Below are 262,223 nucleotides of genomic sequence, written 5' to 3' on the forward strand. Positions count from 1 at the left end.
CAGATGTGTGGATCTGAAGTTACACTTACAAACTCTGAGATGCGCGTTCACAAGTTGCGAGATGCGCATTCACAAGTTGCGAATTACGGGTTTTACAAGTGCAAATCATAGTCTGCTCTTCTTCAGATATATGGCACTAATCTACTTTCATACATATACCCGCCCCTGCGAAGCGCCCAAAAAGGGTGAAGGAACACACCCAAGATTGGGCCAGACCCTAGCTGTCTCCCTATTGGCTGGTGAAACACACTAATTTAAGCGCAGGGCGGGACATCCTTCAGTCTGAGCAGACACTTCAATCTGAGAGGACATACTGTTTTGAGTGCGAGCAGAAAAAATTTGAGAGCGCACAGGACATGTTTTGAGTGCGAGCACATTAGATTTGAGTGTGAGCACCCAATCTGAGCACGAGGACAATAAATCTGAGCAGAGAAGGAGAAATCATGCTCTCAAACTGAAAATGTGCGCTCTTGAATAAAGATAGGATAATTCTTCCATAGTTTACTTCCTCACATCGAAGAGCCTCCTCAAATGCAGCGCTTGGAGACAGAGTGCGTCCCTTGTTAGTTCTTAAATATCTGCCCATTTTTTATATCTATCAATCAATTGCAGATTGTCACAGAGAGGATATGTAGGATACTGGTCTATACTGTTGGCAAAGACAAAGATTGAAATTCTCTTACCTACGTGAGTTGAGCAAGGCCTTCTTTAAAGCAGAAAAAAAACTCTTAATGACAGGAAAAGGGCTTTTTCTCAAAAATATGTAATAGATGAACGGTAGAACTACTCCTCTGTGGATAGCGAGCCTGAAAAACAGCAAAAACTACATAGTGAAGTATAAGAAATGAAATTACAGACAGCAGCAAATGGACTTTGCATTCACAGTGTAACTGCAATAGTGCTTAGAAGTGCAATACGTACCCACTAATAACCACTGCAATGAATTTTCCAAATTTGAAGATCCTCCCAGTGGTCCTCAATGTCGACAACATAGCGTACAGTCAAGAAAAACACTCCTATTGGTAAAAGGCTGGAAGAGAAACAGCAGAATGTATATTGTATAAGTATAAACTGAAGGTGTTTACTGTCTTTCTGTGTGTAATTTATAATAGATGACAGTATGGAATCATTTCATTGTATATTTTACACTTTTTAAAGTCTGTGTAAAGGAAATTCCGGATTGTCCAGGACTTTTTGGGCGGTCCTAAAGGGTGGCTCGATGACACGCTGAGGTCACCCTGAGCATACCCCTGTACCCCTAGCTGAGAGATAGAGATGAATTCATCTCGCTCAGAGTGTTTCAAAGTTAGTCGTGTCATTTTCTGAACTCATCTGACACTTTCAGTCGCTTCGAAATTGCTGCTTGACTGCGGACACGCCCCCATAGAATCCTGCTCATTTTTACATGATTTTAACACCCAATTTCATAAACTCAAATTTGGCTTTCTTCTTTAGTCTAACAAACTCAGAACACATATTTATTCTTACTTTACACTGACTTTAAATATCATATGCACTAGATTGAGATTTTCTTTCAGAACATGTGTGCTTTTGAATGTTTCACCATACCATACTATGCCTCTAGTCATGCGTCTAAAGGTCTTGTTGAGGGTGACAAGAATCTCCAAAAAGACTTGATTTCTTTGCTCCATCTTCTTGAGGCATAGTCCAAGAATAACAGACCAGACAGTCAAGCCCAGAGTATTGAGTTTATCATGACTTTCAGCCATCAGACCCACTGCCTTTTTCTGAAACAAGAGTGTGAACATAAACTTCACAGAGGAATCTTTATAGTGACAAAAGGAAACATGTTTCGAGGCTAGAATTTTGAATCAGCTGCTTTAATTTCAAAACTCATACCTTCTGAAAGAACCAGATCTCATGACACCATTTGCCTATAAAGAGTAAGGAAAAACCAAACATATTATTATGTTATTAAAAACCGATTCTCTGATGAAATGATGTACTATTTTTTGCAAAACCGACTGAAGAATCGGGCTAAACTAGAAACCGAAACATGCAGTGGGAGGAATCAGGCCTGTCTGAATATACATGTTGTTCTCACATTATTAGATCCATAAATTCATCAGCTGTGGATTCATAATCTTCGTCGTCGTCATCATCATATGTTGTTACAACATTATCACTGACCCCAGGCATGATCAGCATCACCAATATTAATCCTACAACACATAATCCAAGAGTGACTACAGAAGGCAAACATCGCAACACAATATCAACAGCGCCTCATGAGACAAACTTACACTACTTTATATGATGAAAAAACAGTACAGAGTATGAAAACTAGTGACGTAAATAATGAAATATTTGACTGCCACGCTGCAAATGTCGGAATCTCTCTTAAATAGAAACACTTGACTTTTACCAGCATGTCCGTCTTTCAACACTGGCGTATTATATTAAGTATTATAAGTTGCAACACGTTACGTTCGTTACGGACGTAGGCTGAGATGCGGTCGAAGACCAGCGGCCTAGGATTTTTGTGATGTTGTCGGGTCTTCCCTGTCTGCAAGCGGTGGAGGCTGCTCCGATGCGGAAGGAGTGCACTGAGTATAGCTCCGACGGGAATGCCGAATCGGAGCAGGATCTGGCGCGTGCCGGTCTCTGAAATGAACAAAGGGTCTCGGGGGGAAGCTTGGCAGGCGAGACGGATGTAAAAATGATTCGGATAGGGAGTCGAATATTTTCAGGCCGAAGGTTAGGCAGACGGCAAAGTAAAATGCTCCCTTCCAGAGGACAGCGAAGAGGTGCCAGTAGTCTGGGTGAATGGGGAGAACTTTAAAGGCACCTGTGATGTCTGCTTTGGCCAGCCAAGCTCCTCAACCTGCAGCGTGGATGAGGGAGATGGCATGATCAATGGTGGAGTACTGCATCGAAAAATCTGGGCTGGGGATGAGCGCCTTGGGAGGCAAACAGACTGTGTTATGAGTAGAAACCGTTGCCGCCAAACCGCAAAGCTAGGTCGATGATGAGGGACAGGTAATCGTCCAGCTCTGACCTGCGGAATAAGAATAGGAGGGCGAGGATTGAAAGAAGTGGGAGGGATGTTGGAATGATGGGATGTGTGTACACAGGAATTAAGTGAAGCTTGGGGGAAGGTAGAGGAGAAATGAGAGGCAGGAACTGAAGGTGTGGGGCTCGATACAACCTGGCCCTGGGTAAGGGCTGAAGGAGAAGGCTGAGCCGAGTTGGGCCGAGCTGAAGACAGTGGTGTGACGTCATCGTTGTGGCAACGGTGACCCGGAAGTGGTGTTCGGCTCGTGGTTTTGTGGAGGAAGTTTTGGAGGCGATGAAAAAGTGTGGCCTTTCTGTTGGAGCGGTGGAATGGGATGTTATGTTGAGTGAGAGACCATTTCAGACTGGCGACTGCCGGCTATGCCTGTGGCTGAAGGGCGAATGGCGTGTTGCCCGGGGGAAATTGTCTTGCGGCGGTTCCGCCGTTTGCTGGCACGTCCGTCTGGATCGGGAGCGGGTTGGAGAGGAGCGTCTGGAGTCGCTGGTGTCTGATGCGCGACGGAGGCAGGTTCTGCCCCTGGAGCTGTGAGGTGGAGAAGGCCCGATGGCATTGGAGCTATCTGAAATGGATGACCTCGGACACCGGCAGACCTGGACAACGGAGCGCAGCTGTGGTGGCTGCCCGCAGACACTTCGGGAGTGTTAGATATTTCATCGAGCAGGTCGCTGTCGGAAGCGTTAAGGGTGAGTGTTTCGTCCATGGTGCGGGTAAGATCCTTCATGTTACAAATGTGACAGCGGAGTCAAAGGAGGAGTGGAGGGAAAAGGAGTGCTTAAATACATGGAGAACGGAAATGGGATGACTACGAGGCGTGGCCCTTATTTCTGAACCTAGTTATAAAAACTCCATTAAGTGCAGCAGCTGAGAGGCCAATTACAATTACCAATTACTAGCATGTTTATCATAAAAAGTGGTCTGGACTTATTAACGCCCAAACAGAGAACTCTGCACTGGCAGCGTCTAACATTTTTCCAACCTAATTCTTGTCTCATTTGTGGACTGACAAATTGTAAATTAATCAAATTCAGTAACCAATATTTGACTATGAATATTTTTCCAAGCTAAGTTACTGTAGCTGTCAAACCATTGAGCACAACGGCAAGAGAGTGAAGCAGTGCCCACACTTAAAAAAGATGAACAGAAGTCTGCATGTAGAGCCAGTAGAAGAGGGTGTTTTTGAACTGTGAATCATGCAAAGCTATGCCAGTATAAAAATCTACAGCTGGAAATTACCATAACCAAGTCCCCTTTAACAAGCATTTCAGTGTCTTTCAGCTCATTGTTTTGGTTCAGTCTCACTCTTATTAGTGTAGTTTCCAGCAGTTTCTTAACAGCAAAGCTCTGATAACCTCATGCACACAACCTTTCCAGTACAAGATGACAGACAAAGCTAAACATAGAGGTGGATCAAGCTGCAGTTATTTTTTTCCAGAGTTGGTGGAGACCAAAACAGAGCAAAAAGGGAGGGTGGATTTTGTATGCACATTCATCAGTTGCCAGAAACACAACTTGACATACATGCTAACGCTGCTTTGTGTTAGACGTGGACATAAACACCTGTTTCCTAACATGTTATCCCCAAGTGAAAAGAACAGCTTAATGCAGCTTAAAATAATGAGGGGTTCACATTTATTAGCATTAGTTGTGTCTCCTTTATGTATAGCACATGCAATTTTCTGTTATACATAATGGCCTGCAATACTCAGTATTATAACAGATATTATCTGTTACAAATACTGGTATAACACGAGTTCCCCTGCCATCCCCAAAAAGAACAGTTTATATTACTTTCGAGTGTGGTGAATCAAAGCAGGCTGAATCTGGACCCCAAAGTGAGACTGGAATGATTAACAGCCCTTTTGAAGGTGGCTCTACTCTTTCCACAGCCAAATGCATGATTTTTCGCTTTGCAATACATATTGAAGTCGGAAGTGTTACCTAGCTCGGGAGACGTGAAGCCTGGGTAGCCTGGCTTGTGAATGCTTACATTTCAAATACTGGCGAGTGTATGAAATTATGCAGTATGTGTAGTGTTTTGAGAAAAAATAACATTTCTCTTTATAATATGCTGGCCATTTGTATTTTTAAGATATTTCTCTTTATAATATGCTGGCCATTTGTATTTTTAAGATACATTTCCCTGGAAGTAATTGTGATGTGTTGGTCCCGAACGAGCCGGTTCAAAGAGCCAGCTCTTTTAAGTAAACGATGGGAGTCGGCTCCCGTCGGTCCGCAAGCCGTTCTTTTTTCTTTCTTTTTTTCTTTTTTTTCTTTCTTTTTCTTTTCTTTTTTCTTTCTTTTTTTCTTTTTTTTCTTTCTTTTTCTTTTTTTGAAAACTTTTCTCTTTAGGAAAAGTACCTGCAGGCACAGCAGGCATTGGCTACGGGTGTCACATGCATGCTGTGCAACCAATCATGTGAGGATTGACAAGGAGCATAACACCAAGCAGGCAGGGGCGACAGGAGACAAGAGGAGGGAGACATGCTGAAGGAGAGACAGGAGTGTGGTGCAAAGATATATTATTTTTTACACTATACCAAAAACATTTTGGTTTTATTTGTCCAGATGTCAGTGGTGGGCATTAACAAAGCACATTTACTTGAGTGCTGTTATTTAATTTCTCTTTTTTTCAGTACTTTGTGTGTGTGTGTGTGTGTTTACTGTATATAAATATAAAAAAATAAAATGTCATTAGCTGTCCTTTTTTTAAATTTCTATGCTTAGGTTTTTATAGGCGTTTCTATCTGCTTTGCTTTGTGTAGCAGAGTGGTTCTTCAAGCAAGTTAGTGCATTCATTGGGTGGTTTCAGAGTTACAAGGGATTTTACAACTGTAAATGCAGTTGGCTACAGCAAATTATTGAAATTCAAGGGATATATGTGTTCAGATACAAATCACAAGTCAAAACAGCGCTAAATTTGCCTTATTAATTATAAAAAGTAAAATGAAGAGCCATTTGGGAGCCGAAAGAGCCGGCTCTTCTTGGTGAGCTGAGCCAAATGATCCGGCTCACTAAAAAGAGCCGGAATTCCCATCACTAGGAGGTAATATTTTGTGTGTGTGATAAACTCGTTTAAGTCTCTCAAAGCTCACAGCTCTTTCTTTTCTCCACGAGTCTTATTATCCCACAGGGAAAAGGACTGTTTAATGCTAAGTGCCAATTACTAGCACTCCAAGGTGAGCAGGCCAAGCTAGCCCACACTCTGTCTGTACTTTCTCTTCAGCAGGAGACAAGCCTCCAGCCCTATGACCAGACGCACTCTGTCTGTCACTCTGTCGTTCTTTTTCACACTGTCATCCCTCCTTCCTTCCCCTCTGTCTCTCTCCACACTGCTCACAAGCTCAGCTTTTTACATGCGTTCAGCTGTTCACCATCAGATCTTTCTCTCCTTTAGGTTGATGTCTCTCTCTCTCTCTTTTTTCTTTCCGCCTAAGAATGATAGAGTGTTCATTTGAACGCACTGGAGCATTGCTGTAATAGAATATATCCAGGAACTGTGCACGTGTGCACATATGCGTCTGTGTTTTTGTTTCTGTCTTTGTCTCTGCTGGTCTTTATGCATGCTGGCGGCGTGTGTGCATTCAAGAGGATCTGACGTATTGCAGGAATAGCAACTTTCTCTCCATTCTGTGTGTGTGTGATACAGTGATACAGAGGCCGTATGCTTTCCCTCAGCGATCAAATCAAATAGGCCCTCATCTCCCAGCGAAGCTCATTCAAAAAACGACAGCGGTGATTGACAGGTGCCGTGGGCGCTGCATGCACACACAGACGCACAAAACCACAACTCAGATTTATCTGTCACAGCGAGACAAAACAGCATGGCTGTGAGTTAGATCTCGGCTTGGCTTGCATTATGCATTCAAGCTTGTGTGTACAGTCATGAGCGCTAAAGAGAGGAAGGGGGCCAGATCTACTTAGAAGGCGTGACATCGGTGATTTGCAGCATTGGGATCCAGGTCTCCTCTTGACGAGCATGGCCTTTGTTTCCTGTTTCTCACTAGACAGGATATGACCTTGTTCAAGGGAAATTAGGAGCCTCGCCCTCCTGGTAATAAAACAATATTGTCGCTATGTGAGTATGAATACACATAGGCGCGCACCCACATCTACACACAGCATTACCAGAAGAAGAAAAAAAGACAACTGAGCCAGTGTGAAAGTGTGTGGGTGTGAAGTGAAACTGAGATTGATAAATGCTCTGTGCTCTGCTGCAAGAACAGTGAGATAATACCTCCGGACCTGCATAACCACCGGTGTGTGCGTGTATGTGTGCTGGATGGTGGAGGTTATTTAACTTTAACAGTGGACATTGAAAGCAAATTAAAGTCACCAAGATACATGATGTGTACACCCTGTAAATGCACAAGTACAAGGGAGGTGGAGAGGCAGGGATGAACTGGAAAGGGGGCTAAAAAAAAAACAATAACTTTGGGACCAGTAACTGAGTTTTTTGGCCACTTAGGAGTAGTGGAACCCAGCTAAGAGCACAACAGTAACATATAAACTTTCTGGTGAACTTGTTAGTAAAATGCTGCTACAGCTGACACAGAGTGGCATTAGCATTTATTTGGAGTCATATTTGTGGCCACCTGGTGAATGAAAGTGTAATATTCTAATCTTCTGCAGGCCGTTAAACCAAAACAACATGCTGAAAGGTGCCAAAATGCTCTATAGCACTGAGGGGACTTGCAGATTCAGGGGATGATACTCTGTCTCTGATGTAATATGGCCTACTTATAGTGATGAACCCACAGTCATTTTAGCCATAGTTAATTATAAAATATTGATTAGTGCAAAATTAGCCTCATTATTTAAACTCTATGTTGGGTGTGTTGAAAGGCAGAAGTGCTAATGCACAACATTTATAGCCTAGTCATTTGTTCAGACTCATGTGGCATATCAGTGGTTAATTTCATGACATTTCTTGCCATCATAAGACACAGATTTGAGCTAATCTTAAATTGTGGATTGGGAGCTTTTCTGTGAGCCCTGCTCTTGGAACAGAAAATCCAGGATTTTTCTAAATTCTGGATAAATACATCTGGTTAATTCTCTAATCCTTCTTTCTGGACTATCACCCTCACCCCAATCCACTGATTTGTCTCAATGATCTTCTCCCATTTTTCTTTTTCTATCTGCTAATTCAGACCCGTGTGTGTTTATGCCTAAAGAAACAAACATACACACTGGCACTGGTAGTGTTTTAAGCCAGCTTCTAATGTTGTGTTGTATATCTCTAATGACATGGCTGTGACAATAGAGGGAATAGATAAATACTGTACAGTTAACTCTGCATGTGGTCAAGTAAAACGTGGAATTTGGTGCGCCGTGGGATTTATTATACCAGCTGTGCCAAGTTTGTTAACGCAAAGCATAGAAAACAGTAAAAGAAAACCACCACTTGTTGAAACAATGGAAAAAAAATGAAGTTTTTGGATATTCAATTTTGACTCTGACTACTGAGAGAATTTGCATTTGTTCAAATAAAATAGCTCTACAATGGCGCGTAGTTTCAAGGCAAACTGATCATTTTCATCTTCGTTTTACAGCCGCTCTCGTCAAAATCTTTGTGCTATTTTCATTTCCAGAGCACAGCACCGAATCCTCCCCTCAGATCTTTGTAGGATAAGAGAAATCGTCTAGTCTGACTCCCGTTTAGTGATTTTCAAATACAGAAAACATGCAAGGAGCATTGAGATGCACATAAAATTTGACTCAATATGCCACTGGTCTGCCTTTTAACTCTCCCACACTGTGTAGCAGAATAACTCAGACTCAGCCTACCTGGGGGAGGCATTGATCTCACAACCAGAGGTTGAGAGAGAAAGAACAAATCAGTGCGTGTGTGTGTGTGTGTGTGTGTGTGTGTGTGTGTGAAAGGTAGAAAGAGAGACTGAAAAAGGTGAGGAAGAAAGGTAATTCTCTTTGCAGTAGAAACAGAAAAATAGAGAACATAAGAGACACGAATGGACAGAGGCTGAATAAACCAGTGGACTACAGACAAGTGAGGAAAGTAGAGCTATGGATACATAAGCAGTAAAGAAACAATAAGAGAAGTATCCAGCAAACACATTTTTTCATCATATCTCACCATCCATTTCAGATCACTATCACAACAGGTTATTTTCAGACCTGTCAGCTTTGCGAACATTTGCATATTTAGCTGTTTCAAACACACTTGATGCGTTAATGGATAACAACGCAAATGATTAGTTATGTGATCACAGGTGAAGCCCTGCAGAAAATAAGTCTTCTAAATCATACAGGTGCTTCTTCCTGTGATCATATCATCCACATAGCAAACTGCATCAAACATTCAATGATCTATTTTCTATAATCACTTACCCTTATCAGTATCAGGAGGGGCTGAGGCCAATCCCAGCTAAAATTGGGCAAGAAAGCAAAGGAACACCCTGGACAGGTCACCAATTCATTACATGGCTGACACATACTGTAGGAACAAACACTTATTCACATTCCTATAGGCAATTTAGAGTCACCAATTAACCTGTATTGTATGTATGTCTTTGGACTGTGGAGAGAACCCACACAGACATGAGGAAAACATATAAACTCCACACAGAAAGGCCCCAGCCACAAACTCTCCAACCACAGCACGGTGGTTAGCGCTGTCGCTGTGAGGTGAGCGTGGCGCTCTGCATCGACCATGCATGGCTAAATACATGACATGGGCCAATAATGGCATGTCTTTCATGACAGTTACTTATTAACTAACAGGAAGTCTGTGTGTTTCTGTATGATTAATACACACCTTGCAAGGCCACGTTGTTAGGCAGTGCTGTCAAATGGGCCACTTAAAAGATTTTTAATTGCTTTTCACAAAAAAAAAAAAAAAAAAAAAAAAAAAAAAAAAAAAAAAAAAAAAAAAAGAATTACTTGTCTCCTTGTCCTTGGTCTGAAACATAATAGTTCTCATATTCAAAAGCAAGTTACTCCATTACAGAGTGGGCATCAATAATCACACAGAGGGGAAATGCCCTTGGTAGTGAACACCAATTCTCTCCTCCACTTTAGTGAAATCTGTAAAGCTATAGAGGAGCATTGATGTATAGAGGTTCTTACCTGATTCCTTTGCACACTCAGAGTTTGTGTGAAGCCAGTGAAGACTGTAGGTAACTCAGCAGGGTCAACAATATTTCAAATTTAGTCCTGTAAACAGCATATTACATTTGGATATTCCGAATGAAGCATTTTCCACATTTTCAGGTATTATTCAACCTGGACCTGATTTTGCCATTATTTTGTATGATGGGGGCAACAAGTAAATTGAATTTGGTCCAATATTGACTGAGAGTGCTGCAGCCTGCAGACTGTAAATGTGCTACAATGTAATCGTTGTGGACAATTGCACACCTTCACATTACATCCATTAAAAATAACTTTTTTGGCTCAGATTGTTTAACATTACTGAAAGGACCCTACATAAAAATGTGACATACCTTTTACTTACTATAGTTTGTGAAATCTCCTCTGTGGGCATAGAATCACAACATAGGGTCACAGTTCCAGCTGGACCACCAGCAGTCTCCAGAACTTCGCAGCCTTGCAACAGCTCTTCCTGTTGTCCCTCCAGCCATTGGAGTTGTCATCTGCATTGTCAAAATCAGCTAAATATTCAGCAGTAATGTTAAATATTTCACATAACACTAAGCTACGCTTTCCAACGCAACAACTTCTACCCAGCCGGTGCATTGCTATGCTCACATTTCAACTGTTGACAATGTTGAAGTCTCGAAACGAGACACACAGCATATCAGCTCAAAGAATTAGAAAATGTTTAATTCTTCTGTAAGGTTGTGTTCTCAGACAACAGATAATTATCTGATTCAGTCAGTAGCAAAAACAAGGATGCATTTTGGTGGAGCACAATAGACCTTTTTCACAGCAGCCATTTTGACATAAAATAACAGGGTCAACGCAGGTGTTACCGGTAATAATAATTAAGGTTTCGTTCCATTCAGGTCAAACAGAGTCAGGGTGCTGCTGTTGTGCAGATTGGCTCTGCTGCAATAAATGGAACAGGACCCTCATTAGTATCATTGGAAACAACTGTGTTGACCCGACTATTTCATGTCAAAATGGCTGCTGTAAAAAAGGCTGGGGTAGAGATAGACGCACAAAACAAAAGCCCACATTTATGTTTGGATGGAGAAACACACCAACTTTTAACATTATGACAGTCTTGGACGTGAACTGCTTGTTGGATATTGCACTGCCAATCTTTTTATCATCTTAGTGGAAATTACTGGAATATTCATTTTCATTAGCCGTGCAAACAGCTTAGCAGGGATATTTTCTTTTTCTGAATATTTTGTGTAAGTAAACATAGTCACTGATGGACTCAACAGCAAACTTCACTACACCCAGAAAGTCATTCCTTACCAACAAGTGGAATGTGTTGGACACTTTTTGCAAAGATATATGCTATGAAGATGCAAGCCAAGAAAATGTTCTCTTCAGTATTGCCAACTTGCATGGAGCCTTCTTTATTCTCCACTAGAGTGAGAGGGGAAAGGTCCAGGCTGATGGAGACTGGCCAGGTAGAAAAAAAAATCCCCTTCATTGTGCACTGATATCACAGTGAAATGCCTGACAGACACAGCACAGCTTTTGCTCACTTCATGAAAATATCTGAATCTAACAAAGAGTCAAATGTTCAGTTGTAGAAAAAGCATTACTTAGACTAATTGAGGAAACGTTGTGCCAGACAAGGACATGTCACTCTGTAATCTCTCTTGCCATCTGGCCATCTGCACTGACTTAAGTCTTTCATCATGTACATGTATACTAAAACTCAAAGAAAGAAAGAAACCTAGAATGGCAGAGAAATTACTGTTGTCCAGGAAATCTCTGATATCAGGTTTCAAGGATCACTAGAATCACTACAACAAAGTCAAATTATAAAAGTCTATAAGAAGAGACGGTTGGAAAATGTATCATTATCCCTATTTGTACGATTTATTGCAATGAGACTACGAAAGACACATGCTAGACACAAAATGCCTGGAGGAGACTATGATAGCAAGCTGTTTCGCCCAAACGTCGAATATGGCCATTTTAGGAGCTACATTGACACTTTTCCTCCAGATGCAGTTGCACAAGATATTGCATGACCTAGTTCATTTGAAGCATACTGAGACCTTAAGGGAGCTGCTGCAACACTGATGCCATAGTAAGACTATCATCATCAGTTTACTTAAGTATATACGTAAGCATCTCTGTCAATGATAAATCTGGAACAGGAGCTGGCAAGTCAATTAGGTAATCCCTGACTGCTTTGCCCTGGAGTGAATCCTAGTCCTAAAACTGATCTATAATGGTTGATAACAAAGATGCAATTTTAAGTGTGTTCATGTAATTTTTAATTCAAGGAGATGCTGAGGTAAATGTCTAAAGATAAGCATTTCCAGAGTAAAACTTGTGTTAAATACACTCTGTTAAAAGGGCCCTCCACCAATTTTTAATGTGAGATTCAGAGTACAGTCACCCTTTTGAATCTTTCAAGTCAAATGCTTTAAGATATTTTAAAGACATTAACACATATAAACCCCTCAAAATGTTTTTTTGCTAGAATAGGTAGAGAACCCTAATGTTTGTTATCATTCGGCTTGAATCAATGGTGTCTACACCACAGTGCCTCAACCCACTGGCTTTCTGGTGGTGGCACAACCTGCAGTTCAGTTCTTTAATGTGACGCTCTTATGGCATACATTTGACTTCCACCTTTGATAACCACATCTGAAACTTATTTTCTTCCAAGAACTGGTCTCTTCACCTTGGCTCATCAATAGCTTGTGTGAGTTCACTCCGAAAAAAATTGGGCCAAAATGCATTTCAATTACATAGAAAATTTCTAATCATAGGTTTAATATAAATTAACTAATAAACTTAATGTGAAACAAGTAACAATATTTATGTAATAATACTAATAAACGCAATGTGCCTCCACTACACAGTAGTGTAGTAGTAGCCAGGTTTATGCATTCAGTATTAATAAAGCCAATTTGTTTGCTCAAACCCAACAAGCAAAAAATGAATGCAGTCATTTGGAGTTTATTAGTACTATTACATAAATCTTATAACTTGCTTCACATTAAGTTTGTATCTCTAGGTTAATCAAACAAATACACACTATTGGATGTTTTAGGCTTCTGTATGTGGCCAATTTACAATAAATTAATGACAATTCCTAACTTTAATTAACATTGATTTTATTAAAGGACCTTTTTAAGACGCACAGGAACACTGTTATAGTATCTACTATATATACTTGCCTCTTTAAATTCTGTACTCAACAGCATGCTTATGAGAAAATGCAGTGTCCACCAAAGTTAGAAAGAGAATACTATGTACGAATGAAATGTTTGCTGTTCCCACTGAACCTGAGGACACAGGCTAAGAACCATAACTGCTCAACAAAGGGTCAACCATCGTGAGTAACTGCTTTTTCCACAGCTGAATAGTCTATAGAGACCGAGAGGCCAAAGAAGATAGCGACTTTTGACTTTGACAATCCCATTACTGGGTCATTGTCAAAGTATGACAAAGCAAAGCAAATATACACTGAAGAGCCGGAGGAGAGAGTTGGTGAGCAAGAGATTGGGTGGGGGCAAACAGAGAAAGAGAGTCATACGAGGGGGTATGGAGAGAAGCAGAGGCTTCCCCTGTCACCATCTGTAGTCTTGTGGAGAGCATAAATCCTGCTATCTGTGTCATGCATACTGTACTGCTGCTGCCACTGCATCAGAGATCATCAGCACACGCGCGCGCGTTCGCACACATACGCGGATCATCAGCACGCGCACACTCCCACACAGACAGACACGACACACTTAATGTCTTCCACCCCTCTTAGCCCCATCTGTCTACGTCTGTTCCTCTGCTCCTCCTTCTCAAGCACACATAAACACTGTTGTCACTGTGACAGATACAAACAAACATGGAAATACACACCAGCAAGTGAGAATATCGATGCACGCACGTGCACACACACACACACACACACACACACACATACAGATACAGGCACATACATTGCCAGCTTTCACAACATTCAGGCAGATTGCCTTTCTCATTTTTGTTCCCAGTTTTTGCTCCTGTCCATTTCCCTGTCCTTGCCTTATTTCCTCATTCATCTCATCCGTTGTTTAATATTTCCTCACCTCATTAACATCAGCGTCACAAACAGCACCTTTAAGTCTTTTCATCATCTTCTTTTTCTTCCATTTCCATCCTGTCTCTCCCTGTCTTTCCATCGATTTGGCCCTCCTCCCTCAGTGTCCACCATTCTGCCAGATTCAACTAATAAAAACCTTGCTGAATGCCTACAGGGTAAACTTGTTTCCTGTTTAGCCTGTTTATTGAAGTGGCAAGCATGGGATAATCCCTCCTTTTTTCCTCTTTACATCTCTGCCTCCTCATTTCTTCTGTCTTTTGTGTTCTGTCTGATTTATTGCTCTTTCCCATTCAGATCGTGTCTTACTTCTGCAATTTCTTTTATTCCTGCCTTCATTTGTGCATTTTTTCCCCCTTCACCTTCTTTGTATTGTGATCATCCTTTTATTTTTTTAAAACCCCGTCTCTCTGCGATCTCAGTGCCTCCCACTCCCATCATGTTTTTCTTTTCATCTTTACCATTAACTCCTAAATTTTCAATCTACCCCCTTCCTTCCTGTCCCGTCTTTTAAATCCTGCCCACCTTTTCCTCTCATCCTCTCATCCTTCGCTTCTTGTATACATTCCCTCAATTCCATCTCTTCTCTCCTCTCTTCTCCTTTCCTCCCTTTGCAACAGCAGATCAGGGAGATTTACATTCAGCACCATGGACAGCTGCTCACACACAGAGAAAACAAAGAGTTGCAGTGCCACCTGTTGGCCAACATCAGCACTACACATATATGATGGTGGGGGAGGAAAAATAGATTGTTTTACTTATAACCGAGGACAGATAACTTCCACATGCTCATACATATGTGAATAAGGCAAAACGGTCATACGCCTGTGCCCACGAAAGTCAACTTAGAGAGGACAAGCTTTAATTCTGAATACTACATAGAGAAGATTCTGCTGGGAGATCTATGAGAGAGGTTAAGCTGGCAGGCCTCGGGGTAATGGCAACCATATATTACCCTGTAGTTTCATTCCACTACATGTCGGGCCTCATAGATGCAGTGCAACTGCGAGGCGGTTGAGCCAGAATGGGGATCTCAAGTCTCATTCCGTTCATGGCAGCCAAAGGGAGGAAACAATAGCATCTGCTCTCCTCTGAGACAAGGAATTTAATCACAAGCAGAGCCAAGGTAAGATTTGAATGTAAAGTAGCAGAGTGACGGTTTCTATGCGTGTGTGTGCGTTACATTAGGATGTGTGTATAAAAAGGAATAGAGATGTTTATGTTGGCATTTGAACTAATAGGAAATGTCGACAAGGGAGGTGGATGATACTCATACTTAGTGTGTGTGCGTAAGTGTTGGCACAGTGGAGGTGTTTGTGTGTGTGCTCACAGTCATGACTGACACTAAAAAGTTCAGCAAGTCACACACAAACAAACACACACATTTGTCTACGCAAACACACACAGGGGCACTGATCCACTGTAGGGATTACCGGTGATCCATGACTGGGCTCACACTGGGCTCTACTGGTTTGTGTCTCAGTGTCCCATCCTACTGGGACGCCAGTTTGTGCGTGCGCGCGCACACACACACACACACACACACACACACACACACACAGTATGTTTTACTGTGAAGTTGTTTGTGTTTATGTGTGTATTTTTGAGAGACCAAAAAGAAGTAGAAGAAGACAGGAAAGAGGAAAGGAGGGGAGAAATCAAAGCAGAGCGGTGGCAAAGAGAAAGAAGGGAGAGACGCAGACAAGAAATTATGCCATCTTTCTCTTTGTCTCCATCCTTCCCTCGTTCGCCCACACACAGTAGTAAGTACAACGATCACAGAAAGGTGATCTCAAAGCTTAGCCAGTCAGAAGAAAGAGCCAAGAGAGAGCCACAAGAAAAAAATACAGAGACAGAGAGAGCTTTGGTTAACCTGTCTCCAGTTTTTACGTTTATAGAAATGAGCAGCTTTTTAACGAGAGCGTGGAAATTAATACATTAATACAACATACATAATGGGCACCCAATTACATACAATTTACAATACTGACAACCAGTTTCTTAATGTATCTTCTTAACATTTTTGAATAACTTCTCATCATCCAAGCAGCTTTTGGTTTCTTATTCCCACCAGTCAGTCCATCTATCTCAGTAATCAAAATAATCTATGACTTCAGAGAAAATATGACCTTGACAAATGAAAAGCAGCATCATGGACTGACCATAATCAAGTCTGTTAGGTAAAGGAGGTAAAATGAAAACTACTGATATCAAGGGGTTTAATTTGAGGAAGTGAATACATGAGCACGCACACACACACACACATATGTGCCTCCCACACACATCTAAGTGCAATATGCATAAATAAACACAAAAACAATTCTAGGGACCCACACATGCTATCATCCATACATACCTTCCAACAGGATATAAATAGACAAATATAAATACAGTAGAAAACAGTTTAGAGAGGAGAGCAGCCTTAGATCTGCTGTTAGCTACAAGAATCAAAAGAGAGCGAAGCAAAAGTTCACTTACATTGAGACACCCTTTGGTGAGGTTAATTACATATAATTTCAAGGGTAATATGGCACGAATAAAACAGCGCAGCAAATGTTTTTAAAACAATTTGGTCTCAAACAACACAATCCAGTCTCCATTCAGTGTATTTCAAGAAAATGAGACACACCAAGGTCTGACTAAACAGCCTGAACCTTGTCCTAGAAGTCGACGGACGTGACCACCTGTTAGAGGGGGGTGAGTTTTTTCAGCCACACTGACAATCTTTGTCACACTGTATTGCCAGTTGATTGCTGTTATCTATAGTCTATCATTGCAAGAGCATTTTTCTCCAAACAAAGAACAAAAAAAAAGGAAGAAAAGAATGACAAAGTCAACCCACATCCACAGATGGCACAAAATCAAGGTTGGGCTTGAACACCAGAAGATCCTGGTAGTTCCTTGAAATTCTAATAGCTAATATCTCTTCCATTTCCCTCCACTCATTTTTCATGCTACAGTAAAATGTCAGTTTACAGTTTGGCTGCATAGTTTAAAAATTATGATTTAGATAATAATTGAGTGAAACTGTAAATGTCAACTATGCAGAAGATTCAACAAGCGACTTAATCAGATATGTAGACTAACTGCACCCGAGTAGTTAATAAACTAAACTGTGTATTTCTACTGTCTAGCAGATAAAACACTTGCAGCTGTGATAACTTTGTAGTTGTAAAATCCTGTCTGGGAGTATTACAAACCGTCATGCAGTGTTTTGGTGTCATCGCCCACATGAATCTGTTACTCAAACTGGACCAGGATGGTTTTCATAACCTCAACGGTACATTAAACAATGCACCTCCACCAACGCACCACGGACGGTTAGCATTATATATTTCTTTCCACCTCAAAGATAGTGTACATTTACAATAAGAGGAATTGTTCAACTAAAAAGACACATTGTCTAACAAATATGATTGAAGTTCATTAAAAAAAAAGCATCATTCAGTGATTAATAATGGGGAGTTATCAGCTCAATTCCTGGAAAAGAGTATTCCTGGAAAGTAATCATTTTAAAATCCTTGGAAAAAGTTCAAATTATAATTTGATTCCTCAGAGAAGTACAATCACAGAAGTATAATTAGATATAGAACTATCATTTGGAGTTTCAAAAGAAATCAATCACTATGATCCACTCAAGCGACACCGAATAGGTCATAGTTACATGAGTGACTGTATTGAGTTACAATGTGTGTGAGTCATTTTTTGACAGTCATAATATGTGAAAAATGATTTCTTTGTGTTTTGGTTGTCATGATGTGATAAAAGTAAAATATTCTATTAAAAGGGTCACACAAACTTTATACCTCTGCTCACTGGTAGGTACAGAAAATCCACTGGTTGAGGCACCCAGCAAATCAGCAGGATAGAAGAAAAAGTGTCTGAGAATCTATTCAGCCACCTTAAAATGCAACACACTTACACACACAACTGTGCACAGTCAGACTGACACACTCTGAGGGGGGAGGAACTCAGTGTCGGTCTGTCACAGAGCCCTGACCACAGTGGGGCTCACACACACACTCACACACACACACACACACACACACTCACACCTCACACATATAGGCACAGCTTGACCACCCATCACTGCCCTCTGATTACCACCAGCTTCCACAGCCACCCTCACTCCTTCTCTCCATCCCTCCTACACACTCCAATGATTCTCCCTTCTTCCTCCTGCTCCCTCACATTCATCCACTCCGCACTCTCTCCACCCCTCCGCAACCCCACCCCACACCATCCCTTGCCTTCCCCCACCCAGCTTCCACCTTTTGTCACCGCTGCTTTCCCTCTCATTTCTTTCCACACCATATTCTTTCCTAACTTTCCTCTCGCACACATTAACATATAAAATGCCTCTACTGCTTTCTAGGCATAAGTGCTTGGTGACTTAATCGGTCAAATGCATAGTCACTTACCTGCTCATTCACTCACTTGATTAGTCAGCTGCTCGCTCACTCACTCATTTAGTTGTTTACTTTCACAGTCTCATTCATTTCTCTCACTCACTCTCTCACACTCATGGGCCTGTTCAGTTTGTTTAAGTTTTGTTTGCACCAGCCATGCAGTTGACTGTGAGCTAACCCCCCCTTGCCCGCACAGTGATTGTCGAATCGTAGCTTGGCAACCATAAATAGACACAGATGACTCGGAAGTGGAAGGTGTAGGGGTTTGAAAGGGTGGTGTCACTCTTTTAGCCTTTGCAAAACCAAAAAACACAAGAACAGAGGTATACACATACAGGCCCGTTCATCACCAGCTCATCCGCTGTGTAGTGAATTCATCATTGTGTAATCTCTATCATTAGATATATGCAGAATATGTAGGCAAAGGACCAAGAATTTAGCTTCCAAACCCTGTGTGTAAGCTGCTCCTGGATACGACCAGAATGCAGGCTAACATTAGTGTCTTGGTCTTGTTTTTCGTAGGGTTTTTTTGGGGGGATTTTGAGGAGTTTGTACTTTCCCCAGCCAATGTTACTCAAGAGACTGTATATCTGCCAAACACATCAGTTAGTCTTGATGGTAAAAACCCACATTTATGAGGATGTTAAAAGTGAAATCACATTGTTAGAACGTTTTAATTACAGGGTTATGTTAAAACAAAATAACAATCGTCTAGAAAGAAACCTGGGTATACCACTGTCTGAATTTAAAGACCATATAATATCTAAAATTATGATGGACAATGGATCAATCTGCCACTATTATCATTGTAAACTTCATATGCATCATGCAAGAACTGCAAAGATGGCGAGACATAGCAGCAGTGCTTTAAGGGAGCTTGGCAAACTGTCAGTTGTCAGCACAAGTTTACAAAGAACCCATGACACTCACCACTTCTACTTCATGCAGTCGAATGATAGTGTGGTCAGTCATGGTTTTGTGAGTGCACAAGCATGTGTGTGCTTCCACATGGGCTCTAAGACAAGCACCATGGTGCGTGTGTTTGGTGGCCTGGTGTGTCCATCGATACATAAACAGGGACACACTCACACTGAGATGTGAAAGGATTTGTACCCATGGTGTTCTCCACAGCTTGTGTGCGTGCATGTGGTCAGACACACACACACACGTGTCTGAGTGTGTTTGTGTGTCATTTGCACTTTTATCCTGTGTAGACAGCCTTTAATTGGCTAGGAAGGCTCGACCCAAATTAAGATTCACTTTCATACGCTCCCACTAATGCGTCAGTCAGTAGACGCAATATCAAACTACGATACCCAGGCACTCACACAAAAACAGAAATGACACACACATCTCTACCTCTAGAGCCTCCATCTCCCACAGTGTGTAATTAATCACCAAGCAGTAATGTTACCACGCTCCACTCTTCTCCTGCACAGCTCTGCTTGTCTATCAAAACTCAGCGACAACCAGGCGGCTGTTCAGCAATTTGCGATCTTACTTTTGTCCTAACTGAATTCTTTGGAGAGAGACAGAGGAGAAAAACAAGAGAGGAGCTTAGAGAGGGAGGCAGAAAGTGAAGGGGAAGCAAGTTGGAGGCTGAGTCACTGACTGACATGCCGAGTGAATGAATGATCAATAAATAAATCAGTTTTGGGGCAGACAGTAAGCATGTGATTGACAGAGAAACTGGCAGAGAGAATAAACAAGCGAGCACACCATATCACAGTGACTGTAGGGGAGCACATAATGTATGTGAGTGAATAAAAATATGTTTCGTGCATGAGCAAGTCAAGAAAAATTTATAGCGCTCACATATGTGAGCTTGTATAAATATATAAACAGTTAAAGAGAAAATACAGGTCCGTTCCATCCAATCCATTCATTTTCAATACCCACTTGTCCTTGTGACTCGGAGAGGCGCTTGAGCCTGTTCCAGCACGCATTGTGAGCCCATAAAAAATATAAATAAACGCCCTCAATAGATGAATAAAGTTCCCAGCCCACTCGTTTTGAGCCTATGAGGAAACCCACACAGAAGGTGAACCCCAGGCAAGCTCCAATGACTCTCACTTACATTAACACCAAACTCCAAACCGTGTTTCATTGCCCTCTCTGGTTGACTGTTTTAAACCCATTTCACCTCCCCCACACCTTTCCAATGTCAGAACAGGTGGGCGGCAATTTTTGCAAATTTTCCAAAACCTGCAGTGTAATTCATGCATACAGTTCACAGTGCATGTGAGAAGGCAGAAGACAAAATCCCTCCTTATTCCCATAGAGTAGTATTATATACATACAGTATGCTGTATAATACATAATTATAGTATGTTTGTGTCTACATACCCACACATTTTATATTCTTATTGACAAAGCTTCAAGTTTTCCCACTATTTTTCACTTAAATTTTACAATTTCTTTCCTTCCCACCACATTTACTGGCTGCTGCTCGTGCTGAATTAATAATATCCAACCATGAAAGTAAACCGTCTTTGAGGCGCTGAAACGTTGGATTCTTCAGACAGAAAGCTGTTTTTTTTTCTTTCTTTTTTTTTTTTTTTTGCTGTCAGACCTGTAACACTTTTCATTAAAACAATGACAACCCAGTAAACATTGCGAGTCTCTTTGACCGTTGTTTGAACCAAGACGTCCCAGGAGAGTTCAAAAATAGTTCCAAAATAAAAATTCTGCCATCAGCGGTACGCTCTTTTAGCTATAAGGTTTATGTATGTAAGTCGATTCTTACTGTACTCACTTTATACAGTAAATCAATGTTCTAACATGGTCTTTGTGGTGGAAACACTGAGAGATGAACAAATAAATAAAGTAACTCCAATATTGTCTTTGTCTTTGACTTATTCAGCAGAGTAAGAATCATATTAGGTTAAGACAATATGAGCATACGGCTGTAATATGTAAGAACATCATTACAAAGAATCACAATTAGAGAATACCTCAGACTCGGACCTCTTCAAGACAATTAAAGAAAGTGTAGCTTCCAAGATAATGATGATAGGAATGATGTATTCCCAGAAAAGCATTTTGCCCTTCTTCCTGACGAAGCTGTAATTGTTAACTTATTGTGTTTAGAACTATGTAACACTATTTTATAATCACTTGAGTTGACACTACGTCAAAGTGTGTCCTCATTTGTATGATTCACTCTCTGTTACAGGCTTTTCAACCCACCTTTGAAGACGAATGCTATAATGCTATGTTATTCACTGGGATGCAAACTGGTACAACATTAGTATATATAACTGTAGTGAATGGACTTTGAGAACCTAAATAAATAAAATAAACCCTAATAAAGGTAAGATTTATTTACTATTACTATTCATATTATTTACTGTTATTTATGGGCAAATATGTGACACTGTGGTTGATGTGAAATGGTTTCATCTGCTTGCTCAGTTAGTGATGCATGTCAAGTCTGTGTATGTTTTGTCCTTTCATTTTCTAAAAAATCTAGTCAACACATGACAAATCAGTACTGATTTCTGCTCAGTTGGTAGAGCATCCGCCCCATGCACAAAGGCTCAGTCCTAGCCGCAGTGGCCAAGGGTTTGAATCCGACCTGCGGCCCTTTGCTGCATATCATTCCCCCATCTCTCTCTCTGTCTCCCCACATTCCTGTCACTCTTCAGCTGTCACTCAAATAAAGCTTAAAAATGCCCCCCCAAAATAACTTCAAATCATTTGGTTTAGATTGTATTTTATAACTTGGTTTTAGAGAGAGATGCTGTTTATTTTAGCAGTAGTAGTACACTCGAAAGATAATCTACTTGAAAGTCATTTTACTAATTAACCCTCCTGTGTGGAATAAGTGCACATTCATATTCCATATTCATAGTTCTACGGTTCATACATTACTTAATTATTTTATTCTTATTTTATTATTATGTGGATTGTGGATTTTGAAATGAAAAATGAAACCACCCCTCTGTTTCCATTCCTTTATTTCTGTTTCTGATAACAACAAAACGACCATCATTTCTACTTGCCTCGACATTGCAATACATAGTCTCAATGTGATATTATCTATAGCTTTACATGACCTCACTTAACGCCTTGCCTTATTTGGTATATATGTGTGACAAGTTTTTTAGACATACTCTGTAATGGTCTTGCATGTAAGCGTCATGCAGGACGGTTTTGATATGATATGTGTTACATGGGGTTGTGAGATGCATTCAGATTTGAGCACATTTGTCAGAAAAATGTGTCACATGTCAGATTTTCAATCATGTCATCTGATTAGATGTCTTTTTGGGATTGTGTGGACATGAACATACCGTCCTCAACACCTCCCTCACTTTCCGGTAAGTTTCGATGCACCATTTAAGGTAAAATATTGCACTTTTTTTGGTTTATACTAAATAACATATACAGCTATTTTATATCATTTTGTAACTTACAGAGTTCAGATAACTAACTGATCCTAGAGTTGATTGGGTGCCAGTGCCATTAATATAAATTTGGTTTATTATGAGCTGTTTTCCTTGATCTGTCAAATACCGCTGAGTAAATCTGGAACTTTGGATCAGTTACAAACAAGAAATCATTTCTAATAAAACAAGCAAACAGAACATTGCTGCTTTCCACAAGTACACAAACACATGCTGGTTTATGGCTGCAGCTAAGACAGATAGAGCAATCCTTATTAAGGTGATATAAAGCACATCTGATGGCAATGTCAAAATGAAGTACAGAAGTGTGGTTGAGGTTTCGAACAACCTTAATTTTTTTTTACCTGGTGGTAAATATTGAGGACAGGAGGCCTTGTGATTTTTACCTGTGTGATTCCAGTTCGGGGATCATCAATTCTGCTTTATATCTATTGAGCAGTAAACCTTTTTTGCAAGCCACAAATTAATGCCTCCAGTGTAGTTAATGAAGATGTTCAATGGATCCAGCTCTTGAGGTGAAAAGGCAAAATAAACTACTACACCTCATTGCTTTTGTGCAGTTAAGGAGTGGATGGTATGGATGATATGATATTTGTTTGTCCAGACTTTGTGCTCTGTGAAAAATGGGAGAGTTTTACCTGAACAGGACCAGGGACTTACTGCTGTTTTGTTGTACTGCTAGATTTGCCTCCATAGTATATTGCAAGTATGCTCTGTATATTCTCTATGCTATAAATGTTAGATGTTAAGCATTTGTGACAGTACCTACCAACGTTTTGTCATGAATTCAATAGTAAATCATCACAGTTTGGATCCTCGGTTGGAGCCATGGCAGTTTAAAATAGGCAAACTTTTTTAGCTGATGACAGGACAGACCTTGTTGATGGAGCGGTGTGGGTGTGTGACATTTACACAACTAGGATGTTGGCAATGTCGACAAACAACACACTAAAAGAATGTTGGATCCTGCCTCACAGTCTGAGAGGTGAGAGAAAGTGGCAGATACAAGGAATCTGGGTGGGGGTGTATGAAAAGAATACAAAGAGTGACAGGGTGTGGGGGACAGTGTAAAAGAGACTGGAACAGTGAGACAAGAAAAGTGATGACAGCTGGTATTCAGACTGGTGTGTTAAACCTGACAGCCTGCGTGTCTGTGCGTTTCTCTGTGAGTGCATGTGTGTTGGGAGTGGACGCAGAATCAGAAACCACTGTACACCAATCTATCCAATAAACATGACCTGTCTAAAGCTTGGAATGGTCAGTTTGTTGAGATTGTTGTTGTTGAGCTTCCAACAAGAAGCTATGTCTACCTGTGACCCCTCATCACAAGTTGTGACCTATGGGCTGTCAGCTGTACAAAGAGGGTGGCCTGGAAAGGTGAAAGTATCCAGTATTTCACAAAAAATGCATGCAAAATGTCAGCTAATTAGTGACACAGTAGGTCAACTGAATATGCAAAATTTGACTATAGCCAAACATACAATTGAAAATCTTTAAATATTATAGCATAAAACTCAACACTGAACTGACAACTGACTGAAAAAAAAATAAAAATGTTCCCATAATTAGTCCCAAATTTTGACCCTTTAGATTCATCTCGGGACCCTTAGGGAATCTAACCCAACTCAGGTTTGGAGCCACTGTTTTATAGTAGTTGAAATTTCATATAGAGAACTGTCTTATGGACAAAAATGCACCAAATGAAATTAGCAGCGAGGATAAAAAGCAATTTAAAGAATTATATGAAAAAAAAAAAAAAAAAATTTTCAAAAGAGAGTCTAAACACACAATAATTCTGTCTGACAGCTATATCTCTTCAGACATGGCAATCCAGACTTAATTAGCCTTCTAAACAGAAATCTGGTCACAATAAGTCCTCAGTATGGACTGTGGAAAAGCTAACAGGGCTCTGCACGGGGATCTCAGGATGTACACTGGCACACAGAGGGTCAGGAAAATGGATTTGTATTTCTAAAGTTTTAAAAGTCAGAAAGGATTGCATCCCTTTGCCCTGATTCATGACATAAAAAATGCACAAAACGCTCTTCTTATTAGCAATGAATGTTAATTTGTTTTCAGTTTGATGCTCCAAATTCATTTTTCAAATCAAAAATGACTCTTGGTAGCAGAAGCCTTCCAGCCTTGCAAACACGTATGGAGGCTGATAGATGGCCTTTACTGAAAAAAGGGAGACAAGGAGACTGAATGATGATCAACAAGCATGAACAAACAAAACTGGATCCAGAACTAAACCCTGTGGCACACCATTTCTAATCATTCAGTGTGATAAAGCATAATAACATGAGGCATAATAGGTGCCAAAACATATATCCACTAAATACCAATCTAAAGCTATTCCACAAATGTCAAACCAGTAGATTAGAGTGTCAGCAACAATGTTATGGTCAGTAGCTTGAATTGAGCTTTTAGGTCAAGCAGCACTAATGTAGTGCTCTCACCAGCACTGTGGTCATCAGTGACCCTGAGATGTATATGTACTGCTGAAGAATCCAGACTGTGCCAAAGTGGCTGTTTGTGCTGGTTATAAAAGCTGCAACCTGTTGACTGTCCACAGCAACTAGGAAAAGGGCAATTTATCCTGAGATCCTCTCAGAACATTAGCAACAAAGTCTTGACACAGGCCGTGCTCTTCAAAATGTGTTGTTAAACACAATTATCTTACATTAGCGGAACAAGAAAATGATAAGAAAACTTAATAGGTTTGCCAGAGTGTTCAGAGAAAAATAGGCTGGCAGAGACAGATGTAAGCAGATAAGCTCATTCCTTTGAGAAACATCGACAATATACTACTCTCTCATAAACGCAAGATAATTTACACAAAGAAATCTTTCCAATTAGGGTTTTTAAGCAACTTTTACCAGCATGAACTTTCTCTCAGAACCTAAATGAGGCATTGGCAACTAAATTGTTCTTACCTGAAATGTGCTCGACCTTTATGCTCTACATGTATGACTAAGCAGGACTATATCTTTATATTACTGACAGTCAACAGAGACAGTTAAACTATCTTGCTAGACACTGAAGACATCCGAACTATGAAACAACACATGAGATCATGTGGTAACAAAAAAGTGTGAACAAAGCAAAATATGTTTTATGATTCATAAGTAGCAACCTTTACTTTAATTACAGCTTTGCAAACTCTTGGTATTGTCTCAATCAGCTTCTTGCATTAGTCACCTGGAATGGCTTTCAATTAACATGTGTACAGGGTATAAGGATAATTAGTGGAATTATTTGAAACACCACTTGTGTTGTTCAGAGAAAGTGTGGGCATACAGTGAATACACCTATTTGAGTACTGTAATAATTATTGTTATGGCAAGACTTGACCAACTAAATAAAGAGAAACGGAAGTTAAACAATCAGGAACTTTGAATCAAATCTGTCTTTAAGTGTAGGCACAAAAACCATCAAATACTATGATGAAACTGACTCTCATGGGGACCATCCAGAGAAAGGAAGACCAAGAGTTGCCTCTGCTACAGAAAATCAGTTAATTACAGCCAGAAATCAGCAGTCAACAGAACCTCAGATTAGTCCACATAAATTTTTCACCGAGTACAAGCAGACGCATCTTAACATGAACTGTTTGGGGGAGACTGTGAATCAGGCCTTCATGATTGAATGGCTACAAAGAAACCACTACTGAGGGAGACCAACAAGAGGAAGAAAGTTGTCTGATCCAAGAAAGTAAAGGATATAAGACCAGTGAAAATCTGTATTTTGGTCTCATGAGTCCAAATTTGAGATTTTTGGTTCTAACTAACTGTGTTTTTGTGAGATGCAGAGAGGGTGAATGTATGGTCTCTGCATACATAGTTGAGTAGGGGTGCTGGTGATTCATTCAGAATCCAAGGCAGGCATGGCTACATAAGCATTCTGCAACAATATGCCATCCAATCTCTCCAAGTGATGGTGTGCTGCATCAGGTGACCTGGCCTCCACAACTGCTTCGAACTAAAAAACAATTGACATGGTTTGTGATAAGTTGGACTGCAACATGAAGGAAAAGTGCTTAGTATATATGGGAACTCCTTTAAGACTGTTGACAGATGACAGATGACAACCTCATGCAGCTGACTGAGAGAATGACAAGAGTGTGCAAAGCTGTCATCAAAGTAAATGGTGAATACTTTTGGTTTGCACAAACAAAATTAGCATGCTTCCTACCCTTAGGGAAGGAAATATAAAGATGAATTGAGGTAGGAATAGCTCAAAGCAAAATATATAGGTTTGAAACCCCTTTTACTTGCTATTGTTTTAAAAAGTACCAAACTTTTGTGCTGCTTTTGGAAGTCAAAAGGAGCTTTTATCTCTAGTTGTACAAAACTAGACTGGTTTATCAGAATGTCTAACAGTTACACTGAAACTTTGCACAAAACTTCTGATACACAATATAACTTTTGTACATGATGTGTGGCTTCTAATGTGAATGAGCAAAATGTATTTTATTTCAACTGAAATTAAAAACAGAATCGTGAAGCCTCCCAGAAATTGACTTAATCATTACATTTCAGCATTGTAATTACACCCTTTTTAGTTATTAGGTCTTCGTTTATTTCTAAAATTCCAAACAAACAATTTCTGTAAGTATTTTGTTATTAAAACCTGCATTTTATTTTCACTGAGTATCCTGTATTATTAGTAGAACTATTAATGCATGTCTATCATTTGTAACAAACAAAACCGTTAGAATTTTTTTTTGAAAATTATGATCTTTTTCATGATGATGATAGGCTTGCACATGTTAGGAGTTGTGGCCTCTTTGTACCAATATGGCAGCTGGGCTGCAGGCATTGTGGTATCTACATCTATATACTCTATAGTGCTACACGACCCTAAAAAAGTATTGAGCCATAAACATTAATATCACCATCACCACCACCAAATGTACAAGCCAGGTGAGCACAACTTGTAAAGATTTACTGGTACAGCTGCTTTTAGGATGGATAAGAGTAGAGCAGGAAATAGCAGTTTCAAAAGTGCAACACATGAAGGTGAAATGAGGCAAGAGGAACTCAAAGCAAAGTTAAGTTAGAAGAAAACTCAAATAACTCAGAGGGTACTGTAGTCGGCTCAAAAACTACTGTTACAAGAGGGAATAAGAGAAATAGCACACTACTCCACTAGCCACTTAGCACTGCGTGATAGACACAAGATTAGAGAGTAGTAAGGAGTTGAAATGTCAGACTTTGGTAAGAACGTGCTTCCATTGAGATTCACAGCCATTCTTTTAATCACTGAGTCATACGATGCTGTGTGTAACACTGCCAAGGTGTGTATGTACGAGTGCGCATACTTGTGTGTATTATCATGAAAAGAGAGAGGTACCTTTAATGGAACCCCACATCCATCTCATCACCGCTCCAAATTTAAATGAGACATTTTCCCTTCTTGCCTTTTAGCGATGGGGCATATTAATAAGCTGAGAAAAGATGCTGAAAGGTTAGGCAACTTTTTTTTTTTCATACCAGGAGAGAAATTGCACATGTACTGGCGAAAGCTCTAGGATGCTTTAGATGTGGTGTGTGTGCGGAGGTGAAGCAGGAGGGCATAAGAGATTATACAAAGTTGTGTGGATCAAGGAGGGAAAGCTTAATCAAACACTAGTTAGAGTCCATTTCAGTGGGGATAGTTTCAGCAGTCAGCCACTCTTTCACCTTCTGGAAAACGCTTGGACACCAATCCAGTGCGTTCCTTTCAGTCTCCATCACACCTACCTTCTCTCTTTTCATTACATTGCGTCTCTTCCTTCTTTCTCTGTCCCTCTGCTTCTCTCAGTCCTTATCAGAAGGTGACAGAATGGTTTCGCAGTACAGCTCAGAGTCACTCTGCAAAAGGCCATGAGCGACTCATTCCCTTTTTAGAGAGTGCTTGTCATTCCTTAATCTCTTTTAATTCTCTCATTCCCTCATTTGCAGGTGGAAGCAGTGGTGTTGGAAGGCGGCACTATTCTCTGATGTTGTTGTCACTTTCACAACGGAGCTTGTTATCACCTTGGCTCAGTGTAAGGGTGCCTTACTTGGCAACTTCTCACAGGCATGATTAAAGCCTGGAGAATAAAGTGGAGCGTACTGCTCTATGGTGATTTTAACAATGATGATGAGATGGACTCATACGTGCAGATGTCTGTTTGCATGTCAGTGCGCATGCATGAGCATAATACTGCTCTTATCATGTGCTGTTTTACTCTAATTATAAACTTAGCCCTAAAAGTAATCACTAATAAATTTGCTTGGGACTGGCTTGGTACTAACATCTCACTGGTTCGCATTCTTTAATATTATTATAAAAAATAAAAAGCTCCTGCTTCAAACTGCATTCATCTCTTTTGTGGTTTATCAGAGCTTCGTCAGAGAACAGCTGCCAGATTAGTTCAGCTAAATGGGACGCTGCAAAAGCCACAGTTTTGATGTATACATGTTACCCATTATTTTCCAAGTAGGAATCACTTCTGCAAAATATAGCTCTATACTAATACCTTCAGTTGATCTTTTTCAAACCGTGTCTTCACCTTTAAATGTTTGCGGCAGGTCTCCTCCCCTGCATAATTCTGATCACAGACTCGAGGGGGAAAAGAACAATAATAATAAAGTCATTTTCAGATCTTAGTCAGGTACTTTGTACAATTGCCAATCAGGATATCAATTCAGAGTTGCTGTTGTATTAAGTCCATCTGGCATTCATCCTAAGAGTAAGAGCCCAGAATTTGTTCCATCACCAGCCTGACTATGGTCAGGTGGTTTTTGCGGTCAGGAAATTGAATAAAATGTGTGGAGGGAAAAGAAGAAGAAAAACTGTGATACTGTGTGTAAAAAAAATGAGAAGCACTCAGAAGAATTCTGTTAGCTCGAAGCACATTATCACGGACCTCCAATGCTTGCTGAGCAGTAGTAGACTGTACTTCCTCCTACTGTGATCAAAAGTGCCATCAAGAGTCTGTGTGGATTAAACAGTAATGATTGCACTCTTTGAGAGACCTTTATTTATCTGCTTGATATATTATTGCGTCTAGTTTTTCACTCCTACTTCCTATCTTAATCTACTATACCCTCGGGTCACCATCGTTGTCTTGCTTCTTATAAACCACCACTCACTGCACTTGTTTCCCTTTCCTGTAGTTCTTTAGAACTACATAGAACATAATTAGCCCACGCAGTAAGCTGATTGATGTTGCCATGTCCGTTCAAACAAACAAACATTCCTCCAATTAGCGTCTTATTTTTAGCCACCACGCACAAGCTGATGGAGCACAAACTCTTAATATGTTAACAGGTTGCCAAGCACATACAGCCTTTGATTCTTACACATGTCTGTCCAGCATTTATAGAAACTGTTCGCCTGTGCAAGCAGTGAGGGTGTGAAAGCAAAAGGCAATAACAATGGCTGTGATTAAGTGTTTTTTTTTTTTACTCTGAGAGCATAGTGGCATTAGGGAACAAATGACAAGCTGTGAAGAAATTGGGAAGTAGACGGTAGGGGAGAAAGGCAACATAGAGAGAAAAAAGGAGTAAGAACACACTGCTAAGTGAAACTCCCATGCCAGAGACTTCTGTGAAGTCTGTGAAGGATGCACCTCCGCTTCCTCGCTTTTCCATTTATTTCAAAACTGACACATTTGAGAGAGATTTTTAAATCATTTATTCCGCATGGCATTATGAATAATTTTCTCTTTCTACATGATTTGACAGAATATTGAATCTAAACACAGTTCTGCGCTCGCTGTTGAGGAGACTTTAATAATGATCATCACTAATATTGATTTTCTCAGTTTGAAAAGTCTTTTTTGAAATCACAGGCTGTCTTCATATAAGGCCTTAGCCCGTCCCCTTTATCCAGTGTAGACATAACTATTTAATCTGCACTCCAGGACTGAGCTCTATTTTCTTTCGACCTGCTCACACACACACGTGCATGCACAGTATGTGAGCTGGTTGACTGAGGAGCAGTGGTGTGCGGTTTGGATAAAGCTTTGATGTGATCCTCATGCGATGAAATGATGAAGATGTTAAGCCAATGAAAACAAAGACAGGCAGAGAGAGAAGAAGAGGAAGAAGGTATGTTGAGATAGATCATCTGAACTTGGACCTCTTGAGACGTGAGCAAGACGTAGAGAGAGAAATGTGACTGAGTGTGTGTGGAGACTGACCCCAAGTGAGAAGGAAACTGTCAGAGAGCTCTATGTGTCGAAAACGAAAGGGAAACTGACAAAGAGAGACTTATCTCAATGAAGAGGATTTAATCACAGTCCCTGCAGTTAACCAATAACATCATTATCCTTCCCCCCGCCCCCGTCTCATTCTATCCATCCACCTCTGTCCCCCCCCTCCCCACACCGACACAGACCGTTGATTCCAGGCAGCTTCCCCTCCCTCACAGCCTCCCCCTTAATGGAAAACTCAAGGTGTTCCGGCTCATTCCATGTTCATCTGAGTCTAACGCAATAACTCTCCAAATGGAGCTTGTTATTCCATTATCACCGGTGTGTGTGTGTATTTGTGTGTCTGTATGTGTGTGTGTGATCCCCTAAGAAGTCCCAGCAGTGCTTTATATTTGAGAACAGAGCCATCAGGTGTCACACTGTGAGGTTTCTCACCGTCTGAGTCACAAAGGATGAGTCAGTCACGGCAGGAGAGCTGATTGGAGAGACACATGTCAGACATCAGCTCTCCTGACCGAGTCAGTCAGTACACAGACCCTCAGGCAACCCCCTAAGTAAGCCTACATTGAAATAATCTTGAAAGATCACCAGGGATTTTCATTCCTGCCATAGAGGGATGGTTAAATACTTCACATACAGACAAAAAGAACATTTAAAGACATAAGTGACACATGGGAAGTTACAAAAACCTAATTCTTAACTTTTACCTGATGCAGTTTCTTTAGAAAATCGTGTAAATTGCTTGTAACAAGACACAATGAGGTAACTGTAACAAGAGGATAACACCAACACAACACACACTTTTGTTGCAAGTTAATTGTCATTTGAAAAAAAGTCAAATAAATACTTTCACCTCACCTTCAGATTTGTTTAACTTGTTAACAGAATAACAGACTAAGTGGTCTGGCAGGGTGAAGTTACATTGCCATGTACCTGCAAAGAGCAACACAAATTAGCAAACAGTCAAACATGAAGTTTAATTGGAAGTAGTTAGGGAGGTTAAAGGCACCCCATTGGCGTTGATTAAAGTTCACGAACATTTACGGGGCTGATTAAACAAACTAACAAACTTAAACACAAACACCTGAGCTGCCAAGGAGGAGGCACATGTAAGACTAGGCTTTTCGTTTCCTTTTACGTGTAAGGCAAAGTAAAGAGAATCATGGGTAACAGCCTGGACATGATATAATATAACATTCTAGGACAGAACATTGTGATTGTACGCTTTGTTTGTTCAGACAGGAGAAATGTCTGAGGTTGATTGGAAGTGATTGTGTGCTACAGTTCCTAAGATTATGTGAAAGCATCACTGCAACACCTTTAAGTGAATGTGTCAAGATGTTTCAGTGGGAAGAAATGTGTTTTATCTTTCATTATTCTAACATATGCAATTGTAAATATGTCAATTTCATAAGTAATCAACATATAAATTGGGCTTTTTTGACAACAGGTCAACAAATGGTTACCATCATGTGAAATTCATGCTGTTTCCTTGTACAATGTTTAAGTGCAGTGTTTCACAGAAATGGCAATGTATGTATTTTGTAATGGTATGACATGCTCAGAGTAATTGGGAGCTAAAATAATGAAGTGAACATGATGCAGTGTCTCGATAAATAAATAAAGCATCGATGGTCTTGTGGTGTAATTTCACAAACGGGCCTACAGGCCACCTTGAAAGTTTCTCCCATGTCATTGATCAACCATTACAATTTCATAAAAAAAACATGTGGGCCTTGCTGCATATTCTAAGAATGGCATGCAGTGGGCCACAGCATTGGTTATGTGGATGGTGGCTATCATCTTTTAATGACAGCAATCCCTGCAAGCAGGTCTAACCCTGATACAAGGTTGCTGAGGAGAGAGCTGTACACCCCGATTTGCTACAGAACTGCTAAATGACGTGGTGAACAGCTTCAAGGTGTTGGTCCGCATCTTCCCAGACAGGGACAAATGTCGGCCAACAACACAAAACACTGGGGACACATCCAAGTTCCACATTTGAGGAGAGACGCCACATTCGTCTACTCATTAATAGACCAGGCAGTGGAGAAAACAAACTCCTGCCCATTCCTGAATGTGGTGCTCATCCTCAACCAGTTTGACCAGAAAGACATCGAAGAGGTGGCTCTGACAGACATTTTTGACACCTCTGATGTCAAGTCTGTGTGTGTCCACTTTGCCTGCAACATGGCAGCCAAGGACCATGACACACGCCTCCTGTCCCCCAGATAAGGACCAAGTCTCTACGACCTACGGTTCCTAAAATACAGATTTTTAAATTTTCATGCTGCAGGAAGTGACGTATCTTGGGAACGAAAGGTCGTAGCGACTCGGTACCAATGGAAAGAGCACCCCCAAAAACGGGGGGTAGGTCAAGGTCCCATCTTTCTACCCACTTCACAGACAAAGTTATTCATGATGTTTGGAAACATGTACCGGACACATGTAACATGTAACGAAATGAGGTTTCCTACCAAGCTCAAAAACAAATACACACCACAATAAAGTGACTTGTGTCCTTGTTCCTCCCTGCCATTGTTGTTTAACAGCATGACAGTGACTAGGTAGCTGTCACGTGACAAATGAACGAGAGATGGATCTGTATGAACGAACGTATTGCTCGTCACACAGCCTAAACCGCCTGTCACGTGACAGCTGGTACAGGACAAGTAAATGAAAAACTCACACTCATTCTGACAATTAATTTATAATGAGTTTTAAGTCCCAAGTTCCCTAAATTGTTTACATGGTGCATTTACTATTATTATTATTATTAATAATAATATTATTACATTTGTTGATGTTTATAGTGTATAACAAAAAATCTAATGTTGGTCTAATTTTCAAAAGTACACTTTACAATATATACACAATAATACTATACACATCCAAAGACCACTAATTAATAATGATTTCATGAATGAATAATGTATGTCAGGTGTCACGTGACAAATGAACAAATGACACAAACCAGACACGCGAACGAATCAATTATTTCTTTGTACTTGTTTCTGAGCCCACAGCCCTGTAGCTGAGCTACAGCCGTTACGTGACAAATGAACGAAAGAACGATCCGTATAAACGAACTGTTGTGCTTAAAAAACAGTTGATTGGATTTTTTCCTTTACTGTTTAAGTAAGTATAAGTGTTTTTTGTTCTTTGTTGTTAAAATATGATAAACAACATGGATGACGGCTGGACAGAGGCGACTCCCACAATCAACAACAGGAGTTTCGTGCCCCTGGTACACCAAATCCGGAATGGGTTCCAAGAGTGGTTTCCCAGGGCCCTCTCGGTGGTCAGGGTTCTGGTCCTGCTAACAGTTTTGCATTTATGGACTTATGAATTTATTATAGTGTGATGATATGGTCCTAATAAGGCTAATGAAATAACAGTTTTGTAATCATGTGGAGTTTAAGAATTATTTATGGGGTACATTAACATACTAAAGTAGGGCAAAGTAAATGTTACACAGGAAAAAATGTGCAATTAATTAACCAATATTACACAGGGTCATTTACATATTAAGTTGGTCACCAGTACGCACATGCTCAGAGTTGCTAAATCTACTCAGTAATTGTGGGCTTAATAACCAATTTACTGTTTGTGGGCTGTGAATGAATGAATGCTGCCCGTTTCCTTCTTATCCCCTGTAGTGCTGGAGTAGGAAAAAAAAGTGGTATCTAAGCAGTGCTGTGATTCACAGCATGAAATTGCTAAATCAGGTTTATCCTGATTCAAATATACTGTACATTAAATGGGATAAACATGTCTGTGAGAGTCACAAATATTCAATCTATGTAATACAATTCATTTTATTTTTCATAAACCTGTGTGTTTATTGCTTTCACACTATACTTAACCTGCACGTTGTGCAGTTTAGTTTAACATTAAATAATACTCCTGGAAGCACCCACCAGCAACACAGCTGGGAACTGTTGTCTCAGCATCTTCTGTAGTTAGCTGTTGGTATGAGACAAGTTTTATTGTATTAGTGTGGGGAAGAATAGGTTTAGATTAAGCTGCACATCAGCACTCTGTCATTTTATGTTACCATCTTCAGGTCTAAGCCTGTCCATTTACCAGCTCATTCCCACATTTCAGGAGTTAACAATTTTCACTTGCAACAATCCTTTTTCATTTTTTACTGCTGTAATGATGCAAGAAAGAAAGAGTGCATGAATAACAGGCTAGATTTAATGAATAATCTGAGACCTTCAGGGGGCCAGACAAGCTCCTTAAGCTACAAACACACAAGGTTCTTTCACTAACCAACATAATTACCCCCCACCCTGAATCCAACATTCGGAAAGAGGAGCATAACCATCTCAACATCAGTTGTACTCTACTGGGGCTGAGAACAGATGGCACCAAGAAGCAGCCAAAAGAAGGCGAGCGGATGTCAGGCGTCACCTATATTTGGGTCTGCTGTTGTGTTATTCTTCTTAGTAACATGCATAATCTCTTTTCTTTTCATTTTGCATACTTAAACTATTACAAGACATTAGTAAAACAAATCAAAAATTGCTTAATAGTTGTCTCAAAAACAGACAATGATGGACAATGGACAGAATTAAAACAATGCATTTATTTACTCTAGTCATATTTGTTAAGTCACAGTAAATATGGTTACCATAACCTAAAAGTAAGATAGAACACACATATAGGTAAATGGTCATTCCCTTCCTGGAAATCTAATTAAAAAACTGCATTAATGTTCATCTATATGTATACCCTAATTTAAATATAATAACACTAATATACATCTTTCCCAAACTTTTGTTGCTCTGTTAATGCGTGTCATAATTGCTTTATAAGTGCCTCATAATTGCAGAATAATCACACTGTAATTTGGAGAGGATGATTTAGAAACATTCAAAACCACAAACTTCAAACAATTCTAAAAAAACAAAACAGTGTTTTTCTTAAAAAAACATCATATTTCTTTTTTTTCACTTCAAAACAACAAAATATGATTTTTTTTTTGTTTGTAGTGTTGGTGGTTTCAAGGCCACTGATCGAGCCCGAGGTGAATTTGACGCTGTAAAAGGTTTGTTGTTCCCAATAGTCCATTGTGTAAATGCTGGAATAAAGTCTTGATTTCTTCAATTCAGCATTAATATGCGTTTGGAGTGTTTGGGGTGAAACAATCCTTTTACCAGCCAGCCAAAACACATTGAATTATCTCCTCTTACAGGCAACAGTTTATATAATATTCCCACTGCTTGGTACAGTTGAATTTATGGACTAAGAGAAACCGTGTTCCTCTGTGTTCCGCTCCTCTTTTCTTCTGTCCTCTTCCACAAGCAGAGTCTGTTCATCTGGAGGAAGATGAAAGGATGACTTTTGCTCATTGATATAAATAAATGGAGAGAGAGAGAGGGATGAGGCGAGGCCGTGTAGGAGGAAAGATATCCTTGGGGCAAAAGAAGGAGTAGGAGAGAGGGATGAGCCGACCACAGGGAGGAGAGGAGGTGGAGGGTGAGGGCGAGAGGGAGGTGGAGAATGAAGAGTGGAGATATGCATAGAGAGGAGGGAAAGAAGAAAGAAAGGGAACGAGAGGAGCAGAGGGAAACAACAGGGAGGAGAGAAACAGCAAAACAAAAAGAGGAGAGACACAAGTGAGAGGAGAAAAGGGTGACGGCGCGAGAAAAAAGAAGCTCCTCACTTTATGAGATTTTCCACCACGTATAATTACAACTATCATCAAAGGGTGCAAGTAATTGAGTGTGCAAATACTGTATGTGCAGACACGTGCGCGTGTGTTTTAAGAAAGTGCACGTTTGGTTGCTGCATACGCACTTGCATATACATTTGCACGCACGTCTGTGCTTGAATTGTCTTGATTTTCAGGAGCTCATCTATCGACTTTACCTACGAGCCTGTGTACCTTTATGTGTGCATGGCTACTCACATTACATGTACCTAGGTGTGTGTGTATGTGTGTGTGCACAGAGCCCTAATCTCCTCCTCTTGTGCTGGTTGAAGTACATTTAGATGAAGCGCCAGTTAACCTTTCTTTCCTGTCTAAAGCCATGGCGTCGTGACATTTTATTAACTGTGGCAGGTGATATATTACCACACTTCCCACAGTAAGATTACATTACCCCTCTGCTTTCTCCCCTTATTCCTCTTTCCAACCACTCCTCTTCATTTCTCCTCTCTTCTACCGCCTCTTCCCTCCTTTTCCCGCCTCCTTGTCCGTCTTTCGTTCTCCCCGCTCCTTCCTACCCGGCTGTATCCACCCCAGTAATTACACTAAAGACGACAGGGGGGCAGCAAGGAAGAAAGAGAGGAACAAAAGGGCAAGAAGATCTCAATGTCAGCCACTTTTTGAGAGAGACACAAGGAGAAAGAGACGAGATGTTCAAAGAGAAACAGGGAATTGAGAGTGACAGAGGAAAAGAGCAGGGTTGAAAGGTACGGAGATACTCTTAAGCTTACTATAGAGCCCTCCTTACCAAGCAGGCAATCGCATCTGGCTGCCAGTGATGGCTGTGTCGCCATGGTCTCCAAGATACATGGAGGACTTTAGTAATAGCACCTTCCAACACAGGAGGGGGAGCACAAGAAAGAGTAAATTGAAAATAGGTTCAACTGCAGTGAGATGAACTTACTGTTGCTGTTGTACAGGTTAGATCTGTTGCTCAGTGTCCATCAACATCCTTACTTCAACAAGGGGAGTGTGACTGATGAGGTTGGGTGTGATGACGCCCACTGATGTGTGAAGGGATAGTTGATGGTTTAGTGGAAAGGATGGACAAAAGGGCAGATGAGTGAAAAAAAAGAAAGAAAGAAAGAAAGAAATGATGTTGGTGAGGAAGTATTTACTGAACAAACAAACAAAGACATTAATCATCTCAGTCGCCAGGTAACTAATGAAGGTTGGACGTAATGTCTTAATTTTCTTCAGTCTCAACTCACTCAGAATAAATACAACATGTTGCTTTATGGCTACTGTCAACTGAGAAATTCTCTTCATTTTTATGTTGTGTATCCTCGGAGAATGTTATGTCTTTTATAGTCTAATAGTCATTCATAGTAATGTCATTTTTTCCCTTTAACTGAGTCGGAGCAAGTGACTTTTCAAAACCACCAACATCATTTTAAGTCGGCACGGAACTTTGGAAGTGGTTCTGAAGAGCAATTAACCTGACATTCACAACAATATGCATATTTAAGAGTTATTACTCCTTTACGTCAACTTATTGTACAATGACCTATACAGGTGCAACAGTGCAGGTTTTTATTGCCATCTCTTTTTCTCTGCCTGCCAAGGCAGGGATATAGTTAGCTATCTACCTAGCTTGGGAGGGAAATTGACATTGACGATTCTTATTAAAAGCTATGATTGGTCAACTGTCTCTCCAAAAACAGCAAAAAAAACCCAGCATTTTCCACAATATCAATTTGGATCAACATAGAGGGTGATCAGAGGTCTGAATCTGAATGGTCCTTTACAAAAACAGAAAAAAAACATTCTCAACAATACTTGAATTTTGAGCCCACCTTATTGGTGTAATTCTGTTTTTGGCATAAATAATTAGGCAAGGATAAATGTTGGCACTTGATATATTGTACCACAGTTATCTTAAAATGTTACATTGAGATTTGTAACAGCAGCCACTGTGGACATACGTGACAAACATCATAATGACATACTAAAATCCCGCAGCCTGACTGAGGCTGAGAGCGACTGGAAGGGACCACGGGAAGGAAATGTCTGCGTTGGCGACTTCTCATTTTACTTTTCTGATAAACCATTGTAATGGTAAAAGTGAATAAGAGTAATGAAGTCAGACTCAGCTACACAGCCATCTAAAGTTTGCCAAAGTTAGTCACCATAAAACACTGGTCATACTAGACCAAGTAAAGCCATATTAGTGTTAGTTATTTTACTTATGACATAGTCTCCCTTTAACTTATCTTAGAGCAGATTTTGTGGATAAATGTAAAGTCATGCAGAGAAGCAGGTGACTTGCATCAACATGAAGAGCAGGAAAGGGCATGTAAGGCTATTAGAACTACAGCGTAATTAATAGCTGGCAAGTTGCTTGCCCAGCCGAACTGTTGGGAGGGGCCTACCTATCACACTAATTTGACAGACAGGTTTTGGATCGGATTTGGTCCACTGAGAGTCGGCCGCTCTCCAGTCCAGTCAGTCACCTTCATAGAGTCTGACACCACACTGCTTTCCTCTAATTCAAACTTCACATCCAATCACTTTTCATTTTCTCATAAATCCTGTTAGATCCCGCCTCCCTCCCTGTACCCCTATTAGGTGATTGTGTTTTAATTTGCAGCAACGAATGAGCTATTAGCTGTCGCTGACACGTTACCCATGTAATGCTGGAAACGAGGAGAGCAGCTGTGACAGTTTATCCTCATTCACTCACTCACTCACTCACTGAGCTGCAGGCACACACACACACACACACACTAAACACTAACTAAATTAAATGCACCTACTTTTGGAAGTGAGATCAACCGTGCTGCCCAAGACTGACTCAGAGCAGAAACACAGAGAGACACGACACGGGGCAGATGAGCAAAGCTGACTTCTGTTTATTTGCTGTTTAAAAAGTTGCCAACACGCTGAGCACATATTCACAGGGTGGCTCAGAGTGTGAAGAAAAGGGACAGAGGAGAAATTTCCGACAGAAAATACATATTTTTTTTTCTTCAGAGAGGAGACACAGGGCTTTAGTTAATTGCGGTTGCAGGAGATGTCAGTGTCTGCTTGGCATCAGAGTTGACTGGCAGTGAGACAGAAACCTTATCAGCGAGATAAAAAAGTGAGAAGGGGATGCAGGAATGGGAAGAGAGCTGAGAAGAAAAAGAGGGGCTGCTAAATGAAATGGAGAAAGAGAAGGAGCATGACGACGGTAAAATAAAAGATATTCTAATTCTGTCTTATCTGTAAAGGTGGAGAAGTTTTATCTCCTTCACTCATCACCTTGCTACTTCAGATCACCAGAGTGGTTTGACTGGTTGCCAGTCAGACATAATGTAATAAAAATACAACCTTTTTTTGGCCTCTCTGCTGTCCGTTTACTTCCCTTTCACAAGCCTCCTCTCTCTCCTCTCTGTGCAGTCCCAGTAGCAGTTTTGACTTTCTATCTTATCTATCCTATCTTCCGCTCTTTCTCTTTGAGCTCCCCCTCTATTTCTCTCCCCAGCGCAATTTCTTTGTCTTAGATGAGTTTCGTGTTGCTTTCATCTGTTTCCCATTTTTTTCCCTTTCTGTGCTCTTTATGTCCTCGTTCCCCTTTCAGCTCTCTTACTTTATATTATTCTGTAGCACCTTTTTGAATATCTCTTCTCCCTTTGCTGCATTCCGCTTGTACTACTCCAATCAAATTCTGATCACATCTTTATATCAAAGATACCAACCTTCCAGGAGGGACTACTTTCATGTGATGGAACTTGCTTATAATCCTTTCAAAGCTAAAAAGCCAAGGCTGAATATTACCACTCAACATTATTGACCTTCTACTTACACAACACTTCTTTGTCAGTTTTCTGACTCGTACTTACTGTTCTCGGTGTACCAACTACAAGCAGTGAAAAGCAGCAACATTTCCACATGAGGTCAACAGTGGCAGCTGGTAAATGAAGAGGGCATAATGTCAATGTGATAAAAGTGCTGCATGTTCACAGTTCAATATATTATTTAACACTTTGTATTATATTGTATTATCTATATTCTTCTCCTGGTTTAAACTCAAGGTTCAACTTGAACTTTTTCTATCAATGACAGACACACTGTGAGCTGGTTATATGTCCGATAAAGGCGAACCAACCTTCCTAAGTTGTGCTTAATGTTATTTTAGGCGATAGATATCAATTCTTATGCTTTGTGATACTGATTCCCATTCTGCTGGAGATGTCTTCTCATACAGTCCCCATTTTTCCTGCTTTTTTATGGCTAACAGTACCCTTTGTCCAGATTGTGGATATGGGCTTGTTGGCAGAGAGTCTGGTATATTAGCTGTGCTGTCTTAAGTCCACCCAGGAGACCCAGAGAGTGTCCAACATGCAAATATCTGTGTAAATATTCTACACCATCCATAGTATGCACAATAGAACGCCATCTCTACCGTCACTGGTAACACCTTATAATGATTATTGTAAAAAAAAAAAAGGTTAACTTAATTTTATTATCTTATAATGTTACATTAATGTTAACAAACAAAGAAATCACAACTAATAATGTTTACTAGATTATTCGATTAATGTTTATAGATTATTATAGGCTTATTAACAAATAACAAATATTTAATATAGTATAAAAAATGTGTCACTTTATGACCCACATACATTAAAAGGACACTACCATGGGGCTGCGCTTGGCTCAGTTGGTAGAGCGGCCGCCCCATGTGCGAAGGCTCGATCCTTGCTGTGGAGGCCCAGGGTTTGTGTCCGACCTGTGGCTCTTTCTCACGTGTCTGTTTTCTCTATCAAAATAAAGCTTGAAAAAAAATTTTTTTACTTAACTTTAAGTAAAATTACAACTATTGTAAAGCTATAACTTTAACTAATGAGCCATTTATTCCCCTCTGTTTTTTTGTTCTCAGGGTGGTGCATCATTTTATTCAATAAAAAGTTTCACTGAAGAGGTCAAAAGGCTCTTTGGACTAACAAGCTGTGGGTGAGATTTGAGTCGTTAATTTGAATTCACACATTTTATTTCAATGACATATACAATAGACCCCTGTCATGCAAATGCCTGCAAATCATATTTATTGTCCTCCATGTTGAAATGGCATGTTTCTGTTACAGTAACCCAGAACGAGAAGGAGGAGGGTGAGGCGAGGCGTTGGCAATTAGCAAATACACCACAAGATGCTTTAACAGTATGATAATTATGCATTTTTGAGTGGAAAAACAACAAAATAAGAGAAGATTCATATATTATGAGCTAATCGAGTTTGTATGTTCTGTGTAGACTTTCTCATACAGAAACACATGAGGTCTTTCTGAAAGCTGAGACCATGGAGAGTGCAGACGTTCAAAATGAATTGTGAAAAAAGTCTACGATTGTTGCCTCACTTTTTGTGCTTATGTAATGAACATATTTGGAAACAGTACTACAGAATTACCATGACATCAAGGTTTGTCATGTTTTCCATATCAAAAACTCTGAACATCACATCACATTGTATCACCGTTTCCTGCAGCTTAATAGACATTTAGACCACAATTTTTTAACCTTTCACTTTTACTTTGCAATGTACCGGCCAATTTGTTTTAGAATTCGCCACTCCGCTATCTGATACAATCAACTCTCCAAATTCTCTGTCTTTTTCTAGCCTCAAATCACTTTTCTGCCCTGATTGCACAGCTCCCTTGCATGTCACAGTTCAGGAACACATATGAGTACAAATTAGTATCTTACATTACTATTTAAGAAAGTTTAATGTTTATAGGCATCAGAGCAACATGCGGTAATTCTTATAATTAATGATATTACCCAGTAATAAGGGGCAATTAGGGCATCTTAGTAAAGTTGTCACTTAGAAATAGAACTCTTTTGGGTTGATTGATCTGCTTAATGATAGTGGTAGAATTAATTGAGTCAGTGGAGATAAGTGGCTGTGCACTGATCATCCAGTGACTTTCAAACCATTGATTTGTCCTTTATTAAGATGCTGTTAATGGAGGGCAGGGTTGCAGTGGTTATTCTGACCTAAGCCAACAAGTATTACCTGTTCCTTTGGCTGCAGCTGATTAAAGCAATAACAGTTTAATTATTAACACAGTTTACATTAGGATATATTTGTTAGCATTAGTAGCAGCAGTAGTAGTGATAGCAGTAAACTGATTAGTGGCGATATGAGTTATGATGGAGGCCTGTTATGTGTCTTTTTATATGTCATATGTCCTTGTCTCTGATCAAAATTAAAACAATGCAAACAATGCTGAAGATAAGTCCATCCATGTTTTACTAATCCATGTCTGAGTGTGCCTGCTAACACTGCAGCAGATGATTAAGCAGTGTGGTGCATGGGGAAATCAAACCAGGAGCTGCATAACTAGAGATAAATAAATACTGGAAATCAAATCTCACAACTTTTGACAATAAACTAAACAGTTCTTGGCTCAGCCTAATGTTTTAAACCTGTCTACGTTAAATTTTAAAAGTACTAATTACATGGGGAAATCAAACCTGGAGCTGCATAACTAGACATAAATAAATACTGGAAATCAAATCTCACAACTTTTGACAATAAACTAAACAATTCTTGGCTCAGCCTTATGTTTTAAACCAGTCTACTTTATATTTTAAAACTACTAATTGCATGGGGAAATCAAACCATGAGCTGCATAACTAGAGATAAATAAATACTGGAAATCAAATCTTACAACCTTTGACAATGAACCAAAGCCTTACTTTAAATTTTAAGATGATCAAAACAAAACAAAAAACAAAAAAAACTGACAAGGTAGTCATTTTAAGTTTGAGGTTTAATTAAACTAAGTGTATAATTAGTATAATTTCCTTAACTGGGTTTAAGATAGAAGTTTCTTTCTGCTTATTTCTTTCTTAATTTCTACATGTTTATAGTGTAACATTTTATTGTATTCATGCTAAATCCATCATATAAGAACTGAATGACTTGTTGTGTGTCCCTTGCCTACTCTATATGCATAATACACATGGATAGGAATGACTAGCATCCTGGTTGAAACATTTGAAATGGCTGAATAAGTTGAAGTGGAACTCGAAATACAATAAGTGTCAGAGGTTAAAATTGTAGTTTCATTTTAAGTGGGGGCACTGAATAAAGTGCTAATTGGAAGAATTTGAAGTATGAATTGAAAGTGCTGAGAGGAGTTAAAGATAAGTGAAGTGTATCATTCTTAAAAACAAAATTTTTACTTTATATTATAATATCATTTATTTTCATTCATACCACCCTTGGACTTCTTTCAAAGCAGAATAAAATACATTTTCATCCAGGTCACTTTCCTCTTATATTCCTATAATAGCCTCTGTATATTCACCACTTTTAAATAATTATAGGCCAGTTAGGATTTTTTTTACTGACAAATAATATTTGATTTGATTTGATTATCAATCAGGTTTTAGGAAAAAAACACACTTCAACTACAGCAGGCTTAAAAGTTTGATTGATGATTTCACTGAATCTTTGGACAACAAGCAACACTGTGCAGCCCTTTCCATTGACTTATCTGAGGCTTTTCACACTGCCGGTCAGGCAGTACTGAAGCATTGACTTCTCGTTATTGGACTCCCAAGACAAACTATCCATTAGTTTGAAAATAATTTATCGAAGAGATCACAGTGTGTAGGCTAAAGACATCACCTGTAGCTCCTTTAACAAATGTGTGCCCCAAGGTTCAATCCTAGAATCAGTTTCATTAAAACAGGATCTATCAACAGGCACCCAATGCAAAGTTCACTTTTTTGCTGATGATACTGTTATTTATTGCTCTGCTCCTACACAGTATCATGCTCTCTGTCACAACTGGCTTTTGATACTGTACAACAAACCTTTTATGATTTGAAATTGATTTTGAATGCTTTACGAAGACAAAGATAAAGCCCTTGAACATTCCATCTTACCTATATCAACACAGTTTGATTGGGTTAGTTTGCTTTTCTTTGGTGCAAAGGGGAGAAGTGTTGCTGCTACTTTACTGTCTGTTATTAACTGTGGTGATGTTATATACATGCATGCATCTTCTCAATGTCTTCATACATCAGATACAGTCTGCCATGTGAGCATTGAGGCTCATTACATATCTTAAGGTTCATGTTCAGTCTTGATTTGTAAAAATCAACAGTTCATTGGTTTTATGCCCTTAGTTATATTTTCAAGTTCTAGTTTAAAAAGACAAACTTAAATAATGTCCTTAAATAACAATAACTTACCATGAGGAACAAACTGTTCAACACAAGAAAAGTCACTAGAATAGACAGAAGGGAACAAGAACAGCTCACCTGCAAAAACTGGTGAATACTGTGGCACCAGTACTCATTATTGCTCACTGTATGCTACGGTCGATTGGCCCGCATTGTCTCTCCATAGATTTTATCACTGGCACGCCCTTATTTATAAGCCAATTCTTAATTGTCTTCTTTCATCCCTATGCAAATTAATCCACCTGGAAAATGCTGGAAGTCACCACCTCTGCTCTGAGATATAGTCACACGGCTGACTCTTGCTATCTATCCCTGTCACCTGTCTTGAAATAGTAAAAAAACAAAAAGGCTCTTTTGTTATGCTGCTCCTGCAGGTTTGAATTTGTTGTAGAATGATTTGGTTCTGAGGGATGGAGTTTTAAAAAATACATCAAAGTTCTGACTGAGCCATGTGCCTCTGTGTAAACCGGGACACGATGACCTGAGTCTTATTTTGCATACTCATGCTGTGATCTAAAATCTAAAATCTTATTGTCTGCAAGTGCTGCATACAATAAGCATAATAGAACTTTGTTTAATGTGCTTCTGCTTGTCTTGTTCAGGGCACTCTTATAAAGGAGATTTATAATCACATTTTAAATAAATAATATCGATCTTCATTATAGTGAAATGAAATCCTATAACCACCACAGGCCACAACAGTCTACACTCTGCATTCAAAGACACCCACTTGAATCATACTCTTCATCTGTTTCCTGTAGAGTCTGTTCCCTTTAAAATTCGAGGTGCAGGTGTTGAATTGATGGAATGCATTGAAAGACATTTCAGCCTTTTATCTGTTCATAATTCAGCATAGGCAGCCATGACACCTAACCCAGATAAATACTATAATTATCATTTCTGCCTCTCACAGCTCACCCGTCGATCGTCTGTCGTATCCATCATGCCTACACAAACACAGAAATGCACATATACCAACACACACACACACACACACACACACACTGTTTTGATCTGTCAAATCTGTATCCATCATAGCAAGTCAAAGTGAGATTTAGTACAGCGCCCTGGCAGGGTAACCACACTGTGGGCGAGTCCATATTAAATTGTCTGCTGAAGTGGGCCAGATTGTGTTAGGCCGGTCTCTCCATTCATCTACGCTAATGCCCTTTCTGCCTCCATCCATTTCACAAGCTGAAGGAGACTGGAGAGAACAGAACAGGGCCCAGGAGAGAGGGGGAGAGAAAAAATGAATGAAGGGGAAAGTGAGAAAGGAAGATATTTTAAAAGTAGAAAGAGAAGAGGGCTAAATAATAAGAAAGGGAAAAGGAGAGGAATAGCAAACATGGACAATGGGTGTGGGAGAAGCAGGTAGACTGTGACATCGAATGAAGTAATTCTTTTTTTTGGGTCACTATGTGCGATTAACTACATTTTTATTTCAACATTTGTTGGAGTTTTAAGTGGGAAAGCCTGCAGCTCCTTCTGTAAAAGCAACATGAACGAACCAAGAGCTAATGGGATGAAACGGCATGCCATGTACACTACATAGCAGCAGCTATACTAACAAGGCTCTATGGTAATGAGCTGGAGTGGGAGAGAAAACACAAGTATGAGTGGACACACACAAACACACACACACACACGCCAGCATGCTAAGACACTATCAGCATGCTCTCATTTTGCCATTACCACTTTTAAGTGTTTGTTGCTATGGCAACAGTGTGATTTATTTCCCAATTAAGAGTTAGTGAACTTGCTCACGTACAACCAGTAATATCAAGCTGCACATAAATTACCTTCAAGTGTAATGTCAATATCACCATTTCGTATCTCACAAACAAGCAAACTTCTTTATCAAGAATTCACTACTTACTAATATTCTCTAATAATTGTGTGCCACGTCTGCCGGGCAATTAATGTGCTCGCTAAAAAGGATGAAATTCAGCGGGATTCACGTCGAATAACAACCTCTTTCATCCATCTAGCTTAAAATGAAGATAAACAACGCACGGATGGATGAGAGAGTCGGCAGGCAGGTGGGAATGTAATGGAATCAATTAGGCAAACACTCATGATTTATATTCTGTGTTGATAACAAAGAAAGCTTAATTTACTTTCTTTTCCCTTCTTACTGATATCATTTGTTTCTAATGTTTATGCGCTGATAACATATGAATCTCATTCCCGCTTGTGACATATAAGCTGCAGCAGTGCCCGTCTTTCTATTCCCTCGCTGGGCTCGTGTGTGCGACGTGCATGTGAGCGTATAAAGCAGAAGTAATTATTAATTATTAACTCCAACTAAAATGTTAGTGCATATATTAGCACTGATTCATGAACATGAAGGCAATTCCTGCACGCGTCTGGTTGGAGTAGATTATGCGTTCTGTTTGTATATGTGCATCTGCGTGTTGACATGAAAAATGTTTGCACATCTATGGATGTGAGGAGGGGAAAAAAAAGCCCCTCGCTTGCCTAAGTTTGCAAATGGTAATCTAACATTCTTCTGTAATGAAACCCCTCTGTCCCTCTTTCTTTTTTTTTATTCCCCTCATTCTCTCCCTCTCTCTTCTCTTGCTCGCTGCAGTGTTATTGAGAAGTAGAACTAGTCTGGCCCTCATTAATGTCCCTGGCATTCGTTTGGCTCTGCATCTCTCTTTTCCCCTCTCCAGCCTCTTACAGCTTCATCCCACATTCTACCCATGCCATCCTCGTACGCGCAACACTAGCAGGCTTCAACTGCAATTAGTACCTGTGTTATCACACACACACACACACACACACACACACACACACACACACTGCAAAGGCATTTAAGTCCAGATCTTTTTTGTGCCCAGCACCACTCTTCACTTCCTTCACCCCTGCAGCCCTTTCAATAATGATGGACTTGTTAGTCAATAATTAGACAGCGTAATAAGCATTCAGTTGGTCCAGGGAAACACTTGGGATGCCATGTTCCTTTCCATTAGGGCTTTATTATATGCCAGTTCACTTTGACCTCAGAGGAAGACTGACATAACACAACTCTGTTGGTGCATGATCATATTTCATGACGGGTTTAGGCTTGGTGATTGTGGAAAATATTGTGGTGACAAGGTCAGGACACCTCCAGTCTAGGGCTAAATGACTCTTTGGAGATTAGGTAAGATAAAGTCCCAAAGGAACACTGACCAAAGTTTACTTCTGTTTTGTTTCATGTGATATGCTGGAAGCCAGCCATATGAGAATTGTGTACTGCACAGTGTTGATAAGTTCTATCAATTTGTACAATCTGATACTGTTGTTGGTGTTAGTCTGCAAAGGCTAAGAATGGTCCCAGTGTCTTATTAGCTCCAATATGAATCTTTCATTTAGATCTCTATCACAGAACCCCTAAAACTAGGCAAAGTCATTACCGTTTTCACTTTTTCAATCTCTTGGTCTTTTCATGTTCCAAGATCAGTCCTTTATCCCTCGCGTTCTATTTTTCATCACAACTTTATCCTAATTCATACCCTCAAACACTCTTTAAACTTGAAGAAATGAGAGCCACATCTCTTGTAAAATAAAAAAAAATAGGAACTAGGTCCGGGGTGATCACCAGAAAGTTTCTGACATGCAGAATCACCCTTAAGCTGATGCTGAATGTTTTAGAGCAGGCTGGTCTCTTTTTCTGAGTGGGATAAGACGGCTCTTGTGTCTGCTTGTCTGCCGGGGCTTTGGCGGTAGAGAAGAGTCAGCTACCTGTTCTGCTCTCCCCTCTCATCTCTTCACACTAATTAGAGAGAACTGGGTTTAAGTCTTAGTGGGGACACACTTCCTCTGCTTGCACACAGCTGGGTGCGCGTATGTGTATTCATCAAAGTGTTTTATGAAGATCCTTTTTGTCTTAATGTGTCCAGAAACATATTTTTAGGTCAACATTTTATCAGACTACAATGTGCCAACATTGTGTGCGTGTGTGTGCATGTGAATCGTTTGCAGTGCGGTGGCAAGGCACCGCAGGCGATGATAAGGAGGGGGCTTAAGCAGTGGGCTCTCTAGGCCTAATCACTGCACACATTTCAAAGGCGAGAACGCCAATTAAAACGGATACGGCTCAATATGGGCTTTTGGGCTGCCACAGCGAAGAGCAACACATCCAACATGAAAATCAATCACACCCCTCCCCCCCTCCCCATCTCCTGGTCAGGAGAAGCGGTTTGCCAGCTGGTGATCTGAGAGGAACCTCTGATAAATACGCAGGCTCTATAAAGGGATGCGGCAGGGGCAAGCTGGAAAAGACTCGTGAGGTCGTAAAGAGAAGACAGAGCTTTGCGAGTCCCCAATCATCGTGTGTGTGTGCAGGTGTATGTTGGGGATCAGAGGACCTGTGATCTCAACTCTTAAAAGTAGGTGGAAAAGTAAGTGAGGAGGACTTTGATATATATATGAGGAGGATGAACTGTCAGGATGAGTCAATTCAGTATTCCTAGTAGCTCTGAAACCTACTTTATTTCCTTTTATTTGTCATTAAGAATCCACATCATACCAACATTTGACATAATAAAAGGACATATAGTCCATATTAGTCAAGTTAAAGGAGCAGGTCGACATTTCAAGAAAACCTAGTGTCCAGATGGGAAAGATCAATACCTCTTTCCCATCTGGACACTAACTAACTAGAAGTTGGTTAGCTCAGCTTAGCACAAATAAACAGCGAGCCAGTGCCGGTCACAAGGTTCAAAAATTCCACCTACCAGCTCCTCTAATGCCACCTAAAAAACCTAAAAGTGTAAAAATGACTAGTTTTACAGGAGTGCTATGGTCAAGAAGGCCAGGTCTGTCCTGGGCTGCCCCCTACAGTAGATGTCATACTGTAGATGAAGTGGGGGACAGGAGGATGTTATCAAAGCTGACATCCATCACGAACAACTCCTCTCACCCCCTGCATCACCCTCCTTCAGCTACAGACTGCTACTCCCACCATGTAAGAAGGAGCTCTACCACAGGTCCTTCATTCCAACAGCTGTCAGACTCTTTAACACCAGCATGAGTTTTTGACTTTTTGTGTATATGTCTTAATTGTGAGTAATTTCTTATCCACCTTGTGTATACAAACTGCTGACAAGTGAATTTCTCTGGTGGGGGAAGTCTATCTTATCTAAGTGGCTGGGCACAGTCACATTGTTTATCTGTTTCCTTTGGACAGAGCCAGGCGTTCCCCTAGGCTAACCAGCAGCTGACTCTAGCTATATGGATATCATACAGGAAAGTGGTATGAATTCTCCAGTAGTAGAAAATAACAGTTTTATTCTCATTTACTCAAGTACTGTACTTTGGTACAATGTTTCTACTTCAATACATTTCAGACACTAATATTGCACTTCAGCTGAAGCACTACCTTTATGATTTTATCATAGAAATGTGTTGTTAAAAGGTAAAACCAGTGACTCCAGAACAGGCTGTCTATCGTGTTTCTGTGTGATTTCTTTTCGGAGCTTCTCAGACGGATTCATTGAAAGAGCTGTTTGAGACTGAAGAGGTAAAATGATTCAATATTTTAGACACACACGCAGACACATTCACATTGTTCTACTAGTACTTTTACTTCTTTCAACACTCTCATGTAGCACTCAGCAAGAAAGCAAACAAATGCATTTGTCAAAATCATGAACCTTCCTTTATTCGATAGAATCATGATCACATACCAGATAAACAATTATGTGACATTTTGCAATCAATCAAAAATTAAAAAAAAAAACTGACAATACACTCAACCAGCATCTTGTAATCAATATGTAAACATATTTAATTATGAACGGAAAAGGTAATGGATTGATTTCTACCTGATTACAGTGCAGTAATAATTCAAAAGCTTCAGCATCTATCTCCAAAAACAGATTTTTCATTTCAGTGGTATGTGATTGTTTGTTTGTGCACGTCTCCTAAAACTCAGGGCGAGGGATCACGAAAACCTGCTGTAGTTCTTCTCACTGAAGTGAAACGCACAGGCTACACAGGAGCTGACGTTCAGTACCTTGTTAATGTGTGTGACTGTGCGTTTCTACAGATGTGTGTGAAGGCTAATACGCTCTGACAAGCTGATAACATATTTCATGTCATATCGTTTGACATCATTAACTAATAAAGATTGATTGCCCTTTGTTCCCCAGCAATGAGTGTTTGCACTATTGCCCTGCCGCCATGGTGTGTGTGTGTGTGTGAGAGAGAGAGAAAGAAGGAAAAGGGAGTGTTTTTTAAAAGCTTATGGCTTTCCAATCCACAGGTCAGACACTGGCTGGACCCAATCCTCTCCCATGATGCTTTGCAAGCGGAAATCTTTGAAGTACTCCAGACGGTGGCTGAGAGACAGAAGGAGAATTTCATATAGGATGTGCTGTACTCTGACATACACACTTATGACATACATCTTTGAGTGCGAGGCAGGTGCTGGCTAAATGCTGACAAATCAAGTTCAAACTGGAGGTCTGGCTGCAATAATTCTGAAAATTAAAAAGGGGCCTTCCACCAATTTTACGCATGAGGATCAATTTATTCATCACGAGCAGTGCAAACATCTTCTGGCGGCGTTTGAAGGAAGATAAAGAAAAATTACACTGATGATGTCATTAGGGTTATCTTGGCCTTCAAATTTGCAACAGAAAGCTGTATTACAAACATGGTTGTAGAGTTTGAAAGTTGTGAACATTTACTGGTAAGGGGAAGACGCCACTGAGTTGCAGTATAGTAGGATCCAGTCTTTTTAGAACTTGATCCATGCTAGGGACTGAAAGTCAGGATTATCTCACCCTCTGGTGCTTTGATTTGGACTTCTCTTTTACAAATCTGTCTCTCAACTTCGTGATTTTGCAATACTAGTAGTGCCCCTTTAAAATAAACCAATGTTTTACAAATAAATATCGTCTGTGCACATGACTGCATACTCACAAGTTAGGTTTTTGGCCTTCCGCTATCTCTTCCTTGGGGATGGAGTAGAGAGCCTCATATGTGCGCTTCTCTCCTGATCCATGGATGGCATAGGAGTTCATCTTGTTGATATTGGGAGGGAAGTACGACCAGGGGACGAGAGCCTCACCTACCCACCTGTCTCCTGTGATCTTGGTGTTAAACACCATGGGCAGTTGTTGCTGGAGAAAAACAAAAATAAGATATACTTAAACAGCCAACTCAAAGTACTGCTGCCCCTTTCAATAACTCCCTTGATGTTTACCCACCAGGAATGCCTGGCCAACTCCTGACAGCAATAATATCAGGTGCTGTCCATGTCTAGAAAGAAAACACAGTTTGCGTGTTTGTATTAAGACTGTATATGCTGTCTAACATATGGTTGATGGTACAGCAGCTTAGTTCTGTACTTACGGACAAAGCTCCACCTCTAGGTAATTTTCTGTAGTACTGTCAAGGAAGAAGGACTCCACAACTGAGAAGAATAAAAATAATTGAATCAAGATAAAAACCTTTAATCCTACATTTAAAAGGTGTTATTAACCTCAGTGGCACCAATTCCAGGGAAAAAAAGACAATAATTCAATAATCTGAGTCATTTATTTGAAGTTATAGTTTCACAATATTATGCAAAAATGACAGATATATTAACTTTCCAATAAGATATGAAGACCAGCACACCCACTAACCTAGCAGCATGCTCATTATCTACTTGGATTATAATGGGATTGGTTTCCAATCTAATAAGTAACATTAATGAGGCCAAATATGTGGGGCTCATTAACCGGAAATCGAACTTACTTAAGGTCAATTAGATAGGATTGTTATTACTCAACCTCATCACTGGGTTTAATTGCTGTGTCACCATAATAATGATAATGCAATTACTATTATGGCCTCATAAACAGAGCTAGTCCCTCATCTCTCCAACCTCAATGGACTATATTCATAATTTTATCTCAGCTCTCAAAGCGGCCTAAAATTGCATCATACTGAATGAATACTTAAATCCTGACTGGAATAACAACTATGGAGGGGTGGGAACCATGAAAGCAACACATGTACGATATAACGCAATACTTTACAATAGGCAATAAATGTGACCTTTGCAAGCTGATAATATCAAGTTGAATCAACAGTATGGAGACTGGAGTCTGTCACTGGAATGAATACAATAAATACACAACTAGTTTTCGTAATTATATCACATGGTCACGCATGACATGCATCATTTAATCCGTCAATGAATCCCTAAAAGCTCTTGCTACAGATATATTTGCATGTCTAGAGAACCTTAAATACGGCATAGCTTGAGTTACGACTACTTTTAAATTTTTTATTTTTTTTACCCACCTTCATAATCCCAGAGTCCAGGGAAAGGCTGACTGGGGGGTCCTGCAGGAGCTGCTGGATCATTGAAAAAGGGACCGGACACCTCTATGATTAACCCCCCTTGGCCAGGAGAGAAAGTGATGCTGATAGGGTCATGATTCACAGGATTGCTATCCCAGGTGTTCTGGATCGAAAACTGCATTTGCGTGAGAGGACTGAAAGACAAAAAATGAAATCAGAGTGATAATCTGCCTTGTGACACACAGCAGCAATAAACTATAGACTTACAGAGATTCATAGCACAGCAGAAAGTGGACAAGTGTCAAGAGCTGTATTCCACGAGCCGCCCCCATGTTGTCTCTCACTGCCTTAACTCTCTCCACTGTGCCCCAGCTGAGCTTGTCATGTCTCTACATACCCCCTATTCGGCTCTTCAAGCAGTTTGTTATCAAATTAGGTCAAATACAGTCCTGTTACTCAATAACTCATAAAACTATACACAAATGAACTTCCTGATATGAGAAATGTGGAACTATCAGCTTACGCAGTGTAATAACTTGGTGTCCGGGGTTGTGGTTTCAGATAAGACCTGGAAGAACTTGTTTCCCAGAAATTCTGTGACTTATGTGAGCATAAACAAAAAACATAACAATGTCAGTAGCAACATCACATGACCTGCTGGCCGAGAGTTATCCGGTTAAATGTTATGTCAACCTGTCACTTTTTCTGACGTTAAGCTCGTCGTCGGGGTGAAAACATAACCGCTTTAACACTTCACTATAATCATATATATAATACTCAAACTCAAACTAAACAATTACACGTCTAGACTAGACAAAAACACATCCAGCAAAAGCTTTTCCGGAACCTTTTTTTACTTCCCTGTATGCACAGACGGAACAACCCCCGCGGTGCACATCTTCAATGCCATTGGTTGTTGTTTGTTTACTTCAAAACGGACGGCGCAACCGAAGGCTGAAGCAGAAGAAAAACAAACACGTTTGTACGTTTTTATTTTAAGCTTCTACGTCTCAAAATATACCTTTATATGACTCGTAAGCGTCCCCTTTCTCTGAGGATGTTTTGCGTTGTGACACATTAGTTTGACGGGTTAAAAGCTTTAGTTAGCTCGCTGAGCTTAGCTGAGATTGATTAGCTACCCCCAGCTAAAGGCTAGCTGCGCCAGGTAACCACGGGAAACGCGAGGCTGGCTTGTTGGTTTCCAGCAGCTTTCTGACATCGTCAGCTAGATGTATTTGTTTTTGAGAGGTAGCTGACGTAACGAGGGGACGTTTAACATTTTAACGTGAACATTTGCGAGGTAACGTCATTTATTTTGCCACCGAAAGAACTGCTGTGCTTTTCTCTTTTTGATCGCAGCTTCACCATGGAAGCAGAAGTTGAGTTTTTACGTGATCAAGGTAAGTTAAAGGACACACCTGGTCTTTATACTGTCCACGGAGCACGTCAGCATGTTGTCACCTGTCCAGTTCAGCTCAAATGAAGAGCAATAACAGGCTGTGCATTCATAACAAGCCACCATGACCATATGCCGTCTTGTGAGATACCATATCGTATCAATGAGACAGCTCCAAGCGGAGCTATTTGACACCGTGACTGCTCCATCACCCCTAGATAATATTCACTCATATTTCAGAGCGTGTGTTCTACGTTAATTACGGTAGAACAAACGCATACCGCGTCAGAGCCATTGCTTAACAAGTGTATCTGAATCAGTCATAGTAATTATGCTGGGACTGCATACAGCCCTGAACAAATACTGGAAATGAGATCATTTTGGGGTTTATGATAAGCTCCTTAAGTGCTGATGGAGGCTAATTGTACATTTTCTCTAAAACTGAAAAAAAGGCTCATAATGTCCTACACATAAATGATAAATTATAGTTAATCTGCTTTTGTAAATGGATAGCACAGTCAGTTAGACTGCTGCTTTCAGTTCATCATCAAGGTGTCTAAATACTGTATTTACCTGGACCATTTGGCCACCACACCAACAATTATGCATCCAGGACCAATTGTACATAGTTGTTTTTTTTTTTTTTTTTTAGTTTTTCCTTTTATTTATCCCTATGCAGTTTTATTTATGTTAATAAAAATATATATATTCTAAAGAAAGAAAAAATATTTCTAATGTTACCTTCTATATGGTTTTCTATGTGTACAGATGTTAGCACAGGTTTCACTTCTTGAAATTCACACTGCATTTGTGAACATTAGAATCAAAATCCAAATAGCCCTAGTTCTAGGGTTGCCACCAAATAGTTTGGTGGAGAAATGTGTGAACTGAGACCGCACGAGTGTGTGTGTGTGCTTGACTAAGTGTTTGTGTGTTTTGTTTTCAGTCCACAGGTTAAATACAGCTCTCAGCCAGTCTCAGTATGGGCACCGCACTCGAGCCACATCATCTCCGGTACAAAGACCTCTGTAAAAAAACAACACCTCTATGAACAAGTCAAGATTAAGCTCATTATTTAGTATCTGCAGTAAACAATATCTGTGCATGTATTTAACTTTGCTAGAAAATAATATAACAAGGTGTACCATACATATATGGAAATATTTATTAATGCTGTTTCTGTTCTCTGTAACTACTCAATCTGAATTTAGAAAAGAAACAGAGTATTTAGTAAAATTAACTACAACTGGACACCCCATGAGACCAACCCTCACCGTCTGTGTCTCTTACATTCATCAGGTTGAGGAGGCAGGTCGGGCGGAGTCTCTCCCACCCTGGATCTCTGATAGAAGGTCAGACACAGTAAAAGTTTCTTTAGTATGACAATCAACACACTCATGTTTGAAGTCCAAGTTATGGGGAAAACAATCTTGTGTTGATAAGATTGCTTTGCAAATGTGTTACAGTATAATGGCTCCTCTGATAGCGGAGTACGATCAGCACATGGATGAAATGACTGAACAGCTGCAGAGATACCAGGTGAAGAACATATAACATATCTTGTCTGAATCTACGAAATTAATCCATGAAATGTTATCAATAGACTGTAGATATAAAGTATGCAGTGTATAAATGTAAGCTCTTGCCACATGCTGAATTGAGTAGTTTAAGCCCAAAATATGAAGCTGAGTGATGAATATCTCTTGATCTGGATTTGTTTTTTTTATGTTGGCTTGCTCTCAAAGATACTTTTATATTTCATCATTTCATTTTTTATGTGCACTAAAATGTAATGAGATGTGATAACGAATTATTTAACATGCAGTGTTGATCTACTTGTTTCAATCAACAGACGCAGATGGCAGATGTGAAAGTGAAGTTGGAGAGGGTTGTCAAGGAGAACGAAAGGTAGAAAAATTCCACTGGTGTCAACGTACAGAGAGCAGAGGAGACAACATTAATCATTTATCACTTCAGTTAACACCAACACAGCTTTCCCGTCCTGAGAGGTGTTCTTAAATATCAGATATGAATCAGTTTCCTATCTTGAATTATTACACGTTGAGTGACTTGTTTGTTTTTGTATGTCAGCAAGTAGTAGAGTGATAATGTTTGGTTGCCCATTAGAATTCTGTTAATTATTGAGGTGTGTGGACCATTTACATAATAAAGTATGCTTGGACTGGCTGTAATACTTATCAAAAGCTATCTGACCCCTTCAATATCAACCCTCACTTTTCCCAGGCTACATGTAGAGCTGAGGGAGTCTGTGGAGAAGCAGCTTCATGCCTTGCCCGTGGCTTCAGGAGTGGAGGGAGGCACATTGGAGGAGGAAGCAGTGACCAGAAACCTCCAAGAACAGATTCAGCTGTCTGAACAGGTCCGCATGTGTTCACATGTGATGTCTAAACGTCACATGTGTTACAATTATGTGTTTATATTGTCCAATAAGCTTGTTTGCTGTATTCCTGCAAGAAAGAAGGTTATTAAGTTTATGTCAAGTTCAAGACATTTCAGCAAGACTATGTAAATGAACTACTGTTGAGTATTTAGCTAAAATGCTGAACAACTTACATCAGCACATGTGGAGAAGAATGAGTGTAGCGATTCAATAATGCACTTCATACACTGGCCACCATAAGCTACTGGTCACACCACAACAAGTAGGGCTGTAACAGCAAAACCCCTGAGTCTACTGAAATGAGTACGGGTGGGTGTTATTGATTATGAATTTCGTTTTTCATTTGTCAGAGGAAAAATTTTGTTTCTAAAGTCACTTTAAATTGGCTTAGTACAAAGATAAAAGCACCCTAGTTCTGTCAAAGTTGTTTTCCGATGACTACTAACTGATATTTACGTTATTTTTTATTACCTATGTACCAACAGAAAACAACACGAAAAGGTTTATTGAGTAGCCGACTCACTTAGAGCATTTAACTGTCAACAGCAACAAAAAGAGCCGGTCCCAGTGGCTCCACACAACACTGCTGTTATAACAAACAAAACCCCAGTGATTTTAAAATCTAGCGGCGACTCGCTCCCTAATAAAATACAACATAAAAAAAAAAAAAGAATATTTTGGATCCCAGCTTCTACAGTTGGTCGTGACCAATGTCTCTACTGCCTAAATGAGTACGTAGAAACGTGTGTGTATATTTTTATATGTTCTTATTTAGGAGCGGTTGCAGGCCATGGAGCTGTGGCAGTCAGCAGCTCAGGAGCTGGACCGCCTCCAGCAGGTCTACCAGAAGACCATCTCTGATGGACAGATCCATAATGCTCACAGACAGCAGCTAAAGGTTTAGTATTCCCACATTAACATGCGGCGCCAGCACGTTATTAGCCCATTATATAACGTCAGCCTTTCACCACTAGATGGAGCCATTATGATAGAAATTAGGTTAATTAGAGCAGTTTGGCCTCAGTTGATGCTTGATATAAGCATGAGGTAATTACAAGCCGTTTCATTGAACGTCTCTTTTTTTCCCCCGCTGTCACAGGATCAGCTTGTTCAGTTCCAGCAGCACACACACAAACTTCAAGTGGCCAATCAGAAACTGGAATCAGTAAGTGATGGTTAATTAAAAGTGTGTTAAATTATTGGCTCTTAATTAGCCATGGGATCGAAATCCTGTGCACGTCTCTGAAATTAACCCAGCTCTAATAATTAATCTTGTAACTAAGTGAATCGGTTTCTAAATCGCTCTGGTAGTTAGCCAGAACTGTCTTGGTTGTTTAATGGAGTGTCAGCCTGCTTGGTAATCCTCTAACTACCTTAGCTTTTTCTTTTTTTAACACACACTGTTATACACTCGTCACTAATACACACATATACCTGCGTGCCTGGTGTTTACTTAGGACACAATATAGTGTGCGAGGAGAGAGTAATACTATATCTCTCTGATGCATTTTTAATGAAAGGGCAAGCCTTGGGCTTCCCCCTCTCCGACTTCTCACACACACAGCCTTTTTCAGTCACTGTATGGGAGAACGAATTGACTTTGTAGCCACGAATGATTGACAGACTCCAGAGTTTGTTCTTAAAGGGCACAGAAAGTTTTGAGAGATAACAAGTTTTAGGGAAAAGTTGGTTCCCGGGATAAAGTTCAAGGTGTGTGTCTGGAGTCATGCCACACAAATGGCAGTCTTGTCTCTCTTGCCACACACAGACTAACCAGCATTTCCTGAAGACGGTGACAGAGCAGAGCACGGAGATGGAGGAGCTACACAGCCAGCTCAGGTAACTAAATACCTCGGACATTCAAAAATGGGTGCTGCCAGAGGTCTTGCTCTGGCTATGTTTGTGCACAGGTTGCATTAGCAGAAATAATGCAGGTTACTGTATGACAATGGGTAGATGCAGGACGCATCATTATGTTGAGGTAATACAGTACACGATATGTCAATGAGGACAAAAGTGCAACGTGCATTATGTTTTTCTTTGTGAAAAAATGCATTTGCCGCATATAGAAATTGTGACTAAGCTTTAGAATCTACCTTCACTTCAACAATTTGGTGAAATAATGTTTATTTGGTTTGTCCAGTTAGCTTAGCACACAGCCTGAATGAACAGGGGCAAACAGCTTCGCCTGAATTTTTCAAAGGTAACAAAATCAAACTGTGAACACCTCTTAAGCTCGCAAATGAACTAAAGTGTAAAAGTGAGTTGTTGAGGTGCTGGTAGGTGGACATTTTTTTTTAAATACGCTTTCGCTTTCTTGCACTCTAAAAGGTTATTTGAGGTTATGTGTAATAATCAAATAAGGTGGCTATCGATTCAAAGATAGAAGCATGCGCATTTATTTGAACGATTGTTTTCTCTCTTCCTGGTTTAGGCAGGCCAAGGCTGAGCTGAGGATGGCCACAGCCAAAGTGGATGAGATGACCAAGTTGTTGCAGAATGTCCAGGACCAGATACAGAGACGGGTTAGAGGCGATACAAATTGTGTAGAATTAAAAAAAAAATCTATTGCAGTGGAAAATTGGTTGTCTACTTAATAGAAGTGAGGAAGGCAGCGGAGAACTTGATCAAGAATTGAGTCAGGCTTTGTGTTTTTTGGCTGTTGAGATATAATAGCCACCCATTATTTTGGATATTTTATAAATGAAATAATTATTCCAGAATTTAAGAAAAAAAAATAATAGCTGTGTGTGTGTGTGTGTGTGTGTGTGTGTGTGTGTATTTAGGAGGAAGATGTGGCAGAAGCTCAGGGCCGAGAGGACGCAGCAGACAGACGGCTCCAACAGCTTCAAGCGGCCTTGAGCCAGCTAGAGGCCAGGTAAACACACCGTCACTTTTCACGCCCATGTGAAATGTATGCAGCATCGTGGAACCTTCAGCATGTTTACAAATTGGTCACTAGACGCATTCATACCACATTCTGTTTGTCTGTACCGAGAGCTGAGCAGCACTTCTCTTTCTTCACTTCAGCTGATGATACTCGCTTCTTTTTCCTCCATTGCCAGACTAAAAGCTGCAACTCAGGAGGCAGAGGGAGTGCGCAGGGAGCAAACTGTTTGGGAGAGAAAGGTGGGGGAGCTCCAGGCGCGTTGCACCACACTAGAAGAGGAGAAGTATGAGGCCCTGGCCAAAGTCAGAGAGAGTGTTCAGGTGGCAGAGGAGGCTGCACTGCAGAAGGACCAGGTGACTCTGTCTTCCTTTCTTTTTATTAGCCAAGCTTTTTTTCCTCAATCTGTTGAGCTGCACTCTCCTCGTGCCGAGTGTCCACGGCCCACTGAAATGTCGTAACCTTCTCCCTACAGGCCCTTTTAAGAGAGAAGCAGAAGGCAGAAGAGCTGGAGAAGACCAAAGACGCCATCAAACAGTTAATCCAGGATGCTGCAGTACGCACCAGAAAAGAGGTGAATGGCTCCCTGAGCAGGAATGGCTGAGCTGTTCCCACAGCAGTCTACAAAATATCTGAGAATCACAGCTTATTCTACTAAACACTCTCTGTGTAATTTGCTCCATGTGTGACTAAACTTTACTTTAAGCCACTGAATGTATCGCACCATTACTTAATAGCACTCGATGTCAGAATATCTGGTGCCAACTCTGTATACTCCGCTTAAAAAATGAATATCTGTAAAAACGGCAAAAATCAGAATTTCTGATTTATAATTAGCCCTACATGGCAACGCAACCTCTAACTTGGTGATGTACTAAGCCAAAAGCAAAGCACTGCTCTTTCCTGCTGCCTAAACTCAGTCGGGGACATGGTGATTAATGCTCAATTTATGGGTCGTCTTGATCAAGCCCTTCGACTGTTTAATCCTGTTAATGAAACCTAGTATGACTGCAGCGCCTGGCTGTCATCTTAGTTACTGGCCGGCCTTCAACTAATTATGACATTTTAGAGAGTAGCTGTTGATGTGTTAAACTTTTTTCTGAATTATGGACCTTTTGCCTTAGGCTTTTTACCTTCCAGGTAATTTTCCCATGGACGTCAGAGGTTGAGGTTAAATATTGCAGCCAAAGGGACACACTTTAATCTTCTCTCTCTCTCATCTTCCCTGAAATCCATTCAGTGTTAAGATAAGTATGTCTAATGAAGAATTAATCCCAAAACTTCTCACACTGGCAGTCAGACCTACCTGAGGACTTCAGCAACTTTCAGACATCTGTATGTGAGGGGTGGGGTTTCCCAGAGTAGAGGTGTGTCCAAAGTTATCGACTATACCATTGGAGTTTCGACCACCAGTAGCACTGAAGTGCAGTGTTTTGGTCTCACAGTTTAATATTCTTCTGGCTAAGACTGGCTCTGCAAAAGTGTAAGCAGGTACAACATCGCAAGACGTAGCAGCCCAGCTCGGCACCTGTCTTTTAGCCTTTTATTTCACAAAGCTCTCACCATTGACTAAAAGTCAAAAGTCTCAGATTTACTCTTGTCCAATGACTTCTTGCCCGGGCACTCTCTCCTTTTCTTTTATTAGCTTTAAAATCCAAGACCAGTCATTCTTAAAAAAAACTGTCCACACAAGAAAATCCTTAAAGCCTCATTTGTTTGAACTGTCTGAATACATTAACTTTTCACACAAGGGTTCAGAAGTGAAGTCACCGACCCCGACACCGACCGAACTTCTTTCTTGTCTAATTAAACCTACTGTCTATATGAAGGAAGCGAAACACAAAGCGACTGCACTACCCAGGTCCCAGTAGTCTTTTGCCCATTTCGGAACTGTGTGACTTTTATGTCTTACAGGTGGATAATGTGCGCAAGCATTGCAATGTTCAAATCCACCGTATGGCAGAGGAGCTGTCTGCACTGCAGCTGGTAAGGAGCTGTCTCGTCAACATTACACTAAATCCCTTTTTTTTTCAGGCTCTACCTGTTTTATTTTTATTCTGACTCTTTCCACCTCTCTTTAGGAGTGTGCAGATAAAGAGTCTCAGATTGAAAGGTCCCTGCGGGAGAGAAAAGCTGTAGAGGAGGAGCTGGAGAAGGTATCTGTGAAAGTATCGGTTAAACCACAAAAACAAAGAAGCTGCTAACACTAGCTTCAGAGTCTGATAGAATTTGGTAATTGTTTTAATGCTGCTAGTGGTGTTTTTGTTTGTTTGTTTGTTTGTTTAAGGTGTATAAAGAGGGCAGGGCAGAGCCAGAGTTCAGGAAGATTGATGCCCTCCACCAGAGGTGTTTAGATGCAGAGAGGATGAAGGACGACATGAGCCTTACTCTGCAAAGCACCCAGAACAAACTGAAAAAGATAGAGATGGAGTAAGTTTGCAGTGGAAGCTTATTCTTCACTATTCTGGGCAGGAAGTTGAGCTCTCCACCTTCACTCTAGAGTGTTCACAACAGCAGAGGGAGGTGCCCAAGTGGCTCCATCTGCTGCCAATAATAATGGTTGTATAAAAATAACAATTTCTCTCTCTCTCTCTCTCTCTGTTTCTGTCTGTAGCTACAGTGAGGAGCTGTCACGCTGCCAGGACGAAGTGCGGCGGCTACAGGGCTCGTTGGCCGCAACCCGGGACGACTGTGTCGGCGTCAGCGACGAGCGGCTCCAGCTGCAACAGGAGAACCTGCAGCTGCGCAGGGAGATGGATGAGCTGCGCAAGGCCACCCTGCTGGTCCAAAAGAAGGCCAAACAACAGGTACCTCGGTGATCGATGGCAACGGAATGGAATGCAAGAATGTGTGACCTCTGCAAGAACTGCCGGAAGAGACAAGTTTAGACAAGAGTGAAGTAAGATTTTTTGCGTTTTAAAAGGAAGAAAGGAAAGGATGCGACTCTGCAGAGCATTCTGTTTGAACGATACAAGGCCAGGGGGCTAGACCATTAGAATGATTAACAGGAAAGATGGAAAAAGAAGGAAGACAGTGGAAGGGACATAGGGGGAGTAGAGGATGGATAGCTAAAGGTGCGTTAGCATGCTCACATCTACTAATTTGTACTGATAGAGCTTAGGCTACTGCGAATGTCATTATGTTTGCAGGTAAGGAAAAATTATTTTATCTCAGTCCACCTGGCAGTTGTTGATGTCAGTGTGGATCAACCTGGTTGACCAACAGGCCGACATTGCCATCCCTGGAGCCGTGCTGCTAAAAATGGTCAAAACTGATGGAGCAGAAATATCCTCAGTCCTGAGAGGATGAGTGGAATCCAGCCTAAAACCCTCGGATCCCACAATTCCTATAATGCAACCCAATAAGTTTTAGAACTTTTGTAAGATGGCCCCAGCCTTCTTTTTTCAAAACTCCTAATCTTCAGTTTGTAACTCAGCTTTGCGTGGTATAAATTTGCTGTCTCTGAGCCCAAGCTGAGATGGCTTTGATGACACTGTCAGGATTATTTTCTCAGACTTTAGAAAGCTCCCTCTAAAGTCACAAATGACATTGTACAACAGTTTTGGGGGTTTTTTTCAGGCTCAGTAGTACATTTCCTACCCGCGATGAGTAAACTAATCTTCATATGTAAAATCAGTGGAGTGCCACTCATTGAGTGCAAGAAAAGATGAAAGCAGTGGGGAAAGAAGAAATGGATTTTGCTTAGCCTGCTGATCTGAAGTGTTTGCCAAACAACCATTTGTAACAACAGTTGGAAAGCTTTCACTGAACGAAATATTTGGAAAGTTGCAAAGAAGGTGCAAGGATAATTGTCAAAAGTTAAAAACAGACAGACACAGTACGAGCTTTCCACACAATTCATGCTCACATAAAAATGAATTTTGGACCACAAGGATGACCTTATGCCCTCCCACCTGCCAGGTGTCACAGATGGAGCAGGAGTACAGCCTGAAGGAGCAGGGACTGGACGCACGGCTCCGAGAGCTGGAGGAATGCAGCCGAAGCTCCAGCTCTGATCTGACGCGCCTCCTTACAGCGCAGCAGAAAAGTACTCAGCGCTGGAAAGAAGAGGCCAAGAACCTGGTTCAGTCCTTTGAGACTAAAATCACAAGCCTCAAGTAAGAACTTGTGAAGGCAGATTTAGAAGTACTAAAGAAAGGAAAGAAGGATACAAAATGTGCACTGAGAAATGCTCCTTGGGACCAAAAGGTTGCCAGTTTAAATCCTGAAAATGATAAAAAAGTGCCTGTTTTAACAACATCTGTCTGTGACTTTACTTGATATTGTGCAGATAAATGTGAAGCTCAGGCATGTTTGAAGTCATTTTTGGATATTTCTGAAGGACAAAATATATACAGGAATTGGAAGGGGCTGCTGTGCTAAAGACCACAGCTGAATGCTTATCTCTGGTGGTTGCTTTCTGTAACTGATGGACTCCATAAAATAATATTTAATACAATAACCTCATAAGTGCAATACAAACCGGTTGTATGATATAAGAAAAAATCATTTTGGTAATACTTCTTATACTGCCTAAGGACTGTTTTTTATTTTTTTATTTTATTGTAGCACTTTTATCACAAAAACTGGATGAAGGACTAAACAACAGCTAAGGTGCAGCACCAGATATTTCGATAACATTTGAAACCTAAAAATTGACTTACCACTCGAAGTTGTTTTGCCCTCAGCAACAGCTGTACTATGGTGAGATGGGGTGGGGGAAATATTGAACACTAATAAAGCTTTATAAATGTTTTTGTCTCTTTGAGAAGTGGCTTATCTCTTTTTTGTGTTTTTTATGTCTATTTCAGGGCAGAACTGAATCGGCAGAAGCAGCGTTCACATGAGCTTGAGATGCAGCTTGAGACGGACCATAACACCGTTGCTGAGGTTTGTGTGACACAGAGACATGTGAATAGTGTTAATTAAAATGCACTGCAGCGACTTTTGTGTCCAACTCCAAGTAACTAATTGGCATACGTGCGTCTGTGCAGTACGAGAGGCAACTAGCAGAGTATCAAGAGAAGACGAGTCGCCTCCAGAGACGACTGACGCAATCTGAACAGAGGGCAACTACTGCTACACAACAGGTATGGATGATTACAGTATGTGTCCCGTCCATGGTGTCATTGACTTATCCAACTGAAAACTAACATTGTTTCTCTGTTGTGCTTCAACAGCTCAGTATGTTGGCGTCACAGCGGAAGAAAACTGTCGATCCAGAGACTGTGTGACTGTCACTGTGCTGTACATTGTATACCCTATACATGTTGCACTTTTTGTTAATATATCAACATTTCTTTGGCCAAAGACAACAGCGGTGTTGTCAGTGCTCTGTTGATTCAATAGAATCATGTTCCAATTTTATACACTAATGTGGTACCAAATGTTTTCTTGTGAATTGTATTTATAAGGATCTTTTTGTGTATAATGTCACATGAACTTTGTTATAAATAAACATCTTTAAACACAACCATAACGCTGCTCTTTAGTGTGTGTGTGTGTGTGTGTGTGTGTGTGTGTGTGTGTGTGTGCGCAGCTCTTGGGTGACACACAACACCAGCAACGTGCCGTTGTTTGGCTGCGTTGCATGCTGGGAGAGACTTGTGTTGCTAGGAAACAGTAAACCTAAGCTCTCGGGCAGTAACCGTGCATCGGCGTTATATAGAAATATAAAAATAATAAGAATTATTATAACAACAGCTATATCGAAAAAAAAATTCGGAGCTGGCTATTTGAGACGGTAGGCATATTTGTTATACACGTTTATGATAATGCTTATTTATGCGTAAGTTCAGAAATGATAAGCGAGTTGAGAAAGTTTGAAAAAGTTACGGCTAATGAACTTTCTGTGTCCGCAGTTGATTTTTTTTACGTAACATTACGCACTGTGTCTAAATAAAACAAGACTTAAGCTAACGTCACTAAGTTACTCACAAAGTTAGTTGTGAAAAATAATGCAGTAATTTGTTTGGTTGAAATAACAACATTAGGCTGACATTACTGCTAAGTCCTCTGTCCTGCTGGGATACACGCCATGGCCTCTTCATCTCCTGGGCCCTCTCTGCCGAGCTGCTCTCGCCAAAGCAGGGAAAATGCGTCCAGAGGTAGGCCTAACTAATATCAGAGCCTTTTTTCTTTTTCATGAAAACATGCTTGATATTTCCCATGTGTCATACTGTATAACCAGCAAGCCTTAAATGTCAGCAGTAAACATTGAAATCCATTTGCCATACTGTCTCAGAGCGTCTGCACAAACTCCCTGAACTACAGAGCTCCACCATCCTACCAAGACTTCCAGTCCACGATCAAGCCGCACAGGTAAGACACGGCAAACAAAGATCAATCTGAGACAGTCTAATACACCCAATTTAGTATTTCTTGGCATACGTGTACGGTATGCAGACATCATTTGAAGGTGTCACTTTCTCTCCTGAATCTAGGCTGTGCTGAAGAGACGTGTAAAAAGGAAACAACCAAGTCTCAAGCACTTAGAAACCCGTGAGCGGATGTATTTTGCAGGCTGGCACAAACAGTCACCTCCACCTCAACAACAAACTGAGCAGCCACGCAAGCACTCTGCGTCATCTGTCCGCCTACCTCCTCTGCAATCCACGACCAAGGTCGGTGACATCTTTTAGAGCAGCATAAGCATTGCTGATAAAGATGCCTATAGTGCATGATGGACATCTATCTTTGGGATGAAATCATTTCATAAATCTAAAATGAAGGCAATGCTTAACCCAAAGATTTCCAGTAAAACTGGTAGTGTGAGACAAAAGCTATTTTTTTTAAAAGCTCCAATTCATTGTTTATTGCTCTTAAATTAGCTACTTCCAGGATTCCAGGAAATTCATATATTTTTTTATCTCTCCACCACTGCTCAGGTGTCCTCCCGTGTAGCGTCATCCCCTACCGCGCCCACACGGCCTTTTTCCATCATGACTGGTAGACACCTGGACACTCCCTTCAAAGTGTATGAGTACAGTAAGAATGACTTTTTGATGATCAGCCCCGAAAGCGTGTTGTCAGTGTATGAGAACGACTACGAGCTTGCAACCCTTGATCACTGGGAGGAGAAGTATAACTGCCACTGCCAACTGATCCGCATCCCCTACATTGCCCTCTTCAAAAAAAGGAAACGTTTCAATGCCTGGCGCAGCATAGTTTGCAGCAGGAAGTTCAAAATGGCCAAGGAGATGCTCAAAAAACATTTGTTTATTGTCAATCAGGTATGTGACTGTGTGTAAAACGGACACCTGAGGTTTCTCTCAATCTGTTCTAAAGGGATCATTTAAGATTGGGATTGTATGAGGCATTTATGCATAGTCAGTGTCTTCTACATATTCTGTGACTTTGTCTACTTCTCCACTGTATAGCTGGCAAACTGACCTCATGAGTATCTCACACAACCCCATTCTTTAATGATGTTTTAATGAATATGGAATATCATACATTACATGCCGAGAGGAATAATATTTGAGGTTATTATTAACATTTGTATATGCCATGCAGTTTCTTTGTCCTGCGCTGATTGACATCAGGAATATGTGTTACCAAGTCAGTGACACAGGCTTGTGTCACATGAAGAAGAACCACACTTACACACTGCAGGAGTTCCAGGACACCCAGTTCAAACAACTGCAACAGGTGCAATTGTACATTTAACCAAAAATTGGTCCACAATTTTGCAGTGTATATCCAGTACATACACTGTGTATGTTTTTGTGTGCCTCCACGCAAGCTCATTGCCCTCATCTGTCCCTTTTTGTCAGGTACTGACTGACTTGGAGAAGTTTCACGACCTGGTAAAGGAGGTGGCACTCTGTGCCTCTCGCAACTTCATGTTAGATTTTGAAAGAAATTCTAAAGAAGGTGCGTCCTGACCATGGAGGCAGTGGGATGTAAATACATAGACCACAATGATAAACTGCTGATATCCTCTATTTTTTACAGAGACAAGAGAAAAGTGCAATATTTTGCGGATCACCATGGTTTATCGCACTTCGCGTCTCTGCTGGTGGGTAATGTTTGTTTTGGGGTTTTTTTTCTTCATTTTTTTTCCTTTAACACTGTTTGCTTTCTAATTCTTTTTGATTCTTTCCGACAGACATACAGATATTTTTTTACATGACAGCTGAAAAACAGAAATGAATGATAAATATATATGCAGCATAGTTGAAGTGCAGCTGGATTCTCTTAGCATTGACTATTCCAACACAGCTCCATTTCGACTCTGTCTCTGTCTCATCTACCTAGCTTTATCCGTCTTGTTGACTATATGGTCGTCAACACTTTGCACATCTTGGTGGTGAAAGCGGCGGCTAAATTATTGGCTGCAATCCAGGAACAGGTTTGTCAAACGCCCAGCTATTCAACTATTGAGAGCTGGAGCCAGCAGTCTGAGGTTACCACTGACCCTTCAGAAGAAGAGACGGATAAGAAGGTAGCTCATTGTTTTAATATTAATATTATTAAAAGTGAAACAACAGAAATTAATATATCCAAGCAGGCACCATTGTTCATTTTTTGGTGTTTGTGTGCCCTTATTACTCTGTCTAGTCAAAAACTACCGATATCCAACCCATGTTCATGTCTGAGCTGACACTGGACACAAATGCTTTGACCTATAAACCCTCTGAAGAGAACTTTAAGGTTAGTTTTCAAAATTGTTATAAACTGTCTTATTTTAAGTTTTATTACTTAAATTTATTTCAAATCTGTCGTCTACTTCTTCATTCATTCATACATTTCATTCATCAATTCATTCCTACAGGAGACCATGGCAGAGATCATTGGGCAGTTTGAGAAGACAGTGATGTCAGTTAATTCTCTTGCGACAGATCCCGATATTGATTCGATGAGAGATGCTGAACCGATAAAGGTACTAAAAAGAAATCCCCACTTCAAACTAACTATAAGCCCTGATGTGTATTTTCAGTAATTTCTAGTAAAGGTACTGTTAGATTTTACTTCAATTTGTCATATAGACTGCTGTTAATGTTTTTTATTTGTGTTTGTTAACATCTAGGAGTTGAATAATTATTATTCAGATGGCCCCAGTTTGGAATCCATCATAGAGTATGATGGCCACCTTCAAAGTGTCAAACAGGATATGATGGTCAGTTTTTTTTTTCTCTGGAGAGTGTACTGTGTACAGTACTTTGTATGTACAGACCTGACTTGTTTTTCCCCTTAGGAATCAATCCAGCTTGCCTTTGACGCAGCAAAAGTGTACTCAGGCATGTTTGAGCATTTTCGGCTATTCTACAAAAAGAACGAGAGTCTGGACCTGGATGGGATGCGTCAACAGGATCATGGTGATGTACTTTACCTGAACGTAAACTTTATTTTTTGTAACACATCTCCCTGTGATGTGTTACTTGCAATACAAAGAGCAGTGCAGTTAAAAACATGGATGTTTAAACCATGTCTGTTCCTTTGGTGAATTTATCACTTCAAATAGGGCATCACCTCTCAGCTCCCCTCAGCGTTAAAGATGAACACAAAAAAAGTTCTGTTTTTTAATTAAGTGTTTTTCATTCAGTGTTCACCACTGTATCCTTGAGACATAACAAATGTTTTGAATGTACTTCCTTCCGCATAATGCATTTCCAAAGCAGAACTTTCTAAATATTTAAAATCCTGCATTTGTTGAATCTGTTGTTTGCTAGCCTTCAGGATTCTTCTTCACTTCCCTCATTGGTACATTGCTATATAGCTTGGTGTGTTACTGCCACCAATTGGCAATCAGCAGAATACCAGCTGCCAGCATCAAAATCACCCCTCTGATCACACATGTGCATGATACAAACAAAATGTGGACCCCATTCATGAAAACATTGCTCCATAGATGAGAGCAACCCATCTTTGTACTTTGCCCCCTGCCTTCTTTGGGGTGAAAGCAGTGTCTCTAATTTGCCTGGCAGTTAAATGCAAATTCTGAAGTTTGTCAATTTTATAAATAAATCATTAATTTATATTTCTACTTAGATGTCCATTTTTTTTACAATATGAAAATCAACTTGCAGAAATATTTGTAAAATCTTTTTGGTAAGGGTGTCTTCTAAGAGTAGATTGCCAACTTAGTTAGTTAGTTAGTTATAGCAAAGACTGTTCTTTTGTATTTGTTTCAGTTTTTCATCAGTTGTGTTGACTGTGCACTTGAAAGCAGCTAGGGAAATTCTGGAGAGACTGTTGGAAAGTGTTGAGTCTCTGTAACTAATATTATACACGTAATACACACAGTACAGACTAGACCAGCTCTATATGAAAAAAGTCATGAGATAGATGAGAAATAAAATCGAATTGTGCGGTGCACTGGTTAGAAGGTGACTTGTCCTGAGTTTACCTCGCCTAATGTCAGCTAGGGTCAGCCCCAGTCCCCTGCGACCCTGATAAGGATAAGAGGTTATTTAAAATTGATAGATGGATGTTTGGATGGCGGTAAAAAAGGGAAAAAAAGTAATTTCCCATATATACTTGGATACAATTAAACTAATTTGTTTAGATTTGCTATTGAATATACATATGCACACATTGACCATGTTTGCAGCTGTATATGTATAAATATACAGAAAATATATAGATTTTTTTCTGTATGTTGTGTAACTGTAGCCCATTCATCTCCTAAAAAAGAAAGAAAATCATACAAATAAAAAAAGTAAAGCATGTAAAATAACACAGTTCTTTTAGACTGATGAATGTTGACTGCTTTATCTTGTAGGTTTGTCCTTTTTTGCAAAAGCGCTGGAGTTACACCACAGTGAGCATAAGGAGGCCTTAGCCATCCAACAGAAGATACATCTAGGCTTACTGCTTGTGGACAAAACACAGCTCAAAGAGAAGCTTCTGTCTTCTTCGCTCAGCTGCCTGGAGGTGAGGACTAACTATATGCAAACACCAACTGTATAACTGCTGTTACACAACTATTTTTTTCCCGAAGAAATATGGTGAGTTTCTGACTGTGCTCTAAATAACTTGAGGCATTGTGTCAATTAAACCTCACTGAACTGGAAATACAACTAAATAATGAATTAAAAATACAGCAAAAATGTTAAAGGCAAAGTCATTGCACTGCTCTGAATCTCTTTTCCAGGTTATCAATGATGTACTTAGACAACTGGCTAAGAGGAAGGTAGATGCTCTCAGGGCAGAGGTTGATGAAGCCCTGTCAAAACTACAGTTTAGTCCCTCCACTACAGTTGAGCTAGCTGACTCCCTCGCATTCCAGGATGAGATACAGGGAAGGGTAAGATGCACTTTTTTTTATGTTGATAGCTGTTTCTTTAGCAGTTAGAAGTGTTTGTGACAAAACCTGTCAAAGCAAAGTTATTTTTACAGTCTGTAGTCATGACCTAGGTCTCCTCTCTTCTCCTCTGTCCCCTCCTTTCAACTCCTCTCCTCTTTACCTTGTCCTATCTGACTGTGTTCTACTACACTCTATTCTCTCTCCCAGGTAACAGTGCTCAGAGAGGAATACAATACAGTATGTCAGATGTACAATCTGATTAACATGTACTCAGTTCCTATTCCACTTGATGATCAGATTGAGTTCAGCCAATTGCAAACCAACATAAACAAGTTGCAGAAAGACATTGATAAGGCAGCAGCGGTGAGGGACTCCAACATGAACAGTTTTAGCAGCTCCCTGCACAACGACATAAATGACCTGAAGTCTGAGGTCAAGAAAGTAAAGCTTAAGTTACAGGTACGTGGAGAATTTGTATTTATTTTTGTACCTATGAATGCTGGTCAGACAAATTAAATGGGTCCTAGATCTGTTTGGAATATATCATTTTGTTTGTCAATTTGTTTCTGTGTATAGGCACATATATGTCTCTGCTCCATTTTTTACTTGTCTTGTGGTTTTTCATGTGTAGGAGCCACAAATCCTTGACATCACTGCTGATTCATCTCAAGTGCATCTGCTGCTGGAGGAGATCCAGATTTCCGTAGACGAGCTCCAATCTCAGGCCTCTGTCTACAACTCCTACCAAAAGAAATTCAAGGTGCTGTAACCTTTTTGGATTTGATGATTACTTTCGTAGATGGGTCAAAATTGTACTTGTTGATTCTTCTGCAGTGGTATCTCCTAATACCCTCATCTCTCAGCCTTTTGAGTTATTTCGAGGCACAAGGCAAGGGTCACCAATTTCACTTGCCATGGAACCATTAGCAATAGTGATTAGATCGCACCCCTCAATTCATGGTATTAAGACCGGGGACATGGTACACAATACAGCAATGTACGCTGATGATACTATTGTGTCACACAATCACAATCACATCTTGCAGAATCGATACCATCTCTCTTAGAGTTGTTAAATCAATTTGGTAGTATCTCTGGGTTCAAAGTGAACAAAGAAAAGTCATCTATTATGTTTTTAAATGTAAACGAGAGAAAAAAACAGTAGTTTATCACATATTTGTGAAAGCCACAGAGGGCTTTCACAAATATGAGGGCTATTCAAATATTTGGGCATCAGAATAACCCCAAAGATAAGTAATCTCAGTTTAGCCAATTATGAGCCCATGGTAGTAGAGGCGTCGGAAGAGATCACTAGATGGACAACACTGCCTTTCTCTACACTGGGAAGAATAAGCATAGTAAAGATGACTATACTTCCTACATTTTTATATATTTTTCAGTCAATTGGCCCCTCCTGGCCCCTCCTCCTTCTTTTTTTCCTACAACCAGAAAGCTTCTTTCTCATTTAATCTGGAACAATAGGAAGCCAAGACTCAGACTCTCCCTCTTATATTTACCTTATGATAGGGGAGGGCTACAGCTGCCAAATCTAGAATGGTATTTTTGGGCTGCTCAGTTGAGGACCACAATGTTTTGGTTTTCGAAAGATCTTTTCATGCCCTGGTTAGAAATTGAAAACCTGTCCTGTTTGTTGTTGAATAGCTATCTATACTCAACATCTAAAACATTAAAGAAAAGTACTACTAATTCTTTTGTAAAAAACACTATTGTTGTTTGGCATGTAGTACAAAAAGTGTTGGATGACTCCTCAGGATTGTCCTGTTTCTCCCCAATCTGGGGTAATGATCAATTCGCCCCGACAAAGAACGACATGGGTTTTAAAGTATGGTTGAAGAAGAGCATAGTAAAACTACAGGATGTATATGAGGATTGTACTCTAATGTCATTCAATGAGTTAAAGGCAAAGTTTGATATACCGCAGAAACATTTTTAAAATATTTTTTATTTACAACTCAGAAATTTTATTCGGACACACACAATTCAGTGCAACAACCTCCATTGTCTATCTTTGAAACACATGTTTGTTTTACCAAAACTGTTTTGGTAAAAGATTGGTCTCCCGGTTTTATAACATGTTTGTTGAAAACAATAAGGAAAACTCTGATAGTAAAAGACAGGAATGGATACGAGACTTACAAGAAGATATTTCACTCGGTGAATGGAGTAAAATATGCTTAAAAACACACACTCAAACCATCAGCACTCGACTGAGAATGATATAATTTAATTGGATAATGCAAACATACATCTCCCCTGTACAATTAAATACATTTGATCCTAATATACTTGATCTATGTTATAAGTGTAACAGTTACCAGGGTACATTATATCACTGTTTATGGAAATGTGAAGAGATTCAAAAATTTTGGCACTCAGTGATAAGGTATATATCTCAGATCACAACTTCCCCTGTACCGTTTTGCCCTAAGTTATGTATTTTGGGCATTTATCCAAAGGACTGTACTTGATCCTGTAAGGAACGAAAAATGGTTGATCTCTACTTACTACAGGCCAAACACTGTATTGATTTGTGTTTACCAACAAACGTGTCAATGAAGCCAACCCAAATGAGTTTTCCCCTTCTACCTTTTGATGAATAAAGGTGGAGGTGACCAAGTTTGACTCCCTTGAAGAGTTAACTGCGGCATTTAGGCTGAAGCAGCTGCTGTGGAACTCTCTAGAGGAATGGGACTCTTTACAAGACGGATGGAGGCAGGTGAGGTTCAACTTATTGCATGAGAGGGACTGAACACACAAAAGTCTCATGTACAGGCACTTACTGTATAAACAGATTTTTGTCTCTTCTAAGCTTTACTATGTCCATGTTCACCTTTCCCCAGAGTACCCTTCAGAAACTGGACCTAGAGCAGTTTAGCTCACAGGTCATCAAATATGGCAAATACATCAACCAGTTGGAGAAGGGTCTGCCACAAAACAATGTAGTTCCAAGCCTCAAGGACAAGGTGGAAGTCATGAGGCAGAGGGTAGGTAGAACAACATGTTCTGTAGTGACGGATATTAATGTGTTAGTGATATTATGTGTGTAGTGTGAGGCATCAGTCATTATGCCACATTTGTCAGTGATTTTGCCAACTGGTTCTACAGCTCAATCTTACCCAATCTTGTGTTTTCTTTTAGCTGCCTGCGATCACTGATCTACGTAACCCATGTATGAAACCACAGCACTGGGAAACTCTGGAGTCTGTTGTGGGGTCCTCCTTGAATGTGGAAGAGCTTACTATAGCTCGTTTGGAGGAGCTCGACATCTTCTCCTATGGCATGGAGATACAGGAGGTAACACCCGATATAGCTGCATAATGAGCTTCTCTTGCTATACTTGGTTACTACTGACTATTAAGTCGATAAAAGGGTCAGTATGTACTATGACATGTCCTTACATAATTAACTTAATATCCTAGTCTGACCTGAGTAAATGGAGCTAACACAGTCCTTCACTTTTAGGTGTCAGGACAGGCTTCTGGAGAGGCGTCAGTGGAAACCATTATTACAAAGGTATGTTCAAAGGGAACTACAGATGAATATTTATACAGCCATACTACTGGAGAAACTGCAGAAGTATACTTAACCAGACAGGAGACTGTTGAATAAGAGTTACTTTAATCCTGCCATTTTGTGCCCACATAAGCCAATTTGATGACTCATACGGTGTGATTTAGCAATTACTGCTTTTTTTTTTTTTTTTTTACATTTGTTAAAAAAGATGCACACGGCACACAGTGCAGTGGGTGTGAAGTGGTAAGTTTTGGTGATATTATGGTTATTGGCTAGCATGTGATGCACTGATGATTATTACATTATGATGATTACAACATTCATTTCAATTAAATTCAGTTTGTCACATACAAGTACAAACATAGTGAAATATATTCCCTTGGCTTCCAATTTGTTGAATTGAAATTAATATCAAAAGATAGAAAATAGAATAGAATGTAAAAAAATATATAAAAACATATAAATAATAATGGATATTATTGAAGTAATGTGAGTAAATAAGAATTAAGAAGTAATCTTAATGGAACTAAACAAATAATCATAGTAGTAGGAATAATAGATAGCAATAATTATAGTAACAATAAGAAGTAAAAGAGGTAAGTAATAGAAGTATTTTTAAGGTGCAGTCTTAGGCAGCTCATTTAGGGTCCTAGTGGCCTGAGGGTAGAAGCTCTTCCTGACCCTCTCAGTGCTGGCCTGGTATATTCAATTCAGTACCTTCTTCCTGATCACAGCAGGGCGAGGAGGCTGTTATCTGGGTGGTTGTCCTTAAAGACTCTCCTACCTTTACTTTTACAGCTTCTGGTAACAAACCTCTCCATGATACCGCAGGACCTTGCGGTATTGTTCAGTGCTTTTTATGTACCAGACAATGACATTCCCTGTCAGGATGCTCTCAGTGGTGCAGAAGAAGAAAATCCTCAGTCTTTGAGGGGATACCTGGAAGTATTTCCTAAAGCATCTGAGGTTAAACAGTCTCCACCTGGTCTTTCTCAATAATGAGATGATGCCAACATGGTTGGACTTAGGAATAATAATGTGTTATTAGTAGATATGATAGATCCTGGTATTAATTATAACCATTTGGAATCAGTTCCTCTGATCCACTGTAAAAGCAATGCAGTCTCTGACATAGCAGACTGACAGTTTTGTAATGAGGAGCAGAGCCCAGACGGCTTTCTCTCAAGAGGAAGCTAATGTTCTTTCCCAGGAGGAGATTACAAAGAGTAAACAGATATATGGCACCACAAATATGCTGACAAAGATAAATGAATTCATGTTTTGTCTGAAAAAGAATAGTTAGACATTTGGGGAACTGTGCTTATTTGCTTTCTTGCCAAGAGTCAGATGAGAAGATTGATAACATTCTCGTAACTTTGTTAAATATGAAGCTACAGCCAGGAGACAGTTATGTTAGCTTAGCATAAAGACTGGAGGCAGGGGGATAAACAGATTGCCCGGCTCTGTCCAATGATAAAAGAAAAGCTGCCTCCTTTTCTAAAGATTAAACAAGCAAGATATTATTTGTTAACCCTCTGCTGTCCTATCAATGGCCCTATCAGTTGGATAGGCTTCATATTTACTATACATGACAGTCTAAATGCACCTTTGATTCGAATGAATATTTTATTAAATTAAAGTTTCTGGAGACAATTAAAATTTGGCCACCATATTTTCTGTATTTCGATTTAAATATTAGTAATAAACATAATAGCCACATGTAAAGTGATAATTAAACACATCACATATCCCTTTTTGAGTGATTTGTTAAATTGCATTTTGATGACATTAATGATGTCATGGGCAGAGTTGTGCCTTGAGTAGGGCTACATCAGAAGATCATTTTCATTATTGATTAACTTCCCAGGTATCTTCTTAATTAATCATTCAATAAATGTTATTTAAATGATTGGCAAAAGAGTTGATGATTATTTAATTGTCGCAGCTTTAGCCTGAAATTCAGAATTGATTCTTAAGTGCTTCTCCCTTGTTGTGACCACCAGTCTCTTCCCCGTAATTCATGTCTGTGGGAGAATACAAACGTGACACACACATACAATAACATATTTATGGAATGTAGTAAAGTGAGCTCACATGGTTTAACCTCTGCCATCTCGGTGTGCCATGCAGGTGGAGGATGTGTGGAAGACCGTAGACTTCACTGTGCTGTCTCACGGTGACTCCAAAGAGGTCTTCATCTTGGGAGGCACGGATGATATCCAGGTACACACATACACACACACTCGACCACAAAACTAGTTGTGTTTAGGCACATCTAACTGTGTGTGTTTGTGTGTTTTTCCGTGGTTGTTTACTGTGAAGGTACTCCTGGATGACAGCATTATCAATGTGGGTACGGTGGCATCCTCTCGCTACGTAACTCCCATTAAGCTCAGAGTGGACACATTGCTCTCACAGCTGATCCTCTTCAGCCAAACACTGGTAAAGGATAAATAAAAGTATACAGTAATCTTTCATTATCATTTCAAGGCTGTCTGCATGCTAAATGCAGATTTTGACTGGCCTCAAATATTACACAGGAGCTCTCCCTAGTGGCTGCAAACAAAAAGCCAAATTACTTGCATAAGGAAATTCAGCTTTATATATATTTTATATGTTTAATGAGTTCTATATTAGACTACAGAGACTAACAGTATCACATGTAAAACCACAGTTTATTCATAAATTTCATTTCCTTTACAGCTTAATTCTTCTTCCACTGACATTGTCCCTGCTGCCCTCCTTTTCTTTTTTCTTCCACTCCTCTCTTTACCCTCCTTTCCAGGATGAGTGGCTTACCTGTCAAAGAAACTGGCTGTATCTAGAGAGTATCTTTTTGGCCCCAGACATCAAAAGGCAGCTCCCTGCTGAGTCCAAGATGTTTCTTAAGGTAGACAAGTCCTGGAAGGAGATCATGGCAAAGGTCAAAAAGATGCCCAATGCCCTTAGTGCAGCCACACAGCCTGGTAGGTAGCCACACAGCATTGATGGAAAAAGCAATAAGACGTGCTTATAAGTAGACAAGCAGACAGATATACACATGCACTCACTCAGTAAAACACATTTTGTTCTTCACAGATTTGTTGAAGACTTTTCAGCACAACAACGCTCTTTTGGATGAGATACAGAAGTGTCTGGAAGCTTACCTGGAGTCCAAGAGAGTCGTCTTCCCCAGGTTTGGTTTGTTACAGATTACAACAACAGTATTTATGTCATACTTCATATTTTTTTAGCATCCTGAACTTGTTTTATTTTTTGTTCCCTTTGTGGTGAATAGTTTTCCCTCTGCACATTTAAATGTAAGACTATAGTATACAGTCAGAGTATGTCACTGTACATGTTCCGCCTTGACAGGTTGTCAGATGCCACTCCAAATATCTCATCCCTGTGAGCAATGAGAGATAAAGAATTCTGATATCGGCCTTTTATCTCTCACTCACAGGTTCTACTTTCTCTCCAATGATGAGCTGCTAAAGATCTTGGCCCAGACAAGAAACCCCCAAGCAGTGCAGCCTCACCTCAGAAAGTGTTTTGATGCCATTGTACGGCTGGAGTTTGCTCTGCTGCACGAACAATCTCCTGGTTATACAGGGGGTGCGTTGGATGCTGGAGAACAGGAGGCAGTCTATAGTAATGACATCCTGAACATGGTTTCTCCTGAGGGAGAGAAGGTCAGGTTTGAGTAACCTTAATACCTTCGATCATCATGCTCTCTGTTTTACTGCACCTGTTATTCTCTTGTTTTGGATCTTGCAGAGTGAGTGAGAAGGAAAAAAATACACTTTTATGCTACAGTCCTTACATTTTAATGATGACACTACTCTCTTCTCTCAAATTATGCAAAATCTTGTACAGTGTACCAAATGAATTATGTAGTACTGCACATTTGTTGGTTTGTCATAAACACTATAAAATTGGATGAGTTATTTCCAGATGCCAGTAGTGGGCTGACTGGTCTTGTTCTCTGTCTGTGGCTGCCAGTTTTCTGGTCTTTGTATTCAGTTGCTTGTCAGTTGTAAATTGTACCTCAGCAATCACTGTGGTGTTACTGTGTTTGACAAATTCTGAACAATTTTTGAGTGAAGTAGCAATTTTGCTTGCACTGATTGCTCAGTCAGCCACTGTATTTTCAGTTATGACCACAAGGGATCAATTCTTTGATCACAAAATGCGGATAAAGGATGTGATTCACACTGAACCCTTGGAATCAGGTCTATCAGTAACTGATCGAATCCTTCTGTGTGTACGAGTAGGTGGGTTTGACTAAAGGTCTGAAAGCACAAGGCAATGTGGAAGACTGGCTTTGCAAGGTGGAGGAAGCCATGTTCAACTCATTGCGACGCCTCAGCAAGGCTGCCATTGCAGACTACCAGGTGAAGTCTAGAGAAGAATGGGTGGTGGCTGGACATCCATCGCAGGTATGCATACACACACAGCTTTTATAGATTTTGCTATTGAATTTTATACAGTAATTTAACTATAGTTTGTGTTTGTGTCCACCAGGTGGTGCTAACCATCTCTCAGATGATGTGGTGTAGGGACATGGATGCCTGCCTGGAGGGAGACCATGATCACTTTGCTGCACTGAAGAAATTTGAACTAACAAACATTGATGTAAAGCACACTTATTACTCTGCCACTTACTAGTCTTAATTCTGATATAAAAAGTCAAATCTACACTTTTTCTGCACTGTTACACTACACAAGTACTTCTACTCTGCATACCCAGTACTGTTTATATATTTGTGCTTGTGTTTATTTTTGTGTGTATTCCAGAGGCTGAATGCCCTGGCAGCATTGGTACGAGGACACCTGCCTACTTTACACCGTAATATCATTACTGCCCTCATCACTATTGATGTCCATGCCAGAGACATTGTCACAGATTTAGTCCGCCAGAAGGTACAATAGTGGTGTAGTGCAATATTATGAACCCACACAGATGCCAACAAGCAGCTTATATCTATGTCTGTTTATGATTTAGTATGATAGGTGTAGGTATTAACCGCCTTAAAGTAATTTTAGCCATCTTTTTCAGGTGGACACCAAGTCTAACTTTGAATGGCAGAGACAGCTACGTTACTACTGGGACCTGGACCTGGACAACTGTGTAGCCACAATGGCTCTATCTACTTACAATTATGGCTATGAATATCTGGGAGCCTGCCCTAGATTGGTTATCACACCGCTTACGGTAACACAATAATACACAATGATACACTTCATCAGTGGCTGCCACATGCCAAGCTCTGTGTAAAACAGAAACCTTTTTATGGTTTATGTTGAATCCAACTGCAGTGACATCGAAATAAGAAAAAAGGACTCCCAGACCTTTAGCTTTAGATTGACAATGTGACACAGAAACACAACATAGACATTTTTTTTTTTTTTTTTGGTTTTGTTTAAACAGTAACAATCTCTCACCCTTCCCTGATGTGCAGGACCGCTGCTATTTGTGTCTAATGGGGGCTCTCCAGTTAGACCTGGGGGGAGCTCCTGCTGGGCCAGCAGGGACAGGCAAAACAGAAACCACCAAAGACTTGGCTAAGGCCCTGGCCATACAATGTGTCGTCTTCAACTGCTCTGATGGACTTGACTACAAGGTTAGCCATGACATTAATCTATAAACCACATGTGAGCGTTTGTGTGCTCCTTTATTACGCTTTCAGTTACTCTTGTTGTGTTTGTTGTGCTTGTTTATCTACTCAGACCTTTTCCCCTTTCACATACAGTTAGCACTGCCAATGCATGTGCTCACTCCAGGTGAATTAGCTGTTTCAGTCTGACTGTACCTACTAAGTGACTCCATTAGATGGCACTATTGCTAAAGTAATCAGGCCTTCTGTTCCGTTCCAGTTAAAGCACAGCTACACTGAACAGAGCCCATGAAGAAGGCTCTCTTAGAATAGATGTGTGCTACTAAAACATTGTTGCTTGTATGCTAGTATGATAATAGGTCAATAAACATAATAAAAAAACATCACTAACATATACTTGGATTGCTGCTCGATCAAAAAAACATTTAATATGACACAGCTGAATCCATACAGTCACATATCTACAGATGAAGAACTACAGATTTATCTGTGTCATTGTCATATAATAGGTATTGTAGGTAGATAATAGATATCATACTTCTTGTGGCTCATAATCACCTAAAATGGGTTGTTTTAAGGGATGACTAATCAAATAAAAAAAACACAGGATTGGAACCCATATTGAGGGACAAGTCTTTTAATATACAGCACTGATTCTCAGAATGTTTGGACTGTCAATAAAAGGCGATGCATCAAATTCAGAATGAATGCGTGTATACACAAATGTTTCCGTTTTCATTTATGTTTAACACAGAGTCCTAGCTTTTTTGAAATTGAGTTAAAAGAAAAGAAAAGAAAAGCATCTGTATTTTATAAGCCTCAGAACTTAAGGTTGTGCCTTTAACCTTGAAACAAACTGTACACTTCAATTCAGTGGTAAACGGTATTTTGTCTGGCAGTGCAGCGAGGTTGGAGTCAGACCAACTGAAAGCACACGCTGACAAGACATCTGGAAAGCCATTCTCTCGATGTCAGATGCAGTTAGTTATTGGTAGCAGACACCTGTGTATTAGAGTTGGACAGGGCTTTGATTTATCCAGGCTAGAATCACAGCACTCTGTGGTTCTATATGTAAATGCTTTGTTCAGCTCCGCTCTACTGTGGCTGAGCAACATTTAACTGTAACATTTAATTCCACCATCCGTGAAATCTTAATAACAGTGTTTTCTGTGTATACTTCTAACACAAATGCAATAATAGTTGCTAGTGCTATACTGTACTACTGAAATATAAATTAACTCACAGGAATTTCGAGACAGTCTAACATGGCCTCAATATGACCACTTTATGAAACAGTAACTCAAAATTAAAATAGAAATGATGACCTAAAACTGCATTACTATTTCATCTGTAGTATTTTAACCAGTCACACTTCCCTTTTCCAGATGATGGGGCGCTTCTTTAGTGGACTCGCTCAGTCGGGTGCTTGGTGTTGTTTTGACGAATTTAACCGAATCGACATTGAAGTTTTGTCTGTCATCGCTCAGCAACTCATAACCATACGAAATGCAAAAGCTGCAAAGGTAAGATCTCTTTTTCACAGTTTTGCATCATCTGTATGGATGGAAGAGCTAAGGGCACTCTGTCCTAAAATTCTCAGATGAGAAGTGTCAGTCATTTGACAATTACAACTCTTGATTCCACATTGTGACAAAGGTCTGTTATCAGACTTTTGATTTTCTAGCTTCACATCAAACAGGATGTTTTGAGTAAATGGTCAAGTTTTATATGTGTACTTTTATATATGTAATACACTTTACATAGATGAATGAATTTCATGGGACATCTTTTATGTTACATGTAGTGACACAATGCACGCAATGTTGGGCAAATTTAATATGCTGCAAGTTTATCTGAATACCAGCCAGTTATCTACTGGAGCATTACTGTATTTTCCGTAGAGGAGATACAGAAAGACCATCAGGTTAGGAGCCGGAACAGATTACATGAATTAGAAATTAATTAGGTCCATAAGTCACTGCCACCCACACACATAAAGCACATCTCACTCAACTCTGTGTTGTGCAGCTGTCAAGGTTTTACTTTGAGGGCCAGGAAATCAAGCTAGTGATGACGTGTGCTGCATTCATCACCATGAACCCAGGCTACGCTGGAAGAACAGAGCTACCCGACAACCTTAAAGCTCTCTTTAGACCCATTGCCATGATGGTGCCAAACTACGCACTCATTGCTGAGGTAAAAGGGCTTTCGGTGGGTGCGTTATTGGGCTGGGTCGCTTATTTTCTCTCCATAACAGTTTATCATTTCTTTCTTTTTTTCCCCTCTCTCCAGGTGATTTTGTACTCAGAGGGATTTGAGTCCAGCAAGACCCTAGCGAGGAAAATGACCCAGATGTACAAGCTGTGCTCTGAGCAGCTGTCCCAGCAGGACCACTATGACTTTGGCATGAGAGCCGTCAAGTCGGTCCTGGTCATGGCTGGGTTAGAGAATCACACACATACAACATGCACTCACACACATTCAGTTGTAGAGGGACCAGAAGGACTGTTGTGACGTGTTGCACACATGCATAAATACATATATTTTGCATTATTGTACAGAGAATGTGCTGAGAGAGACTGTTAATGTTAACAGTGTTGTCGTGTTTTAGTCCATCACAAAGACAGTCATCATTCTATGTGCTGAACGGCATGTATCCAGCAAATATTTTAATCCAACATAAAAGCACAAGCAACTACAGTGACTGCTGTGACTATGGTTGATCAAACGAAATAAGCACCTCTTCACTTAAGCCCTACAGTACTTTCACTGTTTGTCAACTGTGAGAAATTCCTTCACTCTGTCAGATGGATACCGTTCCTCAAATGAACGAGCGTTGAGACACATGCAACATGAAGAACAACATTAGATAGACAAAAGAAAGATCTGGAGACAGCGTGGGTGCATACACAGATGTGAATGGATGCTCTTGACCATATGTAGTGAAAGTCATGTTTTAGCCTGTTGGTTATTAGCCGAAGCTCAGGGAACTGTTGTAATTGGCTTGTGATTCATTGTCTGTCTTTGGCTAGATATTAGTCCTCTGAGTCTGCTCGTTCTACACTAGGCACCCATTCATTATCTCCCACTCTAAGGTCTCTAATGTTTTTACTTTGTTTTTTATAATCGAGTGGAGCCAGCCTGTTGTGGAGATCAAGTTGTGTTATATTGAATCACCAGCTTGTGTCCGCTGCTTATTATCTTCATTACGTCTGCATTTGTAATGAGTCTATTTTCTACTAATTAATTTGCCCATTACTTTTTCCCCATATTGTTTATATTTATTTCAATGAACGCACCAACTTTTTTAAGAAGAGAAGCCTGCGATGTCACTTTTAATGTCAAGTTGTCGAATTAAGTGGGACGTGGGCTCTGCTATTGATTTACCTTTTTAGTACCTTTATAGTAATCAACATGAAAACTGTAAACTGAGGATTGTTCTGCACTATGACGAGGTTGCAAGTTTCGAAATTTCTAATAATAGTTAGGTTATTTTACATATATATAATATTATCATATTTAATATACTATATTGTTTTTTCACGTTTAGGTCTCTAAAGAGAGATAACCCCCACCTCAGTGAGGATGTGGTTCTTATCAGAGCCTTGAGGGATTCGAACCTGCCAAAGTTCCTTGTTGATGATGCTGTGCTGTTTGGGTAAGCCTGTCAGATATTTTGATCATAAAGTACATCTTACTTCTGGTGCACTCTGTGACATGACACTAAATATTACACCAGACAGCCAGCACAAGTTTCAGTAAGAAAACAGTGTGTTTTCTATGTTGTTGCATGTTGCAAATCTTTTCTGTTTTATTTGTGTGTTTATGCCATCCTCTCTCCAGTGGTATTCTGTCAGACCTCTTCCCTGGCGTTAGTATTCCCGAGCATGACTATGGTGTGCTACACTCCACCATCCTGGAATCTTTGGTTAAGAGAAACTTACAGCCTCTACCTAGCATGACTAAGAAGGTACACCACTCCCCCCCCATTTTTGTGAATTTGAATATTTGTTCTAAATATGTTTTAACTCTAAAAATTAATTCATGTAATATACAACTTAAAAATGAAGGCTGGTATTTCTATTTTGATCTTTCTCACCATCAACAAATCCCATGAAAAATGACTTTTTAACTTCCCAACCCTGCCTGTGGCACTCATCCTTAAGCCTATTCACTCCTACAAAAGATGTAAATCTGTACAGCGGTACAGTGTATATAAGATTAACTCATATACACTGATTTTGTACTAAACTTGTATATATTCAGTTTGTTTTGTAACATGCCCTGGTTTCCATCCTTTCCACTTCTTTTTATACGAACAGGTGATCCAGCTCTATGAGACCATGTTAGTGCGTCATGGTGTCATGTTGGTCGGGCCTACTGGTGGAGGTAAGACCACTGTCTACACCATCCTGGCAGATGTACTGGAGACCCTTCATTGCACAGGGCACAAGGCTAACAACCCCTTCTATCAGCCTGTCAAGACCTATGTTCTCAACCCCAAATCTGTCACGATGGGAGAGCTCTACGGAGAGGTACTGTAGACAGGAGAAAAAAATGATATAACAGCTTCTTTGCTTCTCTCTCGACTTTGATTGATTATGTACCTCAACATGCTCAGGTTAACACATTAACACTGGAGTGGCGTGACGGACTGATGGCGCTGAGTGTCCGTGATGCGGTCAGCGACACCACTGACGACCACAAGTGGGTGGTCTGTGACGGGCCAGTTGACGCCCTGTGGATTGAGAACATGAACACGGTGTTGGATGACAACAAGATGCTCTGTCTGGCTAACAGCGAGCGAATCAAACTTACTTCATCTATACATATGGTGTTTGAGGTGAGAGCTGAACACAGTAACGTTTAATATTTTTGATAAGGTGTTTGATGCTCTATGCTCACTTACATGGTTCTAGAGAATTTGTGCTCCTAGATCGGCTTATTTGTTCTCCTTCATTAACTGCATTTTTCAGGTCCAGGACTTGGCTGTAGCATCTCCAGCCACAGTCAGTCGCTGTGGGATGGTATATATTGACCCAGATGAGCTCAAGTGGATGCCCTATGTCCAGACATGGATCAGTGGTCTAGGAGACAAGGTTGTACACACTGTATTTCTGGTATTCCTAGATCTCTTGGAACATTTTTTCTCAGATTTCTTCGAACTTTTGCAAAAAACATTTGAAATTAGGAAAAGAAGAGAAAAGGACTTGTGCTTAAGGTATCGCACAAACTGCTTGTAAAGCAGTCCAAGCTGTGGGCGTTATTCAAACATCAAATACACTTGTATTCATACTTGTAGACAAATGTTCCATCTGTTATCAGACCGTTATTGCTTATGTATTCTCTATGTGTGAAACTGTGGCTGTGTACTCCTGTTTGTGCACTGGTACACCATTAGTAATGTGCCTTTTCAGGCATTGCAAGCAGGAGAACTTCAGCATCAGCATAAATGCTGATGACAGCACATCACATCAAAGTTTACAGCTTTCAACATTAGCCCTGAGCCACTCAGGGTGACTTAACACAGCTGAGAGAGTGGGTCATCTCTCCCCTCAACTTTTAAGTCTGTCTCTCTCTCACTCTCACTGTCTAATTGACTGAGACTGTTCTGTTTGTTGACAGTGCCTTTGTGTTGCTTTTGTTTTCTTCCTTCTTCTGTTTTTCTCTGCAGATTCATGTTCCACTTTTTCAGTATTTCAGCCTCTCTTTTAAGCCACTTCAATCTGTTTTAGTTTTTTTTTTTTTTAACAAGCAACATTTCTTTGAGAAGGGACTTTCCTTCCTTAGTTTAATTGTTGCATTCTGCTTTGTCTGGGATAACTTTGATTACACTTTGAAAAAAAAAACGTGGAGCTGTTTGAGTTAAAGTTTATAATTCATTTTGTATTGATTTCCACTTAGCTATTTTAACTGCGGGAGTCTGTCTTTGTGTCTCTTGGGGACAGGGAGAGCATTGCCCGCACTTATTCTAATTCTCTGTCTAACACTCTCCTTGTTCAAGGAATAGTTTAACGTTCTGAGAAATAAGCTTGATCCCTTTCTGGCTGAGAGATAGATGAGAAGATCAATACCATCCTCATGTCTGCCCATTAAATATGAAGCTACAGCCAGACAGTTAGTTTAGCTTAGCATAAAGACTAGAAACACTAAGCAACATCAGCGAGCTTTGGAGGGGTGAAACTTGTTTTGTTTTTCGTGCTAACCTAAGCTAAATGTCCGCTTTAGCTGACAGATATGCGAGTGATATCGATCTTCGCATCTAACTTTTGTCTAGAAAGCAAATAAATGTTTTTTTCCAAAATGTCAGCCTAACTAGGTTGCTTCACAGACTAAAAGAATAAAAGCCTCTTAAAGATCACTTTATAACCATACCCTCCTCTGCCTTCGCCCATCTCTCTGTGACCCTCTTTCTCCCTTCTCCCTGTGCTGTGTCTCTAGCTCCCAGACCAAGTGCGAACATACCTGCTGGAGCTGTTTGAGGGGTATGTGGAGAATGGTCTTCAGTTCGTGTTGAAGCATTGCACGCAGGCAATTCGCCAGGTGGACATCAGTAAAGTCACCACTCTTTGCTCCCTGCTAGAGGCACTGCTGCTGAGCAAAGGAGGGCCAGATCTCAAAATGGTACATTAATCACAAGATTTAACTGTCACTTTAGTTCAGTTTATGGTTCCGCTCTGGGACTGGTCTATTAGTGCACAATAATTCAGCTATGTAATCAAAAAGGTTCAGTTGTTGTGGGTAAGGTCAGATAATAAAAGACAAAGGCTTTTTAAATCACACATGGCATCAAGACTTTATACAAATATATAAATCGACAAGAGCATATTTCTTTTTATTATGTGCACAGTTCATTTTGAACCCTTACTTACTAACTAACTTCCTCTTATTTTTGTGTGTGTGTTGGTATCAGGATTCCACTGTATTGTGTCAGACCTTTATATTCTGCTACCTGTGGGCAGTAGGCGGCAACCTGACCAGCTCTCACTGGGATGCTTTTGACACTTTTGTCAGAAAGCAGTTTGAAGACAACAGCAATGCTAAGGTATATGCACACACCCACAGACACATACAGAGATAGACAGACCGGATATGTAGACACCACATATGTCCATAACACACTGACAGAAATGTCACAACTGTGCTTCGCATGTCCAGTGTTGCTGTTAAAACTCTTCTCTGCCCTTCAAGGCATTATGCCTCATTTGTATTTCTGAGAGTCAAATCAAATTTACCAACGCATTTGCTGATATTGGCATGAAATGTGCAAAAAGGCCTGAAGGTTAGCTCATATTATGTATTACATCAAAGCACTCTCTGCACTGGATGTATCTAGCCACAGCACAGCTAAACTGAAAAGGCAGACTTCTCTAGAACATCAGTCACTTGTGTAAAAATGAAGATATTAAGATAGAGCATCCGTATTGTACAACATAATACCTTCAATTGGTTACAAGGAACATAAGGTAAATCTGAAGCATGAGCTCTGTGCCAAGGTTATAAAAGTTCATTGCATGCTATTACTCGGCCTTGCCAACTTTGCAGAATTATGGATAGGCCATTTTAGACTGGAGGAAATATTTTTTAGTTGTGAAGAATGAGGTGCAGGGAATAGATGAAGAAAAGTTGGGGGTTGATGTTATGAATTGTCCAGTCTTTATAGCCTAACAGGAAATGGAAAAGTAATTGTTTGAGAGGTTTGTCTTGGCTGGCAGTCATAGCAGATGATTGAGGGAATGTCTAACTGACAGAGGCAGGACACAGTAGGGTGGGAACATCATGACTCACTCATCTGAAGGTGGTGTGAGCACGTAGATAAAAGATTCATGAAGGCTGCTGAGTATCATCTGGAACATCCCACATGTTTTCACATCTGTTCATATGTCTGCGCATAAGGAGCTGAAGTTTGGGAAATGTAATGTTATTTATATTAGAGAAATGTTTGTTTGTACATTTTTATGTGTTTACCATGAGATGAAGCCAGTGCAGCCAGCTCCCAGCTGTGATGCTTGAGGGAATGAACCGTGCATACACACACACACACATTAGTAACGGCAGGAGTCTGGAAAACAAATACTAAATCACATGCCACAGAGAAACACACCACATAAATAGCAACTACAGCCACCAACAACAGAGTAGAATGAGTTTCTTTAATGCCAGATTTCTACTGAGGTTTTATAGTTAAGCATATTCCTAAAATTCATGACATTATTTTCCCAGTTTTGTTTTTATTTGTATGTGTGTTGATTAAAACGCATTCATCTGTTTTCTGTAGCTTCCAAAGTCTGGTACCCTGTGGAGTGTGTACATGAACTTTACCCACAAGCGTCTGGAATCATGGGAGAAGATAATCCCTTTGTTTAAATACAACAGGGAGCAGCCCTTTTTTGAGATGCTGGTCCCCACCACAGACACTGTCCGCTTTGGCTACCTAATGGAGAAACTACTATCTGTGCGACGTTCTGTGCTCTTTACCGGCGGCACTGGAGTGGGAAAGGTAAGGATTCGTGGTCACAGAAGAAACTGTGGCAATGCTGCGACATGCTGGTCTGTAAATGGTAGCATGCTGAACTGATACTGTAGAAAGATGTGGATAATCATTTGCCCAGATGCCCCTTTAGTGTCATTTAGAAGACACTAAAGGGGAATGTGGGTCACATGGAGAAAAATCACTGGCTTACCACAGCTGAAACCTGGGCTCAGTTCCCAGCAACAGGGCTTCAGGTATTAACAGGCATTTTAGTGAATACAACTAACACTGTCACTGCAAAATAATCTTATTGCATGCTTTTCTGCTTCATTGCGTTGGATGCAGAAGACCACAGACATGTATTGTATGTGGTTGAGATTTTGAAGGTGTAAATATTACCACATATAAATCTATGGACAATCTGCTCTAAATCACCTTGTCCCTACATAAGGTCATTTCCTGGTAATATTTCATTGCTAAGACCATCTCTTAACCTAACCTGATTTCAGTTGAAGGGGTAGCTAGAGGTCATTAGTAAATGAGCTTTTGAAACTGATGAATCAGTGTTTTCTTAGACAAGAAATGATCTGTGTCAGTGTTGTATTATTTTTTATTATCATTATTTTTGTGTGTCTGTCCCTCCCAGTCTGTGGTGGCTCGGGACCTTCTTAACAGTATCCAGGAAAAGGCAGGATACCTTCCAGTCTACATCAACTTCTCTGCTCAGACCTCTTCCGCCCGTATGCAGGAGATCATTGAGTCCAAACTGGAAAAAAAGAGGAAAAACATTTTGGGTATTGACTCACAATTGCACTAATACACAATCATTCATCACATATAAAGGAAATCTATGATTGACACTGTTCATCTTACCATCCATTCAAATATCAGTCCTTACTGTAGTCTACACTATTCTGCTTTTTAAATCCAATGACATACACTGCCATCCTTTCTTGCTGTATGTCAATACATCCATCTCTTGACATTTTCTCCTTCTCTATACTTCCCACCCTGCAGGTGCTCCTGGTAACAAGAAGTTAGTGGTCTTTGTGGATGACCTGAATATGCCAAAGCTGGACAGTTATGGCTCTCAGCCCCCTATAGAGCTCCTGCGTCAGTTCCAGGACTTTTCTGGCTTCTATGATAGATCCAAGTTCTTCTGGAAGGAGATCCAGGTATAAATACATACAAATAAGACGAGGTACACCGTAATGGCACATTTGACAGTAATGATTATGTATGTGCATACATCTGACTTTGTTCAGGTCAGCAGATGGCTGGTATGGTGTCCTACAGCATGTGGTCACCCCTATTTGTGAAATCTGTAAACAGACATGTAAAACATGCCATTCAATATTCACTTAGAACAGCTGCATTTAAAGGAACATGGCTCAGGAGTTGTTGCTTGTTAGGCCACCTAACTCTCTATTTCTATACTTGTTAAAGACAGAGGATGCATCCTGCAAACAAGAGAGTTTTGGAGTTGTTGTAGACAGAACTTGCCTAGCTGTTTCCTCCTGTTTGCACTTTTTATGCTAAGCTAGACTAAACCATCCGTTAACTGTACCTAAGACACAGAGATGGAAATGGTATTGATGTTCTCATCTAACTCTGGGTGAAATGGCAGTCGAATTTCTCAAAATGTTGGAGGGCCTGTTGACATGTTCAATTGGTTTTCTGTTAAGTTAAAAAGTGTAGATATAGCTCTTTAGTTTTTGTTTCTACACAGTCAGCATCAACTTAATTAGTTTTCTAGTTGGACTTCTAATGAAGCGTGTCCATTTCTATAAGAAACCCATTCATCTTGTGAGCCTGTGTGTGTGTTTGCATCTGTATGTGTGTGAATATAGTGTACCCCTATTTGTTTTCTGTATTGATATAAGGTTTCCTGCATTTAACTTGTGCCATACAACACCGCACACGCACGCACACACACACACATACACACAGATACAATTACATGACTAATTGCACTTACACATACAGTATAACGTAGTTGAGTGTGTGTTGGAGTGCAGGTATGTATGTGCAATGTTGGAGTAGCACATAAGCGATAGAGTTTTGTGTTATGATGTGCTGCACAGAAATGTTCATACTCATGCAACAGCATAATGTTACTGGGGGTACTGAAAGAAATGGAGGGTGTGTGTGCTTTTTATCTGGAAACACTATTAAAGCAACCAACTTATTATTTTATTCAGTATGCTTTCTTTTCTCCATTCAACTATTGTGACCTCCCGTTAGAGTACTTTTTAAAATTAAAAACAGCTAGAGACGCTGGGACTGCATTCTGCACCTGCCGGCATTCTTATCATTTTAGTACTTCACTCTGATGCTCCATTCCTCAAGCACCTGCGTACACAGAGAATCTTATTACTTTCACTGGCAACATGTGTCTGAGTTGTTTCCCTCAGGAGAAAATAAGACACACTATACCCTTACGGATTTTGAAAAAAATCTAAATAAATACTAATATAGATGCTTAAAGTGGGATATCTCAAAAGTAGGTAATGTGATTCTAATCCAGTACAAATCCAGCAAACATCTCCTCACAGATCCTCCCCCTTTAGCTTTCCACTGTGTTTGTGTACAGTGGTTGTACACAGCCCTCTGTATTTGTAAGAAACAAAGTGGCTCAGACTGAGCCACACAACACTAACTTGTTATTCCAGCCAGGATTTGTACCTCAGGTAACTTTAAATTACTTACCCAGAGACATTCATCTTACTTTCTAGTTTGCCAAGATATACTGTTGTTGCAATGTTAGCTACAGTAGCGGGAGAGTTGTGAGTATTGCTGTCTGGAGCTGGTATGCTCAGACTAAGGAACCATCACATCCTCCCTTCATGTAAGCTGCACAGTTGCAACTTCAGCCACAGTTTCTTTTTGGTGTACATATAATATTGGATAAGATTAGAGTGTATGTTTAAATAAACATACGTATATACATTAGTGTATGTTTAAATAAAAGAGAAAATTCAAGTGGCTAAGCAAGAGAGATGGACTCCACTAAAACTCCTTCTTCTTCCTCCTTTCTTCCTTTCCTCCAGGAAATGACCATCGCTGCCGCATGTGCTCCTCCAGGTGGGGGCCGCAATCCAGTGACCCCCCGCTTCATCCGCCACTTCAGCATGCTGTGTCTTCCTACACCCTCAGATCACAGCCTCAAACAGATTTTTAAAGTGAGAAGAGACACATACACAGACACAAATCCTGTCTACACACATAAATGTTTTTAACTGGTTCAGAATGCTCATGTACTTCTCTCTATAAGATCTGACCCTCCTCTTGTTCTCTTTCTCATTTGTCTATTTGACCCCATTTCTCAATATATTTCCTCTAAATGACACATCATCTGCTCCATCATGCCTGTTATGATCTCTTTTCCCTCCCATCCCTCCTTCAGGCCATCCTGACTGGTTTCCTTAGTGACTTTTCCCAGGCGGTGAAGGACTGTGCCAGTGAGATTGTGAATGCAGCTGTAGAGATTTATGACCGCTTGAGTGTAGATCTGCTGCCCACTCCAGCTAAGTCACACTATGTCTTCAATCTCCGGGACCTCTCCAAGTGTGTCCAAGGTGAGACACAAGGCCCACACACAGACGTGCACAAATTCAGACCAGTATCATTGAACACTTTACAGGTGATTGCATCGATAAAGATGCATTTTAAGTAAAAGATGGACACAGTGGTTGCTCAGGCGTGAAAAATATACACCCTACACTTTAGCTTTACAGGTCAATGCATCTTTTCGTCATTCTTTTTTTTTTTTTTTTTTTGAAACAAGTTTGAAATTTTTGAAATTTTCCTGGTCAAAATAGAAGGAATTAAAACAGTTTGATTTTCATTTTTCGGTTTCTTATAGCAAAAAAAAAAATCTGTATGTTCTGAAACCAGATTACACATTTCATAATTTTACATAAGAGTTAAATAACTCAGATTTTACATTGTATAACCATGGAAAGATTTGGGGTTAAGGTCATCGTGAACGGGACTCTTTTGAAAATATGTCTAAATTGAGAAAATTATGAGATATTTAATGTCATTTCAGTTGATATTCCCCGCAGTTCATTATCATGGAAATTACTTTAAGAAATTAGGTTTTACTTGGTGATGATACAATCAAAAAGACTTCACAAAATCATGGTGAATAATATAATAAGAGAAATTATTGCTGTTATGCAAGTATGCTTGAAGCACTGCGATCGTAGCATAACTAGAAGTTAGCTAGAAGTTTATTATAGTTAGGTTTTTATATTATATAAACGACTCCAGTCCGAAGATACCTAAGTCTTGACAGCATCACAGCATGGGACACAGCTATGATCATTTTCAAGCCACATAATCAACTTTTTTAAGCTGTGTCTCAGCCTCATGTTTCGAATCGTCTGCACCATCTCTACCTCCTTTCCTCTCTAGCTCCCCCTCTTCCTTTTGCCCACCAGGCATCATTACTGCATGAAGATGAGCTGAAGCGACTTCTACGACTGCTTTCTACACTCAACATATCTAGAGTGCATTACTCAAACACATAGTTCCCTTTAGCAATACATACTGTTAGTGAGGGGTAATAAACTGACACCCACTCTTTCCATTTTCTTATATTGCTGCCATCACGTTTTGTTTCCCTTCATATGTATGTTTAGTTATCTTTATGCAACTCTGCCCTTTATTGTTTTTTTTTCTTTCTTCATAAGTTATGAGCTATAGCTTTTTATTTTCCATTTGTTCACCTCCTTTTACTTCTACTTATACATTTGCATTATACAAGATGAAAATATTGATCCGTTCTCCTTTCCGTACATCTTTCCCTTTCTTGATTTCCAGGCATGCTGCAGTGTGAGCCAGGTCAAGTGAGAGACAAGAACCAGATCTTCCGTCTCTTCTGCCATGAGTGTCAGCGGGTGTTCCACGACCGACTCATCAACAACCAAGATAAGACCTATTTCAACACCATTGTGTGCGAGATGGCCAGTAAGAACTCAGTCACAAAAATGCACAAACAAATTTCCAGTTAAAGAATACAGTACCCTTGTTTCTGACCCTCTCACTCTCTCTTTCTGTCAGGTAAATATTTTAGCATTAACTTGGAGCATTCATACTTTGTGACTCAGCCCATCATCTTTGGGGACTTCATCATGGTCGGATTCTATTTTCTCTTATCGAAGATGCTTGATAGGATCAGAAAACATTTGATTTCTATGTTTACACTGAAATACCTCACAACATTTTTTATTCCCATTGCTCTCTATCTAATAATAGGTGGGTGCAGAGAAAGAAGACCGTCTGTATGAGGATCTGACTGACATGGACAAGATTCAGACTGTTCTCCAGGACTACCTTGATGATTACAATTTGACCTTCTCCAAGGAGACCAAGCTAGTTTTCTTCCAGGATGCCATTGAGCATGTCTCCAGGTGTGCACACCTGGATTTGCGATGCTGAATTGCTAGATTCCTTTGAAATGTGACATCCTAGTTGGTGGTTAATGGATTTTAGCTGTAGGTGGTACAAACTGTGAGATGAAAGTTACACTGAGGAAGAAGCTACACTACAAACTGTATGATGGTGCTTTTTTCAAAATGGAATATCTAGACACTGTGATATGAGATGTATTGGATAAAATGGCACATATGAGTTCTATAGCCTCAAGGCATATCACTCCACACAATGTGTCCTTTAACATCACTCTTCTTTCTTCATAAATGTTTCATTGCTTTTCCTCTAGGATTGCCCGTATGATTCGCCAGGAGAGAGGCAATGCCCTGCTAGTGGGAGTGGGAGGTACAGGCAAGCAGTCACTTACTCGGTTGGCAGCCCACATATGTAGGTACCGCTGCTTTGAGATCGAACTAAGCCGAGGCTACAACTACGACAGCTTCCATGAGGACCTGAGAAGGCTCTACAAGATGGCTGGTGTGGAGGGCAAAGATATGGTGTTCCTCTTTACAGATACTCAGGTATGACTGAAGGACCTAACTAATATAAAGATAAGAAACTTTTTTTTGACACAGAGAGAATGTTTTTTTCCCCTTTTTGTAGGTCCAATTATATTTAAAGCTGTCCACTCTCTGTCCTGTTGTAGATTGTGGTGGAGGAGTTTTTGGAGGATGTCAATAACATGCTGAACTCTGGCGAGGTGCCAAACCTTTTTGAGAAAGATGAGCTGGAACAAGTACTAGCTGCCACCCGACCTAAAGCCAAAGAGGCTGGAATCAGTGAGGAGAATAGGGATGAGGTACATACAGACACAAACATGCTGTAGAAAACATTTATCATTCTAGCAGTAAAAATGTAACACAGAAAATACCTACAATATGTCCATTAAACAAAAAGGATAATTGTTTTCTCAAGGCTAAGGAAATACACTTACCGGTACTCACTTTCTTGTCTATCTGTGTGCTAATGTCTGTGCCATAAATATGAAGTTTTACAGTGGGTTAAGTGCCAGACTGCCATGTCCTGGCAGTAACACATCTGAAACATTACCATACATTGCCACTCAAGAGAACATCAAGAGAACATCAGTGTCAAATGCTGCAGTACGATCTAAGACAATTAAATGAATGTCTAACCACTGTCACTAGCTAAAAGAAAAAAACACATACAGAGAATTTCCCGCGAAGGGCCAAAATAGCCAAGGGCTGCACGCAAGAGCAGTCAATTAAAGTCAGTGCCCCCAAGTGAGCTGTAAGAAGATATCAGACTTTAATGTTATCTGCCTGCTGAGACCCGAACCCTCAGAAATTATGGAGTGTGTGTGTGTGTGTGTGTGTGTGTGTGTGTGTGTGTGTGTGTGTGTGTGTGTGTGTGTGTTTGGGGCCTTCAGGTGTTCCAGTATTTCATCTCTCGTGTACGAGAGAAGCTGCACATTGTGCTGTGTATGAGTCCTGTGGGCGACGCATTCAGGTCCCGCTGTCGTATGTTTCCTTCACTGGTCAACTGCTGCACTATTGACTGGTTTGTGCAGGTATGCTGACAGAGCTCTCATTTTTCTGCTCATATCTAATCACATATAATTACTCAGCTTGGTTTAGGGTTGTGAACTGAAAGATGATCATTTGGTACAAGTTATATCACTCCCGCTGGTCCTAGCAGATATTCTTAAAAAGTAATTTTTTCTCCAGTCTGACATATTTTTCCACTCCTGCTTTTGTTCTTATTGCATTTTTTTTTGTTTTACAGCTGTCTTCTCTTTCACCAATCATTCTCTTCACCTGCTCTTGTCCAGGATTGTAGTTTTTGGCTTTCTGTCCATTCCATATGGTTTCATTTATGTCCTGTTAGCATATTGATTTTTATTTTAATTCAGTCATAAAGCCTTGTAATTTGCATCTTTATTGATTGTCTTTATTTTTGCATTTTGTGTATTTTTCAACAAAAAAGTTAAATAAAAGCTAAAAGCTGAAATAAAAGTTGTATATCCTTGCCCTCACTGAAGAATTTGTTTTACTCTTTACTCTTGTCCCCTTTACCCTCGGGTGTCCAGTGGCCTCGTGAAGCGCTGCTCTCTGTCTCAAAGGACTTCTTCCAGGAGGTGGACTTTGGCAGTGAGGAGCTAAAGCAGAGCTTCTCCGCCATGTGCGTGGAGGTACATGTTAGTGTTACTGACATGGCTGAGCGCTACTACTCTGAGGTGAGACGCCGATACTACACCACGCCTACATCCTACCTGGAGCTCATCAACCTCTACCTGTCCATGCTCGAGGAGAAGCGACAGCAGCTAGTAATTGTAAGTGATGAGTTGTCCTTTTTGGTGTTGTAATAATTTGTAGTAATTGTGAAAAAAAATTCTCTGTGATCAGTTTCTTTGTTGTTGTGGCACTGTAATGCACTTGTTGATGTATTTTCAAGATCATGTCTGCATTCATGATATGCAAAATATATCTATGTGTGTGTATTTATATAGGCTAAGGATCGCGTGAAGAACGGTCTGACCAAACTGCTGGAGACCAATGTGCTTGTGGACAAAATGAAAGTGGACCTGTCTGCTTTGGAGCCAGTCCTGAAACAGAAATCCATTGATGTTGATGCCCTCATGGAGAAACTCGCTGTAGACCAAGAGAGTGCTGATGAGGTGTGTGTGTGTGTGTGTGTGTGTGTGTGTGTGTGTGTGTGTGCCTATTGCCTCCTAGAAGGGACTGAAATCTGAAACCCTCACCTTCATTGCTGTAGTCTGTGTATCATACAAAAATATATATTCTCCACAGGTGCGTAAAGTAGTGTCAGAGGATGAGGCTTTGGCCAAGGTCAAAGCTGAAGACACCCAGGCCATAGCAGATGATGCCCAAAGGGACCTGGATGAGGCTCTTCCAGCCCTGGAGTGTGCCAATCAGGCCCTTAATTCTCTTGACAAGGCTGACATCTCTGAGATCAAGGTGTTCACCAAACCCCCTGACCTAGTCATGACGGTCATGGAGGCTGTCTGCATCCTGCTGAACTACAAGTCAGTGTGCTTCTCTCTCGCTCTAAAAAAAACAAGACCTTTTCTTCTTTGGACATTTTAATTGGCGACATGTCTCTGCCTCTCTTATCACAAAGAAGTGCCTTTCTTATCCCATGAGAAAAAGAAAAAAAAATACAATGCAGGGATAGAAGATGCCATTTGATAGGGCTTTTTCATGGAGGATAGACCAGTTTTAGTGAAAGTCATTAGCTGTTCTTTATATGATGTCTGTTTCATTTGTTCAGCACATCTGATTGAATTCAACATCCAGTGGCATATGATCATCTGTAAACGTGTGTCTAATTCTCTCAGATCAAAATGAAATACTGGTGTGCGCACAATCCATTTTCAGTACCAAACAGGAAAATGTGTTCACCAAATATCTGTGTAATCAAAAAATAATCTATCCGGCATAAAATTTATCATGATGATCCATCATCATACTTACCATCATCACTGTAGCCACCTTCATCATCTATAGCATAAGGATAATTTTAGTCATTTCAAAAATGATGATCATCGTTCTAATAACAATTCTCACGCTGACAAATGTATTAGATAGATGTGGGCCTATTTTTAATCCCTTATATTCTGTAGTCAGCATCCAGAAGGATTACCTCACTATCTCATGACTCATCCCTCTATCAACCCTTAAAATTCATCAGTCATTAATCTGCTGCACTGCTGCTGCATTAAATTCAATCCTGACCAATATCCTTTCTACTTTAACCTTATAGCACCCAGTGTTTCAGACTTTTTTATGCACACACAAGGTTTAATTATCTCAAATTTTAGTTTAAGTTTAAATCTGGGTTAGTGAGAGCTTCACTTTTGCCAAAATAACCTATCCACCTGAAAGGTTGTGGCATATCAAACACATGTGCCTTGAACTGTCACGATAAAAGCCCACTCCAAAATGTGAAAAAAAAAAAGACATTAGGCACTGAACTGCCAACATAATATGAGAGAAATAAATCTGCATGCATAGAAGTCTATGATCTAAGGGTCTTTTACTTGAAAAATGAAAAAAGTTTGTTGTTCATGACATAGTTATTTGTAAGTAAAAAAAACAGTTTCAGGCTTTGTTGTCTAACTCATGCAGCGTGTGTCGAAGCCTTCCAGGCTTAAATTGGAAATCCGCTTATATCATTTTGTTAACAGATATATATATATTGTCCCCATAAAAATTGAACCACACATGCACACACACAATTATTATTAGCCATTTTTCCTTCTTTCTACAACTCTTCACTAACTCCCCTTTCTTCCTACAGGCCGGACTGGGCGGGTGCCAAGCAAGTACTGGGAGATGCCAATTTCCTCCGGCGCCTGACAGACTATGACAAGGACAATATTAAGCCTCAGATCCTGCTGAAGCTGCAGAAATACATCAACAACCCTGATTTCATACCTGAGAAGGTCTGTTTAGATTTCATGTCAAACACTCTGATATGTCAGTCAGATCTTTTGGTAGGGCTCAGAGTAAACAGATTGTGGCCAAATTGGAGTTCAAAAACTTTTTGAAAGTTTGGAAAGCGACAGAGTTGGGTTGAAAACTCAAGTGTAACTGCTGAAGTTTTGATTATGGCGTTATCGACATATGTATGTTGATGAAATTAACTGTAGATTTTGCGGTGGCAAAATTGTCAATAATTTGAAGCGCACAACACAGTATGTTTCAACATTTGTTATGCTGCGATTCCTTCTTGTGTTGCTTAGGTGGAGAAAGTATCCAAAGCCTGTAGATCAATGTGCATGTGGGTCAGAGCCATGGATCTTTACTCCAGAGTCCTCAAAGAAGTTGGCCCCAAGAGAGCAAAACTGGCCAAGGCACAGGTCAGTAATATACATTAGAGCATATGCATGCATGCAGCACATGGACAAATTACAATGTAATGGAAAGTGCTTTACCTACTTGCTTTATATCTCAATACAATTCTCTATTCCCTCTGAGCCAGTCCCACCCACTCGTCCATGACTTAATATTCTCTAAATGGTTCATTAGTGGTATTTGGCTCAGTCCCTGACTCCCTCTATTCCAAACCATGCAGGAGGAGCTGGACATGACTATGGCCACCCTGATGGAGAAACAACAAAAGCTTCAGGAGGTAGAGAACCAGATCAAGGTCCTACAGGAGCAGTTTGACAGCAGCGTCAAAGAGAAGGAGAACTTGGGTAAGGGTTGTTCCCTTTATATGTAACATGTAACATTTAGTAGCATGTTTTGACAGAAATGGACTATAATATTCATAACATTTTCATTAGTGAAGAATCACCTTAGATAAAGAATTGTCTGTTGTTTCGTTACCTTAGAATGAGGCTTTTATATCTGCAGAATGAGTGGGTCCTCTTACATGGTGTTCGCCATGTTACACCTCCATGTTTCTACAGTAGCCCACAGCAGACAAACCAAACACAGGCTCCAGAGAGAGAAGGCCTCTCATGTTATATGTGAATTTCTTAGCCTCCATGGTTTCTCTTAAATGCTTAGAAAAGGAGTTGATTGCAGTCTGCAGCCACCGCTAGATGCCACTAAATCCTACACTGAAACTTCTGTTGAGTGAAAATCTCTACAGATGAAACGGATTCTACCATGAAGTTCTTTGCTCACATGCCTTCTTACGCTTTCATCACTGAATGAGGTTATTACTCATTGGAATTCACCTGCTGATATACTAACCCCCCCCCCCCACTCTTCTGTGTCTCTCTCTTTGCTCAAAGTCAATACCATGGCTTTGACACAGGTTCGGTTAACAAGGGCAGGGAAGCTAACTTCTGCTCTAGGTGATGAGCAAGTACGCTGGGAACAAAGTGTCACCTTGTTTGAGCAAGAGATCATCAACGTTGTGGGAAATGTCTTCATTGCTGCTGCCTGTGTGGCCTACTACGGAGCGTTCACTTCCCACTACAGACAGCTGGTAGGTAGAGTGTGCTGAGGTTCACCTAACAGCTTTAGGACTAGACTGGTTTCACCATGACTATACACTAGAGTCTTACACCTTGTTGCAATACAATGTACTATAAGTACATTAATCTGTACAAAAGCCCAGTTGTGGCTTAGATTTTTGCTTTAAGATGTTATTGACAGAACAGAATATATATGATGATATCATTAAACTGAATCTGTTTGTACCTTATTAAAAACACAGAGGCACAGTGATAAAATCATTGATTAAAAAAAAAGGAAAAACATTATAAAGTATGCAGGATATAAAAACACAAGAAGTTTAAAAAAAAACTCTCAAACCAGTCATCTTTTAAACAAACCAAGAAAATAATTCATATGTGTGTGTGCTCCCCTTTCCTCAGCTAATTGACCAGTGGATGATACAGTGCCAGGAACTGAACATCCCCATCAGTTCCAGCTTCAGCCTGATCAACATTCTGGGTGACCCGTTTGTCATCCGCCAGTGGAACGCAGAGGGCCTGCCTCGTGACACCGTCTCAACGGAGAACGGCATCCTGGTGACCGAAGGCCGCCGCTGGCCTCTTATGATTGACCCACAGGATCAGGTGAACTAAGAAACTAGGAAAGCAACATTCCTTCAGTGCGTGATTTGCTGTTAGTATTTGTTATTATTGGAGGATTGCCATTTTCCGTTCATCCATTTATACCAGTCTCAGACATCGTGTCATGTTAGCGATGTGTGAATATATATACACACTGTGAATAATAATTTATTCCTGTAATTCCTTGTCTTTTTGAATTTCACGTGATTTGAAACATTTACTTACATGGCTGTGGTACCAGCGTAAAGAACAATAAAAATATCTCTCAAAATAGAACTTCCTGTCAGACATGGTCAGAGACAAAATCACAGACTGGCCTCTGCCCCAGGGCACACATACAGTTCCCAGCTCCCCCACAAAGGACACAAACCAGCTCACCAAGATTTAGAAACATGCACAGGATGGAAATATTTCCATCACAGCTTTAGTTTTTAGACCTTCATGTAACTTGCTGTTCTGTCTTCTTGACCAACGACAGATCCAATTTTCTTTCCTGTCATGTTTTTCTCCTCACTCCCTTTAACTGTCTGTTTTTCTTTTTCTAAATACAGTTGCTGTCTTGCATTACATAGACATAGAGGGATGCAGATACAAACTCTGACAAGTTACTTTTGAAGGCTTCTGTGTCTTAATAACACATGATTCACTGTAGATGATATATTGTACAATCATACATTTCGAGCTCCATCAAATAAAGCATTGTTATGTCTTTTTCCGCTGCACTACCCATGCCTACAAGTGCTAACGTTCATTCAAATCATATACATATACAGGCCATCTTTTTTTCACATTAGATAAAAGTTATTTCTTTCATTCTCAGGCCAACCGATGGATCCGCTCCAAGGAGGTCAAACATGGTCTAAAAGTGATCAAGCTAACAGATCCAAACTTCCTCCGTACCCTGGAGAATGCCATACGCATGGGCATGCCGGTACTGCTGGAGGAGGTAAGAACACACGAAGAACACCAAAACATTTTAAACATATTTTAAACATTTTAAAATATTATTCTATGAGTAATTTATGGAGTTGGAAAGCTACACTACTACCATTGATTAGACATAGGTTGAACAGTCTGTTTTTACCATTTGTGTACCACAAGTGTTGCATTCTTGTATTATGTGTGTGTGTGTACAGTTAAAGGAGACCTTAGATCCAGCTTTGGAGCCCATCCTGCTGAAGCAGACATTTGTGGCTGGTGGACGGACATTAATCCGTCTTGGAGACTCAGATATCGATTATGACAAAAACTTTAGGTTCTATATGACCACCAAGATGGCCAATCCACACTATCTACCAGAGGTAAGGGCAGCACACACACTCACCCACACTAAATATCCAGATTAGGTTAATAGGCTGGATTGAACACCAAGAGACTCCTACTGTTTGTTTGTTTTTGAAGTAGAAGAAGAAGAAGAAGGAGAAATCTTTCCAGCTATGGCAAACAGATATGTGTTTTGGGGAATAAGTGAAAATGTGACTTCAAAATGCCGTCTGTGTGTGTTTGCCATGGTAGCAAAGTGCCTGGTACAATTAGTGCTTGGCTTCCTATAATGGAACTGGCTATGGTCAGTTAGCAGGTATTGTTAAGACCTGCCAGCTCCCTAATGGCCTTTTATTCAACACCAGCCAAGGAGAGTAGCAGCACCATGTGAACAGAAGCTTTGTTCAGTGCAAAAACAGCATGAACCTATTTGACTGCTGCCAACAAAAAGCCTTTTTCTTGTACATCAGCTATGTTTAAGATTTACAATAAAGTGACTTAACAACTGCATCTTACACAGACATTTTTTGAATGAACAAGTGCTTAGGACCCATGTGGCTGTTTAGGTGATGAAGGAAATCCATTAACAGTTTCACTTTGTGTGTGTGTGTGTATGTGTTCCTGTTGCCCATCAGGTGTGTATCAAAGTTACAATTATCAACTTCACCGTGACCAAGTCTGGCTTGGAGGACCAACTGCTTAGGTACATACATGCACAGACACACATGAAAAACAGATTCAAACAACTGTCCCTCAGTAATGATGATACACTTGCATCTTGACTATAGTCTCTGTTTTTTGTGTTAGTAATATCTGTATTTGATTTATCTTCTTGGACTCCATGTTTCCCTCCTCAGTGATGTGGTGCGTCTGGAGAGTCCACATCTTGAGGAGCAGAGGAATGAGCTGATCGTGCGCATCAACGCTGATCGCAACCAGCTAAAAGATATTGAGGACCGCATCCTGAAGCTTCTCTTCACCTCTGAGGGAAATATTCTTGACAACGAGGAGCTGGTTCAGACTCTCCAGAAGTCAAAGGTAAAATCTGAATTTGACATCACCTGTCATCATCTATTCAGATCATTTCGACTTCTGTTTGGAATTTTCTTGTCATTCTCCTGTTGTCCTCTTGTGTTTCCTTCCTTTTTTCTACCATATCTCTTCTGTTCTTGTTTTTTTGCTCTTCCTATTTTTGTTTTTCTTTTTTGTCTTTTCCTATTTTTTTTCTATAATTTCTCAGGTGACATCAGAGGCTATAAAACATCGCTTGGAGGAGGCCGAGGCCACCGAGCTGATGATCAACTCTGCAAGGGAGCGCTACCGACCCGTGGCCACTCGAGGCTCAGTCTTGTACTTTGTCATCGCCAGTCTCTCTGAGATCGATCCAATGTACCAGTTCTCCCTCAAGTATTTCAAACAGGTGAGTAACCAGGCTTTTATTTCACAAGCCACAGAGAAATTTACACCAGACTATTTAAGCTTTTGTTAGAAACACATTATGAAAATAGAACATAATTATTTTCTTTCTGTTCTTTACTTTCTCCACCCTCAGCTCTTCAACTCCACCATTGAGACATCAGAGAAGAGCAGTGTGTTAGAAGAGCGTCTTCAGATCCTACTGGACCAGATTCTGCTCAACTCCTACATCAACGTGTCCCGTGGCCTCTTTGAGCAGCACAAGCTTATCTACAGCTTCATGTTGTGTGTGGAAGTCATGAGGCAGCGGGGCGAGATCTCTGATGCTGAGTGGCAACACTTCCTGAGAGGAGCTGCCTCTTTGGAAAAGGTGAGGTGGGAAATAAAGTAACAAAGGTCATGCTGATAAATTACTGCCAGACATTGTTCAGATGATGGACTTGGTGAATGAGAGTGATATTTCAACAAGTGCATCATACCGGTAATATAGGAGTAAAAAACACTACTCACTAGTGACAGAAAGTACAACCACAACATCAAACAAACAACAAGTGACTGTTTTATTAAAAAAAGAAAATGTAATTTATATTATCATGCATGAAGTATCTGTGTGTGTTTGTCTCTGTTACTCCATCAATAATTCAACAATCATTTATTAGTCTCTTCTTCACTTTTGGTTTTCTTGGCTCTATCCCACATAAATATGGTCATAAATAAAATTAAGTCTCCATCTCTGCAGAAAATATTCCATCAAAGTCAACACCCTAACAGTTATTAGTTTCTGTTACAAGCAAGCAAGTGGTGCCAGCAACAGTCATTAAATTCACAGTTGTCTGTTTAAAATATCAGTAACTGTGGGGCACAACACCAAGTGTGCATTTTGTCATCATAAATGTACAGGGATGTGGTCTGTCACAGGAGCTGTGCTAATTTATCCGGTTCCTCTTTGTACTCCCTATAGTTTTTCTGTCAGATTTAAACCTGCGTGGGGAAGCTGTCAATTTTAAGTTAGCTCTACGCTCCAGCAAACTTGTATTGTGAAGTGTCCATTTTTATTAAGTTATGACATAACTCCTGCACTACGTAGAAACTAAGCTTTGTTTGAACTTATATATACAGTCGTTGGTGCAACAGACTGCAAAGTCATTGAGAAAAGCTACATCGTTACAGTTATTCAGAGTCTGAATGTATTAGAATGGCCAACTGTCAGTAAGCTGATTGGACCACTGAAGCCAGAACAAATTGTAAGGTATAAGGTTAAACTGCCTGCAAGTAATACAGAGATAACCGCCTATTTTTTTTCTTGTGGTATTCTTATAATTAGATGAAAATGTAGAAATTTGTTACAGTTTGCTGTCTGGATCCTCTTAACTGCAGATAAACAAGGAGCCATTTTATTTTCCCCTTCAGAAAAATCCCCCCAGGTTGTCCCGTAGGCAGTATCTTCATTCTTTCCCTCTCTTATGTTTGGATTGAGATGATAGAGACAAAAAAGTCCTTTGTGACATAGTAGCGGTCAGGCTGTCTCCAGCTTATTGCTGAGGAACTACTGAAACTGATGGAAACACACACAGTAAGTGAGAGACAAAAGAACTTATGAGAACGTTGGTGTATGGAGAGGTTTACAAAATATTATATTTTATTCCTGTGGAGGAGAGATAAGAAAAGGAGAGTATCTCTGTTTCTCAGCTGTCCATACAACCTGTATGTGGCATGCTAATAGGCATTGAGCAATCAATGAAAAATGTCTTAGTACCTCTAAGACACCTTCAGAGAAGTCATCAGGAGTCCAATTGACCTCCAACATCTGAATAATCGCTTTCACGCTCTCTTTTCTGTCTCCTTCTCTCTATACATTTCTCGATAATTGTTATCTTCTCTCTCAAACCCCAGTGGGACAGAAGGGTGGACAGCTGAGGCCCTATTGGTTTGAGCAATAAAGAAAGAGAAAGGTAGAACAGAGCAATGAATAAAAGGACCTTTGAGATTTAGCTCTAGTTTTATTGGCGATTTTCAGACTGTTTTCAGGCGACAATTCAGATCAGTCAGTGCAACCCAGGGGCATATTTCTGTGTTCACCCACCATTTGGCTCTCATTTATATGGCATTAGTTAGGCTGGAGGTGCTGCCTGTCAGCCACCGTGATCCTCATGCTAATGCTGTCCTCCTTTTCCTCTCCTTCACCTCTATGCTTCTGTTTTTTGCATTGCAGCTTCAATGCATCCATCATCTACACCCATTTTGCCAATTCTGAATGCTTTTCAACCAACTCTTTGCATCTTCATACCCTTATCATCTCTTATCTGTTATGTCTACCTACCTTGATCATCCTCTCTTCACCGTTTTATTGAAAATCCTTCAGTTCTTCTTCACTGCCTCTCTACTCAAGGTCTGCCCTCCATCTTTCTCCCATCTCTTTCCTTTAGTATTGTAATCATCTTCTTTTTCAATTTCTCCTGCTCCCAGGACCATGCAGAACGGCCAGATGTACCATGGCTAAGTGATTTTTACTGGCTTACATGTTGTGAGTTGGAGGACACACTGCCCTGCTTCAAGGACATCTCCAAGGAAATCACCAGAACACATATCCACATCACGCTAGGTAACCCAGACCTAGTGTCGTTATCCAGGATAATCTAGCAGGAATCATGTTTAGTGCACCATGTTTCTGCTGCATTTTGACTTAAGTCCCAAACATTATTTTTCACTGTCAGGTTAGATAGTCTAATTCATTCTTGTTCTACCACATTGTGTACAAATCTATGTGTACACACTGCCAGGCCAAATGTCTTATGAAATCCTTAGCATTAGCATTCTTAGCATTAAACAACAGTCGTGTTTTCTTTAGGGCGTTTTCAAGCATCTATTAATCCTGAGACCTGGGAAGGATATGTGTCAGAGTTGCCTCCTCTTGGGGAGTCCAACAATGTGAAGCAGGAGATTAGAGGCTACTGGAATGAGAGGTTGGGGGCCTTCCAGAAGCTAGTCCTTATCAAGAGCTTCCTGGAAGAGAAGGTAAGTTGATGAAATGTATGAAAAGTTATTTATAAAGGTTTTGTTTGTTCATTCATTTACAATTTTACTGGCCTGCCGCCCTCAGCTGTGTCTTTACTTTTGCATCTATCAAATTCTCCAATCTGCATGCTCTCCTTACTAATGTTTTACTCCCTCTTTGTCCTGTTATTCTATGGTTACTTTCTTCCTCTCTTTTCCAGGCGGTGTTTGCAGCAACAGAGTTTGTGATTGTCAGCCTGGGGAAGCAGTTTGTGGAAAACCCTCCAGTTGATCTGGCAAACCTCTATAACGATATGTCCCCGTCCACCCCGCTGATCTTCATTCTCAGCACAGGATCTGACCCCATGGGGGCCTTTCAGCGCTTTGCAAAAGAGAGAGGTTGTCTTGACAGAGTTGAGTCCATCTCACTGGGTCAAGGCCAGGGGCCAATAGCAGAGACGATGATCCATGCAGCACTGAAGAGTGGCAAGTGGGTCTTCCTGCAGAACTGTCATCTGGCTGTCTCTTGGATGTTAGCCATGGAAGAGCTCATCAAGACCTTCACTGAGCCTGGTAATATCACACTGAAACAGCATCAAAACACCTCCACATAACTGCACACATGATCACGCAAGGGCAGAGCATCTTTGCCCTGTTTCAGCTGTGGCTACTGGCACATTTATGATTACATTTTGTACTATATTTGTTTTACTTTGCATTTCAACCCTAATACTGCTAACAGATTAGAACTCAACAAGAAAGTCCCTTGGGCTCCAGTGTAGTTTCACGTTTGACAGCTGGACAAATCAATCTACAGCCACTTTGTTACATGCCAGAGGTTGCATGTGTTAATTCCCAGGTGTGAAAAAGAAGGAGAGGGGTTGATCTTCAGTGAAAATGCCATTTTGAGAATTTTCTAACTGAGGAGCTCATAACATTTCTATGATTGTGCTGCTCAGGTCTAATGTTATTTTGGCTGAGCTCAACCTAAAAAAGACACACACTGCAATGTGCACATAACACACTCTTACCAAGCTTTTCGGGACACAAATGACTCGTTTTTGTGGTTGTTTCCTTGTTTTTTCACAGCATTTGTATCAGTCGTAAAATGTGTGTTTGTCTGTGTAGTCAGGGACACATTCATTAACTTTTTTTTTCTTTTGTTCATGGTGGTGAATAATGTTCCCTCTCTGCTTGTGTGCAGACACATCAATCCACGAGAATTTCCGCTTGTTTCTCAGCTCCATGCCTTCCAAAGTATTTCCTGTTACGGTGCTCCAGAACTCTGTCAAGGTAAACACACACAATGTGCCACTGTATGATCTCACTTTAGTTCAGTTTCAATTTGAAGATTGTCTGTCAATGATTGCTCTGCAGGACAAATGTTCCCAGTATGAAGAAGTGTATTGTGTTCACTTCTAACGCGAAAAGGTTCAGCTTTCAACAAATCTGTGTTTTCTCCCATAAGCTTTCTGCAGTTGTTCATGGCTCCCTTATTCACACCCACGTTTTGGAAGATATTATATAAAATATTTTCAATTTGCATGTAAGAGTATAACTTTTCATCTCTTCTTCTGTGGTAAACTTACAGCTGAGAACACATATTGTATCTGTACAAAAGAGTATTCATTTCTGTTTTATAGTCTAGAGACAGTAGGCTGAAGAAAGCTCATTAATTACAAAGAGGAACCTGATGGTAGTATTCTAAAGCAATAGATAATGTCATTGTTATCCTAAGGGATGATTAGGGTATGTAAGAAAAAAGGCCAAATGGATGATTTGCATTTCATTTCTTGGAAAGTTCTGTAACATTTTCCATTCTTTACAAATCGTTGAATATAAGGCAAAACTGAAACGCTTCTCCTAAAAAGGAAGTGTCACAACATCAGCATAAACAATGTTTCATTAATCATGTCATGTCAGTCTGTGTGGTAGTAAAATTAAAATGACCCTTCTATGTTTTTAATTCCATGAATTATGTAAGTAAAAGTGACACAACCCAAAATGTTGCTCCAAAGTCTGTATGCATAGTGGATCTTCATCTGGGATAAACCACAGCATCAAAGAACTGAATTTTAAGAATCATTCACAAATCATCTTAGTGTCGGCAGCAGCATTCTGTGAACGTAAGGGGTGGTTTAGAGGCCCCCAACATCGCTGGACCAATCTACAAAGAGTGATAAAAGATATGATATGATATAGAGCTTTGGACATTTATTTTACTTCATATGCAAGAATATTCTAATGTTAGTGCAGCAATGCTGCTGGATTCCAGTAACTGGAGATCTACTGTAAACAAAAATGATCTACAGTATGATGACAGGAAGATTTCCGTCATTCGTCATCGATGAAGATTTCCAGGATAATTTAAACCAATTTTAATTTAACTAGCAACAAAAAACAGCGTGCTTTGTCCCACAAATTGATGCTGCATATCACTCCAAAGCTTCTTTGCCTAAAGTATAACACCTGCTTTCATCAGCAGGTCAACCTCACTCTTTGCAGATTTCTTGACTCCGTTTTATAGTGAAAGTAGCCTTCAGCAGCTTAACAAATAACACCATGTGGTGTAATCTGAGCTCTTACAAGTTAGAAAAACACAGTTATTTGTTTCTTTCACCGGAGAGGTGAAAGAAATTGCACTGTGGACTCATCTTTCTCATTGAAACACCAACACAAGATACATTTTACATTCACACTAAACAAACAATCCTGATGATCTGCACCAGTGGTTATTTGTTTATTTAACCAGCCTTGTCTCTCTCACAATTAAAGTTAGATCCGGAATCATTTTTAATATCATGTTACTATAATACCATAACTTTTCCCTCCCTCATTAGCTGATTTAATATAATTGAAACAGTATGATTTGATTTGTAGATCTGGAGGATCAGGTTATGTCTGTATTATAGACCTTTCATGATTTTCCAGCTTTCAGGCTTAGCAACAAACCAGACCTGATGAGTGGGGAATTCAGCACAGGTTTCCTGCATGCACACCGATGAGTAATAACATGTTTTTGTTGGCAGCCTGAGCAGCACTCATTGTGGTCTTCTCAACAGCAGCCAGTGAGCCCTGTGTTTCTCTCTTGTTGTTGCCAGGTGACTAATGAGCCTCCTAAAGGCCTGCGAGCCAACATGCGACGAGCCTTCACAGAGATCTCGAGCAGTTTCTTTGAAGACCACGTTCTGGGGCGCCACTGGAGGAAGATCGTCTTTGGAATCTGCTTTTTCCATGCAGTCATCCAGGTTACAGACTCACTCAAACCACACATGTACATGATCATTACCGCTTTGTGTGCATGTACACGTTTTACTCTCTTGCATGTTGTATGTGTTTGTGCTTGTATGTGCCTGTCCTTATCATGGGTCTTGTTTTGAATGTGTCTTAGGAGCGGAAGAAGTTTGGTCCTCTGGGGTGGAACATCCGCTATGAGTTTAACGACAGCGACAGGGAGTGTGCTCTGCTCAACCTCAACCTCTACTGCAAAGACAGCACCATACCTTGGGATGCTCTTATCTACATCACCGGTAGGGACACACTATCCACAGATATCTATCTAAGTGTGTAAAGGCATACATATACAGTACAGCACAAGTTGCATTTTGAGTGTGTGTGGGAGGTTTTTTAGTGTACTGCTCCTGTTCCTATAATATCTATAAATCTCTAGGCAAGGTACCAAAACCTGGAACCGTGTGGAAGTGTTCTGATTTTGTTAAGTTGTATCACCAATCACATTTTTAGCAGGCTTTAGTTGCAACAGCTATTTAGCTGTTGTCTGACACAGATTTAGTTATCAGTTATCTGCATTTATATAACAATTATAGAGATTAGCAGAAGTGTGTCTTTTTTTTTTCAAGTTGCAGGAAGCCTAAAAACATTGTCCATTGCCCACAGAGGTTAAATTACCATCACGTGATAGCAGATGGGTTAGATCCTATACATATGACAGACATTAATCGTAACAGATTAGACTGTAACAGTGCAATGTGCAAAGGGTTACATGAAACCTCAAATTATGGCAGGACGTGTAGATGCTAACAGCCTCTCTAAACCTGGCATATTGTGTTGTCAGTGCATAGCACAGACTGTTTTGTCAACAGCACACACATTTTCAGCCTTCATGTGAAATGGGGAGGGCAAAATGTTTGCTGATTTCATGAAGCAGGTCACTTCTGTAACACAGTTCCACTCTGTTCTGCAGCTGCGATTCTGTGTTTGTTAAACATTCGCAGGCCTCTTCCACTTGACTTTGTTTTTATAAAAATAAAATGGAAAGTACAGATGTTCCCATGCACAGTCATATCTTCAGAAATCTGCAGAAATCCTGACATTGTTTAAATGAAAACTTACATTTCCATTTGATTTCCGTTTGATCATTTAAATTGGAACACAGCATCATTTGAAATGCCATTTTACATCACAGTTTTGTCTTAACTAAGAATGTGTATGACTAGTCAACTACTCAATGAAAATTTGCTGCCCTTGCTAGACAACATCTGAAATACTAGTCGGTTTACATTTTTTATCAGTCTACAATTTTGCATGTAAGAGGTTTGACAGGCAGCAGCACTCCCTTACACTGATTGCCCCACCAAAGCAGCTTGGCCTAGCTGCTTGTACAAAATGTCATCTTTGTCCCACTGTAGAAGTTAGAAGTTACAGTCATATAGTTATATAACTTGTTACTGTGGTCTGCTTTGGGATTCTAACAGATAATTTCACTCTTTCCAACAACAAATCTGTTTAAAATGGCACAAGTAGAAACTGGCGTTGAAATGAAAATACCCAGTGAATGATAAATTATGATGATACTAAGCAGTAAAAAGCTATCAGTCATATTAATAAACACCTGCTGTATATGCTGACTGACAGACAATGTTTAGCTAGCTAACACAGCAGCTGAAACAAGTTAATGAAAGTTAATTCAGCCGTTATTCAACAACAGTCACACAGCCATTAGAGTGATCTCTCTCTTTGTCTAATAACATGAAGAACGTCTTTATTGTCTTCATAATCATTCACTGTATTGTCTGGCAGAAAGAATATTGTCCATATGTTTCACATTTAAGTCACATCCCAACACGTACTGCTTTAGAGTTTAGGTTTATTTGCTGAAGGATTTCAAATTTTCATTTTGGTGATATGTAATATACTCTGGGCACACATACAATCACATGAAATTTCAATTGAATTTAATTATGTGAATATTATTTGTCCTGGACTTTCACAACATCTCAACAGACAAGTTATTAAGGAGGAGAGAGACGGATGCCTTTCATTAACAATACTCATCATATCTCTTAAGTTCGTTTGTTTCTCTAATCTGGTTTTCAATTACACCTTCAAATGATTATGCTGAGTCTCAGTGGAGCGCACCATTCAGCCATCAATTTGATGTCTCTCATTGCTGTTATCACACTACTCTGTTATTAGTTTAATCCTTAATTCAAACAGTCCTTGAGTGCCACTGCTACACATTCTTCGAGGGAAAGAATTTGAGCTTAAATCAAGCATGATATTGCATTTCCTCCTCCGGTGCAAAAAAAAAAAAAGTTTCTGCCAGCTTTACCACGCCTGCAGCTTACTAAAGGCTTCAGCAGAGATTTGTCTGATTATTCACTTCCTCCCTTACTGTCTTACATAACTGTCTTTCATACTAAGTATGGATTTAAATGTGGAATTGGAAATGTTAGATATAATTTAAATCTTCTTTTCTTCTCTTTGGTAATATTTACCCTCCAGCCACTCTTGTCTTGTCACAGTTCCTTTCCTCTCGTCTGTTTTTATGTCACTGCCTCTGTGTTCTGCGCATTAATATATGAGAAGTCAGAGAGCTGGAAACACTCCTGACACAACACAGTGAAAATGTGTGACTGGTATCACGCTGTTATTTATGCCTTTTCTGGGTGAATTGTTGTGTAGCTGTGTGTTTAAAATTCAAGCCTGGATTGTCAGCTTAATGTTTCCAATGTGGACCATCCAACGCTGTCTGTATGAAGCTGGCAGACTTGTACGATGTAGCTACATGTGTAAGCTTTGTCTTCTGAGATTGATCATAACAGACTCAGGTGATAAAAGCAATTGTTCTCTGAATACTTCTATAGCCTCTTGTAATAACTCCATCAACTTTTTTAAATGTCTCAAAGCATTTCAGTTTTTTTAATGACAGTCATAATTACCTCAATCAGTCAGAATTCAGATTAGGTCTGGTCTCTCAGCAAAGAATTCTCTGCTTGGTCAACCAGTGAGCGGCTCGCAATGCTTGTAGGTAGAATTTAGTAAGTAATGTGGGGCTTAAAACAGCAATATGCACAACAACAGCATCATCAGCAACACTTTATTTTTATTTGATTATTATATTACAATTCTAGAAACACAACCCAACATACACACAAAGGAGACACTACAATTGATTTAGGGATTTCATAGATTCAAGAATAGTCTATACCTACATGGACATCTTCTCAAAACTTTACAATTCCAGGACGTAACCAAAACACATGCGAGTGGTCCACGTTTACTTCCCCTCAGTGTCTCCAGAATGGTTGTGCTGTAGATGCATGTTTGCTCTTTATATTAGGTGTACTCAAGAATCAAATTCTGTTTTTCCAACTGTGTTCTTTCCAGGCATGTGAGGATGTTGTAGACTGTTGTGTTCTTCACATTTTTTACCTGAAATATTTATACCTAATTCACTTTCCCATCTCTGCTTTACATGTAGCGTATTTCCCTTTCATAAAGTGTTAATATAAATTAGTCTCTATGTCTTTGATCAATATGCACATTTTCAAAGTTATTCTAAACTTTTTAACAGCAATACATAAATACTGTAGTTTCTATAATGCAGTCCTAGTCTGTGCACCTGAGTTTTTCCCTGCTGCTTGTTTACTTTCCTTAAACTGCCTTTTAAACGCCTGTGATGGCTGTACTGATGATGGTGTGCTTAGCCTCGGGCTAGTTGCTGGTTAAAGGTAGACAGCTGCTCAAGATGAATGACAAGGTGCCCAGTTAAGGAGGAGAGGGGAGAGCTGGATAAACAAAACAAGTTTTCACTAAAATTTCTCCTGACATCGTTTACTTGATGGTCATTCATCCATATGCAAATTTCATAAATATTTAACGTCTTATTCAATATGATAACGTCTTGCTTTAGTGTTTTATCATGCTGCTTTTGAATGGATTTTTGAATAATTTGACTTGAGGCTCAAACTGGGACTAAAACAGTGATGGTCATTAAAACCATGACTGCCTCCTCTAACGTTTACAAAGAAACGCTTCTGCACGCTGATAACATCATGTTGTCTTTGTGTCTGTCTCCTCAGGTGAGATCACATATGGAGGCAGAGTAACTGACGCCTGGGACCAACGCTGCCTCAGGACCATCCTCAAAGGCTTCTTTTCACCTCAGACCTTAGAGCCTGCCTACAACTTCTCCGCCTCAGGTATTTTTCATCAACAAAATAACGGAAACAATTTACAATGGAATGGAATTTTATACTGCAGCGGTGTGTGTCTATTTGTCTCACTGCCTGCTCACATGCTACACATTTCATTTGGATGAACGATTTGGATTTTTGTGTTCAAGGTATCTACCATGCCCCAGAGACAGATGAACTAGAGCAATATAAGAAATATATTGAGAGTCTTCCAATCATAGACGACCCTGAGATCTTTGGCATGCATGAAAATGCCAACCTGGCTTTTCAGGTGAGGAACAATGTTTGTGTCTTACCGAAAAATAACAAACAAGTGTGAAAAAACTCTCTCCATCCCAGTCTGTCAAGAGATGGCCTTAAATATAATAAAGATTCAATGTGATGTGATCGAAGAGCAGATGTTGAAAACTAACTGATTTCCTGTTTGTTTTCATTTTATCTGTTTGTTTTGCAGAAGCATGCTTGTAATTTGTAAATATATCAAATTTATTTATGGCCCTATTCATGATTTAATCTTGAGCTGATTATACAGTTTATCAGTGGTTATAAAATCATGTCTATTCAGAGATTGTGAGACTGCAATTGCAAAATATCAGTAAACAGGGATGCTTGTGTGTGTTTGTTTCTGTGCATGTGTGTGTTTGTAAATATGCTGTTTATGTGTCTGCCTCCACAGCGCCAAGAAACCGTCACTCTAATCAACACCATTCTGGATGTGAATCCTCGCTCATCAGCCAGTCATGGAGCTAAAAGTAACGATGACATCGTCTGCGAGCTCGCTGAATCCATCTTAGATAAACTACCTGGTACACACATGCAAACACACTCGTTTTGATCATTGCTGAGAATGTGCATTATTATCTAACACTGTGTTTTTTATCTCGTCTGTCTGCCTCTCGTCTCTGTCTTTCCGGGCTTGTCTACCTGTCGTGTGCAGAGCGTCTGGACATGGACGAGGCGGTGGAAACACTGTTTGAACGAGACGAAAGTGGCCGCCTTAACTCACTCACAACCGTGTTGGGCCAAGAGACCGATCGATTCAACAACCTGCTGAGAGTCCTCAGGGTGACGTATAGCTAACAACCTAGAACACACACTTTCAGCTGTTGATATATGTAAACATTGTTATAGGAATTATACTTTGACTCATTAAAATGTCTGAAACTGTAAAAGTACAGAAACAAAAGACCTAGACAGACTGAACAGAAAAAAAATCATCATTTGTTTTTCTTCTTTTGGCCCAGATGTCTCTCATCACTCTGCAGAAAGCCATAGCAGGTCTGGTGGTGATGTCAGAGGAGATGGACCGCATATACACAAGCTTCTTGAACAACCAGGTTCCCACCCACTGGACAAACTCTGCCTACCCTTCCCTCAAACCTCTGTCCTCCTGGGTCAGAGACCTGGTCCTCAGGACATCTTTTATCCAGGTTTGGATGAGAAACAGAAATGACACATCCTAACATTGTTGTACTTTATGAGTTGTGTTTATAGGTTATAGATCATGGACAAGCATGTCAATTATTTTTAAAAATATCATAAGATTCACTTCCTTCTTCTGGCTCAAGTCTTTTTGTATCACTGAGTCTCACACACAGTCACATGAAGGAGAAATCAGACTGCGCATACTGGGTTGTTTGTGTGTACGTGTGTGAGCACAAGTGTATTTGTGTGCGTGTGTGTGTTTTCTCATCAAGTCAAAAAGCACTAATAACACATGAACATCCAGCGTCCTTCCCAGAGGCACACATCTTCCTCTCTCTCCCTGTACGCCCTCTTCCAGCCTTTGGTTCATCTCCTCTGACTTAAACTGCTCTTCCGTAAGACTGGTCTGAACATGTGTGTTGCACAATCACTAAAATTCACTCTGTCGCACATGCACACAAAACAAACCAAAATAAAGTGATGGGTAGCCGCTGAGTCAGACTGCACATGTTCATTACCTCAGAAGAGAAAATCCACCTCTCAGTCCATGTGGAGTCATTGAGTCACTTTCAGGTCCCATATGTAAATGAATGCATGTAATGCATCATGGTTGGCTAAACTCTGAACACAACACATAAAAAAGATACAAACATTTATTCTCTCTCTCGCCAGACTTGGATCACACGTGGTCAGCCCAAATCTTTCTGGATCTCAGGATTCTTCTTCCCTCAAGGCTTTCTTACTGGTAAAATACTGCAGCACCAAAATATCTCCCATTCATTCCAATGCACATTAAATGTGATCACCTTTTAACTGCACAACAATATCCTAAGCTGATACTATTTACCTCTGTTTGATCTTTCAAAAGAATACAATGAAAGATATTATTCATATTTGCCTGCTGCACTTTAGGCGTGCTTCAGAATCATGCCAGGCACTATAATTTGCCCATTGATGAGCTCAACTTCCGCTTCAACATGGTGCCGATGTACAGAGACCAGGTAGCAGTCTGTGAGGCTCTGCGCACTCTGCCCGAAAACTCTAAACTGGACATGGACGACGAGGTACATCACTGTTTTTTCCCCTGAGCTGCTTTGCCTTTCCTGCACTAAATATAGCCAAATTAACAAGGCAAACCTTTACTGATGGTTGTCTATAAAGATTTTCTACAGTCAAGTATTTGCAGGATTAGGATGGGCAGAACAGAGCCGCCTACCTTAAGTCACTTATCTACAGTTTGTGATCTTTTCTGGGATTTTTCTTTGAAGATTTAAATTAGGCTTCAGATCGGTTTTAAGCTTACACTGAGTTCATGAACTGCATATTTTACTTTAATTATTAGTGCTTTGAATTAGTGCTTATTGGCTTTTTATTGCTGATATGAAAAGATTAATGTTAGTTTGTTTCATCCATACAAAAACCAAACAGGTTATGTGCAGGATTATTACTTTGCCATGAGCAGTGACTTCTTGGAGTTTTGTCGTCATTGTGAGGTTATGAGGAAGGCTGTGAGAAAGGTGGAAAATCTCTCTCCACTCCAAGAAATAGTCCAAAATATACCTCGTTTTCTGTATTTATTAAAGAAAAGGTGCACTTTGTTACCTTTGGACAGAGCCATGCTAGCTGTTTCCCACTGATTTCCCCACTCTTTTCTACAAAAATAAAATCCATAAAGCTTCAGTAAAATAGCTGTATAAAGATTCTACAAAGCCAAGAAAATGTTATGTTTCTGTCGGTAAACCAGCTTCTAGAAGTAGCAGTGGTGAAGATTATTCATGTCAAGACAAAATTGATGACTGTGAATATGTATCTTTACCACTGCACACACAGTTACCAGAGCCGGAGGATGGCGTCCTCGTGCACGGCATGTTCATGGACGCCAGTCGCTGGGACGATGACAACATGGTGGTTGAAGATGCGTTACCTCGAGTGATGAATGCCATGTTGCCAGTGGTGCATTTTGAGCCACAGCGGAACTACGTGCCCGAGCCTCACCTCTACCATGCTCCTCTGTATAAGACCTCAGCCAGAGCCGGGACTCTGTCCACCACTGGTACGTACTGGATCCTTACTGGTTTACACCTTTTTGGTTTTTACATGTGATGGCGTTTACAGTGGCTGACACGTTTTATAATGAATGAGCAGGCAGCCAAGTACATGTTGATAGCTGCTCTCTGGTTGTTTTAGGGAGTTTTTGGTGTCCAGTATAATCTCTCTCACTATTAAACGCTGTCATGGATAGTTCATTTGATTTGACTTTTTCCCCTCACTCTTCATTTCTGTCTCCCTCCAGGTCACTCAACAAATTTTGTCGTGACAGTAATGCTCCCCTCCAACCAACCCAGCGACTATTGGATAGCAAAAGCCGCTGCTCTCCTGTGCCAGTTGGATGATTAAGTTTTTATCAAAGGACAGAAATGATTTCACCTCTTTGCACTACCGTGAATTAGGGTTAAAGCTTTTGTGGAATTAATTTCATAGATTTATGCCGAAAGTGCACTCACTCCACATTCAGTATAATAAAAACTTCTGAGCATGCCTTTACTGATTTGCTTCCTTTGTACATGCACCTATCCGTGGACGTTAATGTCACTTATATGCAGCGACAATGGCTGATTGTGCTGACCCTTGATGAGAGCTGTGCAATACATCCAGATCTGTGAGGATGAGACATACTGTCTCCACGCTGTAAACACCATATACTAGATTCCAGTACTGGAGGGCTCCATTCCTGCTGAGCAGTAAGTCAGTGGATGAATGTGCTTATTCAATTTTATAGTACACATGTAGCCTCAGGGAGAGAAGAGACGGCAGGATATAGTAGATGGATGAACAGAGATGGGTGGCCAGATGCATAGATGTTAATGGTTTTACAAAGGGAAAAAGGAGGGTAGCTGTGAGGGATGAGGTAAGACACAAGAAGGAGTGATGATCATCAAATGATGAAATGTTTCCACCACAACCCCCACACACATCAGCAGCCTATTTGTGTCACTTAGGGCATGCAGTGCAAACATATAAAATATGGCTCTTCAAACACATTAAGTACACCCACTATAGCACTGGGGCAGTGTGCAGACACATTCAGTCTCTGTCTGTCACACACACACACACTGCCTCCTCCACACCTTACTGCACCAGTAACAGCAAACAGGAATGGGAATATATAAACGTATACATAAACAACCTCGGAATGAGCAGCACAAAAAGAAAAAAACTGCCTTAGCTCATGTTCACATTTCTGTCGAGAGGAAGGTAACTTAATAAAAGCGTTCATACAAATAATGAACATCTTGTATCACAATATATCTGACTGTCTTTTGGGTCTGACAATAGTTAATTGTACAATCACATGACAAAATGGTGACTGCTTTTACAGAAAGCACGTTACTGATGTTTTAGCCACGTGTAGGCTTGAAGCAAAATTGCATGGAGATTACTATTTTTGTGACGTAGAAGCAATACCACTGTATGTGCAGCTGTGGACGTGTTATGATTATATATTAGTTATGATCTAAAACTAGTGAGTCGACAACTTTGCTAACAGCAAAAAATCAAGCGAGTGCAAAACAAGACATAGCAGCCAGCTAATATTACTTACTACTTTAACAGCAACTCAGCTTCTGTCTTTCAGCTTTTTATTTCACAAAAAGCTCTCACCAGCAACTAAAACCAAGTCCCAGATTTAGTCTTGTCCAGTGGTCTCTACCTCGGTCACTTTCTCCTTTTCTCTTCCCAGCTTCTTCCATCAACGTCCTCTTTGGTCTCTTCACTTCCGTCATGCTGAGCCCAGTTACATTGCCCACTTGCCCAGCTCCGGTTCTGGCACGACACTGACTGCGTGTCCTGTCAGCATTCACCCGCTCCCTGTGTCTAAAAACCTCCTCTTCCTGGTGGTCCATAAACGGCTGTAGTACAAACACTAACTCTCCTCCAGTGCTCTGAGCTCACAGTCTTGCAGTCTGGTTAACAAACTAGGCTAACATTAGCTAACAGCAGCTATAGTTTGCAGCAGTTTACTTTACTGTCGGTCAGGAATCTCTGTAAATCACTGATATGGAGCAGCTGGAGTACATCAGAGGGAAAAACAGAAAATATTTTATTAATATAATATAATCCAGATTCACCAAGATTGTGTGACTCAGTGCTGTACTTCTCAGAAATTCCTCGAGAACAAAGTTACATAGTGCAAAAACATACATACAGGGTGGAGAGTGGGGACAGTAATTCGTATACTTGAGAACAATGAAAATTGTAAAAACTGAGACAAAGCAATCTTAAAATAATGTAACATGTCGGTACGTTATTCAGAGTCTAATACTGTTATATGTGGTGTTGACATCATGAGATCTTTTCATTGCATCCATCAGCTGAAAGAGGAGAAATTAGTTGTGACAAGTTTGTGATGAGGTCCTAACTGATTTCCCATATCCCCTCAAAGTTTTACACTCTGTCTTTGCCCATCTGTTCATCCTTCACTCTCACTCTTCTAATAGCTGTCATCTTCATATCTGTTTATCTGCCCTTGACTGTCCCACTTGTACAGACCACTATGCACTATGTTTATTAGACCGACGTCCTCTGTCTATTTTTATGCAGGGCTGAGATCTGTACCACAGGCAATTGCGTTACATGTCACACAAAGGCTTCCCTAAAGCTGTTAATGGTGATGAGTTGTCCAAGCTTTGCAGGGTCTTTTAAGTGCACATCATCAGTACATGTCAGTTCAGAGGTGAAACCTTTCTGTTTATTCATCTCACCTTCATATTCACCAAAAGTGAAAACAGACCATGCGCTGTACCTAATAGGAAGCTTATGCACTCAAAAGAACTGTTTTTGCATGCAGTGGGAGATCACAGTGATCCAACATACTTCATTCAATTTTGTCCAATTCATTCCTACTAGTGTATGATCAACGACTGCAGGTATGACTGCACATGCATGACTTAATGTAATGACTCCTAACCTTTTTAATTAACCTCCTTTCTCCTGATCAATCCTTTTATGAACCAAATTTATGTTCTATGAATAACTGTGAATGCCCTGCATTGTCATTGGGATAAAGGTTGTAATGAAGAGGGAGGAAAAGGATTGAAGGAGTAAATAAGATTACATGCCCCAGTCACTCTGAAACCATATTAGCAATGTGTTATGGTCACACACATACACACACTTTCATCCCCATGGATTGAGTCAGACAGAAAAGGACATGGTTGATGTTTGAAACAGATGGGTCCAAAGGAAAATGAGAGGGTGCTTTGTTTTTCCTTTTTTTGTTTTGTTTTTTTTTTGTTTTTTTAAAAGGGAGAAATAGGAGGAGTGGAGATTAAAAATGATAGAGTGTGTGCATAGTGGATGAAAACAGCTGTAGGACAATCAGGACAGCTGTTAACATGAATATTTGACAAGTAATCGACATGCTTGTAATGATAAAAAGCCCAGATTGGCAGTGGGTCATCCTTGTGCTCTCACTGGAGTGATTTGTAATTTGGTTTAATGATGTTGACAACAATCATTGGAGCTGAACAAAAAATGTGTGATTACTCTGTGTTTATTAGACTGTCTAGGTCACACAGGTTATTCAACTGCAATTGATTTCATTAAAAGTTCCAGCAGTGACTTTCAGGTTTTTGGACCAACATTCAAATGCTATCCTGATAGCCTCGTCAGGTTTAAAGGTGTTGTTTAACATTTTAGGAAATATATTTATAAGTCTTGGCAAGAACATGAATAAAAATATTTCCCAAAATGTTAATGTTTATTTTTTAATAATGGCATATAAAATAAATAATAAACAACCCAAAAATATTCTAGTGGTCCATTTAGACACACTAATTCAGACTCATCTTCATGTTCTGCATGCAGAACAATGACAAAACTGACTCAATTACATATATACAGCTTACGATATACAGGTCAGGTACAATATACAGGTCAGGTACAATATGCAGGTCAGGCCTGTAAGGTCACAGGTGGTCGGACCTAGTGCAGTGAGTCTCCACCTGAACACCAGAAGGGTGTGTGCGTGCAGGCAATTATACTACAAAGCAAACGGCCATATAGATCTCAGGAGGGGCAGGTGCGTGGTCTTTACATTACACTAACTGAACCACGGAGATCTGTTCCATCTGACCTGGCTACCAAAGAGAGATTACAACCCAGGTGGTCTGTTTCATCTCAGGACTAGAAAAGCAACACTAGGACAGACTGCAGGGAGGGTTGGGCTGGGGACACTGTCTATGTCAACTCAGCCTCTTGGCAAAGGAAACATTTTTGTATTTGTGTGCGCTCATGGTGTGATACAGTGTGGTGCAATTCCACCCACCAACAGCTGTCTGTCTGCATGTAGTGAAGCCTGAGATTAGATTTGACCAATTTGAACGTGTCATCACTCTCGCCGAGCAGCATTTGGTGTGTGCGTGCGCACGCACGTGTGTATCTGCGTGTGTGCTGTCAGATCTCCTGACTAATATCGCAGGCAGTAAGGAGATTGGATCCCTCCTGACTTGGTCTATCTCAGTCATGCATTCCTGCTGGGAAATGAGAAAGGTTGCTGAGCCTTGCTGAGTGAGAACTCACTCCTATATGTTCACATATCTGAGCTTGTGTTAACCTGTCAGCGGTGGGTGCAGAGAAGCAGAACACAACTTTGCACAGCAGTCCAAAAACATCTCCTAAAACTATCTGACACCTTAAAATGAAATTAATGACAGAACACACACACACATCGTTTATAGCTTCCCAAGACAGGGGACCCCCGAATGTTTGGATGTGAGCTTGAATCTGATGAATAGTTTCATTCCAAGTATGAGACACTTTTGGAATATAGAAAATATGTCAGCTCTTGTTTGTCAATCCTGAAAAAAAAGAATCAATACAGAGAGCTGCCTGGTGTCATAAATCACAAGCTGCTATACTCACTTGTGACATCTCTATCACACTGTGTCATTTTGCAACAGACTAACCCACACACAAAGCAAATATATTACGTTTTTATTTATTTATTTTCCTGGAGATACACATTTAAAGAAACAGGGAAATATTCATATTTGCTTTCTTACCAAGAGTTAAATGAGAAGATATTCTCATACTCATGCTAAATGTAAAGATATAGCCCAACAGCCTAACAACTGTTGGCTCCGGCGATATTTGTACTGCACAGAGAGTGTATCAATTTCCTCATCTATCTGTTGGCACAAAAGCAAATAATAATTTCCAAGTGTACTTCAAATTGTTAAAGCTTGTATGAGACAAATGAACACTTTGTTTGCTTGCAGTTTTGTTCTTTTAAGATGTCAAGTGTCTTGTATAACTGCACTGTACGTAATAACATGCTGCGATTAGTCTGGCACATCAGATGACAAGCTGTCATTACACTGTCTGTCCAGTCAGACTGACAACAGCAACCCTGATATAACCCAGTCACTTCAAGAAAGGGTCGAGGCCAGTATGACAACTTTGTTGAGTGGAAGCGTTTTTGTTTAAGTGTGTTATTGAGCGAACTGTGGCATAGAAGACACTCAAATACCAGCAATTATCACATTTCTCCTTTATTTGTCTCAAAATAGTCATGTACAGTAAGCATTTATCCTTCAAAGTAGAATGAATCATACTGAGCAGAGAGGCACAGACCACAAAGAAAAAGACACTCAAGTTGACAAAAATACAATACTGGTGGTTAGAAAAGAAAAGAAAAGAAAAGAAAAAACAGGCGGTGATACCATGTCCAAAGCAAACGGTCACACCTTCATTTTACATGTACTTGTCTTAGCTTCAACATAGCTTTGACTTGTGAATCTCAGAATGTCTTTTTACCCTGAATATCTGATGCTCTTCACATTTGTCTCACTTGAGCGGAGCCATCGTTCTTTCCTTTTGAAACCCTTTCAGTGCCATAAATGCTTCTCACATGAAAAAACATGCTGGATAGACATCGACATGAGTGAGTAACAGTAAAAATGGGTCAGGATATCTCACAAAGTATCTACGTAATTGGCTGTCATCAGTTGTCAGTCCAAGTCACATTTATGTGGAGGACAGTTTTCATTCCACGTGAGTCATCTCCACTGTTCATATTCTTCAAGATGACCAAGGTTTTGAATTATTCCCCGGTCTATTATGCAACATATTTAAAGCAGCTGAGACCTTCCCACTTCAGTCCACATGAACTTTGACAGGCAAAACAAAAAACTCCAGCATGGGTTCATTTAAAAAACAAAAACAAAAAACACAACTTTTGTTCTCTCCGATCATCAGTGCTCAGCTTTCTGACTTCACCTGCAGTAACCCTCACAACTTGCAATTTACAATCTGCACAATCTGGAACGACAAGTTGACCAATATTAGAGAGACAGTACAACATTTTAGGAAAAAAATGCATATTAGCTTAGATGAGAAGATCTCTGTTAAATATGAAAGGTAACCAAATCTGACCTGCAGCACCTCCTTGGCATCTGTTATTCCTTTGCTTCCTGACTGGATTTCCTTAATGCTTAGCTAAGATATCCGCAGCCACTGGTTGTGGCTTCATTTTTAACCATTCAGACATGTATCGATCTTCTCATAAAACTCACATTTCCCCCTTTTCCAGCCTTTGTGCTAAGCTACCCTAACCTGCTACTGCCAGTACCTTTACTAGAGCTCGCTAATTATTAACAATTGTTTGCTCAATCCGTGCAAAAACTGATGTAAAGAAAACAATCAATTGTTTTAATCAGTGTTTCAATCTTCTCATCTTACTTCAGACAAAAAAAACCAAAATGTTGAACTATTACTTTAACGTTACAACAATGCACTTACATTACGTTTTTGTAATTCAAAGAACTGACATATTTGTAATGTTTAAACTGAATATCACATTCCTGGTAAGATGAAAGTGTAAAGATGATTTCATTAATAGAATCTTGATTAAATATGCAAAACTGGATCAAAAATTAAGGAACACTGTCCTCACAAAAGAGTACTGCATGTGTTTTCCAAGATTGGTTTTACCTGTTCCTATTTGTCCATTATGAATGGATGTGACATTTAAATGTTTTACAGTCTTGGAGTCATAGAGTGAATGGAAAGCTAGTCAGTAGGTGGCAGCTATTCATCTGCACTCGGCCCATTGATTAACTATAACAGCGTGAATTTGCATTTCAGTGACTTTAATTGATTTCTGCAGCTGTTTTCTGTTTTCATTTTTCCTTGGTTCCGCTTAAAACTCCACTTAAAATGGCCATGTGCTAAGTTTTCAAAGTCTGTGCATTTAGTAGCGTGCGTAAAAGAGGAAATTCACTTGTGCCCTTCTACCACTGAGGATCAGAGGGGATGCTCGGGTGGTGAGAAGAGACAAGGTTTAACACAAATCTGTTACATAAGGTCACCCAGTAATCCTTGTTGCATGTTGTCGCTAGAGATTAGAGAAGACAGTGTTTGCCTTTCGCTGAGTATTAGAGAGTAAAAACACAAAGCACTCAGGACTACAAAAGATTAGTGCCAAATGCATTTCTACTGGACTGATGCCCCTTCAGAATCCATTGAAAATCCCTTTCAAGAACAAATATTGTCTTTCAATCAATTTGTTTTGATTGAATTTGTTTTCATTGTTTATCTCAGTATATCGCAACACGTTGTGGAACTAGCACGAGTCAGAGAAACATTGAATAAATGCATTGTTAATGGATGTGAGCAACTTAGAAATATCCATATGCTAACCACATTAAATATACTGTTTGGGATATCCCCTCTGAAATCACTTCACTCTTTATTAAACCTTTTCTTGAAAAGAGCAAAACTGTAAATGTCTTGTATGACTTTTACTGGTAACGGAAAACTCACATTTATGGGTACAGAACCTGGGTCTAAGATGTGCCAGAAAGAAATCAGAAAATTGGTGGCAACAAAGGAAGGGCAAGGAAATGGAGTAGAACTTAAAACAAATAGTAGATAAATCAGAAGATCAAGAGTAGGTTAGTCAGCAATTTTTCAACGTTTGCTGTTTCCAGCTCCTTAAATGTAAGAAATTGGTGTTTTTTCTTTGTCCAAAATGAAAGAAAATGAAATATTTTTGAGTTTTGAACTGTTGATTAAATAAAAACAAGCAATCTGCGTATGTCAGCTGCAGCTCTGGGATATTATAATAGCAATTTTCACTGTTTTGTGACATTTTATATACAAAAACGACTAATTGAGCAAAATAAAAATAAAAAAATCCCTAGCAGATAAATTGAAAATGGAAATGATCATTATCATGAAATGGACGGTGCTGTGAGTAAACATGTCGGTATATTCACCAACTTAATAAAAAAGATTTTTATCTTCCTTAAGTTCACATTTACAAAGTAAGATGTAGATTTATTTACAAAATACAAAAAACTACTCTTACTTGAATAAAGGCCTGAAAAAACAATTCCTAAAACTGTTAACTCTTTTGACTGTACTGTATGTGCTGTTTCTAGAAGATGTTAAGTGCTACTATGGGGAAAGGAAGCAAAGAAGTGTGGACAAACATAACAAAAAAGAAAGAACTGGAAGGAGGGAGTATAAACATTATATTCAGATGAGATGTAAAGACGGAGTGGTGGTTGGTAAATGATGTGAGCAGGTATACAGATGAAAAGTGCATTAGTGTGAGTTTCTACATCATTAACTACTGCATGAAGCCTAAACCTCCTACGTGGCACACTGTGTGTATGGTGATAGATAGAAGAGCCATCTTTAAAGGTTAAAATCACATTAACTCCATACAACAACATACTAGAAATATGTGAAGATAGTGGGAAAGGTTTGGTTCTGATGTACTGTGACTGTACTTGTAACAACACTTTTAAAATAACTTGTGTGGCTTCACATTGTTGTAGCAGGGAGGCTTGTGTGGCACAGTTCTAGTTGTGTCAGGATTTCTAATGTTAGCTTTGCCTCTCCGTTTCCTCTCAGAGACGGACGACATCAGCCTTATGTGAAGTCTTTGGACACAGCCTCAATGAAATTGGGAGCTGACATAAGGATGGTGAAGGTGCAGATGATGGAGAAAAGCGAGAAGGCCACCAGGCATAATCGATCCACCACAGCCGCTGCAAACTTCCACTCACTGCAGATGGCCTCTCCTTCATCCTGATCCCGGAAACGCCTGGCAATGTATTGAACTTCCTCTAGGATCTGGGAAATTTCCGGGACCTGCTCAAGCAGCAAAGTCCGCGTCTGATCTGAGTGGATATCATGTTGGGACGAGCCGTTGGGATGGCCGCTACCGCCGCCGCCACACACCATCACACCTGTGTCAGCATTCGGTGGGAAAGCAGGGTTGTCTGTGCCCATTGTGTGGTAGCCAAAATACAGGTTCATGTTCCCGTTGGTTGTGGTTGACTGGGTTGATGCCTGCCCTGGTATTGTGCTCATCTGAATGCTGCTGGTGCTCGTATGGTGAGGAGAAGGGTGGGAGTACTTGTAGTTTGGGGTGCTACTGGAACTCACAGTTGTTTTGTTTTCCTCTCCAGGTTTCTTCATGCGGAGGAACCAAGCACACCAGTTGAGTAGGATGACTCGGACCTGGATGAAGAAATGAAATGTGGAGCGATTGAAGACGGTGAGTTAAACACCAGGATATGTTATATGAATTATTAAGTTAAATAAATATAGAGAAAAAAAAACAACAAAAAACTCCCCAGTCTTCTGACACTGTTACATTGTGGTGCCCAATGTACAATAGGCCAATAAACTGTAGAGATTTTCCTTACATGGAGTGCATTATGTCTTAATTGCTGTATGGTTCAAATTAATCATAATCTTGTGATGATAAAGTCTTTTTCACCCATATTTTAAGGGAAACCTACATTTAATCAAAAGTTTTGTCAATCTAAAATAAAACCTTAAAATTAGATAGCCGCATGGTTATCACAAAATAACTATACGGTTAGTAGATAATCCTGCTTTTGATGTCCTCTAAGAATCAGTTGAAATAAAGTATTCCATTCCTATTCCAACCTTTGTCTTGACACAATCTGTAACTAAATGTCACTTCATTACTCCAACAAATAGGAGCCACAGCCTATGTGAAAAGGTGAGTGTACCAATATCTATAAGCCGTTTAGTTATTTAAAAATAATGCATTGCTGAGCTTAATTCAGAATTGGCTATTCTTTGCTTGCAGTGGTTTTTAATTTGTGGTGAAAACTAATTATTGAATTTTAAAAAATGATTGTTAACCTACCCATTTAGGCATCTTCCCTCCGTGGGGGTCATGGTGGTGGAACTGCAGCACAAGGACTGTTACCACCACAGACAAGCCCACAATCATCATGGTACTAGCAAAGTACTGAGCTAAAGAGGAGAGGAACATAAAAATAAGGATAGAGATCAATTCATTACAGTGTAACAAGGATGGATAACATTTTACGCCTTAATTTATAAATGAACCAAAACATATTCACAGCCTGCAGGCATTTAAGCCACACTGACATGAAAACACAGACATAGGCATGTAGGCAAGCACAATAAATGTCCACACACACACCTTAATAACCACAAACATGAGATGTATTCCCCTCTGAAAGAAAGATGTCATGTTTTATCTTGATCCAGCTGTGATGTCAACGACCTCACAGCAGGGCGGACCAATCAAATTATAGCATATACATTTCCATGTCAATGTCTATCTGCAATGTGTTAATATGTGTACTCCAATAAATTTCAGTTTGCTAATGGCTTCGTTTTACATCAGTGAGCTGCCAAATGATAGCGAGCAGCCTCTCTGTCTGCAGCCTCCCATCCCATCTCACGGCCAGCTGCCTTGTCTCTTCTGGTCTGTATCAGTATGACCTTATACAATGCAACTCTGTTTGTGTCCTACACAGAGAATATTCTTCACATCCTGCATCAGCAGCCTCCCACGCCCAGCCCACCCCCAGCTAAGCCTCGACATATTGGTGATTCGATGTGAAGATTGGAACTTTTTCGACTACAGAGTGTGAACATGAGGTGTGAATATCTCACACAAACAACACCGCAACCTAAGCTATAATACATTATATTAAAATCTCCATGGTGACCCACCAAGCATGCCGTTGCACTTGGAAGCCTGTTCAACATGTGTTTATAGCTTGCAGGGTTGCAGTTATAATAAAGAGTTCTAATTTAGAGCAGGTTGTGCATTGTTTTCCAATTGACTGAACTGGTTAAATACACTGTCATAAAGGCACAGTTCAACATTTGGGAAATATGCTTATTTACTTTTTATGTCAAAAGTTAGACGAAAGGGTCGATACTGATCTCAAGCTGTGTTCAAACAGAATGAGAGGGAATTTTTTCTATGTGGCTGTGCAATACAAAGTCATGTGTCACCTTGCAAGACAGACTGCGCTTATCCTGGAGCATTATGCATTATAAACATACAGTACTGAGAAGGAAAAAAAGAAAGACTGGTGAGTTCTGAGATCAGTCACACACACATGCACACACTGTAGCCTACAGCTAATGTCGGTATATTAGACAAATTTATTAACACAGACTACTGGGTCTTTCTTCATTTGGAAAGAGCCATAATGTTTCCAGGCTTATTGTAAAACAATTTATGAGTCTGCTGGCCGTAGCTTTATGTTCTCCGTCTCATCTAACTGGACAAGAAAGCATGTGTTTACCAAAAAATGACAAACTTTTTCTTTATGTTTTGAATGTCAATTACTCATTATTATCTATCTATCTAGTCTATCACAAATGGGCTGATTAGTTGATTCAGAATATCATGAAAACAAGCGATAATTTGAGCAGGAAAGTGTCTTACCAATCAGAGGAACAGAGTCTGAAGTGGCGGGCATGATCTCTGCTACCAGTAACATGAACACTGTTAGAGACAGCAGCACCGTAATGCCTGCATGGAAAGACACAGCGAACAAAGAGATGAGCAGAAAGACAAAGAATAGTCCTACATTGTTTCAGCACAGTCTGGTTTTCTCTTAAATGGTGACTTGAGAGTACTTAAAATAAATGCAGCTGGTCGCTTCAAAAGAAGTGAAAACAGCTGTGGCTTCATTTTGGAATATCCACTTTCTTTTTTTGCTCTCAAAGGAATACTCACAGTTGTATATTTACTCTGGCCTTGTCTTCTGGCATTTTGAAACAAGCTGGCATTTCCAGGTCCAGGTGATTATCTTTTTTGTGTTCATAATGGAGCTTTTATTCATCTGCTAATGAATAAAATTCAACACAAACGCTAATTCACAGCCTTAATGTCAGCATTAGCATAGAGCAATGACATATAAATGGTTTAGCAACCTGGTGGGCTAAGACCTCCAAGACGGGGGGGATACATTTTTGTCCGCTCATATGATTATAATCATGAATCATGTCCCTTTGTGTTAGTGTGAAAGACACAATTTGTGTGTTTGTGCAGGGATGTACTGGTGTTGTGTGTGTGTCCTATACCCAGTGAGATTTTCTCTCCAGAGTCAGCGGGGAGCAGGAAGACCAGCAGGGCCAGACCAGAGATGAGCACGCAGGGGATGAGCAGGTTGAGGCCGTAGTAAAGTGTCCTGCGGCGCATGGTGACTGTGAACGTCACATCAGGGTAGGGCTCCTTACAGCATTCATAGTACAGCTCATTGCGCTTAGCAGGGACACCTGGGGATAAAATTAAGAGGTGGGAAGGTGTCAATTAGAGGTGAAATCTATGCACACAGAACTATGAAATAAAGATCCAGCTCTAGGTTCTGCTTGCCTGAATAATGATAATGAGACCTTATAAAGTAAACTGTTATGTGCAGCTGAGCTTGTTTGGAAAGGAGGTTCGGTTAACAATCATCATGAATACAATTTTTATTGGTACCATTTTAATATGATTGAAAGAGGAAATTGGTGGTCAGAAGGTCACTAGATTGAATCCCCAGACGGAAATTAAATGCTCCCTGTCACACCAGTGCCAATGTGCCTTTGAGTACTAACACTGTTTACTCCAAAGAAACAAGATATGATGATTCATTCAAATATGCCACTGAATCTACATTTTTTTGTACCTGAAGGTAAAATTCCAGACTTTTAACCAAGCACAGATTATAGTATTGTCTTAGAAACCATGTGGGAAGCAGCCTGTTGCAGAAAAACAGCAAATGCACCTAAATTAATACTGTATGTGATGAAATGATGACATGATGTAATCTGCTCAGCAGCATTCCAACAACAACACATTTTATCTGATCAAAAACGCTGTAAAGCACAGCCGGTTTGTTGCCTAAACAGGCAGAAAGAGCTTCAAAGTCGGGTGCTTTGAGTCATGAATAATGTGTTTTCTCCAGCAAATTTATTGTGAATTCAAAATGGCAGCCACCTTTTTTGAGAGCAGTCTTTGTGTTTGGAATCTGCATGCTGGCTGACACAACAAAAACAGGATCTAAAGTAAATTGTAAAACTAAGGGACAAGCAGGACAGTTCAATTTTAGGTAACAACAAAGGCAAGTTAGTATTTCACAAGTGTACTTTGAAACACCACTGACATGCCCATATGTGCATTGAAGGAGTTGTTTGTTGCTGTAATTGCTCCTCCTGTTCATACCATCTTTGAAGAAGTCACCTCCAAAAGCAACTTCAATGTAGGTGATGAGGGACAAAATACACAGTCCTCATCCTGTGTTAAAAATACATTCAAAAGTTCACCTTAAATAAATATGTTAGTCAAGTGAGTTAGACAAATTGTGTATTTTTCAAGTGAGCATTAACTTTCTAGTATTTAAAATCATCCCGTTACTGCCCCTCTGCTGTGACTCAGTAAGGAAACTCTGTCCATGGAAGCACAGAGAGTGAATTTAACTTTGGAGGAGGATACCCATTTGATTTGTTTAACTAATTACCCCTTTTTTCCTTGTATTAACTTCAGCTGAACTTGAAATGTATTTTTCCACAGGACCTAACTTTTTGTCTCCCATCACCTACATTGAAACTGAAAGGAATACAGCAACCTCTCTCAATATGCATATGGGGATGTGAGTGTCGACTGATTCAGCATTGCAATATATCACTGTCAGGCTTACAAAGTTTTTTTTTTTTTTTAAAGTATCAGAATTTTTGTTTTTATTCCATGCCTCCTCTTTCTTGTCAAAATGTGGCACCTACATTACCCGCAATGGAATTCAACTTCCAAAACTCTGGTTGGAGATTCAGATGTGTTATGCTAGTGGTGATTAATGTAGCCTCAAGCTGCTAGCCTCAAGCAAGAGTTAAGCAGAGGTCTTGTGACCTCACTTCTTCCTTCCTAACTTAACACGCTTGAATTCATTTTAATTTTCAAACTTGTAGTCTTCAGACACAACCAGCGCTGACACAAGGGACTCAAAGGACTATATATATATATTTATTTATATATACATTTTTTTGCCCCTTTTTGAACAGACTTGAAAAGATATTAACCTAACCAAAGTTCAGATTTAAACATGGTCAGATATAGACGGTGTCTGAGATCATCAAGGATGTTCTTCCAAGTATGCGTAAGACCAACAAATGCAGCTTGGTCCGAGTAACAACAGACATCAGTGCTTGTATGTAGAAAGCATGTCCGAAATATGATATATGATTTGGAGACCATTAGAAGTATTTAAAATCAATTCCCTGACACAGATACTTTAAAAGCGCTATAATGTGTTTTCATTCCTTTGTTTTGTTCTCACCTCAAGTTTTCTAAGTCAAGGAAAGAGCCAAACATAAGTTATATCAAGTCCACATTTGTGAAGACTGATAATTTATGTACACAAATTCATCCAAATGAGCTATGTTTGCAGTATACCTCAGTGTTATACTGTATCTACTCTATACAGCAGGAGCGTTAGTTGTGCAGGAGCAATACTAAATATCAGCAAGCATATCAAACTCCCACAAAAACCTTCTGCACATAATACACTCATATCTGAACTTTAAAACCTCCAAATTTTGTGTAACCTTCAGGTTATCCCACAACACGTCCAAATCCTAAATCATGTATTAATCTTTAATGTTTATCACCGTGGCCTTATCTGTCTTGTTGGCATGCATGATTAATCTGCCTTACACATCAGAACAACAACAGTAAACAGTATCACCTTGGACTGATCAAAGTCAAATAAGCCCCAAAAGCTTATGTGTGTGTTTGTGTGTATATGAGAGCTACTGTGTAATGAGATGTTAAGTAATCGTGACATTTGAAAGTCATTTCAAAGTGGACCACAGGTACTGTTATCTTTTACACTCGATTAAAAATCAGCAATCTGGGAAGTCTGTATGTTTCTGTGTGTTGGTGACACAGACACAGTCAACACTCAGTAAAAATCAACCTTAAGTGCCCTGAACTTGATTGTGACACAAGCATCATTTGCAGCTGTATCAACCATTCATAGGTTTGAGTGCCTAGTGGTTCTGGATGAAGCACTGGAATGTCTCAATCAGCAACATATTCATGTTGGGGTGAGATGTCTGAAGAACTGTTGATTTAAGCCTAGTGTGTATGTGTGTGTGTGTAAACTGAACTCAACTTCAGTCCTATAAACATTCCATCTAAATTAACTAATTCAATTTCATTTTACTTTAACTTTGTCACCTGAATCCTGAAGAAAAATAGCCTTTGTTAGCCATCTATTAAGTTGATGGATTGCAGACCTGCAGACGCATCCACCACATTCTATATATATGTGTGTGTCTGTGTGCGTATGCTGGCATGGGCATAGGTATGTTCTGAGGCACCAGGACAGTGTGTGTTCTTGGCCAGCTTGCCGCCTGGCTGTGCCTGAATTAAGTGAACCATCTCTGGGCCAGCTGTCACCACACTCACCCCCGGTCCCCTCCTCTATTCCCCCAGCCAGCTGGGTACACTCACAGCTCACTTTGTGTATGTGGCTGTGAATTAATCTGCTGGCCCCTGATTAACACCCAAACTTGGGTTAGAAATTAAGGGGGAAAAACAACAAACAAATTAGAGGAGAAAGAATGAAACGACCAAATAAATCTTATCTTGGATGATTTCTCACCTCCTCTGTTTCCTGAGATAAAACAATTTTGTCACAAATTAGAATGAACTGAAGAACAGAAAATAGAGGAAAATCATGTTTCTTTTCCTTGTTTAATTTGTCAAAAAGTGTTTTTATTATTATTATTTCCCTTAAAGCAGTGACTTTCAGTGTCTTTGTACAAATCTAAGCAAAGCTAAGCTTTACATTTACTTTATTAATTTAATTTACCTTAATTTATATGAGATATAATATTCATTATTGAGCCTTAGAGGTTCTATCAGGCAGATTTTGTTACCTTCAGACAGAGCTAGTAAGTTAGCTGTTCCCAATATTTACAGCTACTGATTGTACCCTAGTGGCAACCTCTGATGCTGGGAAATGAAGTGCTAAAAACTGTAATTCTGCAGAAGTGAGTCAATCTCCATAAGCGGCCATATTAAAATGCAGCAGAAATAAACATGTTTACAACCTGGTACACAAAATAGTTTTGGTCTCTATAGCTAATTTCCGGCTTCAGAACAGGGAAACCTACGGATAACGTCACTCCATGCTCTGTCCATTCTTTATACTGTCATTGGTTGTACCCTTATATTTAAAGTAGCACAGAGTTTCTCATCTAACTCTTAGCAAAAAAAAAGTGAACAAGTACATTTCCCAAAATGTCAAACTGTTCCCTTAAAAGTTGACCAAAGACTGAACCAGAACAAACTCTGCAGATACCGCTACAATAAACAGCAGGGATATTCTCCAGGCTATCTCTAGCACTTTGAGCAGGAATGATAGTCAGCAAAACGTCAGTAAGAACGGCATCTTACAAGGAAGTTGACATCACTGAATCACCTGCTGTCAGAGCTGTGTGATAATGACGGGCTGTCTAACTCCCAGGAATATGACATGAAGGGCCTAGCTAATGTTTAAAGTCTCTGTCTGTCTCAGTCTGTCGGAGTCTCAAATTCCCTGAAGGAATTTACGATCTGCTGCTCAAACATGTCCCTCAAACACTGGCAGCGTTTTCAGTCAATCATCACATCTGCTCTCACACTTCAGCTTTATCCCTCTTATGTCACCATGCAAATTCTGCAGTTATTTTTGCACTCAGTGATTAAGTTGATCCAGATTCTGTTTTGGATTTATCCATACCAAATGTCTCAGAAATATTTTGTTACAGCACCGCCTTGTCGTTTACTTTAATATACATCCTGCTAAAAGCTCTTTTCACTGAGCAGATAATGATGTTGATCAACCTACATTATGTTATATCATGTCTCTGATTTCCTTATATTTTGTTTTACTGAATTTGTCATAGTGTGCCTGTGTCTGTTTTCCACTTACCAACAAGATCCCATTCCCCGTTGGGTATGTAAGTAGAGATGTCCACATCCATCATCTGGAGGTCCAACAGCCAGCCATTGTGAGTCCAGGAGCCAAACTTGAGGTCACACTTCTGCACATCGAATGGGAACCATCGTACATCGATGTAGCAGGTACTCTTCAGGATGCCTGCAGAGAAGTGATGGGAAACTTACTTCTGGCACAAAACATGTTTTTAGCAGTTTTAGTAATATCTTTTCAAAATGGTCCTTCGGATGCCAAAATATTATACTAAAACATGCTGACATGGAAGGTCTTATGTCTTGTTAGTAATTTCCCTGAGTCATCCTCAGACTCAGAGGAAAACTAGCTGGAGATAAACATGCCAACAATGCTCAGGGAAAAGTGTTTCAGATGCATCACAGAGAAGTACACTGTATTACTGTAAACTTTCTACATAAGTGAAGGTTGTATTGATTATGACATCATATTTTCAGTCACTAAAAAACATAATTTCAAAGGTACCAAGTTCCCGAATGAACAGAATTTCCATTATAAGAAGTGACCTTAGTAATCAGCATGTTTAGAAACATTAAACTAAATGACTAAATTCAGGTGGTGAGTGAAAGTTTTTAGATGTATACAGCACATATAGTTGTTGTTTTTAATAGTTTTAAATGTATGGTATATGGTAGCTTTCACATTGATATGTAGATTAAACAGTGGTGAAACAGTGGTTATATAAAACCTTGGTGTCTGAAAACTTTAAATTTTACACCTACAAAGTCAACCACTTTGAGATAGCGAGGATAATAATAATAAAAAAAACACTGTAGGAACAGTGATAAGTCGGAGATGATGAAATAGGGTTATTAGTGAAATATAATATGTGAATGTCTCACCTGGTGGGATGTACTGGCAGGATCCTGAAGCATTTACTAGCACATTTGTATGGAACGTAGCATCAAACCTCTCATCAGCACTGCAGGGAGAGAAGAGTGGATAATGTGTAAACAGTACTGAAGCATTTAAAGAAAAAGCCCTGTAAACAAGGAGGCTTGTTCCCTTTAAAGTCATAAAAGGGAATAGAACGGAGGTTAGGAAGTGGACTGAGAGATAAGTATAAAGGTAAAGGCCGATAGAAAGAGAAATCCAGACAATCAACAGCAAATGAGAATGAAGGTGACAGAGAGAGGTAGAGACAATGGGGATTAGATGAGTAGATCCAGACAGATGGTGTTTAATTGTACTGATCATCTTCAACAAACATGGTTGTCCGCTATCATGATGTCCTTCAGACAAGGATTATGTAGACTTAAAGCCAACCAATGTATACCAAACCAAACTACAGACATCATAATCACAAAATTACACATTTCACACAAGAACACAAATCATATCTGGAATTTTCTTTCAGAGAGTAAAACCAAAGGACCAAAATACTGAGAACAAAACTATTTTTTGTTAGATGATATACAGTAAGTGTCTTTCTGCATTCATTGCAGCAAAACCGAGAATGTCAGAAATATCCAAAATTCAATCCTGGTTAACTGAGTACCTTTAACAAGAGTGGACAGTTTTTTAATATGCCCCAAGAAGTGCATTCATTTGCATCACATTTGTTAACTAAAAAGCACTCACAGAGCACATCCCTCCCCCAGCCCAGTAAATGTATTGTTTTGATGAAATAAAATGTCAGGTTGGAATATTTTAACCTTCAAATACGCAGTGACAGACAATAAGGATGGCCAAAAAGAAAACCTAAATGTTGTCAGGGAAATAGGAATCGTAATGACTTTGTTGATCACTTTTGTTGATAACTTTTGTGTCACCACCGTTATTTGTGAATGTAATACTTTGCTTTATGACTAAATACCAGCAACACTAATGGCATCAGCCTCAGATGTGCTTTGTGTTAAGTGCTAGTTTGCAAATATTAGCATAATAATACTGTAAACTATGATGGTTAACATGTTAAACATTATACCTGCTACACATCAGCATGTTAGCACTGTCACCATGAACATGAAATCATACAGGATACAATATTTATTTATACCTTTTGTTCAGCTGTGAGCCCCGTAGAAACTGAATGAGTCACTATTTGCGCCTCATTCCGAACAATAATCGATTGATCATCTGAAGCCAGATGAAACAGCCTGAGTCATACCATCATTTTTTTTACATTAGTACATTTCTACCACTTACAGTATGAAAACTGGGGGCAGTGAGAGGAAGCGAGGGGTAGTCCTAAACTCTTCCTGAAGGCTTTTTCTCGGACAGGTAGACCATAAATTTTTTGCAAAGTGCACTGGGACTGAGCCCAGGAGGCATATAACAAGACAAGGCTACACCTAAAGCAGATTTATAGTTGCTACATCAATAATCTAAATCTAATCACTCTTTTCACTTAGCAGAGGGTGGAAAAACTAAGAGGCTGTGAGGATACTCTGGAACAGGGGTAATCGCTCTTATCCATTGCCGGGAATAAATGAGCTAAATTAGCATTTAGCCTTGTAACGGTATTTGGAATACATCTACCGAACATGCACATCAATTAGCCTTTGAAAACAGACCGGCGGGTTATATTCTTCTTCTTCTTCTTTAAGCCATCTACCAAAAAACAATGCAGGATGTGATTAATTTAAAAACGGGTATGTTAAATTAAGTTTGAGTAAATATGTGGATGAGAAATTGATTAAAATGTTTAAAGCTGGTTTGTGAAACGCATGGGTTAGACCATGTGGATACCATACCGAAACATAACAAAGGTAGCATACATTGCATCACTGGAAAGTTCTTGGTGCATAATCTTAATCGCATCTTAATTAGATCACTTAGCAAGTAGAACGTGTTTAAAAAAGGTCATATGCCGTGTGGAAAAGATAAGGTCATGATAAAGGTGTTGAATCCCAAAAGAGCCCTCTTGTCCGCAATGGGATTCTTTTAACCTTTTTCCTTAAATGTGAGCCATTGAATGAAAAAAACAAAAGATGCATTTGAAAAAATGGCTTGCCATTTACTTGCTAAATAACCTGCTAACATGCGGACAAATTGGTCTTCAAAATTGATACATTTCTGTGTGCTGCTAGAATTAAATTTTAGGTAAATAACCTTTCTTCTCACACAGTAAACAATATATTGCTTCAATGTGTACTGCCTCAATGAAATGGCATCCACATTGACATTTTATGCCTATTAAAACATTGTTGGAGTACAGTGGCTACTGCCTTCAGTGTCTACTGCCTCAATGTAATGGTATCATCTGCATTGACATTTCATGCCTATGGAAACATTGTTGGAATATATGGTAAAATATCAGCATGGAGATATGCAGCATTGTACTCAATGTACTAGATTCAGAAGTGAAACTCTACATGTTAAAAGCAGCTCAACATCGAGGTGGTTTACATTATTCACATGAAAAACACAATGAAAACAGAAAACCCAGTCCATTTGCATCCCAGCTTGCCAAGCGTCTGCAGCTGGTGAAATATTCAAAGTCATGACTGGGATGGAACAAATGGTTCCTATATTATTCATCTGAAGTGGGACTGTTGTTGACCTGACATGGGCATGTACAATACATACCGCTGTCTACCTTTTAGATCCTCTGCCAACACTCTTGGCTAACTCTGAGAGACTACCCTGCTGTGAACTGGAGAAACAAACAAATCTTGCAACTTCTATAGCGGATACATGAAAATCCATAACTTTGTAAATTTTCTCTGCAAATAAAAACAAGCCAAAACCAAGTACTCCCCAGGCTTCTGGACCTCACCCAGAGACTCAGAGATCAGACACCATACTTTGAACTGTAGTTTGCTTCATCGGCATGAACACCAGTCAGAGCATTTCTCTCCAAAACATCTCGTCACGTAGAGTCAACCCTCCTGAAAACTCCAACATAGCAACAAAGCCAGAGGCTTGTGATACCTTTGGTATACCTTCCCACCTCCTGCACTACATGCAACTTTTTTACCACCAGAGAGCTGACAATCCATGTCCCCAGAGCCAGTTTTGTAGAGAGGGGTCATCACACCAGGGACCCCACCTTCACCTACTGCATGATTGCAAAGAGCACCAGACCTCTGTACCAAACCTGGTGCACTTGAAAGTTCCCTTGCCAGGCTGGGCTCAATGAGGGAACCCCAGGCAAGGTAGCCTGGTGATGATAAATTGAGAGTATCTTTTGTCTCTGTGATTGTGAGGTAAACAGTAGAGAGTGGCAACTTGCTGGGTTGTGGTTAGGGTTGCAGTCCAGCACCAAAAGCTAAAACAAGTTTAACTTGTTCACAGGATGACTCTGTGTTTTCTTTGCCAGAGCCATTTGGCTGAAGTCGGTCTGACTTGCCTTTCCAACATCAGGGGACAATTGCTAAACTGAAAATGATGATCTAACATTTATACGCACTCAGCTTCCACCAGCTGTGTGTAGGTGAGAAAGTTCTCTTTTGTCATTCTTGTAACAACTATTTTGTCATTTTTCTTGTTAACAATCAAATAAAGCACTAATAATTATTTCATTATCCCCATATTTAAATTATATCACGTCTCCACACATGGTGATTCTATGGTGTTTTCTCAGGTATTTGTACTTTTTTTCTCATTGTTTGTGTAAACTGTCAAGAGTTTCATTTCTTTCTTTCTTTGGGGTTTTTATACTTTTTGTCCTTGTCCCTGCTGAAGTCTTGCTAATGCAATGACCCGATTTCCAGAAGGGGATCCGTATAAGTTTATCTTATCTCGTAGTTTTAATCTCTTTTCCTGCTTGCATTCTGGCATAAAAAAAACAATAAATGAATGATTTTACTTGGGATTTATACTGCATGCATAAGGAATGTCAGTTTCAATCTGGTGGCGGCTGGAGTATATTGTCGTTATCGTTGGTGATCGCTGATCCCCACCGTAAGCTGCTTAATGTTCTGTATCATCCCTATTAGATATCCAAACCTCTCCCATCTCCCTTTCTGTCTCTCATCCACACACACACACATCCACACACACATTCTCACACACGCACACACATATGCAATTCGAGCCAAACGAGAAATCTGTCACTACCCGCACCCCCCTCATAAAAGAATCCTCAATCTCCTTGAAGGTAGAGCTGAAAAGCCAGCGCCATCAATCAACTTCAACTCTGTCTCATATCGTGTTGCCTTTCCCCCTGTTACAAGTGTGTGTGTGCGTATTTGTAAGAATGTGATTCTAAGGAAGCATGAGAAGATTTGATGCATTAACACCATCTAACTCCCCGTTACATACCCTCTCTTTGAGTTCTTACTAATAATCAGCAAACGTTGTCTCTGTGTATCTTTTACAACAACGCTATAAAAACAATTGACACACATAAACAAGTCAAACACCACTTTGTTATTTTCTCAAGTTGTATCTCCCTAGCACATTAATATGATTTATGTTTAGTAAGGGAGGTCCTCATTCAAATCTCGTTGTTTGAAATGCTTACCATAGCAATAACCAGATAACACACTGTACAGCATCTGATTTCCCCCCCTTACTGCATTGTATCTAACGTATGAATTTATCTTTGTGCCGCAGGCCTAAAAATAAATTAGAATATTAGAATTTGAATATTTCAAGACATAAACACAACCTTTCTGTGAAAGGTAATTTTTTTTTTTTATTTCTATTTCGGCCAGTCCTTTTGGACATGATACAGTAAAAAATGAACAAGACTAATATCTGTATCCCTAACTGTAGGCAACTGCCCTTATATTATGTCTAAAAGCAGCTGGTGTTTGTGAACAAAATTGTTGCCACACACATTCTTTGAATGTGCTCAAAAGCCTGAAACACGGTGGACGTTGGACAGTGATCAACTTGCTCGCTGGCATTGATTCCAAGGACGATTTTAAAAAACTGAGCAGTTCTAGAACACACTGTGAATATCAATCTTAGAAGCACCTAGCAACCTTATTTCTTTGCGCAGGCACAGGAGCTTCATCTCCATCCAAAATATCTGAGGCGGCTGAATAGAAAAGAGGTTCAGGCACACTGACCCGTGAATCAAAGAAACCAACGAGTTATTCAAGAGACACATTATTTCTCTTTTAACCTGCTAGTCCCATTCTTTGACAAATGTATGAAAAGAAATGAGGTCAGATCAATGTTTTCAATCAGAGCAAAGCAGTTTGATATGAGAGTGAACCACCTCTACAAACTGATGAAATTATATGATGATGATGATAAAATTATACTGCATTTAAAAGAGGTGCATGTGTAATACACTCAATTAAATCTGTCTATTCTTCTCAAGGTGGACAAACTACTAGTATTTTCACAAATAGTGAAAACATGTGTTGACATTTCCAGCCACAGTATTTCAATAGTTTAATTCCTACTGCACAGGCAACAGATGCAAAGCCCCCTGGGAGTTATGGTTTATGTTCTCCCAGAGGGAATCTGCTCAATCATCTTATTAAACGAGGCTGTAACCAAGAGTGAAATTTCATCTGGGGAATATTTCTTTCCACTGTGTGTTATTGCGTAAACACAACCCAAACATTCTAGAGTATCTGTCCATGTATTACAGGAAACAAATTGGTATAAATAAAGGAAGAAATGAGAGGAGAACTTAATCAAGGAGTATATGCAAAATAGCCAAAGCAGTGACAGACTAACCACTGTGCCGATCATGCCAGTGGCCAGTAGCCACTAATATAATTACCAGCAAGTTTCATCATTTCAGCTGCCTTTCATCATCCCTTGTTTAATATCAATGTACTTTAAATATTAATGTTAAACAACCATTCTAATTTGTGAGAGTAAAACTTCGCCATGCGGATGATTTTAAATGCAGCAGAGTGAGATAATAAATCAGTACAGCCAGTCAGTACAGCAGCAGACAGATTCTGGGGGCCTGTGGAGTCGAGATTAAACATGGACAGTAGAATTACATTAAAAATTAGAATGCCAATACTGATATTACTTTATCAAACGTTGAATATAATATTCTAAACTAGCTTGCAAACTTTCTGTATTTCTCATAAAGAATAGTGCCAGTTGGGGAAGAGGACAAAAGTCTCACTTGCAGTAGCTGATCGTCTCCTTCAACAGCTATCAGCTGATTAATAACATCCCTGAATATTAATACAGGTGAACAAAGCGTCCATAATAATCTGACACCTCTAGCTATTGCTCTGTTGAGTAATAGCAAGAAGCTGTTTGCTGATGCAGCTTCATCCATCACCCCAACCTCCTCTTCAGGTACTATATTTTTGTTGTTGATGATGAACTAAAGTTTTAGCGGCAGTAGTTCTTTCAGCAGTATTCTTGTTGCCTCTTGGATCCTTTGTGAGCTAACTGTATAACCATTTGCTATAAATAGTTTATTACTTGACTTTAATGTGTTGACATGTAATGCCCCAGGTAGAAGAGATGATGAGATGTAGTTTCAGGTGAACAAAAGTAAAATAGTATAAAATCTTTATATCAACACACAAGTAGCTGGTGAAAGAAGGCAACAATCGAGGTAGCATTAAGTAGGAGAGAAGAGGACACAAGGACAAGACGAGGTTAAGGGACAGAACAGAGCAAAAGGTTTTAAGTATTCCCTACCTGTTGTAGAGGAGGATATCTGGGACCCATACCAAATTGGAAGGGAATCGCAGGTTCTGAACCCCAGGGTAGTTCTCTGGGTTCCATGAAAGGTAAATGTCTGTCCAATACTGAAACAAACAAAACAGAGGGTAAAGAAGTCAATATAAAAGCAGATGATGAGGTGAGGACAAAACACATGATAATAAAAGCCTAAAACTAAAATGAGATGAACGACATATTTAAGGCTCTTTACTGTAATCTGTTTTGTTTCATATCGCAGCCTGATTAACCAGAGTGTTATTGTATTTTTTGTTGTTGATGATATCTCATTCGGCATATCAGCAATTTTCATGGCTGTGACAGTGTGCGTCACAACATCTCTTCTCTTCAACATAAAACATATCCTGGCACACAGCCCTAATACCAAACCAAGCTACATTAAACATTTATCTAGAAATATGATTAACCATTTAAAATTGACCCTTTACCCAGGCTAATATTCCAGCAACTGTTGGCTCTTACACTTTGTCTCCAGCTCTGATAATAGATCCTGGCAGTGACATCTTGCCAAGCCGACAGTTGTTGGCTCTGACCCCTGCACTCCCATTTGAACCCGATCCATATTCAAGGGGCAAAATGAGCCCAGCATCAAAGCGCTTAAAAGCACAAAGAATGTTAACGTGTGTTACCTCTGTGCCTCTTTTTATGATTTAAAATCCATGTCAAGATGGAATGGTGTTATTGTTTTGTTTTGTTTTTTGCATGTAAGCTTGATTGATTTGTGTATGTGTGTGTATCTGTGTTCTAGTATATGTATGTATGGAAGTCACATATAGATGCAGGCACTCAGATGCTGTAGCCATAGGGCACATTCTCTATGGAGCAAATGCAGTCCCATTACTAATGTGGCCATAGTACACCAGGCTCATCTGTTTGTGCCTACATGTACATGTGTGTATGTCTGTGTGCATGTATATATATGCACATGAATAGAGTGCAATGTTGTGTTTGCATGAGTGTGCTCTTAGAACTGATGTTGATGTTTTCATGTACATATATCTCTCCGTAGGTGCCTATGTCCATGTAAGTGACATAACCTACAATCAACCCCAAATCCTGATTTTAGCCTTTCCATCACCACCAAGAGATGTTATCCATCTAAAGTGGCCCTGCTGACATATGTCTCCAGTCACGCAGCTAATGACTTAATCACCACACTTGTCATCCGTGGGCCTTGGCAGTTTGGCACTAGAGAGTCTTCTTTTCATGTTTGTTGGCTGGGAAAGCACAACTGGCAGCCAACAGAACAAATTACAGCTCAGTAACTTTGTAGTCCATCAGGAGATGAGGAGGACACAAGGCTACTTAAGGTAACAGCTGAGCTAAGAATAGGTTTTAGAGTTGCATAATATAAATTTAAGAAAGCATTTCTAATTTGAGACAACTAGGTTCTTATTAAGAGAGTGTGAAATTAGGGTATAGGGCAATAATATGCAGTATATAAATCACACATCCAAGAAAAGTAACTGTTAAAGTTGGACATAATTAAATATTTAGCACTAATGCATATGCATGTAGCCTTCTTCCAATAAATCAGCTGTAAGGCTCCTCAGTCAGTATAGTATTATAAAAATCAATAATTGGATAATAATGTGTGCATAAATTATTAGTTAGTTATTGGTTTTTATATTTTTCTATGTCACAACATATAAACTCAACATTAAAAAAGTGTTTATAACCTTTATTATGTATTTAGGTCATCTCTGGGTTTAAGCCATGTTGATAGTTTTGGATTGCCCTGGTTTGGAGATATCTGTCTCTGAGAGTTCTGCTTTCACCTCAAAACAATCATGTTGACTAGAATTTAATTTGTGCTGCTTACAACGATGAATAAATCTACTGAAAATGATTCAACAGTAACATTATATTTCCATAAATAGTGTTCTGGTTATTCTGGATAATCCACAGACCTCACTGTGAGGTGTTTTGTGAGAATTTTTCTGTGAGCAGCGTGGTGGATTATCAAAATCGTCACAACAACACGGTCCCTGGAAAGATGCTGGTGATTGTTTTTGATGTGTTGCAGTAAGCAACACATACACAATCCCATTCAACTGCATTGTTTTCAGATATCTAACAGATATTGAGGTTTTCTGGTAATTTAGGTGAACTGACCCTTTAAAGGACACACTTTTATCAGCCATAAGAGCTGGCTATACAGGAGGACACTAAGGTAACACGTAGCTCTTATAAAACTTGAGCTCATTACAATCCTCACAGTTAAAAAACACATCAAATCCAACCCATTCATATGTGGGACATTCATTGCCTGATAAACCTGTAATCCTAAAATCCTCCGTGCAGCAGAAGTGAACCTGTCCCTTCTCTGTCAGACTGTCTGAAATCTAGTTAATGTACTTCACAAGTCTCCTTCAAAATCTGCTGCATCTGCAAATCCCCCGTAAGCCATTACACCAAAGTGGATGCCGGTATTAAAGAGGTGGCTTCCTGAATAATTGATTCGTTTATAAGTTGTAAGCCAGTCGGCGGCCAGCTCAACCTGACTGAGGCTGTGAAATCCTTAATGGGCTGCTGTGATAATGAGGCTGTTGGACCTACCTGACTGGTTTGATGTAACATTTTCCTGAGCATTTTAATGCATATTTCTCATACTATTAAGTAATGCTCAACTTTCCATAAAGGGTAAAGATATGTTGTAGCTGAGCTAAGTAGTTTCCGCACGCTTAGATGGTAGCACAGATGCTGTTCATAATCTGACAATTGACTGTTCACTACACCCTGATCACAGCTGTAACTGAGCATAGCAGCTCCATCAGGCTTTCCCCACATGCTCAAGTCCTGTGTGTGGGGTTAAATAGTTGTATTTATCTGATCAAACGTAAGGTGTAATCATTGCCACGTGTTAGGCTATCTACTAAAGTAGTGACTGAGTTACTTCCAAGGCCAAGACGACTGTTGCATATTTAGCTCACTCAAAAATGGGTCAGACTCCAGTATTGTCACTTAACTTCTGCTACTTGTCTTCAGGGAGAAAATAACATTATGAAATCAACATTAGCCACAGAAGACATGCAGTTTTTGCAACGAGCCACAGATGGGCGAGACAACTACATAATAATGTATTTATAGTGTATTGCTCCTTCCTTACTCCATCCTCTCATGAAATATGAAATGAAAGTATCCTCACAGAAATTACCTGAATTTGCTCATCAGAGGGAATTTAGACATTTTCTGCCTCTGTCTGAGATCAAGGACGAGTTGTTGTTGACATTACTCACTTTCATGTAATTAATCTCCTTTTATTGTGCAGTAACTAAGGTGGCAGGGCTTAGCGAATGATCAATTACCACTAAAAACAAACTCAACACGAACGTAAATTATAGTCTTTAAAAAGGCAAACGGAAGTAATCCAGTGTTGGGCTAAGAAACGTCTTGAAAGAACATCTTTGAAAACATATTTTTGTTTTTGTGCACCTGTGACAGTCTAAAGCTATTATTAAATATAATGTTTAACCCATAAAATAAGTTTGACCCACCCTCACGTTTGCCTTGTCTGCGTAAAAGAACACAACAAAGCCATTTGACACTATTGTCTAAACTTCAGGTTTATATTTTATAGTGTCACATGAGAGAGTCACTGAAATGTAGAAACTTTTTTTTATGGTCACAGGAACTGTTTCTGTTTCAAAACAAGAGGTTATTGTTTGCAGCTCAAATCATACTTGGCTCTGTGCCTTCAAAAGCAATTAGATGTGAGCATTGTATTAGATTATGAATGGCAGAGCCCACAGGACACAAACAACACACACACACGCTTTCCAAAAATAAACTACCTGACAATTATTTCACAATGATCACACAAATAGTGCTTGGCGAGGAGACGTACCAGCTGCAGCCAGGCGTTTGTGATCAACACTTGGTTCTTTTCATCCTGGAAGAGAACGAGAGAGAATGTTTTGCAGTGAGTAGACGTACCTGTACACAGATATGTGAGTGAAATATTCTGCAGGTTGAGAGGAAATAAAAAAAATAAATAAACATGAGGTGATATTGTGAGAGATCAGCAATGATGTCAAACTGCAACCCCAGTGACTCGGAGCCAGTGTGCTCACTGAATGACAATGATGCACCCGGATTTTTGCTTTTTATGAGGTCATGTTTTGCTATTTTAAACAATGCTGAGATCATAAATAATAAGGCAAATAAAACAGAGCAGACCTGTTTAGGAAACAGACAATAACACTGAGCAGAAAGGATCTGGCGCTTCAAAAAAAAGAGAGTTTGCAGCATTTTCTGTCAACGTCTGCTCCAATGTCCAGCTGCACTTCATGATATTTCACAAGGGTCAGTTCATTGTCAAATGGTCTGAGAGAGACAGAAAAAAAGGTGAGATGAATCTAGATTGGCAGAGCGAGAAGCAGGAGAGACAGAGGCTGAGATAATTCATAAGACAGTGAAGAGAAAGAGATAGAAAGAGGCGAGAAAGAGATGCACAAGGAATGAGAGCAAAAATACCAAACAAAACCTGAGGACTTTTTTTTCCAAGTCTGTTTCACAGAATGCTACATGACAGCGACAAGTTTTGCTCCTTGTTATACACTGGTGTGCTGTGTTTCTGACTTATTACCTGCCTCTTACCTCCGAAGAAAGTGTAAACAGCTTGACAGTGGTAATGTTCTCTGCCTTATTATGGATTCATCTTTATTTTACTTTCATAGAAAGAAGTCACTGAAGTGATTCATCACGTTATCTTCTACCACTGCCAGCTCAACCTTTTCGAAAAACCTTTTCCTTAAATGTTACTGCAGTAAAAATCAAAACACAAAATCAATTTGTTCACTTTATTTCTTACTATTTCGGCTCCCTCAGGACCTAATCTTCTGTATACTTTTTCTTCTTATCACAGTTTCATACTGTTCTTGCTTGTTTCGTCTTACTCTCTCTCTCAGGAACAATTTCAGAGGTGCAACCTGAAAAATTAAACTTGAGACAGTTGCAGTAACTGAATTACTGGTTTCATAGTCTTTATCAACGCCTTTCCCTCAGGAGTAAAGTAAACACAATGTAGTCAATGGGATAAAACTCGCAAAATCACCAGTATTTTTAGCTGATGTTGTTGCATTAAATCAGATTATAGTGTGTAAGCCTTTCTTGAGCTGCTACACAACATCTTTTTCATCTTCATGTCACATCTACACAAAGATAATCTTATTTTTTTTATCCAACCACCTCAATTTTATGACCAAATGTATGCATATGCTTAAGAATAATGTACATTTCAGTGTTTTAATGCAAAATCAATTGGCCATGTTAGGTTTCTTCAGCCACCAACTAATTAGTTGAATATATATATGCAAATGTATTTAATTCCTCTAAAAGCATTGTAGTGATTGGATTGTGTTGGTATTTAATACTTTAATGTTTAAACTGTGAGAGTTACTCAACCAGACTTCTATCTTTTAAAGATCTGGGTGAACGTTCAGCACTCTGCACTACACTTGATGAATGCTGTTCATCAGCTGTGAGCTTCTTGAGCCACTGCACAAAAAGGTTTGATATTGATCCAGTTAAAGGTACCCTGTACATATTTCTTCAAAACCAGCAAATGTTAGGTTTACATCCAGTAGCTAAGTACATTTACACGTTTATACTTCTCTAATGTCTTGTGACCACCTCTTGCCGCATTTTACATTTTCCCTCTAAATGCCTCAAATGGTTTAATTCAGCTAAATGTTGGAGGCCCAAATAGGTCTGCCTTTGCTTTTGCAGTGCTACATTTGTTAGCATGTTATCTCTACTACAGTAACTGCTGATCAGTTAAATAACATGAAATCAAGTGTAAGATGTTCAAGATGTGAGTTACACTTGCTATAATACAAACAAATTAGGCTCGTACATGGCTTCCTAGTGCTATCAGTGGTCAAAAACGCTGCAGGCTACATTTGAATGAGATTGTATGGGCTGAAATATGTGCCACCAGAAACTAAATTTGAATCATTTATATTTGAATTTCTATTGTTCAATTTGAATCATTGCATTGAAATCTGAATCTGAATCCGAATCCGGATTAGGCGGATCCGCCCAATCCATCTCCAGACGGTTATATAGCTACAGAAGCATGGGAACCTTTCTGGACTACAGAACGAAGGAAACCAAATAAAGTTTTTACATTTTCCCCAAAAGACGGGAAATATTGTTTTTTTTCCCCAGGACAGCTGATTAAAAACAATTCTGGGAAAAACGGGACGGGTGGCAACACTAGACTCAAATATAATGCCATAAAGCAGTTCTTCCTCCGTTTCATGGCGAATGGCAACAAATGATCACTATGTTACGTGCTCAAAAGCGTAGGTGCTGATTGGCCGAAGAGGCATCCTGTGTATCTGTGCTCGATTGCTCTGCCTCAGCTACTCGGATGTTTGTCACAGAAAATTGAAACTTAATTGAATTTGAATTTGAATTGTGATATAAAAAATAACCATATAAATTGAAAAATATAAGTCAGTAAGTTATGCTCCTGCAAACTCTGTACGACAGAGAACTGTACGATCGACTCCAAATGGTGCTTAACTTGGTGTTATCAACAACAAGCAAAGCGAACTCACTGCTCTTACTTTTCCTTGCAGTGAAAATCAATTCTCACACAATAACTGCTCCTCTCCCTCATCACTGCCTCCTTCCTCACCTCCCTCCCTCCTCGCTCCAATCTTATCTCCACCTGTCCTTTCTGATCTGTCCCTCTTTTAAACAGCCTCCTTTCTCCGCTGCTGAAATAGAACAGCCTCCCATTGTGTGCTTCACAAAACAACATTTCTCTGTCCCTTTGGCGTGTGTGTGTGTGTGTGTGTGTGTGTGTGTGTGTGTGTGTGTGTGTGTGTGTGTGTGTGTGTGTGTGTGTGACCAAGCTTCAACAGTAGAGATTTGGTTCTGGCTTTGAGGTTTCTGTGTTTTCGCTCTATTCTGTGGCTGAACTCTCCTTTGTGGTGTTTTGTAGGATTTCTCTCAGCTGCAATAGGCACTATCAGGCCTGTCAGAGTGACTATAAACACTAATCTCCTCATAAATCTGCTCTGATTGGTTTTAGACAGACTGACGGGAGAGTGATGGACACTTGAAAGCTCCTTAACTGTATTTTATTGCAAGTCACCTGACATCATATGGCCATTATAACATGTGGACATATATATATGAATTACTGTAAATCTCCATATTGTTGCACAAATGTTTTTTTATCTGTGGAATGTGGAAAAGGTTAACTTTCTACAACTTTCTACATCTTTAAAAATACTAAATAAACCATCAGTGAAGAAAAGACATTTATGAATCCTCTATTATGCTTCCTGCACTTGGCTTTGGCATTGGCTACTCATCAATTTCCTGAAAATTTTCCTAGAAAACTATATATATTTATTAACTATATATATTTTCATTTATTCTCTCTGTATATCTATGTTACTGTAATATACTACATATAACCTTGGAAGTGGTTCAGGAAGTATTCAGATCCTTTATTTGCAGTACAGAAAACATTTTGGGAAATACACGTATTTGCTTTCTGGAGGTCAGTTACAGTAAGTTAGATTCAGCCTGGATGTATTTGTCTAGAGGAGGGGGAGTGATTTCAACATTACCTGTGCTGGTCTGCGCTGGATTACCAACTGAGTTTTTTTTTCTGGTGGTAGAGCTGCTTTTCCTTCTACAGAATTTTTATCAGCTCAGTGTGAAAATTCAATTTTGTGTAAAAATATTGATTGAAAGAAGGAATGAAAGCAGATGCAGCATGAAAGCAAGGCAGTCCCTGTGAGCTGTTGTAATGACAGCTAGCTACTGATATTTTGGTATTCTCTTTTAGCTGATCCTGCACAGTGTCCATGTCTAATAGAGTCCACATCCTGAAATGTTCTGGTTAAAATGCCATCCAGAACAGTCCCATTACAGAGGAGCACAATGAATATTTTATTCTCCACCTCCCCTGTAATGTTAGTCCTGTCTGAATTAGGGCTTTAGATGAGAAGATCAATGCCACTCTGGTGTCTGATGTGATGTGACTCACAGATGTTGTGCTAATCTAAGGTAACAGCACTGTTGCCTAATTGACAGATACAAAGTAAAACTACAAAAGTATTATCAGAAAAGTGCGCAGCTAGATCAGGGTGTCCAGAAGATAGAGTGGGTAGTTCACTAATCACAGGGTTAGTGGTGGCTCTCCTCCTTGATTTGTAAAGATATATAAAGTAACATGAAATAGAAACACTCAAGTAAACTACACATACCTGTCATGTGTATGTAAGTACACTTAGTACTACTAAATTACAGAACATTTCACCAGTGAACTTTGTTTTCTTTGTAAACAGTGTAAGGCTGGTGACGTGGATGGTGACCAGTCCTGTGCTCGTCTGTCAGTCTGTCTGTGTGTGTGTCATTATTTATGGTGATGAACCCAGTCTATGGGCCTCAACCTGCCCCAGTTATGGTTAGGGAGTTACCCAGGAGCAGATGGAGGAATCAAAGGCCACATTAAACACAGGCACACAGGACCAGCTTTGCATTATTGACAACTGCCCAGTAAGCATTATTTCATATGGTCTTATCCATAATGTATCAAGTCAGCTAACAATACATTTATAGCAAACACACACACACACACACACACACACACACACACACACACACACACACACACACATACACATTCACGATCGTACAAAAGTTTGGAATGATTTCAATTCAGGCACCAAATATATTATTTACTTTTGAAATAGGGCCCCAAAAAAAGAATGATTAAATAACCAAAATAAATATCCATTTAGTTGATGTCCCCAGTGTTACACAAGAGAATAATATACTGTTGAAAACCATTTTCCCCCCAAATACTCTGATTCTGATTTTGAACTTGTTTTCTAGTCCAGAAAAATATGATTGACCCTAGATCATTATTGAACCACAACGGGGCAATAGGGCTCTAAATATTTTAGCAACCTGTTTTTCTTTGGGCCTTTTGCAGTTTAATCAGATTTATCATAGTTTGCTTAGCTGATATTCTGTATATCCAATTCGAATATAGTTAATAGTTATAGTTAGTTTTAGTTATAGACTAACTTTCTATTTCTTTATTGAAGTTTTACGAAGAGCTTTAAGAATGCATTCAAATGTTGTTTCATATGTGCTGAACAAGACTTGCTCATATTAATAATAGAATGGGAATCCTATATTACAGCGCAGAGTACGACATCATGTAGTTATCATGAGAAGACATACATGTCTTGTGACAGGGCTGGCTCAGGGATGTGACGAGGCGTCAGCTTGGGTTTTTTGGATGAGTGCTTCGGCTGTGTGGTGGGGCTAACAGGCAGGAAGTTGTGTGTGGGTTTTAGAGAGCATGAGTTCGGGAACAGGAGCAAACACATGATAAAGCACAAGGAGCAAAAAAATCAAATGAGATGTGACAGAAAATCTGCCCAAACCACAGAAGAGTCCATTTAAGAGCTGCAGGTTTGACAAGAAAAAGAGTGAAAGGGAGGGTTGTGGCCACATTGAGCTAAATGGGGGTTCTGTGTGTTTCTATGTATGTTTTTTATGTGTGTGTTGGTGGGTGTGATGTTTTGTAAGAAGCTTTTCTCTTACAAAAAAACTCAACTCATAAAACCGAGGAAGAAGAATCTATGGTATAGTGTTTGGGTTTGGGGAATGTACAGAAAATGCTTTCAAGGAAAGTTAGTTTAGGCGTTATGAAAAGATACACTTATTTGCTTCCTGTTAGGCTAGGAAGTCTGGAAGCAGTGGCTGGAGCGGCTAGACTTGCTCGGTTTACGTAAGAAATTCTGTTGCTCTTTCTGCTACAGAGCAAGGCGAGCTAATTCCAGTTCCAGTCTTTGTGCTGTGCTTAACCAGTCGCTGGCTCCAGCTATATTTTTACTGCAGAAATCTAAGAGTGATATCTATATTCTCAACTATCTCCCACCAACATTTTTAAAGCTGACTAGTTAATATTATATTATATTGTGTTTTTTCAGTGGATTTATGTGCCCAACTATTTCTTGGCTGCTACTGTGGCCTAAAGTCTAAAGGAGTGTTAAGACCAATAACAGTATAAAGAATGTACAGAGCATAGGAGCCGTCACCCGTAGGATTCTGAAGCACCATTTTGAAGCTGAAAATATATGGCATTGGCCGTCACCATGTTGGATGTACTGCCTCCTCCGCCTCCTGGCTAATCTAAATATTGGCAAAGACGTGGATCATTGGCTCTAATAAGCCATCTGTAACTGCACTTCCAAAGCAATCAATCAAAGCGGCCATGCTGTTAATTATGTGCAACTTTAAGCCTTAATATCATTTGAATAGGTGAGTTAAAAAAAAAAAATGTCATGAATTTGTCATGAATGGGGAAATTAGCTATATACACCAAAACCATTTTTCACACATCAGCCACATTTTCCAGCCATAGAGATTGCTGCTAAGTAAATTTTCACTTTGCCTCATTTATACGAATTTGGATGTTGAACCTTTTGTACCATTTGTGTACAGACTCCAGGAAATCCCTCCAGGAAAAAACTCAGCTTGATGATTTTCCTCCTAAGTCATGGCTAAGCTAACTATCTCCTTTCTGTACTTTCATATAACAGACAGATGTGAAAATAGTACTGAGGATCTCATCTAACTCTCAAGAGAAGTGTATATCCAAAGATGTTAAACTATTCCTTTAAAGGTTACAGATGACAATAGTTGTGATAAGATTGGAAGAGTGAGGAGCAGCCTAGAAGGAAACAACACTGTCACTATCTCAACACCGAGGCTGAATTTTCTTGTCGAATCAAAGAAAGGGCTGAGGGCCTGCAGTGCCACAAATGAAAAAACTGGGGAAAAACAAAGACCTTGCTCTTTCAAAGATAAATATTCTGACTTGGTTGGGTGCTGCCACTGGTGGATAAACAGTTTTAAGTTCAGAAGAAGATGAAGTGCAGCCACTGCAAAGTATGTGAATTAGTATGCACCGCAGTCACTCTAGATAAATCAGATGGAATACCTTTAGCATAAACTCAAACAAAAAAATCCTGAAAGACATCCAATGCGCAAAATGTTTGAAGAGCGTTCAACTTTCTCTTACTCGCTCTGTGTTGACCTCCAAAACAAAAAGACTTTTCTTTTTCTTTTTTCTCCTTTCTTTCACACTCACCACGTCAATGATTTGTAGCAGTGTGAGGCCGAGCTCCACCACGATGGGCGCTGAGTCGTTTTGGACAGGCCTTTCCAGGCGATTGTAGTTTACCATCAGGTCATGGTACAGCTTCCTTTGGTACGTGCCGCCATGACAACCTGGGACAGGGACAAGATGGAGGATGAAAATGAGAAATTAATAAAGGGAAGGACAGGGGAAGAGGAAAAGCAACGACGTGAGATGAGGAGGATGAAAGAGAGAAAGAAGGTGAAAGTTGTTTGTAGAGTAAGTAGAGGAATTTTACATATTTACCAAAGACTCAATCCCGTACTTTAATAAAAACATGCTCAAAATAATCTCCCAGACATATTACATTAATTCCTGTAATCTAATCAACACTATTATTGCAACTATTTCCAACATCGTTCACACGGCACCAAATCCCTTAAGAAATCCTGATTAAGTCACAATGTGCTGAATGTAATGAGCACATTATTAACTCTGTGAACTTTAATTGTGTTGACTGTGCTTTCCTTTTTGTCTCTCCTGGATTCATTAGGCCCTTCAGTTTACACTGAACAACGAGGCATCCATCTTTATCAGGAGTGAATCGCAGTCCCTGATGCAACCCAGAAGGTCATGAAGGTAGGCACTTGTAGTAGTAATAATGACGGGAGCAGAGGAGAAAGTCAGGTAACATTATTATGAGTGACAGATTCCACATAGGGAGGAGGTCAGGGTAGATAGATTGGGTTTGTCATCAGATTTTAACAGGAGGATATGCAATTTAAAAAACATCATTTTTTTCATTTTTTAAGTTGTTCTATGACTATAAAATGAGTAAACTGGGAGTAAATTCCTTCCAACTTAAAGCCATGTTATGTGTTAACCTCTTAAGCCCCAGCCTCTGTTCAAAAATGACATACCCAAAATGACTAGAGTATATTTACACAGCTACAAGGTCTGTTTAAATAATGTTGGTGTCATAATAAAGGGAGCACTTCAGTTGTTTAAGTATCAGTATGTATGTCATTGACTCAGAGTAAATTAAGTTAGCACACAGCATAAATGAAAGTTTCCACCCAATAAAAATTCACACTTTCATAATGAAATGTGGTGAGTGGGTTGACTTTATGACTCTATACAGATTTTGATATTTGATCATTCATTTGCTTGGTGTCGTAGTTGTGTTTGGTGTGTGTAAATCCCCCAATTGGGTAGGTTAAATATCAAAACTTCCCGTTTTGGTGCCCCCACTAAAACACACTGTAACTGTCAGCATTGTTAACCCGGTCACAATGAGCTACAAGGAAAACATATACTGCACCTTCAAGAGGATTGTTTTCTACAACCAAAATTGAAGGCCAGCAGAATAATTTAATAAAATAAAAGATTACATAATCACATAAAAATTCACTCATTCATTCAAACACAGTGGCTTTAACCAGTGTAACATTCACAAAACTCAGACCCAGACTCCCTCATCCTTCAGTGTCTCACCTCAGCCATAACTAAAATGGTCTCAGCCTGCATTTCCCAAAGGAGCCTTGTCCAAATTAGATGTTGTCTCAACATATTCCAGCAATTACCAAGTGACAGCCAAGACGTGAGTGCACCCACAATGACTGAGTGGATGACTAATTAGCTAATGAGAAAAAAAATAAACAAAGACAGCTTGCTATGTGTTTGTATGTGAGGATGTTGCTGAGTGTCAGTTGGGGCACCCCTAAATCTTGGCGTGACAGGGAATCTGCATAATAGGTGAGAGTGGCAGCCAGCAAAAGTGTTGAGAGTCGATGGAGTGAAGTGAGCCGAGCAAATACAAGCTTAAGCCGAACCATAATGAGCCCCAACACAGAGCCACTGTAAAAAATAAACACATGGTGTGATATACTGCAGTGAATCTATAATAGTACATTTATTTAAGTCAATCCCCATGTTGTACTTGAGTGTTTCCTTTCTTTGCTACAAGTACCGGATCTGTTTTATGCAATCGGACTCCTTGTTCTTCAAGTAACACCTGTCTGTATTCCCCTCCCGTGAGACAGAAGATGGTACAGTCAAGTTTGTACCATTTATTTTCTGTAGTTCAAGCAGAGAAACACACACTACCAGTACTTCATATGCCAGCAGGGCAGGGCAGGGCAGGTTTATATGTATTTCAACAACGAGTGCTTTACATAAGGCATTAAGAGAAGATATAAAAGAAACACAACGTAATATGAAAAGATACACATGAATAGGATTTTAAAGAGATAAAAATAAGCTAAAACAGACAGATTAAAAGGTTGAGTAAAACAAACAGTGCAGCTGCAGTGCAGGAAGTAAAATGTGAATAAATAGCCCCAAGTTTAAAAATGCAGCGGCAAACAGAAAACTTTTACTGATGAGGCAAGCTCTTGGTGACCTTACTGGCCTTGTCAGTCTCTTCCACCGGGGCAGGAGAAAGAGAGAGCTGTTTCCTCTTTTTGTCGATATTTTTTTTCTACCTTATCAGCAAGGTTGGCGTTACAGAATGTGCTTGGTTGAGGTGGAGGCAGACGACAGTGGTTTGGGGGGGCGGGGGCAGGGTGGTAGACTAGCACTTCCATTTTATCAGTGAATCCCAAAAGGGAAGAGAAACACATCTTATAAAACCTTCTTGCACTGGGATGCTAACTGGTACAGTAGACAGCAGCATACACGGGATGTCCTCAGGCTGTGTGTGTGTGTGTGGTTGGGATGTGTGTCTGTGTGTGTCTGTGTTATTAGACTGGGCTTTAGTCTGAATCGGGGCAGCTTCCAGAAAGCTGCATGTTTATCCCTACGGTGTCCCATATGTGTTGCTCCGTGTTAGTAGTTCAGTTGTTATGTAATATCTCTCTTACTCACTGCTCAGTTCATCGCCTACTTTTTAATATGTGCTTACTGTTTGTATTTACATAGGCGTGTCTTGGTTATACTAGTGCATTGCTTTACATGTTTAAATGCCCTTTTTTCTGATGAAAACATTCAACAATCACTGCTTTCAGATATTGGCAAAATATAATTTTAAACAAATCGAATTTAATGTGTAGTTTTAAAGTCGTGGTCAGTACACCCACCATGACACATCACTGTTGGGTGTGGTTACAGGTGCAACAGAGCACACTTCAGAGGTGAAACAAAAACATACAGATTAATGTGACTAGTTTTCCACAGGTTTGGTAGGTTTTTACATTAAACGTAAAACATTAAAGTATTATTAAAAACAATATAGGTGTTATGGATCAATAAACACTTCTTTTTGTTTTGCAAGGTCAGGCTGTGTAATGTGGTGGTGCCTCTAATATAAAAACAATAACTGGATTAAAATAAAATGACATTGATCCAGTAGCCAACCTTACACCTGTGAAAATATGTCTCGCAGTCATAGATAAATCGGTCTCGCCAGACCGATTTATCAAAGGTGTTGAAAGAGGAACAAATTTCAGGCTCATTTTTAAATGATTTATGTAAAATTAAACTTACTACATTATTTTATATTATTCTTATATTTCTGGCACAAACAGAGTTGGCTTTTCCTGCACAAGGCTTCCAACAGAAATGGATTAAGTTTGTCGTTTGTCTTTTGTTTTCTTTCTGTTCTCACCATTTTTTGATACAATCATTGACAGATAAGAAAAATGAAAGTCAATCAAGCCTCTCTTATATTATTAACGCTTTGTATTACCTTGTTATTGAAGGTGTAAACCTGCCTCTCCTCACTTATTCTTATTCTTTTACATGATAGCATATGAATAAACAAATGGGTGGAGGGACAGACAGATGATTCAATGATTCACTGATATGAATGAAGAGAAGCTGAACCTCAAAGTCTGTGTTCACACGAAAAAGTGCTGTTTCAAGAGTGTTGTAAGGGATAAGAGCAGATAGCTCATCTCTTGTTCAGCATCAGTTTGCTGCCACAGTACTGTACTGTTGGCTGACAGTGTGACCTGTCACGTTAAAGGAGGTCACAAGGGTTTTAAGAAAGACAGGATTACTGTCTTATTATATTCTATAGCCCTGAAGGCAACTAATGCAGTGTGGGGAATGTAAACAGAAAAAATTCACACTTTCTTCACTCTACTTCTCCTGCTTCCACACCACATGGGAGATGTGGTGTGAAAGCAGAGTCATTGCAGTTGCAAGAGTGTGTGCAGCTACTGCTCATGGATCAATTAATAAAGGATCAATCAATAAACACAATTCTCCTCTTCTATGTACTCACACTTTATGGATTTTGTTTATTTTTTGTTCTTTTTTACATTATAGATTAACACTGAAGACAAACTGTTGGTATTCTCTCAATCAGCTTCATGAAGTAGTCATTTCGAATGGTTTTCCAACAGTCTTGAAGGATCAGGTGTTTGCAAAAGCCAGGTCATCTGATGCAGCACTTTGCCTCCGTTGCCCTTTGCCTCCTTTGCCCTTTGTCTCCTTACTCAAATAGCCCTCACATAGCCTGGATGTGTGTTTTTGGTCAATGTCATGTTGAAAATCAAACGAATGTCCCATTAAATACAATCCAGGTGGGATAGCGTGCTGCTGAAGAATGCAATGGTAGCCATGCTTGTCTTGAATTTGAATTCACCAACAGTGTCACCATCAAAGCAACCCCGCACCATCATACATCCTCCTCCATGCTTCATGGTGGGAACCACACATGCAGACAATCTCAAACTTGGACTCATCAGACCAAGAAAAGATTTCCACTGGTCAATCCTTGTGTTTCTTGGCAAAGCAGTTCTCTTCTTTTTCTTTTTACTTCTTCTTTCCTGGTGCCAGTTACATCATAGTGTTCGCTAACTGTTTTTCTGACTGCACTTGAAGACACATTCAGAGTTCTTAAAAAGACTGACAGACCTTCATGTCTTAAAATAATGATGGACTGTTGTTTACTTAGTTGAGGGGTTCTTGCTATTGTAGGGATTATGACTGTAGTCAAATAGGGCTTTTTACTGTATGCTATCAGTACCTCTGCACAAGACAACTGATAGTCTCAAACACATTATGAAGGCAAGAAATTCCACTAATTAACTTTTGGCAAGCAAACCTATTAATTCCAACTTGGTAATTAACTCTGTAATAATACTGTATTCATTTATTCATTTTAAATAGCCCTTTATCTGTTTTCTACCTCTGAGTGTAGACTTCCCCCTTGGGGATCTATGAACACATTTTATCTTTCTTGTTAACATTAAGAAGAATCCTAAAAAGGCTGTTGTTGCCAAGGGCAGCTGTGTAAGCAGGGCTATGATGGAGGTCAGCATAATACTCACCATTATAAAAACATGGGCAATGATCATTTTAATAGATACAGTTAATGCTGTTTTGCAAATGGTTTAAAGAGGTTGTCACACAAATGTCTCCTGCACCTGCAGTACACAACAGACCAAAGGTAACACTGTGTCACTAGGTGTCACAGAATTTGCTTGAATTTCAAATACAGCCATTATAACATTATTTTTGTTGTTAATTAAGTTCAGATAACAGTGAAAAATGTCCTTCATGGGGTGCCTGAGAGCGCAAAGTGTTTTTTACTAAATGTATTGTTTTAGCCATCCAACACAAAAACCCATGGATATTTTATTTACGAAAATATATGACAAACAGCAATATTAAGATAAAGGATGTATCCATAAAGGATATAGCATTTTTGCTTGAACAATCACTGAAATTGTTCATTTTCTGTTGATCTATTAGTTGATTAATCAACTAATTATTGCAGCACAAATGAAATGCAACACAGAAATAAGTTGCATTTTTCAGCCTGTGTGTGCCTGTGTGTGAGTTTTTTAGTGTTGAATATCTGCTTGTAGGGTGAAAGAATGTGATTGTAGCAGAAGAGGTGAGATACTGTCCTGCAAATTTTCAGTCTGTCTCCCATTCACTCCAATTGAAACATGTATAATGGATGAATTCTAGCATGCATTTGCACTTAAGATGCAATCTTCTGGCCAGCTCTGACAGACTTGCAGGTAAGAGTTCACCCTTGCTCAACTTTGCCCTGCTTATTTACCCAGTTGTCTGACAAAAATGTTGATGCGCAGTGTTTGGAAATTAAGTTATTCATATGGTGATGTATTTTGTACATCATTGCACTTGTTGGCTACTGGCTGCAGCATCACTCTCATAGACTGTTTACAGAATGTGACTGCCCTGCTCAATATTTATTCAATACTCACACAGGATACAGAGTCGAACCATGACACATGTCTTTTTTTCAGGAGACATGTTCAGTTGACAGAAGTCATATGTGACACTACCTACAGTATAGATTCTACCTGGACAACTATCCATGTCCAAACACTTAAAGATCTCATTTGACTTCACTTTACACATTTTAGGACATTTCAAGCTCTACGATCAGTCTTATCATCTATGTTTCTCCTGCAAAATGCCTCGTCCTTTTAATGTTCTTCTTGCCCGCAGGGCTTCCTGCCCCAGCCTCCCATGTTTTTCAATTTTTAGCAATAAACTCACCACTCACTGTTTTGCTACATGATCCACAACCTCAATAGATACACTGAACATACAGAGCCCTAACGTAGCCTGAAGGCATCTATCAATTTCAAATGGCTGCTATATATCTCTCTTATTGCATTAGTGACCTCTCATATTTCCATTTCAGAGCCCACTGGGGGCCGCATTCAATCCTCAATCATTAAAGCTCAGTTATATTGTACAGAAATAAAAGTGTTTCATTTATTACTGGAAGGATGCAGCACTAGACACACAGGCAATTCACTTTATGAGCTATTCACCCTTGAAAGTACTCGCCTTCAAAATCATTTTTACAGACTCTGTGTCCATAGTGTACTTATTTTTCCTGTCACAGTTAATGACACTCACAGATGTAACAAATCATTGAGACAAAACCTGCCACAGGTTTCACATGAAGTCTTCCAAGATATAAATCCAAATCAAACCTACCCTTTTTGCTTGGTGGATCTATTTCACTGGCTGCAGTTTGGGAATAATCATACAATTTAATCAGAGCAATCTTAAAGCATGTCCTTAAAGAGGTCCTGCAGTAATTTCGTATGTTATTTCCACAATCGTGATGGATTTGGGAAAAAGAGAGGATACAATTAATATGTAGAGGGCAAGAACTCTAATATCTATTCTATCTATTCTTTAAGTCCAAGAGACATCAAATCATCAGGGTTTTCCCTGACTTGATACAACTGTTTTCACAGGCTAAGTGGCTGCTCTTGGTTGGAGGGGTTGAAATTGGAGGGGTGCTACTTTAATAAAAAAAAAAAGTTCCATAAAAATAAAAAAAAGTAAAGTAAAACAGAAGCATGTTAACAGAAACACCACCTCTTTCTTCCTCTACTCAGCTATGTGATGTAATATATCTGGATCTATATTTTATCTTCACATACTGCAGCCAACTTTGAAAAACACAGCACATGAACTATACCAGAACAAACACACACCTAAAGTCATAAAATATAACACGGCACACTCGTAGCTTCTCTGCAGGTTAAGTTTAGGAAAATGTTCACGCACAGCAGAGAGAAGCAGTAGGAAACTAAAATTTTACACCCCAAGTAACATCCTAATCTGGGCTTTTCCCCTCTTAGTGTGCCCCATATCGGAGCTTTCAAGAGCCAGAAGGCAACCCCTAACAGCTTACTGCTTGCAGTAATATTGACTTCACAATAAGAGAAAGGACAATGCCAGAGTCTTTAATGTCCTTAAGGGGCAGTTTGGTTTAGAGACAGTAGTCAAAATCAACAACAATAAATATACGGAATACATAAAACACACAATGGGCCATTGTCACTATTTGAGTGAATGCAATGAAGATGAAGAAGAACCTGCTGTTAAGAAATTACAACTTGTTTCAAAAGCCAACAGCTGATGGGATAAAGCACCAAACTCCTGAGACAGTATTCATTTTACACAGGTTGCAATCTGCACATTTTGCACTTTTACAGCTTTACATATTGTTGTTATAGCTACTGGATATCTACATGATTACATTTTCCTATGACGGATGTTCCTATCATTTTTTCACATTCATGTTACTGGTGCAAATAATGTATTCTTCACTTTATCATATTAGATGTGTTATTATATTGCTCATCTCAAGTGATTCTCCTTTCAAAGTATACATAGCTATAGAAAAGTACTAGAAAGCACCTTTAATGATCTTCTCTGCAATCGGACAAAGGAATTTACTAGATACATTTCGACTCAAGAACATGACAACGCTCCCAAGGACTATCCCAGCACAGAGACAGATTAAATATTGATTAGCCTCAGGCACTCTGAACATTGAGGAGGGTTGGATATGTTTAAAACTGAATCACATTAAAGCAGCTGGTTCGCAGATATCTGTAAAGGATCAATACAAATCAAGATTCTGAGAAGCAAAGAAGACAGAACAGAATCTGGCCAAGTAAACTTATTTTCCTCAAGAATATCAAACAAGGTCATTTACTTAGCCTGGGCGAATATGTTTCCAGGAGCATTTTCTTTGGCCCAAGAGTAAACACAAACATGATTCTGAAATGCAGAGTCGTATGCATTATGCAAGATCTCCTGGTCACATAGTTGCTTCACATCTACAAGAATTATCCATTTATGCAGCATTTTTTGTTTTCAGAAAGTTTCCTTAAACCCACTTTGTTTTTTAGCCATGTGTGAGCAGTCCCACCAGCTGTAAACATACAGTAGCACACATTATTATGTAATAATGTTATGTTGTCAAATCTGTTATTAAATACACATATCAAGCTGACACAGAGCAGGATTATCATTCATTTGGCCAACTAATGAATTCAAGTCCAATATGCACATTTCTTTTAGATCTGTTTTGTTCTCCACCAACTCCTGACAGAAATATTTGGCTCTTTAGTTAGTTGCTACCTTTTCTACTATGTTCACCAGCTAGATGCTAACTATGTCTATGTCCCATTAGGTGCTATAGACTATAAACTAGCCAGTAGACTGTCCAATAAACAAAACACTGAGCTGAAAGTTGCTAAAACACTCAGTAAAGCCAAAGGGAACTGCAAAGTGGGGCAATAATAATTTGTAAGTTTACCACTTTGATAAACCCTTACACTCTGCATAGTCATATTTCTTCATTAAAATAATATTAATTAGTGCATGCTGAGTCCATTAATGTCATGCAAAAATATTATAATACATTCCAGCTTTAATTTCATTTACATTCATTTATATTTAGTGATTTAGAATGCTGTCTTTTGAGCTGATATTTTCACCAAGGTTAATTCCTAATTAACTGCAGTAGCAAAAATTATATTTGCTGAAATGTAAGCACCGGCTGGCAACAATCAATCCAAGTGTCTGCAAAGTGAAACACAAAGTGGACACCCATTTTACTGAATTTTTGTAGAATTACACCCACGCTGCAGCAGTGACAACAAGATTGAGTGTGTTAAGCTTTAAGCCCATCTTTACCCCACTTCTGTAGTATAGTCTAGAACTTTCATTAGCAAACACTAAAAACATCAGTGACAAGCCAAGTGCAAATTAATGACAAGACTCTGTCCACACTACATTTGACACACTGTACCCATAGAAACTAAGTGGAAGGTCTGTGTCTGAAACAGAGGGTAGGCATAATAATAAACGCAGCTAATTATGTGAAAATCAGGAAATATGTCAGCCTGTACTTTTGGAAGAGTTTAAGACCTCCTTGTAAATTTTGTCCTAGAAATTGTTAGGTGAGTGTGTAGTGGAGACACCATATGACTCCTGAAAAAGAAATACTTTCACTCCACTGAGCGATAAAAGATGAAGAAAACTATATGGAAGATGTTGTGATGTATGGTGATCAGGACTTCAATTCGATGTCCATGAAAATGCTCTTAAATTTGTTTAGCAGTTGGGAATCACCATGTTGTCATGTAAGAACAACTAGGCTCAACCTACTGCTGTAGCCATATGCAGAGAACTTGCTTTTGTAATCACAATATGGTCTTTAACATATAGTATCCGTTCTGTTGGGAGAATATGCAAGGACCCTCCCTACACTTACCTTCATCTGTGCACAAGCAGTTGCAGAAACAGGGATAGGGAAGCGTGTCAGCCCTGCTTTATCATAAACAATAACTGTGCTCATGTTATTCAATTTCTGAGACTGGCATCATCATCTTTTTCTCTCTCTCTTATCAGTCAGACAAATGTACAGAAAAGGTAGCTTTAATCAATAAAACATGATTGTAAAACATTTTTAGAATGTACACCAGAACATCCAAACACATTAGGAGAGATTTAACCTCCTACTCTTGTAGCTCTGGTCCACTGGAGTCACGCATCTAACAATCCTTTAGCTCCAGATTACACTGAAGGGATGAGCGGCCCCAATGTGGCTTTGTGCACCATGGACGGGACGCCCTTCTTGCTCTGGTCCAGATGTTGTCAGACTAAAGAATCACTCGCATACTAACACAGTAACACTGACCTACGCGCTGAAAGCTTGCAAATGTATTAAGACAGCAGCAATTTCTTAAACTGTGGTGACCTTAAGAGATTCAGTAGCCTTTACACCTAACACAAATATAAACTGCCGCATATGTAAAGGTCGCTTTAATTTTTAATTAAAAATATCTTTCTGATAAAAAAACATTTCTAATAAAATATTCTATTGCACCAAAAACTTAAGCACGCCTTTGACAGTTTTTGATACAGATGTTCTCGTCACGCCAGATGTGCAGTTAACAGCAAACTAAGCCGAAATGTGTCTTAACTGCAGCTGTCATCTCTCTGACAAATATTCATGTAAATGAAGCCCAAATGACATGAATACAAAATAAAACATGCCTACGGGTATATACGGGTGCCTCCTTTAGCACACAGAAAACAGACCGAAGGCTCCATCAGTGACCCACCTTGACAGCACAATGTCGCCAACAGGTAAACTCCAATCAATACAGATCCAGGACACTTCCGAGGCTCCATGGCAGCGGTGGAGCAGAACTTCCTCAAGAGCCCGCTGGGGATGTCAAACTTCGAGGGAGTGCAGCCTTGTTAGACTGCTGGATCTGCTCTCTCTCTCTCTCTCTCTCTCTCTCTCTCTCTCTCTCTCTGTCCGCCTGTCTCTCGCTCTCTCTCCTTGTCGCTTGGGAGGACACCTCTGTCTGTCTCCTCGTGTTTGAGCCGACTGTCGCCTTAAAAGTCACTCTGAGTCCCGCTCCCTCTCCCTCATCTCTGCGCTTAGCTGTGTTTCTCTATCAAACATCCCCAATGTGTCCCCATGCGTCTTTCCTGTCTCTCCTCACTGTGCGGTGATGATGACAGCCACCTGTCCGCCGCCTCCTTCTGCGCAATGCCCTCAACTTCGTCAAGGTTTGTCTCCTCCGGTCATTTCGGGCTCATCCTCATCTACTATATGGTTCATTATGATGACTAAGGACAGATGAACACGCACGATCTAAACGCGCGCACAGAGATCCCGCCCCCAGACTCTGGAAAACTTTTAGTCTGAGGTATTTTTCTTTTTTTTCTTTTTTAGAGCAGTGAACATAATCTCCCTTCCTACCTAAAACCTGGGTGCAGTGATCATCCATCACAGCCTCATCCCTGTCCTCTTTTCCTCCTACAGGTGGGAAAGAGCAACTGAGCAACAATAAAGAATTTCCTTTTAAAAAGTCCACAAATTCAGTTCACGTAGGAGCATAATAAGGGAATCATCTCTTCATTTTTCATTGTGGAACTTTTTTATTTAAATATTCTCTTCATGCATCTCCTCCTCCTCTTCACTCCCTTCTTCTTCTCTTTCAGTAACCTCTTTTACAAGTAGTGTCAGCCACCTTCTCTCGTTATCCTGCTTTTCTTCATGGCTGTGTTCCTCTGCTATCTTTTCATTGTCTTTTTGCTTAATCCTCCCATATTGTTTCTCTTATCTTTACCCTCTCACTGCCACAGGCATCACCTGTGGCTTCCTCAACTCTCCCCTTGAGTTAATAACTATACTGGGGGGTTGGTGCAGGAGCCATCGATTGCTTTGAACTCGAGACTACTAATTTGGCAGCAAACATACAATGATTAACCATGTGGGACAAGAGTATTTAAAAGCAGTAAGGACAATTAGGAAGGGGAGGTAGGTTCAGATAAAATTTCAGCCTGTGGCAACAAAACCTCTGATTAATGGGCACTGATGTGAATAAACTTTGTTACCCTCTTAAATCATTGGCTTAGCCTTGAAAACGTCACCCTGCACCCAATTTACGTCCACCTTGGAAATCTACACTTGTGATTGAATCTAATTTCACTAATACAAATATCAGCTTTCACACGGTACATTTTGTATACAGTATTGTTGTTTGGAGTAGTAAGCATTTCTACACAGCAGCAGCAGTGCAGATGAAGTATGGAGTTCATCATTTTATGTCAGCGTGCACAACCGAATGCATCTTTAATCACTGTGGCAGACATACAGTGTGGTGAGTTTTCGTGCAGGTAGCCAGTTGTTAAAACATATTGCATGACATAATTACCTTTAATGAGACAGCCTGAGCGTCAGTGTGGTGCTGCCAGCGGGAAGGAAAACATCTTCAGGGCAGACAGGCAGCACACCATACACTGCTATGACAAGAGATGGAGTATTATTGTGTGTATGTGTGTGTGTGCAGGTGTGTGTGTGAGTCAGTGTGGGGCCTCATTAGCTCGTATGGAGATGCTTCAAGTTGTTGGTTGGTGTGATTCACTGATGACCTGTTTCCCGATCTGTTTGCTTACTCGTGTACACCACCCCATTTTCTTTACATCATCTTCGTGATGTTATTAGTCACCCATTTATTGACGCTCACTTCCTCACGTTTTCTCCTTTCTTTGTCACTTGACACATCTGCCATACCCCCACATTTCATCTTGATCCTCCCTCTCTCCTCTTCCTCAGCCTCTCATCTCTCCTCTCCCACTCTGTTTCCTTTCTTCCACTTCTCTGTTCTGTACTCTTGCGGTTCTGCCTGTGAGCATCAGATGCAGTGATGTCCTCAGACCATTACGAGAGCGCCTGCAGCGCTTCTCTAGCTCTCACTATCTATCACTCTCGCTCTCGCGTTCACTTCAGCCTCAGTGTGTCTGGCTTCAGTCTGGACACAGTGTTGTACATGTATGTAGACTGTCATCAGCTCACATTAAATGAAATGTCCTTTTGGCTGAGCCTGCAGGGATTGGAGGTTGGTACTGTGTGTGTGTGTATTTGTAAGCTTCTGTGTGTTTTTACGTGTGTGCACCTGTTTATTTACAGTGCAGTCCTGTATTATATATGTGTGCTATCTCTTCCTGCCCAACTCAAGGAGACAACCCCCCCCTTACCACACAAAACACATTAACATACAGTATAGTATAGTAGCCCCGAGCCTGCTCCATAAATATCATAAACATATAAACCACATCACAGGCATGATCATCAGGCGTAGGGTTCCACATGTGATTTAATCTGAGACATATGCCATTGCACATGTTTCAGCATACTTCACTACATTAAATCATACAGTACAGTACATGTACAGGAAGAGAAATGACTTTACTGCTACTGCCTAAGAAAAATTTAAAAACAAACAAACATGAAAACAATCTAACAAGGCTGTGAAGAATAATGATGAACCTGTGCAGAATTATCTGAATCTACTGCTCCTCTCAGCTTTAATGAGCTTTATAATGAATTTCAGCTCATTGTGTAACTGTCTGGACGGCTGCTTTGCTACTGTTTTGGTTCACATTCACCACTCTCATACTGTAGGTTTTCAGCAGGCAACTGAAAAACATCTCTAAAAACCCACTGTACACTATAGTACACAAAAGTCAAACATTTAGCAGCTACACGACCAAGTCCAAGTGGCCAAAACGATCCGTTTTTGCATGTTTAAAGGAGCAGTGTGCAGGATTTAGTGGCATCTAGCATCTAGTATCATTGGCTGTGAAACTCTCAAAAAGAACTAAACTTCCGATCTAGAGCCAGTGTTTTGTTTGTCCATTCTGGGCTTCTGTAGAAACACACTGTACTTGTCTGTGGGCTTTAGGAAGCATATAAAGATAACTTTACATGAGCTAACTTCATTGCCAGTAATAAGCTCAAAGATGCTGAAACACTCTGTAAAGCTCAGGGCAACTACAGAGTTGGGTGATAATTGATTCGTCTTTATGACACTTTTGACTTTACTCATAGTCACATTTTTCTGTTTTTAATGTGACTGTTACCATGTGTTCCATAGATGAAATTATTTGAACAGGAGTCATTGCAGCCTTTTCTTAAAATTCATAACCATTACCAGTCACTGTGTAACAGTGTACCTCGCATTGTAGCACCAGAAACCTTCTTTGGCTTCTCTTTACATTTCTTCACTTTCATTTTCTTGTCTAAGTCAGCAAAGAAAAAAAAACACATTGTCTGCTCTAATGACAGAAGACACAAAAGTGAAAGGTCATGTGTAAATCGTGCAGTGTTTTCTTTGAAAGGTAGGATCACACCTTTAGACGGGGAAGCTGAGGTGAGCAACGCAGCATGTTTTGCAGCACCTACAATGACCTTTTCACATTGTTATACCGCTTACTGGCAGTCTGAGTCATGTAGTCATGGCTCATAGTGACATGGCTCATACCACCAGTCCACACAGTTTATATTTGTGATGTTATGAGGACTAACACAGGTGTGATACAGTCATCTTATTGCCTTAGTACCTGGCAGTTCAATCAGTAATTGGTTTCATGATCATCTCTCTCTCAGAGCTGCTTACAGCAACAGAGCCAGGGCTCGACCCAGTAATTTCCCCCATGATGGAATTGCTTCATTAAGAATGTATGTAAGACTGAACTTGTGGAAAATGTTGTTTCAGCCTTTTCATCCACGTGACCTTCAATTCACAGCGGTGATAACAGATGTGAAGCGGAAAATTGAGTCTTTCTATATACCAAGGAATTCCCCAGAGTGCTCCTGTGATCACCTTTTCAATCTTGTCTTGTTTATTGCTTCTGGAGCTGTACATTAGTGTCCACGGAAAACAAAGCATGCGCTTCTCGAGTCAATACTAAACAAAGGCAAATCTGTACACTGTCTGGATGTTGTTCAGCATGAGCTTCTATTGTGGATTTTAAGCATCTCTGTCAAGCAATGCCATGATTTTATGACACGTACTATTGTACTGACCTTTAAATGTAGGTCAGGCTAGATTCAGAGAGTTGAGGTTAGTAAAGATTATTCACTCAGATGGCTCAAATTGCCCTATAGCATGAGGCAAATACTACAGCTCAGTGGAAATCTCTGTGAATACAGAAATAGTGTATAGAGACTCCATACAGAGTAAAACTGGCTCATGCCTACAAATATATGTCAGCAGTTTAGCATATTACATCTGATACACGCTTCTTGGTTTTATTATAAGCTGCACCAGCGGCATGGCTCCGGGAATGGCATTGCTGTTCTGTCTGTCAGTCTGTTGGCTAGTCCACCACTCTGGTCTAGACTACAGTGTTTCCTCAACTAGTGGATGGATTGCCAGGAAAGTTTGGTCATGCTCGCCAAAGAATAAATCAGACGTTTCCAATAGCACCATCAGCAAGAAAAGATTGAAATTTGCATTGCAGCTGGAGTTGCACTTTTGGTTTTGTTAGCAAATTTTGCTAACACTAAGATAGTGAATGTGGTAAACATACTAGTTAAACATTAACATGTTTACACTGATTTTAGCATGTACATTAAATATGCCTTGCCTTGCAAAGCCTCTTACTCTTACTTACCCCCAACCCCCAATTTAGTAGTATTAAATTATGAATTTCCCAGCCAGACTAAAGAATGTAAGTACATGAAATGTGTTTTTGCTAGAAAGAGGAGTCCCCTTCAAGTTATATTTTGCACGTCTTCCATGTGATCACAGATTTTTTCCCTCAGATAGTCGGAGACAAACTGGGAAATAAATTTAGGTCCAAAGACCTAAAAATGTGTTTATTTATGTGCAATCCTGAGGGGTTCACACCCTGCTCTGTCACTGTCTGTCTTTCTCACACACACACACATGCTGTGACCTTCCTGTGCACTCTAAATCTGAACACACACACCTGTCTGCCTGAGTCAGATCTGTAGCAGTGAATAATAGAAGACTGGGATGAGATCAGACTGTTCAAGTGCCGGGGAAACAGGGAAGAGGTTTTCACTTAAACATGCTACGCACTTCAGAGAAGTCAGAGAACAAACTCATGTCTCCCTAAAAACTAGGCCAATGCACTGAATGCTATGATATCACAGGGGACTGCCACTATTTGCTGGGTGACAAAAGCCTGAAGGCTAGACAAGAAAGTTACATCAGCTAATAACCGTTAGGTTCAGATAGACAAACAGCCAGTTGGGAAAGTCATTGCGGAGGAAATGAATCAGCCACTGTCTCCTCTTATAATTACTGCTGATGATGTGCCCTTTAGCAACGCAGACAACTCCGGGAAGCTTAAGTAGAGCTGATTAGAAGGGGGACGGTACAATATAATGCTAGATGACCTACAATCAACCAAAATTGGGCATAATAAGCTTAATATAGATATTACCTGTTGTATTTAATCTAATTGTACAGGTTTTAGTTATACTGTGCCTTCACCCTTTATCAGAATCAGAATCAGAATCAGAAATACTTTAATAATCCTGTGGTGTAACCTTCTCACATGCAGCCATTCATCAGGGTTGTAAGCTGTTAATGAAGATACATTGTTTGTGCATGAACATAGAACATGGCAACAAAATGTCATAATGCTAAAATACCAATCTGCACCATAGCATACTAATTGGTCGCATGTCACATTTGAAATATTCATTATCACATCATTATTTCTGTGACGTAGGTTTTGAAGCTGCTGTTTTTGTGGCAAAACAAAAGATGTTTGCTGCCATTCAGTGGTGATACTGTGTCATTACAGTCAAAAACACAACCTATTCCGGCCACTCCATATGGTCTACTCGAGTTCATGGATCTTGCATATGGAAACAGGGCTAGATCAATCCTGTAGTGGGCACAAGGTGCAGGAATTAGATGTGGGCTCTTATTGACTGTTCTCCTACTCTGTTTGCATTGTGCGTTCTCTTTTATTTAGTAATTAGCAAGGGGTTTGAGGCTATTTTATCCAGAGTTATGCATCATGCAAGCTCAAATTAGACCACAAAATTAGGCTATAATACAGGTGTTATCTTAAGGTCCCTATCATATCACTTATGTCACATCACACATATCACGACAAATTCAGTCAGTCAAAATAACACAAAATAAATTGTTATGTTGTAAACCTGTAGTCCTCTGCTCAGGGTAGTTGCCCATTTTGGTTGTAAGCATCAAGTAAAAACACTGTAAAACTGATTTTGTACATCAGATTTCATTTAATTATCATCATCATTACAGCATTTACAGCTGGCTGGACCACATGGTGCATGTGACACACAAAACAACTCATTATTCATGAAGGGATGCAACTTGTGCATGTATAATTACAATGTTACAGTTGTACAAACACATATTCAAATCATACACGCTACCATAACCTGCTTGTTACTTTCACACCTTTGCACCCCTGTGCATGCAGAACATTACAGTTTCCAGTACTCATTACAGGCTGGAAACTATACTGTACTGCAGGGAGGTAAAAGTTTTCCACAATAAAAATATACAGTGTAAATGTTTTATTGCGCTTTATCAATAAATCATAGTCGGAGACAAACTGGAAAATAAGAATGCGCTGTTGGAGTATTCTTGAGTTTGTGTGTGTGTGTGTTCATCAAGGTGTGCTGAGGTACATCTGCAGAGCAGGAGTGAAGATTAAGACAGTTCCCAGTATTGACACTGTGAGGAAGGCCCACAGGAAAATTCTGTCCAACACCTGAGCCACAAACTTCCAGTCTTGAACAACCTGGACAGAGCGAGAGAGCGACAGAACAAAAAAGAAAGGTCCACAGGAGAGAATCTGTCAGCCTCGTTTGTCACAGCGAAAACATTCCTCATTCAGGAATACTTTGATCATTTTTATATGCACTCATAGAGCAAATGAGACATACACTGGGAGTGACATTTTAACAATGACAAAATGTAATAAATATACATGCAATCACTTTTATCCCACGCCTCCCCTCATGTCAGCCCACTCCCATACCTCTCGTATGAAGTGCTCCTTTTTGATGTGACGGCTGATGTAGCGAACTGAATTCGTGGCTTTCTCCAGCATGGCCAGCCAGGCTTGGTTCTCATCCTCCTTCCCACCAAGGGGGCCTCTCTGCTGGCCGCTACTGTGTCCAGGAACCCCCCTCCTCCCCACACCTCTGCGGGGCTTCAGCTCCGGGCTGTGCATCTCCATATCTGGAAAGTGGTATCTGAGGATAATGGACACTCGCTGTTTTATGTTTTAACACTTATTTGCTTTCTTGCAGAGAGTTAGATGAGAAGATTATGTTAGCCTCTCATAGCAGCATTGTCATAACAGCCCAGGTGTTTCTCGTCTCCATTCTTTATGCTAAGCTAAACTAATCTTCTCCTCTAACTCTTGGAAAGAAAGTGTAAAGTATTTTTCCCATAATGCTGCACTTTTTCTTACGGTTGGTGCTATTTTACCTGTCAGTGTGCCCCCTCATACACAGCAGTCTGGGCAGTCTCTGAAGGAAGAGGCTCTTTACCCAGGGAGCCATGGGGTGGTAAGTAGCAGAGGAACGGTGGTGGACGTTAATGACAAAGACGGTGACGATGATGGAGAACGTGACAAAGATCATAATGAAGAGCAGGTATTCTCCGATCAGTGGGATCACCTGGAGACAGAGAAAGGGAATCAGCTAAATGCTTGAAATAATTATTTCCACAGGATGTAAGGATGGGGAATTTATGAGGAGAAATTGGTTTATTTTAAACATTAAAAAAAATGCAAAAACTAAGCTTCTTAATATATCTCAAGAAAATTACAATTTTGACCTAAAGATGGCACTAGTTAAGGTGATCTGAAATGGAGACTTTCAATATCTGCAACATAAAAGCGCAGCAATCTAACCAATGGTCAAAATATTTAACTTACAAACAAAACTATAAACTTGATGGTGACACTCCCCTACAATGTTTAAAAAAAAAAAAAATCTAGTTTATCCTATTTCTGAATAAGTGAAGACTGTCTGGTGACATGAGATAAAAAAAGTCAGGGGATCACCAAAGTCATTAAAATATATCCTTTAGGAAATTAGAATAACAGTAGCAAATTTTAAGGCAATCTATATAATAGATATTTTACAGTGAACGACAAATGAGCGCGTTGAAGCTTTGTTAGTCTCTGTTGCATGTTCATTAATTTTTACATTAGATTGTGGGATAATTTGATACTTCTACATAGGGTATGAAACAACATAAGAGGAAATAGAATACACAGTGTATGGAAAAGTCAGTCATCGTCTTTTTGAGTGCTGCTGCTCTGTACAGCTCTATGAAGGACTGAGCTGTGTCTGAAGTCAATAGCTTGGTAATTGAGTTGACATACAGTTTGAGCTGCAGGTAATTGAGGGGATGTGGTTATGATCTGTTTGAATTAGAGCACACTGCAATTAAGATTACAATTAGGATAACTGGACATGGATAAAACTTACTTTGGAGGATGAAGGGATGATTTCTTCTATGACCAGGAGGAACACAGTAAGTGACACCAGCACAGATGTGGAAAGTGACAGTTTCTCTCCTTCGTCTGATGGCAAGTAAAACACCAGCACAGTCAGAAATGAGAGACCAAGGCATGGGATGATGAGGAAGAGGGTGTAGAACAAGGGCAATCTCTTGAGGATGAAGGAGTAGGTGACAAACGGGTACCAGTACACCCCATCCCTCCTACTTCCCTTTACTCCTGTGGCATTGAGGATCTCCCACTCGCCATTATCAAAGAAGTCTTTACGGTCCACATAATGATCCACCAGGACCAGGTCCACCATGTTCCCATCGTAAGTCCACGAGCCAAACTTCATTGAACAGTTCTGTCTGTCGAATGGGAAGAAGGTGACGTCCATGGTGCAGGAGGACTTGTAGCTGGCGGGTGGAGTCCAGGTTATGGTACCATCCCAGCGCACAATGGCTTTGGTCATCAGGGAACCCTCAAAACGACCGTCCGCACTGGGAGAAGATGAAAAAGAAATGATGAGGTGGTAAGGAAAAAGTCATAATGATCAGTCAAGGTAAGATGTGAAATATGCATCAAAGTTATCCGGCACGGCCTCGGAATGATCTGTGCAGAGTGCTGCATCACTCACTTCTCATACAGCACGATGTCAGGGAGCCATATAGTCTCTGAAGGCACTCTGATGGAGGTAATGCCCCCGTAGTCATCAGGGTTCCACTTCAGCTTCACGTCAACCCACTCCTTTAACAACATACATAACAACACATGATGAGTTACCCAATCTGTTAGATTTAGCCAACTGAAACTATGTTGGACACTAGACTTAGGAAAGCTTAAGTAGTCTTCATGTGCGTCTTCTAAATTTCAGCACCACGGACAGCACCAGACTGATTCCTGCAATGCAAGGCTATATGTTTCATATGTTTCTGCATAGTTGTTCCCATTTTGCTTGTGTCTAAGAATTGCTTAAAAGAAGTATTCCCAAATGTAATCTTCTTTAAACTCCAAGATTTATTGTTTATCATGTTAAATCCTTTATTTCCACAGACTAATAGTATTCATTATGTTGCAGTATTTCATTATTATATCTTAATGACAAGGATTTACCCTAAATCGTATTTTTCTTTTGTTTACAAATCCTTATATTTTACCCAGCGATATGTTGTTCTGCACATTATTTTTTATTTTATTTTTTGTAAAATGAATGTTATTTGTATCAAATGTTGTTGCTTTTTTCTCCAGAAGCAATTAACATGTACAATTAACAACAATCTAATACTCACCCATTCGTAATATGTAATTGGGATTATTAAACAGCATTTAATACTAGGAAATGAACTGAAACAACAACAAAGAGTAAATTAAACAAATGCAAATAGTAGGCTAAAACAATCCTTATCTGAATACTACATATTGTTGCAGCTAACCTTGTGAAATTTGCCTTCTTTAGATTGGATAAAGTAGTATAGTGTTCCCCGTGCCATGCAGCGTCATTGGCAGATCTAAAGGCGGCTACAGGTCACTACCTTCTTCAAAGCAATTAGCTAAACTCTGTCCCTCCTTCTTTGTTTATTTGACTGAGTAGACTGATGCAGCTGCCTTGATAAGGCTGAACTCTGTGGTTCATCTCCATGGCAAACCCAAGGTCAAGATTAGCTTTATTTTGTGTCAGACAGACAGATTGACTGGCTCTCTGGAGAAGGTGGTGTGTGCCTTGAACCTGAAGTGACAACACAATGTGTACATTTTATATAGACTACAGTACCACGTTGCAAATATTCATACTCTATCGGTCTGAGAAACAAAAGGTTGCACTCTTGAATAATTCACAGATGTGAAAATAGCAGCTCACGGTTTATTTGTTTAGAGTCAGTATGTAGCACTGTAGTAGGAATAATAGTGTTCATTGTTACCTGCCAAAGCCAGACATTTGTAGTCATCAGTTGGTTCTTTTCATCCTGCAGGAAGACAAGGGAGACATTTTGAGCACTATTTATAAATCTTAGTGGGGATTACTGTGAACAATAAGAAAGGGTAATGAGGGGGTGAGGAGCAAACTATAAGCTGAAGACAATAAGCTGAGTGAAAGAAAGTACTTAAAAAGTTAGAAAAGGAAGATTTCTTTTCCCCAAAGTGGGTTAATTGCTTCTATTGCTTGCCACTAAGACAGAACAGCAGAACATTTTGAGGGTTAAGTACTTTGTTTCTGGCTATGTTTACAGCATTTAATGAACGAGAAAAACACAAGTTACTCCTGGCAGTACTACTATGGATACTGCTGCCATAAGTTCTCGCTTATGGTTAATTAACTGAATGACATTTAATGACAAATCACTGATAAAAATTCATGACAGTGTCACATGACTGCGCCTGCACATGAAGTGTGACCAAAGAGAAAATCTATGGAATAGATTTGGTGGTTTGTCTGCTGTCGAGAGTCACTGAGGCAAACCTGATTGCATACGCCTGTGAATAACAGTAGTGAAGTTAGAACACCACAAGATGGCACTCTTCTGAATGTTATTTCTGCACAGCAGAAGTACAAACATCAAATGCTGACGCAGTCAAAATGTGGCCCTGTGTGGAGAGTGGGAGCAGTTGTAAATAATAAATGTGATCTGGTTCCTCTAAGCCTGATGGCCTCATTGCTTCCTCTGCTGCTATGAAAGACCACTTTGGACCTCTCTTTTAACCTTTCTTCCTCTCTCATCTCTTTACTCTCTCCTGTCTTTGCTCCCTTAGCTCCTTAGCCTCCTCTTTGTTTATCCCAACACTTTTGTTCTCAGCATAGCATCTGCACTATAGGTCTTTCTCTGCACTACTTTTTAAATTATTTCTTCTTAACATTAAATCATCAAATTCTTCTCCAAACTTCCTCCCTCTCCTCTTGCTTCTTTCCTCTACTCTCATGCGTTGTAGTGATGGTGAGTTTCACTTCCTTCTCTTCTTCCCTCTTTCCTTCCTTTCCTCTCTTGTTCCAAAACATTATCTTCCAGTCCTCAGAAGACTATACCGCGATTTTATTAGGCATGTTACGTAAGGCATTTTTAATTTCCTCAGAGAGCTTCCTTAACAGGTCCACACAACTTAAGACTGTGTACTGGGTTGCTCTCCTGGAAGCATTAGAGCCTCTATGTCTGGTTGCTTCGCTCAAGGGTGCTCAAGATGTGATCAACCGCAGAGACAGTTTAAAATACCTTCATTTATCTAATATTAATATAATACATTATGTATAGCAAAGACAGAGCCAGAACTACCAGACTACTACCAGACAGAGGTACTATTCTTGGTATTTTATTTTATTTTTTTCTTATTTATTTAGAATTGTGAGTGTTAGGCTTTACCTAAATCTAGTTTCTATCTGACTTTTCAAGGCCAGCCTGATTTTATTTAATTTCTTTCTTTCTTTTTTTCCTATGATAATATAACAGAACATGCAGAGTAAGCTCACAAGCTGCAGACAAATGAGATGTAGGTGTTCAAATAAAAATCTGCTGACATACATATTTACATGCTTATTTGCTAAGAATTAATGACAAAAATAACCTGTACATTTTTTATTCACTTCCTTCTAACACAATCAAACACAGCACAGGAGGCTCATTTTCTCTAGTAAAATCTGCCTCTCGTGTGCTTGCATACAGTATCTGGGTGTTGTTTCCTCACCACATCAACCAGCTGCGAGATCTTGAGTCCAAAGCGTACAGTGATGGTGTCGTTGGCATGCTGGACAGGCCGCACCCACTTCTGGTAACCCTTGAAAAGGTTCCTCAACAAGGAATCCTCCATCTCAGCCAGCGACACAAAGTCTTCTTGAGCTGGAAGGAGCCAGAGAAGAAAGTTGTGATGAGGAGAAAACAGAGAGGAAGAAATTTGGGAAAGAAAATGGGATAGTGTTAATGAGAATATGAGAATATTGCCATGGATATGATCATAAGTAGCGCTGAAATTGGTAGATAAATGGTAAACAAATGGCAAGAATTAATTCATGTATTCTGTATTGATAAAACGATCAAACAAACGTTCCAGCCACATTTATCAGTCATCTATCATCAGGGAACAGATGTACTTCTCTTTTAATCATTCCAGCTGCCCACACAGTTGTTGTGTAAAGCATACACTTTATGTGTGTAAACCTTAAAGTCTATTTTCTTATATTTTATGTGCATAACTACAGTGATAATGTGCTGCTCCTGCTACTATATGCAGGCTGTATTGATACCTCTGTTACACTGCAATGCCCACACTGACAGTACTAACATGCTCATGTTCAGCAGGTGTCCTCTTTACCGTGTTCACCAACTTAGTTAAGTGTATCAGCATACAAGCTGATGTTTTGCTGCTGTTAAGTTATAAACCAAAGCAGTGGTGGAGGATTAACAACGATTTTACAATTCATCCTGTGGGGAACATGAGTGTCTGCCGAGTTTCAGGGCAACGCATCCAATAGTTGTCAAGACATTTCAGCTAAAACCACAAATGTCAACCTCATGGTGGTGCTAGAGGCAAAGTCGGGGATCACCAAAGACATTAGGATTTGTAGTTTAGGATGCATCGTGTCTTCGTGACAAAGTTTTGTGTCATCCATGAGATGTTTATCTGAAGCATACTGGTGACACTAGTTGAAAGGTCACAAGATCACAAACGTTGTGACATGATGCTGCTAGAATGGCTGTATATGAACAAAGCAAGCAATCTGAGGAGGCTAACTTTGACTCTTGGAAATAGTGGTGAGACCTTTTGTAAGATAAATCATTTCATTCATAAAGTAATCAATAATGAGTTGCAGTCCTAGTTATATGGCTAGTTAACTCGCATGCATGTAAAATTCATGTGCACAGACAGATGCAGAAATAAATGTCACACTCTTGCCAGGCTTACATGTTTAAGAACATACAAGGACACAGTCGTGCATGAACAAAGTGAACTACCTCTCCAGAGTCTCAAAAGCAAGTGAGCAAGTTTTAAGACTCAGACATACACACACACACACACACACACACACACTATCAACCCTGGACTGACAGCTGGTCATGGCCGAGCAAATGCATCTAAGCTCCCAAGGCTGACAAAATGATCATGCTGACATGATCACTTCAGACAGAACAGTCGCCAGGGGAGACAAGCTGAGCTCAGAGCGCTTTGTGCAGCCAGGCACAAGACATAATAGTCCGTTAAAGAGTGACGTTCACGCTGAGCAGGAGACGGTGCAAATGAAGGAACAGTGCTTTTACTTCACCAGCTACCGTTCAAGCTTCACAGCTGAAAGACATCAGGTCTCCTAGGTAGACAATACAGAAAACACACTGATGTAGTGCTGTAGAGCAAATGTGTAATTCAGTTTGGTTCAGTTGAAAATAATCATCAGTCAATGGACAGAGAAACATAAACTAATGGTTTCTTCAGTGCCTTAAAGTTTGCATACTTAGCTATACTGAAAGCCAGTGTGTTCACTAAAAGCTATATGTTGTGTTGAATTGTCCTTAAGCAAGACACTGAATATCTTCACTGTTACTCATTGTAACACAGTCTAAAAGTTGCAGATGACAGCAGTATTTGCTGGACGCTCGCAGCATTATGTGGTATTTGTACTTGAGCTGCACAGCAGAGTCTTGCACAGTAACTCACTGGTTCTATCAACTCTGAGCTCGGAGCGTAAGAGCTGTGTAAGAGGACGGATATTTGGCACTGCCTGTGGCGGTGTTACAACAGAGGCATAGACAGAAGGGAGAGGTTTGAATCAACAGCCTCGTAAACAAGGGGAATGGAACAGAGGAATGGAGAGAGCTGATAAGGGAAGGAGAGAGACAGAGTGACCCAGAGCAATTCCCTTCAGTGTCTGAGAGAGACCGAACGAGGGGGTAGGGTAGAGGTTGGTGAAGAAGGGGAAGTTAACTGGGGCAAGGGGAATGAGAACAGACAGCAAAACAGATAGCAAGGAGGAGAATTTCCAATTAACTTCCCAACACAATGTTCTATACGGCACAAGCTAAGCCCTCTCATCTTTTCATGCGATACTTATTGATTGCAAATTAAATTTTATAAAGCTCTAAACTGCAGGTTGCATGAATTATCCCAGCAGCGACCTCTGTCCACCATGACAGTCAAACAATATTTGGGCGATTATCTCTCTGGATTGACATTGACTATTGATGAAATATTTAATTCAAGCCAAGCCATAGTTTAAATAGTTTTTAGTTTTTATAATAGGAAATCTGGGGGAGCTTACACAGCTCATAGGTCAGGTAGGAGGGTCGCTCTCGCTTACAGCCCCAGGGAGGTCAGAATCGGGTCTGAGTGCAGTACAGTGGCCTGAGAAAAAATGTCACATAGTGTAATAGTGTGGCTCACTGACGTGTTTTCAATGGCTATTAAGCAACAAGGGTGCACTATGGCACAGAGGCATAAGCTACATCAGATTTTAGATACACAAACAATAGCTGTCTGTAGGATTAATTCATTGTTTTGGTTTTTATCCAGAATTTCTTAATCTATAAAAATCAACACCATGTAGTTTTACTAGAAATTGCTCTTAAGATTGGGGTCTTAGGTTTGACGTTATACATGCTGTCACGGTAGAGGAGTGGTGGATCAATAAAGTCAGTGGAATGTCCTCACAAGCACTCTGTGAATCTTTGAGGAAAGAATTGCTTCAGGGTGTGTGGACACAAACGTACACTTATAGCTCCTGTTTCCTGTTGGATGTGTTGGAATCTGAAGTTGAAGTATGCAGTGTGTTCAAACTCAAGACAGATTACCTCCCATTGCATCAGAAGCCCCTGTAAAGCACTCACAGTTTGTAAAGGCTTGAAACGGAGCGTCAGTACACTCAGCTGAATCCATCTACCATCTCTACAGGAAGCAACGCTGTCTCAAGATGCTCATCAACCAAAAACCCAGGAGCCAAAATAGTCAAACACTGCAGGGATGGATTCCTGTACAAGAGCCCACTCCCTCCCTCAGATAGAGACTGACTGACTCTGTGTGTGTGTGTGGTTGATTGAGCAGAGGTGAAGGGGAGAGTATTGATTAGAAGACAGTCTGATGGTTTGGGGGATGGGGTTGGTTCTCTGTATGCATTAGCATACACTTTGTATGTGTGTGTGTGTGTGTGTGTGTGTGTAAGGGAGAGAAACTACTGTTTGCTGAAGATTGATACAGACACAAGGGTGACCCAGCTTTCAAACAAACACCCTGCATCCTTCTCAATCTCAAACACCCCATGGGCGACACAGTGGTATGATCATTCTGACACTGCAGCCATCTGTTAACTGTGAAACCACAGTGGGATGTACCACTGGGAGGGGTGAAAGGATGAGAGAGAAAACAGAGGGGAGTCCATTATTTTTTTCTTTGCACACGAGTGCAAATGAAAGACAGTTTAACTTTGTGTTTTTCTTTTTTTTCCACACAGCTGTCACTTATTTCTAATGAGATGTTTCCACACCAATGGAAAAGGGGAGATTTAAAGAGAGAAAGAAGCGATCCATCTGAGATACAGCGCTGCTCTTGTTTACCCACAATGCAACAGGACAGGTGCCTCCGAGGTAGCCAAGACATTTCACAATGGCTAACCTCATCAGTCACAATGTCCTTGAGGCATGTACTGTACTGTATGTGAACCAACACATGTTAGTTTGCATGTAGTCATTGGGTGCAAAACTACACTGACCATCACACGACCAGAGGTGACCACATGTGTGCAGTATCACATATCACTGATAACTACTTTCCACAAAATGAATAATTCCTATTATTCAGAAAGACATGGTGTGGTTGCATTCTTAAGGTAATTTTTTAAAAGCTGTGAGTGCCACAAAGGAAATTCAATCATCCTTTGGCATGAGTTGGCAAGAGATGAATATCTTGGAAAATTTGGCCACAAGATTTCCATAGAGTGCTACAGGTAAGAAAATGTTTGTTTTGCTTCCAATGGGTGTCATTTCTGTAATTTAACCTCCTTTGCAGGAAGCTCACTATCAGCTTAAAATGATTCCTCATGAGCTTAAAGCTCTATTACGTAATCTTTATATAATAAAATAACAGATTTGAAATCATTTTGATTTAGAAACACTGACCTATAATCAGATGAATAGTGTCTCTTTCGTACATCCCCGTCCTGTATGCCTGTTTCTAAGCTATGTTATTTACCATCTCCTGTGCTTTATGGCACTAAGTCACATTCCATTAACTATTTCAATTTTTGGGGTGAAATTGAATCATATTTTTGGGGGGAAAAAATCTAATTGCCCTCCACCCCAACTCTCTGTAAGTAAACGGTAACATAAACTGTTGTGAGCTACAGCTGCTGTTAGCTAATGTGAGCTTACTTTGTTAGCTGGGCTGCATGGAATGTGAGCAACATGGTGTTTTGGAGCACTATGAGGAGGTTTTCAGGCATGAGGCAGGGGGGGATTGATGCCCGGAAGCAGAGCCAAAACCAGAGCTGGGGAAGTAGGAAATAGGCTCAGCAGTCACTATAGACATAATGGTATAGATGAAGAACCTGAAGAGAACGACAGAGGTGCAGTAGCTAAGAGAAAAAAAGGGAGAAAAGAGAGTAAGAAGATTCCGGATAAGAAATAAAAGACTGAAAGACAAAGACGATGAAAACTGGGGGGTGTTCAATCACAAAAATACCAATTTCTATGTAATGTCACTTGGGACAGAAAATTGGTCTCTGACAGTGGATTAATCATTTTCATCATTAATCATCTTGTCATCACATCTCGCTCCTTCCCTTACACACACACACACACACACACACACACATGCAGCATAAATATACAGCAGGAAAGATTTACAGCATGTGCTGCCAAGAGCCACTCCAAGATTAGAGTGGTGTAAATGCTTTACAGTAAGCTGAATCAACACACACACACACACACACACACACACACACACACACACACACACACACACGCAGACCAAGAATCTGCTTTTCTGTCGTTTGCCACCATCCTGACACAATATTTCATTCTTCACTTTCAATAAAGATCCCCATGAGGCATAATTTACTCACAGCTTTATCATGTAATGGGATTCTTTCTCCATTCATTTCAATGTTATATTGTCCCATATTGCTCTCCTGTAGCTTGTTATACACACATCCTCAGTCACACATCCCCAGGGGGGCGCTGCGCCCCCATTCTTTAATAAATCATCAACGCGCTCCTCTCACCTGACCCCATCATTTTGTCCTGCTGCCTCTCAAACGATTAGAAGTGCAATCACATCTGAATTATACACCATGTCGGCTTCTTTATGAAACTCTTTCCTCTTTACGCAGCACTGTGCAGGACGGGGCGCACTGGCCAATTACTCTAATGTCAGATTAAAGGCACTGTAACGTGCTCTGTTTTGATCGCGCAACAAGATCCCAAATCCTCACCAGGGTTCAAGCGTTTCAGCAGCCTAAATCAATTCAGTCATTGTTGTTTTGGATGGGATCCTGTCTGACAGTTGGACAGCTTCAATAGTTGAAAGACGAATTGTGTTTGCCGTCTCTTACCTTGCATAGTAGCCTTCCCGAGAACCAGGGAGAACCACAACACCGCAACCGCAAACTTCATGCTCTCTCTTGTCATTAACCACACCAACTGGATCTATCCACAAGAGCGCAGATCAAATCATTTCACAGCTCGCACAGTCCTGTCGGATGCATCACTTCATCAGCCGAGTGGGACCCGCCGAGTATCGCTGTGATGACCAGTTTAAATAATGAACGACTGACGCTTGTCGGTGGCTTTGTATAAACACGGACCGCCTTCACGGTGCAGGACAACAGCAGCCTGTGTGCTGGTGTTTTGTTTTTGTTTCAGCGTCCTCTTGTTCTATCTCCTGTTCTGATCATGCAGCCTCTTTTTTTTTTTTCCTTGTGTGTTTGTGTGTGTCCCGGTGCAGAGATGGATGATACCAGAGCGGAGCGGTGCCGGGGCTGAGGGCGGGACGGAGGAGGGCTGGCCCGTCAGAGGATGGAGGGAGGACGCGGACTGAAGAGGACAGATGCGGTCCCCATCCAGAGGGGAATAAATAAAATAGATGCACATGCATGGGTACTGTATCCACACAAATATCTCATAATACAATGATTCAGATGTATGACAATTTTATTTAATATCTTTTTAAATCAGAAAACGTAATTAATTGCATTTTTTTATATAGAAACATGACATGATAATAGTCAGTAACTTAATCTGTTTATATGTTTTGGTGTCAAATATTAGATGCAAAGCTTTATATTTAAATACTGGAGTAGACCCGGGCTGCAGGTGAATGCTGGTGAAATGCAAGTGATGCAAACAAATCAACAATAAATAGAGGACTTGCCAAACTGAGCCAATTCTAGGTCTGTCATTAAAAAGTAACATGGTTAGTAATAGGTTAAAAAGCAGCTGCTCATTCATTAGCCGACAGTCTTGTTCTGATTTAGCATCAGTTATGGGTGTGGCCAGAAGTGGTGAGAAATGTGCTCTGTAGTCACGCCCAACAGTGATGTCACAGTGTATTGAGTACGCTTCTACATCATTGTAGTAAGATTAGATGTTAAATCACTGAAGAACTGGACCAACTGAACACCCCTTATCTCACCCTCCCCTAGCTTGAAAGATAACCTGGTACAGAAAAAAAAATGTAAAAAAGATGCATTTGATTTGTCCCTTTTGGGCTACTGTAGAAACATGGCAGACTTTTTGGAAGAAGACCCGCTCTCTCTGTAGATATAAAAGGCTCATTCTAAGATAACAAAAACACAATGATCTGCATTTTCAGGTGATTATACACTGATGAAAACTATGAATAGCATGCTTAGCCAATAGATTCCCCTAAATTTTACACACTAGACCTTTAAGTTGCACATTTTCTCCAAGTGGAAAAATTAGCCACCTGTTTCACAGATTCATTCGAGTGTGATGTGAAGAAGCCACCTGTTTCACAGATTCATTCGAGTGTGATGTGAAGAACTTGCAAAAAATGTAGGAATTTGAAATTTAAGTCCAGAGGTGAGTCCAGTGTGCAGAAAGCCCTTACTTTTAGGATAGATTAACATGTGTATGTATAGCACATCTCATATCCATATGTACTGTACATAAAAAAAATACTTGTTGCTTTTCATCCTGGTCATAAAGATCCATTCCTAAAAAGATAAGGGAGTCTTTACACAGTCCTTGTTTGATGTCATTCTAAATGTTCAGCTAAAAATTTTCAAAAAAAGTTTTCATCAGTTAGACAAATAAAGGGGGTATCTAGTTTTCTCTGTTTGGGCTCTAACAGACAGTTTGTCCTTGCTAAACCATGGAAGTGACAAACACAGAGAAAAAAATCTGAAGAACTTAATTTTATTCATAAAATCTCAGACTACATGTGCTTATGGTATGAACTTTGGAATACATTTTTGCACAGTACAGGAACTGTGGATTTTGTCTGTGCTGCTCTTATTGAAAAAGGACAAAACCTCCTTCAGTGTACAAAGGCACAATCAGTATTGTTTTCAGACAGACTTGAAAAATCCTTAAAGCCAAAGAAGAAAAATGGTGCTCAAAACTCTTCCGACTAACTCCTTCACATCACGACATCAGTCACGAACATGACTTCATCAAGGCTCCAACTCATGTCACTGCACAAAGGTTCACATTCGGTAAGGACGAAGGATTTTCAGCTGAACCACAGGGCTTACCACTTCACTTTATGAGTAACACTCAGAGATGTCGTGAAGCACTTTGGTTTGATAAATGGCTTAAGATCATCTTTCAGGAAGCAGTGACCTGGAAGTTTCCTCTCAGAAGCCCATCACACTATTTTATAGGCAGTGAGTCTGCACATTATCGTAAATCATCGGGGAGTGCATTTGATGCTTCATTCATTCAGCTGCACACGCACTTATACATTCCATGCCATGCCATGCCACGCCATACCATACCACACATGCCATGCATCTCTTTACTGTCACAGGAGAGCATGGGTGAGGCCGTATGCACAAAAACGAAACTGAATCCATGCTAATGATATAAGGACAGTGTACACTAGAGGGGAAAAAACAGATCCCAGATGACTGGAAAGATACACTCTGCCACATCACATCCTGAAACCAAATCTGATTACAGCCCATAATGTATGTAGGCATCATGGACCCTGATTAGACCCTGATTCCAGTACAAGTGGCGACTGGAGGTGGTATTTTATGTACAGTATGTTGTTATTCCAAAGCTATCACCTTTCACTGATAAAAGGTAAAGTGGCAAGGATGAGCACTTACCATAGCACAATCTATCTAATTACCTGCTGCACAAGCCGAGCAGATGAGGCGATCTAGTTATTGATCTCGCAGAGTTTCCAAACACTGTTGGGAAATTGCGAAATATGCATCTCCTCCGGTTCAATTCCCCCACTGTTGCAAGTTAATGGAGGTGTAAAATAGGACCTACATGAATATAATCAAGCTTCACAATAGGTTAGGCCGTTTTATTTTAATTATGATATAAAAATTTGTGGTGTCACCGTGTAAAAAGACATCTAGCAAAGAACAGTGTGTTAAGAATGGGAGTGATTTATGGAGGTGCCAAAGTCCAACAGCCAGACCATCTGACAGAGAGCAGAGAGCTCGGGATTCATTTGCTTTGTGTCATTTATTCAGGCAATCAAATAAGCAGTTAGTTGACTCATAAAGAACTCATGGCAAGCAGGAGAAGGAGATGGACTCTTCCTATCTCACTCTCTTGTAATTAATTTGGAGCTAAGAGCAGCTGGAAGAAGGACTGCAAGGTGAATCATTCTGCACCCACGCACAAACACAACAAACAAATGCATGGGACTTGGACATGGGATGCTTCATTCATAATCAACATGAACACACACTTCTATGCTGCACACATGCAGGTCACATGCTTGAAAATCTGCCACTTGGCTGCTTTCTTTGGCTCATTAAATGCTGTCTTACTCGGACACCTGATCGCTACTCTGCTATTGCCAAGACAGTGCCTACGGGGGAACCCAGCCTATCAGTCTCATACACACACACACACACACACACACACACACACACACACTCACACACACATACTCACACATCTTCACATCTTTCGAAGTAGGCACAAACCACCCTGCTTATCTAGCACCCAAACAAACTCTGCCACTTCTGTGTCAGTGCACACAAACTGACAGTAAGTGCTCCAGTAGTCTTGTTATCCAGTGCTGGGGGTAAAGAGAGATTCTGGATGATCTTAAAACTGCAGACTACTTCAGTAATTAGTCTCATTCCACTTCCAATCCATGTTAATTAGGAAAATGAGTTCACATTAAGGTCATCAGAGCTGAGGGGAAGTTGGAAGAGCAATCTGTGTTTTAATTATAAAAGAAATGTGAAAAGCCCATCTTTTTGACAATTCTCACAACAATTCTGGAGCAGAAGAAAAGAGTCTTTCTTTCTTTCTTTCTTTCTTTCTTTCTTTCTTTCTTTCTTTCTTTCTTTCTTTCTTTCTTTCTTTCTTTCTTTTTCGTGATTTTCCCAATCACTGTCTTGTGCCTTATCACAATGCATTGGATAAGTGCCAGGTTTGTGACAAACACTGATGCAAATTTTTATGTTGTTGGAACACACAGTCATTGTAGAATAGCAGCTGCCCCTTCAGCTACCCTTAACAGGGTGATGTTAATGCAAAAACATAAAGGCACATACACCTGGCTGCCCAAGCACACACACGCACACACACAGGAAAACAAGCTAAAAACGATCTCCCTGCTCTTTAATCAAACTGCGGTTGATCAAATCACCATTTAACAGTCATGCTCCAGTGTGTGCTCAGTGACCTTTTCAATCCAAACAGTGAGAAAAAGGTAAACCACGGTTGAAACTGGAGTTACCTATGGCTGTGTACACGTGCGTGAGTTCCTGTTCTTCTATCTTTATGAGAACCAGCTGTAGTTTAAACCCTTCAGAGCAAAGAGAAGCCATTTTGACTTTAGAAGGAGGAGCTCAACCAATTTTACATAGCAAGATGGGTTTACTTATCCTGACAACTGCTACTCAGCATGTGAAAACAGCTCTCTGTTGAGTTGCATTATGGCATATACAGGGTTTCTGATGTCTGACCCACATTACAGGGGTAAAATACGTAATTTTCCAGCCTTTGAGATTACTGTTTTTTTTTTTTTTTTACCAGCCCGCTGTAAGCCATTTAACTTTATGGATGTAATGTACGAAATTGCTAGACTACCATACACATAACCGTACCCTGTTCCCTTGACGTTGAGGTTTGGTACTGGAGAATGAATGTAATACTGGTAAGGCATAGTGTTATGGTACATTAGCCTGATAACTCTGAGACTCGATCTATGCATTGAAGTATAAGCATATAAGCAGCTAAACTTCACACAGGAAGATTTAGAGAAAGCTGACATAATTCAGACTACGAATCCCTGCTGCAAGAGCTAATACCTGGAACTTCAGCTGCTGTCATTTGTCATACTGATGTTATGTCACATCATTATCCTTCCCTCCACCCTTCCTACTGCCCCTCCTTTTTTATAACCAATGTTTCTTTATTCATATTTTATAGAACAAATTTCCTGTCCTCTGACATTTCCACAACATCATTTACTTCCAGACTTTTAGTGTATCTATTTTTTGCAAACATATTCATTATACACTGGTCCAAGCATCTTTGCCCTAGCAAATAGCATACTTATACAATTGCCCTAGTACCCCGCTACAATGCAAGCTGACTCAAGAAAAACAGGCATTCAAGCATTCATTTGAACAGAGGGTGACAATGAAAGGCTGGTGCAAAGGCTTTCCCACCAGCAGCGATCCAGTATGGCTGAGTGAACAGTGTGTCTAGCAAAGAGCACTGCCCAAGAGAATAAAGCAACATTTTCCTCTCAGTCTGGTGTCTCAGACAGAGACAAAGAAGAAGAGTGAGAGAGAGATATGGTGGGGGAGGAAGACTACAGCCTAATTAAGAATGAATTGTGGATTTCAAAGAAAATTATTTGGCTCCAAAACAAATCCATTTTTATTGGTATGCTGGTGCAAAGGTTGCACAGATAGAAAACACCTGTTTGTCTCTACTTCATTGTCTTGCTTAGACTGTTGGGTGAACATAATCTCTACATGTACTGGAGGCTACATGCTGCACTGTTGTTAGACTGCCAAGCACTTACAAAGTTGTGTGTAGTGCTAAAGGAAGGTGAAGAGCTCCCTGGTGCACGTGTATTCACAGTGTAGATGAGATGTTTGGCTGGAAAGCAAGTGAGAGGGAAAATACACCAGCTCAAATTCATACCTGAGAATGATAAAATCATCAAAAGAAAATGAGAACACAGACGAGACAGACGAAAAAAAGAAAGTGAGCAAAGAGACACACGGAAACCGCGATCCATTGCTGATTATGACAAAGCGATGAGTCTGATTTTCTGCCCCAGTTGCCGTGGCAGCCAGCAGCAGCTGCAGTTGCAGGGTAGCATTCGCTCTGCTGTTCCACTCCTCCATTCCCCGAGCCGGTCAATTATCAATGATATGGAAAAGCAAGGAAGATCCTGCTGGGCCTGCTGCCCAGCACATGCTGAGGCCACAGGAGAGGGGAGGAGGGTGAGACACTATGAAAAGAATGGTTAGACCATACATACACACACGCAGACTAGTTTTTTTTTTATAATGTTGACTTACATTGATCGCCTGGAGACTTGCACTAACATTAACCATATTTAACCAATGCAACATCAGCTCATATGAAATGCATGGTAGATATGGCAAAGATTCCCCATGGTAATGACTTGCAAGTGTTCAACTCAAGATGGTTGCACGGTCACAAAGTTGGTCAAAGAGAGGTTAAAGATACTGTGCGTGAATTTTCCGGTGACAGCTTGTGATATTTACATCTACTGCATGTGAGACAGTCAGATGTTATACATTGCAAAGCTTAGGGATGCAGCTGCTTTATGACAGGAAGTTAGCCGATGTGCATCCGCCAAAGTAAACCACTAAAGCTGGAATTAAACATCTTCTGTTGCAAAGTGTGATATGGTAGAATGCTCGCAGGGGACATACACGTTGTAATGCACAATTATAAAACAACACATAACATCTATGTGCAGTCCTTCAGATGAGGCATGAATTTCATTTTAGATTTATTTTCGTCTATTCATTTGTGTGCTTCAAGCAAAGAATGGGCTTGTTACTGCCCCCAGTGGCAAATGGGGGTAAAGTGGTTGGTGAAAACTGCTGTTGTAGTGGAGTTTTTTTTTCACCTATCGGCCAAAGGGGAACATCATGACACCATTCTGGCAGTACCACTTCACTAAACCTTTCAGTGGACAACATCTGATGCTGTCCGTAAAGCCATAGATGAAGCAGTCCCTAACAGGGATAGCCTAACATCAACTGCTACCCTATCCTTGACTTAACCCTAATCCTACATACTAACCAAAAAACAAGACTTAACCCTGTGTGTGAACAGATTCGCATCTATACTAAGTGATTAATACAAGAACTGCTGGTCCAAAGTGAAATTATGAAGTCATCATTCCATTATCAGTCATGTAACATCAGCTCTGTTGTGTGCAGTAATACATCTAGAGCTGAACTGACATTTTCTTTGCTATCTGAAGTCAGCTGAAAGACCTTTCAGCAAAAAACAAAGGCATCACAAGAACACACAAGTGAATGCACGGTACCTGCACACACACGCACACACAAAACGGAGGGACAGGAGTTGGCATTAAGTAAAACCAAGTCTGTCATTCCCACTCTACCTTTCCACCTCTTTTCAAGTGAAGCTGTCACAAAAATATTCTAATAGAGAGACAGAGATCTTACTCACTGCGACTCACTGTCTGCACTCGTGGATGCGTGTACCTTGATACAAGCATGCATTCTCCATCTGTGCACACACACCTACACAGTGATGTACACACTCATTCACTACCACTGAAGTTGTCACAAAAATGTCCTGGACTGAGAGTTAAAGGTATAACTGAATCAGACACACACACATACGCACTTGCACACGTACACGTAACACACACAAACACATACCTAGTTACACACACACGTCTTCAAGTTAAGCTGTCAACGAGTTACAGACACTGAACAAATCTGATTCATTGAGAGTATAGCATTTCTCTTTTGCCAACTTCTATCAATCGCTCTCCCTGTCTTACGCGCACACACACACACACACACGCACACACACACACACACACACACACACACAAAACCCTGCCATCTACTGTATAATACCACCCTGGAGCCTCTGCACTCCTGGCGGGTATAACTGTGGTAGTTATCAAAGAATAATGATTCACCCAGTCTGGCTTAATATGGAGAAAAAAAATTCTTCAATATACTTGTATATATATACATACATACATACATATATACACACACACACACACACACACACACACTGTAGCCTACTTGTAGCATTACTGTATGTACCCTGAAAATAGAAACTAGCGCTCTGATTTGCCTCTTTGATTCTCACAAGCCTTGCCTGAGATTTATCATGAATTTCTGTCACTGTCTGTCTACAAACGAGTTCACATCACGCTAGTTTATCAACTATTACACTGTCTCCAACACTGGGAATTAAAGTTAAATATATAGCATTAAAAATCTTTCCAAACGTTGCTCCGATGACATTCACCTGGTAAAGAGATGAATGAAGCTGAACAGTGTAGAAGAGAGTGAATGCTACCTTTTATTTTATAGTTTTACTAGCAGTTACTGTGAGTGCCACACTTGTTCTGAAGTGTAAAAAGGTGGAGATGACACTCAAAGAGAATGTGTGTTATTATAAAAACATATCTCTTGCCGCCCACTCCCGTTTTCTGAGAGGAGAGCTCTCTGAGAGGGGTCTGTAACGAGACTTCTAATGAGTGGGTCATTAAAGATCCATTATGATGTCACATCGCTCACCACCACCACAGTGAGTCATCAAGGACAATAGACAAGATGGATATGTCATTCCACTTGTCTTCGTGAGTGTCAGATCATAATGTGGATCATGTGACCTTTTGATATCAGTGATACCAGACCATCTGATGCATACTTATGTTTAATCAAGCTTTCAGTGAAGTTGCTTGAGCTCAGCAATATATTACAATAATACAATTTATGATATAATATAATATAATTATAATATAATATAATATAATATAATAATATAATAACATATAATATAATAACATATAATGTAATTTATGTTAGATGTTTAATGCTTTTTTAGTTTAGTTATCTTTCTTATATGCCAAATATATGTCAACATTTTTCTTTTGATGACTCATTTTTCTTCTGATGGCGTATATATAAATGTATCCAATCAAATGTGGTTTGGAGGGAATAATCCTATCCATCATATAAAGTCACACTTAACAGACAACACTTAACTTGAACTTTATTAATTTCTTCCTTGTAGTCATCCTCAACAGCTCTGCTCTGCTGCCTAATCTTTTAAATTTCTCTTATGGTCGTGCTGTTTTTTTTTTTCCTCTGAAGTAAATTTAAATAATTATAAATAGTCTGGCAATCCTGGACAAGGGCCCCTGCATTTGTGGGGCCGCTAGGCTGCTGCCTCAGCCTGTGCATTAATCCACGCCAGGATGTAGGGAGATGCTGTTAAAACGATTTTAGCCATACTATCATCCACTTTTGTAGGTTAAACTGAAAATGAGCCCATCCAAAATTTTAGTATTAATCTCACATTGTGCAAAGAAATGGGTGCATGCACAATTGATTAAAAATTCAGTCTGTGCACCTTTGTGTTCTCTAAAATAAAATACTGTCTAAACTGGGAGTTTGTTTAAAACTTGTATGATCACCAAAGTAAGTAACTTGATTTATTTGAAGGGCAGAAACTAGGACCAAAAAGGACAGAAAGGAATAACCTGGAGTGCACTGAAGGTCATTATACAGTAAAGATGAAATTATCCTACAAAATTTGCTGACTCTATTACAATTACAAAAGATGGTTTAGTACAGTAGGTTGCCAAACCTCTCATGACATGTGGTCACTCCCTTGTTAGTTACATAGCCTAACAAGGAATAGACATATCCATAGTCTGTCTTGATGGTGATAATGCTGAACTGTACAAATGTAGTACACAGATAAAATGTGCATAAAGTACAAACATCCTGCCATTGTGTACTGTGCATGTACTGCAGGAACTTGTTTTCGATATATACAGTACGCAGAAGGTGATGGTGGAAGTCAGAAAGTACCTGGAGAAAACAAGCAACCTGAGATGTGAGGATAGTATGTGTGTTTTCCTGGAGGAACCTGGGACACTGGCACAAACTTGTATTTGATCCTTAAGACAGGCACACACATTGCAGAACATTTCAACTCGGGGTTTCTGAATATTTGATGACCGAAGACAACATACAAGAACTATGAATAACAATATGGAATAACAACTTCCATCTTTGAATCTTTGAAAATGAAAGTACACTTTACCTTGACTTTTTTCTGAGTTACTAATATGCTGAAACAGACTCAGATGAGCGCAACTCTGTCAAAAAAATTACATTTTAATGCCAGTTTATCCCCCTGTGTTCATAAAAAAAGAGATATAGACTTGGTTAAAATGGGCTATTAAATAAGAATTCTTGCAGGAAAAAGGGGTGCAGATGTGAATTATACATGGCCTAGGAGCCATTTGGAGTAGTCTCTCTCTGCATTCACGATGGATAGCAGCCTATCACTCTCCCACCTTTAAGGTCTTTATGCATGAACATAAGTCTAATCACTCTCTTTAAGCACTGTTTGGGTCTTTACCATATAATATATTTTTGCAGTGAAATCACAAAACCAACGCTGGTATGCAGTGTTGTTGTACATCTCCCTCCCACTGCTCTGTCTGAAGTGTGCCTGTGAGAGTTGCTCAGTTTAACATTGAACATTAAATCTTGTGATTTTCTGCCTCCGCCAGCCATCAAAGAAACAACTTTCTGCTGCTGTGGACCGCATCTCTGTCTTTTGTCTTTTTCTCTACCTCTTCCTCCTCCAGTATCCCACAAGCAAACAGATTGATCAAAAAAGGGAAAGCCAGAAATGCTCTCATAAGTACAGCTCAAAAAGTTCTAAACATTGAAAACCTGTTCTTCACTTAAAGATTTTTGTATTTCTGGTCCCATCAAACTCTTGACTAAATAAAAATCAACCCATCGAAATGGATTTAAAATTAAAGCTCATGCTGATTTACACTCTGTGTCAGCCACTATATCAGTGCAAGCAGCAGATCTTCAGATAACACAATCAGCAGATATGGGGCTATATATTGTAAACACAATTTATAACATTGTCAGCATCCCCTCTTATTTGTTTTATTAAATGTACTTTATCATTCACCATCTGCAAATTCTTCTTCAAATAGAATTCTTCAGATGCGTCATAAATCCACGCCAACATAAAATAAAACTAATTGTGCATATAAATATCACACGGGCCTCACTGAACCAAATGCAACGTTGCTTTGCTTCATTCATTTCCACAACTTCGCTTTTCATACAGTCACATGACATGATTGAATATACCAGTGCAGCATAGAAAGGCAATTTTCTAGAGGGACTTCTGGAGATGTGAATTTGTATTACATATGATAATGTTTCCTATTAGGATTGAGCTTCATTCCTTTTTGCAAATCCCTCGGAATATAGAACATGAATCACCCCATACAATATAATTCCAATGCTGCGTGACATCCCAATTTCATTTGACCTCCGTTACTAAGAGCCGTCTATTGTGGACGGCACTTCATAGTGCCGTGTTACGCTGCTCCATTAATGTTTTTCATTTCACCATGTTTCTTCTGCCTTTAAGCGTGGCGCCAAACTGGTTCTGAATTAAATCTAAATCAAATTGCACACTTGTATACAAACTGGGAAATGAAGCAACAGAGAATATAATACGTCTCTCAGTTGCAAAGCATGGATTATTGATACTTTCTGGCCAGATGACTTAATATCTACAACATAGAGCCCCAAAAGCACCCTGGTTTTGCTAAACTCAAAGCACTAATCATCCCCCTAAAGAAAAACAAAGATTAAATGTGTTTGTCTATCAACCTCATGTTTTTTTGCATTTTGTTGCTGTAGTTTCTCTTTCACGTAGGGTGAGGCTAGGAGGCTGCAATTAGCAAATACACTGCTAGATGCCACTAAATCCTACACACTGGTTAAATGAACATTTGTGTTTATGTGTTTCTGTAGATTTGTGTTAATTATGTACTGGGGGAAACAGTCTGTTGTACGAGAGACAAAGGTGGTGTTTAGAAGGCAAACCATCACATTTCTAGGCAAAGACTTGACAACTTTAGGACTGGAGGATTCTGCAAACCCAAGGTTTCCTTCAATGCCAACATATATTGTTTATGCATCAAAACTGTACATCATCTTTTTAAATGCTAAAAAAGATGGAAGTACTATTTGTGTTACAAGTGGTAGTCTGTTGCCAGAAACACACTTTCAAGAGCTTTCTATTCAATTTTCTTGTACAATTTTAGGTCAACTGATGTTATACTGTTAAACACAGCAGACCTTTCAATGACAAAATGACATTGTATTTTTTCTGCTTTTCAGAGTTGGAAATGCTCAATTTTGTCGGGAAACGTGGCAGCATCACAAGCCCTGCTATGAGGTCTTTTGGATTTGAAATTTATCAGGACACAATATGTTTCCTGTTCACACTCCAGGACAAGAGATTGGAAAAACAGTGAGTGTTTTTAACCTTGTTGCTGCAGAAGCCTTCACTGCTCTGAGAATCTTTCTATGTGAATTGAACTGTTATGTGTTTGTTGTAGAAATGATGTGCATAGGCTCATGGTTGCAGCTCTAAGGACTGAATGCCCTGTGTCACAATGTGACTGGTGGCAAAAACACAAATGTGTGTGTGCGTGAAGAAACATTGCTCCCCCTCTAAAACCTGTTAAGTACACTACACACTTGTGTCCTTTTCTTGTTTCATATTTGGAGTGTGATGTTTACATGAAACAGTAGATTATTCATATTACAGTATACATCATCATTATCTAACAGCTGTCTGAAATTAGTTGCCTGTGCAAAATTGTCATCAACGTCACAGCATCCCACATGTCTCTGTTGTTACCCACTGAGGTCTCTCAGCAGTTAGAGATGAACACTGGTTTCTTAGTAATGGTATAATAGAACAACTGGCAACACTGTAATTGTTTGTGTCTAGCTTTTACTTTAACATGTAGGTCATCATTATATCATTTATAGGTTTTGTGTTTTTTTCTTTTCTTCAGAGTAAGTAAGAGTAGTTTTCTAACATCAAAACAAGCATTTATCCAGGCTTCTGAAACCAATACAACACACAGACACAGTAAGCAGGATGCTCCAAACCGTGCATGTGCATTCAGACATACTTAATGCATAAAAAAATATTGTACTCATACCATACACCCACCAATGAAACCATTTGTAAAGTGTATTTTCCTCTGCTGCCTTTAATACAATTCCTCTTTCTCTCTCTCACACACACACAAAGTGCAGTTTGCATAATCACAAGCCACGGGGGGCAGTTCAGGATATTGTGTTTTTGCAATTATGGCTTCAAATGAAGCCATTCATCTCCTGTGTGACTCTATGGGTCGCAAGACACATTCTGCATGCTAAATATTGTTTATCATGTATGGTATAAAGATAGGAGGGCTGCTCTTGTTTCATAGCGACTGGTGTGGAATACATTTCATTTCATTTAAAAGTACATCTGTTTTTTCTATCTGAAACTTTTTGGGTTGATTGACTTATTGAACAAGCGTTGAGTGTTAAATTGTTTTTATGGAATTTGTGTTGCTGAGCACAGACTTTTTTTATTCAAGTTAATCCATCATCCGTATTCACGCTTTGTACTCACTGCACTGTACACACAGAGAAACAAATGATCTAGCTCACTAGGAAATAATTACTGACAGCAAGACCACACTGCGTCCTGAAAACACTGCTTCAGCAGCCTTGTACCACACAGTTATGTTACTGAGATGATATTATTGGAACAGTTTGAAGGCTGTTCAGCCAATAATAGATGATATCTTTATTATTTCTATGTCAGCTCAGTCCATACAGAATATACAAACAGGAAAATCCCTTTAACTTGAGTGTTTTAGCATTTAGTCTTACTCTGCATGTACGTATTTTCTCTTCTGGACCAGTCAGCCTTTATGTCCCTGTTAGCTGTCCCTGCTCTCTGACACTGTTACTGCCTCACTGAGGCCTCTTTAGCCTCTGGGCTCAAACCATGTGTTTCATGCTCTGATGGCGCCATAATTTACCATAGAAGAGATTATCCAGTGACTCAAACTACTCTCTGATCTCTTGCAAGTCCGTGTTTGTGTGCATGCAGCCACATCTCACATGAGTTACAGTATGTTCACATACAGTTATTCTGCATTACAGATTTACGTTCAATGTAATATCATATTGTGTGTCAGGAGGGGAAAGCCAGTGAGCTCTCCACTGAGCCGAGTATCTAACTAACAAGCTCGTAAGAGCAGACCTGGAGACAGGGGCTGAGTGAGCAGCTGCTCAGTCTCATGCTAAAACAGGTGAGACGGGATCTGGCAGCTGAGGGATAAATAGGATGCTCTCTATTAGGAGCTGGATGGCCTGAAAACAAGAACAAGCTCAAGGCTGAGGACGAGGTAAGTCAGGCTTCAGAGAGAAACTGTCCAGATGAAGGAACAGCTTAAAGAGCAGGAGGAAGAGTCCCTCACTGTTTTAGAGGGCTTCTGAGGAGAAGCTTCCAGAGATGATAAAAAAATAAAAAATAAAAAAAGTTGAGTTGCTTGGTCAGGAAAAGAATCCACTTCTTTGGTTTGAGGAAGAAAAACAAAGGAAAGGCAAGAGAATGAGTCAACATCCAAGTGAGACTGATGCACCTCAACAGCTTAGCACCTTTCAGCAGTAATAGCTGTATGCTGCAGGGTGACACAGTGTTATAAAAGTTGCTTCACGCTGTGCTTACTTTCAGGAGCGGAATGCACTTAACACATCATCCCCCTAAAAAGGCTGCAATTAGCTACTAAATCCTACACACTGGTTAAATGAACATTTGTGTTTATGTGTTTCTGTAGATTTGTGTTAATTATGTAATGGGGGAAACAGTCTGTTCTTCGTTACGAGAGACAAAGGTGGTGTTTAGAAGGCAAACCATCACATTTCTAGGCAAACACTTGGTCCCTGGTCATGGTTGGCTTAGCCCTATTTGGAATCGTCTCATCCAGTTTATGGGAGACAGTCCCACATGCTTCTTATTAAAAATCTGACCAGTTAGCTAGACATGTAGTTAAAAAAAAAACATAAATGTGTATAATAAACACCTTTGTGTGGTTTGTTTGTTTTCTAGTGCTGTCAGAATAGTTGCAGTACTGCCCCTCCTTATAGCCTCTCCAGATGACAACTTTAGGACTGCAGCCAAGATTTCCTTCAATGCCAACATATATTGTTTATGGATCAAAACTGTACATCATCTTTTTAAATGCTAAAAAAGATGGAAGTGTGTTTATTATGTTATAAGTGGTAGTTATAAGTGGTATCTGTCGCTAGAAACACACTTTCAAGAGCTTTCTATTCAATTTTCTGTCGCTAGAAACACACTTTCAAGAGCTTTCTATTCAATTTTCTTGGGCCGCACAACCCACTATGCTACCGACCGCCCCGTGTGTAGAGGCTACAGTCCTTGCTGCAGCTAGCCCCGGTTCGAATCCCGCATCGAACGGCCCTTTTACTGCGTGTCATTCCCCTGCTCTCTGCCCCCTTCTTCCTGTCTCTCTTCAGCTATCCTATCATTAAAGGCAAAAAGACCAAAAAATAATAATAATAATAAAATAAAACCTGTTAAGTACACTACACACTTGTGTCCTTTGAAACTGTTAAATTGTTTTTATGGAATTTGTGTTGCTGAGCACAGACTTTTTTATGCAAGTTAATCCATCATCCGTATTCACGCTTTATACTCACTGTACTGTACACACAGAGAAACAAATGATCTACTTCACTTGGAAATAATTACTGACAGCAAGACCACACTGTGTCCTCACTGTTCAGCCAAGAATAGATGATATCTTTATTATTTCTACGTCAGCTCAGTCCATACAGAATATACAAACAGGAAAATCCCTTTAACTTGAGTGTTTTATTAAGTCTATATACAATTAGTTACTTAGTTACAATTAATCTTAATAATTAAAGCAATTAGAAACAATCTTTCTGTACATCCATTATCGATCCATTATCTGTAACCGCTTGTCCTCATGGTCACGGTGAGGCTGGAGCCTATCCAAGCTGACTATGGGCGGCAGGCGGGGTACACCCTGGAGTCGCCAGGTTATTACAGGGCACATAGAGACAAACAACCATTCACGTTCACACCTACGGCCAATCTAGAGTCACCAATTAACCTGTTAAATGCATGTCTTTGGACTGTGGGTACCCGGAGAGAACTCACGCAGACACTTACCATGCAACTTGCAAACAAATTCTTCCAAAGCATATGGACCCAACTCTTTGTACACAAGGGGACTGTCATGCTGAAACAGTAAAAGCACTTTCCCCAAATCATAAGAATCACACTGTTGTCTACAGTATGTATGTTTTCTCATTACCTTGACTTACCTTAACCCTGAGAGGACATAGACAAGACAAAGAGAGAGCTTGGACATAGATACTACATAATTTAAATACGCACATCCAAAAATGACTTATTAATTACAACCTACAACGACTGAATCTGCCACTGTAACTTATCTCTACACATGTACATTACTGCTGATATATAAATGTGACTATTTGGCAATGACATGCGTAATTTTATTGCCTTATTGAAAATATGTCTGAATAGCACTTAAATGTATGGATTTTAATTGTTGCTTCAACTGGAAGCTTAATTATTATTTTTTTGTACATAATGGCAACAAAAATAGCAAAGTAATCCTCCAATGTGTAAGTGTGTGTGTGTATGCGTGTGTCTGTGTGTGTGTGCATACACAATGTTTATGCATAATGGTCTTCACAAGGAACTTGTTGGTTTCTTTTTTTGTAGCATATTTTAAAACCTTTACCAGCAAATGTTATTCACTTTATTTGAAGAAATATTGCATTTATTTTAAGTTCAAAGACAGCCAGACAAAAGAAAGGCAAAGATTGTTTACTGTATATAAACATAGTTTGCTCCCGTCAGCATTAGTTGTGAATTTCTGATGCATCAAATCACGAAAAAGGATTGGGATGAATGAAACTGAATAAATAAAACAGCTATAAGGGGCTACACATTTGTGGTCAAAGCAATCAAAGCTTCTGTCATGCACGTTTCACGCACATGCACGTTGTATGTTTGCTCTTAATAGTGAACCTAATCAAAAAGTGACAAGAAAAGATTAAATTAATACCCATGGAATTGGATGATAGAATCCTCTCATGAATTAATACATGTAATGCTATTTCAGGAGCAACTAATCAAGTGCCATTTCATTCAGGCCAACCAATTACCTTGTGGAACATTAATCAGAGAGAACACTTATAAACACATGTTTTCTAATTACAGAAAGAAGAACAGCCTGCCCTTATTTGTTAAAAGCGCTGCAGAGTGTGGCAGAAATCTGAGCTCTAATTGGAGATGACACAAAAAGCGATGAGTGCGATTGGCTCTGACAGTCAGCAACTTGATGAATCAGACTGGGAAGCGGGTATGACAGTCAGCAGTCAGCTCAATGGGGGGCGAGATCATTGGCTGCCGCAGGGTTCAGTTCAGTGTGGTGAGAGTTTGTCTGTTGGATGTGAAAAGTTCCCAGTTCATTCTGTTGAATGTTAATTCTCAGGTTTCAGTCCTAAAGGACTACTGGATGTGGCAGGTTTTGTTCCCAGCCAAGCTACAACATACCTTATTCGAACCATGCAGGAATCAACACTACAAGGGTAAAATGCAGTAACATATTTGATAAAAATTTAATTAAGACCTGAATCCGGTTCTGTGAAACCAAAATGTCAATTTTGTAGTAGCTGCAAAACAGAGACACACTCTGGAGCCCAGAATTCTCTGACAAATCTATCAAATTAGAGATAATTTCAATTCCTGTGAACTAAGAACTATGAATATTCAAAATAAGCTGTAATAACACACTTTGTAGATAATGCATTATTCTCATGCTTTCTGGGAAGTTTAAAGGCAGAATGAAAGTAGCCTTAAAAGGCATGAAATTAAGACATTACAACTTTTGTCTTTGTTGCAAATGCAAATTAGTGGCCAGTCTGAAAACTTTTTCCTCGCCTTCATTATTTCTGAATTACTACTCTCTGCAAAAGGCAAGAAGCAAAACCAGCACACCGAATAATGCTTTAGGACTCAAAACTGGTCAACTAAGAACTGTTAGTTGCTTGTTCAGGAGTGGTTGACACAGGGTGGCGGTGAACCCTGATCGGTTAGCAGTTATGAGACAAAGCCACAAAGAGGCTGGAGGAAGAGGCCCACAGTTCCCAGGACGCACACGGTCACAAACACCCAAAGGAAGATTCTATCGATCACCATGGCAACGTACTTCCAGTCATCCTCCACCTGCGAGCAAAGGAAGGGACAAACGACAACCAGTGTGAGAAAACGGATGAGAAGTGTCCGCAGTGACAAATGCAAGATGAAGGAGAGCAGATGAAGAGAGGTGAGGGAACGGGTGGTTCAGGATCTTAGAGGTTTACGGGTGTCGATAGGGAGCAAAAAAAAGGAAAAAACAAAGACAGAGTGAAAAAGTTGAACATTTTTATAAGCCAACAAAAAATTTATACATAATTTACACTAGAGGAAATTACTATGATAATCACTTTCAAACCACAGTGTCAAAAGAAGCGACGGGTGTTTTGACAAAGCTGATAGAGCCACAAGTTTTGCATATCAAAGGCTGCTTCTCCCCTTTGGGAGATTTCACTCACTGTATTTATAACTGACTGAGGGAGGAGGGAAGGCTCTCAACTCAAAACGAGTTGGTTCTAACTTACAGTGTTGTTACTTTTGGAGCAGGTTAGGATTTGTAACAATGTTGCCCAGAATCGTTGCACAGCTCTCACAGGCTGACACAGCTTAAAGAGTTTTTGCATAAATACATTTTAAATACATATTATGCATCAAACACACTTGCTGTGTGTTTGCTTTGTGAGTGGCTGTATATATATATTAGTGCTGTATTTCCTAAAATAGTGTTAGATTCAGCACGCACTGTACAATAACTTTGACTTTGTCTTTATAGGACACAAGCCAATAGCTTAACCAGGTTATCCAAACGACCATGAAAAGCAGACATGTAAATAATACATTTTATGATAACTGAATTCCATTTAACTGCTAGATTGTACTGTAAGCTGACTGTCACTGTCACGCTGTCAGAACTTTCTGGGACATTTGAATACAACAGAGCCATCGTTAATGTCAAAATGTCTGCTGAGAAAAAGCCTATTGTGCATGCTGGCTCAAAATTGAAACAGAGCCCTTATCACTGTTATTATTACCTGTTCATTTCCTGTTCTGACCAGTCATGTCTGCAATAAGAAGGCCAGTTATCTGATTGCTTGTACTGACTTATTTTTAATGATGTTCCTAGATCTCAGCAAACAGCCGGGTGAATATCATTATTACTGACAGAAATGTACTGATATATAAAGGCCAAGATTAACTGCACCTCCAAACTCAAAGCAGAGGCAGTAGGCCACAGTCTGTATAGTCAGAAGAGGTTCTGTTGGAGAGGTCATCATATATGTCACCTGCCTCCAGATCAAGCAATAGTGAAAATAAATTGCAATAGCAAGCTAACCAGTAGAGATAGAATTCAAATATTTTGCACTAAAATGTCAAAATTTGGAACAACACTACTAAATATGGTGTAGGGTGTAGTTTTTCATGTGTATTTGTTGGAGGACATTACAACACCAGCGACTCTTGGTGAAAAGTCTGTATTGCATTTGATTTATTATTTTCTTTATAGATGGTGATTCAGAGTAGACTGTTTAAGTGAAATAAGAATGACTCACCTCTTTGGCCTTGTTGCGACTTCTCATGTTCTCAGCTATGTACTTGACGCTCTCGATGGCCTGTTTGATCTCAGGCGACACCACAGAAAAAGCCACCACTGTGTTGATGCTCTGAGGACTCAGCTGACATGTCATCTTCCCCATGTCTGGTGTTTCTGGGGCCTCCTTCCCATGCTGGCAGGGGCAAGGGCATTTCTTCCCAGTGCAACCCTCCAAGGATGAGAGCTTACTGTCTCCAAACTCCAGGCAGTTGATGGAGCCTCCTCCAACCTGCTGGGGATCACAGCCAGAGATCGGATTAAGTTTGGCATTCTGCTTCAACTCAGAGTCAACATTGTTCAGGTAATAATTTCATTAAAAAAATATCGGGATGCATCTCTGGGATCTTAACAGTACAACTTTAACAAGGTGATAACAAGGATAGTCTTGTTTCTTTCCAGTGTTTTGGGGTGTAAAACTTTGATGAGTGCTCCCTTTGTGCTCTCCCTGGCCATAACCATGACCTTATGGGATACTGTATAATTCTGTATATACACTGTGTGAGAACTTTACTGTTAAAATTCTTCACCAGGAGAGAAAAGTTTTTAGAGGATTCACCTGGCAGTACTTGCAGGAAGCAAAAGCGAGATCACTAAGGGGTTACACCATTGCAAGTAGGAAGAGGGAAGAGGTGTATGGTCCAACAAGCAAGTTAAAGAGGAGAAATACATTTTATATGGTAGTAAGTTTTGAATTACTATAGGAAGCAGTTCAGTTACAGCTGTGATGGTTCTCAGTCCCACAGCTGAAATACACTTGATTGATTAAATTTTAGATAGTATATTGAGTTGCCTTTCAGAGCTGGAACAGGCAGAAATTCTTTCGACTGCACGAAGAAGTAACTTCTGTTTAGATGAAAAGAGATTTAAGTCAAGACTACAGTTTGGTGCATAATATATGGAAGTAACAGTTTTATATCATTTAGATATCAGACAGTCAACATTGGATAATTCCGCAAAACCTCAGATCATGACAAATGACATTGTGTTTTCTAATTTCATTGCTGCTGGGTTTTCTACAATATTTCTACATGGAACCTATGGAATGGTTAAGCTTAGGGAGGGAGTTGGTTATGGCAAATGATTGCAGTATGTTTATACTAAAGCAAGTAAATCACTTGGTTAAAGCTAGGTAAAGCCTGTGGTCATGGTTAAAATAAGACCGCATAATTTTATAGGTTTGTGAAATGAAACTCATTACATGACAGCTGGATTCACTACACATGTACACACTCATCCGTAATGCAACCTATCTTTACTTTACACCTCACTACATAAAGGGTGTCCTACTTTGGTATTCACGTAAGCACTGGAAATAAATCGCTAGGTGCAGAATCGTTCAATATGAATGTAAATCCCAGGGTTACAATGAATAGTTTAACTTTTGACCATGGTTGTTGGTGAGTTGTTAATGCGCAACCAATACAATAATAACAGGTTCTTACCTGATGATTGCTAACACCTTCTTTTGCATGATTTACAAGCAGTTTTTGAAAGAACATTGTTTTTCTTTTGCTTTTCTGCAACTTGGTCCATGTTGATGATATAAACGTATACTACACTTAGCCTGCAAGGTACTCTGTGCCCACTTGTGAGCCTTAAAGACCAACCTTGCTGCTTCTCATCTCACATTGACCTTCACTAAAATTTCTCTGGTTTAAATCAGTGGTTTTCAAACTGTGATCTGGGGACCAACAGTCAAGGACCCCTTGAGCAGGTTGTAGGTGGTCCCCAGCAAAAGGAGGAATGAAATATTTTTACATTACATTTTTGAAGAAGAAGAAATCGGGCTGGCTCGGCTTGATCCTTGTTCGATTATTGATTGACTATGCTCTAACAAATACTTTTAAGGCAGTCCTTAAGGCAAAATCCTCTCAAACTTGGGATTTGTTGTCTAATGTGCATGTAATTTTGGGTCCTTGATGTGAAAAAGTTTGGGACTAGATGTTTTGGGATGGGAACGCCTTACCTGCATCAAGCTATTCTTCCTTTGCTTCCCTCCTTTCCCTCCTCCGCCTCCTCCTCCCGCTCCAGCTCCTCCTGCCTCCCCACTGCTGCCCAACCCCCCAGCCTTGCTGTCTTCATCAATTGGCCTCCGCATCAGCATAATCCTCGGCAGCACTTTGAGAAACACAGAGCGCACCCAACCCGGCATAGTGTGGGTCATTGGTGTGCGGTAGTGTACATTCAGCACGAACACAGTGATGACGATGCTGAGTGTGACAAAGATCATTGTGAAGAGCAGGTACTCTCCAATGAGCGGGATGACCAGCGACGTGGAGGGGATGGTCTCCGTGATAACGAGCAGGAACACAGTGAGGGAGAGCAGGACAGAGATACAGAGCGTGACCTTCTCTCCGCAGTCAGACGGGAGATAGAAAACCAGCACTGTGAGGAAAGAGATGAGGAGGCAGGGGATGATGAGGTTGATGGTGTAGAAGAGTGGCAGGCGTCGGATGTAGAAGGAGTAGGTGATGTCAGGGTAGATCTCTTCACAGCAGTTGTATTTGATATCATGCTTGTAGCCTGGAGCGTCAATGATTTCCCATTCACCACTCTCCCAGAAGTCTTTCAGGTTCACCTAGGAGACGGATAATGATCTTAAAATAACATAATAACTGAACACAAGTACAATAATCAGGTCAACTTCAACATTCTCTAAAGGACTCTGTCAGCCAATACAATATATACAAGGCTCATTTTTGTCAGGTAATTATGGATTTATTGTAATATGCAAAACTTAAAACTGATTTTCACCTGAGTTTCATGTCCGCATACACCCAAAATAATGTATGTTGCTGGAAGAAGATATTTACAGCTCTTTACAACTCTGAAAATCTGACAGTAATTGGGTTAGGGTTAGGTTTGTGAAGTGAAGTGAAGCAGAAAATGTAAGTGCAGCCACTGCAGCCCTCTGAGTAAAAACAAAATCAATATAGTTATGATTAAATTAAATTTAAATCTGAACTTTTTTTTTGCAAAATGTTTTTTTAAAGGGGTACTCCCTTAAATTTAATATTGCACTTAAAGTTGGGACACTTGCAAGAGACATATTTAAAAAATAACCACTTCTTTTAAACACCATACCCATAGTTTGTGACACTGCTTTTTGTCCAGTATTGGTTAACTGTGATGACAACTAAACTATCAGGATTTTCAGCACTCAGACGTTTTATTCTAGTTTATTATGGGCAAAAACAAAAACAAATGTGTTTTAGCTGTAAGCCATCACCAGCATCATAAAATCAAAAGTAGTGGCCATTTATAAACAGGCGAGGTTCTTATAGGCCTCATAAATGTACTTCCATGCCTCATTAAATTGCTTTATTTTAGGGTTATCTTCAGACAGTGTCTTTGCTATGGTCAAATATTTCATCAGCTGCTTCTGAATATAGGACCCTCTGTTTTTCCCCAGTGTTTTAAAATGAGCTGCTTTTTGGGGGGAAGACAACAGAATAGGTCATCCAATGGGATGTCATATTTTGTTTTCTCATTCTGAAATATACACAGCTCACCTGGGAACTGAATATTATTTATTACTAGATATACATAGTACCGGATCTATTCTTGGATTTATTTTACACTTTATTTACTTTTGTTAAAGACTAGACTGAGTGCATAAGGGAGCCATTAGAGCTACACTCACACACCAGTCACAGAAATCTTAATCTTCTTGTCATCAGTTTGTATTGTAAATATGCATTTTCATTAGTGGTAGTGCTGTTTGTGAGTTACAAGCATTTATTTTTTTGTTCTTGAAGATTTTTTTATTCCTTTTATCTTCATGTCAAATTTTTGTTGTGTGTATACTTGGCCCATATGACTTAAAAAGAACAAACGACAATCAGCCAACATAATATAATTAGAAGCATCTGTGAATGAACTTCCCATTAGCAGCCTCTCCCAATGAAGGCGGTATGACCACCATAATGAAAAAAACAATGAGCAGTGTGACAAGTTGAAAAGGTAAACATAATTACCCAAGCATGGAAACATATAGCAAGAAAAAGAGCTATACAATCCTAATTAATCTACCTAAATGAAGAAATACAGGAATAAAACAAATATATAATACTGAAAAAACCTTCATAATAAGTTACATGGTATATGACGTCTATACAGGAAAAATATCATACTCGTGTACATGCTTAAAACTGTCCGTAATGCACTGACCTATGTTCTAAATAAGGACCCACATTAACAAGAGAAATAGAAAAATCCCATAAAATAGGATTAGTCTACAGTGGGGTCACATGACACGAATAAATAAGGAGCTATGAGACCCAGTCAGACCAGTCCAAGAAATTTGAATTTTTAAGAGCAGAAAAAGTAAACATAAAAACATAGAGAATTCAAATGTATCAAGGACCAATAGCATAAAGGAATTTAAATAGTTAACAATAGTTTAAACCCTTACCCTTAAAGGTATATTGACACATCTAGAAAAATATACTGTATATAGAACATACATAGAAAAGATATATAAATACAAATAGGATAGAAACATAAAAGGTACATACAAGGATAAGTAATGTATAGAAGGACACTAGTTAAAGGCTATCTGACCCTGTCCATGAGCTACAGTAAGATTCTAACAATAGGCCAGTGCATGTCATAGACACAATGTACAATCTAAATATGCTAATAGGTTACAGCAGCACTTCTTCCTTCAAACCCTTTGAGATATGTGTGTAATGTGTGACTGCATATTGAAGTCACTGTCTGTCTGTCAAAGATATTTGTCTGTGAGTCCCAAATCCTGTTTCTTCTGTTCTTCAAGCTTTAAAGCTTTAAAGCTCTAGAGCTGTGTGCATCTTATACTGTTCATCACCATGACATCATAAGGGTTATTTTCTCAGGCTTTAGAGAGCTCCCTCCAATAAAAAAACAATAACAATGCTCCCTACAGAAAACACATGCAGCATTTAATAGAATGAGTACAAGCAGAGGTTTTCTTGTAGGTAAGAATGAAAATAATGAAATAGATATAGAGCTAATAATTGCAGAACATTTGGACGCCGTCACAACACTGACCTTGGACCCAATAAGTACCAGGTCTATCTTGGCTTTGTCATACGTCCAGGAGCCAAACTTCATGGAGCAGTTCTGATAGTCAAAGGGGAAGTAGGTAATGTCCATGGGGCAGGAGGATTTGAAAATAGCTGGAGGAACCCAGGTGATGGTACCATCAAACTTCAGGAGAGCCTTGGTTTTATCCTCCACCAAGAAATCACCTACAGCACTGGATATGACATGTGTTTGTATAATTAAGCAGAAACTATTCCCGTGGCAGAGAAGCCATGAGATACAAGCATATGTGGGTTTTTGAATAGGACACAAAAGTTAGAGGAAGGCGGAGACATCAAACAATGACAGGGAAGGCGAGGAGAAAATGAAAGCGGGAAGCACAAGGGAGAGGATAAGATAAAAAGATGAATTTATGGAAGTAAGAAGAGCATTAGGATTAAAAGACCTGCATTAACAATGAAACCGCATTACCTGTTACTGTGAAATAGAAAATTGCATTTGATTAACATTATGGGTTGAGTCACTGTTGCAGGTAGAAAGAAGAATGAGACCACAATTAAGTGAAACGAAACTGAGAGACGATAGCAAAGCATAAACTGATCCTGAACAAAAGGCAATCATCCTGTTGCACAGTGTAGCAGCTAGAGGTATGAAAAAGAATTGTGCTTCAGAAGAATTTCCTGATGGTAACAACAGTTCTCATGCCATAATGCCACATTGACAAGATTTTTGTGTAAGATGAGGACTTCCAAATTTGTCTATATGACCATTACAGTCTGACCTCTGAGGGTTAATTAAGCTTAGAAAACTAACTACATGATTAAAATGCACAATATTTCATTTTATTAAAAAAGAAAACACCTTTAAACACAACACTTGTGTTTTCACATCTCAAGCCTTTATGGCAAACATGATAGCAAACTGTTGTCTGTTCAATTCAGTTCCTGTTTTTACAAAGTCCAATGTTGACTTATGTTGTAGCTCTGTTTTTGGGCTCCAACAAAGCCTGAGGAAAACATCTGGCTTTTTCGCTGCTAAATGGTGGACTATGTTCACCAGCTGGTCGCTAAATGTTTCTGTCTGGTCTCTGTCCTTTGCTGTTTGGTGCTGGACGGGTAGCATAATGTAGATTTATCAGAGTTTTTTTTTAGCTAAAAACATCTGCCTGTTGCTGGAAACAAGGTTGAGGAGAGTGGTGAGAAAGAGGGCTCTGAAACCAGAACACTAAGCTGAAAATGAAAGCTGAAAAAAAAGTTCCTTAAAGCTATGAGGAACTACAGAGTTGGGTGATAATTCTCTCTGGGTTCATCACAATGAGCGATGCCACTCACATAAAACCCATTGTGAGCAGTTTGAGCAAATGACTGTTTTTTCAGCTTTTCTGCTGAGGATGATCTCTAATCGGGCAATGACAATGACAGTGAACTAGGTGACGGTAATGACGGTGACAGTCTCACTTGTTGTAGAGCACAATGTCAGGTCTCCAGATCTTGTTTGATGGAACTCTAATGAACTCAATCCCGTCAAACTCTGCCGGTATCCACCGCAGCTTGTAGTCATTCCAAATCTGAGAAACAGGAAGAGAAAAACATTGTTAGTATTCTGCAGAGTCAATCTGTTTTGTGTTTTGCATTGTACACCACAGACAGTATTACTAGTCCCTAGAGACAGACCCTCTTCATGGGAATATTCTGAAATACATATTTATACTGCAGGCAAAACTTCCTTTGATGTTTTAGAGCCAAATCAGGGTATAGCAGCCCCAAATCTTAGAGCATCTGAGGGCTTTCATTTCTTTTTCACTGAAAATCAAGCACAGATATGTATGTTTTTGATACAATCCCTACAGGTAATAGAGCCACAAAGCTTTAGTACACAAATAATAAGTCATCTAAAAAGCAGTTCACAGAGGAGAGGAGTATGTGACCAAATAGCTCACTGACAGAAATAAAGGATGAGCGCGTTCACATGATGTTGAGTCAACATACCTGCGGGTAACATTTCATGAGCCATGGATCCATTAGTCTTGGCTATTTGCACATCATTCAAGATGAATTCATTCATTAGCAAGGCAGATTAATACCCGGTTATGACCTGGGAGCTGTTTAATTAACCATTTCATGCTACATTGGCTTTTTTCATTTATCTATCCAGAGAGTTTACAATATGATTGGCTGGAGATGTAATTACAGATTGAGGTTGAGGTATATGGCTTATTGTTTACAAGATGCAAATGATTCTGCATTTACTTTCGATGGACATTACAGCAATGAGAAGAGAATACAGTGAGTCACTAAAAACCTGCTGGTACATCTGATGTGTATTTTTGTTAAATGTTGTATGACAATAATCAGAAGAGTGCTATTATAATTTCACTTCTAATGCATGCAGTGTTCCTTAATTAGTGTTCCATTAAGCGGATGTTCAATTAGGGTACGCCATCTTGAATCCTTTCGATTTATTTTTTTTACTCTTTCTGTTATGAATATTTTAACACGGTGTACCAATACAGCTTTTGTTTGAATCTCTGCTAAGCAACAAAGCAACCATCAATTTGCTGATCCCACCCCTGTAGGTTAGCGTCAACCTGAAATACACACACCACACACCATGAAATAAATAAAGAAAAAAATGCAAACAAAATGACATGAATCTAAAAATACTGTGCAACACAGTAATATTGTTTATGGATTCTAATTCATTTGTATGTGTATTCCATTGCTTATTTATTAATTGCACGGTCTACTTATTAATATTTAAATAGAGTTACTCATATTTATTATGTATCCATTTTCCAATATTTATTTGAAATTATATTTCAATTCTGCCTCCTTCTGTTGAAAGCAAACAGCTTGGCAAAGACCTCTTATTATTTCCACATCATATACAAAGGCTGCCTGTAGTTAGTATTTTTTTTAATACCTTACATAAAAGTATTTACTGGAGCTTTGGTTTTCAGTGAGTGTAAAATGAAGCGCTGTTTACAGCACAAGAGGAATCCCCTGCAGTGTCACCACAGAACCGATGCAATAAATTCATCAAGGGGGGCACTTCTAAAATAGCTACCACTGTCAACCCACTGGCTGCAATTCAAAGTCTTTATCAGTGACCATGATGTTGACACAGCTTCTCATTAGTGATGTTTTCTTATGAATAAACAGCTCAGCCATTACAAACAACAAACAGGATCAGCTTATAAAGGCCTTTGAATGCATTTTAATTGGAGAGCTCAGAGATCACAGTATCTTATCCACCACTGAATCACATCGACATCCAACAGCTTTTTGCCCATGTAGCGCAATTAGTCACTGATTTAAAAAGGCACTGACTATCATGTTTTTTTTTGTGTTGCAGCTTAAATTCTTTTTCAAAAAAAAAAAAGGAAAATAGAGATTTAGTGCAGTGGAAAGGAAAGGACAAGAAATAACTAAAAGGTATAATCAGAAAAGTCACAGTTTGGAGGACAGATATAAAGTTATTTGGGGAAACAGCTGGCTGTTTGAGGTCAGGAGTTCAGGGTCCGTGGCCATAGATCTACTGAGAGGCAGAGCGTGACTAACCATAATGTTAACATTGATCACCAACTGATTTCATTCAAGTGTCTATCTGAGGTATCCTTGCTTTCTTGTTCACTTGTCCTCTCTCCTTTATTCTTACTGCGTTTAACATTTCAGTGATGTATGACACACATTAACACACATGCACACACACACGAACACACAAGTGAACACACACTGGGAAAGGGAGAAACAGCGTGGCATCCCATATTGATGTGTGCTTAATATGTATGTGCTAACATATATGGACCCATCAGTCTTCACTTACCCCTGTATCTGTAGACCCCAAGATGGGGTTAGGTCAATGTAATAGTTAATACATGTTATATGTGTGTGTGTGTGTGTGTGTGTGTGTGTGTGTGTGTGTGTGTGTGTGTGTGTGTGTGTGTGTACTTACATGTCTGAGCCATAAATTAGTTTCCATGATCTGATTCACCTCATCCTGCAGAGAGACAAGGAGATGGAAGTAAGCTTGCTACCTACCAAAACGTGTGTGTGTGTGTGTGTGTGAGGGAGAGAAAGAGAGTATGTTGTTGGCACAGTAACTGTAATAACTGCCACGTGCCAAGTGCACACCATATTGAGTAGTATAAAAATCCACATCATTTTTTAAAGGAAATGGAATTTGTCCTCTAATCTTTGTCCTCTACAGCTGAAGTTGAAAAGGTCGGCTGTGAGTAAGTTAATAATAGATGAAGAGGTTACAGAGTCACCTTCTCTCTACCTCTCTCCGTGACCCTTATTCATTTTGCACTCCTGTGATAGTTAGAATTTCACAAACCACATACAGAAATGCATCAGCCATATACACTGTATACAAGCAGACGTGAGGATATGTGCACAGACAAACACTTTGTGATACATTCAGTCATTGCATCCACACCCACACCCACATCCACACACTCACCTTTAGATTAATCTCACCTTGCCGAGCAAGCAGATATAGCTACATATCAGTCCAGTCTGAAAAAGGCTCCTGCAGGCAATTTTCTCTTAATCTGAGGATTTCCATTTTGAGCTGAAAACCTCTTTTCACTGGGGGATGTGCAGCAAGCCCCCCTCCACCAACGCTGCCTTCCCTCACTCGCATTAAACTTAACATTGCCAAAGCAAAACAGCAATGTATAACAACACTGTGTGACATTTACGAAATCCGTGAAATTAAGCAGACTAAATAAAGAATGTATTCACTTTCGGCTTTCACTTCTTACGTTCGGCAGCTTTTCTTTTGCCTTTTCTATATCAAAGGTAGCAAAAATGATCAAGACGCCTGTAGGAAGATGTTTCCCAGTTCAAACAGACTCTCACATACTGCTGCAAGGATGCTATAAGTGAAACATTTAAGTTACATTTAACTTGTTCATGCATACCTCGAAAACTAAACATATTGAACTGTATGAAATTTATGTGCAAAGGCTCTTGAAACACCTTTGAAATCATGTTAAACGGAGGTTTTTGTGCGTTTAAAGTCTGTGTAAAAGCAAATTCTGAGATTTCTTTCCAAATATACTAAATATGTTGGAAAATAGTTGCTGAAAACGTAAAAAGATTTTGAACAATATATTACTGAAATGTGGAGTTAGAGGTTAAAACAGTTTTTCACCAGTTTTCAGTCCAGGATTTTTTGGGCGGTCCTAAAGGGTGGCTCGATGACACGCTGAGGTCACCCTGAGCATACGCCTGCATCCCTAGCAGAGAGATAGATGAATTCATCTCACTCAGAGTGTTTCAAAGGTAGTCATGTCATTTTCTGAACTCATCTGACACGTTTCAGTCGCTTCTAAATTGCTGCTTGACTGCTCCCATGAGTGGGCGTGTCTCCATCACATTCAGTGGACACGCCCCCACAGTCCTGGAGCTGAGAATACTGCTCATTTTTACACAAATTTGGCTGGGTGGTTAATAACACATCTCAATAGCACATCTCTAACACAACTCTTCTTTGGTCTGACAAACTCACACATTTATTCTACTTTAATTATTCTAATATAGCCTACTCCTCTTTGTGTGTGTGTGCGTGCGTGCGTGCGTGCGTGTGTGTGTGTGTGTGTGTGTCTAGCTTACAACTTTGACCAGCTGCGAGATGGAGACCTCAAACTCCACAGTGACGGGGTCAGACACATTCTCCACTGGTCTGATGAACTGGTTATATCTTCTGAACAGTTTCCTGAACAACCGGTCCTCTCCCTTGGATGAAAAACAGCCTGGACCGATGGAAAAGAGACAAAGACAAGAGACGACAGAAAGAGTGACTGGATGCAAATGTGAGTAAAAAGAGAGGAAGAGACTGAAATAAAAAGAAGTGTTAGAAACAAAGGCTGAAAGGCTAATGCTCACAGTGCTAATCAATCACAGAATCACAGCTATCACCCACAGACATCCAAGTCCCTTTAAATCAACTCAAGTTGTGCTGCACATCACTTTGATCAGGAACTGAGAGAGAAGTAGACATCAGCGTCATCCAATTTTGATGCAGTGTCACATCAATCACGTTTTTGATTTATGGATTAATGCTTGATGAATCATCTATAAATACGTCTCTTTCGATTGTAAATCCTCTCAAGTCTGTGACATGAGATGACTTTTTTCTTTGTGTGATTTTGCTGATTTTAATGGAGTCATAGCATAGCAAACTGAAGGGTGTGGGTATAAATTGTTTGTTTTCTTATTTTTTTTTTATGATCGTACGATGTCTTGTATTTATCTTGTTAGTTGGGAATATGAGATTGGGAGAAAAAAAAAAGATCATTACTTTATTCAAGACACAGATGCCCCACATTGACCTTTCAATCCTGACCTTTTGAATGACACATCTGCTTCCCACTGCCTCATTTTATTTCAATTTAGTTCAGTTAACCATGAGACCTTTTTCATTAGCTCCTGTTTTCAAATCATCACCTGTCTTAAAAAACCTGGCCATAGCCTAGAGAGCTGCATTTCAGCCATATCTACTGGTACAGTTCAATCCAAACAATCCATTGCAACTGACCTGAATTTATGAATTATTTGACCACTGCTGTAGTTCATCATGTTGGAGTAAACAAACATTTGGGATGAGTATCATTTTATAAAGCCCCAAGAGCGTCTGCTTATTTAAGTGGGCAGGTGGCATATTACCATATCCAAGATATCCTAGAATAGTATCTCATTTCAGCTCAAGTAAAACTGTGATATCTAAATGGAGATAAATCACAGAGACAAGCATGTCCTCTTCTTTTCTCTTGACTGATGGTAAATATAGACAAGTAGGTGTTGGCAGCTGTGACGGTTCATCCTATAAGAGTACACAATTCATTATAATTTACTTAAATATAGGTGTGTGTTTGGCTAGACCTAAGTGCTCTATACATAACTGAAATATGAAGAGTCTTATTTTTTAATTATCCAGGAAGGAGCCTTGAAGGCCCGAGGCACAATATCAGCATGGCTATTGTGTAAAATACAAGCTATTTTAATCTAGTGCAGAGGAGTTGTAGACTGTAGCTAGAGGAGGAGATGAAGCGCTGAAAGATTTTTATAGTGCAGGTGAAGAATCAAGTTGTGAAAGGAGCTACTGGTTCAGTTAATGTCTTTTCTGATTCTATAGTCTTTTTTCTCTTTAAGACAAAATCATTAATGTTAATTAATGTGATGTAGAGACACTGGACTCTAAAAAAACAATTGTAGCCTTTTGGTTTGTGTAGCAAATTTGAAATAATACCCCATAGTTGCTAAATGCACTCAAACTTGAGTCATAACATGCAGAAATGACCTCGTTCTATAGTATTATTCAGCTTTAGTGACAGAGCTCACCATTCCCAACAGGATGCAAGTGACATCCCGTATGAGGGATTAACTGGAAACAACAGTATTGTTTCAAATCTACTGTTTACTGGTTGTACCAGAGCTGCTAAGCTACCTCTGGTGCAAACCAAACATTTATTTATGAAGCAACCAATGTATTTGCACAGCATATCACTTTCACCCGTTATATGAAACACCAATGAAATAAGAAGGAATAGCTGCATTTGGATGAAGTGGCAGTGGGATGTTATGTGGAAAACTACTTGTGCCATGCACAGCGTGAAATCAGATCATGGTTGCTCATGGCCTAATGTAACAAGGCCAATTATTGACTGACTTATTTATTAAAACAAATGGAACGATGCCTGCAAGCTAGTTGCGGCAGAGAACTTGAGTTGCTTGTTACATGTCACACATGTCTCACACGCCACAATCATTTACCAAACACACCCTTCCAATTTGGTGGTTTATTTCAGCTGTAATCATTTCCCATCTCTCCATCTGCTCTGTCAATGCAATTGCTGCCCTGCGTCAGCATCACCACCTGTTCCTTCAGCCCCACGACCACCACTGCATCGATGTACAGGCTCTGGGAGGGTTTCATTTGCTTATCACTCCTCAATGTCTCTATGTAGACATATATTCAAAGGAGTGATGAGATTGAAGCCTGGACAAACTCATTCCAAATGTTGTCTGAACGGAACTCAAGTTTGTTTGGCTGCACTGTAAACAGATGCACTCTTGCTGTATTTCTGACAAAGTACTGTAGCTGCTCAAAGAGTGTTTGCTGACCTCAAAATTATGGAACCTGTAAAATTAAACCCCACTTGCTGTAACACCGATAACCACAGCTGCCAAATCAACCAGGACTGAAACTTTTGGGATAATAGTACAAATATAAGAATCTAGTTATTACATTAAATAACCCCAAAACTGAACACTGAGATAGACTAGTCATTGTTGGTTGTGTAAGCCACAAACATTTTCAAAGGGAACCATATCAAACGAAAGTTGGAAGTTCCCCACACAGTTTGCTGCCTGAAGGCCAACTGAGTCACATTGGCTATCAACGCTACTGTTTGTGAACATGATCACCCACTCTCCCTCCTTCAAGACCCCCAGTGCTTAAAGCTGTCACTCAAAAAAAAGAAAAAACCCTGCTCGCTCCCCCAACACACTCTATAAATATCTAAATCAATGCTACATTCTTCACTTTTGGACATCTGTCAAGGTTGTTGGATGGAGGTGAGGGCACCATGGAGAACTGGATTGAAGAGAGGGTGCACAAAAGGAACAAAGAAAAGAAGGAAGAAGGAACAAACAAAGACACAAGAATACACATATAAAAAATTTAAAAAAGACGTCTATTATCCAGAGGATCTTTGAAGAACTTGCATCACCTCAAAGACACCAGAAGATTTTGCTTCTGTTGTTTCCCCCAAACTCTTTGAAATATTACCCTTGTTTGACTAAACCCAGAAAAACTTAGTATGGGATAGATGAGAGAAAAATCTTTTAATTAAATGGACTTCTTTGGAAACTCTAATGATGAAACAGTGCTGACCCTATTACATCAAGATCCCTTCCCTAAAGGCAAGAGATAACCCTTGTCGTGCAGATAACAATGACACCAGAAACCCAGATGGTTCTGAACTCCAGCAGACAGCCCTCTGGAGAGAATGACAAGAGGAATAAAAAAGTACTGAGAGGAGAAGAGAAGAGGAGTTGAGAAGAAGCAGAGACAGATTGAAAGCAAAACCTTCTTAAGATGTCACTCAGCAGATTACGTGAATCCGGACATCACAGCCCTCTGTCTGTTAGCTGCCTAGCATGTGCTAATGCTATGCTCAATAGAGTTTAAACACTTTGCATCTGATCCATGTTTGGCAAAAAAAAGGAAAAGAAAGGAAACATACACAAAGTTGGCAGCAGTATTTGGATCACACACAAGAAATAGAGTGCAATAGAAAAGAATAGAATAGAACAATAGTCAGAGGAAGGAAGGATAGAAGAAAGGTCATTTTAATTAAAAGATAAAAGAAAATTAGTGGATAAATTAGATGGACTGAAATGGACTGTCATGGTGGTTCATGGACTTGTTAGCAGAATTACAAAGGTCCACTGACTAAACCAGCTCTTTGATCAAAACAGGATTCTATGCTCTCTCACTCGCACACACACACTCACACACACACACACGTGCAGACACACATACAGTACATGCATTTAGCATGGTCAGATGCATTTCACGTTGGGAATCATAAAAGAGCTAATTATGACAGAAAGCCACAGGTTTTATCCCCTTTCATCTGTATTTGTCACATTTCCCGCCCCCTCCCTCCACTTATCTTTCTCTTTCTCTCTGTGTTTCCGATTATCAGTAATCCAGTGTCACTCACCTGTTTTCACTGGCTGCTTTCGTCATGCTAGGATTTACATATCACACGGCAAAAATGATTTACTAAGATGGGACTCGTTTTTTCATCATGATGTACAAACAAAACCAAGATCTACAAAAGTGTATGACAATTTGCAAATGAGTCATGATCACAAATGCATCTTGCTATCCACTACTGTCAACTAAATTAATATGAAATGATTTCCCAATGAGTAAACGTCACAAGAAAGGGAAGGTGTGTTAAGCTTTGGCTTTCTGCACATGTTGAGACTGTGTACTGTACATGAGGGTGCAGTGAGAGAGATTTAAGGGGGAGTGGTGTCTTTTATAGCATTTCCGAAAGCAAAACATAAGAGAGCAAAAGTCTGAGGAATTGATTAAAATGTGTTTTTTTCTGATCTAATGTGAGCTGTAATAGTTAGGATGCCTGGCCAATGAGCTTACGACATGCAGTAACCTACTGTAGTGTTTCATCCAAGGACAAAGACCATAGTACTGACTAGCTACATTAGTTTGCGGGGTTGCATTTTGTAAATCTGTTCACAAGTGTGTCCAGCATCTTGTATTTCACCTTGTCATATCAGTCCTATGCTATAAGAGTAAAGTTTTCAAACCAAACTAACATAGCATGCTATCTAGCAAGAGCTGATAAAATCTGCCAATTAATTTTCCGCCAGCAAAATTCATTAGAATTCAACATAATCCCTATCGGTTAATACTAAAATTGTGCTCACCATGCAAATGGAGATGTAGAAATGTGTAAACACCATGAAAAAGATGTCAGTTTTAGCCAAGAAACACAGTCAGTAAGATAAGCACAGTTTTTCACAGCAGTCATTTTGATTTGACATGGTAAGAAAATCACAGGTGTTACTGATGACATTAACGATGGTTCTGTTTTGTGTCCCAGTAAGCTATGTCGGCGAGCCAGTATGAACAATACCCCTTTGAAGCAGCTAAATGGAATTTAGCCATCATTATTTTAATATTTACACCTGTGATATCCCAACTGTGACAAAAAAAGAAAATGGACTGTGCCTGGTCAGATGTGTCTACCATAGATGAGTTTCTGTCCAAGCTAGTTTTGTCAGTTGATTCAGTGACACCTGGTGATTGTATAGATATTTAGTAACAACTAATCTCTACATAACAACCTGGCTGGTTTAATTCAGTAATATGTAAATCTCCACCTATACACTTAGGCTACTGTAGATACACTGAGGATGAATTTGAGAAAGAGCAGCTGGTCCAACTGGCTCTTAATCGGCATCTGACATCACCATAAGGTGTTCAGTGATTTCATTTTACCGACTTGTTTGCAATATTTCTGTGATGTCTCATCAAGCACAAGCTTCTTCCTGACCACTGTCTAGATGTAGACCTGTTTATTCACCTCTGTCCTAACATTTCCAACGGAAATGTGATATTATTGTAAAAATATGTAGTTTGTTTGTTGAGATGACAGCTGTCACAATCTCAGAATTTTTCTACATGATTATCAGCCAAAATAATTCACACTAACGATATTATCGCAATGTCTATAGAAAAATGACAGTTGGTGTGTTACCACCAGCTACTCTATTGGTGTATGAACAGAAAATAAATGTAATAATAATATGACATATGATGTAATATGTACATTATTAACAGGATCAGTCAATCAGTATTTCATTTATATCATAATAATTCATACATTGATATCGGTATATCAACTTGAGTTGAGATAGTCTTTTCAGTCCGACTCCTTTTTTTTTTTACAACTAAAATCAGAAAAAAAGAAGCCAGCTGCAGTTTAAGATGAGTTCGTGATTACAGTAAAGTCAGCAGCATGTACCTTTATGTAATGTACTCAAATGTACAGTATCAATTATTCAACTCAATGTGCAGAATCTGTCAAAACCCACTTAGAAAGTAAGTTGCTTCAAATACACATCCCGTGAGATATTTAATGCACCCAAGACATGAGGGTTGAAAGTCAACTTGCATATTGTAAAAAAAAAAAAAAAAAAAAAAAAGGTCCGGATATGACTGCCAGTCAGGTCAATAATAGAGAGCAAGGATAAAAAGAATGAAGAGGGAGGAAAAGGGGTTAGACAGGAGGAGACAAGTGAAGGACAGATAATGAGTGATAGAGAAGAAGAGATTTTATGGCCTGTTTGAAAGGCTACTGTTAGAAAGCCATTTAGCCTCCATTCTCCCCTGAGCATGCAAATGCTTTTAAAGGAGAGTGTGAGAACAAGAGACAGAGAGGAAGAGACAGGGCTGAAAGAGAAAGTGTTTATTTTACTTTTACTGCTTTCACTTCATCATGTACAATCCTTTGAATGTAAATACTGCATAAAAGGAGTAATTGCTTTGCAGTAAGCTAGAAGGCTCCAATTATGCTGTTTGTTTTCCAGGGTTGGAACAAGATTAAGTCAACTGACAGAGATTAAACGGGAGCAGGAGAGTAGAGAGAGTGAGAGAGGCAGCAAAAAAGACTAAGAGATGCAGCTGAGAAAGATGAAGTGGAAAGTTGATGACAGCAACAGAACCTGAGAGATTTGTGAGTGAGAAAGTGTGGTGGAAGCACAAGAATGTGAGAGACAGGTGTAAAGAGCCAGAGAGGATGGGATAGTGACGCTGGGGTGTGTGTGTGTGTAGGTGTGTGCAGGTATGTGTGTGCGTTCGCTAAATGGAGTAGGAACAGATGTGATGCCAGTGACAGCAGAATGCTTTTTCCCATCACAGATACACCATGTCAAAGCCTGCAAACAACTTTCTTTCATTTTGCTTTTCTTCCATTCTTTCATTCTGTCTTTTACAGCAGATACAAGTACCAATACGTGTCCAATATAGTGCTTTTAAAAGCCTCATGACATTCACAGAAGACTGCACATGTGTCTGTGCGCTTTTCATGCAGAAAGATAATGATTTTTTCTTCATAATGAACACATCAAATAGAAATTGTACATCTTTTGCCCTTAAGGCTTGTTCCCCAAAAATTGGGTTACACGAATTTGAATATGTTTGACGTAAAAGAGTCATTCAATCTTTTAGGTTCAGTATCTCAACAGCGGTTTTCTCATTTAAAAATGTACATGTCGTGGTGCTTGGGTATAAATGAGACCCTGAAGCGGCCATATTCTTCTCTCTGTGGTTCAGGTAATGTCACCTTGAAGAGGCCAGTGAGAGAGAAATTAGGCATGACCAATACATGGGAAAATACATGTATTTTTACATTTTAAAAAAAGCTATTAGGAAAAGTGTTAAAAAACGAAACATGTGTTTGCATATGTGCGTGTGTTTTTTTGTGGAAATAAAGGAAAACAGCTTTACATGTTCTAGGAAAACATATGAGGTGTTCTCAATACATTTATCTATGACTCAGTTTGTGTTTAACCACGCCCACCCTGCTCTGTGTTCTGCTCTATAAATGTTACTGTGATATAAACCTTGTTACCACACAGCTGCACAAACACACACACACACACACACACAAACACCTAAACACACACACACAGACACTTCATCACCACAGTTCACTGAACGGATCATCAGTCATGCAGTCAAATACATTAAGAGAGCAGCCTCTATTTAAATACAGGGGACAGCATCATGAATATACCTACAGGCTGAGCTAACACATTAGTAGTAGCACATTGAAACCACCGGAAGCAAAAGATATACTGTATATACATGTACATGCTACTTTGTGTGTGTGTGTGTTCATGTGTTTTGTAGGCCAAAGGGGGAAATATATGCGCATACTAGTTGCCATGTGTAAGAGATAAGAATTTCAGCCTTCTGTTTGCCAAAATGTCCCAACACTCATCCCTGAGAAAGGATGTGACTGTAACTTCTAACTTTAGCAAAGGAAACATAACTAGCTCTGATTAGATTAATTGGCAATTTTCCTTCTATAGAAGAAATGTGACATCTTTATAATGCACAGAGAAGTGGATGCATGCATTCCAACATTTAACCAAAACTATGATCTTTAATCTTAACCAAGTGCTTTAGGTTGTCTAAACATATCCAGAAAGTCCTTATGCTAAAAACGCTATTTTGTTATAAATGAATGTGATTTTTAGGCGACAGGTTTGCCCATTTCTTCCTATTCTATCCTATCCTATTTCTGTCTGTACAAAGTATGTTGAGACTAGTGAGTGTTCAGGGAGTTGTAGATAGTCATAAACATGTGATGTCTAAAATTCATTAATTGTGATTATGTAAAAAATTAAGCTTAAAGGTCCAGTGTGTAAGATTCAGGAGTATGTTTTTTGTGAATTAAAGGATTGGAATACTATATTTATTAATGTTTCTTTCTTCACCAGAAGATAAGAATCATTGTCCTATAATGAGCCCTTTATATTTATAGTGAGAGCGGGTCCTCTTCCATGGAGTCTGCCATTTTGAACAACCATTTTTGTACAGTAGCCCAGAACAGACAAACTAAACCCTGACCCAGATATAGACTTTAGCTTTTAATGTGAATTTGGTAGTTTTTCTTAACTGCTTGGAATGAGAGGGTGATGCGTGGGAGAGGATTCATTTGGTTGCAATCTGCAACTTTACTGTGGGGTGCCACTAAATCCTACAAACTGGACCTTTAAAGCAGACTTAAATTCAGAATGATGTAAAACAATGTGCGCTGAGATTTCCCACAGCTTAGCACTTTTGCCCATTAGTTTACATGCACAGATTTAGATTCAGGCCCATGACTTTCCACAAACATTTACAAATGATTTAGGTACAAAATTTTCTTCTGACAATAGACACACACACACACACACACACACACACACACACACACACCACCTCCTTGCCCAGGGGGTCATGCAAAATATGAGTGTAGAGCCTCATAAACCATGAAAGAGCCTCTCTGCCACCTTGCATAAATCAGATAGCTGCTATTTGTGCCCTTGGAGCAAATGTTTACGTTACTGCTTTGAAATGCCGCCGCATAATTACAGTCTCTGCCTCTATTCCACAGAGTGGCTCCAGGTCACATCCAGGCTCGCTGCCACAGCTGTGGTCAGTGATTAAGTCTCTGGATATATTTCAATAATGTCAAAGCCTTCCTCCCTTCTTTAATTCTATTAATCCCCCATCCTCTCAATTTCTTCCTCTGTCATTTCTTCCTTCCTTCCTTCCTTCTTTCCTTTCTTCCTTTTCACAGAGAAAATACAAGAACAAACATAATAATCACAAGTCAATGCAACTTTCAATGCATGCCATAATTGGGCTGAAACAAAATACGGTTATCAGGCCTATCCAAAGACGCACATTGCAACAAGAAACGTTTTTATCAAATGCCTGCAGACATGCATTCACATCGCCTATCTGCCCTCTGTCTGAATAAAACAATGTTGGCGCAGGTCCTGTGCAACCCTCCAAACTCTGCAACAGCCGTAAACACGGAAACAGAGCCTGTAAACAAATTCTAATCTGTTTTGGTTTCCTGGAATGACGACTGACGCCTCAAAGCAAAATTTGCATTCATCAAAATTCATTTGCCCCTTCTCGCGTTCTTCTGCATTTCATTTTCTTGGCCTAGTTAACACGACACGAAGCAAGTCCTGGACGAGGTTAAAGAACAAACATTTTAAATTAACTCATGAGGCTGAAATGGACAGTTGGTGATAGATCACTGGACGTTTAACGATGATTTTGTTATTTTCAAAATTATGATGAAACTGAAAAAGTTTTGAGACTGGTTAACTAGAGCTCTAAAGGCGGAGGAACGTCTTTGGATTTTACGCACTGAACAGAAACTCCACTACCTCGTTACTGACTTTGCGCGGTTGGAAGATTAAGAGAAACTTACTGAAAAGTGTCTGACTGAACAGTCATAAAATCTCCAAGTTGACTATCGAGGCACATTTCATCGCCATTTCTTTTAAACCAATTCTTTAGAGCGTCAAATCGACATGATACAAAAGCCTACCTGGGATAAATCCTACTTACCTTGCGCCATCAAACACATGAGAAGAAACAGCAAAGTCCATCTCGCCGCCGGCTGCATGTCTTCCCCGTGTCGTTCGGGGATCCTCTTCACTTTCCTTCTGAAGGAACTCTGTCGGTTCAATCGATGAGATAGATGGAAGAAATAACATGAAATACGTGCGTCTCTCTCTCCCCTGGTGCAGTCTGTCTCGCTGTGCCGGTGCGCTCCTTCCTGATCCTATCCGAACTTCACTTCACTTGTCCCTCCCCTATGAGCGCAAAGCTTCCCTCTGGCGCATCCATAAGGACTCCACACAGGGAGGGGAAAACAGCCCAGACAATTGCCTGGAAGGATAATAGTTGTAATTTGACTCCGAGGATGTCAGGAAAAGAAAATGAATACATAAATTCGAAAATTCACGAAGGCAGTCTTTATGGTTTGGTTGTTTTAGATTTGTTTAGAATAAGATGGTGTAAAACAACCAGAACTCACACTGGGGAACATTCCAAATGTGTTGTTTATGTGTTTGTTTATGATTGATATTTCTGTCTAAATTATTATAATACTATGCCAGTTTACATATCAGCTCACATGGACGTGTTAGAAAGTTTAGTTTTGTGGTGGTAAAAGCAGAACTGAGTGATTTGTGGTGTTTGCAGACAGCTCGTTTCAGCACCACGAACAGCGGCATGGACTTTCACCGAGGCAGCTGTCCGCGGTGCTGAAACGAGCTGCGCACTAACGTGCACTTACTTCATTCAGGCGGGTATTTCACATATTACTAACGTTTTACACCATGTTTTGTCGCATGAGACTATCATATGTCGAGATACATCTTTATGAAACACATGTCAGTGTCAAAGTACAATGTTTCCATTACTTCAGAACGTGTGATAAATCCAAGATGCTGTGTCTTAACCCAGCCACTAAACCGCAGCACTGCGCTGTGCTGAGGAGGAAAGTTTAGCTGCTCTCAAACATAATTTCTGCCTCATTGAGAAGCGCCGCTCGTATTATGTGCTCCCCAGGTGTCTGTTTACCAGCCTCTGGATCGCGCCGATTAAGTTTAATTTTAGCCCGTGATTTTCCACGCTTGGTTTGACGTCATCAAACAAAGTAATTGCGGTGGTAATGCTTAGCCGAGCTGAGCTGAACCGAGCCGACATAAAAAACAAAAAATAAAAAACTTCAGTGAGCAGTTAGAAAGTGGACGAGACACAAACTGTGGGGGTGGAGGGATAGAGAGACTGAACTTACCTTTGTGGCTGTCTACACCTGCTTATTTATGGACACACACATTCATATGCTACCCTTTGTTGACGTTGAAGGCAGTCGTTTGGTTTGGTTTCATGGGGTGAATTTGGAACTGCTCATCAAAACCTTCTGTTGAACAAACTCTAATTCATTTAATGACTGGATGAATTATTCAGTTTTCATTTCATTATTCTTAATTCTTAAGTGGCCTATTGTTATTCAAAAGTACCATCATTTGTTCCATCTTTGTTCCCTTGGTGTGTTTATAACTACGTCCCACACTAACAAATCTCTCAGCCAGCCATCCAACACTCCAATTATTCTTATTGTTTGTTTTTAGTTAATATTTTCTTTTGTATGAATTACCAAGATCATAAAATACTCCATTATAAGGAGGATGATACAATTATTACAATAATTACTTAAGTGAAACAGCTAAACCTGCCTCGGGTGAAGCTCTCCCAGATGTGATATGTGGGATATAAATATCCATATGCAGCAGAGGTGTGTATGTATGTATGATGGTGCTTTTACACACATACCTTATGTCAGGACCTCCCTTTCACCCTCAGGTTATATCACACAGGACAAACACAATTAACCTTCACGTCAGGGAGTGTTGTCACAACAATCAGAATCTCCTCGTCAAAACACTTCATATTTCTCTTCTCTTCTTTATTTAGCTATTGGAAGGAGTTTACTGCGACAGCTGAAATCCCTGCAGACAGACGCTGCATAAAAAGCACAGATGAAGAAAAAACAGAATAAGCACAACAGGGATAATGTGTTTTTGCTGTTGCTGGTGTCACCATCTGACAAGCACTGAGCTCACAGTGTGGCGTCATGACACGCTTGTCTTCGCCAGCCTTATTAGTGAAGCGGTTTAGAAGAGGAACTAGGTGAGAAGCAATGTTTCTGCCAGGATTGTTTAGCGTGACGCACCATAGCCTGTCCTGCTGCTCTGCTCCAGGCCATGTTTAATTCATGTTATTCGTAAAAGCTGGATGCACCGAGTCCAAAAGCCATTAGTGTCATCCTCTTTTCTCTCCACAGCGTCATCTCTCCATTTTTTATTTCTACGACCTCCATCAATCACTCTTTGTCCTCCTTTTCAGACTTCTGTTGTCCTCTCAGGCCTCTTTTTTTTTACTCAATTTTCCCTATTTGCTCATTTTATTCCTCCCTTTACACACTTTCTGTGACCCTTCTCCTTCACCACACATACCACGAACATGCCTTCCCCCACGGCACCTGCTCTCATTCATACAACGTACACTGGTGCCATCTTCCTGCCTCAAATGAAACACAACTCATAAAAATATCTATCTCCCTCGCTAGAACTTTTAGACCATCCTGAATTATTCACATTCACATATCTGCACCACATCTCCTGACTCTCGAGAGAAGTGCTTTTATTTTCAACCCCAAGTAATAAAATCTGGATGGTCTTTTTTTTTTTCCTCCTCCTTCATGATCATCTCACTGAGGTAAGTTTAATGGAGCGGAGGTGATCAGAGGCTTCTGGAAGCTTCCAGGAGGCAAGAAGGTGGATATCATGTCTTCCTTATATGGTGAGAAAAGACATAAAGGTGATGGTGGAGTAAAGAGGTAAGGGTTGCGATGTGGATAGAATTTGTGAATTTCAGACAGCTTCAGAGCTGCTGCGTGCAGGAAATCACATCAATCTGACTCATCAAGTCTGTTCTACAAATGCGACGCATAACACAAGTGAAATCATCAATCATTATTATCATGGAAATACAATAAAACCACATGAGCCACATGAGTTAAACTCTTGCCACTGCCAATCCCTTCTGACCCTCAATAACCCCTGTTCCCATCACCCGACTCACCCGCCCACCTACTCACCTGTTCCCATTTTGCTCAGCCCTGCTTCATGTGTGGCAGTCTATTTCCACTTGTCCCCTGTCAGGCCATCATGTGTTCCTCACTAAGCGTTCCAGCCAGTTACCGGCCTGCATGACTGAACCTTGGATTCCTGCCCTTTTGCCTAATCCCTGCCTAGTTTAATCTGCCTTTCTTTGTTTGCTTGCCTGATTGCCTGATGTCTGCCCTCTTTTTAGTGAAGTTGAATTTTTAATCTTTATCTGCTTGATCGGGGTCCAAACCTACCTTTACTGAATCTTTATAGAGCGTTCACAGGAGAACAATGCAGCACAAGTCTGTCAGAGTCTATCAATCTATTGATAACAGCCTCATTGTTTCGACTGACTTAACTGTGCTCCACTGAGCCTACTCATGTCGCATGAAATTATATAACTGACTTCTTCATTACAATAACATGAGTTTGTTTGGCTGCAAGTGCTCTTCTGTTGTATTTGTGATAAAGTAAAGCTGTTCAGCAAGTGTTGCTACTGTTCAATTGAAGTTCCATAGTTAACCATTGGTATGGCCAAATCAAGCAATACTGAAATCTGAAACTTTACACACAACTTAGAAAAAGTATTTATTAATAGCTGTTGCAACCCAGGCTTGCAATCCATATGTAGTCATTCTCTCTGCATCCACCTGACCTCTCTCAGGCTGAGGTCAACATAATGTCGAGAGAAGGAACAGGAGCTTGTTTTATGTTTCTTATTTCAAATTACTGTAAGGAAAAATGCTCTATTGAAGTCAATGAAATCTGGGGAGACTGTGGTTGTAACTGGAATGTGAATGCTGTAGGTGACCTGCAGAGTAAATAAATATCTTAAAAGAGTTGTTTTAAACAAGGATCTTACTGTTTACAGTTTAAATACATAAGTTGAATTTCCCTCAAGCAATATATCTGTGTATTAATGTGGCTATTTATTGCTTTAATGGTGGCTTAATTGCAGCCATTGAATCTAAAGTATTGAGATGAGAGCGGTCTTTTCTATCATGTTTTTTTTATAATATGAACCCTTAACACTAAAGTGTATTTTTGGGCTAACAGAATGATATGAGATCTGCCAACAGAAGCAATCCTGTTCTTGAACGAAAGGATTATCAGCTTAATCCACACACATAAAAGCAGGTGGAGGAGTGCATACATACACCTACACAAACACATCTGTTCATTTGTCTCATTAAGGAAAGCAGTAATTTGATTGACTCGGCCCACGTAGATCTGTAGCTCCATAGTGTGAGTGTACAGTTGGTTAGTTTTATACACACCTGGCTGTGCAGCACACCTACATAGGGATGATTTACATCAGCAGCAGGTACCATATTTTAGACCGAAGTGAAAAGTGAACATACACACAAACACACACACATGCTGGTTTTGCAAAAGAAATTTCCCGTGGGAAAGCAAATGTCATATGGCTTGGTGCATGTAATCCAAAAATGGGTTAGCTCATGCTGACTATGACTGCAATGAATCACAAGGGGACACGAATTTCTGCCCCAAATTTTATATAAAACTCCCAGAACACTAGTTTAAAGTCTTAAATCGGACCCATGTGTGCCTTGAAATAGTCTTCACCTGCACACACACTCATGCAAATCACTGAGCTGCGCAGGTCCCAGCGTGAGGAGGAGATTGCATGTCAGGGATTGTAAACTGATGGGTTTAAAGCTGAAATAAATGTGGCAGCTCACCGGTGTGGCAATACTTTGACAGTTACAACTTGTGATAGCGAGGGAAGGAGTATCCGACACTCATATATACTTGAGCCACAGACAAGAGGAATACTTGAACAAGCTCAAACCTCTGTTAGTACATCGTAAGTGCTGTCTAAGAGCAACACACTCATTACTGTCTGCAGAGGTGGATATCTTTTATTCATTGCTGCGTTCGCACAAGGGGAAGAGAAGTATAATTAGAGACCAAATGTACTGTCAACAGCTGTTTTTACATGGTCTGGCTATCAGAAACCAACTGAAATTTCAAACTTGAAATTTAGCTGCCATGTACAGTGTGTCAGTGCTGAGCAGACTGTAAAATATCTGAATAAATCCTTTTCAACTCAGACATTTGTTCACAGGACAAAAGTGGTGGGCAATGGTCTTCCGTTATTACCCAGTGCAGTGTTTCTGTGCCGGTGTCCTTTTTGGTCATCTTCAGCCAGCACACACACACACACACACACACACACACACACACAACACAACACACATACAAGCTGACGCACACAGCGATCAAATGTTGTGTGCTGCTGAAAGTGGGTTATCCTGTGGGACAAGCTGACTTAAGCCATCATGCTTAGCAGGCGATATCTAGAGGAGCCACAACAACACAGTGAGAAGTATAATACTGCTGGGTCATCTGTGACCTATTGCTGCACAGGCACAACTTTATCTTGGCTGTTTCTTTCTTTACTACTTTACACTATGGACTTAGGAATACTTCTAGAGTTCATAATAATAAGTATATCCAAAACTTATTTCATAACAGTAAGTTGAAGCTGTTAAATCTACCTCACTGAAGAATAAAACACTCAGGTGGAGGCACACAAACACAGGAATCTACACTGAAGCTTGGTATCTGGCACACAGCCTGTCCCATGTTCTAAGCTATTTGGGCGTGTAGCGTGAAAAAGGACAGATAATTGGGTTTATCACCAGCGTATTTTTAGTCCCCATTTCTCCGCACACAATTTACAAAAGACTGAAAAGGGCGGTGGGGAAGTAAGGGAGTGGAAGAGCAGAAATAGAGAGAGGAGAGGATAAGGAGAGAGGTAAATAGAGAAATGGAGGTTAACAAAGGGAAGAGAAAGAAGGAATGAGCCACAAAGATTGAGCCTGGCACATGTCCAGGTTTGGTGGAGTGTGTATGAAGGAGCAGTAGTGCTTTTTGCCCTCAGGCACCAGTGCGGGTAGACGAAGCAGAACGAACCCTCTGGTTGACTGCAGGGGTGTCTGACAAACCCTGCTTATTTAGGAGAGCAACCTTATGAAACTTCAGCAAAGCAGGGAGCCAGATTTTCCACCATGATGCAGACCTTGGTTAACAATGGCAAACATGGCATGGCATTAGAGTATTAATCTGATGGTTGCTGTGTGGTTTGAGGCATGACGTCATGCTACCAAGTGAGATGAAGACACAGTTGAGTGAGTGAGTGCTGGAGATTATTTCCATGGTGGGATTTACATTAAACAAAGTAATTTTTCCATCATAAAATAATAGATTTAATCATTTTGATCCTACATTGACCTGGAATCAGGTGAATGGTGTCTCTGTCATTCCCACTCTGCGTCGCATATGCCTTTTTCTGTGATATGTAATTTTGTGCTCTAAGACGTATGTAATGCTTTACAGCACGCAGTCACACACCACTTTTTTACCAATTTTGGTGGAACTTGATCATATTTTATTTTATTTTAACTCTTGGTGGTTTACAGAGTTTCCTGATGGACAGTAAAGTATGGAAAGCCGTTTGAGCATTTGTTCAATATCCTTGATATCGGACTTAAGGTCCACGTACTAGTAAGCTTTTTGTCCTCACTAGTAAGACGATTTTGCGCACTAGTAGAACTACTAGGGCACACTAGTAGAACGACTGTGTCTTACTAGTAACGTTTTTTACACTACTAGTGCCACTTTTGGCCTACTAGTGCGCAATCAAACCCTACTTGTAAACTACTGTGCTGCACTAGTAACACTACTATGCCCTACTAGTAGGCACGTGTCACGTACTAGTAGCCTCCTGGACCCTACTAGTAGCACCAAAATGCCCACTAGTAGCAATAGTAAGGCATTTTTGACCTCACTAGTACTACTAATAAGTACAAAAATGTCCACTAGTAGTACTAGTAAGGTATATTTTACCTTACTAGTACTACTAGTCACAGCGAGAATGCCCACTAGTAGTACTAGTGAGAGCCAAAATATCCACTAGTAGCACTAGTAAGATGTTTTTGACCTTACTAGTACTACTAGTGAGGGTCAAAATGTCTACTAGTAATACTAGTACGTGTCTTTCGACATCACTAGTACTACTAGTGGACATTGGCTTTCCATAGTCAAGTAAACTGCTGTTTTAATACAGCTGCTGTTAGATAATGCCAGCTTGGTTTGTTAGCCAGGACCGATAGAGTGCTACAGTGTTACATTTTAGACGACCAGGAAGAGGAGGTTTTCAGGCCCAAGGTGTGGGCATATGTTGATAGAGAGCCGAGCCAGTGTCATGCCAGAACTGGAGCTGGGCAAGCAGGCGCTGTAGCCAGGCTCAGCAACCTCTATGGACATAATGACAGGCCAAATGATGGAGGGGATGTTAACGGAGGAAAAAAGGAGACTGACCAAGCAAGATGCCATGGGAGAAGAGTAAATCTGGGATTGATTTTTAGTCGTGGTGAGAGGTTTGTGAAATAAAAGGCTGAAAGACAGACGCCAGGACTGTTGCTTCTTGCTGTTGGACTGGTAACTAATATTAGCTGGCAGCTATGTCTTGTGTTGTGACTTGACTGGTGTTTCTTGTTTAATTAGCATTAGCAAGTTAAAATTGTAGTTACTATAGGAATAGTTTGACATTTTAGGAAATACTTTTATTTGTCCATTAAATATGAAGCTACAGTCAGGGCACAGTTAGCTTAGCTGAGGAAACAGCTATTGAATTGCTCTTAAAGGTGACAGCATTTGTCTACCAGCACCTTTTAAGCTTAATTAACATGTTTTATTTTTGTTTAATCTGTACACAAATTAAAAAAACTACACATTGTTTTAGAGGAGTTTGTATACCTTCAGACAGAGGCTAACGTTAGCTCTAGTCTTGAACTAGGTTAAGCTAACCATTAAACATGCAGGATTCGTGTCTTTAAGGTCTTTCTGAAAATTTAAACTAATCTTGCGATATGAATATTTTTACACAAGCTAAATGACCAGAGATTGAGTCTACATCTGTCCACCAACTGAGTTTTTTTTCACTAAGCTACTTCCACGTTAAGCTGCTTATGTCTATTTGTGACCCCTCCAATATTTGGCTTTATTTTACACAGAGCTAATTGTTTGAAATTTTGTCAACAGAATCCGGGATTGTCACTGGGAGCGAGAGCCATTAAAAACATAACACATGCACTTCAGTCACCACCGCTGTACCTTGACAAATGGATAAAGGACTCACTGTGTACGTGTGTGTGTGTTGGACAGTAGCTGCTGATCTGAAAATCTGGGTTCACCTAAATTAACACTGCCGTGGGTCAGCTGAGGCCAGCTACACCAGCAGTGATCAGAAGGGTGCTGGGGTGAGGATGAGGGAGAGGGGTGGCATAATATGGAGAGATGAAAGAGATCAGCAAAATCACTGTCCTGGAAAAGTGCTGCTCGGTGAAAAACCGTGACACTATTCAAAAATCAGTCACAGAGGAAGAGAAATGAAAGCAGTGACTCAAAGTTAGTTCATTCTTGTAGTCTGGAAAATTAAGCACAATCAAAGTTAATTCGTGTCATATAAATACTGTAACAAAAACATTAAAATGAAATAGAAATGAATAATTCACAAATAATTTGGCAAGTGCCACATCATCATATCTTTTCCAAACATACATACATGCAGAGATAAACCCACACACAGCTCCTGTATATGCTTCATAAATATTTATGACAGTGGTGTTCAGACATAACGGCACAGCCCTGTGAACTCAAGACATTCATCATCAACATAACCGGCCATGTTCCAGTATCTAAATTGATTTTAAACTATTGACTGTATAAAAGAGGGTATTGTTAAAATATTCTTTTCATACAATTGAATTGTCATGTTTGGTTTGGTCAAATTACGTTTACATAGCTATTAAATTTAGCTATGTATTTAATCAGTTTGGCTCTTTTAAATAACCAGTTAAATTGTTTATCTGTTACATTTAGCTATTCTATTTTATCCACTTATTTATTACTTTCAGCTAACCATTTGATCATACTTTAAGCCATCCATTTTAGCTATTTTTCCATTTTAGTAATTGCCGTTTTATCCATTTATACACAAATGGTTAACTTTACCTATTTGCAATGTTTATTACTTTTAGCTTCCTGTTTAGAATTTATGTACTTTTATATATTGTTACTTTTATATATTGTTAATCAAAATTTCTATTTTTCTTTAGTTGAGCTACTCCACAATCTTTCCAAGATATAGTGGCAACTACAGAAGTACACCCTGGGGTAAGGTTACAAGAAAAACTCCTTTATACTAAGTTTTAAAGGAATTCATAAATTCTTACTGTTTTCACTATGGTTGAAAGACAGAAAGACAGCCAAGCAACTGAAAGCAACAGTATTCTTCTTACATGAATTACATGTGATTTTTAAAACATGAAAGAGGTCATTATTTATGGAAGTATATAAGTATTATATATGCTCACTACACTGACAATTCACCTACATATTCAAAGTTTATTATGTACAGACTTTTTTGTCATGTTTATGGCTAAGATCTACATGCAAATTCAACGTCACCCCGTTTACAGTCCCCTGGTAATGTGTGTGTGATGTATCAGCACGGCTGTACAGAAGAACATTACATTACACAATCTAATATTACATATGACAGCTGGCCTTGTCCTCTTCTCCCTTTCGCCTGACACACCAACATCACATCTGTCACCTTTATGCTCCAGTCAACCTTGTATTGATAGGGTGGGGCACCTGGTAAATATCACACACACACACACACACACACACAGCAGAGGGGGCACAGTAAATATGTGTTTTGTCGATAACTGTCCGACCACAGCAGAGGCTCAGTAGTAGTATTTTTGCTGAAGTGCTGACTTCAGGAATCAGTGCTTCACTTTTGCTGAGATAAAGGATTTGAGCTAGTTAAATCTTGTCATAGTCTATTATGTGTGTGTGTGAGAGAGTGTATGCGTGTGTGTGTGTGTTAGTGTATGTGTGTGTGTGTGTGTGTGTGTGTGTGTGTTCGTTCATGCAGTAGTAGGCTACAAAAAAGTGACAGTGTGCTCTGTCTTCAGAGGTTGCTAACAGTTTGAAGGTGATGTTATTTCCACCTGATATTACCTTTTTGTTAGTAGATGGAATTCACAAGTATGGACATGTGAATTCATAAAACACACACACACATGCACACACACAGACCAGTGGAACAAAAGCACATTAGTAATGACGAGCACATTTCCTCTTTTTTCAGACTGAGGAAGGCTTTCTCGTACACACGCACTCAACCACCCAGAATGTCCATTAACAGGATGTGACCCTGTGTGTGGATTCAACCTTTTTCCACTTCAGACAGATCCGCTGACCAGAGCAAAGGCTTAAAAGGGATTTTAATTGTGGGTGTGTGTGTATGTGTGTAATCTACACACACATACAAGCACTAAAGAAAAGAAAAAAGTCTCCAAAGAATCCTCACTATTTGTTTTATTTCAGCAATAACACTAGCTAGAAAACAAAAATTTAAACAGTACTGAATATTTATTTCTCAGACAGAGCAACTCTTACATTCATGAGACTTCACAAAACAAACACAACCGTTTAAGTGCTGTCTTCTGTTTTTTTTATCAAGAAAACAAGTTTGGGAAGAGTTCAAAATGTATTTGAGGTCATCCAGATAAAACACGACATAATGACACATAAGTGTCATTATACCAACCTTTGAAAAGCATAAACATACTTATATCACTTTCTAACGCTGTGCAACTCCTCCTGAGTATTGAACACCTCCTTTCATGCCATCTATCAGGACTCAGCTGAGTCTTTTCATGTCAGTTATTCCTTCCATAAAAGCAATACAAATTATGGTTCCTCGCAATGATGATGAGATCATGGTTTAGCTATATTTACTGTCAAGTGCAGAACCCCTATCAGTGTTCAGTGCAGACTACGCCTGTCCAGGCGGCTCAGTTGTATTCGATACAACACTAGGCTCAGGTATCAGGCTCAGGTATACCATAAAGACAGGGTCTAAAAGAATCTGAGCTTATAAACTGAGGCTGGAGATGATTATTATAATGAGAGTTTGTGTTCATATGTCACCTTTTGTGAGGCTGTGGAAATATATATAAGAAATCCAAGTGTTTGTATGTGAAAAAAACATACATACAGCCAACTGTGAAATTTATTGCATGTTTCAAAGCATTCATAATTAATAATTATTTGTATTTCCTGTTCAGTTACCAAACATCGTAGTTTATGAATCATACACAGGATTCACAGATCACTCACTCAGACAGTAAATTAATTGAAACTAGAAACATTTCTAAAGAAACTTTGAGTGTGCCTGACTCCCATACATTATTATTGACACTGCTCAGCAAATTCAGTATTAATACAACAAGCTGTGTCATCACTGCCTTTTTAATGGGCTCTTATTTTGAAGGGCAATTATTTTGCAGAGCAATCAACCGCAGCTGCTTCTGTGATATTTGTTACTGTGAGAGAGAAAGAAAAAACTCTGAAAGTACCCCTCGAACAGGAAGGATTTCTGGCCAAACCGTATTTCCAATCATTGAACCGGCTTCAATTTTAGCATCTTGAGCTTTTCCTGAACGTCTACATAGGTATTTTGTGTCGATAAAATGAAGAAATGTGACCTTTAGAGCGATTCAAAGAAACGTTACTTCTGCATTCCTCCAGAAATGTTCTCGCCTTTTTAACATGGCAGTTTATAAGGCTGTGGATGGGTGTTGCTGGTAAATCTTTGTGTCCCACGCCAAAACCAAAGTGTGACAGCTTCAGCAGTGTTATCACTGCGACCACCACAAATTTTCCTATGTTTCTATGTATAAATTATTTCTGTAGGGTGAAATTTGTGGCCTCAAGAGTAGTTTACAAATGCATTTTTTGACAGTTTTTTCTCTCCCTCTCCGCACCCCTCACTCAGTGTTTCAAAGTTAGTCATGTCATTTTCTGAACTCATCTGACACGTTTCAGTTGCTTCAAAATTGCTGCTTTCAGCAATTCAGCGGACACGCCCCCACAGTCCTGAGCTGACAATACTAATCATTTTTACTTGATTTTGACACCTAATTTCATAAACGTGTCATCTTAAATGATATTTTTAATCATAAACTTTGACTGGGTAAACACTTTCTTCTTTGGTCTGACACTCAGAACACATATTTATTCTTACCTTACATGGATTTTAAGTAAAGAAATCCTGGACAAGAATAACTGAAAAACTAGAGAAACAGAACTCTCCAAACACATAAAATTCACAGTTTTTTATTCAACATGTAACAGTATACAGTGTCATATTTATTGTCAATACTGTATGTACCCTGGTGGCGCTACAATTGTGATATGGGAAACAAAGGAGAGAAAATAAAATAATAACTAAGGAAGTGAGAGAAAGACATTAAGAGGAAGCAAGAGGAGAATACACATACTTCAAAATAAGACATTGCATTAACAACTACAACTCTGTTTGGGAAGTGGATGGTGGAAATGAGGCACAAAGCTCTGAAGCAGAACAAAAGATGCTTGAAGTGATGCTTTTATATTTTTATGAAGAGAAAGGATAACACAAAGTGCACAAAGCACAAAGTGTCCTCACTTTATTACAATAAAGCTTTGTTTGAGAAGAGCAGGCAAACAAAAAATTATGGTCCATTGTACTGTAATGTTGTTTAATGTTATATTTTTCATGTCAACAGTGGTGCAGAGGAGAGCAGACCTTATGCTCTCAGAGGAGTTGTAATGTGTAATGAACCTGCTTCCATTGTACAGAACTCTTACATCAACCAGTCCAAAATGAAACAAAGACAACAAATGATCAGTATATTTCATTATCTTTGTGGTGCTTCTTCATATTGAGAAAGTTAAACATTGTCAGTCTGCAACTTATCTTGTATGTTGTTAACTGTGCACAGGCACTATCTTAACTTTATAACAATGTCATCATGTAGGAAGTTATAAAAAGTGTATCAAGATTGCCATGCCTGTGGTGATGGCGGAGCTTGGATGTTGGCAAAATCCATCAAAAATAGAAGCCATGCAGTAATAAAAAAAAATAATAAAGGTGTTCTAGCATGATTCTGTCTCAAGGTCCGTCCGAAGCTGCAAACCAACCAATAGCTGGCTCCGTAGGTTATGATCCAACCAACAAAGAGCTAGACCTGGTGTAGCTTCCCGGTTATACTTTCTATGAGACACACATATTTAACTTTCTTACGTCACAGAAATCCTAGAAATCTCCATACCTATGAACAGAAAAACACACAATAGTAAATAAAAATATAAATTGAAAAGAACTTTTTTATGTACTCAAAATAGCAGGTGTAGGCATGGAAGTATGCAAATTGAGACACTGGTCATTGGTTCGTGGATGCTTATTGGAAATGAAGATACATTTTGAGTAGTTAACTACTATCGGGTTGGCTATAGTTAAGAATTAATTGATTTTGCATATTAATTCTGGTTCTTATCAATTCCTGCAATTGTTAATTATAGTTTAAGTGAATAGTTTGAGTGAGATGAAAAGAAGACAAAAAATGTCAAACAATAATTACCTATCATTTTATCAGATTTAGCTGCCATAAACAGGCTTATTATAAATGACAAAATATCTTTTGATTCTACCGTATTGGGGATCAACTAAGTGCCTACTAATCTCCCTCAACAGTTAATCTCCAACAAAAACAAGCCATTTTCTAATCCACTCTGCTTGGAGCTTCAATGAACTCAGATACTGTTGAGATCTAGTTTAGAAATAGAAAATGTTCTCTAACTGACCAGCTAGGCTTTTATTGTGAAGCAGCTATAGCTTCATGTTGCCTCAGGCACATATCTTAGCAACTGCTAAATCAGAGGTGCATAAAAATAGGACAACATGATATAGAGATTTTGAGTTTCTTTGTTAGTCAGCAGATTATCGAAATGACATTTGAATGACAGTCTTTGCCAAGCTCAGAGGTGTGTTGTGTGTCTTTTTCAATGTGTGTTTTTGTAGTATGTAGGCGACTCACTCGGCGTCATCAGCAGTCCGTGTGTTATAGCTTTGGAACAATGGCTGCATGAAGAGTCCCAGAGTTCCCACCACACACACCAGGATGAAGATCCACAGGAACAGACGGTCTATCACCATGGCTACATACTTCCAGTCCTCTATGATCTGGAACCAAACCAAACAAGTTTAGACTGTTACAACATGTTGAGACAGATCAATTCATGGCTAAAACATATGTGCGAGGGAGCAGCCTTTCAGGGAAACACCATGTTTTAACGCTTGGTGAGGGGGGTCTCAGAAGTTTTGTGTGGTCACAGTCCACGTATTTTATCTTTTGTCAAACCCTTCCTGTTAAAAGTGTTTTAGCTGAAAATAGGTTTGTCAAGCTTTGGCTTTCTCCACATGCCAAAACAGTGCTTGTGTAAGACTGCAGCCTTTCAAAATCCAAAAATACAAGGAAGGAACAAGGAATGAATAAAACTGTTTGTCTCCTCCACTTTCCTTTCAGAAAGTGATTAGTGATCAGAAGCTTACACTGCAAAGAGCAGTGTCAAGACTGAAAAAAAATGCCATGAGGAATACAGCTGCAGAACTTGTTTGTAATATTTATTAAGTGTGGGAGTTTTGTGGAAGTTTAGTGTCCCTGGGACATAAATCTGGGGTTAGGGTTGGTGCTGAGTTCAGTCAGTCTGTGTTTGTTTGAGTTTGTGCAAGGTTTTCTGGGGATATCTGACATTTTGAGGAAAAATAGATGATTGACATTTTGAATAATGTCACAGCGGGACAAAATGAAATCTCAAAAGATTTAAGATGTGGCATGTTCCATTTCTAATCTTGCCCTGATAACCTCTTCATTTCTTGTACAAATCACCTCATTTTTCCCATTGCATCTTTGTCATCGCACATCTCCATAATCTGCTTTTATAGGTCTTTACTTCCCTCATTCTGACTCTGAAATAATATATTCTGTCTTCCCATTCATTCATCCTTTGATCCTATCTCTTCTTGCTCAACATCACTTATCTATTTTTAAACCATGGCTTTATATCCTCACCCCTTCATCGTCATCTTCTGTCTTCATGTGTTCAGTGATGTATTTCACTCCATCCACTGCTTCCTCCAGATCTGCATCCCACTGAACAGCCAGACGCCTTTGGTGGAAGTCTGAAAACCCACCACCCCCATCTGGGATGTCGCCCACCTTCCAGCAAAACTTGTGCGCCAAGTCCTCGTTCACGTAGAACGAGTCGGTGTCTGTTCGGATCCCACCGAGTCTGATGTTGGAGTACTGCTTCTTCTCTGTGCCGGTCTGGGAATAGTTTTTCCCCACAGTACTTTGGTTGGCGTACTTCCGGCGGAGTTTATCACGGACATTAGAAGAGCCTGGACGCCTCATGAGGAGGAAGGTGGGCAGGCGGATTAAGAAGAGGCGTTTGACCCAGTCTGGCATGTGGTGGGTGGATGGGGAGCGGTGGTGCACATTGAGGACACAGACTGTGCTCACAGTGGAGAAAGTGACCAGCACCATTGTGAACATCAAGTATTTACCTTAAAGAGAGTGATGAACAGAGAGGAAAAAGATGACCACCATGAACAAATAAATATTACTGCTGCCTTTAATCACACTGCTCTAATTCAGACATTTGTTATTCAGTATTCAAATAATGGCATCTCAAATCATAACCTAATCATAACCGTAACCCAACATGGATAGATAAGTCTCTAATGAAGCCCCTGTATGGCTCTCTCTGGATGTAAAGGCCCACATCACTGATTTGATCAGTACAACAGAATCATGTCTTATTTGCCAACTTGCAGAACAGAAATACTGTCTTAACCCTCATGGGTCACTATGGACATTTTTGTCCATTTGGTCAAGTTTCTCTCTTGACAAATTTTAGAATTCAAATTGTAATTTTTCTAATAGATCAGTAGAAGACTGTGGAAAAATTTTACTACTCTTTTAAGTTATTAAGGTAAAAAAATGTCCACTTCCAAAAAACTGCTATAAAAAATTTACAAATGATGATGTTTTTCTGATATTTTTCTGCATAACTCTCTTAAACAACTCCAGCCCTGCTCAAAACTACCAAACATTCAATAATTTTGAGGACTTTAACCCTTTAAATGCCAGTTTGATTACTTGAATTTGTAATTTATGAAGAAAAATGTCAGAAATATCAACAGTGACATTAAAACTGATGCAAAATTAACTAAATTAAACTGACACGTGAGGGTTCACTCACTAAGCAATTACAACAGCTTCTACTTTGCTGTTCTTTTGACCACGGTGAACTTGCTGTCAATAATAGTCAGCACTTCCTGCATGTTTCACGTTAAAAGTCTACCTGGAAGGAAGTTGAAACAATGTGAAACATGCAGGAAATGTTTAGTCTGATTGACAACAGCTTAACAAAAAAAACATCAGAATGGAACTGACTGGAATCAATTTGTGAGTGAGAACAACATAGTAGTGAATGTTACCTGAGCCTGTTGTTACACCAATGGAATTAATGCTGTAGAAATGTACACGATCATGAATTTATCAAAACTACAGGTAAACATGAAGGTTCTCTGCACGGGTTCAGTGATCTGTAGGTATCAGTTCACAACCTTAATTTTCTTAGCTCGACACACACTTGCATTGGACACACATAAATATGACTGACCTATGAGTGGCACTGCGAGAGAGGTGGGTGGCACTATCTTTGATATCAGCAGCAGGAACACAGTGAGCGCAAGCAGCACTGAGATACACAGCGTCATCTTCTCCCCACAATCTGACGGCAGGTAGAACACCAGGATTGCCAACGACGTGATCAGCACACACGGGATGATCAGGTTAATGGTGTAAAACAGCGGCTTCCTCTGGATCACAAAATCATAGGTGATATCCAGGTAGGTGATGTCATTGGGGTCCTCGTTTTTGCGAGCCGGGAGTGAGACGATGTCCCACTCTCCGCTTGGCGTGAAGTCATCACGGCTGGCAAAGTCGCTTGTGAGGATTAAATCCACTTCCGTGTGGTCGTAGGTCCATGAGCGGAACTTGAGAGTACAGTTTTGCTGGTCGAAGGGGAAGTTCTGCACCTCGATGGCACAAGCTGACTTGTAGATGGCTGGGGGAAGCCAGAAGATGTCTCCTGTGTTGGAGACCACAGCATTGCAATAGAAGGAAACCTCGTACACGCCATCAGCACTGTAAGAGGTAGTGGGTGAGATGTAAGATTAGGGAGTGCATGGATTGAGACACAGATTTGCAATCAGCTAACTCATGAGGCACCACTGCAGACATTCTTTCTCTTCATTGCAGTGACCGAAATCAGACAAACCCAAACTCTCCTTCATGATTGGCTGAAGTGATATTAAAACCAAACATTGATTAAGCTTGTACTAATCCCCTTCACCTCAGAGAATGCAGAACATTTTAAGTACAAAATCCCCATGGAAAAACATGTATTTTAGCAGCAGATTTTCTGCTTGGAAAACCTCTTAATACTGTAAAACGATATACTGTAATCCATTAGTATGAGGCCACCACACACACACACACACACACACACACAGGCCAACAATTTAGTTGCATTTTTGAATTACACTGACTTCAGAATAGCATGGAACCACAACACCAAAATCAAAATTGACAAACTGGTCGTCTCTTTGGTGAGGTGACATAGCTCATACTTACTTGTTGTAGAGCACTATATCAGGGAGCCAGATGTGTTTGGATGGTATTCGTAGTTTCTTGATGCCTTCATATTTTTCTGGGTCCCATCTCAGCCTGTAGTCATTCCACTCCTGAAAAGAGAGTGTTTTATATATAAACTCCCTCAATGATAAACGTACCTACACACTGTACATATTGTATATTCAACACTGTATGTCCACTGGGTAGCTGGAAAAGTTGTGTTGTACCTGACACAGCCACAAGTTGGTCGTCATGATCTGTTCTCTCTCATTCTGCAAGCAAACAATAGTTTGTCATACTGTGAGCATCTTTTTCATTTGACAAGATATATGGTTGAATTATTATAATGCTCTGGCAGTGATTTAAGACACACAAAAGCTCAAATCCAAATATTTAAGCACACCTTTAGGGAGTGGACGTGGGGGAAAAAATTGGGGCAAAGCAACATACCTTCCAACACCTTTACAAATATCACAAAAGGTAGACTTCATACAGAGCTAAACTACAGTTTATTGTGCAGGGCTTTCAGTGTCACACTATGTAAATGTGTGGCCAAAAGTTTCAGAATATTGATGATATGATATAAATTGATTTAAGGTCAAAATATATCAGACTGAATGCCACGCAAGGCGTCGCAGAGGAATCTGGCGGTGCCAGGAAGTAAAAAAAAATATGTGATGTTGCATGACTGGGGTCAACATTAGGCTAGCTGCTGTCAGTAATTATCTTCAAAACATTGGTTGGCTGTTCATTAAACCACTCCCTTTTCTACTTTGATGTGATAAATACAGAGAACAAGACTTGTGCGTGTGATGTCATTTGCAGAGCTTGGCTTAGCAATGGGAAATGATAAGTAATAAGTGATGTGACAAAACATATGTTTAGGAAAACATATTATGAGATGAAGACTAAAATGTGATGGATGTTTTCAAAATTCCTCTCTGCTTTAACACCTAATTTACATCAGTGTGCCACAGCACAGCCTTTGAGAACCTCAGCTGTGATGAATTAAAGTGTGTTAGGGTTCATGCCACACAGTGGATAACAGTCTTCATTCAATTTCCCAAAAACATAGATAATCCAGAGATGGATTACTTTTTTAAAACCAAATGTCCAAAATTATCCATCCATCCAATTTCTAAGTTGCTCATCCTGTTCAGTGTTGAGGGAGGGCTGCAGCCTATCCCAGCATGCCTTGGGAATGAGGTGATGCACGTTCTAAACTGGTCACCTGTCTATCACAGAGCTAATTCCAAGAGACAGACAAACAGATTCAGACCTACAAGTAATTTTAAGTTGTCAGTTCACCTAACCAGCATGCCTCTCTCTCTGGCAGTATGACACATTGGCATAAAGTTTTTATTATGACACATATAATGGTGTCATATTTATTCAGTGTTTTTATTTACTCAGTGGTTTTGTAATATTGATGTAGCTGCATTATTCAAACCAACTCAACTTTTTTTTCTTTTTCTTTTTTTATATAAATGAACATCTCTTATATTCAAGCCCTTGCCAAACAAGTTCACACAACGCTGACCTCTCTGTGTTTCACAGCATACAGGAGTTTTCAAACTTAGTGTCTGTGGTGACATTCTTGCACTGGATGTATCAGTCGTGATGCCTTTACGTCAACCAGTAATGTACTGCCAGAGCTGTAGGAGGGAGCCACCATAGTGACAGACTAGGCTACAACATGGCAGAGTGTAATACTGTAGGCACATGTCATAAGAACATGTGCTTATGTAATTGCACTCGCTGCCAGAAAACAAAAGTTTTATTTAAAGGGAACATAAATTAATTTCCTTTTCTGTCTAAGTGCTTTTTTTGGTTGTAAAGGAAAGTTACATATTTTCCTCTCTTCCCTCCCTAATGGCCTTTCGGCTTCTCTGCCTCAGCCTTTGGTGACTTAAGGAGTTAACTGATGGATGCTGGTGCTCCACCAGTCCCTGGTACAGTCAGCTGATAGTACGGCTAATTTAGCTGCTCAGCTAACTTGCTAACAGCAGCTATAGTTAGTGGCTAAAGAAGTTAATCACTAAAAACAAGTAAAGCCATTTGCCTATCAAGAAAAATAAAATATGATCAAGTTGATAAAGTTATAAAAGTTTTTTGTTTTTGCAAAGCAATCAGTGAGGCCTGGTCTTATGTATACATGTATAAATGACTGAATAGTGTTTTGTTTGTTTTTTTCAATTAAAAAAGTTACTACATGTTTGTTATGAGTGTGTAGCGTAGAAAACAAAGTGCAAAGTAAACAGCCTGCATGTGAATAAAGACTCTGAAATCTGAAAAGACATTCAAAAAGCAGACTGCATAAGAATTGCTTAAAGCCAAAGGAGAGAGTAATCCAAGTTGTCAGGTCCAGGTTACAAAACAAAACAAAGAGAAGTGCAGTTTATGCATTGTGACCAAGCTGTAAAAAAAGATTTATCAAATGTTTTTGGGTCTATTTCTATAAACATTTTGTCACAATCAGGATGTCACTGTTATCAAATGGGTAATGTTAAAAATGTATAATGAATGTGTATTGTGTATTGTGTACAAATGTGTGTTTTGTCTGTACAAAACACACATATACTTATATATATACACAAATATACTTACTACACTGATGAGCTGAGACAGAGACACCTGTATGGAGATGGTGACCTGCTGGCTCTTATTAACAGCTGGTCTGATCAGTTTGTTGTAGCGCTCTGGACCCAACAGGTAATTCACCAGCCGCTCCTCTGCATTCTCTGCCCTGCTGCCTACAGACAGACAATCCAGACCACACAGAGGGAAACATTATACATTATATTTTTAAAGTGCCATAAATCCTAGGATGCATGCTCCATGTTAAATATTTACAATGTAGATACACTTATATATGGAGGACTAAAAGTGCCAAAACATTAACATTTCATGATCCTGTGTTGCAGTGCTTTATGAATTGTCAAACTACCATATATTTTGATATTTGATATTTGATTCAATAAAAAAATGAATACCCTAAGATACCAAGAAAGAAAGAATTTCCAATCAATCAATCAATCAATCTATCTATCTATCTATCTATCTATCTATCTATCTATCTATCTATCTATCTATCTATCTATCTATCTATCTATCTATCTATCTATCTAATGATAATATTAGTTTATTATTTGCATTTCCCTCAATTTATTTCTCAAAACATATGTATTTATGTATTGGGTATTTATAGAATATTAATATTCTTGAACAAATACATTTAAAAATGAATAAATTAAATGGGAACAGAAACAAACAGGGGGATTATTACAAAGGTTAGTCAAAACAGAAGGAAATAAAAACAGTATGACTAAGTATGAATTTATGTCACATATTCTAAATTAATTCATGCATACATTTATTTTTGTGTTATTTTTGGTGCATTTTATTAATTATTAATTATGAATCTTTATTTATTTATTTACTTTTGATTCTGGCAGTTTACTTATTTACATTATTTGTGTGCGTGTGGTTTGTTGTTCCCACCCATGATTTTCTCTCTATGTTTTTAGTCCCCTGTCATCATGAATGATGAACAATAAACAAGTTGGCTGTAAATGAATTAAATGTACCAGAGGGCAACAAGAACAAATCACGTGTTCTTTTTAAAATGTGTGTTTGTGTGTGTGTGTGTGTGTGTGTGTGTGTGTGTGTGTGTGTGTGTGTATGTGTGTGTGTGTGTGTGTGTGTCCTACTGCAGGGTTTTAAAGCAAAAGAACAAACAAAATTCAGTCATGCATCTATCCCTACAAGAAGATCCCCGAAGCTTTGTGTTTCCTCAGCCCTAAATTATTGGTTATGTAAAAGTGATCGTATGAATAAGTCAGAAGCAAAATGCTTTCGACCCATTCCTCCAGCTTCCACAGCCATTATGTCTACATTGTCAAACAAAACTGACAACTGTGCAGAAAGCGTTTAATATCCGGAATGCTTCAGCCCCTCTGTGCCACATGAATTGTCTGTTGTTGTAAGATTACACGCAGGGAAGGCCAAGAAAAAATGGATGTTCTTTTTTTCAACAGCACCCCGCTGTTTCAAATCGCAGTGAACACCAATATTTTCAGCTGTTTGAAAGCCAGAGACACAAGGAAATCCATGAGAACTTAATAGAACTTCAGTCTGCAGTTTATTTTAACTTCAGAAGATAAAATATTTGCCATTAATTAAGAACATAATTAGTCTATTTGTGTGAGGGAATGATGTTAGTTAAGTCAGGTTAGATTGCTGAAAATTATTCTTATTATTCTTATTATTACAAATTCATTAGTATATACAGGGCACCAATAAACAAAATACTTAGTGGGTACCACCAAGAAAATATTTAAGTATGGGGACAGAGGGCAAGGGGTTATAAGGGGGAATAAGAGAGTAACAACTTTCCCAAAAAGACTTAGAAATAAAACACAGTACAAAAGATTAGTACATATTTAAATGATTAAGAACCTTTTTGATAAGTACCGGGCACAGTAATATTGTAATTGGGTAACATGGTATAGACAAATAAAATGGGCTAAAAGTCTTAATACTGCACTAAAATTAGCTATGGTATAAAAATCTACTTCAGGATTTTCTTAAAGCTAGATAAGAAGATCTGACATTAAAAGTCAGTGTAAAATAAGAATAAATATGTGTTCTGGGTTTGTCAGACCAAAAAAGAAAGTGTTATTAACCACATGGCCAATTTGAAGCATTAAAAATATCGACAAGTTTATGAAATCAGGTGTCAAAATCAGGTAAAAATGAGCAAAAGAGTATTCTCAGCTCCAGGAACGTGGGGGCGTGTCCACTAAATACGCGGAACACACGCCCACTTGTGGGAGCAGTCAAGCAGCAATTTTGAAGCAACTGAAACGTGTCAGATGAGATCAGAACTGACATGACTAACTCTGAAACACTCTGAGTGAGATTAATTATTCTCTATCTCTCTGCTAGGGGTGTAGGGGTATGCTCAGGGTGGCCTCAGCGTGTCATCGAGCCACCCTTCAGGACCGCCCAAAAAATCCTGGACTGAATACTGGTGAAAAACTGTTTAAACCTCTAACTCCACATTTCAGTAATATATTGTTCAGTCTTTTCACATGTTTTCAGCAACTATTTTCCAACATATTTTTGCTTTTACACATGACTGCAACTCTTTAAGTATAACAATGACAGACAGTTTTAAAAGGAAAAAGATCAGAATTGATGCAGCAGAACCAGAGATATTGTATTCTAAGCATTCATCTACCTTGTCAATACCCAGCGCCTATCTTAACCCACAATGCATCTTGACCACCTCTTGTTTAGTCAGCTATTCAGGTGTGTTATACTAGTAACAGCTAATGTAGCCTCAAGATGCCGATAAAGCAGAGATAAGGCACAGGCAACCCTGGTCTTGTAAGCTTTATTCTTTCTAACTCCACACCCAAAAAATGTTTTAATTTTCATATCCTAATTTTCATATTGGTACCCAGCCAACGCTGACTCAAGTGACATCACTGACAGCAATTTGTCTGATTTTACGCAGCTCCCTCTGGAGGCACAAAAGGCTTTTTGTATTGTATTGGCTTTAAAATTGACAGTGCACAGAAAATCTGGTATATGTGGACACTATTTTGGGGCAGTATTATATGTATGCACTATGAAATGTGTATACCTATAAAAAATATTGTTTATTATATTGGAACTGGTGTTTTTTTTTTTTTGCAGCAGCAGCAGCAGCAGCAGAAGCAGCTTCAGTTAAAACACTGATGTTGGGACTGCGGAATGGTGCCAAACATCATTGTATAGTACAAGGCCAAGCCTTCTGGCCTTGAGGGAAATACAAACACTCACAAACACATGGTGGTAGACATAGAGAAGTGCTATGTGCCTTCTTGGTGTATTATATCATTTGAATAATTTAAACCTAGATTTCAAGGTATCTTGGCCTTGATGGATGCTACGGAATAGTGCTCAACTACATTGCGTGTCGTCACAATTTTTCTCTGAGTCCTGTCGTTTTTGTAGAGCAGATATGGCTCTACAAAATGGCTCAGATTTTTTTTCTTTTTTGTTTTGTCCTAAGTCTACAGACTATGAGCTAATACTGTTTCATAAGATGCAAAGTCAAGAAGAAAAACACAATCAAGGTCAGGTTGATAACAAAAAGCTCTTCTTTTAGGACAGTCGTGGAGACATCCGAGTGTTCTCCCTAAAAGACAGGAGACAAAGCTTTCTTGTTGGTAGGTATAAAATAATCCTATGTGAATTATTCAAAGAGCCCATCGGCTTTTGCTTGCAAGTATTTTAAGAGTAAGAACGCGACAGTTTTAAGAACACTGTCTCTGAGGCATACATTGTTGCAAGGAGTGTTGAGGCTGCTTTTAATTCAAAAACTCCTTTTTGGGGATCCACAGGGGACCTCTGAGTTTTTGTCTCTTTCTTTTGTTATAAGGAAAAAACTCAGATTTATCATCGAAGTCCAGACCAACAATGTAAGTCAGGTGAAACAGAATACAAATCTAGGTAAGACATGGTCTTAGCTATTATTAAGGACACTTAGGTGATGTTGAGTCACTGGCTTTTCTGTTAACAATAGTCAAACTTTTCTAAAAGAGAGCGTTTTCATTGAGAGAGCTTCAACTCATGATATCAGTCAGTCTCTCTCCCTCCATCACCATTACCACCACCATCTGTAAACATGTCTCATTAACGCATGTTAATCCATGTTACTAACTAAACTTCTTTCCCGGAGTGCTCTCTCGTCCAGCAGGTTCTTATGGATCGTGGCTGCTGCTGTGATCCTGCATGACGTCCACTTCATATATTATTACTGTAATTATTGCTGTCATATCTCAATTACAGTGTATAGTTAATTAATGATTTGCTGCTGCTGATGTGCATCTGTGTCTCTCTATCTCTATCACAGGTTCCACTGCTACTGTGGTCATTTTATCATTCATTGTAATTCATTGTCATTTTATCAGTCATTGTAATTGTACAATATGTTTGTGTTGATTTGTCCTGTACACGTGACATCTATTGCACGTCTGTCCGTCCTGGGAGAGGGATCCCTCCTCTGTGGCTCTTCCTGAGGTTTCTTCCACCTTTTTTCCCTGTTAAAGGTTTTTTGTGGGCAAGTTTTTCCTCACTCGAACCGAGGGTCTAAGGACAGAGGGTGTCAGTCCCTGTACAGATTGTAAAGCCCTCTGAGGCAAATGTACTTTGTGACTTTGGGCTATACAAATAAAATTTGATTTGATCTGATTTGATAAAGTTAGCACTAGCTCCTCATGGTGTCATGTTGCATTCATGTACCGAAACATTTGGAAACATAAAGTATGGGCTATATTGTTACTCTACATTGTGTATATTAAGCAACATACGATCCAGCACTTTGTGTGATTCAGTGACTAACATGTTGGGACATATTATAGCAAAACTTGATGTCTGTCTTCTCACAGCAACATTTCATTAACCAGTGACAGCAGAGAGAGAGAGAGAGAGAGAGAGAGAGAGAGAGAGAGAGAGAGAATACCTTCATCTTTTTGTAAAATAAAATAATAAAATATTTTGCATGATGTGTATATCAGCACTATGGACAGCATTATATTCAAGTATAGCTGCTGTACATGGTGGTTAAAGCTTACAGAAAGTATTTAGCCTTAGACAGAACACTTGTATTTATTTTGGGGGATATATTATGTTGCCTCACATATCCATACTTTGGGATATTTAAAGAATATAAAAGAACTCACTTGCGAGAGAGAGAATGGAGAGCAGAAGAACAGTGCTGGTAGTCATCTCCTCTCTGCTGTCCCTGGACAAACTTGCCACTTTTTTATACTGTCCTCCAAAAAACAGAAGAAGAAGAAGAAGAAGTGTCTTGAGTGAAAACAGGGAAAATATTCAGTATTTATATTCCGTCGTGACACAGTAAGCCTTCTCTCTTGTGCCTCTCTTCTCTTCTCCTCTGTGCGCTGGTTGCCTCACACTCCGGCTGATGGTCGCAGAAATACACGAGTAAACTTTGGCTAATATAATGAACAGGTCAATTGTAGAAAATGTTTATTTCCCAAACACAACATGTTGGTCCTTTGTTTTATAGCTTTGTTGGGCTGGCCATTGTGCGCCACCGCTTCAGCCACAAACCAGCCACGGTGACATTTAAACCTCTCGTTAAAAATCCAACAGTCCAAATTTAAGGAGTGGAGTTAAAGCTCCTGATGAAGCGCGGACAGTGTGAAGAAATCGGCGCAGTCGCTCAAAGTGCGGTGCGCACCGTCAAGACGCTTGTTGTAAATCGGCTCCTCTGGGGTAACTACTTCAGTTGAAGTCCACAATGAAGCCGGGAAGGATTTTCCATGAAAAGTCCGTGTTGCCCGGAGGAGAAGCGGGAGGAAAAAGAGATGTGGGGGTGGAGAGGGGAGAGTGTGTGTGCGCGCTCCTTGAGTGGAAAAAATTCACGTCACGGCTTGAAGTGATGTTCAGCTGCCATTTGGCTCTAGATGGCTTCTGTTCTGCCAGTGGTGTTTAGATAGCCTACTTTTCATGACACCAAGTGAACCCAAACTTGAAGAATACTGAGAAGAAAACGCACACGAAGCCACAACACTACTGTACACTACTACTCTGACAGCACAGAAGATCCATTCTAAGAAGCACAAGAAGATTGTTTAGGCGCAAGTTTGCTCAAAGTGAGCTTAGTTTGAAGACAAGCATTATGATCACCGGAATATGTTTTGAAATGGCATAAGCAGATACGCATTGAATGCCAGCTGTGAGCAGATGTTGTCATAGTGAGTAGAGGAGGGGTGGGGAGAGGATTTCTTTTCTTTGCTCTGTGAAAAACATCTCACTGAAAATATAATAATAAAAGCACTGAACATAACATGTCATTTCTGAGTGCTGTAAAGTTCCCTGACAATTAACAAGACTGTAAAATCTATCAGATCCACACAGGCACTCTGCTTCTGACTTCCTGCTGATATTTTTCCACAAACAAATTCTATAACCTCTTTTAAAAGAAAAATAAATGTACAAATACTTAATAAAAATTAGTAATATAATATACATTCATTGATGGTGCAGCTGTTACCTCACAGCACAAAGGTTCTAGGTCCTAACCAACCTTTTGCATGTTTGCATGTTCACTCTACATCTGCATTGTCCACCGATATGTACGAATGTGAACTTTGTTGTTGTTCATCTCTATGTGTCAGCCCTGTGATGAACTGATGACATATTCAGGTTGCACCCCGCCACTCTCCCAATGTCAGTTGGGATTGGCTTCAGCCAGCTGAATAATAATCGGATAAGCTTAGGTTGTTATGAAAAATGAATGATATTGTTTTATTACTCTAATCCAGGATCTGAGGAAGTCTGGAGTCTGGACATTCAATACTGTCCTAGCTGTGTAATCTGTGCGTTCGTGTATTTTGTATGTCTATGTGTATGCCTTCATGTGTCTATGTGTTTGTGCATAATATGTGTGTATGTGTGTGCCTTTATCATGTTCTATTCAAAAGTCCATATGCGTCACGCAGAACACCGCAGTATGAGGGCTGTAGGTGTGACAGAGGAGTTCAAGGTGGAGGTGGGACTGCATCAGGGATCAGCTCTGAGCCCCTTCTTGTTCACTATGATGATGGACAGGCTGACAGACGAGGTTAGACAGGAATCTCCATGGACTATGATGTTTGCAGATGACATTGTGATCTGTAGTGAGAGCAGGGAACAGGTGGAGGAGAAGTTAGAGAGGTGGAGGTTCGCCCTGGAAAGGAGAGGAATGAAGGTTAGCCACAGCAAGACAGAGTACATGTGTGTGAATGAGAGGGACGCAAGTGGAAGAGTGAGGTTACAGGGAGAAGAGATAAAGAAGGTGGAGGATTTGAAGTATTTAGGCTCAACAGTCCAGAGCAATGGAGAGTGCAGAAAAGAGGTGAAGAAGCGTGTGCAGGCAGGTTGGAACGGGTGGAGAAAAGTGTCAGGTGTGAAAGGAGAAGAAGAAGACTCTAATCCAGGATCTATACAGGCATATTTTCTATTTCAAAAGTTCAATTGCTAGACCCAAGATCCTCTTATTTCACTGTCCGTGTTATTGGCTTCCAAACTAGTTGGGATGTCAAAAAATTATCTTTGTACCTACGAGTCTTTAAAGATGCAGTGTGTAGATTTTAGTGCTATCTAGTGGTGAAGTTTCAGACTGCAACCAACTGAAAACCCGTCACCTCTCTGACCTCACCTCTCTCGGTCCAAGCATGAAGGAGAACCTACAGTGGCTGTCAAACATGAACAAAAACGTGAAAAGGACATTTCATGTAGTAAACGTGAAAGGTCCCATATGGAGCCAATGTTTGGTTTGTCCCTTCTGGGCTGCTATTGAAACAAAGTGGGTCAAAATATCTAACTCCATTGAAGAGGACCTACTCCCTATTCTTCTTATTATTTTCAGGTGATTTAACACTTAACATAGTTATGAAAATGATATTTCATTTCTGTCAATGCATACCCTTAAATGTTACACACTGGACCTTGTAACAGAGATTTCAAGTGAACACAGAGAAACTTTTTCCCTTCAGCAGATGAAACATGAAAACTGTCTCTGAGTGTCAAAATCATCACCGTAAGATAACAGCATCTCAAATATCTAAAGAATAACAAATCATGTCATTGTCATTATTTTTTACCTTGTGACTTACTGTATTTTTTTTGTTAGGAGACAGAGGAGCTAATCATCTACCTCAGAGCCACAATACAGAATATTCAGTTATGTTGCACGTGTGTGTGAGTTTGTGAGACGGTTTACTCATACCAGGAGTATTTTTAACAGTTGGACTGTGTGCATGTGACTATGATTTGCCATCACACTAAGAGGAGAGTCATGTCAAATGCCTCTCTGCAGAAGTCACAGTGAAAAGAGAGAACGGCTCGGGTGTGAAAGCAATAAAGAGGAGAAGACATGAAAAGACTGCACTTCCTTTGGACATTTGTGCTTCTTGCACATGAATAAACCATTACAGATTCAGTGGCTAACATTCCCAAGCATAGATTTTTCTGGGCCAGGGGGATTGAGAGGTTCTTTCATTTGCACAAGATATAAATATATATAAATAAAAAAACAATTAACCTCATGGGAACATCTTCTCCTGTCAAACAAACAAACAAACAAAAGAAATACATTTAAACACATTTTCTTAATCTTTTTTTCCTATTTCTGTTCAGTTATTTTTGATGCGAAGCATGTGAATTCATGCATATACACCACACCTCACACACACATGCACACACACACACACACACACACACACACAATCTCTTAAAACAGAAACAATGATCTCAAAACAAGAACTTATGCGAGATTTACCCGTGTCATTGTTTAAGGGTTTTTAGCATGTCCATAAATCCCTCACAATCTGGGAAATATAACTAACATATTACTCCTTCACACGGCCCACTGGAGATTTCAATCTGCCATAATGGAAGTGTGTCTCTGCTTCAGCCAAGTTAACTGGCACGAGCACACCACAGCTTACAGCAATTCATAACACCCCCTGTCTCTAACGCTACGGCTCCATCACTATCTTTCTCTTTCATACAGGCAGGTTCAGGCTGCTAAATAAAAGTGCCAAGGTGATACCTGTCATATGAAATATTTATGTTAGGACACACTGTGTTTGGTGGGATCAATATATCAACATACTATTTCTCCTACTGCACTGTTAGAGCTCTGTGCTTGTTGGTGTTTAATATTTATTTACCTTAATAAGATCTGCTGACTGTGCATGTTGCAAAGATTGCTGTGTCTGGAGCAAACAGCCTCCCCTCCCATTTATAAACACACACACACCTGGCTGAGGATGTTAATGTTAGCCAATGATCACCTCCAATGGAGGATTGTCATTCTCTCAGAGAAAAGAAAAACCTGCTGGACCAGCTGCAACAGCAGCCGTGTCACAGACTAAATCTTTGCATTTGTTTGGTTTACCTCATGCTTAGTTTCATTTGGAAGAGATGATACATTGAAACACATAATGGAAGAAAATATATATATATATATTATATATAATATATAATTATTACAACACCAATGGCTCCTCCCTTAGAGGTTGAAAAGGTACTCATCATGACCAATAAACTTTATGTTTAAAATCCATGCGGTGCTCCTGAAAGTCAGTAAAATAAGAGCTCACCTTTTTATCTTCCTGTGGGTGAATCAGAGCTATAGGAGTACAAGATATGTACAAATCAGCCTGAGGCTTGAGGCTGGGAAACAGGAGTAGATCTGAGTCTAGCATAGCAATGCTAGGTGTGGGATGTGGTGATAGGGTAAATTAACTTGAGTGTGAGGCAGATAGAGTCCAAGACTGAAGCCTGCAGGAATCCAGTGCTCTCGTCCGCAGACCTGATAAGGCGAGTTGTACAGATCAAACACAAACATCAGGCCCAAAGACATCAGTTCACTAGACCCAACATCTCATGTTGTTTCTCAGCACAAAACATGCCAATCTTATTTTTATGGTATGGTTGAAGGGTTCAGTTGCAGGTGATGACTGTGAAGAAGAATTCACTGATGTCCTGCCAAAGCTTTTAGTTCAGACTTCAGGTTTTATCATGTAGCTCAACATTCCAATATTTTACATCAATTCTGTTTGAATTAAATTAGAAGATAAGCAATGGAATATGACAAATACTTGGACCTAAATGCAATTATTATACAACTCTGTTATAATTTGTGGCAACAAGTATTGCAGAACACTATTAATATTGTATAACACAAGTCGGCAGTCAGTGTATGCAGAGGTGGCTAACCTTGGAACATGAATGGCCATCCCATGTGCCACCCTATTATCCTAAACTATGATTGGCTATCTGTCTTGGGAGTCGGGACCTTAGTTCAGCCCAACTGTTTGGCAAATAAACCGGACTTGGTTTATAAAATGTTTTAAATCTTTATAAAAGTGTTTGGAAGCCAACACAAGAATATATATTCTTATTTTTTAAATCTCTTTACACCTGTATACATTTAATATTTTTATGTTTATTGCTTGTTTGCGCCAGCAATATAAGGAAAACAATAATTCAATTCTCTGTATGTTCTGTACATGTGGCAGTGACAATAACATTGAAGAACAGGTACATTTACCATTTTCAATGTCCAGAATGGTTGTATTTTGAACTGTGTTGCAGGAGATTTGTGTTGTAGATATGAAGTTATACACAGTTTTGTGAATCAAATTTTGTCCACAAAGGCTTATTCATTTTACTTTATACCAGTGTTGTAGTCAAGACCACCTGAAGTCATGACCAAGGACAGATGAGACACATCCAAGAATTTGGGGTTTCGAGACCAAGGCAGGATAAGACGGATCATCAGGACCATACAGTTTGTACATAGGTAGCTATTATTCACAGTCTCTTAAAAGAGACTCACTTACACTTTAGCTTAACTCGCGCTTTGAAATGCTTCCTTTCGAATTGATGATAAATGTTTAACGTGGTTCTAGTCATCTCAGTAAGCTTCTTCTCCTGTCATACATTTTCTTTGAGCATGTGCGAGTCTGGGGTGACAGCATCATTAGAAATGGGTCGTTACACATTTGAAGCAGGAAGTTTGACATCCAATCAAAGTAAATCCCTTCGGTTGTGGTCTCGACTGATCTTGAAATAAAGTATCCTTTGTCGAAGACCAAGACAAGACCAAGTAAAACTGTTGAAAAACCCGTTGAGAGACAGGTCTCAAGATGTGTTTTTCAATGTGAATTGTTTTATTTTGCATGCAGTCAGTTTTGGAGGTAGTTTCTTTTCGAGGACTTAAAGAACTACACAGAAGTGTAACAGGTGTAATATGTCTCAGTCATCCAAGCCCCAGAGCTTTTTAGTCCTTCTCCTGTGCATGTTCATCATCATATTAACCTAGGTTTTATTGTGTGTGTGTTCAAATGTGGTTTCTTATGCAACAGATGTGCATGCATGTGTGTCTGTGTGACTCTTTGCTTATTATAGCAAAATAATTAGTTTCATAGCATCTTAAAATGTGCACATATGAAAGGACACACATGTATACATGTATAGACAGAACCTTTTCCTGCTCACTCAACGTTGATCCCTTTTTCACTCCCAGGTTAAACATATTAATTTCTAAAGATGGACTTGCTTTTAACAACACAACAAAATGTAGATTTGACCTTAACCTGTTTTCTTCACTGGCATGATTTACTCCATTTCCAGATATAGATACAGATATATCCAGATGTTTTGCAAGTGTTTCAACTCAGTGTAGGCAGATTAGCTGACTCGACACCTGCCACTACTGATACATAATGACAGCAGCCTGGATCTGTTTCATACCATCACTATTCATGTCAGTGATACATCAGCTAATTAACCACTACACCTGTATGACTGGTGTAAAGGTTGATACACTTACACTCATTTCTATGGCCCATTACATTTTCCCATAGATCCACATAGAATTGTATATGACCTCTTTAATTACATTTTGTATGCTTGAAATAGGGTTTCCCAAAAAGGTTACAGCCTGAAAAAAATATACAAAAATACAGAAATGGATATTTATTTCTAGATAGCTACAGCAACCTAATAACTCTAAATGAAATAGTGGCTATTAACAGTAACATTATGGCACTACAGTCTGAAAACAGATCGTGGTATTGAAGTGACAACCAAAGAAACAATTATATGTTTGTGCATCCTATTGCTTTCTGTAACAATCCTAATGTCTTGTGTTATTGGACAGATCAACCTGCTGGGGGGCACTCTCCATGCGTTGTATACATGAATGTTATGCTTGAATATTGCATGACCCTGGTTTCACTGTGTGGATGATTAGATTAAAATAAATAAATCACACTATCAACTGAAATAATAAGAAATATTTTGCACAGTGCCTAGAGATTAGGTAATAATACAAGACCCATTACCAGTCCCTTGATATTAAGTCTGCAACCTATATTCCCAAATAAAATTAGTTCTTTCATTATAATGTGAACCTTGGGCTTTGTGTGGTGATGTCTGGACCAGCTATTCATAAATCCATTACTAAGTGTGAGCCTGCGTGTATATGTGTGTGTGTGTGTGTGATATAAATCAAACTATTTATTAAAATTAAGATTTATTAAATCTTCAGGAACATCTCATCGTATATATTCTTATTTTATGTTAGTCTCATACTTACACATAGAAAAGTGTAAATTAATTGTAGGAAACATTATGTCCAATCAAAAAACAAACAACAATATAAACAGGAAGTAACTGCAGCGTCACAAGCTGTAGCATATTTTCCAAGGTTTGAAGTTCGTCACTGCATTTGCTTTAGCATCACCATTAATTGGAAGATAAACACATCAAAATGAAGGGTTTACTCCTTTTATCCTTCTCAGTGTTGGTCTGGGTAAGTGAGGACTGCAAATGATTTTAATTAGTATAAAGTTAGCTACTTGTTCTAACTGCCGGCCATAGGTAGCTGACGCTAGTTTATCATATCAGCATTAGTTAGTTACTGTAATGGTGTTAATATTAACATTATTATTATTTATTTATTTAAATAATTTTGAGGCAAAAACGCAAAGTTAATGTGACATTTGGCTAAAATGAGGTAAAGTTAGCGTCCATGTAGCCACGGAATGTGTGAAAATAGCGGACGCTGCCATGGCAACCGCATCTTTGTCATCATACTCTGATCTGATCATGACACCATGTCAAACATCACCATCTAGCAGCTTTATGGATTTATGTATCCCACGGTGTCAAATACAGTAACTATTGTCAATGATTTTGACAATAACCCAAAAAGTTATAATATTTCTCTGTCACTGTCTCGCACATAGACATTTATACATTAGACGCCACATGAGCGCTGATCTTACGTCGACGTCGCCGCCTATTGGATAAGCGATCTGCCCGTAAACATACAAGGAAATGGACTGAACTTCATAAAGCGCCTTCTTACAAAATTCTTTAGTTAATGCTCTTATACACCCATTCACACACACACTAATATACTGGGAAACAACAGCACCAAAAACAACTATGTAACTTTAAGTGATGATTATAAATGTTATCTCCTTATGTAAGCACCAAACCCCGTATGTATTTTCTAATGCTGAGGTTTACAGCTACTAATGTGTGTAACACTGTTACTGTGATGATAAATTGAAAATTTATATTTAACATTTAATCTGTGTCTATAATAACCAGATCCTGAAAGTAGATGGACATGAGGGTTTTCTGAATAAAGAGCACTAATTACATTACACGTGAACATATATACATCATAGTAGTACACACACACCACACACACACACACAAACACACACTGACTCTCCTGTGTACTAAAATATATGACAAAACCCATCCATAATCAGATTTATAGAGAGTGTATATACTGGAAAATGATGAATGGTGAAGATTTGTAGCCTTGGTAGACCCAACAAATTGTTTAGCTGGATGCAGATCATTCATTCAAGTCTTGGGGTATCTCGAAGAATTCAAACAAATTGTATAAAAATGAAAATATATTAAATTTAAAGTCATTTTTATTAATTCCCGCTGTTCTATATAAAGACATGAATACACATTGAATTTCATTACAGTTGTACAATCTGTTAAATTTACCCTAATTACATGTCCTTCAATACTCCTGTAGTAGTTGGGTGTTTTAAGTAATGGTCATTTAGTGGAGATGTTAAAACTCTGTCTCATCCCATCTGTAGTGTAAGCACAAAATGTATCTAATGAGATTTACAGTGTACCACTAGATGTATATTTTTAATTACAATACGTAGTATACCCTGGTGTGATAAGTTAAATATTATAAAAAAACAAAGGACAGCAAAACCTGCAAACACGTTATGATTTTATGTTTGTTTGCCGCTCCTGTCGCTAAATGGTACGACTCTGAATTCATCATGACAGTGAACAGCTACAATCAGTTTACTCTCCAGTTTCACAGTGAATGATATAATGCCTTATTTATACTTGATTTATGTTACCGTTCAGAACAATGTTCTGTCCATCCTTTAAAAGTTTCAAAAAAGAAATGTAAATTCATTATTTTTGTGGTTTTCTAAAATGTCATTACCACAACATACAGAAATGTAGTGTTCTGTTTCTTTTCCTTCTTTTAAAAAACAACAACTGTTAGTCTCTAAGGTGGCTGTGTTACTATGTGCCAAAAGGGTCATGCATAAATAATAATAAAAACGATTTGCCCGTACACACCAATGTATCCGTTGTGTTGATTATCTCTCCTTTGGGAGGGTTTTCCATCTTTTTCAAGGGTCTAATTGTTGAGGATGTAACACCCCTGAGGCCATTTGTGTTTGATTTTGACCTAACAGTTATTAATACATTGACTTCACATGTGACAAGGAAGGGAACCATTATGTCCTAAATTGAGTAGTGAAGGCACGAGGCGATCTGAAAGGAGAATAAATAGTTAATTTAATAATACACTATAATTAATATTTATTTAATAATATTAATAGATAGTGTATAGGATGTATATAATAATAGAAAAATGACCAACACTCTGCGGTTCAGTGCGAGATGGAAGAAAGACGAAGAGGAGGAGAAAAACAACAGACCAAGACGGAGGTACAATGAAGATAATGTCATTAAAAATTTATTTGTCTATTGACAGAACAATACTAACTGTTAGTCCTAACACAGTTTGCTATCAATAAATAGCTGTTAGCTTGTTTTAATATCGTTAGTGTGATGGAGGGGCCTGATGGCTGTTATGGAAAAATAATTAATTAGGTAACTACTCCACCTTACCTTTATTGGGGATATAAAGCTTGATCTGTTCAGCAGGTGTTATGACATTTGATTTGCTGAATATTAATGTAGCAAATAAGAGTTCCCGTTCCAGGTTCTTTAGAATAAAATGGGTTCTGTGTTCTGAAGAATATTTGCATATAAGAGAGAGGTCGTTTATTTTAGAGTCCATATCACTGTTTTGTTTTGTTTTTTCACGTTAACATATTTGTTCTCTGTCTTTGTATCTTCCCGACAACATGTGCTGTGAGTTACTGCACGGTGACGGAGTTGTCGCGCACTGTGCCGGCTCACAGTGTTCGAAAGGTCAAGTATCGTGACTGTCCCTGCCGTAGGGTTGTCCCAAAGTTTTCAGGGGGATCTTACCCGTCATTGGTTGAATCAGCCTTCCATACTTGACCTTTTAATTTTAGAGTCATATCAAGTTTTTGTTTTGTTTTTTTTCAGTTAAACATCTATTTGTTTCTCTGTCTTTGTATCTCCGTCACAACATGTGCGTGTGTTACTGCACGGTGACGGAGTTGTCGCGCACTGTGCCTGCTCACAGTGTCGACAGGTCAAGAATCGTGACTGTCCCTGCCTAGGTTGTCCCAAAGTTTTCAGGGGGGATCTTACCCGTCATTGGTGAATCAGCCTTCCATACTTGCCTTTTAATTTAGTAGTCATATCACTGTTTGTTTTGTTTTTTTTCGAGTAACATCTATTGTTTCTCTGTCTTTGTTATCTCTGTCACAACATGTGCTGTGTTACTTGCACGGTGACGGAGTTGTCGCGACACTGTGCCTGCTCACAGTTGTCGACAGGATCAAGTAATCGTGACTGTCCCCTGCCTTGGTTGTCCCAAAGTTTTCAGGGGGATCTTACCCGTCATTGGTGAATCAGCTTCCATACTGGACCTTTTAATTTAGAGTCATATCACTGTTTTTGTTTTGTTTTTTTTCAGTTAACATCTATTGTTTCTCTGTCTTTGTATCTCCCGTCACAACATGTGCTGTAGTGTAGCTGTGCTGTGACGGTACCGACGGAGTTGTCGCGCACTGTGCCTGCTCACAGTGTCGACAGGTCAAGTAATCGTGACTGTCCCTGCCTTAGGTTGTCCCAAAGTTTCAGGGGGATCTTACCGTCATTGTGAATCGCCTTCCATACTTTGACCTTTTAATTTTAGAGTCATATCACTGTTTTGTTTTTTTTTTTTTCAGTTAACATCATTTGTTTCTCTGTCTTTGTATCTCATGTCAAACATGTGCTGTGTTACTGCACGGTGACGGAGTTGTCGCAGACTGTGCCGCTACAGTGTCGACAAGTCAAGTAATCGTGACTGTCCCTGCCTTAGGTTGTCCCAAAGTTTTCAGGGGGATCTTACCCGTCATTGGTGAATCAGCCTTCCATACTTGACCTTTTTTAATTTTAGAGTCATATCACTGTTTTGTTTTTTTTTTCAGTTAACATCTATTTGTTTTCTCTGTCTTGTATCTCCTCCGTCACACGTGCTGTGTTACTGCACGGTGACGAGTTGTCGCGCACTGTGCCTGCTCACAGTGTCGACAAAGGTCAAGTAATCGGGACTGTCCCTGCCTTAGGTTTTCCCAAAAGTTTTCAGGGGGATCTTACCCGTCATTGGTGAATCAGCCTTCCATACTTGACCTTTTAATTTTAGGTCATATCACTGTTTTTGTTTTGTTTTTTTCAGTTAACATCTATTTGTTTCTCTGTCTTTGTATCTCCGTCACAACATGTGCTGGTGTTACTGCACGGTGACGGAGTTGTCGCGCACTGTGCCTGCTCACAGTGTCGACAAGGTCAAGTAATCGTGACTGTCCCTGCCTTAGGTTGTCCCAAAGTTTTCAGGGGGATCTTACCCGTCATTGGTGAATCAGCCTTCCATACTTGACCTTTTAATTTTAGAGTCATATCACTGTTTTGTTTTGTTTTTTCAGTTAACATCTATTTGTTCTCTGTCTTTGTATCTCCCGTCACAACATGTGCTGTGTTACTGCACGGTGACGGAGTTGTCGCACACTGTGCCTGCTCACAGTGTCGACAGTCAAGTAATCGTGACGTCCCTGCCTTAGGTTGTCCCAAAGTTTTCAGGGGGATCTTACCCGTCATTGGTGAATCAGCTTCCATACTTGACCTTTTAATTTTAGAGTCATATCACTGTTTTTGTTTTGTTTTTTTCAGTACATCTATTTGTTTCTCTGTCGTTGTATCTCCGTCACACATGTGCTGTGTTTGCACGGTGACGGAGTTGTCCGCGACTGTGCCTGCTCACAGTGTCGACAAGATCAAGTAATCGGACTGTCCCTGCTTAGGTTGTCCCAAAGTTTTCAGGGGGATCTTACCCGTCATTGGTGAATCAGCCTTCCATACTTGACCTTTTAATTTTAGAGTCATATCACTGTTTTGTTTTGTTTTTTTTCAGTTAACATCTATTTGTTTCTTGTCTTGTCTTTGTACTCCTCGTCACAACATTGCTGTGTTACTACGGGTGTCACGGTGTTACGTACATACGGATTGTCGCGCACTGGTGCCTGCTCACGATGTCGACAAGGTTCAAGTAATCGTGACTGTCCCTGCCTTAGGTTGTCCCAAAGTTTCAGGGGGATCTTACCACCGACATTGGTGAATCGCCTTCCATACTTGACCTTTTAATTTTAGAGTCCATATCACTGTGTTTGTGTTGTTTTTTTTCAGTTAACATCTATTTGTTTTTCTCTGTCTTTGTATCTCCCGTCACAATCAGAGTTCGGTCTGTTACTCACGATGTAGACGGAGTTGTCGCGCACCTGTGCCTGCTCACAGTGTGACAAGGTCACGTAATCGTGACTGTCCCTGGCCTTAGGTTTTTTTGTCCCAAAGTTTTCAGGGGGATCAGGGGATTTATACCCGTCATTGGTGATCAGCCTTCCAATACTTTGACCTTTAATTTAGTCATATCACTGTTTTGTTTTTGTGTTTTCAGTTAACATCTATTTGTTTCTCTGTCTTTGTATCTCCTCGTCACAACATGTGCTGTGGTACGGCACGGTGACGAGATGTCGCACACTGTCCTGCTCACAGTGTCGACAATGGTCAAGTAATCGTGACTGTCCCTGCCTAGGTTGTCCCAAAGTTTTCATGGGGGATCCTTACCCGTCATTTGGTGAATCAGCCTCCATACTTGACCTTTTAATTTTAGGCATATCACTGTTTTTGTTTGTTTTTTTTTTCAGTTTAACATCTATTTGTTTCTCTGTCTTTGTATCTCCCGTCACAACAGTGGCTGTGTTACTGCACGGTTACGGATTGTGGTCGCGCACATGTGTGCCTGCTCACAGTGTCGACCATGATCAGTAATCGTGACTGTCCCTGCCTTAGGTTGTCCCAAAGTTTTCAGGGGGATCTACCCGTCATGGTGAATCAGCCTTCCATACTTGACCTTTTAATTGAGGTCATATCACTGTTTTGTTTTTTTTTTCAAGTTAACCAATTTGTTTCTCTGCTGTGGATCTCCTCGTACACAACATGTGCTGTGTTACTGACACGGTGAGGTTTGCACATTGTTGCGTGTTACTGAACAGTACGATTGGTCGCGCACTGTCCTGCTCACAGTGTCGACAAGGTCAGTAATACGTGACTGTCCCTGCCTTAGGTTTGTCCCAAAGTTTTCAGGGGATCTTCCCGTCCATTGGTGAATCAGCCTCCCATACTTGACCTTTATTTTTAGAGTCATATCACTGTTTTGTTTTGTTTTTTTTTCAGTAACATCTATATTGGTTCTCTTGTCCTTTGTATCTCCTGTCACAAACAAACATGTGCTGTGTTACTTGCTGTTACGACTTGACACGGTGACGGAGTTTGGGCGCGAAACTGCTGTGCCCTCTGCTGTGCTGCTCACAGTGTCGACATG

The 262,223-nt window shown here is 39.6% G+C and overlaps 7 protein-coding genes across 13 annotated transcripts in view; 2 read left to right on the plus strand and 5 right to left on the minus strand.

Annotated features, from left to right (window-relative positions):
- Positions 1–50,755: 50,755 nt before the first annotated feature.
- Positions 50,756–54,962, minus strand: cxh4orf33 (chromosome X C4orf33 homolog). Of its 5 annotated transcripts, XM_027283432.1 has the most exons (7): positions 54,111–54,265; positions 53,941–54,017; positions 53,418–53,611; positions 52,479–52,539; positions 52,334–52,385; positions 52,047–52,246; positions 50,756–51,460 (listed from the first exon to the last, which is right to left on the minus strand). In XM_027283432.1, exons 3-7 carry the CDS (start codon positions 53,596–53,598, stop codon positions 51,364–51,366), a joined length of 591 nt encoding a protein of 196 aa, XP_027139233.1. In that variant the 5' UTR covers positions 53,599–53,611; positions 53,941–54,017; positions 54,111–54,265; the 3' UTR covers positions 50,756–51,363. The 5 variants fall into 5 exon arrangements, with proteins under 5 accessions (XP_027139233.1, XP_027139231.1, XP_027139235.1 ...); XM_027283430.1 differs by lacking the exons at positions 53,941–54,017; positions 54,111–54,265 and adding an exon at positions 54,836–54,962; XM_027283434.1 differs by lacking the exons at positions 53,941–54,017; positions 54,111–54,265 and adding an exon at positions 54,439–54,744.
- Positions 54,295–65,574, plus strand: sclt1 (sodium channel and clathrin linker 1). Its single transcript, XM_019260617.2, has 22 exons — positions 54,295–54,399; positions 54,777–54,817; positions 55,760–55,827; positions 56,113–56,165; positions 56,280–56,352; positions 56,666–56,721; positions 57,058–57,193; positions 57,990–58,112; positions 58,314–58,379; positions 58,983–59,053; positions 59,649–59,739; positions 60,001–60,092; positions 60,280–60,457; positions 60,577–60,675; positions 62,016–62,087; positions 62,183–62,257; positions 62,389–62,531; positions 62,716–62,908; positions 64,023–64,219; positions 64,913–64,991; positions 65,096–65,191; positions 65,282–65,574. The coding sequence occupies exons 2-22, from the start codon at positions 54,784–54,786 to the stop codon at positions 65,333–65,335; spliced, it is 2,049 nt and encodes a 682-aa protein (XP_019116162.2). The 5' UTR covers positions 54,295–54,399; positions 54,777–54,783; the 3' UTR covers positions 65,336–65,574.
- Positions 65,575–65,715: 141 nt separating this feature from the next.
- dnah6 (dynein, axonemal, heavy chain 6) lies at positions 65,716–117,993 on the plus strand. Its single transcript, XM_027283593.1, has 81 exons — positions 65,716–65,844; positions 66,095–66,208; positions 66,346–66,422; positions 66,545–66,724; positions 66,989–67,333; positions 67,617–67,751; positions 67,877–67,976; positions 68,058–68,121; positions 68,361–68,547; positions 68,664–68,756; positions 68,878–68,985; positions 69,133–69,222; positions 69,301–69,421; positions 70,828–70,979; positions 71,200–71,352; positions 71,560–71,811; positions 71,984–72,112; positions 73,976–74,089; positions 74,214–74,357; positions 74,512–74,667; positions 74,836–74,886; positions 77,017–77,109; positions 77,209–77,328; positions 77,672–77,852; positions 77,965–78,061; positions 78,329–78,557; positions 79,140–79,304; positions 79,390–79,500; positions 79,663–79,788; positions 79,925–80,080; positions 80,328–80,489; positions 81,869–82,006; positions 82,512–82,679; positions 82,776–82,924; positions 84,034–84,141; positions 84,327–84,453; positions 84,806–85,018; positions 85,105–85,326; positions 85,460–85,582; positions 86,925–87,107; positions 87,397–87,528; positions 88,762–88,983; positions 89,603–89,750; positions 89,974–90,131; positions 92,007–92,138; positions 92,363–92,534; positions 93,784–93,930; positions 94,024–94,097; positions 94,219–94,373; positions 94,685–94,916; positions 95,042–95,194; positions 95,786–95,926; positions 96,446–96,688; positions 96,866–97,033; positions 97,167–97,402; positions 98,677–98,821; positions 99,122–99,238; positions 99,454–99,577; positions 100,124–100,320; positions 100,712–100,915; positions 101,733–101,858; positions 102,049–102,213; positions 102,811–102,878; positions 103,033–103,213; positions 103,416–103,595; positions 103,728–103,961; positions 106,058–106,193; positions 106,440–106,606; positions 106,807–107,158; positions 107,790–107,878; positions 109,687–109,833; positions 109,977–110,115; positions 113,911–114,030; positions 114,174–114,295; positions 114,701–114,830; positions 114,962–115,089; positions 115,269–115,454; positions 116,122–116,194; positions 116,362–116,513; positions 117,280–117,502; positions 117,743–117,993. Exons 2-81 carry the CDS (start codon positions 66,139–66,141, stop codon positions 117,844–117,846), a joined length of 12,114 nt encoding a protein of 4,037 aa, XP_027139394.1. The 5' UTR covers positions 65,716–65,844; positions 66,095–66,138; the 3' UTR covers positions 117,847–117,993.
- Positions 117,994–125,895: 7,902 nt separating this feature from the next.
- Positions 125,896–164,505, minus strand: chrna8 (cholinergic receptor, nicotinic, alpha 8). Its single transcript, XM_027282416.1, has 10 exons — positions 164,322–164,505; positions 153,466–153,605; positions 146,176–146,220; positions 142,287–142,396; positions 135,608–135,687; positions 134,727–134,894; positions 129,853–130,047; positions 129,212–129,298; positions 127,643–127,752; positions 125,896–126,981 (listed from the first exon to the last, which is right to left on the minus strand). Exons 1-10 carry the CDS (start codon positions 164,389–164,391, stop codon positions 126,388–126,390), a joined length of 1,599 nt encoding a protein of 532 aa, XP_027138217.1. The 5' UTR covers positions 164,392–164,505; the 3' UTR covers positions 125,896–126,387.
- Positions 164,506–170,768: 6,263 nt separating this feature from the next.
- chrnb3a (cholinergic receptor nicotinic beta 3 subunit a) lies at positions 170,769–183,071 on the minus strand. Of its 2 annotated transcripts, XM_027282417.1 has the most exons (8): positions 182,555–183,067; positions 176,710–176,861; positions 174,957–175,001; positions 173,675–173,784; positions 173,024–173,537; positions 172,014–172,204; positions 171,559–171,775; positions 170,769–171,318 (listed from the first exon to the last, which is right to left on the minus strand). In XM_027282417.1, exons 1-8 carry the CDS (start codon positions 182,628–182,630, stop codon positions 171,187–171,189), a joined length of 1,437 nt encoding a protein of 478 aa, XP_027138218.1. In that variant the 5' UTR covers positions 182,631–183,067; the 3' UTR covers positions 170,769–171,186. The 2 variants fall into 2 exon arrangements, with proteins under 2 accessions (XP_027138218.1, XP_027138219.1); XM_027282418.1 differs by lacking the exon at positions 170,769–171,318 and having other exon boundaries at positions 171,578–171,761; positions 182,555–183,071.
- A 15,819-nt stretch (positions 183,072–198,890) lies between these two features.
- On the minus strand, positions 198,891–223,072 carry chrna6 (cholinergic receptor, nicotinic, alpha 6). Its single transcript, XM_019260578.2, has 8 exons — positions 222,817–223,072; positions 212,751–212,890; positions 211,084–211,128; positions 208,587–208,696; positions 207,136–207,343; positions 204,071–204,682; positions 202,064–202,336; positions 198,891–200,603 (listed from the first exon to the last, which is right to left on the minus strand). The coding sequence occupies exons 1-8, from the start codon at positions 222,872–222,874 to the stop codon at positions 200,478–200,480; spliced, it is 1,572 nt and encodes a 523-aa protein (XP_019116123.2). The 5' UTR covers positions 222,875–223,072; the 3' UTR covers positions 198,891–200,477.
- A 12,139-nt stretch (positions 223,073–235,211) lies between these two features.
- chrnb5a (cholinergic receptor, nicotinic, beta 5a) overlaps positions 235,212–262,223 on the minus strand; it is a 50,313-nt gene continuing 23,301 nt past the window's right edge. Inside the window, exons 1-8 of one of the 2 annotated variants that reach the window (XM_019260612.2) lie at positions 248,293–248,371; positions 243,167–243,312; positions 240,787–240,831; positions 240,560–240,669; positions 239,544–240,070; positions 237,929–238,422; positions 236,894–237,039; positions 235,212–236,128 (exon numbers count right to left, since the gene is read on the minus strand). In XM_019260612.2, coding sequence (XP_019116157.1) covers positions 236,113–236,128; positions 236,894–237,039; positions 237,929–238,422; positions 239,544–240,070; positions 240,560–240,669; positions 240,787–240,831; positions 243,167–243,312; positions 248,293–248,338 — 1,530 coding nt within the window. In that variant the 5' untranslated portion in view covers positions 248,339–248,371 and the 3' untranslated portion in view covers positions 235,212–236,112. Of the gene's footprint in view, positions 236,129–236,893; positions 237,040–237,928; positions 238,423–239,543; positions 240,071–240,559; positions 240,670–240,786; positions 240,832–243,166; positions 243,313–248,292; positions 248,372–262,223 lie in introns of those variants that run through there. The other variant, XM_027282414.1, reaches the window with a different exon arrangement.

The sequence above is a fragment of the Larimichthys crocea genome, chromosome X (genome assembly GCF_000972845.2).
Source record: "Larimichthys crocea isolate SSNF chromosome X, L_crocea_2.0, whole genome shotgun sequence".
Classification (NCBI taxonomy): Eukaryota; Metazoa; Chordata; class Actinopteri; family Sciaenidae; genus Larimichthys; species Larimichthys crocea.

Excerpts from the sequence above, each read along its gene's own strand:
- cxh4orf33 (XM_027283430.1), bottom strand. The coding sequence starts at position 54,945 with ATGGTCATGGTGGCTTGTTATGAATGCACAGCCTGTTATTGCTCTTCA. Across the intron at positions 52,540-53,417 it reads TGGACTCTGGGATTATGAAG|TTGTGGAGTCCTTCTTCCTT; the intron begins GTGGGTAAAAAA and ends TATTCTTCTCAG. Across the intron at positions 52,386-52,478 it reads CTAGAGGTGGAGCTTTGTCC|ACATGGACAGCACCTGATAT; the intron begins GTAAGTACAGAA and ends TTTTCTTTCTAG.
- chrna8 (XM_027282416.1), bottom strand. The coding sequence starts at position 164,391 with ATGGAGCCTCGGAAGTGTCCTGGATCTGTATTGATTGGAGTTTACCTG. Across the intron at positions 142,397-146,175 it reads CAAACGCCTGGCTGCAGCTG|TATTGGACAGACATTTACCT; the intron begins GTACGTCTCCTC and ends TGTTTGTTTCAG. Across the intron at positions 126,982-127,642 it reads GAGGGAAGATGCCTAAATGG|GTCCGAGTCATCCTACTCAA; the intron begins GTAGGTTAACAA and ends TTCTTCATCCAG.
- chrna6 (XM_019260578.2), bottom strand. The coding sequence starts at position 222,874 with ATGCAGCCGGCGGCGAGATGGACTTTGCTGTTTCTTCTCATGTGTTTG. Across the intron at positions 202,337-204,070 it reads GGAAGAATAGCTTGATGCAG|CAGGTTGGAGGAGGCTCCAT; the intron begins GTAAGGCGTTCC and ends TGTGATCCCCAG. Across the intron at positions 200,604-202,063 it reads GTCGCAACAAGGCCAAAGAG|GTGGAGGATGACTGGAAGTA; the intron begins GTGAGTCATTCT and ends CTTTGCTCGCAG.
- chrnb3a (XM_027282417.1), bottom strand. The coding sequence starts at position 182,630 with ATGACAAGAGAGAGCATGAAGTTTGCGGTTGCGGTGTTGTGGTTCTCC. Across the intron at positions 176,862-182,554 it reads CGGGAAGGCTACTATGCAAG|CTCAAGAAGACTTTGTGTCG; the intron begins GTAAGAGACGGC and ends GGCTCCTTCCAG. Across the intron at positions 173,538-173,674 it reads GACATCGTGCTGTATGAGAA|TGCGGACGGTCGTTTTGAGG; the intron begins GTGAGTGATGCA and ends ATCTTCTCCCAG.
- sclt1 (XM_019260617.2), top strand. The coding sequence starts at position 54,784 with ATGGAAGCAGAAGTTGAGTTTTTACGTGATCAAG. Across the intron at positions 62,532-62,715 it reads CTGAAAAAGATAGAGATGGA|CTACAGTGAGGAGCTGTCAC; the intron begins GTAAGTTTGCAG and ends TTCTGTCTGTAG. Across the intron at positions 62,909-64,022 it reads AAAAGAAGGCCAAACAACAG|GTGTCACAGATGGAGCAGGA; the intron begins GTACCTCGGTGA and ends CCCACCTGCCAG.
- dnah6 (XM_027283593.1), top strand. The coding sequence starts at position 66,139 with ATGGCCTCTTCATCTCCTGGGCCCTCTCTGCCGAGCTGCTCTCGCCAA. Across the intron at positions 96,689-96,865 it reads AGCGACAGCAGCTAGTAATT|GCTAAGGATCGCGTGAAGAA; the intron begins GTAAGTGATGAG and ends GTATTTATATAG. Across the intron at positions 116,195-116,361 it reads CCCTCAAGGCTTTCTTACTG|GCGTGCTTCAGAATCATGCC; the intron begins GTAAAATACTGC and ends GCTGCACTTTAG.